The 288,358-nt window shown below is 42.7% G+C and overlaps 2 protein-coding genes and 2 long non-coding RNA genes across 11 annotated transcripts; all 4 read right to left on the reverse strand.

The window, feature by feature from the left end:
• Positions 1-5,964: 5,964 nt before the first annotated feature.
• On the reverse strand, positions 5,965-12,496 carry EIF1B (eukaryotic translation initiation factor 1B). The gene is made up of 4 exons (XM_079948247.1): positions 12,230-12,496; positions 8,171-8,334; positions 7,180-7,281; positions 5,965-6,338 (listed from the first exon to the last, which is right to left on the reverse strand). Exons 1-4 carry the CDS (start codon positions 12,258-12,260, stop codon positions 6,294-6,296), a joined length of 342 nt encoding a protein of 113 aa, XP_079804373.1. The 5' UTR covers positions 12,261-12,496; the 3' UTR covers positions 5,965-6,293.
• Positions 12,497-32,584: 20,088 nt separating this feature from the next.
• Positions 32,585-191,971, reverse strand: MYRIP (myosin VIIA and Rab interacting protein). Of its 7 annotated transcripts, none has more exons than XM_079947216.1 (18): positions 191,830-191,971; positions 166,715-166,865; positions 111,280-111,501; positions 77,706-77,842; positions 73,755-73,838; positions 72,867-72,964; positions 71,647-71,727; positions 69,061-69,213; positions 58,308-58,485; positions 54,769-55,415; positions 50,772-51,005; positions 48,385-48,447; positions 40,809-41,003; positions 38,951-39,112; positions 38,437-38,541; positions 38,049-38,109; positions 34,847-34,968; positions 32,585-33,486 (listed from the first exon to the last, which is right to left on the reverse strand). In XM_079947216.1, exons 2-18 carry the CDS (start codon positions 166,822-166,824, stop codon positions 33,454-33,456), a joined length of 2,685 nt encoding a protein of 894 aa, XP_079803342.1. In that variant the 5' UTR covers positions 166,825-166,865; positions 191,830-191,971; the 3' UTR covers positions 32,585-33,453. The 7 variants fall into 7 exon arrangements, with proteins under 7 accessions (XP_079803342.1, XP_079803341.1, XP_079803345.1 ...); XM_079947215.1 differs by lacking the exon at positions 191,830-191,971 and adding an exon at positions 188,148-188,325; XM_079947219.1 differs by lacking the exon at positions 191,830-191,971 and adding an exon at positions 188,233-188,252.
• Positions 191,972-193,270: 1,299 nt separating this feature from the next.
• Positions 193,271-194,584, reverse strand: LOC307199574. The gene is made up of 2 exons (XR_013832074.1): positions 194,218-194,584; positions 193,271-194,000 (listed from the first exon to the last, which is right to left on the reverse strand). It is a non-coding gene; the product is annotated as an uncharacterized lncRNA (long non-coding RNA).
• A 24,063-nt stretch (positions 194,585-218,647) lies between these two features.
• Positions 218,648-226,484, reverse strand: LOC307199551. Of its 2 annotated transcripts, none has more exons than XR_013832043.1 (3): positions 225,965-226,484; positions 219,785-219,941; positions 218,648-218,805 (listed from the first exon to the last, which is right to left on the reverse strand). It is a non-coding gene; the product is annotated as an uncharacterized lncRNA (long non-coding RNA). The 2 variants fall into 2 exon arrangements; XR_013832044.1 differs by lacking the exon at positions 225,965-226,484 and adding an exon at positions 225,407-225,440.
• Positions 226,485-288,358: the final 61,874 nt, after the last annotated feature.

Genomic DNA, 288,358 nt, shown 5'->3' on the forward strand with positions numbered 1-288,358 from the left:
GAACTTGAGCTTACCTGCTTTTAGCATTCCAGTTCTGGTACCAAGGAAGTTTGTGCAAGCTCAGTGTTGTTCCCACCCCCCACCTCCGCCTGCCCAACACTCTCAGGTGCCAGGTTCGAATTCCAGCTTCTTCTTTTTTTAAAAAATGATATTTATTCAAAATTTCCAGATACAAAAACATTAAAAACATAAAGAACAAAAAACAGAGGGGGAAAAAACAAAAACAGAAAAAAGAAAAAAAGGAGAAAAAAGTGTTATAGACTCAAAATAGCTTCATTTCATTATCTTGTGTCTTAGACCTCATACCTCCCTTTTTGTATTCCAATTTAATCATTATTTCAGCAAATTCTTCCCATATCTATCAAAAAAATAGTTTATCTTAACAATCTATCTCAAATTTATCAATATTATTTTTAACTTTATCTTTACTTTCCGAACCATAAGCCTTAAAATTTATAATTTAAATTGTATTTATACTTATTGCCTTCAAGTCTTTCTGCTAAAGCCAATTATTTCCTTTCCGCCTCAATCTATTATTTCATTAATATTACTCAGAAATAACCAAATATATAAAAGAAAGTTCTCTTCTAATTTTGTCCATCGTCCCTTTCTTCCTGGTTTCGGGTTGCGTCCGTCCCTTCTTCCCTTTAAGTCTTAACTTTCAGTCCAGTGTTCTAATGTCTGACATTAGAACACCGAATTCCAGTTTCTTTGTAAAGCTCACATGGTCACTTTGAGCCAATTACAACCTCTCAGCCTAACCCACCTCACCAGATCGTTGTGAGAAGAAATTGTGCAAAGGAAGGGATAATGTGTAATACCTTTATCTTCAACAGATAAATGAAATATTTTTTTAATTTCTAGAGTTGGAAAAATCTGAGCCTAGCATGCAAAATCCTAGCCCTTGCATTGCATGGTGCCTTGCAGCCTACACACATTAAGACACACATTAATTAACCCTAAAATTAATTTTACAAAGACCCAGGGAAGGCAGCAAAGTCTGCCATCCTTTGCACACTCACCTGTGAGTAAGCCCAGCTGAGCATAGTGTGACTGACTTCTGAGTAAACATGCATAGGTTTCTGCTGCGAATCCTACAGACTGATTGACATGAAGCAACCAAGCAGAGCAAACACAGAAAGGAAAGGTTAAAAATCAGCACCAAGCAACCAAAAACAATTTTTAAAAATAAAAATGCTTGTGCCATCCCCAAATCTCCCGCATGAGGCATGAGTCAGAAAAAATGAAATGCATTCAGAGGCTCCTCACTAGGCCAGAGGAACATCACCTGGCTGTGGGGTGTGAAGGCCACTTCCTGCAAGGCCCTTTCCACCTGGCCTAGGGGGTGATGCCGAGACTCACCAGCCCCACTGAAGAGGCTCCTCATGAGGCTGGAGGAAGACAAACTTTCCCTTTGCTAGGCTTCTCTCCTGCTATTAAAAGCAAGCAGCAAATTATTATTAAATGGCCTTGGTCCAGTATACCTGAAGGAGCATCTCCACTCCCATTGTTCTACCCAGACACTGAGGTCCAGCGCCGAGGGCCTTTTGGCAGTTCCCTCCCTGCAAGAAGTGAGGTTACAGGGAACCAGGCAGAGGGCCTTGTCGGTGGTGGCGCCCACCCTGTGGAACACCCTCCCACCAGATGTCAAAGAGAACAACAACTAGCAGACTTTTAGAAGACATCTGAAGGCAGCCCTGTTTAGGGAAGCTTTTAATGCTTGATGTATTACTGTATTTTAATATTTGGTTGGAAGATGGGTGGGGTATAAATAAATTATTATTATTATTATTATTATCAGCTTGCAGCAAAACGTGGTAAGAAGCAGGCTGTATTAGAAGCCTCTGTAGCAGTCTAGGGTGGCCATCTTGAGGTAGTGAAAGCATGTGACGGCTTCCCAACTTCTCCTTTCTCTTCTTTTGACAAAAGGGGGGAAGGACAAGACAGTATATGATTTTGGGTGGCAATTGGCAGCCACCTTTTTCTGAAGCCACAGGAACCACCAGTTATGATAGCCGATATTCTGGCCAGCCAGGGAAATGGGGATTGACAGCAGCCCACCCAAAGAAATCACAGCATCCACAACCAGTTTCTGAGCCAGGAGGAAACACTGGATGTAAATGGAAGCAAACACACATTGCTTCCAGTTTGAAGTATTGATATCTCACCTTGGAGACCTGGTTGAAATGCTACAGCTGTTGGGGCTTAGTTTAAACTGGCAGGCACCTAAGTCCTTCACCAGTTATAGCCCATTGGGGTTTTCCTTCCTATAGCTAGGAGGATGTACAATCAACACAACATTCAGTGCTAAACCAATCTAATTAACAATTGACTATTGTATTTGATTAATGTGGAGCAGCGAAAGCATGGGTTCCTCTTCAAAGCATGCATATGCACCATTTGCATGAACCTTACAGACGGGTGTTTTCCGCTTCCCAGTGTCCACAAAACACATCTACTTGTGCTATTGGAAGTGAAGCCAAGGAGCACACCCAGATAGTCATAGAATCATAGAATCATAGAGTTGGAAGAGACCACAAGGGCCAATGAGTCCAACCCCCTGCCAAGCAGGAAACACCATCAGAGCACTCCTGACATATGGTTGTCAAGCCTCTGCTTAAAGACCTCCAAAGAAGGAGACTCCACTGTCAAACAGCTCTTACTGTCAGGAAGTTCTTCCTAATGTTTAGGTGGAATCTTTTTTCTTGTAGTTTGGAACCATTGCTCCGTGTCCGCTTCTCTGGAGCAGCAGAAAACAACCTTTCTCCCTCCTCTATGTGACATCCTTTTATATATTTGAACATGGCTATCATATCACCCCTTAACCTCCTCTTCTCCAGGCTAAACATGCCCAGCTCCCTTAGCCGTTCCTCGTAAGGCATCGTTTCCAGGCCTTTGACCATTTTGGTTGCCCTCCTCTGGACACGTTCCAGTTTGTCAGTGTCCTTCTTGAACTGTGGTGCCCAGAACTGGACACAGTACTCCAGGTGAGGTCTGACCAGAGCAGAATACAGTGGCACTATTACTTCCCTGGATCTAGATGCTATACTCCTATTGATGCAGCCCAGAATTGCATTGGTTTTTTTAGCTGCCGCGTCACACTGTTGGCTGATGTCAAGTTTGCGGTCAACCAAGACTCCTAGGTCCTTTTCACATGTACTGCTCTCAAGCCAGGTGTCACCCATCTTGTATTTGTGCCTCTCATTTTTTTTGCCCAAGTGCAATACTTTACATTTCTCCCTGTTAAAATTCATCTTGTTTGTTTTGGCCCAGTTCTCTAATCTGTCAAGGTCGTTTTGAAGTGAGATCCTGTCCTCTGGGGTGTTAGCCACCCCTCCCAGTTTGGTGTCATCTGCAAATTTGATCAGGATGCCCTTGAGTCCATCATCCAAATCGTTGATAAAGATGTTGAATAAGACCGGGCCCAAGACAGAACCCTGTGACACCCCACTAGTCACTCTTCTCCAGGATGAAGAGGAACCATTGATGAGCACCCTTTGGGTTCGGTCAGTCAGCCAGTTACAAATCCACTGAGTGGTAGCATAGTCAAGTCCGCATTTTACCAGCTTCTTTACAAGAATATCATGGGGCACCTTGTCAAATGCCTTGCTGAAATGTCATCTAGATTTAACATGTAAATGACAACACATTTACCCACAAGAGGTCAAACCCGATCACATTCATAAAGATGTAACATCAGTGACATTTCCTGAGTTCATTTGCCAGGGGAACAAGAGAAACCAAGCTGAAGTTTTGCAGAGTGTGTTATCATTTCATCTCACAAGATTTATATGCAACTTGAATGTCATAAAACTTCAAAGTGGTTTTAAAAAAGAATAAAACAATAAATTTACCAATAGGTAAAGGTAAAGGTACCCCTGCCCATACGGGCCAGTCTTGACAGACTCTGGGGTTGTGCGCCCATCTCACTTAAGAGGCCAGGGGCCAGCGCTGTCCGGAGACACTTCCGGGTCACGTGGCCAGCGTGACATCGCTGCTCTGGCGAGCCAGAGTCGCACACGGAAACGCCCTTTACCTTCCCGCTGGTAAGCGGTCCCTATTTATCTACTTGCACCCGGAGGTGCTTTTGAACTGCTAGGTTGGCAGGCGCTGGGACCGAGCAGCGGGAGCGCACCCCGCCGCAGGGATTCGAACCGCCGACCTTTCGATCGGCAAGTCCTAGGCGCTGAGGCTTTAACCCACAGCGCCACCTGCGTCCCTCACCAGTAGGTAAAAGCAACTATTTAAAACATTTTAAAATAATAACTAAAACCAATGAAGCTAAAAACCAAATCAAAATATGCTTGTCTAGTATTCTTAGTGAAAACTCAATGCAAAGTCATTGTAGTGTTTTTTTTTATAGAAAACCAAAGAACGTTCCCTTGAAGAGATTTACTGATTTGCTGAGTGTATTCGTTCACAGAATAGAACTCTCAAAAACCTTCCCAGTCAGAAACAGGTCACTACCCAGCTTTTTCGAAGTATCTGGTTAATATGCTATAGCAGTGATCCTCTCCATTACAAGGTGGAATTTATTCCGACAATTTAAACAAGTCTGTTTCCCTTGCTCTTTCAGCTGTTTTTGTAAAAGGTTGCATAATCAAAGCCCTGATACATTATGCACATGTCTTCCAAAGTAAGTCACTTTCAAGGTCATGTGGCAATCAGCAGAGCCTAATACCACTTTTTTACATGCAGCAGTTCCTATCAATCTTCAGCTAGTACATTCATTCAAGTAGAACTATATCATAGGTTTACAAGACACTTCAAGCAATGAATGCTGTTAGGCTCTAAACTGTACATCCACTTTTAGACCCCATGTGCAACCAGTTTCTTTACATTTTAGCATATAATTATGGTGGTTTTACTGCTAGTCACCCCCCACCCCACAGTAGGTCAGGTTATGATCTGGTAGTGGTCATGGACAACAGCTGAAGCTACAGTAATTAACAGTAGCTAGCTACTAATAAACTCCTAGAATCTACTTCAGCTTGAAGCCAGTTCTTCCAAGACTTCCTCTTCATTTTCATTCCGGCTCACGGCAACAAATGTGTGAATAACCCAGACTGAAAATAGGGGCTTCATGCAGCCTGGAGAATGAACTGAGCCATGCTGTGAAATGGCATTGTGAGAGCAGAAATTGACAGTATTCTTGCAGAGGTTGTAGTATAAATGCCGACAGCTGCCTAATAGTTTGCAATGTCAGCTAAACCAAGAATGGTCACATGGACGTCCACATTTTTCTGATCAAGCTGAGATTGGCACCCACCATAGCTAATAGCATTTGGGAATAATTTCAAAACCCCCTTGTGCCTTCAGACCTTGAGGAATAGGATTTACTGTGCTGATACTAATTCCAAGCCAATTTCATCGACTTCTCCTGCCAGATTTATAGTTTGCAAAAGTGGGTAGAGCACCAGCCCTTGCTTCAGCATGAATTCAAGCTTACCAACATATACATTCATGAGAACTTATGTTTTGTGTCTTCCAAGTTCAGGAAAGGCCTATATGACAGGTTTAGAGAGATATCAGCAGTTGATTGAATTCTCCAGAAGCGATCTGGATATGATCTGGAATTCCACAATATACTGTAGGCTCTCCAAGAATCCTTGTTAATTCTCAGCATTCAAGCACCAAATTCTTCATAACACATATGATTCTCCTAACCTGAAGCTAGGAAGGAGTATCTCCCTGATAAAGCAGCAGCAGTTGACACTATGACAAAAACATTCAACAGAATTTCCACTGCCAGAGGCCAGGATTAAGGATGATAAACTACATTTTTACCCAATACAGTCTGTTATGTAATCTTTGGCAACGCTTACAGTCAAAGTATATTTAAATGTGTTTGTGTTGGCTGTTTTCTTCTCAGTTTTTACTTAGTTTACCAGGTAGTCAAGAAGCTACTAACATGCTTATGATTCACTGAAGGCTCTTGTTTAATGCATCCAAAGCAATCAGGAGTTTTAAGATAAGAGACGTTTTTATTTAAGCTGCAACACACATGGTTTTAATACAACATTTAAATCAGGTGAAAAGTAAAACACCAAACTATCAGCAGTAGAACATTTCCATTGGAAATGTGTTAAAATTCTCAAGGATCTCGTGTTACCATCTTACTGCAGTTTTCTTATGTGTTTCTAGCCTACACTCCATATGTTTTCTGTAGTCATGCAAAAGCAAATAAGATTTTGAATGGGAAGTCCATCGACTGCAAAGAATCATTTTTCACAGAGTAGCCAGCTTTGGTAAGAACAAAACCTGCAGAAGTTCTTCATGTAAACACACACATTTTAGAAGCCATGAACTTTCAGCTGCTCCTCCTTGACAATGCCAACCTGCAGAAGAGAAGGAGATGGCAGTAAGCCGGCAGCAGTTAGAACCTGAAAGTCCAACACAAAAATGAAGTTACACACTTGTCAATCCCAAGGCAGATGGAGAAAGAGTTAACATACAGATGAAACTGTACCAATGTACAACGGGAGGGGGAGAGACTCTTTTTGGTCTGAGGTGTGCCATCTTCCTGGTGTGCAACTGTCTATGGGTTGCAAGCCAGAAGCAAAACTGAGTGGACCAATGGAGGTGAATCTTACCTCTGTTATAGTTGGCTACATGAGAGCCATGGGTGGGGGGGAATCAGACACACACATTCTATCCAATGAAGAATTATTACAGGTCAAGGACTCGTTTCAGGCAGGCTAAAGCACTCAGGGAGGGAGTGGAGCAACTCCTAGTACGGGGCATGGACCCAGGGAGTGAGTTTGGCCTTGGGAGAGTCCCGAGGGCTGAAGAGAGAAGCCTGGAAGAACACATCTGCCCCCTGGACCAGTGCCCCCTATGGTACAAGAGGATCTACAGCAGCCATTCTTTTAGGTTACATTCAGAGAAGTGCCAAGCAGTGCCTTATATAATTAATTAAGTTAATTTTTTGTGATAAAATCCAGCTGCTCAAATATATATCTCCGACTGCCGAAGTCAGGCCTGTTGCACTCCTCCCCCCTTGCCGCCAGTATGACTCAACTCAACCCTTTTAGTCCAGGCAGCAATATGGCTCACAGCTAGGGGTAGTGACTCACTCAACCCTGCCATGTTATGTTACATTCAGAGTCAAAAGCGTCTCGCTTAAATAGGCTTCCGAGTGCATTTTAACATTTGAGCGAGCAGCCTGAGCTGACTGACCTCTAGGAGGAATTGGCAAATGTTCTTCCTCTGGTCCCCTTGCAACTGGATCACTTCCCCGTATTCAGGATGCTCAATCACAGTACCATTACAGGCAAATTTCTACAAAGAAAGGTTTAATGCTTTTCAAAACCCAGTAGAAAATTATGCTTAGATCACTTTCAGAAGAGAACCAAAATCCATTATTTTGGTTATTATTTTTTTTCCTTCAGAAGACATGCTCCAAAGGTTTTGCTAGCAAATGAGATATATGCTTTTCTAGTGATGGATTTTGGCAGAAGTTCCTAGATGCTTGGAGCTTAGAATTGCAGAGCTCAGCAATGCCTAAATCAACTGCAGGAGTCAAATCAATGTCCTGGCCCAACTTCACATTTTCCCCTACAACCTGACCACCACAAACTAGATGAGTAGATTTTGCTCCATTCCCACCCAACCTCAGATATCTTCCCATATCACCTCCCAGGTTTTTTCCTCTTTGCTCCAGGCTTGTCTCCCCACTTTTTTTTACTACTGTTCTAGAAATATAGAACTGTTCAAAATAGAACTCGATGTAAAAACATCAATTCCTCCTCAACACAATTGGCATTGTCAAAAACAGGCAATACGGTACTGAGCTATTTGTTCCAGGAACAACTTTCTGGTTACCTTTTGCAGCAATATATCTCCTTATGTGGCTTTTAAGTCATTTAAAAGGGTCTGGATCCATTCCTAGACAGTGACAATTGTAGAAAAGAGCATGAAAGCTGGTTATTGCAACTAAATTGACCAGCACACTGCTCAAACATTAAATTTTTTTCAGTTAAGACTGGCTGCTCCTGTCAGTGCATTCAACATCTGAAATGGTCTTATACTGGAAAGCTGTCTCAACCAGAACATTTAACACGCCTGTCGCAGCATTTGATCTTTCACTTTCCCACTGGAAATTTTGAATTTACATGCATTTCTCTTTCAAACACAAAAGCTTCAGGACCTAAGAGAAGAACAGCTCTACCTTTTTGAAGGCTTTCACAAGCTTCTTTTTGTCATAGTCATCTGCAATTCCCTGAACAGTAGTTAGTGTCTTTCTGCCGTTTCGTTGCTGGATCCTTATATGAATGTAGTCTTCAGTCCCTGCCGGGAGTAAGTCGTCACCCTTAGTTGCATCAGCAAAGGGGTCTGGAGGGGTGAAAAGTCCACATGAGTTAGTCCGATGCAAACCTTCAAGTTCCTACATATTTTGAATGTCTTTTCCAAATGGTAGATAAAACATACTTCTTAGTATTCTAAACTACTTAATCCAGGCAGCAGCAATTCTTTACCATGTCAATACAAACATGATCGTGATATATTGTCACATATGGTAATTTCTGCATATCTGTGGGTGTTGTCTGCTCTCTAAGGCCCATACCTGGGCACTTATTCTCTGCTACAGACTAACACAGTCTTCATCTCACCTCGAGAACTTCCTCAAACACTAACCAGGAATACTCTAACACAAATGTATTCAGGACAGACTACTAACTGTGGGGAGAAAAACATACCAGCAATCACAAGTAGTCTGATATCCCATGAGGCACCCTGGTAGTGAAAAGGTTTTTATTTTAGCCTTTGTCCACTAGTGCTCCCAAACCCACCCATTCCTCCATACAACGTTTCACTGCTTGCCTGCTACTAAAATGGATGCTCTTTTCCACCTATGCCTTGTTTGAGGCTCAATCTGAGGAAGATCAGTTCCCTGCTTTTAGGCCAACCAGCTACCCGGATGAGGAAAAGGTCCATCTACCTTCAAAGAACTCCTTCCACAGCAGTCTGCCATGCAACTCCTGTGCATTGTAGAGGGGAGATTCTGGGGCCACTTCCAAGGTACACTGTCGGTTCACACCAGGCACTGGAGAGGCCTGTTGGGCTTACCCATTGACACATAGGAGCCCCCCTGCAGCTGCACAATGAACCTAGAGGTAATGCTTTGGCAAGTTAACAAGGGGAGGCAAGGGAAAGTCCAATATAAACACTGGGTACAAGCTGTACAATGAGGGAAGGCAGAGAATTCCAAACGGCCCTAGCATTCAAATCGTATTGCATGAATGAGGAAACTGTGGCCCTATGAGCATCGTTGGCTCCAACTCCCATCAGGCTACTTCTGCATCACTGCAAAAGTTACAACAACTTGTTCACAGACTCCAATATGTCCAAGGCTAGTTCTGAGAGGCTACAAGCCTGTGCCACACTTCTGGCTGTAGGGAGGGCTGGAGCACCTTATTGTCTTTCATGTTTTTATTCTGAATGAGGAGCAACAAGTCATATGACCTCCCTCCCTGCAGTCAGAGCTTGGACAAAGGTTGACTACCTCCATGAACTCCTTAAAATGGTGCTGTGTTCTGTGAAGCAGAAAGTGGATTATGGGAGAATACGGCAGAATTTTAGCTTAAAGGATCTTCCACTGCTCCCTTAGCTGCAGAGACCAAGCCTACAAAATCTGCACTCCTTCATAGCTACTTGTCACTCCCCATCTGAAAGAGCAGAGTCAAAGTGGAGTCACACTGAAAACCCATTATCAATTTTCCACCTTTCCCTCCTTTACCAATTGACAAATTCTAAAGTCCTATCCAATTCAGGCATAAACCTCTACGAATGAAAAAAGTCTTCAAAAAGCTGTTTTCAACAGATCAGGAAGTTTATTCATGGCAAGGTGGATGTATCTGTGTTCAATACAAATCAAGGAGTGCAATTTTAGAACTGATGGCTACGGCAAAGATGATAAAATGGAGGCTCTTTGCATAGAAAGAGGAATCTCACAAAATAAATTCCCCCCTGGATAGAGGAGAAATTCACCTCAAGACTGGTGGAGAAAATGGGAGAGACTGAGGTATAAAAGATTTGCCTAGGCCGGGGGGGGGGGGGGGAAGAGATGTTGCTGGACTCTCATTAGCTTGTCCAGCATGACCTGGGATGATGGGCGCTGTAATCCATCAACATCTGGGGGGGGGGCAGGTTTCCCACCCCCTAAGCCTAGACTGGAGAGGGGGGGAAATCACTTGACTAAATGCTCCTCAGGAGAATAATGTCAAATAGGCACAGAGTCATTGACCCCTCAAGAAAGAACATGCGTCAAGGCAGCTCTCCCCCCGCCTGCCCTCCCCCAAATACAAGTATTAAGTTAGCAAATGAAAGGAGAAGGAAAGTTTCTCAGTTATTATAGCACTGAGAACTGCAGGAATGAACTGCACGGCTGGTGATCTGAGCTGCCCAGACAGCTTGCAAGATGTCAAATGGGTAGAACAAGCCAAATTCCTGAACTGCAATGCTGGGGGGGGGGGCAGGGGGCTCCTTGAGGCAAAGGGGTCCCTCTGCCCAGTCCTTCTGCTGGCAACAAAACTCTGCTGCAGGTGAGGAAGTACCACGAGCAAGGGGAACCCTAATGTGTCACTCAAACAGCAAGTCAAGTCGGTGGAAGCTACCACTGGTGTTACATTCCTGCTGTTCATAGCTAGCAGATCACACACCTCCCTAAAAGAAAAGAAAAAAACAATAAGAGAAGAGCTTGCTGGTACAAAATCCACTGGATCCAGAGCTGGCCCTTCTGCCATCATGTGACAGCAACAGACCCACTTTGGGCCTCTTCCCATCACCAACAAGGGTTCCCTGCCCCAGCTTCAACCCTGGCAGGGCAAGCAGAAGGGCTGAGGATGCAAGACTTGCTACTACTCCACTAACCCACCCTTGCTGGCCAGGAGGTTGCATTTTATCCCAATTCTTAAATACGCTGTTAGTACAGCTTTATATCAACAACTGGCAATACTAATGTCGAAGGGTCTACAGTAGGTTACAAACCAAATTTGGTCAATGCAGTAATAACAAATGGAAATAGCTGGATCGGGTGAGTGAGTGGGTAGGGTCTTGTGCACTAGGCTAGCTCGCTATATACAGGGTGTTGCATTGATATCTTACTCAATGATTTGTCACAAAAGATATCAGTTACGGGAGCAGGAGTTTACTGGTGAAGACATTAGCCAACGAAGTCTTAACAGCGGACTATACAATGTGGACCAAGGTTAATAAAGTGGTTTAACCCAGCCCAGTGTTTCCAAAAGCTGAGTCTCCAGCTGTTTCTGGACTACAACTCCCATCATCCCCAGCCAGCAAGTCCAGTGGTCGGGGATGATGGGAACTGTAGTCCAAAAACAGCTGGCGACTCAAAGTTTGGGAAACCCACAAGCTACACTGAAAGTCCCAGTTTGCAAAACAGCCGCCAACTAGCAGAACACAGTAGAAGCCTGTTAAAGAGATACCATAATGAATAATAATAATAATAATACAAATATTTTATTATTTATACCCAGCCACTCTGGGCAGCTTCCAACAAAATATTAAAATACAAGAGTCTATCAAACATTAAAAGCTTTCCTAAACAGGGCTGCCTTCAGATGTCTTCTAAAAGTCCGGTGGTTGTTTTCCTCTTTGACATCAGGTGGGAAGAACTCTGGCCCTCCCACCCACAAAACACACCATGGCCTCCTGGAAGGCCCCTTTAAGCCACTGAACACCCAACATTTTTAGACAGCAGGGGTCAAGCAGATGTGTCCCGGCCCCATAGCAAGGAATCAACTCTGCGTGGAAGGAGAGAGGGGGAAGGGGCAAGCGCAGAGGGGCAAAGGCTGCCACAGCTCCCCTTCCCTTTGTCAGACCAGGGGCAGGAAGATGCCAAGACCCGTGCCAACAGCAGCAAACCCTTGCAGCTTAACAAAATGGACTGTGCGCAGCGTAGGGAAAGAGGTGTCTCTGCTGGGACCCCCCCCCCAAAAAAAAAATCTTGCGCGTTGCATCCATGCACCCATTTATCTCAACCTCCTGGGTGCTGCGCAAAAGGGATGCAAAGGGACCCCCCCTTATGCGCACCCCGTTTGCTGCCAGGATAACGGACACCTGGGATGGGCATCCCCCAGCCCCATTTCCCTCCACCAAGAGCGAGGGAGCCCGGGGCGGAGGTGGGGCGCCTTGGCTGCCGGGCCTTTGCGCCAGTCCCCGTCCGATCCTGCGCTGGCTGGGCTGCGCGGGGGCCGCCGCTTCTTACCGAAGGATTGGAGGTTCTGGATAGTGGACATGCGATTCTGTGGCTGGGCGCTGCTCGGGGGGAAAAGGCCGCGGCTGCGTTGGCCCGGGGCTCCCTCAGGTTCAGCAGCGAGAGGAAGCGGGGGCCGAGAAAGAGAGAGAGAAGAGAGGGAGGGAGGGAGGGAGGCAAGCAGCCGGCGAGGAAGGCAGGCAGGCAGAGCGGACGCGGCGGGACAGACGAGAAGCAGCAGCAGCAGCAGCGGCAGCAGCTGATCTAACGGCGACGTTCGCTCACAAAATGGCCGCCCGCTCGCCCGGAGCCTCTCCTTCGCCCAAGCGCGGGGCACGTGATTGCAGTGGGATTCGTCCCCCCCGCCCCGCGCGGAATGCCGGGAAACGGAGTCCTCTCCGCCAGAGGAGAGCGCGAGGGAGCTCGCAGGAGGGACTACAACTCCCGGCGGGCATGGCGGGAAAGGGTTTTGTTTTTGTTCTGGCGCTCTCCGCCTCCTCCCAACCGCCTTTTTTTGTGGGTGCTTGCCGTCGAGTGTCACGTCAGGACGTGTGCAAACGCGTGTTACGGATGATGATTATAAATTGATGTGTTATATATTACATATTATATATAAATTATATTATAAATTATATTTATAAAATATACATATTTTAAATTATATTTTCATTTATGATAAAATAATAATAATAATAATAATAATAATAATAATAATAATAATAATAAATGATAATAAATGATAATAATAAATGATAATAATTACATCCGTACATCTCAGGGGCAGATCACAAGATGGAAACACCAAATACATAATAAAAACAAAAACAACACAATACTCCTACTCCCACTCCCACAAACACATTAATAAGGGGTATAAGATGTTAATCAGCCCAAGGCCTGGTCAAAGAGGAATGTTTTCACCCGGAGCCTAAAAATACATAGTGAAGGCGCCAGGTGAACCTCCCTGGTTCCACACACAGGGGCCTTTTCCCGTGTCGCCACCCTCTGGACCTCTCACGGAGGAGGTACACGAAGAAGGGATTGTAGGGTCCAGCTGGGTTCATATAGGGAGAGACAGTCCTTGAGGTATTGGGCAGGTTAAGGCTTTATCGGTCAAAACTGGCACTTGTGATGGGGCCTGGAAACTAATGGGCAGAAAGATGCGCACAAGGCAGTGAGCGAATCCTCGTTTTGCAAACATTACAGGCCAGGCACACCCCTCGCAACAGCATCACATTACTTTGTGCTTGCTCCATCCTGATCCCTCAGGACAATGGATTGCATAAGCTTCTCATTCCCCCTGACAGAGTCAGGGATACTTCGTAGTGAATGGTATACAGGGTCCTAAAGGTAAAGGTAAAGGTACACCTGACCATTAGGTCCAGTCGCGGACGACTCTGCGGTTGCAGTGCTCATCTTGCTCTATAGGCCGAGGGAGCCGGCGTTTGTCCGCAGACAGCTTCCGGATCATGTGGCCAGCATGACTAAGCCACTTCTGGCAAACCAGAGCAGCGCACGGAAACGCCGTTTACCTTCCCGCCGGAGCAGTACCTATTTATCTACTTGCGCTTTTGATGTGCTTTTGAACTGCTAGGTTGCCAGGAGCAGGGACTGAGCAATGGGAGGTCACCCTGTTGCAGGGATTTGAACCGCCAACCTTCTGATCAGCAAGCTCTAGGCTCTGTGGTTTAGACCACAGCACTACCCGTGTCCCCTATACAGGGTCCTAGGCATTGCCAAAGATTACTTTGTCCTGGGCATTCTAGAGTTGGAAGGTACCATGGGGGGGGGGGGGTCGGTCATCTCGTCTAACCCCCTGGAATGCAGGAATCTCAGCGCATTTGAAATCATACCAGACCCTGCTTAGCTTTGCAAATGTGCTCGCAGTTTTACTGCTGCACCAGGCCTGCGGGGATGAAAACCCATTCTAGCTACATATGCTCAGAGGCACTCTCTTTATTCTCCCTCATTTCTAGTTGGGTTTTTGGTTTTTTTAAAAAAGGGGGGGGAGAGGTGTCAGTATTCATATCCTGGTACAAGCGCTGTGGGTGCCAGCACAAGATGGCTGCTGTGGACGGAAAATAAACAAACAAAATTGTGGCGATGCTGTATAGTGGTGAATACACTCGGGGGGGGGGGACCACTGCTTATTACCGTATTTCACACTTTCAGCTAATAAAACAGCTCTATGACTTCCTTCAGATGTCTTCTAAAGGTTTAATGTAGAGTTACTTATCTCCTTGGCTCGGGGGGGGGGGGTCACATAACTTCATACCTTCCAACATTTCTCTAATGAAAATTGGGACGTCCTCCTATACCCAACAACATTTCTCTGATGAAAATAGGGATGTCCTAAGGAAAAGCGGGACATTCCAGGATCAAATTGGAAACTGGGACGGCTTCTGTAAATCTGGGACTGTCCCTGGAAAATAGGGACACTTGGAGGGCCTGCAGCAGCTGTTGTGTCACTCTGGCTAATGGCTGAGCTGGCCCTATCTGGTCTACTGTTCTGTGTGTCACATCATTTGGGAATACAGGCGAACTAATGCCAGTGTACTAGAAGAAGCAAAGATCACCAGTGATGAAGCAATGATTCTTCAACTTCAACTTTGTTGGACTGGTTATGTTTGGATGCCTCATTATTGTCTTCCAAAGCAACTATATTCCGAACTTAAAAATGGAAAGCATAATGCTGGTGGTCAACAAAAGAGGTTTAAAGACTCTTTCAAGGCAAATCTTTAAAAATGTAGTATAAACACCGACAACTGGGAAACACTGGCCAGCTCCAGTTGGAGAACAGCCTTTACCAAAGGTACCATGGGCTTTGAAGACGCTCAAACTCAGGACGAAAGGGAGAAACGTGCTAAGAGGAAGGCACGCTTGGGTGATCAACTCCCACCTGGAATCCAATGTCCCCACTGTGGAAGGACGTATGGATCCAAAATTGGCCTCCACAGTCACTCACGGACTCACTGTTAAGACCGTGTTCATGGAAGACAATCTTACAGGTCATCACCAAAGAAAGAAAGAAGACTCTTCTGCCCATTAGCCTTAACAGCCCACAGCTCAGTGTCTGCTGGTATTCTTATGTGCTCATAGGCACCTTATGTCAACAAGAGAGCTACAGGCTGCTATCATTCAGTAAGATGGAGTAGCTCCCCCCAGCCCCAGTCTTAATAACCTTGCAGTCTAAACGAAGCTGTCTTGAGCTACTCCAGAGATGAAAGACCTTTCCTGGGGTCTTCTGGACTGGAAAGACATTGAGGAAAAATACACTGCCATTTTCACAAATAAGGGGCTGGCGTAAGACGTTAAGACTGCTATTCTGCACGCCTCCTTCCAATGATTAGTCAAGGATCTTTGCTTCCGGCATTTCCTGCTTTGTCCAAGATGCTCTGATAATCATGGGAAAGGTTATATTGGTCCAGAACAGGCTTGATTTCTTAAAAGAAGTGCTTCATTTCTAAGAGAGTACAGATGATGGAGTTCAAAGCTTCCTGGAAATCATGAGTTTTGACTTGGAAACCTTTAATTATTCCCTGAGGAACAGGGGTTTGATTGAAGTGAATCAATTTGTGAGCACCAGGCACTCTGCACATGCTCTCTTAATTTATTTGCCTTTTCTGAAGATCCAGAACCCTGATTTAATAAGGTACTGGGGCTTCACAGTGGCTTATAAAATTGAAACTAAGTTATGATGCAAATCTCAAAACATTTCCTTCTGTTTCTTGACTTTGGCAGCCCATCTTGGGAAAGCTGAGAAACTGCCCATCTCGAGAGAGGACAGAACAGTTTGTACTTTGAGAATTAACAACTGATCTTTCAGACCCTCCAAGTATCCCTAGTTTCCAGGGACAGTCCTGGATTTACAGAAGCCGTCTGGTTTCTGGTTGGATCCTGGAACCTGCTGCTTTTCCTTAGGACGTTCCTATTTTTATTGGAGAAATGTTGGAGGGTATGGAGTTATCTGCCCCTGAGCTATCTGGAAGCAGCCCTGTATAGGAAAGTTTTTCAAAGTTTAATAGGCAGAGTATAAATAGTAAAAATTATTATTATTATTATTATTAAACAGACCATCCCTATTTTCATTGGAGAAATATTGGAGGGTATGAACTTTCCCTATCTTCTATACATGTTTGACTCCCAGTCCATGATAATGCTCTGAAGATTATACTGCTGAGTCTGTACACTAGATGGTGCTCATCTATCAAAAAACATTATTTAAAAAAATCTTTAAATGTGCTTCCTCTGAACCTGGAGAATTTGTGTTTGTGTGTGTGTCTGAGTCCCCCAATTCACATACAAAAAACTGTTAATTATGCTCTGCTACACTTATGTGATGATTTGCCTATCCATCACAACGAAACAGTAAACTGGGGGGCAGTTTAATGTAAATAGGAATAATTTACTGCTTTGTTCACCAAAACTAGCTGACAATCCAAGCAGTTGCTTTCTTTTCTAAACAGCAAATTATGGTAGAATGAGCAAATTTTGAAGCAGAGGCTTGGAAGGGACATCACAGTAGTGAATTTTCTGCATCGGCAGGGAATTGGACCAGATGACTTTTGAGATGTTTTCCACCTCTGTGATTCTACGGCTCCCAGTGTGAAAATACGTCTTGCAAACAATGTTGTAAAAAGTAAGGCAATGGAATATATAAAATGATGAGACAAGCGTCTCTTGGGAAAGGGCACTACAAACCACCAACTGTTGGATTATGAATCTGCTGCAGATCCAGCTGTCCTCCTTTAGCAACACAGTTCCTTTTCCTCCGAGGAAGAGTAGCTTTCCTCTTTGTTCTTCGCATTTGGCAGAGGAATATTTATTTATTGGAGAGTCACAAAATTGTGTCAAACTTTCATGTTCTCCAGAACTCTTCATCGGTCAAGATGATACAAAAAGCAGGCATTGGTGAGATGAGGAATTTTTAATTTGTTTTAAAAAATAGAATAGGTTGGATGTTGTAACCTTGAGGTCAGCTGGTAGGGTAACTACAGCGGGAAATGGTATTACTTTGTGGTGGAGAAACTATGCAGGTTTTGCTTTACGCACACATATGACATTGTTATAAAGACAGCTGACAGTTTCTTTGGGTTGTATTCAAAGTAGTGCTAAGGGGAGCGTTCCATCAGCACGACTGCATAATTCAACTTTTCCGTCTCTCCTCTTCTCCTCCACGCCCCATAAAACTGCTCTGGGTCCCCCCCTCTGAAACTAATATGGGGATGGGGGGAGCATGACTGGCGGGGGGGGGGGCAAGTGCCCTTTCACAATTGGAACTCATTCTGCTTGTGCAATAATTTAGATGAATACCACCCATTGTGTGTTTTCTTTTATGGATGATTTTATTTTACTCATCTTTTGGGGACAACTGAAGACTGTAGTGTAGGCATTTGTTTGCGCTTTGTTAAGTACAGTGGTACCTCAGGTTAAGTACTTAATTCGTTCCGGAGGTCTGTACTTAACTTGAAACTGTTCTTAACCTGAAGCACCACTTTAGCTAATGGGGCCTCCTGATGCCGCCGCACCGCCGGAGCACGATTTCTGTTCTCATCCTGAAGCAAAGTTCTTAACCTGAAGCACTATTTCTGGATTAGCGGTGTCTGTAACCTGAGGTACCACTGTACTATGATCAGGCCGATGAATGATGAGTTGGTTGGTTGGTTGAGTTATTATCTAAAGAATTTCATATCATGTATGTGCAAAGAAGACACTACCATTTGGCTTTATCAAATGAACCATCCCTATTTCTTCCAAAGATGCATAACATCCAGCTTGGCAAGAGGTCGGGAGTTTTGGCGGGAAACCTAGGAAAGGCTACAAACAGTTATCAAGTTTGCTAATTCTGTCTTGAAAGTACTAAACAGGCCAATGATTACAATAAGAATGTGGTATAGTAATATGGATTTAAGACAATAAGAAAAGAGTTGAATATAGTCAATTGAAGGAACTAATTATATAGAAAGATGTTTGGGAGAACTGTTACAAGGTGATATAACAAAATTCAGTTAGGGGGATTTGAGGAAGTCACTTAACACGGAGCAATGGTTCCAAACTACAAGAAAGAAGATTCCACCTAAACATTAGGAAGAACTTCCTGACAGTAAGAGCTGTTCGACAGTGGAATTTGCTGCCAAAGAGTGTGGTGGAGTCTCCTTCTTTGGAGGTCTTTAAGCAGAGGCTTGACAACCATATGTCAGGAGTGCTCTGATGGTGTTTCCTGCTTGGCAGGGGGTTGGACTCGATGGCCCTTGTGGTCTCTTCCAACTCGATGATTCTATGATTCTATAACAATGGAATTTAAAATGAATATGAGAAGGAATCTGTGTTTTTATTTTTATTTATTTTTTCTTTCTTAGTATTGTAATGTGTTTTGTTTTGTGTGTTTTATATGTTATATTTGTTATAAATGTGGAAAATCAATAAAAAAAATTGGAAATAAAAAGTTTGCTAATTCTGAGAGCTCCAGCAAGGAACAGCAACTGGTGACCAGTCTGCTTTCTCTCTTTTAGGAAAAAAATAGTAATCGATGGCATCACCCCCCATGCATCAGGCCGGTCATTTTGTCCGTTCGGCCTGACAGTGATGAGAACGCAGTGTTAGCATTCCAATCACGAAGAGAAAGCTATAAAAGTCACAGCCTCCAAGCTGAAGTAGTGCTTTAGGGAAAAAAATCCCACTTTGTGCGTCTCAGTACAACACAGTACGTCAATGGAGACAAAAAGCTTGCCTATTTTAGCCCTGTGTTTTTTATGGTACCCATTGAATGAAGTGCATGCAGCAGGGAAATGTGAACATGAATAAACCAAGGTATCTGTGTCAACTTTACTTCCTTGGCATAAGCAAAGGGGTGTTTCTGGGGTCTAGTAACTAGACTCTAGTTCCTACTGAGGAATCTTTTCTTCTCTTCCTCCCCTTTGCCACCGCTTCCAAGTCTCTCCTATGTTCTCTGCTTTCTCACTTTCTCCTAAAGCTGATTCCTCTGGGCTCATTGGGCTGGAGTAAGAATAGGCTACAAATAAGTTGGTAAGGAAAGTTCACAAGTAATTTGGTGGGGGGCAGAATGGGTGCAAGATGAACTGGAGCCAAGGAAGCCTATTTTAAAAGTATCTATGTAACATTTCCAGTAATGTGAAAGACTTTGCTCAGCCCCAAACCACACATTATGCCAACTCAAATATTGAGTTGCCAGTGACCACATTTGGGATTTTGAGAAAGTGCTGTTTGTGCCTGCCACAAAATGGCTCCTGTAGAGTGTAGGGAATAACACAAAATGGCTGTCCCATCAATGGGGGGAAAAGGCTCCTGTATCAGCTACCGCCACACTTCCTCACATAGAAAAGCACTTTGCCCCTCTCCTCTGTTCAGTACAGAAGGGGAGGTGGGTGCCCAATCTGTGGGATAGCCATCCTCATATAACTAACATGCTGAAGTCTAATTAATGCATGAAGGGGTTAATAGCATGGAGTAAGTTGTCCTGCCAGGCTTAGCTCACCTTGGGAAGAAGGTAACCATGCCTTTGCTCCCTTCAGTCTACCTGATGAACTCAGCGTGTGAAGAGGCTAAGCTGGTTGCTCCAGCTCAGCCACATGGCTCTCACAAGCCATTCTTGTATTCCTATACCAATAACTTAGGAACTTTCACACTTTGGAACTAAACCAGGCATAGGCAACCTTGGCCCTCCAGGTGTTTTTGGCCTCCAACTCCCATGATCCATAGCTAACAGGACCAGTGGTCAGGGATGATGGGAATTGTAGTCTCAAAACATCTGGAGGACCGATGTTGCCTATGCCTGAACTTACTGCCTGTGCCACCTTTCTGACTGATGTAAGAAAAGGCACATGAACCTGGTCTTTGAAGAGTTTGTAAGTAAAACTAATTTTAACTTACCAAACATGGGGTCTTTTCCTGTGCTGGGGCAAGAGAGAAGTTTTGGGATGCACAAGGGCACATTTTAAAGGTCTAAGAGTCTATACATCCCCACTTTATTTTGCTGTGGATTTTTGAGGGGATATTTACTGAAACTTTTTTGAGAGTGGTACAGGAGGCACTTTATGTAACAAAGTCTCTTTGGGGGACAGTGCCAGGAAGGGCAGGTTTAAGCAGTTCCTTCTTTGACGCAAACTGTCCTCTTCTGAGAGAGGGGAGCTTTGCAGCTACTTTAGACATTTGCTGAGCAATACGTAGCTTTGCCCTTCATGTGTGCCCGGGTATGCAATTAGCAAGGCTGCTGTGTCTAAATATTGAGTCGCAAATGTTCACCCTTTTGTTCCTGAAGTACAAAAGAAAATGTTCTGAAGGTAAGAAATGGAGAAGACGGGGCTGATATGCATTATTGACGTGGTCATCTTCAGAAAGCAGCATTGTGACTCTCAGTCTTTGAAGGGAGATGATGGCTCATCAATTAGGCAACCTCACCGTGTTTGGTGATGGCTTCCTTAAAGCACACACTCCACAACTTGAGAATGATTCTTTTCTTAAGTTAGGGAAGTGGAACATAGCCAGTTGCTGCCCCACTGCTAAGGGTGAGCTGTGAGCAGTTGTCACAGGTGGGTTGAGAAAGAGGGAAGGGGAATACATCAATGGCAGGACACCTGCTTTGTCTCCAGAAGGTCCCAGGTTCAGCATTTGGCATCTCTAGGAAGAACTGGGAGTATCTTCTGCCTGGCATCTTGCCTCTCAGCCTACCCTACCTTACAGGGTTGTTGTGAGAATGAAATGGGGAGGGGGCGAACCATGTACACCACCTCAAATTCCTTGGAAGATATAAGTGTAACCCTAAAGAAAATATAAATATTTGTTTGAACAAGCTGCTCTGAACCAGGAGCTTTGGCTGAAAGGTAGCTAATACATTTCTTGAACAAATAAACTATGTAAAAAAAAAATCCACACTACTGGACATTAGCTGGGAGCAATGGACAGCATTCTTGCTCTGAAAAAGATCAATGGAGCAGAAAGATAAGTCATCCTCTAGAATCTTGCTGCCCCTTTCTGGGCAGCGGTGGCTGAGGACTTTGCCAAAGTTGACTGTTCCTTGCTAATAAAGTGCTCCCAACACGTACTTTGTCAACACCACTTCCAGCTAGCCTCTTGATCTGCTTTTAAAACAGCACTACTAGAATGCATGCCCCTGTATTTAAATGTTGCTCATCGATGCAGCTGACGTGTCCTCATTCATTTCCCCTCTTCCCCTCCCCACGACCAGATCTATAAAGTGTCTAGCTATGGTTGGCTTGAAGCATTGGTCACCTGTTGAGCAGCCCCTGAGGAAGCAGGTAAGTGGGATGCTCTCGCTTTGCCCATTCCTCTTCTCTGGGTTCCTGGGAGGGAGAGAAAAAGCAGCAGAAAGGCTTCTCTCCTTTGAAACGGACTGAATAGAAAGAAAGAAGTCTAAACCATGTTATTTGTTGTGGGCAGGTATGAAGGCAGCTAAGTTAGACCTTTTTTTCTCATTTTACTCCTTTCCTCCTTTTTGTGGTGACCTCCCTTTCCTGCAGGTCTACCTGTATAAACAAAGATCTGCTTCCCAGTTATTTGATTTTGTGAGTGTATATTATTTTTTATAGCCCAAGCAGCTATAAGGTTTATGTGCTGTGCAGTACCATGCATCTCACTGCAAGCAGTGAACTTTATTTGCTAATAAGTGTGTTTAGGATAGCAGCCTTATTCATCATTTTACCCCACCTGTTCAATCTTAACGAAGCTCTTCAGGCAGCTAGTTCAATAGCATTTACTTTTGAGTAAGTGTGTATAGGATCCCACCCCTAAAATGTGATCCCTCCTCACTGAATGGCTTATTCCTAAATTTCACAGATAAGGAAAAAGCCACAGCGGGTGGCACTGTGGTCTAAACCACTGAGCCTCTGGGGCTTGCCGATCGGGAGATCGGTGGTTTGAATCTGCATGCTGGGGTGAGCTCCTGTTGCTCTGTCCCTGCTCCTGCCAACCTAGCAGTTTGAAAGCACGCCAGTGCAAGTAGATAAATAGGTACCGCTACGGCAGGAAGGTAAATGGCATTTCCGTGTGCTCTGGTTTCTGTCACAGTGTCCTGTTGTACCAGAAGCAGTTTAGTCCTGCTGGTTACATGACCCGGAAAGATGTCTGTGGACAAACGCCGGCTCCTTTGACCTGAAAGCAAGAAGAGCGCTGCAACGCCATAGTCGCCTTTGACTGGACTTAACCGTCCAGGGGTCCTTTACCTTACCCACATTGGAAATAGGGAGGTGGTTTTTGCACACTTGATTTTCTGTGGCATTTGTCTGTGCCTCATGGTAATCATGTGTAGCAGTAGATTCCCACCCCCCCTTAAAAGTATTCATAGTTGAGGCCTGATATCCAAAGCAAGTCTTGCTCACTGTTCGCCCAGCAGGCTTAAAAAGTCGTCTACTAAAGATCCTCACATCTGACAGAGTAAAATGCACAGCCCATTTTGCTGAAAATAATCAGGTGTAAATCTTGTAGCCAGAAAGTCTGATCTTGTGATAGCGCCCTGTTCTCTTGGTGGCAACAGTCCCAGCAAATTCACCTCAAATAAGCGGGAAGTACTTGAGAAGTGGGAACATTTGCATTCCACTGGCTAATCGTTGAGTATGGAGGATTGCCCTTCTGATGTCCTTCAGTAACTGGAATGCTGTGCACACTTACTAAGGAGTAAATACCCACTGGTTGCAGCAAGGAATTGTTGTTATTGTTGTTTAGTCATTTAGTTGTGTCCGACTCTTCGTGACCCCATGGACCAGAGCATGCCGGGCACTTCTGTCTTCCACTGCCTCCCGCAGTTTGGTCAGACTCATGCTGGTAGCTTCGAGAACACTATCCAACCATCTCGTCCTCTGTCGCCCCCTTCTCCTTGTGCCCTCCATCTTTCCCAACATCAGGGTCTTTTCCAGGGAGTCTTCTCTTATCATGAGTGGCCAAAGTATTGGAGCCTCAGCTTCAGGATCTGTCCTTCCAGTGAGCACTCAGGGCTGATTTCCTTAAGAATGGATCGGTTTGTTCTTCTTGCAGTCCATGGGACTCTCAAGAGTCTCCTCCAGCACCATAATTCAAAAGCATCAATTCTTCGGCGATCAGCCTTCTTTATGGTCCAGCTTTCACTTCCATACATCACTACTGGGAAAAACATAGCTTTTACTATACGGACCTTTGTTGGCAAAGTGATATCTCTACTTTTTAAGATGCTGTCGAGGTTTGTCATTGCTTTTCTCCCAAGAAGCAGGCGTCTTTTAATTTCATGGCTGCTGTCACCATCTGCAGTGATCATGGAGCCCAAGAAAGTAAAATCTCTCACTGCCTCCATTTCTTCCCCTTCTATTTGCCAGGAGGTGATGGGACCAGTGGCCATGATCTTCGTTTTTTTGATGTTGAGCTTCAGACCATATTTTGCACTCTCCTCTTTCACCCTCAATTAAAGGTTCTTTAATTCCTCCTCACTTTCTGCCATCAAGGTTGTGTCAGCTGCATATCTGAGGTTGTTGATATTTCTTGCAGCAAGGAATTACTTCTGAGTAAACATGCACAGGATTGTGGGGTAAGGGACCGAGGGGAGGCTTGCATGCAGAGTCCTGAAGCTAATGCATATCGTAGAGGAATGAGGTGTCAGAACCCCCAAGTGTTCCTATTTTCCAGGTATAGCTCCAGATTTACAGAAGCTGTCCTGGTTTCTGATTTGATCCCATAATGTCCTGCTTTTCCTTAGGACGTCCCTATTTTCATTAGAGAAATGTTGGAGTGTATGGAACTATGTGACCCCCGAGCCAAGGAGATAAGTAACTCTTCAACCTTTAGAAGACATCTGAAGGCAGCCATAGAGCTGTTTTATTAGGAGAAAGTGTGAAATATGGTAATAAGCAGCGAGGTTTCCCCTCCCCCAGGGTACTCACCAACTATACAGAATTGCCACCATTTTTATTTGTTTATTTATTTGCTGTCCACAGCAGCCATCTTGTGCTGGCACCCATGGCACTTGTACCAAGATATGAATACCTTTTTCTTTTCTTTCCCCCTTTCCCCCCCAACCAAAAACCCAACTAGAAATGAGGGAAAATAAAGAGAGTGCCTCTGAGCATATGTAGAACAGGTGTTCATCCCCTCAGGCCTTGCACAGCAATAAAACTGCCAGCACATTTGCAATGCTAAGCAGGGTCTGTTATGGTTTCAAATTGGATGGTAAACTGTATGTTGAGATTCCTCAATTACAGGGGGTTCGACTAGGTGACCCCACAGTAACTTCCAACTCTATGATTTTATGAACTGAGATTGGCAGGCACAGGTTATATGGATAGAGCAAGTTTTTTAAATGTTTAATATTTTTTGTTTTATATGTTGGAAGCTGCCCAGAGTAGCTGGGGCAACCCAGTCAGATGGATGGGGTATAAATAATAAAATTATTATTATTATGGAATAGTAAGCCCCTATTTTCGTCAGAGAAATATTGGCGGGCATGAGGTGTTCTGACGATGAAAGGAGGGGAGAGAGTTGACTTCTCCTTTGCCTCAGGCAACGGAAATGGTTGACTTAAATCCACTACTTGTACACTTTTGAAGGCATCTGACTGTTTGGAAACAGAATTCTTGACATCCTAGATAGTCTTGGTCTGATTCAGCAGTAGATGAACCCTGAATTGTTTTTCTTTTTTAAAAGAAGTATCTCTATTTAGCCAGCAGTCAAAGAAATAACACATTCATGATTTTACTTTTAAAAAGTGTACATTTTTATTTCTTCATGCCCCGCTTTTCTCAGAGACATAAACAAAGCAAATAATGGATTCCACATGGAAACTTTCAAACTGTGTGTGTTTCTGTCTGCTAAGGCTGCTGGGAGTTGTTTGGAGACCCCTCACGGCACCACAATTCTCAGCACCCTTAACAAACCACAGTTCCTGCGATTCTTTGTGGAAAGCCACAATTTTACAATGTAAAAGAGGACTTTCAATGTATGGTGTGACCAGCATAAATAAATCAATCCACATGGCAATGCTCCTCTGGGCCCCATTGCACTGACTGGGTACATCTTTTGTTGTCCATAGGGATGCTACCAGCTACTATGGGCTTAGCCACACCGTCATTTGTTCCACCGCTTTGCTCTGGGAATACCTCCTCTTTAGTGCTGAATCGGAACAAACGGCAATCGGGTTTCTTGCGGGTTGCCGTTTGCTCCAATTTAGCACTAAAGAGTGCATTTCCCTTGGGAAAGTGGTGGGGGATGGCAGAACCACTCAGACCCATGCCTAGAAAGCGCGGAAACCTTGCTTAGACCTGTGTGTGGTCGAACCCAGAGGGTCTAGTAAACCATGATGAGAGTGGGATTAGGGCAATTAAACTGAAGGAGAAGGCATTTGTATGTTGAATTATTCAGCTGGATAGTAGTTCCAGCAATGAAGAAAGAAGTGTCATTAACACAGGACCATAACAGATGGCAATGACTCCACTGAGAGAGCGGGGCTGGCCCTTAATAATCTTGTACCACACAATGTTATGTATTGATGAGTGAATTAGTTCACAAATATGGACTATTTGGTTCTGTTTAAGCCTTTTAAGCTTTGTGTGCAGCTCTCAATTGCCAGTTGGTGACTTTCCTCCTCCTCAATGATGCATTATAATTTCTTGAAAGCTGGTATATTTCTCCTTATTCTTTCTTTTCCATGTTTATGCCTCAGGTTTCTAGAGACGACTCATCATGTGTGGTCTTGCCTTGGGGTTTCCTCCGTATCAGTTTTGTCCTCGACCCAAATCATCAAAACTGATTACAGTATACATCTTGGTGCTGATTCTATCAGTCAGTTTCACTTCCGGCCAAAGAAGCTACTTTAAACACCAGATTGACAACCGAAGTGAGTAGCAACTTCTCTGCTTTTCATATTCTTACTCTTTTGCTTTTACTTAAAAAAAAAATCAAGAAAATCAAATTTCAAAGGTCGTGTTAAAGGGTAAAGGGACCCCTGACCATTAGGTCCAGTCGTGACCGACTCTGGGGTTGCAGCGCTCATCTCGCTTTATTGGCCGAGGGAGCTGGCGTACAACTTCTGGGTCATGTGGCCAGCATGACTAAGCTGCTTCTGGAGAACCAGAGCAGTGCATGGAAACGCTGTTCACCTTCCCGCCAGAGCGGTACCTATTTATCTACTTGCACTTTGATGTGCTTTTGAACTGCTAGGTTGGCAGGAGCAGGGACCGAGCAACGGGAGCTCACCCCGTCACAGGGATTCGAACCACCGACCTTCTGATCAGCAAGTCCTAGGCTCTGTGGTTTAACCCACAGCGCCACCCGCGTCCTTTTAAAGGTCATGTTAGGTCTGTGTGAAATGTCAGAATGATGCTAGCAGGACTAAATTAGGAGTGTAGGAAGAGGAAGTTTTAACTTCCTGTCTTGCATTTTGCCCAACTATAATTCCACCTCCAGGGTACTTACCGTAAGCTGTTAAAAGGGTTTGAGCCAGGTCAACAGCTCCTTCTCATTTTTCATCCCATCTTCCCTCAGCCAATGCTCTCAGCAGTCTGTGGCTCAATTGCTCTCAAGATTCCTTATGTTTTGGAAGCTCACAGAGCCATTTTGAGGAGTTTTAAAATAGCCAAACAAATTAACTTTTGGATAGCCCAGTTTTGCTACTAATGAAAAGTTGGTTATTATAGAAGGAAATGATAACAAGGAACTGAATGAGTGAAACATAAACTCTGGAACCATGAAATAAGCCTACCTTAAGCCAGTTTGGGTTGTTGTTATTTTGTTCTCAATGAACAGTCTGTGGGGAACAGGGAGTCTTCTGGCAATTAAGTTGAAGATCATGAGGGACAAAGCTAACTTCTGCAGAGCATAAAGACTCATTCCATTAAATGTTATGGAAATTTGCGGTTGAAATGCACGAGAAATTCCATCTTTGCGAGTGTCTGTATCAGATGTCCTGAACTGCCCTTTTCAGAATATCTGCATTGGGACTTACGATGTTGCAACTCTCCAAATATTGTGATTTGGTTCTTGGCAGTTTAAATAAGTATTTGATTAAGGTGTTGTTGTTTTTTTGGGGGGGGGGTAAACATTGCAAATTAGCGTGGACATGTAATTGACTTACGAGTAAAGTCTGTGTGAGAGAGATGGACATAAAATAGATTCATCTGTCCCTAATCCTAGGTATTTTACAGAAAAAGTAATAAGCAAGTTGCTATAGATTCTTCTGTATTGGCCCCCAAAACACAAAGCCCTTAAATAACAAAACGAACAAGAAAATACAGGAGCCCTAAAATATCCAGACCTATATGTATTTCATCTTCAAGCAATGCTGAGTGCTGTGACTTGTAGTTGTGCTGCAAATTGGGCAAATTCCTCTCTCATTTTGTACCATTTTTTCTGTATTTGCTTTGCAATTTGTGCATCGCTTATTCTGGTCTTGCAAGTAAGAGGGAGGGGCAAAGTCCTATGAAGGACAGTGGGACTCTTCACCTCCTTCTCTCCCCCACCGAAGATCTGTTTCAGCCACTACTACTAATATACACACCTCATGGGCACTGCAAGTAGGCTGGGCAAGGGAACTGTATTGAATCAGGTGAGAGAATGGTCTTGTCTGGGATGTAAGTTGTTTAGCCTCACCACAATGCATTTATCAGCAACAGGATTGTGGAATCACTCTGGCTGAATTCCAGATCCTGAATCCAATTAGGCCAATGTGGGTTGCTTTAGGATTGGGCTGGAGTGAGTTGAGCCAGCCCCAAGTCACACTGAGTTCACCTGGAGTAATCTGGGGGCTGTCAAAGTGGGAGGAGGCTGGGTGACACAGGGAGAAGACACGGGCAGGGCTTAATTAAATTAAATAAATTATACAATGTGCAACACCTTGATTCAGTTTGGGGCCCAGATCTGGGCTCAGACAGCCATGGATCATCCCAGGTTGTGTTGGAGCCATTCCAAAGTGCCACATGAGGCCCCAAACTGAACGGGGGTTGTGGTGGTGATGCGCAGTCTTGATTTCCATTTCAAGTTGCATAGTGAATATCTCACCTGCCCTTTGACTCCAGCCATGCTTGTCGATACAATCCCTTTTATGATATGCATTATTGGTAAAAAAAATATTAAAGGCATGTTCTTCCCTTGGGTTTGTTTTATATACCTCCTGTCAACAGTGACAAACCTTTGAGTGTTTTGTAAGAGACCAGGGGATTTATATTGCTAAGCCAAGCATTGCTAACTGATAAATGGGTCGATAGGTCTATGTTCACCAATTGCTTTGAATTCCAGGTCCTGAGATCGATCCATTTTGGTATGTGGGGCGTGGAGTTCGACCCATTGGCCGGTTTGGGAAAAGGCAGCTGAGGTTCGGTTGGAATAATCTGCGGTCTAGAAGCAGAAACTTGGAACTTATCTTGACTGCTTTACAAAAAGCAGCAGCACTAGAAGCAGATGATGATGGCTGGTGACTTTCTTTCTGCTCATTATACTTAACAGAAACAAACTTTCTTTTCTTTTTTCCACTTTAAGTGCCATCTCCTTTCTACACACCCATGTTCATTTGCCTGGTCTAGATTTGCTGCCCTGTACTTAATTTGTGTGCAAATGGCATGTACTTAAGATTCAAAATCTTGAATCCAATTCACTCCAATTTGTGTAGTGAGCACAAATTCAGTCCCATCTTCCACCCCATTACCTTAGTCAGGAGACCAACAGTCTCAGAGCTGACCATGAGAGCTGTTTATGATGGCCCATACAGCATGTGCCATAATGCGCACATTACCAGAAACTGGATGCAAGGGGACTTTACTCAATGGGGCACCCATCTGTATGCACTGGACGCAGTGATCACTCTTGCTAAAATGGGATAACTTTACTATTACACTGGGCAAACGATGCCTGCATTGCAGGGCACTGAACCCTCCAACTCTACAATTCTATGATAGTTCGACCAAAAAGATATGCGCTTGAAATAAGTTGTATAAAAAGTTATCGGCTGCATCCTGTCCTGCATTATTTCACAGTGTGTTATAATGAATGAAAACAACATTGATAAAAGCATTATGTAATGGTCACTATTAAAAAGAATGAAAGATGTGACATCTGAACTCTTGTCTGCTTTTAGGCTGTTACCAATACAGCGGCCTGGTGGCCTGCAGCTCTCATCCGCACCTGCAAAGCAAGGCAATACCTCATGCACTGGAGCCGGTCATTCAACAAGTGTACAAAATGTTAAGAAAATTGGATGACATGAGGTTAAAAAAAAAGTTGGGTCACTTGATGGAATGACCCATACGGAGAGACCCTTGAGATTTGGGGTTCTGTCAAACTCAGATCCATAGCCTGGGATTAATGGAGGGGACATAACAAAAATATGCGGGTGGGTAGCACGTTGTATACGTCTCCACTAGTTCTCAGTGTACTGGGCTGTGGCCTTGTTCTCTTTGAGATGGACGTCTCCTTAGGGCATGGCTGGAAGCATTCTCAGGTCAATGCAGTCCTCCAACATACGATAGGAATGTTCATCTACTACTAGAGCGTATACTGTATTGTAATAGCTGGCCTTAAATCCCATACATACATCCGGTCAGCAATATATATATATATATATATATATATATATATATATATATATACACACACACACACAAATCCAAACATACTGAGTACATTACATGTTTTCTGTATCAATCAGGGCCCCTAAAAACCACGTATTTTTCCGTAAATCATTTGTTTTACTCTCATATCATTTCTCTTCACAATAATTCCTGGCAAAAATGCAGCTAACAACAACAAGGCAAGCATTAAGTTCCACTCAGACTGAATCATATTATCTTAACCATTAAAATATTCTTCATTTATATATATAAAAAAATCTAAATATAAATATTGACACTAAGGATTGAACTTACTGGATGACAAAATAATTATTTGTGTGCTATAACATATACATTTTATGGTTTTCTTTAAAACGGTAAATTAAATCTTTGCACATTTGGCACAGGTAAACCTTTGTAAAAATCGAAATGCCATACAGCAGGCAGGGATTTGACTTTTTTTTTGCAATGTCTACAAGTACACATTTTTGTCAAAGATGACTGAATAGTTTAACATTTGAACACAGTAGTTGCTTCTCATGCCTCTTATGGAAAACATTCTATTCCAAACTCAGTTTTGTTTTATATCACACCAACAGAACAAAAGTCAAAGAGTTATCTATTAAAATTAGTGATGTTGGATTGAATATTACATACACAATAGTAGCTAATAATATCATTGGACAATTATGTAGACCAGCCATCATTATTGACATTTCGTTAACACACACAGACCTGCAGAAACAAGAATCTAGGAATGTATCTTGGACAAGTACAGAAAGAGTGGTGTGAATGGAAACCGACACAATTGTATTAGACCCCTACTTTAGTTAAGTAGCTTAGTTTATTTGATCATATACTATATGGATGTTTTTTCTATACTGCAGAAAAAAACCCTGCCATCTGAATAGTCAAGATTTATAAAACTTAGTAAGAATTTCATGCATGTATATAATAGCATCATTTTGTCTGCAGCATTTTTAAAAAGGGAGTGAATGTGGATAGGGATTTTAGATATGGGCCTAGGAATACACAAACCCAAACGAAAGTAATGAAACTAACATTGTTGCAGGTACGCAATTCCATTGTAGTGCAATCCTAAGCCTGTTTACTCAGCAGTAAGTGACATTAAGATCAGTAGGATTTACTCCCTGGGATTGCAGCCAGAACCTGTTTTAACCAGTCTTCTATTCTTACAATTAAAGAGTGGTAAAGGCATTAAGTCTAGCCTTTTAATGCATGCTTATGAGTGAAGTGGGGGTTCTAATGTGTTAGCATTTGTCGCATAGAACCTGGGTTGCTAGTTGTACGAAGATTATCAGAGAAAGAGCACGAGGCTGCAATCTTGTACACAGTGTCCAGACCACAGTAGGGCTTGCAGCAACAAACCTATTTGCTGTTCAGACGCATTCTAATGTGCCCAGTGTTGCTGCCCGGATTTTAGCTCACATACTCAACCAAATCAACTGCTAAAGCCACTAAATGATTCTGGCCCAGCACCAGTCAGCCATAATGAGCACATAGTAAGCAGTACAGACTGATTGATGGACCTCACTTGTCCAGATTGTGGGGGTTGAGAGCCCTGAAACATAACCATCCATCGAAATCATGACTTTCTAAAAAGGACCAGTGATTCCAAAAGCCCCTTCCGCACACTTTGGTGGGAACAAAGGAATCAATAATAGACCCTCAATCGAGGGACTATCAAAATCTGATCATTAAACTGCAAACACACACTTCTAAAAGTACCTATATATGTATATATAGTCCCATATTAGGGTGATCACCTACACTTTATGGCTAGCTCACTTTTGTAACTGAAGGTGAAGCGAATGTGCATTAATCTGAATCTTATATTCTAGGAAAGGCTCTGAAGTTACAGACTCGGAGACCAGTTCTAGCAGTGGAAAGACTAGGACTGATTTCAGCTGCACGTGCCTTTTGTTGAGAATGGGAGAGATTTATAATTCATCCAGGGGGAAGTTCATTTAACAAGCAAATATTGGGTGCTTCGAGATAGGAATTTATTGTGGAATCAGGACTGCTCATGAACACAAGGTTTGCCCAGCATCTGCCTGACATGGTTGTCATCAAAATGCCAGTCCATACCCTTTTCTACACGCGCACCCCGATTTCCTTAATATGGAAGGTAAAATACCTCATTGGACATGCACAGCCATTGCTGGTGTGAAAGTTCTTTAGCCCAGTGGTTTGTTAGGTGTGAGTTGCTGTATTGGTAAACAGCCTCTACCACCACACTCCTACCTCTGAGTGTGCTCCTCACATGAGCACAACCTAGCCATTTCGTTTCTGGTGGCCTTGGGCCAAACAATACGAGTGTGCCTGTTTCTGCAGATTGCCACATGCGGAAGGCATGCCTGAATTTCAACAGCCCAGTTTGGAGGAGCTGCTCTCTCAAGATCCTCAAACAGTACATGCAGGGAATAACTGACTCAACACGAAATTTTAATACAGAGGTCTTTGGATGAGCATTTCGGTTCTTCGTTGCTGATGTGCTGCTGTTCTTTTGGGTGGGGGACTGTTTGTTTATGCCGCTGATGGTTACAGGGGTCTACAAAGTATTACAGTATTAATTGTTTTGGATACTGCTGCATCCAAATCAAACCGTGGATTGATTTAGCTAAGTATCACTCTTGCAAAAGACCTCAGTATTATTATTATTATTATCATTATGGAAAAAACAAATGAATGGAAATTGATTCCTGCCCCCCAAGCCCACCCACCCCGAAAAAGAAAGTACAAACCTTTGTTTCCTATTGTGAATTAAGATAAATAAAGGCTGGTAATAGCACTTCTGGTGATTTTTTTTAAAAAATGAATGCACAAAAGTACATGCACATATGCTCAGAATGGAACTGTAGTGGGGGAGGGGGTTTGATGGCAGGGACATAAAAGGCTCAGCACAGAAACATTATTTCAAGCTGTGTGCATGGCTAATAATTGAATAGCAACAGATGTCCATAACTGGGGGGAAACAGAAGCTAATTTGACAATGGTGTGCACATAAAAAACCGAATCTGAGCTACCTTTTAGATTTATAAAGCTCGTATCTGGAAGCACCCATATCTTCCACTTACAACACTCATGGAAGGCAAGCACAGATCACAAACGGAAAAATGCTTCCCTCCCATTTAAGCTCCCCAGTGGCCATCCCTTTCCAGCATTTGCTTTATGATTTACCCAGTTACTTTTGGAGTTCCTCTTATTGCTCAACAATACATACATGACTATGACTGTGTGAACAGTAAGGTCCCAGCAAATCTGGACGACGGGGTGGATGGCTTGAGTGTTTCCTTGATCTACACGTGGGATATTGGCTGACGTTAACGGATGAACTAGGAATACAAAACATACTGTATTTTAAAGACAACGTTTTTTAGAACAGTTGACAATGTGGGGAGGGGGGAGTGCATCTTAAAACATGGAGCCTTGCTTATATGAAACTCGACGTCCTTTTTGGAGTCTCATGAGAACTTTAAGGCAGAGCTTCCAACAGCAGACCACAATGCTGAAGACTTGAACAGCTTTCTCAGTGAGGTATCCAAGCAAAGCCCTATTACGGAGGCATTGTGGGTTCTTGAGGGTCCATTTTTTTACTGGATGTATACAATGGCTGTTATATAAAGGCACTCGAGTGTGTAGCCTCAGGCAGTGTGTTAATGGCAGTAGAATTATAGAATTCTAGTACATTACAGCAGACCCTATTGTTGGTTCCTAAAAAGGGGAAATACAGAATTAAAGAAACATAAAAGTTGATAACGAAATAATATAAATATACAGCAAAGCTTCTAAAAGGCAATTATTTAACTCATGGGATCAGACTATTTACAGGCTCAATGATCCAAAGTCCACAATGGCGAAAGGGTTATTCCAAAGGTCTCTTGGTCATTTAGACCTCGCTGTTCTTCCCAAAGCTGAACAAAAATTGTAATTTAGGCTTAACATGTTACTCATTTCTAAAACTCAATTTTGGCATTGAAGTTCGAAAATTTTTAATTTAGAATCTGAGATTTTGAAGTCATTTTATAACCGGGATGACGTATCACAAAAAATGATGGCGTTAAAAATACACACGTGTTTTTCTGAGTCGCAGCATGAAGTTCCTGCTTGATTCAATACATTTCATTGGTAAACGGATTTTAGAATTCAAAACTTGCAATGAAGTTTGAACGTTAAGACCTGGGTTTTGGGAGAGAAACAGAAAACCCAGGAACCAATGGGATGAGTGAGTTTGGGAGAGGTGGACCTTGGGCTATCTCAGGTCTACGCTGACCCTCCTCGAGCAGCTTATGTTGGAAGCTCGGCTCTGCCCTGGCCGGTCCTGGAAGGAGCCTTTAAGTAAGTCCCATACGCTCAGAGACTTTGCGCCTGTTCATTGGGGGATATAGGAAGCCCAGAGCACTTGTTCTTTAGATGTCCCTTTTATGAAGAGGCATGTAGTAAGGCCTTTGATCCCCTACTGGTGAGGCTCACTGACCTCCCGGAAAAGCATAAATTCAACCCTTTCCTGTTAGGCAAAGATCAGAAGACAACCCGAATGGTCGCCAGATTCTGTGTATAGATCTATAGGCACAGACCATCTCCCAACTCAAACTAGTTCGTTAAGAAAATCCCCAAACTTGGTTTTATGGGTGACTCTGGGTCAGCTTTATTGTTGTACATTGTTTTAATTGTTTGTTTTCCTTCTGTGACTGTACCCCCAAGTGTGTTTTATAAGCTGGTCTCCAACTGTAATAAATTATCTATCTATCTATCTATCTATCTATCTATCTATCTATCTATCTATGTTGGCATAAGCCCCCAAAGGGGTGTTGTGGAGGGTGAGTAGAGTATTACATCTACTCCAAACCTCTTTTCACTCGGTCACAAGACCTGGCAACCCGGCAGAAGTTATACCGGCAAACGGGGTGGTGTAAGTCAGACTGTATTTCAAAGGCTTGTTTTCTTCCTGCCAAACTCGTTCTGGATCAGCTGGCAATAACCTCACTCCTGAACAGAGTTTGGAACTGGGGTAACTTAAACCAGCATCAACTTGTGCCGGCTTCCTATGCTTCGGGTTGCTCTGTAAGCTTACCTTCTTATCCTTGGCAGTGCTTTTCCTCTCCTTTTTGGTTCTCTGCGTAAGAGATCCTTGGAGTATGAAATTCCTGTTGAATGTTCTAACAGGTGTAACCGGAGATGCGTCCATGTCTTCACCTGAAAAAAGAGTCGTCACCAGCGTTCTGCATAAATTCAAGAGAATGATGGAGGAGGCAACATGTGTAGCTAAGCTCCTACAAAAGAAGGGGGGCAAGGTTCAAATCTGGCAGATGCAGTATGAGCTATTCTCAACCTGGTGGCCTCCAGATGTTTATATGACTGTAGTGCCTATCAGCGCCATCAAGTGGTAGTCAATGATGATGGATGGTGGGAGTTGTAGTCCATCATATCTGGTATGCAGCCATTTGTGAAGGTTGCAGTATGTCTTCCAACCGTGAGATGACACTACCTCTTTCCTGTGGAGTTATCTCTTGCTGAAAGTGCCCCGCGTAATTTCCCAGGCTTCCCTCTGAAGTAGGAAATTTTGGCGGTGGTAGAAAGAGACTTTCAACCAAGTATTTCTTAGGCTGTGTACATCTGAAGCACATTCAAAGCAGGTTCTTTCCCTTGAAGAATTCTGAGCACTGTAGTTTGCTACGGGTTGCTAGGAACTGTAACTCTGCAAGGGATAATGCACTGTGCCCAGAATTATTAGAGGAGGGGCAGATATGCTTAGAATGTGCTATAGTCACAGTGCATATGCAAATAATTAATACAAATGACATGCTTGTTATATGACCCTCAAGAAGAAATGGCAAAAGATAGTTAATATCAATTTCATTCAGCTTTAATGACAAAAAAGCACAGAAAAAAATCCTGTCCCAGCTCCACCCAGAAACGGAAAAAAATGGGAAGATTAGGGTAGGGAATGTAGCTGGCAACCCACCCTCTCAAAATTGTTTCTAAAATGCTTTTCTAAAATAAAACTGTTCCTGCTAACTTCCATTCATTTGCAGTGCTGTATATTCTCAGATGGAAGGGTCAGTGAATTCCATGAGACACTCCCAGGTAAGTGTACACAGAAAATATTTTAAGGCAGCAATTTTATTTATGATAACGTTATGATTGTTTGTTTTTAATCTGGCTTTGAAATATCCAAAATTTTAACATGTTATAATAAACTCATAGTTAAGTGACGTGAGGTGAGAATATTCTCGAGAATTCTCCGGAGAATATTCTTCACAAACTGTAAATTCTAATGTAAGAACTAGTTTCACAACCCACATTTTTTAAAAAAATCTAGTAAATAATATGTCAAGTTATGATATTGCCAGTGTAAGTAATGAATAATTATTTTTTGATCCAGTTATATTAATGGACATTGTGTCATTCACCATTGGCAGTTCTGAAATGTGAGCTATAGAAAACATTTTTATTTAGTTTTAGTTTTAAAAATGCTATTCATTTAATTTGATGAACATTTGTATTCCTATGTATTTCAACTATATGTAATAGCCTTTTTTCTATTTTGGTGTGACCTTATTATTTGCAATTCTATACCCTTGACCAGTGTGATCCCGCCCCCCAAAGGACATTTAATGCTTTATACACTTAAAGTACCTAGGCCTATACAATTCTGTGTAACAGCATGTGAGGTGGCCTTGATTTAAACAGTTGACGTTTCTATATTTTTATTTAGTGCCAGTTGCTGGTTTTTGCAGTGCCATTTACCAGAAATTGACATACTGAAATATATTATCATATAATGATAATATATTTAATGTTAATGGCTTTTTTATTATATATATGCATATATAGCCTTGTTTATCAAGCTGTGTTTTAGTCACCAAAACAGTTATGAAGTGTTAGAACTATAAGAAACACAAGATTGCCTATTACTGAATTTACTTGTATCAAACCTTAACATGCCAATTGTATATTTTGACTTATCCTATATGTACATGTTCTAATGGAAGAATAAAATATGATTTAACTACTGAGTTTCCTTATACCAAAGCTTAACATGACAATCACTGGTGCCATCACCTTAGAATGGTTTGGTGCAAAAAATCAATGAATGTGAATTCACTGCATAAAAGTATCTGTACAGTTTTTGGTTGCCATCTGAACAAGTTTACCCATGAATAAACATGTCTATTAACTAATTATATCATTTTCAATGCATTAAAATTATATCATTTTCAATGCATTAAAATGAATATTCTATTTCAAATGAAAATTCTCTAATATTCATATTAATCGAGAATATTCTCGAGAATATTCTCCAAAAGATTATTCTCAAGAATTTAACATCACTAGTATAATTTTCCATTGTTCCTAAATTGGTCATATTGGCTGCTGATGTTGGCACCCATCTTTCTTGAGAGACAATGAAGTGCACCCCTGGGGGTGAAGTCAAACCACTGTGTTAGCAGCACTGACGTGATCTTCCTGGGGCGCCAGCCTGGGCAAAGTGTGTGGAGGTCCTGGGTTGCCCAGGCAAGACCCCCCTCTCAGCCTCACTGATGGGGTCCAAAGGAAAGCAGAGCAATGTGTTTGGCACCAGCTTGGCTGCAGGAGTTGCAGGAAGGAGACATACAAAGGTGCCATCCAAACGTCTTAGGGACTCCACTCTGGATTTGTGTAGGGTTTCGCCTTTTCTTCTCCTGAGGATACCCCACAAGGCAGCAGAGGCTTAGGATCAGAGTTTTCCTTCTCTCGATGGGTTACCTTCCCAGGTTGACAGGCCCCATCTGCCCCTCACTTCCCTCTAACAGCATGTACAGAAACCGCCTTCTTGACTGTTTGGACCCATTCTTGGTCTTATCCGCTAAAACTGCCAAAGCCTGAGCACCAGTGCAGGGCAAGTAAATATGTACAGTGGTGCCCCGCAAGACGAATGCCTCGCAAGACGGAAAACCCGCTAGACGAAAGGGTTTTCCATTTTGGAGGCGCTTCGCAAAATGAATTTCCCTATGGGCTTGCTTTGCAAGACGAAAATGTCTTGCGAGTTCCTGCGGGTTTTTCCCCCTTTCCCCCCCCTTTTCCTAAGCCCTAAGCCGCTTATCAGCTGATCGGCTAAAAGCCGCTAAACCGCTAATAGCGCTAATCCGCTAAGCTGTCAATGGGCTTGCTTCACAAGACGAAAAACCGCTATACGAAGAGCCTCACGGAACGGATTAATTTCGTCTTGCGAGGCACCACTGTACTACAGAATCAAGATAAGCATACTGTTATTTTCCACTGTTTTTCAGTACCTGTCACTGGTGGAGCTGGAAGCTTTCGTCTCTGCTGTCTTGATGTGTCTATCGTGTGCATCTATGGGATGAAAAACGCCCCACAGTTTATTAGTATATAATTAGCACATAACAGGGAACCAATACTGGCTCCAGTCCAACTCTGGCTACATACAGCTGGTCAAATGCAAAGGCTAGTAGTCTGGACCACAGTGGACCAGGGACATCCATCCCCACCTGCCTTAGACACATGGCCAGCTTAATGAGGACTAGGTGAGCATTATGCTGCAGATGTTGACACACATTTCAGTGGGCATCTATACCAGCTTTGGCCATACAGATATGTGCCTGCTTCACTACACAGGTCTGGTTGGATCGGTGGGGTGGCTGCTGGTTTAATTTTTCTCACCTGGTTTGTTTGCTGTTGGTCACGTTTCCTTGTCAGATGAACACAAGGAGCTACATTCAAGCCTGCCACTGTTAGCGCTGAAATTCTGCTCTCTATATCTGAAATCTTTAAAAGAAACATCCAAACAATAATTAAAATCAGCAATGAAAACAGATGAAAACACATATCCGGGTAGACTTGTTCAAACATAAATGTTTTTAGTAGGAAGGTGCCTGCCTGGTGTCAAAAAGCAGGGAGTCCCATGCTGCCACACTAAAGGATTGATTTCTTACAAATACGGAATGAGTATTATGCAACATTTGAAGCAATACCAGTTCCACAGACTGAAACAGCAAGCGGGAATGTATGGGGAAAGAAGATCTTGCAGGCAAAATGCTTGCAAGTTGCTAAGGGCTTTATATACAGAATTGTGATGAATGTAGCTGAGTCCATCTCACGGGTGGTTGTTTAACACAATGAAAGAATACAAAATTATCTGGCAGATACGAACAGGGGAGCTAGCTGTTCATCTCACCTGAAGTTCTGCATGATGAACCTGTGCTGCTGCTGTTGCCACTTGGTCTTCCAGGTCAGCCAACTCTGATTCTGAACTAATGCTGTTAATTCTGCGTGCTGCATCCTCAAGGTCATTCAGCTGACTCTCCAAGCCATACACACTGCCGGCTGTTAGGTAGACCTAAGCAGTACATGTGCCAGAATCTAGTTAGGTAAGTCTACAGCTTTGGGGCCTCTTCAAGTACTAGGGACTGAGGTTCCTACTGCCACCCCACTGACCAGTACTGACCAACACTGCATTAATCATTCATTCATTCCACATCTTAATGTGTTTCCCCATCACATTTGGAAGTGCAAAAGGCAGTTTCTTTTCTTTTCTTTTTTGTTTAAAGTGGATTTGTTGTGCTAGGGCACGCTTTAAGCCACTTTAATTAATCAAACCTAAATTTTCTCCCTTCTGCAAAACACTGACAGTCTGGCAGAGGTGCTTTAGAGACAAATGCGTAAGTAGAAACATTGCAATTTGGGGTGCCAGTGTCTGCAAAACATTGCCTTGGCCAAAGATCATAGTGTACAAGCAAGAGGCACTTTTGCTCATGCAGTTGGGAAAAGGGAGAAGTGATTTTCCTCTTCTCCAGCCCCAGGTCCTGCATTACCAAAGGTGGTTCTAGAGCCAGTATTTCAGGGAAATACAAGAGGACTCTTGATGGGGGCGGGTTGAGAGTCCCGTCCCCACCAAGAAGCAGGTGTGCTCTTCACTTCCACAGTGGTATATTTGGATCCAAGCCAATGACTCCAAATTGGTTTACATTCATGTAACTACAGTGGTGAGTCTCTGTGTGATCATGAGGCTATCTTCAACATGACAAGTCTCAGCTCAAAGGATAAAGGTAAAGGTAAAGGGACCCCTGACCATTAGGTCCAGTCGTGGCACTGGGGTTGCGGCACTCATCTCGCTTTATTGGCCAAGGGAGCCGGCGTACAGCTTCCGGGTCATGTGGCCAGCATGACTAAGCCGCTTCTGGCGAACCAGAGTAGCGCACGGAAACGCTGTTTACCTTCCCGCCGGAGCAGTACCTATTTATCTATTTGCACTTTGACGTGCTTTCGAACTGCTAGGTTGGCAGGAGGTTGGCAAGGATACAGCCCTTTAAAAAATGCTTTGCCCCCCCCCCCCAAGTGATTTTACATTCATTTTGTCCCCAGAGGAGCTTAAGACAGAAATGGATGAATAAAAGATGAACATTCCGATTTAACAAATAATATGCTTTGATTGATTTTGAAATATTAATGAGGACTAGTGAAAATTCACAGACGTGCTCCGTTTGTAAGTTAACCTTAGAGAGTGTACGTGTGTGCTTGATTTTCTTCGCTAATCTACTTGTTCCGTGCTTTGGTTCGAGACCTCATTCATCTCTCCCTGACTATGGAAAATGCCCCAACAGCTCATCCAAACCTGGCTTCAACTTTACTACTACTGCATAAATGTGTTTTCCTGAATCAGAGATAAGTAAACATGAAAGAAGTGATTCACACAGAGGGACAGATATATTACTACTACTACTACTATTATTATTATTCTGCCCTATACCTGCAGCTCTGTCTCTGTTGCTCTGTGTCTGTTGCTATCCCATTCTTATGCTGTCAGATGCATTTTAGAACCCTGATTCTAAATCTCACAGGGATAACAATAAGAATGGGGGGCTTTGCTCTGATTCAGAATACCTAAACAGGGCTTTTGTCTTTTAGTTTGCTTGGGTTTTTTGTATACACAATTGCCATTCAAAACCAGCGGATCTCTTTTCCCACAAGAGTAATCTAAGCAGGACTACCCACAGCACACACATATATAACATGAAGTCTTCTGCCACTCTTACATTTTCTTCCAGTGTTGTGAGCTGCTCATCAAGTCTGATAGGGTCTGCCCCTAGGGGGAATTCTCCTTTGCCTTTGTCAGACACATCTGCTGCAAAATCACAAGGACCTGTAGATTCTGCTATGAGCTCCTCTGTTGCATTGATGACTTTTAGGACCTCAGTAGATATGTTGCAGAGAGACACTGCAGAATATTTCTGTTGTAAAACAGGAAAGTTTCTTGTTAGGAGGAAGAGGCAAATGTAGTGAAATTGTTTTGCTTCATGAATACACAAAGGCTCCTGCTTTCCTTTTTTGATAAGCTCCCGTTTAGCCACATAATCAGCTTACAACACGGAAACCATTATTATTATTATTATTATTATTATTATTATTATTATTATTATTATTATTATTATTATTATTTCTCATCCTGCACTTTGCCTAGCTAAACAAAAAACTGTTTGGGTCTCTTGCTCTTTCAAGTCACCCTCTATCTATATAATGAAGCTGAATGTTGCAGAGATTTTTCCATGTGGACTTTTTTTTAAAAAAGCAGATTATGACTAAAGATAATGGGCTTATGAATCAAACAAATGTGAAATTGAGTGAAATAGAATAATCCATCTATCCTGAATCATACCCACCATCTCCCTAGTCTTGGAGTTGATTGGGGTTTGAAGAATAGACAGGGAGATGGGCAAAGCCATGGTGAAATCTACTCTCACCAGTGATCTGCATCTCCCATCAGTCCAGTTGGTATAAAACACCAAATCCAGGCCATGGTCTACAATGCGCTTTTGAACATGTTGCCGTTCTCCTTATCTACTCATGTATGAGCTTCATAGTTTATACAGTGGTACCTCGGGTTAAGTTCTGGAGGTCTGTACTTAACCTGAAACTGTTCTTAACCTGAAGCACCACTTCTGCTAATGGGGCCTCCTGCTGCCGCTGTGCCACCAGAGCACGATTTCTGTTCTCATCCTGAAGCAAAGTTCTTAACCTGAAGCACTATTTCTGGGTTAGTGGAGTCTGTAACCTGAAGCGTATGTAACCTGAAGCGTATGTAACCCGAGGCACCACTGTACTGGCAATGTTATTCTGCACTCACAAACAAAAATCTGATGTAAATAATAATAAAAACCAATAGTTTCAAGAATGGTTTATTCTTTTACAACAAATCAGGTCCCATTGTATTTTGAGCCGCACAGGGAACGAGTTGGCTCTCCTGCAAGAGAACTGACATCACAAAATGTTTGCTTATTGTTGAGGACAACAATAAGTAAACGTTTTGTCATGTCCCCTGAGACAGTCGGCTTGAAGTTTGGTTATTTGCAGACTATAACAGGGTACCATGCTGTAATTGCTTTCCTAGCAGGTTATGGTTTCCTATGCACAGAACAAGCAGTGTTGTACATTAGATATTTGGGAAGTAGACATAATTCCGTGGTACTGCATTTGCTGCGTAGACAGAGGGCTTCCGGTTTCATCTCAGAAGATGTGTAGGTAGCAGGTCTAGAAAAGATCTCAGTTCAATATCTTGGACAGCTCCTGCCATTCAGAGTAATTAGCCCTGGCAAGATAGGGCAGTGATCGGACTCAGTGCAAGGCAGATTTGTACGTTCACATTCTTCACATGCCAGTTCGTCAGTAAGATGTTTACTGAATAAATGCTCTTTCCATGCCTTCATACATTGATCTTCCAACATATGGTTGAAGCCCCGTGATTAAAGAGGCACTCAGGCAGCAGGTTAGATAGAATCAGGTCTTTGGCCTGTCTGGCAAGAATAACAGTGATAATTAAAGCAGCCAAATGTTTCCTGTCTTCACAGACTGGGAGATACTTGAATCATGAAGAGCTGCTCAACCTCTCATGATGTTTCCATGTTTCCCATTTACTTTTGCAGGTGCCAATTAGTTTGAAGGAAATCAATAATATTTAGGGAGAAATCAATGCTGTGGAGGGGTTATTTTAGGTATTTTGCCTTCACTGGCCTCTTTTCCATGCCCCATTATTCCATTAATTATATTTTTTTATTTTAAAAAAGAAAAGCTTCCAGAGCTATTACATTTTCTTCAAAGTATCTACATATTGACAAATGTTTCAGTCTTCAAAGAAATGTGCCTGGAGTTCTTCCTTCTTCATAATCCAGACAGCACTTGAAAAATATTTATTAAGTCTTAGATCTTTATGTCTTGCTGCAATCCTTTATAAACAGGTCACAAATGATGTGAAACACTCAGAGCTTATGCACACAACCCAAATATCACCAGTTGTTACATAGACCAGCAGTGATGATGGTTTTATTTTATTAACTGTGTAAACACTTCCAAAAATATGTACAATCGTACCTTGGTTTTCAAACAGAATGCGTTCCAGAAGTCCATTCGACTTCCGAAACGTTCAGAAACCAAGGTGCAGCTTCCGATTGGCTGCAGAAGCGTCCTGCAGCCAATCAGAAACCGTGGAAGCCACGCCAGACGTTCGGCTTCTGAAGCAAAGTTCGCAAACTGGAACAACTACTTCCGGGTTTGTGATGTTTGAGTTCCGAGTTGTTCGTAAACTAAGGTGTTCAAAAACCAAAGTACGACTGTACCAGTGCCTGACTCAAGCAAAAAGATGACTGTCACGGGCATCCCACAATGGATCATTGGTCAGTGGCAAAACTTCAATGGTACCTACCGACATGGATGCTCTCATTCCTTAACCAGCAATATTACATTTGATTTCCCATGAATTACTACTGCTTCCTATCATGAGAACACCAGTTGTGGCAAGTATTAGAACTACTGTAAAAAGAATCCATTGCATTAAAGTGGATTAGAATAGACTCATTAGTGAGGGTTATCCAGAAGAATAGCTCTATCTGATAGACCTATTTTGGAAGCAGTGACACAAACTCTCTCTCTCCCCCTCCCCCCACCCCCTGTGCAGAAAGCAGGGATAAAGGGCAGCCAGATGGGCGGGGTACAAATAATAAATTATTATTATTATTATTATAAGAGAAATAATTGGGCACATGGCCATGAGAAGCAAGAACCACAAACCACTATTTCTCCAACCTGTATCACTTTTACAAACAGATTTCTGTGCTATCGTATCTCTGAGTTGCTGTTTTAAATCATGGCCTATATTCAGCCTCTAACTGCCCAGTCTATAATTTCAATCACCTGGATGATTTGACTCAACAGGAGAAAGTGGGTTTTTGAAGGTAATGGAAGAACCCTGAATCAGGAGGCTGGCTCTGATTTTCCTACTATAAATAAAGTAGGTCTAGCCATCAGAATAATGTTGAAATGTTTAGGTGGAATAGGCGTTCCATTATAGTCATAAGAATGTACAGAGAAAGGTCAAGTAAACAGGTGGACAACTGGTACTGGGGGGAAAGCCCTTTTGACTGGCATTTGCTGTATCTGACTCTTCATATTGCTGAAAACTTATCCTTACCTACAATAGGCGATTCTCAAAGACAGCTGTCACAACTACCGGTACTCTGTTTCTCAGCTGAGCAACTATTAGGGAAGTGACAGACATTTAGGCAATCTAGCTGTGCTGTTGCAGTTACAGAGCTAAAGAGAACCGAAATCCAAAATATTAGCTAAAGCTTCTGCATCAGCTCTGCCAGCATTAACTTTAAGCAAATGGCAATTACTAAAATTTAACTGCAGTAGCATAGCATAGGTTGCCAGTGTCCAGGGCAAGGCAAGTATTCTTGGCATCGCCCACTGATAGGCTGGAACGAAGAGCCAATAGCTTGGTGACCTATCCAAGTGGCAGCTGTGGCACCCTGTGAGCATCAAGCACGGTGGAAAGCAGGATGGGGGATTGGTTGGCAGCAAGTATCTTTCTAAAACCCATGCAGAGGGCATCCTAGCAACTGGCTGTCATTGCAGAGATAGGAACATGGGAACGTGTCTTTGCATCATTGGTCTATTTAGCTCAGTATTGTCAACATTGACTGGAAGGCTATCCAGGGTTTCAGGCAGGGGATTTTACAGCCCCTCCTGGAGAAGTTAGGGATTGAACCTGTAAACCTTCTCTTTTCCACTGAGCTAGAGCCTTTCCCCCTCTGGAACTAGCTTTGACTCAGAGACCTTCAGCGACTGTTGATGACCTGCCAGTAGGGATGGAGGAGACATTTTGAAGTGAATTAACCTAATTTGCTGATCACAGACAATTTAAATGATGGGTTTTTTAATGCATAAAAGGGACTGGCCCTATGATTGAGAAACTGACCTGGGGAAGGCAGAAACCGATTCATTTGTTCCTACCTACTGGTAATTCCATTAATGACAAAGAGGCTGCTCATGAATACAGGAATGTAGCAAATAGCATTAGGCTGAGATCTTTCCCATACATCCTTTCCCCCAGTCTGTTCTTGTTATTTGCCAGCTGAAAGGTTAATGGTGCCAATTTGAACCCTGAGATCCCTTAAAATTGGTTCCACTGAAACTACGGGGTGATAACATTTGTGAATGGCAACCAGTAAATTCAGGAGGAGATCCAGCAAAGAATGGGACAGCAGTAGAGTATGAGAGGTAAGGTAAAGGTAAAGGTACCCCTGCCCGTACGGGCCAGTCTTGACAGACTCTGGGGTTGTGCGCCCATCTCACTTAAGAGGCCAGGGGCCAGCGCTGTCCGGAGACACTTCCGGGTCACGTGGCCAGCGTGACATCGCTGCTCTGGCAGTAGTTTCAGGGAAAACCAGCACTTTTGCTTTCTGTACTAAAAACCTACATTAGTTCTTGTTAATTTCCTCACTTATGTAGTTACCAATATTTAAGTGGTTGTGGTACTGGTATATTGTATTTGCATGCCTGATATTGAAGTTCCATCATACATTATTGCACTGGAACCTGATTTTAAAGGGTATTTGAACTCTATGAAGATTTCCATGCTCCACTCCAAATATCCCACTTTTAAGCAGGTTTTTTTTGTTTTTGTTTTGTTTTTAGATGAGGCTCAAAAAGGGAACAAGAGGAAGAGGATCTTTGTTGCCAAAGCAGTTGGGCTGCTGTTCTTGAGCTCCAATTAAGATGCAGTTGTATCAGAATGTGCATTTTTATGTGGCTCTCATTGAAAACCAATTCAATGTGAGTAAGCAGCATCTGCATTCAGATGTGCACTATTTTGTACTCACATCCAGGATGCCCCCTCTCTAGACACACTGCACTGCTAAGCAACGGTTCTCATGGCAATATAGTGGGCACCCCAGTATGGCAGCCTCAACACCCTACCCTCCTGAAAACTGATGGCCTCTCTCCCCTCCTTAAACCAATTTAAACTGAGGACAGACTTCTGGTTTTCTTTGCACCTGTCAGTGATGCTGTCACTTTTAAGTCTGATTGATTTCAATGGGAGAAATAAACTTACGCTTAAATTTAACCCATTTAAATAAACTGGGCAGAAAAGTGCTTAACTTTGACTGGGCCATTACTCCTAAAGTTTTGGTCATAGCTGAGTGCGATAGTAGGAATCTTGGACTCTGAATTCAACGGTGATTTATGCAGTGACTTACGCTATCTCTGAGGAAACGTCAAATCAACATGAGGCACACAGAATGAGCGCATAAAAATCTTTTCCATCTCTAATGGTTCTTGGCAGTATTGACCACATCCTTAAATCACCATGCACACATTACAAGCTCCATTATTGAGGTGCTTTATCATGCTCACAGCAGTGTGGCTGTTCTTCAGTCAATATCTGTTGTCTTCATCTAAGGGGTGGTAACAGGTTGTACATTGATTCATCATTGTTGGAATTACGCAATTCACTTCAGACTTCACAAAAATATTGGGGGGGGGGGGGAATTGAAATGTACTTCATACCATGCCTTTGAATCTCTTTCATTCCTTCAATTTGCATTCCTTTTAAGTCTCACAGTAAAAATGGCTGTGCCAACTAGTTTCCTAGAACTAATAGCAAACTTTCTGAGTGCTGAGCCCAATACTCTGGGGCATTTTTTCAGCCGGAACTCACTAGAACCCTGTTCTGGCACCTCTCAGGTGGGTGCCATTGCCATTCTAAGAGAACAAAGGTGGTGTTTAAGGAGGTATTTTCTAGAAAAATAGCACTGATTATACTGCCAAAATTGTACCATCTAAACACAACAAGGAGGCATCAACAGGCTTTAAGGAATCCCAAATAGTCTGCCCTTGGGTAAAGCAACCCCCTACATCTATATTATTGTGTTTCTAAGCAGTTTTATCCAAATTTCTGACTGCAAGGCACACCTTTTCCAAATTAAAATTGGAGTCACACTTCTCTTCTCCAGCCAAAAACCACATATTATTTTTACTATGTAGGAGCAAGAATAAGCTGCCCCCAGAAGAATCCAACCTTGTCACTGTCACTGTCTTAGGTCAGAAGTCAGGCTGACCTAAGACATTTAGCTGCAAGCAAAGGACAAGTTGGCATTCCAGTATATTTGGGAAGGGGGAGAATAACAATAATAGTAATTCTATTATTTATACCTCGCCCGCCTGGCTGGGCTTCCCCAGCCACTCTGGGTGGCTTACAGCATATCTAAAAACATAAAACATCAAGGTTTAAAAACCTGCCAATACAGGGCTGCCTTCAGATGTCTTCTAAAGTTGTGTAATTCTTTATCTCCTTAACATCTAAAGGGAGGGCGCTCCACAGGGAGGGCGCCACTGCTGAGAAGGCTCTCTGCTTGGTTCCCTGTAACTTCACTTCTCGCAGTGAGGGAACCAGCAGAAGACCCTCAAAGGGAGGACCTCAGTGTCTGGGCTGAGCAATAGGGGTGGAGACGCTCCTTCAGGTGTACTGGGCTGAGCCATTTAGGGCTTTAAAGGTCAGCACCAACACTTTGAATTGTGCTCAGAAACATACTGGGAGCCAGTGATGATTATTTAGGACTGGTGTTATATGGTCCCAGCAGCCACTCCCAGTCACCAGTCTAGCTGCCAGATTCTGGATTAGTTGTAGTGCCACGTAGAGATCATTGCAGTAGTCCAAGCAGGAGATAACTAGGGCATGCACCACTCTGGTGAGACAGTCTGTGGGCAGGTAGGGTCACAGCCTGCATACAGATGGAGCTGGTAGACAGCTGCCCTGGACACATAACTGACCTGCGCCTTCATGGACAGCTGTGAGTCCAAAATGACTCCCAGGTTGCGCACCTGGTCTTTCAGGGGAAAGGTTACCCCATTCAGGACCAGGGAGACCCCCACACCCCCTGTCCCTCCCCCCCAAACAGTACTTCTGTCTTGTCAGGATTCAACCTCAATCTGTTTGCCACCATCCATCCACCAACCACCCCAAGACACTCACACAGGACCCTGACTGCCCTCAAGCCCAGAAGTCTGGCTCATGTTTTATGATTAGGAAAAATGAACAGGTTGACTATCAGCAGCATACAAAGCAAAAGTTTGACTACTTTGTTATTGTTTTCTTTTGCTACAATAGGTTTTATCTGAATGGTGAGCAGAACAGTTAAGAAGCAACTTAGAAATGCATTATTAGAATTGCTTTTTATCATATCCAAACCCTGCAAACCTCAGAATACGAGTAAATGCATGGAAGAGCGATTATTTCAGATGAAGCTCACTAGCACCCATAAAATCGTCCAGTCTCACCTGCTGAAGTGCTGAGGTTAAAAACTGGAGTTTAAGATGGAGATCAAAAGCCTTTTGTTTTTCCTAGGTAGTTGGAAAGCAGTTTAGAAAAGAAGAGGAGAGAGAAATTAGATAGTGATAGACACAATTCACTGGGCAAGAGCTATGGAGTGAAGGGAAGACAGAATAAAAAGATTTTAAAAATGTGTACTAGTTTGAACCTACCATTAATGGTTACCACCCTGCCCTCAGTTGCACATGGTTTGCACACACACAAGGGAAATGGGAGCTGTTCCACCATGGATCTATCCCACACAGTTGCAGGTATATCATGGGCATGAAATAGAGTACCGTATTTTTTGCTCTATAAGACTCGCTTTTTCCCTCCTAAAAAGTAAGGGGGAATGTGTGTGCGTCTTATGGAGCGAATGCAGGCTGCGCAGCTATCCCAGAAGCCAGAACTGCAAGAGGGATTGCTGCTTTCACTGCGCAGCGATCCCTCTTGCTGTTCTGGCTTCTGAGATTCAGAATATTCTTTTCCTTGTTTTCCTCCTCCAAAAACTAGGTGCGTCTTGTGGTCTGGTGCGTCTTATAGAGCGAAAAATACGGTAGTTTTGTGGGTCTTCTCCATCTGCTTGTTACCCCCCCCCCCACATTGTCACTTGCTGCCCCATTACAGTAATAAAAGTAATTAAAATGGAAGATCATTTAAAGGGTTCGCCTGCTGTTGTTTGAAATACTTGTTCGCTCATTAACACAGCAAATCAACTTTTATAGTGGATGAAATGCTCTCAACCAACTGAACAATTTATCACTAGACTATGTTGGATTAAAAAACCAATATCTATGAAGGCAGTTTTTTGAAGTTTCTACAGCAAAAGAGGACTTTCTCTCTTAAGCATAAAATCTAATAGGCAAAAGCTCATTCATGGGGAGGATGAAACACCTAACTTGAATACTTTGTAGTTAATCAAATTTTATAAAGTGAAGTACTTTCCATCACAACATCACACCAAAATGGTTTTTCAAATAAACAAGCTCAAGGTTAAGTAGTGTAGCAGCACAACTAGGCCTAAAAGATCACCATTTCAAACAAGCACTGCTTGCTTCAGTTGTCTTATTGTCATTAAGACCCTTTTTATAACGTGTCAGAATTTCAGTTGCTGGGTTAGGTAACTGGATTTTCCACTGTGACACCCAGTTTATGAAACAACCTCCCCAGAGTGGTTTGGTTGGCGCCTCATTGATCACTTTTAAGCAGGCACTAACAAGCTTATTATTTTCGCAAGCATTTTCAAGAAAATAAATAAATCCTTGGTTTTGCTTTTCCGTTTCGCCTCTGTTGATTGCTGCCTTTTTGTTTGATTAGATAGATAGATAGATAGATAGATAGATAGATAGATAGATGATAGATAGATATTTAAAGTCACATTGAGTTGGTATTTAGCCTAGGAAGGTGGGTTACACATTTTAATAATAAAAATTAAATGATTAGCATGAGTATCTGTCAGACAGTATCTTAAAGCCAGAGTCGTTCCAACCTGAAAGGCAAACCATGTGCTAGTTTTGCAAACAAGCCAGGAATAAAAACAGAATTTTCATGTTTCATAAACTCTGGAGCAGGAAAGAGGAAACAGATCCATCTGTGCGGACTGCACGATGACAGTCATCCGTTCCAGAGTTGTTACTTGTCATCAGTCTTGGTAACTAATTAGTTACCAAACTTTAATAGCCAATTGAATGCTATTTGCTTAATCACACCAAATGATTTATCAAAGCTTGAATTTCTACAGATCATAGAGTTTACTCCTGTCATCTAACTGTATGAAGCTGCCACTTCTAAAACCACCACCATTTACCACTTAAAATATCTCTATGTTCTGCAGGAACGGTGATCGGAACAATATACCAATGGGAGTTCTATGTCTTATTTGATTCTTGTGCTTTTGTATATACCTTTGAAGCACTGTACTGCCCAGATTGTTGAAATGAACCAGAAATGTATTTGTTTGTATCTATCTATCTATCTATCTATCTATCTATCTATCTATCTATTAAAAACAAATCTTTGGGAAAGGCTTCTATCCAAAAGAATGAACAAAGAGCACAAATCTGAACACCAATGTTCCCAATCGCCTTCTTGAGTTGAAGAATAATGTTGCCATCAAATGGGAACGTCACCCAAAATACTGGCAGTCACTCACTCAGTCATAACATGCTACTCATAGCAGCTACAAGGAAATGAGGTGGAGACTTAACAATGTACTGCTGCTAGCCACATGGTGACTGCATATACATTGGCTAGGATACTTGTGGCAACTGCTGCTTCTAGGCACACAGCGTGTCTCCTGCCCCAGTAGCATATTCACCTGTGTTTGCAAACCGTTCAACCACCAGGCCCTACCTACCTTCTTTAGCTCCTCCTGAATGCATTTGCCACTGTCTTCTGAAGATAAGCACGATTTCTGGTTCTCAGATTCTGTTCTTGGCTCTGACACCTGTTCCTCTGAAGAGGTTTCCCTATTGTCACTCATTTTTGCAGCCAGTTCATATAACCTTGACTTCAGCTTTTCTTCCATAGGGTCTGCCTTGGTTTGATGGTCTTCACTGCTTATGTCAGTTTCTGATAAATCATCAGATGCCTTAAATTTTTTTTTTAATAAAAAAAGAGGGACAAAGCAAATGCATCTCAAAGAGAAGAAAATCAAAGTTATATATATATACAAAAGCTGTTCACCAAAGCTGTTTATACCACAGGAGATCTATAAGCGTATCACTCTGATGACAGCAACGTAAGTACATACAGCAGTACCTTGGTTCTCAAGCGCCTTGGTTCCCAGACATTGAAAACCCGTAAGTGTTCCGGTTTTCAAACGTTTTTCGGAAGCTGAATGTCCGATGTGGCTGTCAGCTATTGTTTCCGGGGCACCTGCACCAATCAGAAGCTGCGCCTTGGTTTTCACTATTTATTTTGCGTTTTTGTTTTTGAGGCTTTTTCAGTTCATTTGTTTTTGTGACTGTGTGGAACCCAGTTCAGCTATTGATTGATTGATTGTGTAACTGCAGAAATGGATAAAGGCTGACTATCATCAATGCAGGTAAGGGAAAAAAATAATTGTAATTTTTATCATCTACAATACTGTCTTATTTATTTTATAGTACAGTACATTGATTATTGCTTTCATTTTATGGATCAATGGTCTCATTAGATAGTAAAATTCATGTTAAATGGCTGTTTTAGGGGTTGTTTTAAAAATCTGGAATAGATCAATCCAGTTTGCATTACTTTCTATGGGAAAGCAAGCCTTGGTTTTGGAACGCTTTGGTTTTGGAAGAGACTTCCGGAATAGATTAAGCTTGAGAACCAAGGTACCACTGTACGGAGAAATAGGTTTTCATTTCTGAACAGCATGTGCTCAGTACAAATCCATTCTCTAGATGAAAACAAGCCCCAGCTTCATGTTTGATCTTGCACCACAGCTTTTAAGCTCGATGTGGTATCTTACATATCAATTTTTTCATGACAGAACAGGAACATTATTGTTTTATTTGTCTATATGTTGTATACTCCTCTAAGATGTGTGTAATGCATTTTGTACAGTAAGTAATCTGTTGGATACATCCAGGGCTTAGGATGAGAAACATTTCCTTATTGTGATGTTACACACACACACACCAATTTAAAGCAGCTTTCAACAAGTTAACGGCACAGACAGAGGTAAGACATGCTTTGTTCGAACTGCTAGGGAAGTCTGTGCTCAAGCACTAAATCAAATTACTCAGAAAAAGGAAAGTATTGTCCTGTGGACTGTAGCTATGCTAGGGTCAGAAATGCTTTTTATATAGCACCTTTTGACATCAGTGCAAGGAATGTCACCTGTCCGTGTCAGTGCTGTTTTGAATGTTCTGTTCTTTCAGAAAACTCTTTCGCATACATACATACACCCACCCACCCACCGAACAATTTTTGTCTTTGTAAAACTGTGAACTTCTTTTCTCCAGAGATAGAATGGTGCATTTCATAGAATCATAGAATTGTAGAGTTTGAAGGGATATGAACATTAAAAACAATCTTTTCTCCTTGACTGCCCAAAACCACTTCCGAACTAGAGAGAAGGTGGAGTTGCAGGCTTCATGCCCTCTCCACGTGCGCGGGGGCTGGCTTTTAGCCTCTGCGCGATTGAGGGGATCCCTGGCCAGCCAATCGGCTGGCGTGGGGGGGCGTGGGCGTGGCTTGCGTGATATCACACTGGTACGGCCAGGGATCCCCCTCTTTTCCCGCCTCAGCTCATCGGGAATATATCTAATTAATTATTTCTTTAAAATTGCATGCTGCTTAATCACAGCCATCTCTAAGACCCAATATGGGAGACCCAATACAATAAGACTAAAAATGAGTTGAAACTATAAAATCAGAATTAAATTAAAATGCCTGTTGGAATAAAAAAATATTCAGCAAACACTGGAAGGAAGTTCAATAGGGAGAGGGGCTATCTGACCTCAAGTGGAAGGAAATCCCACAAAATTTGGCCCACATGCATGGCTTCAAGTCCTTCTGAGTTGCAGTTTCATAGGAAAAATAACGAGTCAGAGAAATAAAAAGTTGTGATCTGAGTAGTGAAGGGCACAAAGGAAAACCCCAAGACAGAATCAAGTCACCCAATAATGGCATCCGTTCATGGTACCTATGACTATTAATGTGAGGTTTTTATCTACATATAAAACTTTTCTAAAGTACATCATCTAATTTCACTCTCTTTCATTTAACTCTAGTAAGTGAAAAGTTACACCTGTTCCCAGCTGGACCAGCTAAAGTTATCGTCACATGAAAAGTTAATTTTTTTCTTAAAAAACCACCTCTTGAAATGTAATCTGAACTTTGACAAAATACACATTTGATTTACTAAATGGCTCTTGCCCGTTAGATGCTGCATGAACAACCATCTTGTATGTGATAACAATAGGGCAAGAGATGCCAGCAGCTCTCTTAGCCTTGAGCATGGCAACATCCTAAGCACATAGTGAAAAAAGCTCTGAATTGGCTTGCAGTTTAAAATTTGATTTCCCTGCGGTATATTAGCTAAAAGCACCATCTAGTGGAAGCCGGGGAATAAAAAAATTGAGTGTCCTAATTGTAGCAATCTTGCTAATAGTCTAACGTGTAAAATAACTGATGAGGCCATTAGCTCAATATTGTTACTTACTAAGGAAAAGCTTTATTAAAACACGTGTGCCCGCTCCCTCCTCTCTCTCTTTAAACATAACAAGCCTTTTATGAATAATAGTAGAATGGACCTTTGTAGTAAAAAAAATAAATGCAGAATGGGTGTAATATTGTGAAGTATTAATGACATCTGTTTTCCATACTATGCTTGCCTGTGGCTGGGTGGCTCATTGGAATATGCTGGCCCTGCTCCACTGTTAGCAGCAGATTATTTTAAACTAGTATACATTTAAATAACTTAAAGCAGCCTTGTTCTTACCCCCAGCCGAACACTCAAGAGCAACAATGGCTCTATGGGTAATGCTCTCCCCTCTGTCTCTTTCAGCCTCAAGGGGCTACAAAGGGCCGAACTAAACGTGCCATTGAATTTAATGGGCAGGTTTTTAAATTCCACATTTCATCAGTGGGAGTAGCTGAAAATTATCAGGATAACTGCAGGTAGGGATGCTAATACCATTCAGGGATTTTCCCCAGGACCACAGCAGGGGGCAAAAGGGTTGAATCCCCCTCCTATTAGATGCTATTCTGATAAGTGTCACCCACAAACACACACAGTTCATGTGGTCTGAATTAAGCAAAACCTGCGTGCTAAGTACACAGACACTTTGAAAATCATATCAAGATTGGCATATCAGCTTGGCCATTCACCAAACACAAGGCAGTGCCACACCAACCCACTCCCACATTCCCACTCTCCTAGCCATTACATTTTACGATATGCCACATAGTTATATATAACAACATGGGTCACTTCTTTGTGATCATGGTTACCAAAACCAGAGGGTGCCTCCTGTTTTCAGAGTAGTTTCCACAGCCTATGAGTGCCATTTTGGGAATGAGAATGAAGGCCAGAATCACTGTAAGTATGCAAGCCAAAATGGGCATTGTTACACAGCATGGCTGCAAATACGGTATTCATTGTATGTAGCATGACTACAAATACTGTACTCATTACTAGGGAGGCCATCCTTGAAGTTTATGTATCATATGGTTCCAAACCCTCCTGTATGGAAAAGTACCAGATTAACTTAGTTTATTTACTGCAATTGTCCTTGGCACAATCCTGACCATGACATAAAACGTGAGCAATGAGGGTTAATACTGTGTTCTTGTGACTCTGAACAACAGATATAGATTTGATGCTTGCAGGCAATACATTGCATTAATTGAAGCCTAATTACCTGACTTGTGCTCAATTTCTTCATGTGCGATTTTGTGCGGTTTTTGCCTTTGCATAAATCCTCTGATTGAGTCTTGCCTTTTTTCCACCTCCTGGACCTCTTTTCCAAGTCATGATAGGCTTCTTCGCTTTCACTGCTATCTGAATAGTCTAAACTGGTAGCTTGTGGGTTAAAGTTCACATCTAGTTCCTCCTGGAATTGTGCTTTTTCCTCCCTGGGTTTACTGTTACAAGTTCTCCTCTGCATCCAAGGAAGACAGCTAGGCTCCCTAGCCTCCCTTGAAGAACTGACTGAGGATGTTTCAGAATCAGAGTACACTGCCTCCGCATTGGTAAACAGCCCAGATGATGGGGAGGCCACAGGCTGGTACAGTTCATTGCCACACTCCCATTCGGCATTGCACTGAGAGCCAGCGTAATTTGACAGCTGCTTGGGTCTCTGTCGCAGCTTGTTTAAAGCCACGTTCCAGTCATAGTCGTCTTCGCTATCAGAGCCCATCTCATCATAAGCAGATACAACGCTGGATTCACTCTCCAAGGCTTTGAACACTTGGCTCTTTGGTTTGGCAAGCATTCGCGGGCGAGGCAAGTTGACGTTTTGCAGGGCCACCCAGTTTCCATCTGTGCTTTCCAAGACAGGGGGGAAAGCTAAGGAAACACAAGAGGAAGATACAATTCCATCATTATTGTGTTGCCTTACCCTAAAGCGTTCTACCATACCTGGGTCTGCTGTGTCACCACAAGAAAAGATTTGCACAGTATTTCATGTCACAGATCTTGGGTGGGAATAATAGACGCTTGGAAGAGGCTTCAATCCAATGTCTCATGATAAGATAATGAGGAGTGGACCAATCAGGGTTTGACCCAATGCATCTGAATTTGTTAGAAATTGTTTAGAGCAGGCACCCCCAAACGCAGCCCTCCAGATGTTTGGGGACTACAACTCCCATCATCCCTAGTTAACAGGACCAGTGGTCAGGGATGATGGAAATTGTAGTCCCAAAACATCTGGAGGGCCGAGTTTGGGGGTGCCTGGTTTAGAGGGCAAGGGACATAAGCAGATCAAATCCCATCAATATAGTAAAGGTAAAGGTACCCCTGCCCGTACGGGCCAGTCTTGACAGACTCTGGGGTTGTGCGCCCATCTCACTTAAGAGGCCAGGGGCCAGCGCTGTCCGGAGACACTTCCGGGTCACGTGGCCAGCGTGACATCGCTGCTCTGGCGAGCCAGAGCCGCACACGGAAACGCTGTTTACCTTCCCGCTGGTAAGCGGTCCCTATTTATCTACTTGCACCCGGAGGTGCTTTCGAACTGCTAGGTTGGCAGGCGCTGGGACCGAGCAGCGGGAGCGCACCCCGCCGCAGGGATTCGAACCGCCGACCTTTCGATCGGCAAGCCCTAGGCGCTGAGGCTTTAACCCACAGCGCCACCTGCGTCCCTATCAATATAGTTAGTGGCATATTTAAGTTTTAAGTTATATTAGTGCTGACAGCAATTTCAGTGCATATAAGCACTGCACATGTGCTGGGATCTGTGATTTAAAAAAGGCTTCCTGGAATGTGTGCGTGAAGTATCACAAATGTGTGTGATTGGCACTCACACTTCTTTTTGCCCAGCTGTTCCTGCTGACAGTGCTGATTCTATGCAAGGTGCCAATTCATAAAAGGATGCACCACTGATTTGCATTATGTGTGCAGAAAATTAATTTCAGGCATGGAGGATCATTGCTAGATCATTGTACAATAAGCAACACGCTGAATATACATACACTTTCTAGCACGCTGTAAGAAAATCTGTTGTATAATGTCACTTTATAAGAACCAACCATCTGGGCTGTAGTTTCACATTGCCATAAATGACTTTCAAAGTGGACAGATTAGATGGCCTTGAAAATACTAAAGCTAGAAGCTTTATCTGTCCAAGCCTTAAATAGCCTTATTATGTGCATATTCAGCTAAATGTAGCGATTTTATATTTTGGTAGGTGAAAGCATGGGTTCCCAGTAGTTTAATGACCATAAATAAGTTCCTGAAACTTGAGATAATTTCACTTGCAGCATTATCTGTTCAGCACAGCATATATTATTAATAGATAAAATCTACAATATAGTAGCGACAATGATTGTGGGAAGGCTGGAGCAAAACACGGCTAAAATCAGGGAAAGCACGAAATGTGAATAAGCAGAACTGTCAGGTTCTTATTTAAATTACCACAGCCTATTTATGCTTGCAAATTGCTGCTTATGTCAAAGACACCGTGAAACGCCTTGGGAGATAATTCCTTCATGCTAAAGAGGTCAAGGTCTTTCCCAAGACTGAATCTTTTGAAGTATTCAGTGCTTGACTAGTGAAGTTCACATAAGCATCATCTGCTAGTGCTTATTCAAGCGACCTCACACAAAATGTGTGCACAAATTACCTTCTTGGGTTTCTGGAAGAGCTGCCTGGTGGTTTCTGCCACCAGTGCATTAGGTAGCCATTTAAGAAAAACTATCATTAGCTACAGCTGTCCTGATTCAACCAGGGTCATGCATGCTTGGAAACTGCCGTTTATGGATTTATCCTTAGCTGGATAAGGAGCAAAGTGTGTAAAACATAAGGCAGGTGCCTATAATATTAGCATTTAAAACTGATCTCTTCACTCAGTCTTTTGCTGAGGGCTGATCCATCTATGTTTATGTATAAAGCTGATCCACTGATTTGTGATACATTTTGTACTTAGAAATGTAATTTTACTGTTGATTTTTATTTTTGTTATGCTATTCACCGCCATATTTTTTATTTTTATTTTCTTAATCTTGATGGATTTTAGGGTTTCGTTTTTGTTTTGCAAATAATAAATAAATAAATAATTGTTGTGATTACACACCCACCCACAATCCAGATGTCAGGGACTAATAATGAGCACTGGTAAGCAGTTTAGCTTTAACCCATGTAAGACATAGCTTTTATAACAATTTAACGTAATTATATGTTTTGAGGAAGTCTCCTTTCCATTTGACATTAGAATCATATGTTTGCGTCTATGGCAAGAGATCAGATACCTCTTCTTATGTGGGCTACAGGTTCTGATTGTCCAAAATTGGTTCATATAACATGGTAGGCCAAGCTATGCCTTGGTAAGGCTGTGTAAATGTGCAGGTTCCCAGAGAAAAGCTCTCAGCCATCTTTTTACTCTTTTACATCTTTTACAGCTCTTTTTACTGTTACACCAAGCTAAGGTTTTGCCTTGGCACGTGGTTGCATGTTTGCACAGTCTTTGCTATGCCAAAGTTTGGCTTCCTGTGTCATGTGAAATAGGCCAGTGAGTCAGAATATTTAGCCAAATTACTATATTTTTTCTTCCTAATCAAAGATAGGTGGTTATTATGAGCAGAGGTTTCAAGAGCAACAGCCTATTCAGTCAATTTGTGGGTGACTGTTCCTTTATTGTACCCCTTTAAGAAGTTATTCTTTTTGGTTTCAGCCTAAAACCTTAGGGAGAAGTAGCTACTTTCACACAGAACACAGAAATGTTATGCAGGCATCACAGTCCTTTACTTGGTTCGTTTAGTTGGTCTGCGCTCTTCCAGCTGGGCAATGCAGAAAGCCTGTCCTCTTTCTGCTTTCCGCTCGGGCCTTTGGGTTGTCTCCAGAGAGATTCGGGCACAGAAGATGCACGGTCCCTGTCTCTGCGTGATGCGTCTTCGTTGGTCAGAGAGAATGCAGACTGAGACCGCTGTTAGGGGAAAATATGGAGAACGATATATTTAGCAGAAGGCAGCTATGGAGATGTTAAATGTTAGTTACTTGCAAGAGCAGCACTGAGAAAAGTGCAAATCACAGAAGGGAAAGAGAACAGAATTTCGTTACTTCCGTATCAAGAGGTAAACTCTTTAATCCTCCCATTGCTAATTCCTTTTCAGAAATGCATGTGAGTTAATTGCTAAAGTCATGTCATTATATATGGAATAGTAATTAACAGAAAACAAACCGACAAGATAACTAAACTTATTTCAGGACTGTACTGCTTTATGCTTTCCCAAACAGATAGAAGACATCCCTCCCCTTGACATGGCCTCTGTGTTGCTGCTTTCTATTTCAGTATTTTCTAATCAAGTAGTTGTTCATTCTGATCATAATCAGCATACACAACCTTTTCCTATCTTCCCTTTCATCCCCATAAGGTGAATAAAATTGAGACTTCCTATTCCATAACAACAACAACAACTATATTATTATTTACACCCCATCCATCTGACTGGGTTGCCCCAGCCACTCTGGAAATCTTCCAACACATATTAAAACATAATAAAACATTAAGTATTAAAAAAAAAAAATCTGTATATGGGGCTGCCTTCAGATGTCTTCGAAAAGTTGTAGAGTTACTTATCTCCATGGCTTGGGGGAGGGGGGTCACATAACTCCATACCCTCCAACATTTTCCCGATGAAAATAGGGACGTCCTAAGGAAAAGTGGGACATTCTGGGATCAAATCAGAAACCAGGATGGGTTCTGTAAATCTGAAACTGTCCCTAGGGACAATTGGAGGGTCTGGATTTGAGCACAAGAGCACTCTCCCCTCCTGTGGTAGGTAAAAGTTCTTAAAGAAAGAAGGAAGCCATACAAAACTGAAAGGAAAGCAATTATATTTGCCATGCTCAAAATGATAATGTCAGCATTTGAATGCAAAGAAATTGTCAGAAGCAGCTGAATATTATTTTCCTGCCAAATCAACCCACATCGCTCCCCACCTCCACCCCGCCACAATCTCTCCACAATTCCATTTACTCCATGTTCCTGGAGAGATTTAGACGAGATGGTGCTGATTGCATCCTCAAAAAGCCCTTGTAAGGCTATTTCTCACTGCTGATGTCAGTTTTGCTTGGGGGTTTAGGCTAGATAATCAGATTGTGTTTTATTCTGATAACCCACAGGGTAATTGAAATTGTTAAAAGTCAGAATCACTGGTGCAAGCACTAGTAAGTGAGAAAGCAGTAGACATAAAGGAAAGCAATCAATCATGTTCAATATACTGTAGGAAGAAAATAGAAGGAGGGGAAAGGGCTGAATTTGCTAGAGAGGCATTACAGCTTGAGACATTCAGACCTCTTAAAAGGTAGGCATTTAGCTACAACATTTGACTTCTGAGAGTGTTCAGTTATTTCGAAGTGTTATTCAGACAATCATTTAGTGTGAGGCAGTTAACTGCTAATTACTTTCATTCTGCCCAGAAGACTATCTGAAGCTCTCATTCAATGGGTGGTTTGCTCATTGAGGAACCTACACATGTTTTCAAATTTTATCTCGGGCGGTGGGGGAATGTTGTTGCCAATCCCACCGGCCATTGAACCAAGTGGGTTTTGACCATACACAATTTTGGCTTTAAGCATGATTCCCTGAAACTTAACCCCTGTGTATGTTGCAGGCTTACTGTATCAGACGACTGGGGGGGGGGGGGGGGATTAATGGACTGGAGTGGCTTGAACTCTGAACAGGGAACACCCCTCCACTGCAACATTTTGTGGTAGGTCAAACTTATCCCTTAAGTATACCTGAAATTTTATATGTGCACAGCTGGGAGTAAGTTTCATTGAACTTAGTGACAATTACTTCTGAGTAACCACGCACAGGGACCCGGGACGCGGGTGGCGCTGTGGGTAAAACCTCAGTGCCTAGGACATGCTGATCGTAAGGTCGGCGGTTCGAATCTCCGCGGCGGGGTGAGCTCCCGTCGTTCAGTCCCAGCTCCTGCCCACCTAGCAGTTCAAAAGCACCCCTAAGTGCAAGTAGATAAATAGGTACCGCTTTATAGCGGGAAGGTAAACGGCGTTTCCGTGTGCAGCACTGGTGCTGGTTCGCCAGTTGCAGCTTCGTCACGCTGGCCACGTGACCCGGAAGTGTCTTCGGACGGCGCCGGCTCCTGGCCTCTTGAGCGAGATGAGCGCGCAACCCTAGAGTCGGTCACGACTGGCCCGTACGGGCAGGGGTACCTTTACCTTTACCTTTACCTACGCACAGGATCACAGGATAAGTTTGCGGAAAAATGGCGGGGAAAGTGATAAAGCTACATTTTGGTAGTAGTGGCAATGGTGGGCTTTGGTTAAGTCAACAACAACAAAAAAACAACCAGTAATAAATATAATATCTAAACCCAATAAAGCACTGTAATAAAGTTAATCAATTTTGACAGCATAAAGTTACATTTGGCATTGAAGTTAGTTCTTGCTGAGCTACTGAATAACATTTCCCGTTAGCAATGCCTCTGCCACTGTAAAAGAACAGGTAAAAGATAAAGGGGCCCCTGACCATTAGGTCCAGTCGTGACCGACTCTGGGGTTGTGGCACACATCTCGCTTTACTGGCCGAGGGAGCTGGTGTACAGCTTCCGGGTCATGTGGCCAGCATGACTAAGCTGCTTCTGGCGAACCAGAGCAGTGCACGGAAACACTGTTTACCTTCCCGTCAGAGCAGTACCTATTTATCTACTTGCACTCTGACTTGCTTTCGAACTGCTAGGTTGGCAGGAGTGGGGACCGAGCAACAGGAGCTCACCCCGTCGCGGGGATTCGAACCGCCGACCTTCTGATCAGCAAGTCCTAGGCTCTGTGGTTTAACCCACAGCGCCACCCGCATCCCAAAAGAACAGAGACACTGTTTAATTAAAATTGAACACTTTGGAAAGAAGCATAGGGTAATATTGGGAGAGACTGATTCTCCAATGACACCACACACACACACCCCCAGTGGCTATGGCCCCTGCAGAGATACCTGATTGCTTGGGGCAGCTACAAGACATCTGCAGAAATGCAGTTGGTGAATAATGACAGTAGGTGAACTTGAAAGAAATGAAGGTTAATGATTGTTGGAGGGTAACCGAGAAACATTTCTATTAGTTCTGACACACTGGATAGCCAGAGGCCACACAATCATGAGCAAATTGCCTCCAGGTGACCTAATGTAAAGCGCAGGCCAATTGAAGCTGCTCTTCCGCAATTAAATGCTGCATTTGGGAAATGCCAGTTAACATTATCTCCACTGCACCTCATTCTGCAGCCCTCCAGAGAAGGTTGCAACTTGAGCCAGCTAAACCCGCATGGGATTTACTGTGCCCTCACAGAATACGTAACCCACAGGCAATGTTAAGCTTGAAAACATAAGGTATTAGGATGGCTGGCGCTGAAAAGCTAATGCTAAAATTAGGCCTCCATCAGCTGGCAACAGGGGAAAACAATTAAGCATTTATTTTGAGGTCCCAGTGTGTCTGCTTCACTTCAGAATGGGGAGGGAGGCTATTTTTGCCAATTCAACCCCTCCCAACAAGCTTCCTGCACAATCTGCCATGTTATTCCTCAACCTTTCGGAACAGAAATTAAGGGGGTGATGGAAGGCTGCTAGAGGGGAGGGGCACATTCCTTGCCTATTCTACTTGCCCGTTGTTTGAAAATTGTTTCAAGCAAATAAAAGTCTACATAGTGCAATAAAGATCTAGCAAAAACAGATTATCTGAAGATCAGTGTAAACCACAGCCTCTTTATAGTTTATATAACAAACTGTAAGATGCAGTATGTTTGTCTGTTTCAGCCAAAAAAAAACTAAAAAAAACCTACTGCTATATCTGCAGTACTGCTATTCTTGGCAGAATTACAATTTAAGATATTTTTTAAAAGTCAGGAAGTAGATTACTTATATATCTGCAGGAAATATTTTCTAAATTTGTAAGGAAACTAAAGTACTGTATTATCTACCCACAAACTACTCTGCAAACAATTTCCTCTCAATTCATTTATTTCAGTGTTCATTGCAGTGAAAAGCTACCTCAGCAGGTGGCAGCAGAAGCAAATAAATTACTTTCCTCCCCACCCAGCCATGCAAGCTATTTATAATCTATGCCAGCCGTGTCACAGTGGACCTGCCCAAGACAAAAAAGAAAAGGAAAGTAAAAATATTTTGAGTATTGCTAGACGAAAATAAGGTGAAACAAATAGACAAATATTATTAGGCAACCATTTGTGCATTTGACTACTGCTAGGAATGGAATGGGACGTGGGTGGCGCTGTGGTCATAACCACAGAGCCTAGGGCTTGCCGATCGGAAGGCCAGCGGTTCGAATCCCTGCGACAGAGTGAGCTCCCGTTGCTCAGTCCCTGCTCCCGCCAACCTAGCAGTTTGAAAACACGTCAAAGTGCAAGTAGATAAATAGGTACCACTGCAGCAGGAAGGTAAACGGCGTTTCCATGCACTGCTCTGGTTCGCCAGAAGCAGCTTAGTCATGCTGGCCACATGACCCAGAAGCTGTCTGCGGACAAACGCCGGCTCCCTCGGCCAGTAAAGCGAGATGAGCACCGCAACCCCAGAGTCGTCCGCCTTCTGGACCTAATGGTCTGGGTTCCCTTTACCTTTACCTTTTAGGAATGGAATATCTATTCTGCTTTCGCTCTCATTCTCATTTCTCCAATCTTGCATTCAGTCCTCCTGAAAATTCATCAGTACACTAGTACATAGAATCATAGCCTTGGAAGGGAACCTGAGGGTCATTCAGCCCAGTCTCTTCTTTTGCCCAACATGGGGCTCAAACCCACGACCCTGAGACTAAGAGTCTCGTGCTCTAGTGACTGAGAAGTGGCTAGAACTTTGTCCTGGACCATGACACAGCTCCATTAGAGAATCATCAATCGCACCACTGCCCCCTAAGGAGAACTGAGGGCTTCAGACAGAGAAGGACTACCCTAGGTCCAAATGACTGCAAAAATTATGAGTTGAAGGATACTTCCGGGCACTTGTAACATATTTTAATATGAATCATTGTACCTAAAAGCTGGCAGGGGCTGATGGCAGCTGCAGTCTAACAACATCTTTAATAATAATGATAGTAAATATTGAGGATATCACTTTAGCTACCTCTGCAATAAATGTTTCTCATCTCAGTACTTCAATCTGACTTCCAACAAGGCAATCAGGCAATATATTTTTAGCTCATTAAACAGGTACAAGATACTCCAAATGCATATAATTACAAAGTGGCACATGCATAACATGATGCTATTAGAGCGGAATTCGTTTTGCACATCTAATGTATTATTATCAGTACTTTTCTTTTGGTAAAATTTAGCAATATGTTTCCTGTTTTACTGTTAAACATGAGCAATTCCTCTTAAATGCAAGAACGTAGAACCCTCCTAGCTTTGAGTAAACACTTTGGCACAGACTGATAGTTCAACTTAGCTTCCACTGAAATACATTGGACTTCAAATATTTGTGATGAGACTTAAACTCAACTTAGTCTGAATCCAGCCCCATGTAAGCATCACTTTTTCTATGAGGAAAGCAGGAGAGACTAGGTAAAAAGGTAAAGGTAAAGGACCCCTGGACGGTTAAGTCCAGTCAGAGGTGACTATGCAGCGCTCATCTTGCTTTCAGGCCAAGGGAACCGGCATCTGTCCACAGACAGCTTTCTGGGTCATGTGACCAGCATGACTAAACCGCTACTGCCACATGGAGGATCATGATGAGTGCCAGAGTACACAGAAACACCAGCTACCTTCCCGCCGCAGTGGTACCTATTTATCTACATGCGCTGGCGTGCTTTTGAACTGCTAGGTTGGCAGGAGCTGGGACAGAGCAATGGGAGCTCACTGCATTGTGGGTATTCAAACTGCCAACCTTCTGATTGGCAAGCCCAAGAGGCTCAGTGGTTTAGGAGAAACTAGCACCGCCCCCAGACACATTAATCTCCCTGTTAATAAAAGCATGAGTTGGGGCAATGATGAAATGCACACTGCATGGATGAGGCGGACGATACATTCCATTTCTTCATGATCTATGTCTTTGCAGCCCAAATGATATTGATTTCAAGTATTTCAAAATACATTCTATTCTGACACAGAAAATGTTATAGAAGAAGACTCCATTGAAGAGAAGAGATCTGAAGAACAATTTCCCAGGCAGCAGTTTAGCACTCCTTTCTAGAGAATACTCTTTTTTGAAAAAACTTTTTCTATATCTATAAACTCTGTGGCAGCAATGTTTAGCATTAGTGTAAATAGATCAGTTAAAAAATTAATAGCCTGGAATGCTGTACTAAAATATTGCATTGATATCGCAGGTTTCCTCCAAGGAGCTCAACGTGGCATAAACATTTTATTTTCATACATTTTAATAGCAACATATTTGCCACATTTTATCCACTTTTAATCTCATTGGTTAAAATTCTAATTCCATGGAAACCAAGCAAGGCTGAAACTAATCATGCTTTTAAAATGTGCATATATAACTGAAATATCACTTTCTATTTACAAATATTCACATCTGAATGCACAGCATGCACATTGTGAATTCAGGCTTTGCTGTGAATATTTGTTTCTGTTCCATAGTCAATGGCACTAAAATAGCCATTAATGCAAATGAACCTATTACTCAACAGAATTTTTCATGCTAAGTAAGTGTGCGATGTCAGGGTTAGAAGCACTGGAGCCTATGTGTGAAGTCACAGCTAATGAATATAGCTTGAACATCAAATGCTAATAAAGTTCTGGTAATGAACTCAGCATGTACTTATTTGTAAGCTAAAAATTATTCATGAAAAAAATCTAATGGTATGTTCCCAATTGAAAATAAATGTGTGGAACAAATACATTGTTTATAGACAAGCGTCTGCTTCAGGTCTGGTCTCTGCTTTTAAATGCAGGTGGACAGGTGTTCTTCTGCATAATATTATCTCATGCATATGGTATTACAACGCAAATCTGAAAATGCTTATTTGCTTAATTTTAAATCCTGCCCCCCAATAAACCCATGTACTATAATGTATCTGAGCACCCTGCAATTAAACTAAGCTGATGTTTAAGCCTACTTCTCTGTTGACATTAATCAGCTTACAACCAAGTAGTTCGGCTGAACTCATTTGTGGATCGTGATGCAAGGGCAGAATTAAATGCAGGCTTATTGGGGAGTTTTCCATTTCTGAACAGCACATTTGATGCTTTAATTGGCAGAGTGTTTTGAAGAGGACCAACTTCTCAGTGCGAATAGTGTGCAACATTTTATACCTATGTACATAACCTCTCTCAACAGAAGACTGCTAAGTGCTTCTTAATGATGATTAGTTATGCTTTGCAAAACACCGAGGAATTGTGTTATTGAAATTATTTTGCAGTGGTAAATGGGGCAATTAAAATTTGGAATAATGACTGAACTAGTGAATCCAGAAGAATTGGATGCTCCACGGTCGGCAAGACAGATGTTAAGATCACTTGATCTCAGTCATAAAAGTATACCACCTTCACAGAAAGAAGTTGTCACCAGGTGTTCACTGGAGTACCACCTTTACAAGCAGGCCAAAACTTGACCTATTGCTCCAGTGAAACTACCGTATTTTTCGCTCTACAAGACGCACCAGACCACAAGACGCACCTAGTTTTTGGAGGAGGAAAACAAGAAAAAAAATATTCTGAATCTCAGAAGCCAGAACAGCAAGAGGGATCGCTGTGCAGTGAAAGCAGCAATCTCTCTTGCTGTTCTGGCTTCTGGGATAGCTGCGCAGCCCACATTCGCTCCATAAGACGCACATACATTTCCCCTTACTTTTTAGTAGGGAAAAAGTGAGTCTTATAGAGCAAAAAATACGGTAGATATCACACACCAGCTCGGCACATCCTTCAAATCAGCACTTCCCTTGTTAACAATACTAGGTTTGCTTTTGTTTCCTCACTTGCTGTCCTCAGCTGTGCTTTTAAAAGTCCTTCACTTTCCAGTCTTGCTCCTTCCTGATGTGTTCCACTAAGAACAGCACCCATCACAGCTAATCAGAGCATATTCCCTGCTTCTTTGACAGAAAAAGCCTATAGGCTTCCTTTTTAAAAAATAACAAATGCTTTTATGTGAACAACTGCACAAATGCACCAAACTAAAAATACCTTGCTAAATACTTCAGTACAGCAGGCTCCAGTTATCACAGATTTTTAATTAAGCCTTAAAAGTTTTAAGATCTCTGACAATGAGTAGAGATAACATGCTGTTTCACGGAAATAAATAAATACACACTGAGGCTTGAGTAGGAGAAACTGACAACATGCCTTGTTTCTTCTTTTGGCCTATGAAGATCAAGGCTTTCCCTGCAGATCATTGATTTTTCTCTGCCATGTTCCTGCCATTTCACAACCTTCTGGCTTTCCATTAGCTGTTGCGTCTAAGGCAGTGTTTCTCAAACTTGGGTCTCCAGCTATTTTTGGACTACAACTCCCATCATCCCTAGCTAGCAGGACCAGTGGTCAGGGATGATGGGAGTTGTAGTCCAAAAACAACTGGAGACCCAAGTTTGGGAAACCCTGGTTTAAGGGCTCACCCAGACTTCCTTTTGTGCCGCATTCCTAGACACAGATGCATACTTTCCCCCACCCCACACGACACTTTCCCTGTGAAAACCTGTTCTATACTGCTAAATCGGAGAAAACAGCAATCCACAGGAAATCCAAATTGCCATTTGTTCCGATTCAGAGCGAGTTTTCCTGAGGAAAGCAGTGGAGCAAAAAAGGGAAGGGGGGGGCTCAAGGTGGTATACATCATTCACTCACTCTTAATTCAATCTCTACAACAGCGCTGTAAGGTAGGTTATGCTGAGAGGCACTGACAAGCCCAAGGTCACCCAGTGAACTTCATGACTGAGTGGGGATTTAACCCCTGATTTCTCAGGTCCTAGGTCTGCCATTTTACCACTATATTACACTTGCTCTTTTTATTTCTCTCCTTATGGAACTGTACAGCTGGCAGGGACTATGGCGGTCATCTAGTCCAACGACTTGCAATGCAGGGATTGTTTTGCCCAACGTGGGGCTCAAACCCTCAATCCTGAGCTCCAGATGTCCAACCAACTGAGCTATCCCACATAACATTTATACCATGGGCTACTTAACAAGAGGGTTCTAGACAGAAGGAATAAACGGTCTCCATCGAACGTGCAAATCCACATGCACGGAACAAAGTTCTGTAGAACTATGTGGAAGTAAGTCCCATTTACATGAGAAAAAGCATATGCTTAGGATCTTTTGCTTGAAATCACAAGTGGGGAGACTTTTGTCATACCCCTATGCTGTTTGTGGGCTTCCCGCGAGCACTTGCTTAGACACTGTGAGAACAAGATACTGGACTAGATGGACTTTGGGCCAGCAGAGCACTTTTCATGTTCCTATGCTAGTTTTATAAAAAGTGAAAAGAAAGAACATCCACACCCCTAACATTTATTCTTAAGATAAGCCTTCAGTGCCCTCTGATCCACCCTATGAACATTTTACCAAAATTCTTCCACCAGTCTCTCCGTTCTGTGGAGAGATTCCTTTTCACCCCTCCCTGCCATGAATGGCTGAAAGAGGCAGAAGTTATCAGAACAGCTGTAATTTGGTCCTGCTATGTTCAACAGAGTCTATACAATTATCTGCTAGTGATAATAGCGTAACTGAAATGTCCACATAGCGCACCATGTTCTGTGGCATTGCTGTGGTATAACCAGTTTATAAGACAAACTTGTGCTCTGCTGAAGAAAGAGTCACCTGCAAACTCAGTTTGGAGAAGGAAACATGGGTTATACATTTTGTCATTTATAAATAAACATGAGGAACCATGAAAGTATTCAGTCATTATTATTATTTTTTGTCAACGTAAAATACACCACAAAAGGCTTCCTTTTATTTTGCTTTTCCCTTGCCAGTCCTGCATCACATCACACTTTACTGCTGTTTGTCAGATTTTCTGCAACAGTCTAGCAGGCTATAAAGGCTTTATGCTGAGAAAAGAACCCAGGGGATGTGGGAACAGTCTTAAATATAACATGATATATAAGTGGCTGTTAAATTTACCTGGGGAAAGACAGCAAAGAAGCAATTTTAAAAGCCAGCATTTTAAATTGAATGTTGAACTGACACCTTAAGTTCTGAGAAAAGGGACTGCAACAACACATCAGCTCGCAAAGTGGAAGTGCTTTACACTAAGCCTCACTGTTCTCAAAGCCAAATTGAGGCTTGATGCCAGTAAATATCTATATCCTCAGCTACGAACACAAAGGCTTCCAATGCTGCCCGACTTTCCTTGACATTAAGTACTCCTGTCCAATTATGTTGTTTCCAGTGGTTTGACTCTTGGTTTATGAGCAAAATCAGGACCCAGTTCACTACCCTTTGTACGAAACAGCTCTTAAGTTCAGATGCCAGCTTCCTACAGTTATATTACTTGACATCCCAGCATCCATGTACCTTCCTTTTTCCTATGTATCAGTTTTCAAGCAGCTGAAGAAAGTGTGATGGGTCAGATCTGGTAGCTCACCCATAATGTGTACGATCCCCTGCGACTCCCTGGGAAAGTCAGCATGCTCTGATCTGAGACAGTAGCAGATGTGAGGCCGCTGCTGCTCCTGGACTGCGGCCATTCAAAACCAGCTTCCACCTGCTCACGTTTGGTTTTCTGCTTCCTTATGATCTGCAGCACGTCGAAAAGGAAACAAGGAAGGGTTCAGTGCAGAGTATTGCCACAGGAGCCATACCAAACTGACTTGGGACTTGAGTCATCAAGATTTGAGACAGAAGCCTTAACATGGCTTCTTCTTTTCCTCTAGCTCCCGAAAGGTTGATGTTTGGGCAGGTTGTGTGCAGTTCTGTTATCTGAATTCACTGTACTTATAAAAAGCCCAAGAGTGAATTATAACAACAAGGTGTGTGTACACACAGACACACACACACACACACACACACACACACACGTACTTCTATTTGCATTGAAAAATCTTATCCTTCTAGAAATTAACCTCACGGTGCATATAGAGAATTAGCAAAACTTAGGAAGTGGGCTAAGACATTAGGTGCTCATTATGTGCAATGTCTATGCAGTCTTATGGCTTGTCCACACTTGTCCCATTCCTAGAAAGTCTGGGTTCCGTTTGCCCAACCACTTTCCCCAGGAAAACCTGCTCTTTACTGCTGAATTGGAGAAAACATCAATCCATGGGAAACCCAATTAACGTTTGCTCCAATTCAGCAGGAAAGAGAGGGATTTCCCTGGGAGAAAGAAGGACAAGCAAAAGTGTGGACAAGTCCTTAGCCACTAAAACAGATCTAGTAGAGGCATTTTAAAGAAGTATTAAAGGTACTTAAGTTATGTGAATGATCTAAATAAGGGAGGGCTATTAGCACAGCATGTTCAGTGCTTTTCTCTGGCCCTAACTTAGCAGACATAAGCACTTCAATTTAATAGAGATCATGGTGCCACCTGGGGAAAGAGAACGAAGAAGCAGTTTAAGAAACTGGTATTTCCCCCATGCTTTCGCATGTTAAGAGAAGACTTGTTTTCACATGCAACGAAGAGGCATATCCCTCTGCTGAGTGATACATTTCTCACTGGGTTTCATTTATGCTGCCTTACTAAATCCAAGTGCATGTTGATCTACACAGCTATAAGCCCTTACTGCAATGCAGCACTGATTTCATATATAGAACCAAACAGCCCATGAAGAGGTTAGGGAAACACAGAAAAATACACTCTGAACTAATAATACGTTCTAGCGAACAGAGGGATCCTACAGTACGAAAATAAACTGGTTGTCCCCAGTGTAAACGACAAGAGAGGGAAATAGTTTTTTTACTGTCAGAACACGGGGGTGAAAGTAATCAAATAGATACACCAACTCGTGCAAAAAAACAACAACAACCCACAAGCACCACCACCATACCATTGGGCAGAATAATGGGGTGAGGTGGGGAAAACCCTTGTTTGCCCAACAAATAATACAACATACCCCCTCCTTCTGAGTCATGTAAAGTTCTGAGCAAAAGCTATTCTTTACAGTGTAGTTTACTATGTAAAGGGGATTTCCATTAGAGGAGAGAGAGCTACGGAGTTGCATCAGAATTCTATTTATTCTGACTACTGCAGCTTTAAGTAGTCAGGCTTACAACAGGGGAAGCAACCCTTAGAACCACCACATGGCTTGCTGGACCATCCCTTAACCCACTCAGCCAGTCCCCCACTGGCCTTTTTATTGAGCCAGGAAGGACAAAGATCTAGCATGCCTTTGGTAGCTCTCATATTTCCGGGGATCTGGTCCACATCCTTGGGCTGTGCAAATTGGGAAAAAAGGCCCATCCATTATCATGGGACAAGCAGGGGCCAAAGTTACATCCACTTGACCAGCGTCAAGTATCACATCCAAGTCGGAATGGATCCGAGCGATTTTGTCAGCAAAGTGCTGAGCAAATTGTTCAAAGTGGGCTGTCGAGTAGTCACATTTCTCATCCAGAGTATAAAAGACCCCTGACCACTCAAAACAGCTCTGCTGGATGGGTGCTTGCTGATGCAATGGAGGCAGAGAAAAATGTTGGGTTTTTTGTTTTTGCTGCCTGCACTGCCACAGAGTAGGTCTTCAAGTAGGCTCCAGCCTGTGTCCCAAGTATTCTGCCACTGTGGATCAAATTATGAGTTACATTAATTGCATGGCTAGGAGCCATGTTAGGGGTTTTTAGAAATATAATCCAACCTGTTGGGTGGGGGCAATCTTCACTGGGACACCAGCGTGTGGGAAGTGTAGCTTAACCATTCTTTCTGAAGCTGTGATCCTAATGAAAGTTGCCACGAAGCTTGAGTTAGGGCCAATGGGAGCCCCCCTAAGCTAACTTTAGACAGGTGGGGTGCTTTTTTGTTGGGATCATGGCTAAAGAGGCAAGTGTCAAACTCACTTCCCCATGCATTGTTGCCCTGATGAAAACTTCCACCTTCCATGCCTAGGATTACATTAAAAAAAAAAAAATGCTGGCACGAGGGCTAGAAAATTCTACAAACATACCGATAACTGTTCAAAGGTTTCTATACGTTATCATTCCTAGTAGTCAAATCACCTAGTAGCAAAGTCTTGAGTCATACCTTCTGGACAATGGTGGTAGCAAGCTCTTCTATCAGCTCCTCCTTATGGTCCCGTAAGTAGCAAGCTTCATTCTGTTTGTCCTGCACAAAAGGCATGCACGGGTAAGGACTGCATAAAGCAACTCTAAAAATGCACAGAATGCCAATGAAGAAAAAACTGACAGCTGTTGACAAAGCTCAGAAACACCATGGCCCTTCTATTTTGCTCCTTTCATTAATTTCTGTGTGGTTAGAACTTAGGAGGACTAATTTTAATAGCCTCTGGAAAGGTTACAGGGAGTGGACCGACAGCTTTCATACTCTGGTCTTCCCAAATGTTTCTGGCTAGGTGTCGCAGGAAAGATGACAACGGACTAGATCAGCCTTTGGTTTGATCGAAGATGATGCTATCACTTGGCAAACCAGTCACAAACCCTCCAAACAAGCAATAGGAAATGTTGCCAGCGGAAAGTCTCCAGCACCTTTGCCATCTCCTGAACTCAGGCAAGCCTAAGGCATGCCAAGCCAAGCTGCCTATGGTGGCACTTGAAGAGGTGTGTTGGCTGGGAGAGTTGTCAGTAGATGGGAATTTGTTGCTTGGGGGGCAGGTTGGGGGGTAGACTTAAAAGTAAGTTATTATCATCATCATTCCTGGTACAATAAAAGGTAAAGGTAAAGGACCCCTGGACAGATAAATCCAGTCAAAGGCGACTATGGGGTGTGTCGCTCATCTTGCTTTTCAGGTCGAGGGAGCCGGCGTTTGTCCACAGACAGCTTTCCAGATCATGTGAACAGCATGACTAAATTGCTTCTGGCACATAGAGGACCACGACGAGTGCCAGAGTTCACAGAAACGCCATTTACCTTCCCACCACAGCGGTACCTATTTATCTACTTGCACTGGTGTGCTTTCAAACTGCTACATTGGCAGAAGCTGGGACAGAGCAACAGCTCACCCCATTGCAGGGATTCGAACCACCAACCTTCAAATTGGTAAGTCCCAGAGGCTCAGTGGTTTAGACCACAATGCTACTTGTGTCCCCTTCTTGGTGCAATAATGAGGATATAACTACACTGCAGAGCTTTTAAATAATGCAATAAAATATCCTATGATGGTGAAGATCAGAGTCTTCTCTGACTACACTGCTCCTGCTAATTAAGCAGGAGCTATCTTTTTTTTTGGGGGGGGGAGGGTGGAAATATCATTATCAAAATAATGAATGTAATTACAGTATTCTTACCAAGCTGTCTCCACACATCTCTGCCTTAGAAATAGCTTCTTCTATTGCTTCTTCTGCAACACGCAAGGCCACAGCAAGGGTGTCCATCATGCTGTGTCCTAAGCAAAGAATGCATTAAAGCATGTTTAGCATTTATGGAACGGAGGAGAGCAGTGAAGTAGAGCAGGGTGGCAGCAAGAAGTGCTTGTTTTCCAGAACCCCTCTCTTTCTAGGGAAGATACATCCATTCACCATTTCCCTTCCAAAAATTATCAGTCTGTGCAGATAAGACTGCACTGTGTTTCAGGTAGGAAGCAGAATTTACTTGCAGGGCAAATAACTCCAATTGACTACAAAGGAAGGCAAATAAATACTTTACATATGATATATAACAAGAGCAATGCCACGTCTGAGCTACTCCAGCTGCAGGGCTGTTGGATATGGCAAAACCCCTGTTACAGACATGACAGACAGATATGAGGATAGAATACCACAAATATGCCAGTAGGACACTGTTGTTGAGCTAAAACTCCCATCATCCCTGGCCATTGGTGATGTTTGCTGGGACTGATGTGAGCTGCAGGTCAGCAACAGCTGGAGGGCCAGAGGTTCCCCACACCTGCCCTAGTGCAAGAAGTATACTTAAAGATACACAAAGTTAGGAAAGTGACGAGGAAAGGTGCGGGGTGAAAAGTGGGGGATGAACAAATGATTGGTGTGAAGATGTATAAATACTCTGAAACCATATCAGGATGAATGCACAATAGACAGGATGTGTGGAGTTTTTTCATCTTTCAGCACTATTATCATATGGAGGAAATCCATCTATGGTCCAGGTCATTTCATCCAGTAACTCAATTTGCAACAATTTAGTTATAGTAAAACACATGCACTTTTGAACGTAATTACCTTCTGTCTGTCTGTAGAAAGTAGAGTCACTGCCACAAATGCTTCCTTCATTTTCTATCGTTCCCTCACAGAAGCTTCCTGCTTCTACTCAAAAAGAACATCATTGTCATCGTCACCGTCACTGCCATTCACTAATGCCATATTTAACTTCAGAAGAAAAGGGTTCCCTCTAGAATGTGGCCGTTATTTCTAAATGCACCATCATTACAAAAACAAGCAAACGGGGGAGGGGGGAAGTGAAATATCCTTAACACAAAAGACATGTGGCTGAAAAATAAATCCTTTAAAAAAAGAAGTTATTGTGCTTCATTTTTCAAAAATATTTCTTTCCAGAGGAGAAAAATTTATCACACCTGGCTAATCCCTGGGTTCAGACAATGGCTGCTGGAGTAAGAGAGAACTATGAAGTTAACAATAAGCAGAGATTGCACGCAGAATGCCAGTGTAGAGGACTTGCTTTGAATGTGACATTTTGGACTTGAAATAGATCACAGATTCCAAAGGGCATCATTTCGTATAAGAAAAGGAAAATTAATCCTGCTTCTGTATCAAATGGAACAAGAGGACTTCTCACAGTCACAGTGGAAAGAGACAAACATAAGTTGCCAGTGATGGAAAAAGAGAGGAGTTGTTTCTCTGAAACCGATATAAGCTCTCACAAACCCTGAGGGGTAAAATGATGTTTTATCAGCATGGTTAATAAGCCAGTTTTCTGCCACGGACATTATAATAGAATTAGTAGCAACGTTTCCATCATGCCTGATGGGAGAGGAGGAGGGTATGCTAAGCAGCTCGGAAGCAACCTTGCGCAGCAGCTTTTGGCTCATTTGTCATTTCCTTCCTCCTCCTCCTCTCTCAGGCTTGGTTCCTGGGATGAGAAGGTAGCTCTTCCCCTGCAAGCCCTTCTTCCCAAACTGCAGCTCCCTACCTAAACTGTTGTTGCAGGCAGTGGCTTGAATCAGGAGTGGTTAGGCAGCCAGCAGACTCAAGAGAGAGAAATAACCGTAGTTTATTGATATACAAGTTCCATGGAGGAATACAGCGCAGGTACTGCGGCACAGAGATTGAAATCCACATGGATTTTTCAGAGTGATTTGTGAGCAGGATACTGAAAGGAAGTTTTGGGGAGGTGATGGGGTGGTGGTAGGGGTGGGTGAGACTGGGACACAGGAAGGCTGGTACAATTTACGGTAGATGTTTCTGAATTACTCTGACCAAAGAGGAATACTCATCCACCACCCCAAATCATTTCAAACTTTCATGTTTTATTTCTCTTTGAGTCCTTTTCTGTTCATCACTTTCCTGGAAGGGGCTCTATCCAGACACAAAGGATACTTGGCAGTTCAGTGCGGTCAGAGGCCAGAACTTCCTCAGCAATGACAGCTTAGGCTTATTCTGGAATGTGCTTTGGAAGCAGCAAAAGGGGGGTCTAGACATGCTAGTGTTCTCATTTCCAACAGCCAAGGCTTCAGGCATGAATATTGGAGATTATAAGCTCTGGGACCCTGTAAGATCCCCCTGCAGCCAATTGGGTTACATCAGGGGTAGCCAACATGGTACCCATAAGTTTTGGATCAGGGATCAGACGATCAAGGGTTATGGGAGTTGTACTGCAACAACCTCTGTAGGGCTCCCTGTTGGTTTCCCCTAGGTTACAGAGGAAGCTCATGTAAAGACAAACAATAGACTGAGGTCCTTGTTTTTGCTGTAATTGTACTAATAAATATGATGGATGGAAGACTGATTTCTATCTGTTCTCTGCTGCTTGGAGTTGCTTGGAAGCAAGGGTACCTCTGGGCTGCATTATGTTGGCGATCTATAGTATGAAAGCACAGATGATGAGTAGCCTCTTACTGCAAGGTTTCTGCCACCTTCGGCTCAGAGATCTTTCCATGCTTTTTTGCTGTTTTTTAACCAACATAATGTTTCCCATCTCCATAAAGACATTCCCTGATGGGAATTAATACAAAAGGAGGAAAATGTTCCAGCAGAAGTTCGCTAAGATGACCTAACATATAAAGAATGGTACTTGCAAAAAGCAAAAAATAATAATAATTGCCGGTTAAAAATTAGATGTAATGATTTTAATTGGATTAGAACAAAGCTAAAATAGAGGCACCCTTAAGAACTGATAGCAATTTTTCTGTATGTGCTAATTAGGGGCACAGGCACAGCCATGGGTACCACCTCATGGCTTCACATTATGCACACTTCTTTCTTAACTCTGCTTTCAAATGCCTCTCCCCTTCCTGAAATACACTGATGACATCTTCATCTTCATCATCAGCACCCATGGGCAGAAAATCCTTGAGGAATTGCAAGGAGGCTTTTATAAGTTTCCACCCCAACTAGTTCATTCTGCACATTCATCTTCTGGACACTACTGTGCAGCTACACAATGGACATATATAAGCATTGCTTAGACCAGAAACCACTGGCACATATTTGCACAACTCTAGCTTCCACCCAGAACACACCACAAAGCCCATTGTTTATTGCCAAGTCTTATGATACAACTGCATTTCTCTGCATTTTGTTAGGACACAGATTCATGCCTTGATATACATGAGACATTACAGATCAAGAGCCAGTAATAACTTACTACAAGACAGATCCAGAAGAGAAAGTGACAGGATACTATATCATGTCCCATACTGCTCACAGCTAAAATCACTCCAATGTATTTTCAATTTTCCTGGATAATAACACTTTTCTCCCACAGGACTTGGATAGCAAACCGACCTTTGCCTAGAGATAGCCCACTAATTTAAAACAGCTGATGACCAGCAACAGGACACATAAGAGAGAGATAAACACAGAGGCTAGATCAGAGGTCAGCAACCTAAGGCCCATGGGCTGCTTCCAGCCCATGACTTCCTGGAACAGGCCCACAGCCGTTCCGTGAATCGGCGTGGGGATTCTGTGCTTCTTTTTTCCCGCAGCACCATTTTTTCCCCCACTGCAGGGACTGACTTCCAGCGTATATGCTATTTTCGGCACACTTCCCGTGTGTGCATGTGCACACGCTATTTCTGGTGCTCTTCCGACCCAGAAGAGAGCCGGAAATAGCTTCAGCGCACGCACAGGTGCGCACGCTCCAGCCCACTGAGAGGTCAGCTAGGGAGTGGACCGGCCCAGCCTCAAAAAACGTTGCCAACCCCTGGGCTAGATCCTACAACAAACCTAGATGCATCTTTCTGTCCCTGTACACACTCAGGCAACACTATTACAAGTTCTAAAGTCAGCCACAATACCAGGTTTCCATCCATCTTCCAATGTGATACATGCTCTCACCTGCAAGCAAAGCTCTTCTGCATAGACTGAGCAGGCTGGTCTCTACACATGTGAGTACAGGCAACACACCAACACCCAATTTATGTGGGGTTTATGTTCCGGGACATCGTGTGCATAAGCCCACCCTGCCTCGTCCTACCCTCTTCCGGTGTCAAACACGGCACACACAGTTGTGCATGCATCAAACAAGCGCAAATTAAGAGTTGCCTGTAAACAGACACAAATCTGACATCAGAAACTGCAACAGCGGAAGAACATTTCAGTCTCCCGGAATACCCCTATTGCTGACCTGAAAGTTGTCATTCTCCAGCAGAGGAATTTCAAATAGAAACACCAGTTTGAAATTTATAACTCAGACCTAATCAATAACTTTTATTCTATTTGCTTTAATCTTGAATGCAGACAATAGTTTACAATCCCACTACAGGTAGCAACTAGCGTAAGAAAACGAGGATAATGCCACCGGTTATTGCTGTTAATAAAAGCAAAATAAATATTCATAAGCTTTACACAGAATTCTTACAGATTTATGATTTGCATTCCTGCCCTCCATACTCATGTATGCACAGATGTGATAAAGTGGGCTTGTGCCCATGAACATTTATGCTACAATAAATCTGTTAGGCTTTAAGGTGCCACAAGACATTGCCTCTATACCTAGTATATCAGAACAAGCTCCGGTCTCCAGCCGATGTTTTCTGTATAAATTCTTCAGGACTTTAGCACTTCCAAAACGCTTGAAGCGGCTTTTCACATTATTGTAATACCATTCCAGCGACTGAGCTCGTAAAAGTCTGGAAGAAAGGAAGAAAGATAGATTTCAGAAAATTTAGAACCAAGCTGGGGTTTCTTTTAAAACAATTTCTCAGTAGTTTCAGGAAGGCTGGGCTGGGGTAAAAATAAGTAAAATATATAAACTCTAATCACCACCCCTGGTTTTAGCCTAGCTCTCTATCATGCTGTTTGTTGTAATTTGTCTAATCTGCAAACAGATAACATTATGGTTTTAGGTTTGCACAAGCAAATAATTATAGTCATTGTTCAGGTGCTTTGAATATTCTTTTCTCTCTGTTTCACAGAGGTTTTGAGAAAACAATCATTTCATAACAATGGAACCCACCAAACAATTGGATTCATGGTATGTTGATCACATCTTCCTCTGCCCCTCCTCCCTTCCTCTGGTGATCAGAAACAATTTTGAAATTCCCTTTGCTATGCTTCTGGTGAGTTTTTAATCTGACATTTGTCCGATATATTAATTTCTACCATGAAGTCTAAATCTGTGTATCTTTTCTGCATGAATTCCCTAACAGATTGTGATGAATCTTCTAAAGCTTTTCAGCCTCTTAGCGTTATGTTAAGTCACAAATGTCCCTCCTGATTCCTACTGTATAGAAAGGATCTGGAGGGGAAGGAACTATCCCTGTTAGAAGGTATTACAATAAAGGGCCCATTCAAAAGAGAAATAAGGACACAGTCTGCTTGTTTCAGAATCTTTTAATGTTGACCTGCATTTTGGAAACCACAAGTAACCGTGTTCTGCAAATGCAGGCTTTCAATGTATGTAGAAAACTGAATAAACTCCACCTCCAGATCTATATATGAAATCATTTTCTTTCACTTACCTATATTGCAGTGTATGCCAATTCTCTCCATGAAATACAAATGTTCATTTAAAGAACACTGTCACTCTCATTTTAAAGGGGAAAATGGCTATAGCTATTTTCTTCTAGTTTCCGTGCTACAAGGACAGCCATATTAATTGTTTGCAGCCTGAAATCCCAAGGCCATAGATTGTGTTATGTAAAGTCAAATCCTATTAAAAGGTGGTTTAAAAAAAAATCCACAGAAGCAATATTGTGACTGAGTATCAGGATTATGTGTCATGTGATGATTCAGTCCATATTCAAGTACTGAAAAACTGACTGGTTCAATGAACGAACCCAATGTAAAAGTGTTACTACAAACCATGAACTGATGAGATCACACAAAGGGAGAGTGTAGAGGCAAGAAAAGTAAGGGAAGAAAGAAAGAAAGAAAGAAAGAAAGAAAGAAAGAAAGAAAGTTGCTTCCACACAAGCTCTTCATTCTGAAATGAGAACAGTAGGTAGCAAGCATGGCCTTAAATCTTGAGTGGTGCCCAGGACCTGGTGCAAAATTGAAGTGGTGTTGAACCTGGTGCCCATTTCCCTCCAAGGTGAGAGGAAGTGACATAGGCTAAGCCTGGCAGGACAGCTTACTTTATGGCATTAACCCCTTCATGCTTGAATTAGACTCATGCACGCTGGTTATATGAGGCTGGGTCCCTACAGGCTGATGTAGCTACTCATCAGCCATGCACTTGAAACTGAGCAGTAAAAGAGGCAGAAGCTGCAATGAAGAAACAACTGATTTAAGGTATGAAAACCTTGAAAAGACTTTTTAGTGCTTTGCCAGAACCACAATGGATGCCACAGTTGCATTTTAATAATGGCCCCGAATCTTCTCCGGAAAAGACCATAGGATGGCACAGGCAGACTGGAGTGCAACGTGTGTTGGCAATAACATTGTCTGGATTCTCCTTAAAAAGTGAGTGATGGCAATTCCAGGCAAGAAGTGTAAAATATGTGTGCGGGACAGGAAAGCATGTGTGGCTTTGAGATTTGCGGTGTGTGTTTGTTTGTTTGTTTGTTTGTGTGTGTGTGTATTATTTGTTTGTGTGTAATATTTATTAAAGTTTCAAAAAAGTTACAAGAATAAAAGAAGGGAAAAAAACAAAAAAGACAAAATACAAAAAAGTAAAAACAATTAAAAACAAATCAACCTTTCCAAGTCTTGACTTTCATTTACTTGTTTCCCTGACCTCCTCACACCTCCCTTTTTTGTATTCTAGTTCAATTAGTTATTTCAGCAAATCCTTTCCATTTTTGCTTTTATCTTAATAATTTATCTTAATATATTATAACTTCACATTCTCACCTGTTAACAATCCATCTTTAAATACTCCTTTATAACATTACTGCTAAAACCACATAACTTCATTCCAACATCCTTCTAAGATTCCTTAATTTTACAATATTTTTGTAGATAGTCTTTAAATTTCTTTCAATCTTCTTCTACCGACTCTTCTCCCAGGTCTCGGATTCTGCCAGTCATTTCCGCCAGCTCTATGTACTCCATCACCTTCATCTGCCATTCTTCCCGGGTGGGTAGATCTTGTGTCTTCCAATACTTTGCGATGAGTATTCTTGCTACTGTTGTGGCATACATAAAAAAAGTTCTATCCTTCTTTAACACCAATTGGCCGACCATGCCCAGGAGAAAGGCCTCTGGTTTCTTCAGGAAGGTATATTTAAATACCTTTTTCATTTCATTATAGATCATCTCCCAGAAAGCCTTAATTCTTGGGCACGTCCACCAAAGGTGAAAGAATGTACCTTCAGTTTCTTTACATTTCCAACAATTATTATTGGGCAAATGATATATTTTTGCGAGCTTGACTGGTGTCATGTACCACCTGTATATCATTTTCATAATATTCTCTCTTAAGGCATTACATGCCGTAAACTTCATACCTGTGGTCCATAACTGTTCCCAGTCAGCCAGCATAATGTTGTGTCCCACATCTTGTGCCCATTTTATCATAGCAGATTTCACCATTTCGTCCTGAGTATTCCATTTCAACAGCAAGTTATACATTCCTGACAGAGTCTTAGTTTTGGGATCTAACAGTTCTGTTTCCAATTTTGATTTTTCTACCTGGAAGCCAATTTTCTTGTCCAATTTGTATGCCTCCATTATTTGATAATAGTGAAGCCAATCTCGCACTTTGTCTTTTAGTTTTTCAAAGCTCTGCAATTTCAATTTATCTCCCTCTTGTTCCAAAATTTCCCAATATTTCGGCCGCTTGACATTCTCCTTGGAAGCGCTGTGCCCCAACTGCCCTAGTGGACCAGCCTCCACAGACAAAGATATTCATGAGAATCTGAAGATACTGGCAACATTCCTTGCAAGCTTCTAACATTTCACAGATTAAAATAGATGATATGCTTATAGCACCTTTCCCACCCCTCAAAAACCACTGCTCAGGCACCATCGCCTGCATCAGACATTGTTCAGTGCTCTGTTCCATCTGCTATATTCATTTGCCCTTTGATATCTATTTTTTCCACTCACTGAAAAATCCCAACACAGTAGTGCATTTTTTTAAAAAAAATCTACCATCACATACTTGTCCTACACCAGGCTATATCAGCAGTCAAAAACAGATCTCAGCATCTGCAGTATGTGAAATGTCAGACTGTGATTCCTCAGTGTACAAATACGCATGCATGTGTGTTAGAGATTTAATGCATCCATCCATCCACCCACTCAATCAATAATGTAATATCTAGAGATTCTGAGAAAGGAGTGGAACTCTGAAGAGTGACAATGCTAGCAGCTCATTGCGTGGTAAGGTCCCAAACCCTCCCGGGAAGTGGAATAAGGACACATGAAACAGTATTTTAGGTTAATGGGCGAAAAAGGCCACAACTTTATTGGTTGCAGAATGTGAGTGGTATTGGCTTAGGCATTGGAAACCACACAACTATATCTGACTCCTGCCCATCTGCAGGAGTCTTGGAAGGGTTAACCACCAGTAGGGGAGCCCTGCTGATGCACATCAACTAGGGACTCCCCCAGGGTCACCGCTGGGGTGGTGCCATGGCCCTAGCCCCCCTGTCTGGGGCTTCGGACGGAGACCACGCCCCCGGATTCCTTTAACGGACTACCCTTGAATTAGGAAAGGTAGGTGATGGCCACTACCTCCCCTCACCTTCAACCTAATACTCCAATGCCTAACCGCCTAGCCTTACAAAGTTGTGACAATTTGCTATGAGGTAGGAGAAAAAACCAAATGGCCGATGCCAATTTGCCAAGTGGAAAAATTCCTACCAGGCCCCTTGGCTAAAATACCTCAGTTTCATTAGTTTCATAAAATAGACACATCTGCCCATTACGGTTTTCTCACCTGTGAAGGAACAGCTTTCTAGACAAAATGAGTAAATGGGTTTCAAATGGAAAATTAAATATATATGGTTTTAAGTCTCCCAAGTTCAGTTTTTCCTCGTTTTGCTTATAAAACCCTGTGAAAACCTCTCTTCACTGATGTTGCCAGCTACTTTTTCAGAATGCTTCTCAATAATCATTCGTATCAGGCCGTCTTGACTTAATCCATGGTCCCCAATGCTCTTGGGGCACACCCCCAAGGACTTTTCTTCTATTCCCATTTCAATGTTTGATGTCACACAGTCAGGAGACATTTCCCTCCTCCCGACAAACTAGACACCCCCTCCATCATGGTGCTTTAGTGAGCAGACAATATATACTGGCCCTATCTCATATGTTCTATTTTGCTGCGCAGGGCAGTTGATTAAGGGACCTTTGTAGCACATCTTTGTAGCAAGTATACACCAGAAAAACAGCTATATTTAAAATCTGGAAGCTGACAGATTATTTGGAACATCAAGCTGGCATATGTTCTGCATGCTTGACCCGCCCCCGCCAGCCCCAAATTAACTAGACATGAATAAATAAAGGAGAACACTGCTTTCAGTTTACCTGTCCACAATAACTATTAAATATTAGCAGATCTCTGTTTCCACATATTTGTTTAGTTAGTTAGCACAAACACTTTAAACTAAAAATACGCAGCTCCCCCAATTGCTACAGTTATATGTATGACTTAAAACCAACTCACCTGAAGAATTTTGACTACTGACTTTTACACAGTGTTGCAAACTGTAACTAAAACTGCTCTGGGATTTATTGCAGTGAGGGCTTATCCACACTTATCTTTCTTCCACACTTTCCAGGCATGGCCAGCTTTTTAAAGCTCTGTGTCTGAGTGCCCCCTTTTGTTTTTGCTGCAGAGCCCCCCCCCCCCCAAAAAAAAACCCACTCTAAAATGCTGAATCGGAGCAAATGGCAGTCCACAGAAAACCCAGATAGCAGTTTGCTCCGATTCAACTTTAGAGAGCGGGTTTCTGCAGGGAAAGCTCTGGAGCAAAAAGGATGGTGGGGGGAGGTCTTTGGACACAGAGTTTTAAAGTGCTGACCTGTGCCTGGAAAGAGTGGGGCAAAAGGTAAGTTGTGGGTAAGCCCTGAGTTTGCTACCACTAGACATCTATGGCAGGCATGGTCAAACTTGGCCCTCCAGATGTTTTGAGACTACAGTTCCCATCATCCCTGACCACTGGTCCTGTTAGCTAGGGATGATGGGAGTTGTAGTCCAAAACGTCTGGAGGGCCAAGTTTGGCCATGTCTGATCTATGGCTATTTCACTTCCAAAACAGGAACTACACAGAAGAGTGAAAACCTAGGTACAGGTCTATAACACACAAACATACCTTTTTATGAACTGTCTTTTGAATCTCACCTAGGGCCTGTCCTTCTTCTGGCTGAGTTATTTCTGATCTTGCTCAATAACACTCATTTAGAGCAATTAAACCCAAGGGTGTATTTGTTGGTAAACATACAGTAGTAAAAGGATAAACAAATACAATCAAAAGCTCAACACAGATAAGACTGAGGCACTATTAGTGGGTAGTTCCCTAGACTGGGTAAGTGGGCTTCAACCTGTCTGGATGGGATTGCACACACCCTAAAGGAGCAGATACACATCTGGCTCCACTGCTCTCACTGGAGAAATAAGGCAGAGTGCCTTATATCAGCTTCAGCTGGTGGCCCAGCAGTGACACTATCCAGACAGGGATAATCCAGCTTCTGTTGTCTATCCTATGGTAGCCTCTAAGTTAGATGACTGCAATGCATGATATGTGGGGCTGCCTTTGAAGATGGTTCAGAAATTGCAGCCAGTGCAGAATTCAGTGGCCAGGCTGCTGACTGGGACCAGAAGGTCTGACCGTGTAACGCCAGTCGCATGCCCAGCCGCAGAGCCCCCCCACCCCGGTGCGTCTGATCTGGAAGGGGTCAAACAAATGGAGATGACAACTGTCTGGGATTTAAACTGGCCACAACTTGTGTTGATTTCAGATGTAGGAAGCCAAAGGCATTGGACATGCAGCCCTCTCAGCCCCCTGCTGGGGATCTGAGGCATGACAGGGTCTATTTGGGAGATGGGTCCATCGCAAAACACAGGTTTACGCAGATGGCCTCCCAAATGCTGAGGGAAGCTCTGTGACCCACTAGCCCTAAACAGCTGGCTCTTTGGACAGAGACTTCCCTCCAGACCCCTCTAACGGGGGACCCTGTTATTGCCACCGCAGGAAAAAAAGGGGGAAATGAGTCACCACTTCAAACCCTCCACTCAAATGGATGAAAGAATACAGGATTCTGCCCAAGGCCTAAACTGCCAAAGTTGTGACTATGGGGAAGGTGAAACCTGCAACGCAAGGAAAATTCCTTCCCAGCCCCGAATACAACAACCGTCAAAAGACGACAGCAAAGCCCTCCTGGCTGAAAAGGAAACAGTTAAAGCAATAAGCAACTATTAATGAAGGGAGGGGGCAGGGTAGGTGACACTCAGCAGTGTCGGCTGGGATAAATAGCCGGTGGGTGGACCCGAGTGAAGCCTGCTTCCTTTGGGTCCATTCCCCAAGCCACACCCCCAGGCTGCTGCGGATCGGCCCATTTGAATTGCTGGGTTTGGCAGGAACTTGTGAACCTCTACGGTGGCCAAGGGGGGTGCTGGCACTGTCAAAACGTGGCACAGCGCAGTGGGGCGGGCCGAGGGAGGCACTGCATCAGGCTGCCGCCGCCACTCTTTGGGAAAGGCCTGACCGTGTCACACCAGTTCTGGCCTGGCTCCACTGACTACTGATGGGTTTCCAGGCTCAACTCACATTGCTGGTTTGGATCTATAAAGCCTTATGCAGCTCAGGAACCCAGCACCTCAGGGACTGCCTGAGTCTGTTACCAGAGGTTCTTCTCTGTGTGTCTCCTCTGACAGATGTGAACTTTTTCAGTGGTAGCTCCCAGAAGGCTTACCCCGGGCAAACCCCAGTGCATCTACTTAATACATTCCTGTTTGCAAAACATTATTATTATTTAGAAAAGAAACCAAAAGATAAATGTTCTAGCATCTATTCATGCATATTCTATGCATTATTTGGAAGTTTGATAACTCACTAGCTCTAAAACTTAGCTTAGCAACTATCTAAGATTTAGCATACTCTTATGTTGTCATAAACCATGTTGTTTCCCTAGAATGGGTGATTTATGACACTGACATTCCAAAGGGAAAACCTCTCTCTCTCTCTTTAAAAGGGAAACCTTTGGAAACAGACTTTTGCTTTGCAACTGTTGGCCAACCAGGAACGAGAATTGTGATTTGCAAGTTTGGGACCAGCCAAGCAGGAAGCTAGTTTTGTTCATGGCCCTTGTCGGTGTTCTGTTAATTACTAAATTGCAAATGAGGCAGGAAAGGAATCTCTATTAGAGTCGGGAAATTTTACAGTTAGCTCAACAGGTAAGCAGGACATGTGTTATGTTTGAAGCGTCAGTGGCTATGTATGAGACATTGGGGACACATTTAATGTTTCTTGAGATGTGAGTAATGCAGCATGTTCTCATAGCAATCTCGGAACCAGTTATAGGCAGTTAAAGTATCAAAACAGTGCATTTCTGGCCATGTGTGTTCATTTACATTCCAAATAAAAATATTGTAATCATAATAGCAAGATAAGGTAAAACTTCTGCAGCTGTTCCTTTGATGAGTGTATCAGCATATGAAATCTGCAGCTAAAACACAAGAGACTCTCTGTATAATAACTTTTGAATTGATCTGTTTCAGGAGACATTTTAAATGACAACAATTTTCTGTTAAAAATGACAGTACAATAGCACATGAATTGTGTTGTGCAGTATTAAATATTTCATTAAATAATGGCATGCACTGCTGCATTTCAAAGCAGATTATTGATAAATACCACTTGTCCTAATATAACCTGTACACAAACCTAATATAAGGTTATGAAATGTGGAAATGTGGTTACTGTGTGTTTCTATCCTGCTTTGTCAAACTGGAATGACTTGCATGCCATTCAGAAGATTCCAGTTTAACAGACAAACCTAACATTCTGTGATACCTAGCAGATATCAAACAAAGCAATGTATAATTATTTAAAATTACCCAAGAGGAGGTTTCTGTTTCTGCAAGCTTCACATCGGTCCAAGGATTCTCGAAAAATAGCAGAACAAAAATCTGCAGTTGCTGAAGCATAAAAAATATTTGCAAAAGAGATACAAGGTCATCTCTATTTGAAAAAATAAATAGCACAGGATAAACCATACAAATTAGTTCTATAATCCTGATTATTAAAAATGTGCACAGCTTTTTATTTACAATACGAACAGAAAAAAGTCAACAACCTGATCCGAGATCTGCTCCTCACTTCAAGACCACGTTGCAAACAAACAGCTGGAAAACCCCAGCTACAGAAAGGAAAAAAGCACTCACCGCTATTAACAAAAAAAGCAATTGAAATTCATTTGAATCTCTCTTAACAAACCACATTATTACCCACCCACCCCTTCAATTTCTTATACTGCATCTGCTCAGATTCAACTTTTATCTCTAAATGGTTAATCCTTCACTCTGGAAGTCTAGCCTTTGCAGAAAATAGAGATGTGAAGTCTGCTTATAGAAAGCATGTACGTCATATTTCATCCTCCCACTCGGAGAAGCTGTGGATATTTGGAGATGTGCAAACTGTTCAAGGCAGCATACTGCATACGTGTGGACAGAGGAGGTATCAGATAAACAACTAGCTCTACAAATGCAAGTCTCAGGCCTCAGTTACATTGCAGTTCTTAAGAGAATTTGGGTACCTCTAAGGTGCCTTGTTGGGGCAAGATTCCCAGGATATGGGAAAGTATACTTTATACTATATATGTACTATATAATGTACTATAGCATAGTATAATATGATAATATACTATCATAGCCCAGAAAACCTCAGTTACTATCCAGGGTCATCTGAGCTGGCCACAGATGCAGAAATGTGACATGCTTAACACACTAGAAGATACTTCTAGCCTTGCTTGGCTGGTTAAAGAAGCAACATGGGTTTCCTCATACTTTCTCCAGGGAATGCTAACAGTAGTTTAAATGGAGGAGAGTTCCTACTGCATGTGGCCTATATATTCTGCTATACTTTTTATGGTATGCATTTTATATGCAAATAAACATCTAAGCATTCCGTGCAGCCAGAGGAATTCTGGTTTTGCTCCCAGGAAACACAGCAAAGCAATGCCTTCAATGTTTTATGCACTTTGCAAGCGGAATATGATTTGAAACCACCTGGGAACAGTTACTTTTGCTTCTTTATTTATTTTCCCTCCTATGAGCCACTAATTGGAAAAGTGATGCATTTAAATGCACATCTTTTTCCAGCAGTGCTGCTGTGTTCATACAGTATGTTCAGCCAGGAACCAGATGCTAGAAATGTTAATTTTGCCAGCTGTCCAGCAGCCTACCAAAAGGTAGAGGGCAGTTTAGGAGATTAGAAGAAACCACTCCCCGCTCTAAAAACAGAATCTACACATTATACAAATGAGATTTTTAATCCAAGTTTACCTAGCCAAAAGGGGTTAGAAATCTGAGCACAAATGCCAATGAGTTTTGGATGCCCATAGGCACTTATCTGAAAAACTGGAGAACTTGGAAAAACAAAGCCTATTCCGTTGCCACTTGCAATTCACTCCCTGGCTCTTCTGACCACATTGTAAAGCAAACAAGTGTCTATCAGCTACTTGACACAGCATTAATTTTGAGTCTGTTTGTCAGGAGTGCGTACAGGAGCCAGGCCCTGTGACCGGTAGGGCTTCGCAGGACTGGGGCGTTCCTAAGTTTGTTCTGAAGAGGCAAGGCACAGGTGAGGCCAATTGGTAACTCACAGCACCTGGTGGCAAGAGCCGGGAAGGGATATAAAGTCAGCATTTCCCTTTGGCTCTTTGCCACAGCAACACACTTCCTGCCTTGCTGCATTTGGCTTCTTCACTCCTTGCTTCCTGACCCTCAGACCCTTGGCTTCCGGACTCCCGTTCCTGCTCCCACCCCGCCGTCTTGCCCCCGGTCCCACCGTCCTCTGCCAGGACTTTGACCGCTTATAAACCGTTTTTCCTTGAAAATTTTGGGCAAACTTGACATTCGGCATGTGTCAGAATGCAGGCATTGGGCCTAGGAGGCCATTTTGGCCACGCCACGTCCATCTTTCCTGCACCTGATGTAATGTAAGGATGCAGCTGTCTGCCGAAAGCAAGGATTGCAGGCCCTGTGTCTTTGCTCATGTGGTTTGATATTAAACCACATAGAAAAAGGAAAATAGGTTGCCTGAGTGGACTGTGACATCAAGTGATAGGAGTGTTCCCCATCCCTGCTATAAAGGGAGAGCATTTAAAGTAAGGCATGGCTGAGGAGATGGGTACTAGACTGTTCCCCTATTCACACTTCTCCTCTCCCAAAGAACAAGCAAACCAAGCAAGCCAGGTTCTTCCCAGCAGCTTGTTTTCAGAAATCAGTATAGTGAGAGCAACAGGGGATAAGCAGTACTTAGGGGGGCAATGTGGACAGCACCCTCCCTGGATAATAATTTAATTTGTCCCTCAACACACACTTTTATGGGAAATGGACAATAATTCAGTTTCAGTGCATAGGTCTGGCAGTCAAATCTAGCATGTTTCATATAATTTCCAGGCTGGCCACCAAGTGAAACCAACAAAAACTTCCATACGAGTCTTCATGAGACCAAATATTCCAAAGCCCTGTTTGGCTAAAACCTTTTTCTTGCCTCAGAGAACTAATTCCCCTTGCACCACCTGTTAAATCCCTGTATGTTTTAATTATGGGTGAGGTCCACTGAGACCTCACACGGTCACAGCAAAATGCAGAAGAAGCAACCGTCTTACAAAAAAGTGTGGTGGCATCTTGTCATGCCCTTTACTCTCTTCCTGACTCTCAAATCTTTCCTACTGCCATCAGTTTTTGAGAGGTGCTGACTTTATTTAAGGTGCATGTGTGCTGCTGAAGAACAGCGCCAAACATTAAAATACAATATCAACCCATCATCAATCAATAAAATAAAGGGCAAAGTTAAAACATCAGCAAGGAAATTTAAACAAATAGTCCACACGTAATAAGCTCATCACATTATGAGCTGCTTTGCCTAATGATGGCACTGCATTCTTGCAAAAAAAAAAAAAAAAGTGCCAGCTTCAGATACACCACAAAGCTTTTACAATTATCATACGTATAAACTGGGCCAAATACTCAGTCGAGAACACTCTCCCCTAAATTAAGCAGATCCTAAAGTTCAGTAGGAAGGACGTGGGTGGTGCTGTGGGTTAAACCACAGAGCCTAGGGCTTGCAGAACAGAAGGTTGGCAGTTCGAATCCCCGTGACGGAGCGAGCTCCCGGTGCTCGGTCCCTGTTCCTGCCAACCTAGCAGTTCGAAGGCATGTCAAATTGCAAGTAGATAAATAGGTACCGCTCCGGCGGGAAGGTAAATGGTGTTTCCGAGCGCTGCTCTGGTTCGCCAGAAGCGGCTTAGTCATGCTGGCCACATGACCTGGAAGCTGTACGCTGGCTCCCTCGGCCAATAAAGCGAGATGAGTGCCACAACCCCAGAGTCGGCCACGACTGGACCTAATGGTCAGGGGTCCCTTTACCTTTAAAGGTCAGTAAAAGAATGGGCAAAATAGATATTTTAGATCAGCCATGATCAAACCTCAGACCGTTGTTGAGCATGTGAACAACTGGGAAGAGAACTGGGTAAGCAAACTGGGCTGGTGGTGGTGGGGAGGTTGAGTGAGAGTACCATGATCACGGGGCGAAGGGGGCATGCGGAGCTTGCACCAGTGGGATGACTTAAGTGAGGGGGAGGGGCAGCAGCACAGGTGAGCTGGGGAGGAGCAAGGGGCTTGTGCAAAGAGTAAGGGAAAGGGGGCTTTGAGCAAGGTCGGTGGGGGCAGGGGGGTTGGTGAGCAAAGCGAGCAGGCGTAGAAGCCCCATGTATCATATACTTCTGTTATATGCTTGTTATTTCCCTGCTTCATCTGCTACGTTTTGGTGTGTCATGCTGTTGATAAAGGCCCCAAAGTGGTACCGGGGGCAGGAAACACATCCCTAATGTTCAATTCTGTGACATTAAGCAACAGAGTAAATTATTATGCCAATATTTAATCTCCACTTAAATCTAACGTAAGAAATTAAAAAACATTAGGAAAAGCCCTCTTGGGTCAGCCCAAAGGGCTATCTAGTCAAGCATCCACAGTGACCAGCATGCATAAGGGAAGCCTGCAAGCAAGAGTTTAGTGCTACAGCACTTTCCCCACTTGTGATAATAGTGATGATGATAATAATAATAATAATAATTTGTTATTCATCTGACTGGGTTGCCCCAGCAACTGGTATAAACAGAAGTGTACTGCTCCCAACACTGGTGGTAACACACAGACATCATAACAAGAAGCCACTGATAGCGTTAAATGCCTTTTGAAGCCTCAGATAAGGAAGCTAATCTTACGGGAGAGCCACACATTTCTGTTAGAAGATCAGCATTTTCACATTGGAGCTCTTGAAGAGGAAGGGTGGGGGTACAGCTTTAATAAATAAAAGGTTTCTTGGTTCTCCTTGTTAATCACACTGGAATCCTCTTGGTCTGGGCGATACATCTATTCGAGACGTTATCTGTTTGGGCTTGTAAACAACTCGCATCCAAGGATTTTGCATATTTTGGTTAGCCACAAAGGCAAGCACAAAGGCAAGCACATAGGCAATAAATAGCTGACTATACGAGGAGAGCTGAACTGTTTGATATAATATAGTGATAATCTGCATTAAGTATACTTAGTATTCATTCCGATTAATTCAGCTAAATTGAATTCATCTGAAGCAGTGGTAGGGCAAACAATAAATCCTTACTCTACCACCAGCTGTTCACAAGTACAACATTGTACATTACTCATGCAATCCTTTCCTTTTGTACAAAAGCTAGACTCTTCTAGCCAAAACACTGGGAGTGTGGCTGATTTTTTTTTTTTAATGACTGCTGCTTTTATGAAAAGATAAAGAGCTGTTGGGCAACACCTGCTTGTTCCCTAGCTAGGATTTTATCCTTTTTTTTATTTTTCAGAAACACACAGATGCTGCACAGATTGTTGTTTGTCCTCTTATTGCTAAGGCTGCATTTTTATTTTTTAGAAATGCTTTTGGCTAATGTGATCAAAAATACCTTCACGTGGCCAATGAAGGCTAGGTTTTGTGACCAGCTTGAAGCTTTTAGCTTAAATCCCAGAACTGCAATATTCACATCTAAGCCTGGGATAACTTGCAGCTCAAACACAGTAAGGAATGCAAGCACAGAAAGCAACATTCATAGAGGAAGTCTTGCTTAACGTAAGGTGGGAAGAAGGTTTTATATTAGAGCACCAAAGTGTTATTTTTATGATGGGGTGTATGGGCTTGCAAAGGTCCTCAGAGAGGGTGCAGTGTTTTCTGTGTGTTCTACAAAGAAACACTTACAGGGGGTGGGGGAAATACTATGGATTGTATTCCAAACTTCTGGTTTTCTTTTGTGACAAGAACACAAACTGCTTTCCTCAGGGCTGGCTCAAGTCATTTGTTGCCTGAGGCAAAGGATGAGGAAGCACAAGCACCCCAATTCCACATTCGCAAGTGAGTCAGATTAACTGTTGAAGTCTTGTTTGAAGGCAGGAGGCTAGTTTAATTTCTTTTAGTCCTCCTCCCTGCCCTAAAATTCAACTTTAAAGCTGCCTAGTATAAAAGCCCCTGATTCTATTTGTGTGCAATTTGGTAGGTATATTATTCAGGAGTACTCTCTCATGTCTGAAATTTTCAAACCAATTTTCCATAACCACTGCAACTCTGAAATGGAGCAGGGTTAATGCTCTCAGAAGGGAACACCTTCCCTATGAACTTCATCAAATTCTGCCCCAAAATGAAAAGTTATGAATGTTTTCTTAAAAAAAGGAAAAAGATCATCAAACTTTAAAGGCACCCATCACAAAAACCCCTGTGCCTATTTGCCTGTAATCTGGCAGGCTGTAGCAACAATTGTGTAGCTATAACGCCTACAAATTTCATCTACAGTGGTACCTCCGGTTGCGCACGGGATCTGTTCTGGAGCTCTGGTTGGATCCCAAGGAATTCACAACCGGAGGGGCCTGTTCTGCACATGTGCGTGGCGCGGTAGAGTGCTTCTGCGCATGCAGTGAAACACGGAAAAATACTTCTGTGTTTGCAGTGTGTGTAACCTGAAGGATATGCAACCAGAGGTGTGCATATCCAGAGGTACCACTGTATTTTTGTAAAAAAGAAATTAGTTATTGCCTTTTAAAGTTTCTCAATACTGAATTAGCAGGGGTGGGGGGTTAGGAACAAAGCAGGTATGGCCTGAACTGGACCAAATTGGGCAGACTATGAAGTGCCTTGGATCAGGGCCGGCTGCTTTGTGAAGCACCAGATCAGATTTTGATCCCAAACCTGTGATCGATGGGCATTCCTAGTAAGTAGCCACATTCTCTCTTTTGAAGTGTCCTTGTCTCATGCACAGTACAATAAGCAGAACGACTAGTACCAAAACTAATGTACATAGGTTTACTTCAGTCCTAGTCTTCCACAAATCTGTAAATGTGGAGTTTAGAGTTGACAATAAAACAAGAAGACTGTGTTCAATTTACAAACATATTTAAAGTTTTAATGTGGATTTTGTCACCTCTTAGTTTCCATTTTTCAACATCTGTCCAGCTTAAAGTTTATGTGAAGGGGTTTCTGATATTTGCAATGTGCTCCTGGGCAAATATTTCTGCTCCGTGTCAGCTTCTTACATTTTCCTATGCTTTATGGATACTTATATTCCTAAGGAGTTACTTTGCCTTTGCTGAAAGGGGAAACTATTACATATGTGACAGATTACAAAGCAGCATGGAAGGAATTTAGAATGTCACTTGCAAATGAAGTCCTACTTCATTCCAGAGGAGAATTTCCCTGACAAAAGAGGCAGTGGGCTTGACATCGCCCCACACACCATGGTCTCCAATCTGCAATCTTTTCTCTTTGATGTCTGGTCTGGCTGTGGCTGTTTAGTACGGAAGGGGTTGGCAACCTTTTGGGGCCTGCGGGCACAAGAAACTGTTGTGGGTATCAAACTGCATCCCACTATGTAAGTGCATGCTGTGCACCTGTGAGCACCATGTTTTCATGACATCTGTGATAAAAGATGAGCTACTCTGCATATTCTGAGAATCTCTTTCAGTCTTTATTATTGCTTTCAATGTTCTAGGGGTAAGTGTTGTGAACATAGACACCAGGAATTCGATTTACAGGCCCTGGGTATCTGCTTACTAAAAGTGCTATTTTAATCAGATGCACTGTGTGTATGTTAGAGAGAGGGATAAGGGCAGGGAGTAAATATCATAAGCCTGGGTACAAGGTTGGCAGCTTACTTACTACCTGTGGGGCCTCTTGGCCATGCTGTAACCTAGGCCCCATCTAAGAAACATGCAGCTCTGCCAATTGTTTTTGGAGACAGGGCCTGGGATCAGATCTTCTCCTTGTGATCTGCTTCTAGGCCATAAGTAAAGAACCCTTGGATGGTTAAGTCCAGTCAAAGGTGACTATGGGGTTGTGGTGCTCATCTCACTTTCAGGCTGAGGGAGCCAGCGTTCGTTCACAGAAAGCTTTCTGGGTCATGTGGCCAGCATGACTAAACTGCTTCTGGCACAACGGAACACTGTGACGGAAGCCAGAGTGCACGGAAACACCGTTTACCTTCCCGTCACAGCAGTACCTATTTATCTACTTGCACTGGTGTGCTTCCAAATTGCTAGATTGGCAGGAGCTAGGACATAGCAACGGGAGCTCACCCCATCATGGGGATTTGAACCTCCAACCTTCTGATCGGTAAGCCCAAGTGGCTCAATGGTTTAGACCACAGCGCCACTCGTGCCCCTTTATAGGCCATAGATAGAAGGCCTGACCATTCCCAGCTCCCCACTGGAGGGTTTCCTTAAGAGGACTTGGCGGCATTTCCTCAGAGCCTTAGCACCAGCCCGTAAGACTAGCACACAGCCACCACACTCCCAGGTTGCACAATAGGCCTGTGGAATTGACTTGCACTTGGGTGGGCCTGTGATTCATGCAACTTCTGTCCATGGTATCCCAGCATTCAAGACTGGGGTGGTGGCATTGACCACTAGGCTGCGTAATGACTGGGTACCTGCCATATGCCATGCCACACTCTGTAAGCTGTAACCAATAAAAGTCGTGACCATTTAACATCATGGCAGCCTTTGTGTGGTCATTTGCTTCCACATCTCAGCCCCTTACTCCATGCTTCAGATGCAAGACTGAAGAACGGAACATGTAAGAATAGCGCTTCTGATTTTTCTTCTTTGAAGCAGAGAAGAGGTTTTACAAGCCCTTGCCCCCCCCCCCCCGCAAATGATATAATAATTTAGGTAACACTACATTACGCACCATTCTTTTTAAAAAAATCTCTAACACGGGAGAGGGAATTTCAAAACCCAAACATCCCAAATACTGTGGTTGGCAAAACTGTATTTGGCAGTTACATATTTGCCAAAATGGCTTACCATAAACAAATCACAAGACAAGCAGAAAAGAAACTATACAAACTAGAGTATGAGTTCCATGAAAGGGAATGGAAGAAAATCAGAAATAAAGAGGTTCTGTAGCCAAGAAAGTTAAAAGTTGCTATCCTCTGCTTTTACTTCCCTACACTAGGAAAAAAGAAAGCATTAAATTCAAATCTGACAGCTAATGTTTTGTCATCACACCACTGATTCTATGCTCCGTTATTATTCATTCAAGCTCTATATATGAGTAGTTGAGAAAACCAGCTGCAAAGTGCTTAACTAGAGCTTATCATTGCAAAAAGCCAATAGTCAAAAGCAAAAGCTCACTCCCAGCCTTGGGAGAGATCCATAAGATTACCAACATTTCATATAAATTAATTCATCAAGTGGACAGTAATGGATCTTATCCTCCAGCAGAATAAATATTCAGACATTACATAATCCTTAGGTAAGCACTTGTACATATTGTGGAAATAAACATTCCCCCAGCTATAAAACCTTGTCATACTTTCGGCTGGGCGAGGTGGGGGTGGGGGCAAATGCAGCTACACTAAACTTGCCATTTTTTAATTACTCAAAGTAAGAGTTAGTAGAGGGGGGGTGTTGAATAATAAGGACCATGCTTATATTCATTGTAATCAATCTTTTGGCAAGTACACAAAGTACAGTGGTGCCTTGCAAGACGAAATTAATCCGTTCCGTGAGGCTCTTCGTATAGCGGTTTTTTCGTCTTGCGAAGCAAGCCCATTGACAGCTTAGCGGATTAGCGGCTTTTAGCGATCAGCTGTTAAGCGGCTTATCAGCAGATCAGCTGATAAGCGGCTTAGCGGCTTAGGAAAAGGGGGGAAAAGGGGGGGGGAAACCCGCAGGAACTCGCAAGACATTTTCGTCTTGCGAAGCAAGCCTATAGGGAAATTCGTTTTGCGAAGCGCCTCCAAAACGGAAAACCCTTTCGTCTAGCGGGTTTTCCGTCTTGCGAGGCGTTTGTCTTGCGGGGCACCACTGTATTTGATAGCTCCAGTGTGGAGTAAAAGTACAGTACATGTTCAATCTCCTCTACTTTGTTTCTTGTCTACTGGAGAGAAAAGCGCTGGGAAGGCAGGCAAAGGATACAGGATGACTCTATGCTCCTGCTCACAGACTCTACTACCTCTGAGAATTGAGGCATGTATGTGTCTACTCTACCCAGCAGAAGGTATGGTGGAATTCACCCTCATCTACATGTAATTAGGATTGCGGCATTACTTGTTATGTTGCCTTCATTTAATTATACGGTTGTATATAGTTAGTTTTAAACTGTGTGTCTTACAAATTAAATAGAAAAACACAACTTTTTGAAAGCAGGCTTCCTCAACCTGGGGCCATCACTAGGTTTTGGACTACATACCCCATCATTCCAGATCATTGGTCATGCTGGCTGGGAGTGATGAGCGTTGGAGTCCAAAACATCTTGCCGGGGAGGGGAGGAGTAAGGTTTATTTTAGGTTTATTTATTTAGGCTGGGGAAATCTAGTTTAAAGGAACTTGGCTATACCATTTTATGGAAGATCAGCAGCTAGGCTACTGGATCCAATGTATGGACAATTTTAATTTTTTCCTTCCCCGCCTGCTGTTGATCTCCTGAGGTTGAAATTTTTCAATTCATTAATAGCAAAAGGTGGCTGCCTGGTGGAAAACTAAAAAGAAGAACAAATGAAGATAAGAAACCAGATATTCAAGCCCCACACACAGGAACAGAAAATGGCACTGGGGCACTAAGGGATGCTATTCAAAGGCCAATTAAAAGGCAGTCCCCTTCTCATTACTAATTCCCCATCTTATAACTATTGCTCAGGCTCCTAGCCATAATATTCACCACACTGTGGAAACAGGTCACATTCAAAAATAGGAAGTACAGTGGTACCTCAGGTTACATACGCTTCAGGTTACATATGATTCAGGTTACAGACGCCACTAACCAAGAAATAGCACCTCGGGTTAAGAACTTTGCTTCAGGATGAGAACAGAAATCGTGCTCCGGCAGCAGCAGGAGGCCCCATTAGCTAAAGTGGTGCTTCAGGTTAAGAACAGTTTCAGGTTAAGAACGGACCTCCGGAACGAATTAAGTACGTAACCAGAAGTACCATAGGTTTTTCACCATGAGTATAGCTAGGATTTATTGGTGGAGCAGGCTTTATGTTGGGGGGAGGAGCAGAACTGAGTTATCTGCAATGCAATTGGTCAGTTAGTTTCCGTAAGTATTTTTATTTATTTACATGATGGGGGGCAGCTGCACCCCCCTGGCATGCCCATGGTTTGCACTATGCTTACAGCAGATGAACAAACAGACACCATGGAATACAGTAATTGCTGTTGCTAGCAATAGTGCAATAAACACTGGTCCTAAAGCCAGTAATGCCATTCATTTATTTGTTCATTTATGCCTGCTTTGGAGATTTCATTAGGCAAAATGATATAGCAACTGAAGGCTTCATGTTTTCACATGTTTTCAGGATTGCTCCAGGTACTAAAAGCATAATATGGTATTGTTTGAGAGTTCAATACTGCCCCAGAATGTTTAAGCTTGGTTTTAAAAATTTATCAAATGCAAAAAACAAAACAAAACCAACAACTTTAAAACCCAATCTAAAGCCTATTATTATTGCCTTGGAAACCTCTCCGTTTCATTCACACTCTCTGTTTAAATAAAGCAAATGTCCATTTGGTGCAAAAATGTCCACATGGAAACATCTTCTAAATTGAATATATTTAGCTGTATTAAATTCAATGAATCCTGCAGTTCACTGAAATACATTACATCTGTATTTTGCAGCACTATAGCATTCAGCAAGATGATTTTGGGTGTTCTGCAATGAAAATATTTGAAAGCTGTCCACCATACTGTTTCTCAGTGCCTTAAAAGGCTGGCCTATACTGTACTGTGTATCAGGAAGCAGATGTTCTGGTGTAGATTAGGTGAACAGGTGTGATGTTTCAGAGTATTTGCAATCTCTTCAAAGGAGTGGGACAACTAGCCTCATATAACCAATATGCTTAAGTTTAATTAATGCATGAAGGGGTTAATACCATAGAGTAAGCTGTCCTGCAAGGCTTAGCTATCTTAACTTTCTTAGCTTTCTTCCCTTACCTTGGGAAGAAATAGGTAATCAAGCCTATTGTTTTCCCTAGGCTGGCCTTGAGACCTTAATGAGGAACATCTGCGTTTGAGCTCATCATTCTAGAATCTTTAACAGCCTCCCACACAAACCCACAAGCTAGCCTTAAAGGCAGGCTTCCTCAAAATCGGCCCTCCAGATGTTTTGAGACTACAGTTCCCATCATCCCTGACCACTGGTCCTGCTAGCTAGGGATCATGGGAGTTGTACGCCAAAAACATCTGGAGGGCCGAGTTTGAGGAAGCCTGCTTAAAGGGAACTCTATCTCTACAGTCACTGAGGTAACGTATTTTTCCGTCTATAAGACGCCCCCATGTATAAGACACCCCCTATTTTGGGGGACTCCGATTTAAGAAAATGGGGGGAGATGGCCCCCATATATAAGATGCCCCTAAATGTTGGACATTATTTTTTAGGGAAAAAGCCTAGTCTTATACACGGAAAAATACAGTAAGTTTTACTTGCTGTGCAACTTTTCTGAAGCACATGAATCTGACCTTTGAAGAGTTTGTAAGCAAACCATTCTTTTTTTAACTTACTCAACATGTGGTTACTTGTACTACACTGGAGGAAGAGTGAAATTTTAGAACTCAGGGCATATTTTAAAGGGTCTAAAAGCCATGTGTGTGTTTTCTGTGTGTACACACACACCCCAACACTTCTTTGCATGTAAGTAAGCATATATGGGGTGGGAGCATGGAGATGAATGTACAGTTCCATCTGTTGACCTCCACGTTTGAAGGCTTGTGAAGTAGGGAGTTTCCTATACTTGTGGAAGCTCCCAGTACTGTTTAATACCCTGCAGTGGTGAAGGGGACAGAGATAGCATGCTCATCTTAACCACTCATATCTTTGCTTACATGGAAAGAAAAAGAGCCAGAGAGGGAAATGTGAAATGCAAACAAAAATGCAGATTGTTATGATTATGTTAAAGTTTAAATTGAACACCCAGGGATTACTAAATTAATTAACATCTGTAATCAACCTGCCCCTGTATTGGTTTGCTTTCCATTGTCCTACTGATTAAGGCTGCAGTCCTCATCCCTCTTACCTGGGAGGAAGCTTCCTTGAATTCAATAGGACATTTCTGAAGAGACATGATTAAGATTGCACTGCTACTCACTAAGGCTGAACTGTGCTCCTTCATGACCCCAATCCTGCAAAGTATTGTAACTAGAAGAGGACCACGACATGGTCCCCATGCTCTTTTGTAGAATATCCTGCAGGATTTCTGAAGTGCTAATCAGAAAATAGGTGGCAGCATTGAAGGGAGGTAGTAAAGTGACTCTTCTGAAGCCTCTCTCTTTTACATCTGAGGACTGTTCAATAAACCACCTCAACTGTCTGAGTCAATAACAAATTAAAGGGGCAATGCAGTGTTGAAAATGAATAGGCGAAATAAATGAGGTCATGAAATGTAGGTGCAAAGACTGCAAAAGCTACTTCAGATCAGTTCCATTGAAATGCTTTGAGTAGTTATATTAAAACAGTGCTATTAAGGTAGCTATTAAGGGTTTTTTAAAGAGCAACACACACACACACACAGAGAGAGAGAGAGAGAGAGAGAGAGAGAGAGAGAGAGAGAGAACGAACCTCTTTGAAATAGTAGGTGTGCCGGGTCACAACAGCCATTCACCCGTCAGACCAGGTAAGCAGCCATTTTGCTCGTGTTTCAATTTCTGCACACTAAATAAGACAATTAGGCTATGTAAGTGTGCATGTGTGTATATAAATGAGTGGAAAAGAAAACTGAGAAAACCCTTTTGAGGAGGAAAAGGTCTTCTATTTTTTTATGGGTGCCCTCTTGTGTATTGAAATTCCCAAAGGTGCAGTCTTTGCACCTACGAGCAAAATGGCTGCTTACCTGGTCTGACGGGTGAATGGCTGTTGTGACCCGGCACACCTACTCTGGCACCCTCCAGAGCTCTGCCATGTTGCTTGAGGCCGTTTGCTGCTCCCCCAGCTGCTGCAGAGCATCACGGGTTACCCCCAGACCCGTTTTTGAATTTTAAGCCAATCCGCAGTGGCTTGGGGTGGGGACAGGGCATCAGGAGCAGACCTGTAGTCCACAGTCTTCATTCCAGTCCACTCCCTGGCCATAAAAGCCGGCCAACTTTGCATGCTGCGGCTCGGTCGGCCCAGGAGTGCCACTCGCCCTCTATTATAGGATTGTGGTTTTTGATGCCATAACCTTTCCCTTTTCAGATTGTGCAGGCTTTTGCTATGGTTTATAATGGTCGCCATATTCAGAACCAGGAAGGAATTTCCCCTGCACTGCAGGTTTTGCCTCCCCCATTGCATTAATTACAACTTTAGGCCTTGGGCAGAATCCTTTAGTCTAACACCTACCAGGGGGTGAAGTGGTTACTCTCTCACACACCCCTTCTTGCAGAGGTGATAACAGGGTACTCCATTAGAGGGATCTGGAGGGAAGTCTCTGTCCAAAGAGTCAAAGCATGTGGCTAGCAGACCATAGAGCTTCCCTTGGCACTTGGGAGGCAGAGGTGAAGCTAGCTGCTCTGGCACCTTGAGTGGCGCACATGCTGTGTGGCGGGGTGAGCGTCCCATGGGGGGCAGGATGAGCCACCCATGGCAGGCTGCTTCCTGGGTGGTGGGGGAGGGAGCAGCGCCACTTTGCCAGCAGCCTTCCTTCCTTCCCTCTTCCTTCTGGCAGCTCGGGGGAGCCTCACCCCCCTCACCAGGAAGCAGCCTGGGAGTGGGGGGGCAACAGCACACCACCCATCCATGACTCCCGCCTCCCCCAAGCTGTCAAAATGAAGGGGGGAGGGGGAAGGCCACTGGCAAGGCGGCACAGCGTTGCCCCTCCCCCCGACGGCTCAGGGTAGGCTTGGGAGTCACGGGTGGGCGGTGGACTGAATGTCACCCCCTCAGTGATGACACCTGGGGCAACCCGCCCCTACTGCACCCCCTTCCTCTGCCCCTGCTTGGAGGTGGGGGGTCCATCTGCGTAGACCTGCATCTTGTGATGAACCCATCTTCCCAAGGGTCAGTCATGCCTCAGACCCCCAGCAGTGGGCTGAGAGAGATACATGCCCAATGCCTATGCCAAGGCTTACCTACATATGAAACGAATAAAAGTTGTGGCCATTTTAAATCCCAGAGATTGTTGTTGTGTCCTTCCCTTCTCTTAACTGGCTGGGCTCCCAGGGGCAGGGACTCAGCACCTGGGTTTGCAACTAATTCTGCTTTCCTCCTTGTTTATCACTTGTTTATCAGACAGCAAAAGGGAATGGGAATTGCAACACAACCAGTAATAGTACATATTAAGATAGTGAATATGATAGTGTAAAGCAGGGATAAGGAACCTGTGTTGGACCTTAAGTCCCATTAGCCGCAGCTGGCATGACCAGTGTTCAGGTATGAGGGGAGCCGTAAGTCCAGGGCCATGGGTTTCTCCACCCTAATGCAAAATGTCAGCAGGCATCTATATCTTGGTTCAAAATATAATACACATTAGTTTGTGCAACTGCTTCAGAATGGGGCGGAGGGAACCCAGTTGTACAAAAGCTGTTTGAAAAACAAGAATATTTAGGCTTTTTGTGTAAAAGTGCTGCAGAAATAAAGGAGGAACTTTGCACATTCCCAATTGCATGTCATTCTCTGGAGTAAAGGATGGAAAGGACATCAAGGGGAAAGGAAAAAAAAACACATTGAGAGTGCTTACAAGTAAGGTACAGAATCAAAGTGTAGGAGATGCTACTAATACGATCCCTGAAAAATGTATATTATTTCAACATGCATGAACCCTGCAATTTTATAGAATGTAAGCTGTGTTTTCCTCCTTTTGTCTAATCACTGAATGGCAAACTGGGACACTGGGGTGCTTTCACATGCCATGTTTATGCCAAGCAGCTGTCCTGTATATCTAGGAAAAACATCTGAAATATTTTATTATTCACTGCCACGAATGCTCTAAAATTACCGCTATGAATGCTCTAAACATTAAACCTGTCAGATCACAGGAAATCTCTTATGAAGAATGCTTAAAATTCAACCTTCTCTACAGTGCAAGGCTTCTTTGTTCCTACGTTGACACTTTACAACCAAAACGTAGGTGTTAGGAATATCACAACAACTTAACTCCCCATGGCCAAGGTATGCTAAATATGTTTGAAAGGATATGTCAACTTCTGCGTATGAAACTAGACATAAAGGTAGGTGGGAATTGCACAATATGTTTCTGAAACCACTAAAACATTTTATGTAGCCCATAACACATGTTCACAATGAACTGATCCAAATGTTCAGCAAGCCATGGCATACGATGCCACCTCAGAGTAAGGCTGGTTCCATCATTAGGTAGGGTGGGGCACCAGATTGTAAAATACAATTAAAGAGCATAAAATTGTCAATTATTTAGGATATACAGTCATACCTTGGAAGTTGAACGGATTGCGTTCCAGGAGTCCGTTTGACTTCCAAAACGTTTGGAAACCAAAGCGCGCCTTCTGGTTGGCTGCAGGAAGTCAGACGTTCAGGTTCCAAAGAACGTTCGCAAACTGGAACAATCACTTCCGGGTTTGCAGCATTCAGGAGCCAAAAGGTTTGACTTGCAAGGCGTTCGGAGTCCAAGGTACGACTGTACCAGGGGGAGAACATGATTCTGGTTTTGCATCTCAGGCATCAAAATACCTTGAGCCATCTCTGCTCTAGAGGTGCACAGGTGAGATTGCTTGCTTGGAAGCAACCTGACATCAAACTCTTCCTGTGTTTATTAGAGCATTATTTTATAACACTGCACATGCAAAAGATTTTCAATATGTGGGAAGACGTTAAAACATGTGATACCTCAACATGCATTCAAAGGTGTCGCTTTAACTTCAGCATTAATGAATTAGGCCTGAATTAATTCATTAATGCTGAAGTATAAATGTTAAACTGTTTCTCTTCAGTCAAATCTCTCACAAAAGTTCATATTAGAATGTACAGTATATGCAACTGGACATTCTCTATTATAACGCTACCAAATTTTGTGGGGGTGTGAGTGAGTGAGTGCATGTGAGAGAGCATGCATATATCATATCAGTGCATTAAATGAAATAAAGGAAATATACTAGTAGAATGAGGTTTAAGTGTGGGCACCTTGCTGAAGAAAAAGAGTAGCAAATAATATGTGTGATAACAGAATGCATATAAGAATGTAAAATAAAATAATAATAATAATAATAATAATAATAATAATAATAATAATAATAATTTATTATTTATACCCCGCCCATCTGGCTGGGTTTCCCCAGCCACTCTGGGCGGCTTCCAACTGAATATTAAAAACAGTACAGCATCAAACATTAAAAACTTCCCTAAAGAGGGCTGCCTTCAGTTGTCTTTTGAAAGTAAAATAGTTGTTTATTGCTTTGACATCTGCTGGGAGGGCGTTCCACAGGGCAGGCGGCACTACCAAGAAGGCCCTCTGCCTGGTTCCCTGTAACTTTACTTCTCGCAATGAGGGAACCGCCAGAAGGCCCTCGGCGCTGGATCTCAGTGTCCGGGCTGAACGATGGGAGTGGAGACGCTCCTTCAGGTATACAGGACCGAGGCCGTTTAGGGCTTTAAAGATCAGCACCTTTAAAGTAGTAATGTCAGCAGCCTTTCCCCCCATTTATACCTTCTTCTGCTGCATTATGCAGCTTCACTCTTTTGATTTCCTTCTCTCCCCTCCGCTCCCCTCATCTTGGAGCTCATGATATTATTTATGTGCTATTAACGCTCATAAATAATTTTGAATTATTTGAAAAATAAACAGAGCTTCATTTATTTAGTTTTTACTTAAAATTCCATTTAAAAATTCAATCAAACAGGGCCACTGCTATGCAAGAGCTCTGGGACTTTGACATTTCTGACAGCAGGGGATTGAAAGCTTTTGCTTCAATTTTCAATTGACCGCAGTTTGGCATTATGTCTAAAGCAGGGGGGGCAGACCCTGTAGAACATCACTATGGCATCTGGTGATTGTCAGGTCAACTTTGGCCTGCCTCGAGTGGGAGAAAGATAAAGAGCTGGCCCTCCAGATATAAATGTTTCCCAACCCCTGGTCTAAGCCGGAGGATTTTGGTAAACTATAAAGGGAATGGGGGTGGAAAGCTGTAAGGGTCGGGGGTGCGCAGAAGTGAAGTCCTTTGGCAAAGAGTGGCGGCTTTGGAAGGGTGGCAAGAGAAACAAGTAGGGGCAGTGGCCCCTATTAGAATCTTTTCTTAATTTTGTTATTGGAGAATTTGCACCATTGCTCCTGTGTACCCATTTACTCAAGAAACATTGTTCTAATAATTTATTTTTTTACCAAAAGCTAATCCTGGTTATATACACAATTCATAAATACTGCATGATGCTGTCTCAAGTCTCAAGATACGCCCCCTCCGGTTTTTCAAGAAACTGCATCCATGTTCTGCAATGTTCAGTTATAAAAGAAAGTAAATTGGTGTAAATGTACTAAATATTCCCTTGCTGACGACTGCAGCGCCTGGAGACAGACAGATTTTGTATCCACAGCAGTGACCAGAGGAGGAATGACCACCAGGAGGACTGCAGAGCGATGAAACGCCATGGTGCACCTGTAGCAGCACAACCGGACGCCTTAATCTGCTCCACTGGCAACAAAACATGTCTCTCCTATATTGGTCTCTGCAGCCACAGCAGGCTCTGTAATTCTCTGTTTGACTTCACCCCCAAAGGCACACTCCTCCATTGTCTCCTGAGATAGACAGCTGCCAACAGAAACATATATGCTGATATGCTCCGTTTATTTCATCTGAAATAAAACCAAGCTTGGCAGGAAGGCAAGCTGAGTTGCTTCATAGATCTCGTTTCCTTGACGCTGGAGGAAAAGGGAATGATTTTCTATTTTAGCCAGAGCCTATGCAGAGTTTCATGCCAAGAGTACCAATCATGGATTCACTGTTTTTTATCCAAGTTACACAATCCATTTGTGCTGCATTATATACTGAAATATAAGGAACGGTTTGGAAGAAAATAGCAAGGTTTGTGGTTAAACTCTCCAAAATTACAATATGAAATGCCCCTTTTGATTCCTGTGGAAAAAAACAGGAATTTTTAATTGATGTTGCTGCCCCTGATTGCTAAAGCACATTAATAACAAAGGAGGTGTTCGTTTACTGTTGTTATTCACAGCCAGCAATGTCTCCAAGTCTGGAAAATTTCCAGTGTTAATTATCTCCATTAATAAGATACCAATGCCAGTCATAACATTTCAGTTTATTTCTAAAGAAGGGTAAATATAGTTTTGGACGAAAGACTTGAAAGGAAACGTAAAAGCATAACAAGGGACTGTTGGAGCAGACCAAAGGCTACCTGGTGTAGCATCCAGTTCTCACAGTGGCCAACCAGAAGTTTATAGGAAGCTTACAAGCAGAAAATGAGCACAATAAAACATTTTCATTCACCACCTTAGAAGACACAGATTTTAAAAAAAACTCCTTTGTGAGAAAGGGCTGGATAAAAATCTATGATTGGTAAAAGTAGCCCTTAGTCTGGATCATAATTCACCGAGCCTTAACTCCAGGATATATTTATAATGCCAACATTCAGCCACAGATAACAAAATATGAAAATAAAAGCACAAACCTTTGAATATCCTCCTCCACATACCTACTGAAATTTACAGTCTTTTGCAACTACTTGATATAAGTCATCCTTTGTGGTCTGATGGCCGTGTGTTGAGGAACAAGAGGCCATTCCATGTGTCCACAAAGCTGAACTACAAAGTTTGCTCGACAACCAAGGGACAGAATAACATTTCTGGCACATCACTGCTAAGTGCTAACCTATGTATTCAGTTTTCTTTATAGGAGCTCCTGATTAAGCCCAGATCACCACGGGCAGGAAGCCAATTAGTACAGCCATGTGGATTTCTAACTGCCACAACACACAGAGAAGTTATTTGAATCGGTCATGAGGGATATATCAGAGAGAGCAGTGGGAGGGAAGCGATAAGCCCCCTTACTTTAGAGGTTACTTTAAACTACCTCATTTAAACCTGCATTTTAAAAGCTAAACATCCTTTGCTGTTTTAATTTTGCATTCTACTACTACTAGAGCTTTGTATATTAAAAGGTGTGGGTTTTGACCTGCTCCCTCTGAAATCAGAGTGCAATATTCCCTGCCCATGATTTCCATTTTCAGAAGAATATTCTCTGCACACCGCACAGTATCAGGGCACAAGGATGCGCCAACCCTGTTTGAAATTACTCTCCCCATGGCGGCTGTTTGCATGTGACCAGCAACTGCTGTGCATCACATCGAATGGCCTATTTTCTCCACGCTGCTTCAAGGCAGGGCCATGGAGAAAAGCCACTCCATGTACTTAGCGAGCTGTTGCACATAAACAGCTCATCATGTAGACACAGGCCCCATGGGAAGCAATTTAACACAGTCTCAACGTTTCATCCATTCAGTGTACACGAGCCCTCAATATTTGGTCTAAAGAAGTTACGAATATATTGCTTCCTGCTACCTAATGGGATACTAATTGTTTTAAGTGTATGGTTTCGCCATATGGAGAATATGCTTATTCAGTTGGGCAGCAAAGTATTGCTGGAACCTTAAAAAAAATCCCATATAAGGCATACTCTCATCTACTGCTTTTAGACATACAGTGCAATTGTCTATAAATGTTACGTGTAAGGACATTTCATACATCATTTAAGCATCTGAAGAGAAACTGAAGTACAAGAGGATACAGTGACACAACTTTGTACTGGTGACTTCTGAAACCATTAGTGATAGCCATGTGTGCTATTTCTGACCTTTTATTTTAAGCGGCACAGAGAACATTCTCCTACTGTCCTCCTGAAGTGCCAGAATATTTATGTAACAAAAAGGCTACCTTCAAGGGCGGACTTTGGACTCTTCTTGCCCCTTACGAGGCAAAAAATTGGCACCACCACCCCTGCCGCCTGCTTTCCGTTCTGTTCAATTCACTATGTCACAGTTGCAACAACCTACGGCACCTCTGAGGCTCAGAGTCCAATGTGGTGGGAACTCGTTGCACTGCCCTAAATACGCCTCTGCTACCTTCTCTCCCTGCCCTCCCCATATCTAACAACAACCCTGTGTCAGTAGGTAGACTTTATGCTTTATTCTGTCACCATTTAATTGTGCCTTAATCCCCAGAGACTAATCTTTCACCTTTTCAGGAGTGGAATGCGTGTTTCTCCTAATTTTTTATTCTTTTTAAAGCAGGCAAAGTGAGTTCCCCAGCTAATTTTTGAAGAGCTCCTATTTTCACTTAGGAGCAGGGCTTCAGAACTAATAATACAAATACACTGATGATTTGAAGTAGATTACATTGCAGCCGAGAGGGCACTAAGTCCACTTAGACTGCAATTCCTAAACACAAAAACTTGAGAGTAAGTCTCTCTGAACTAAGTAGACATCGGTGGACTTGCATTGCAACGTACATAACTAATAAAGTAGCTTTCTTCAGTCCAACTTTTAAATTGGTTTTAAATTGGTTTTAATGTCTTCTTTTTGCTTCTCCCACTTCAATCTTACATGCTGTTTTAGTGTAAATCAGGTTTTCTTTTTTATTGAAGAGTGTTAGGGGTGCTCTTGAATTAAAGGTCATTTGCCATGACCCCGAATCATAGAATCATAGAATTTTATAGCTGCAAGGGACCCCAACTACAACTCTACAATCTCAACTAAAGCATCCATGGCATGCAGAAGAAAAGGCCTGAGAGGAAAGCAGAGAAAAGCATTTTAAATTTCCATTATTGAAGCCAAATCTAGATGATTACCTAATGGATTAAGCAATTAAAGTAACATTTGAAAAAGGCAGTCAAGGAAAGGTAACTATTTTACATAGATAAGTCCTTAATCGATACAACTCCAATGCAAAAGCAAGCAAACAAAACCACTCTGGATCACAACATACTGAGTGCAGCTAAGGAGAATAACAATTATCTTATCTGAAAGAAAACAATCTGCTTATCACAAAACGTCTATGAATGTATCTTCCATTGCAAGACCATAACAGTACAACATGCATAATTTAAACACAGATTCTGCATATGTTCAAACATTTTTTTCCAGAACTTTGCAAGACACAATAAAGGTGGATAATGACTGTGCAGTTTCAGCAGAGAATACTGCAAGCAGTACATTTACAAGGTTTTCTAAAGCACCAAGAGGCCAACTTTTTCCTATTGTTTTTCCCCCATACGACTTTGTGCTAAGTGCACAACAGTCCCTGGGAGAGCGAAGAGTGAATAACTGAAGACAAAGCCTTCCACAGGCAGCCTGGGAAGAAGAACTGATAGACTTTGTGTTATTGATAAGGCAGGCTGACTGTCTCCAGGTCTCAGTTGTGTTTTATATCAAAATAAACCAGTAGTAAATAGCAATGCCTCTTCTTACTGGAAGCTTCTATTACAGCAAACTGTAACTGACTTAATCCCAGTATATTTTTTAAAAAAATGGGAGTGGGAATAACACTCAGATTCATCAACTGAATGTGGCTGTCATGTTTCAGTTCTAATGCATTCTAAACTTTTGCTCATTTTTGATAGGCCAGTTCACACCATTTAAGCCAATACTGAGAGAAGTGTATAAAAGTGTATAAAAGAAAAAGAAAAACAAATCAAGAAAGACATTAATAAATAACAAAAGAGATGGAGCTGAGAAAGCATCTACCCAAGATTCTACCCAGTGTCTGAATAACAGTGTATTTAAAGTACTTGGTTCCTTCTGGTTTGTGTGTAATAAGAAGCAGCTAAAATGTCAGAAGCAATGGAACATTCAGTAAGGGGAACAATTACTTGAATTTATTCATGAAATTTAAATTATCTTGTTCTATTTATGTTGTCTTGAGTAAACAGATAAAGATTAACTGTTTTTAAATCACAAAATAACAAAGAGTTGATCCTTCACAGAAAAAACTTGACTCAACTGTACAAAAACTTATGTCTGCATATGACAACGCACTTGGAGCTGTGAGAAGGTATACTAAATAGAGTGTTTTGCCCGAGGCTGGTAGTTGGTGTTTGAAGACCCATTTTTATGTTGAGTGCCAGCTGTGCAAAGAGACAGTCCTCTGCACCAGTGGCAGCACATCATCTTTTGAGTAGGTGAGGCTGCCTCCCTTTCCAACCACAGCACATTGCAGCCCGATGCAGCACCCAAATGCAGGGGTCAAGCGCTTTAAAAAGTCTTCCTGTACCACTGAGAGACCATTTCCCCACCAAAAGCACCTGAAGTGGTTGCTTTCATGTGCTGCATCCCTGACTTTTAAAGCACTTACGAAAGAAAATGTAACTTTAACCATGCCATGGTTCGCCCCACTGAGAAATATCAGCCATTCTCTCTACGCACGCATGGACAAAAGGAAGGCATCCCGTGCGAGAGAGTAAGGTAAGCTTGACTTCCAGTCAAAGCACCTCCCATTGAATCCATGCATTTTAAGGGAATGTGGATGCATTGTCATGACAAATAAAGCAAGAAATACATCAAAGTTTTTGAAACATTAGGGAATGTTTGCTTCTAGTTGCATGCAATCTGGTTTAAAATTTTTTTTTAAAATCAACATATAAACCCAAATTACATCTTTCACTAAAACTGAAAAAATATATCTTTCAGCCACACAAATGTAGGAGTTTAATATGGGCCTGAGCTTCTTAGCACTTTCCACTATTTCCAATGGTGTGGCTCAGTCCTACGTTCCAAAGAGAAACAAGGCATCAGTGACGGTCTCACCTCACCAATGCCTCTGTCGATTTGAGTTAGCACTGAAGATTAGCTTGGATAACCAAAATCAATAAGCACAATGATGCAGTTACATTTAATTGTATTTTTCTCTCTTCCCCCATCCTTAGGGAGAGCGCTACCCTTCAAACAACGTTAGGGGTGCTGCAGGGATAATAGACATACAGTATTCTGTGCATGCCATGGCAGAATGAACCGCTCATGGCTCCCTTCAATCATAGCACATCACAGAAATAATGCTTTAAATGAATGTGAGAATCAGCTGTTAAAAAGGGATAGGTCAAGTCAGAATGGAATGATGGAAGATGTGACTATTAACAGAGCACAGGTCTCCTATCTCCAAGTATTTGTACAACTGTGGGGATGCTTTAAAATGACACTGTGAAGCTGCTAAAAGAGGAAATAGCATTATTGTATTCATTTGAATGTATTTACAGTATTTCTTAAATGCCCTTCATCAAAATATTTCAGGGTGGTATACGAAAGTACAGGTAAAATTCACACAGAAGTCTAATTTAAAACCAACAAATATACTTAACAAAATACAAGAGGACAAAAAAAACCCAACACCCAACAAATCCAAAGCTAAAAGCAGGAAATAATACCATTTCCCTTAAAAAAAATATACAATTAAAATGTCTGGGCAAACAGGAAGGATTTCAATTGGCACTAAAAAACTTGTAATGTTGGTATCAGGCATGCTTCCTTAGGGGGAGTATTCCAAAATTGCGGCAGCAACAGTGAAAAGCTTCTTTCCTTTGTTAAAGTAAAAGCCCAGTTCACATGTCACAGCAAGCTGGAAAACCACATTTTACTGTGAATAAGCACTATACTATTACACACTGCTGAACTGCTCCTGTTTCACTTCACCCTGGAGCCAGGAGAAGAGAATCACAATACTTATGGTTTGATTCACTTAAACCATGATCAGGAAGCCAATAGCAAAGTTTGGCTTCAGAGCATGGTTTGCTTGGAGAGAAACAAACCATGAACTTGCTTCACACACCAAACCCTTGTGGTTTGCTGCTTCCAGTTCCCTGAATGGTAGAGTGAAATAGCAGTGATTTGGATTGCGGATGCAGTCATATAGTGAACATCTGCTAAAGAGGGTAGTTGGAACATGGGCTTTCCCAAAGATCTTATGGCAAAGGCAGGCTAGCATGGGTCAAGGCGGTTCCTTCAGGTATTCAAATAATGCTACCTGTTCGTTATGCACATAGGGCACCACACTTTGTAGAACTTTTATGGGACTTTGCACGAAGAAGTATCTGAAGAAGGTGCATGCACATGAAAGCTCATACCAACAACAAACTTAGTTGGTCTCTAAGGTGCTACTGGAAGGAATTTTTTAAAATATTGTTTTATCACAGTTGCCAATACAGAGATTTCAGATGTTTCTCTAACCCTGTTAAGCTGATTTGACATTTGGTCAAAGCAACTTGAAAACAAAGCTTGGCGAAAAGAAAAGAAAAGAAAAGAAAAGAAAAGAAAAGAAAAGAAAAGAAAAGAAAGGAGATGAGCCATATGTTTCATGAATGAAGCAAGATTAATAGAAGAATGAGTAGGAATCTCCAGAGAAGCAATGGACTAACAAGTCACACAGCAAAATGTTGTTTGAATGGAGTAAAATGTGTGTCTCTGTCTCATCTGTGTCAACGGCTTGCAATTTAAAATAAAAAATAAAAAAGGTCAGAAGAAGGCACCAAGCCTGTTATTTATTAGTATCACAAAATGCACTCACCTAGCTTGCTGGCAAACACTGCAGAGCCAACCTTTCTCCTTCCTTTGATAGGAGCTGCAGTTCTTGCAGATGTTGTATTTGCAATCCTGGCACTGCCGCTTGGTATTGATGAGAAACGTAAAAGGGGAGCAGCAACGCATGCAGCAGTGCTCGTTAAACCTCTGCTGCTTGGAGAGAATGCTGCACTTGTTACCCTCTTCATCGAGCTTCTGCTTCATTTCACTGGAACCCCAGAAGAAAGAAACAAAAGAGAGAGAATCAAAATAATGCCGTTTCCATTCACCAATCGGACCAGTCTTCAGTAGCACAGGGACAGACCCTCCAAGTGTCCCTCAGATTAACAGAAGCCATCCTGATTTCTGATTTGATCCCGGAAAGTCCCGCTTTTCATTAGGATGTCCCTATTTTCATCAGAGGGTATGGCATGAGTACTCAGGGCCATGTTAAGCATATGCACTGCAGGGGTGCAAAAATCCGCCCGAGGCTCCCCCAGGTTGCCCAGAGTCCTCGACCCTTTTTTAGAGAGCTGACACCACGCTTATCTCTGCTCAGGAAAAAAAAACAGGAAACATAAGGAGCCCAGCACAGCAAACCAGCCTGAGGCATCAGCATTGGCGGCTGAGTGAAGCCGGGCACTTTGTGGTGTAAGCAACGTGCGCTGGGTGGGCCTCTCTATGGCCCTACGCCAATCCCAGGTGCGCAGGAGGTCGGAGCCAGCCGGCCACCTCAGCGCCTTGCTTGCTTGCTTGCTCACCCCTGAACTCACGGCACATAGCCGCCCGCAGCAGAAGAGCCTGACGCAGCGCTTTGACCACTGGGCGGGCTCTTCCCTGGACTCCCAACTCTTGGGCCCCAGACTCTTGGCTTGGCACCCCTGAAAGCCCAGTGCCCGGCACCCCTGGTGCCTATGGTTAAGACGGCCCTGCGAGTACTACAGGTTTGAGGGACCCCTGGGGCAAGCTTTCATGGGGGGGGGGGCTCTCCAATTCATGCTGCCCTGGTGGCCATTCCCAGGTTCTCTACCCTGCCAATGCCATGCCTGCTCCTTTGCTTGCTTGGCAGCCCCACACTCCTGCGCTGCACTGCCATCCACCCAAGGGCAGGATCACCCTTCCTTTCGCAGGCTTGTTGTTGTTGTCTCACCTGAATGTTCTAGTCCAAGTATTCATCAACCCAAGCTTGTTGGCTTACCCATCTAGGCAACAGGCTGGCTGTCCGCTTCCCATCTGAAAATGGCACCCAGAGGATGTGCAAAGAGAACTACTCTATATTACATAGCATTGTTGCCTTCCCATTTCCTCTAAGATCCATTTTCAAATTGGCAGCTGGTGCTGATGATCTCTTAAAAAAACCACACCCTGTGGCACCTCCCACCCACCCCACATGCTTTGTGTGTAGGTGGGCAATATCAGGTTTTCATCGTCATGGTATATCACCAGCTAAACATCACAATATACTGATACATCACAATGTCTGAAATAAGGAGGCATTGCAAGAGGCTGCCTTCATGGTTTTCACTGCATCGTGATTTTTGCCAGCGCCTGCTCTTGTGATTTTCTGCCCCATGCATGAGGCAAGGGAGGGCAGAGCCAAAAGAGTTAACAGGGGCTGCAGGAGTTGAGGCAAGCATTTGTGGCTTTCCCCGCAACATTATTTTTGCATAACGCGCGCACACACACACACGTACAATGCATCTTGGAATGCTATTTTCACTAACATATGCCTTTCTATGCACATTTCCCCCCAATATACTCATTTTTCTACACATTATTTGGTTGGAGTACTGAATTGCAAAAATTTGGAGAAGTGTGAATTTTGAAGGACAACTGTGTTTCACTTCACTTCTCGCTTGGGGAAGTGTGAGTTAGGTTTCTTTGCATTAAAATGTAAACAGAACTGAATTGCTCCCTTATTCCTGGATTAGATTTAATGAGAAACTCTTAAAAACTATACTGGAATGTTGTTTTAGAATCACAAATCTGTGAGGTATAGTTATTTTTAGTCAATACTCCCCCACCCCATGCCTTGAGGAGGGATAAATGAGGTCTACTGCAATGTGCTTTGAAGATTCCAGAAGCCTAGAAGCAGTGAGCCATTAAACTTTAAAGAGCCTAGCTACATTCTCTAAAGAAGTTATAAAGGTTTAATGCCAGTTTATGTAATGTTTATATAATGTCATATATTATTGCTCTTTTGTTTAATGCTCTCTAGTGGTGTCCTTCATTTCCATTTGAGTGGCCCCTGCTTTTATAATTTCCAAAACTTGTATTTTATATTTCCCACAGTACTAGCCTAATAAACCACACTATCAGTCTGTGTTACACATGGCAGTCACTTTCCTCCTTGCTGATTAACAAAGGACTGTCTTCTCTGCCAAAGCAAGCATCCTGAAGCCCTGAGAAACGTAATGCAGTAAGGGGACAAAGTAGCAACTGGTCTCTCTAATGTAGTTGCAGTAGTAGTAGTAATAATCATCATAACTTATTATTTATACCCCACCCATCTGGCTGGGTTTCCCCAGCCACTCTTTTTTAATTACCTTGATGACATTATTGATTTCATCTTCATAGCCTCAGAATCTATTCACACCTCTGCTCTTTCCTTCGCAGAACATTTCAACCATTTGCTGCATTAGGTCAACAAACAACGGGAGAGAGCTAGTCTGAGAATGCTACCTGCTATCCTGCCAAATGTTTACCTCAACGTTTCTAGTGTAATGCTATCTGTCTGTCTGTCTACAGTTTGCCAGATCCCAGAGCAGGATACAAACACATTTAAATGCATAACAATACCATAAAACAGGAGGTGATAACAAATCCATATGAGATAAACCATCCGCATTATAACCAACATGCTAAGTTCTAATTAATGCATGAAGGGGTTAAGACCATAGAGTAAGTTGGTGTGCCCAGCATAGTTATGTCTCTCTCACCTCACCTTGGGTGGATGGGTTATCAAGCCTTTGTTCTACCCATGTTAACCTTACCAGCAAGGAGGTCTAAGATGAATGCTCCAAGCTTAGACCGCATGACTTAAGCAGGCCTCCCCCCCCTCCCCCCCGCACCAAGGAACCTGTGTCTTTTGCCTAAGGATACAAACCAGGGTAACAGCTGCGGCAGGTATTTCCAGACATGGGGAATCAGCCATATTTTTGTTTCTTCTTCCCAAGCAGATTTGGTGTAGTCTGGCAGCTGCATAACACCTACATGGTCTCATTTGAATGTGTGCAAATTCCTTCCACATTCCTACTTAAGTCTTTTACAAGATGTAGAGTCCAGCCAGCTCCCACCTTACCACCGCTTTGGTTACCATCTAGCCCGATGAAGAATTCTGAATAACTCAAAAGCTTGCAAAATATTTTGTGTCATTTTGGTTGGCTTAATGAAAGTATTGCTCCAATATGGATTTTGGAATCGGCTGATTCTGAAAGCACTACACTTAAAAAAAACTAAAAAAAAACTTTTAGGATAAATAGACTAAGAGAAATACACTTTAATTAAACGTGCCAGAAACGTTTACTGTATAGAACTTATCTGTGAGTAGGCTTTACAGAAATATCGTGGCAACTGGCAAGGGCACTGCTAGTTGTTAATTCAGTGTATTAAATACTCTGAGGAACCCATGTTCTAATTCCGTTGCCAGCTAATTGAGAAAAAAACACAATGCACCCTTTGAGAATATGAAAGCCGGAAGTTATTTGCATCTGTCTCTGGCACTAATTGCACTAAGAAAAACATGGAAGGAAATCTGGCATTCGTAATGCACTGAGCATAGCAGCAATAGAATTCATGGTCCCAGGTAATATAGTGTGAAGGCACCTGAGTGAGAAGCTACCACCTGAACAGAAGTTAAATAGTTCTGTTCAGTGCTTGGATGACTGCCATGGAATCACATGTATGGTGCTTGGGTCTCCCTACTGAAGAAAGGTGGGAAATAAATGTAAGGAAATAACAATGCTGTTTTATGGTTACATTATGACACTATTCATAATTTGGATTTATTCTAACAGAGGAACACAACTTGCATCCTAATGAATAATGAACAGTGGAAACTCACTTTCTAGAAAACATCCCTAGACAGTGCAGAGTTGGAATTGTAGGAATAAAACAGAAGATAAGTCTTCAACATTTGAAATGATAAAATATTTATTTCCTCTACTTCTAAAACTCCCCAGATTTATTATTTAATCAGCAGAACAGAGGGGATATTTGTTAAAGTTCAAAGAATAACAGATGCATCAAGGAAAGTGGTAAGTTATGCAAATTGGACAAACATTTCAAATTACGCACTGTGATTGCCGCTACTCAGTTTTAAAAAGACTGCACAAATAAAAATGCCCCCCCCCCCGAATATTTATTTTATATTTGTCTCATCTGGTTTCATGAACTGATCAAAGTTTGCTTTTTAATTTCACATTGCTAAATTAAGCTCACCTTTAAAATCAACAGGGGCAAAAATTAATGTAATTTATTGCATGTTGAGATGGCATGTGAGATTAATTCACACTGAAGTCTAGTTCACATAAACAACAGATGAGGTGTTAAAACTGTGCCTGGATGACTCCACTTCAAAGGGAGATGGGAAATTGCATGATTGAATGCTTTCCCAGGAGAAATATTTCCTGTTCTCATAAAGTGGGTAATTCACACATGTAACCCTGACACCCAATTTCAGATCTTTTGACCTTGAACCTCCAGAATGTGGCACCTCAAGTGTGACAACCAAGATAAATCAAAAGTAATTTTATCCTTTCGAAAGGGAAATACCATACTTATTAAAAGATGTAACATGGGATCAATAAACACAGACTTCATAAGCTACACACTAACAATAGGCTAAATTTAAAAGGGTTTGCAACTAGTAAGAGTTAAAACTAATCATATAGCCTATGAGGTCTAGGACCACTAGGAACATCTAGTTCAACCCTCTGCAATGCAGGAATTGTTTCCCCAAAGTGGGGCTTGAACCCAGGAATAAGCAAAATACAGGGTGGTTCAATTCACCTTAACACACAGAACCTAATAGTAGTATTTGCTGGCACTGTATATATGCACAGAGTACACACTCTGACAAATGCAAGAGGAAATAAATATATCTAATCTTTGGGCTATTTCTTATATGGGGTAGAAACTGGTTTAAAATGCTCCATTAGATGTACAATTTTAAAAGCAAATAGCTCTTAATGCATTTTCCCTTGAGCCTCAACATTTCATTATGATTTACTGTCAAAACTGGAGTTTGCTTTCCATTGCCTTGTGGAACCCTCTGGCAGTGGGGCAGCATACAAAGATGAAAATGAGATTGCTATCATACAATAAAAAGTTTCAAAAAAGTAATAAAGCCATAGCCGCACATCTTCAGCAACTTCATTTGCTAGAAAATGTTGGTATTTATCATGAGCACCTAGTATGGAATCAAGTACAAGTATTTATTTAGATTTATAGTTTTATTTGAATGCCCGTGGCTAAAATATCTCATGGTCCAAGTGTGGCTTCCAACAATATGCTGGGCTACAGACTAGCCTCAAACTCACACAAGACTGCGGCTCAAGTATGCTGCTCAAACGTTACATGGTTCATGGAAGGAGTGCAGTTCACATGGGAAGTTAATTTGTGCTAAGTGGCCTCCAACATATCATTGGATTAAAGTTATAGAATTTTTATTTCTTCCTCCTCTTTGTCTCCTTTTCCTCTTTCTCCTTTGCTCCCTTTTCTTTGCTCCTTACTTCTAGTTTATGGTTTGAAATATTGATTTGAGGATCTCTTTGTTCAATGATAGATAGGGCTATGAAGAATTCAATATCCAAAAGGTTCCTTTCCCCATCATTTTTTCCTTTTTCCTTTGGCTGGTGCTTTCCCATAGAAGTAGAGGATATTGTTAGGAAATAATGGTGTATGATAGCCCTTAGGCCTCTCCCTTTGTATGCTGAATGCATGATCTACTCTGTTTTGGAAAGGTGTTTGTCTGTTGGTCCATATTCCCACCCATCTGCCTCCTCATATGTAGATATTCAAATGCCTTTCACAATATTGCCATCCAAACTGTCACAAGGGTTCCAGAGATGGAGCAGCCATTTTTCGTCTACATTTGGAAATGTGGAAATGGTTGGAGACCACTTTGAATCAAGATGACGAACCAAACAGTTCCAAACTCTAACAATTTGGACATCTTTGAAGATATTGTCACCCAATTTAGCACCAATAAGCCAATTTCCAAAGATGGAGAAGGATTGAGATAGCACTGGATGCCGTTTTGAATCAAGATTGTGGGCTGAACCTTTCAAAACTGTGCTGATTTTAATCAAATTTGACAGTAATCTAATAGGGTTGTGTACCATATTCATATAAAGCCTTACTTCTGAAACAAATTGGGCAGATTTGGGTAGATCCAGGCTTGGGCTAAAGACTTTCAGCTAATGAGCAGAGGGTACAATATTGGTGGCTGCAGGGGTCTTAGTCACCAACATGTTACCCACAAGGAGCGCACTGGGGAAGTAGACTACTGTAATAAGTTTAAAAACAGCTATTATTATTATTTCCAAAATAAAAAAATCAGACTATTTGTATTAAGCAAAGTGATTGGGAATGCACTGGGAAGTATGGAATAACAATTGCTTGACATGATGTTGTACAACCTCTCCTCAGAAACAAATCAGAATGAATGCTCAGTAGACAATGGACATCGTATAATCTCCCAACAAAGCTTCTGCAAACTAATCAGGCTGAATGCTCTGGGCGAATACAGCCAATATTGCAAATGGGGAAGACTGCTTTTCAAAACTTTCCTGGGTTTCCAACTTGTGCAAAATTTGATAAGAACCCACCCTCTGTTGCAGCCAGGTTTTGTTGCTGCCACACTTAGTACCACCAGCAGCATTATGTAAGTATTCATTTCTATAAATATTAATAAGTGAATTTGGTGGGACAATAATTGTTCAGGTTTGTCCAATAATTTGCAATGGTACATGTGATGGGATGATGAGCTGCTTGTGCGTAAAGCTTAGTCCCTCAGAGTTTGCTCAACTTAGCAAGGCTCTGTTTTTAGCGGAGCCCTTAAGCATGGCTCCCTCAGTCGCTGGCAGAATCCGACAGTGGGCGTTTACGGAATCTACTCCAGCATAAAAGCTCCTTGACGGAAACACGTCGTCTAGATTCTCGGCGCGACAGTTTCCGGCGAGGAGTGGGTGTACCTATGGGAGGACCTGAGACTTCTCCGCTGTTATCGCTGGAAGACTCCCTGAGCCATTCCTTCGTCTCTCTCTCTCCCTGATCTCCCACTCTCCCCCTGCTGCTGCCTTCCGCCTCTGAGTCTCTCCTGACTTCTGAGAGCCCCTCCACCGCCTGTCTTTCCGATGGCAGTTCCCTGACAGTACAATAGTGAGTCACAGTGGATGTGCCACACAAGAATTTTTATATCATTTCATAGCATAAAATTGTCCTGCAGCAGTGGTTTAACATTTCAAGTGATGTGGTAGACTAAAAGCATTTATTATGTAATGTACAGACATTATGTGAATCTCATGATTTGAGTAATGATTAAAGCATCCTTAAAAACTGAAAATAAATGAAGGGGAAACATGAGAGCAACCACTGTCAAATATAGCTTTCGGGTTTGGCATGTTTCTTGCAAATAGAAAGGAACAGAGATCTCTAGAGCTACTCTGATAGTCTGAGTGCAATATACCAGCAAATTGGCTGGGCAGGTGCCAAGCCTTACAGATTCCATATGGCTCAGTACCGAGAGAGATAAACTTTAATGCAGCCTCCAGAAAAGAGAATAAAAATATTCAGTTTCTTCTTGATGCACAGAAATCAAGTAACTTATTTCTAATCAGAGCCTCTGCAAGATTTACCATCCCAAGGTTCATCACAGAACTGATTTCCAAGAAGCCAAGTTATTATTTGTTTGGTGCAACCATTATATACCTTCCTGATAAATGCTTAATCAAATAGTCCAAAAGTAGGTGATCCTATAATGGTCACTATTATGCCCAGTGGCTGTAGGCTTCTGCAGTGTTTATCACAGTTCTACTACTGATAAGAACTGTAGAGAAGTAGGGTAGGGCGACTTAAACCCGTCCCCAACTTTTGGGTGGACATTTCTAGGTTTATGGTATTTGATCCAGAAACATTGGTGAGGTATATAGCTAATCCACAAACGGCTCCTTAGAAACCTTTAAACTAGGGTATATGGCATGCAGCACAGATACCCAATATGCTAACACTAATGTTCAAAATGCATTCTGTAGGGACTTGGATATGCCAAGCTGATATTAATGTTAGTGCAGGCAAAGATACCTGCTAAAACAAGTGTTTTCTTTTTGAAATCAACTCCACTCTCCAGAATAGAACCATCTACTTCTTCTGAGTGCTACATTCTGGCCTCTAATACTAACCTTATTGGAAAGTTTATATTTTCTAAGACAAAGCTGGTTGTACAGTAATTAAGGAAAATAACATCTGTACATTAATCATATGGTTTGAGCGATGCCAAACTAGTTCTCAGGGTGATGTATTTAATGGAATATTCATCTCTGCTGTCAAAACAAAATAAAAAAATTCCTTCCAGTAGCACCTTAAAGACCAACTAAGTTAGTTCTTGGTATGAGCTTTCATGTGCATGCACACTTCTTCAGATACACAGTATCCATTAGTGCAGAGTGAGAGAAGGGGGGCTAGGTGCAATTTGGGAACCATGGGCAGACACCCTTTTCCTCCTAAGATACATTACCAAGGAATCAAAGTCTGAGATCACTCTCAGATTCCATACTGCTACTCCCATATGAGCAACCCTAAAGACTTAATGTCGAGGGGAGGTGGAAATGTTCTATGGGAATTCTCAGCTAAGCTTTTTCATCAATTGCCTTAGAAATTTCTTCTACAATCAAATGCAAGAGTGGACATTTCAGTTCACATTCAGCTGCCTTTCAGCTCAGATCTCATCCGGCCTTTGGCAATTTATGGTTGAAGATGTGCCTTGACACAGAAACAAACAAAAATACATTGCAGGATAGGTTTCAGCAGTTTTGGGGGGATAAATGATATACATTGTTAGATGCTGAAAATCCAACAGCAGAACCACTAAACATATAGGATAGTTTTCCATTTTGACCCCTTACACAAAACACCACTTGAGCAAGACAAAGTAACTAGCCTATAAAGCCTGGATTAATGACTAATACTTTTCACTGAATTATGACAGTGTATACAATACTATTTTTCCTTTCAAAACTCAATGCTGGGCTTGTTACAAAACAAAACAAAAAAGTGAACTGCAGAAAGGGATTAACAGGCACATGATAACAACTAAATAAGGTAAAAACCCAGCTTTCCTGCTTGGTCAGCCTCCGAACAAATTAGGTCATCCAAGAAATGCCAAGAAAGTTACATTATACATCGTGCTTGCAAGGCTAGAAGACAGGTACCAGTGGTCATCCTCACCAAAGAAATCACCATACAAAGAATGGGCATTATGCAGAACTTAATAACGAATGCAGGAAAATAAATGGTCAGTTGTGGTGATAATGACCTCTTTAAAAAAATCACCCCTGCCTTCTCTCCGCATTGAAAGCAGCTCACACATTTAGTATACTGGAAACGTACTGAATAACAAGAAGGAATAAAATAGATTAAGGCTGCAAGCTTAACAATGTCTACCCAGTAGTAAGACCCATCGAATACCATGAAACTCACTCCCAAGTAAATGAGAACAGGATTGCAGCAGAACTCCTCCGTAAAACGTTCTGAAGTGGTTGCTCATCTAGAATGCCTTTCCAAATTCTTCCAGGAAAGGCAGTCATGAGCTTCATTAGGAAGTACATTTCACAAGGTCAGAGCCACAACCAAAAATACCTTGCTCTACCAAATCATTATTCTCGCAGAGGTGATGGTGGCAGACCATATTGCAAAAGATACAGTAACAGCTAAGTATAGTTGGTGCTCAGTGACACAGCAAACCTCTTATCATTGTGCTGCATAGACCTGTCCCACTCTGCTTTGTATAAACTGCAATACTATCGCCACATTTTATTAACAAGTGGAGTTACATTGATGTAGTTGGCTACGTTTAATCCACAGCATCTGTAGGTAGGGCTGGCGATATTCTCTGCAGAGCCACTGCCAGTCGGTGACTTTTTTAATGTGTAGGATTTTTTTTTTAAAAAAAATAAACAACAACAATACTTCTCTCCCTTCCCCAAACAAAGATTGGCCAACATTTATAAAGAAAACAGTATCTTTAAACATGTCAAGATTGCCATGGTCTCAACACCTTAAAATATTCTCTACAGTTAGTGTAGACAATAATGGGATAGAATGACCTGTAGTCTAACAGGGACAGTTGGAGCATATGTGACCATCACCATATTCAGCCCTTTTTGACTTTATAAATTACACCAGATTATAGAAGTACAAAGTTATATAAATGACATAGTTAAGAAGGCAGGATAATGAGAGTTGCCATCAATACTGCTGTAAATTCCGCTCTGAAGTGCATTAAAAGTCGCTGCAGGAAATGATTTGAAGGGTGAAGAAGTAAATAAATACATAAATAAAAGATGTAGACCAGGATGCAAATAATCACATTGCGCTAGTTTCTTGCCCAAAGGTACTTTATACTTTAATTTCTCAAATCAAAATCTGCATAGCAAATGTGTTTTTTTGTTTTGTTTTTAAGTCTTCCTAAAGTTTCAAAATAAGTTTGCTATGCAGCACAGAGAGGATGGGGCTGATGTTCGATAAAAAACCCCAATTTAACTGGCATGTGTAAGCCTTTGGTTGAATCTAAAGTGCTTTGGAATGTGACAATAGAAAATGCTCAGGTTGTATATATGTGTAAATAAAACCACATATTCTAAAGACACCACAGTCTCCACTGCCGTTCATTCCAAGGAAATTGAACTCTGGGTATGCACTGGAACCTGTGAAATCTCACTGCGGAGAGATTGGGGTGACTGTGACAATAATATTGCTTCACATAAGTCACCAGTGGCTTTACTGCCAGTTAATATGGAAGCAAACCACTGCTGTTTAAAAAGCTGGGTGCAAGCACAAGTGAGTTCTACCAGCACAGCAACTGATTTGCACACTTTTACTGCCCCAAGCAAGTAACATAAAACAAAACAAAACAAACGGTAAAGCTGCTTCTTAATTGCAGTTTATTTTCCAGAAGGCTCTGTGCTTTTTAGGTACCTTCTGTTGTTTCATATTCTGAACATCTGCTTAGAGGAAGGAAACTCAGGAAATGCTAACAGCTTAGTTATGCAGAGGTGCTGGGGGGTGTCAAGAGTTTCTAAACAAGTGAACACCTCCATGGTGATATAGAGACTATTAACAACACAATCCCATTCATATCAATATAGGGCCAATTCAATTCAGGCACTTAGCCCCACTAACCCCAGTGAGGCTTACTTCTGAGAAGGCATGTATAGAATTCCACTGCAAGGTAGTTAGCCAGGAGTTATTTGCCCAAGGAACCTGATTATCCTAGTTCAGTGGTGGTGAACCTATGGCACATGTGCCAGGGTGGGCACGCAGAGCCCTCTCTGGTGGCACACGCACTACTGACACATCTGAGTGGAGGCAGCCACTGCCGAAGAAGAGCCCTGCCCCCTCCGCCACTGTTTCCTGCCGGCGCGGCCACTCCTCCACCAGCCGGGCGCTCATGGGGCAGCTCCCCAAGCAGGCCGTGCGCAGCTGGTCTCCGGCGGCTCCAGCCCCAGCTGCCGTGCCAAGTTGGGAAGCGTCACTGACCGCTGTGCACCATCTTTACTGAGCAGCAGCAAGCCACAGAGTGGGGCTGTGCCGTGCCTGGGAACCTGCCTGGAGCACAACCCGTACTTCGGAGCGCTGCAAAGACGTGGCTCCCATCCAAGTTCTGGGGCCCCACCGGAGCACCACCCAGCCCCTAGCCTGAGCCACGTCTTGCCACCGCAGTGAAACAGCGGAGCCTATACAGGGTCCTGGGCCTCCTCCTGGGAAGCAAGATACCTCAGAAGCCCAGTCGGCCCACATGGCAGAACTTTGGGCAGCGTGCTTGGAGCGGGGTCCCCGGCTGGGGCGGGCCTTCAGCTTCACTGGCGGGGACACAGCAAACGGTGGCTGCTCCTACAAGGTCACCACCCAAAAAAAGCTCAGCAAATCCGGGGGTTTTGGCTGCGGTTTGGGCACTTGGTCTCGAAAAGGTTCGCCACCACTGTCCTAGTTCTTAGTTTCTGGGTCCTGAGAAGTTCAGAGTCCTCAGAGCAAGAGAAACTCAAAATACTGGCGGTAGGAAAGGTGACCTGTTCTACATACTGTAATGGTATGATTCTGATGGGCATTTGGTACTGGTTGTCTTTGTATCAGTGATACTTTAGATAGTCTGTGGGCTGTTGTGGTTTTAATAGGCTATGACTTGATTTCTGTCTTGTCATTGCTCTGTTTTAATCCTTTGTATATTCTATATTGTCTGCAAACTACCCTGGTATTAGTTATGTGGGAGACATCTGCAAATGTAATCAATGATAATAAATGTCTGCAAAATTTAATGGAGAATAAATAATAATGTATGTCTAGATACAAGTTGTTTTTGCTCTGGAGCAAAAGTAACTTACATCAGGCAGCAGGGAAGTGCTGGGTGGAGATTTGGAAGGTGGGAAGAGACCTGCCATTCTGCCAAATGCTCAATGCCTACATACACACAGAGGGTGCAAAGGGGACGAGTCTTCATCAACTGTTATGGTAAACAGGGACTGAGTTCTCTCTTCTTGGACTCCACTGGATGCCATGATCAGTATGGAATTGCCAATGACAGGCATTAAGAACCAAAGCAATTTTTTTTGCAAGAGTAATACTTAATTAGAAACAATTGACTAAGGCAAGTCAAGATTTCTCCCTTGAAAACCATTGCCATTGCCAACTATTGGGTCAAGAGATTACAATCCCATGCAGTGGAGCAATTAATCTGTGGTACTATCTCAGTTTCTGTAGCACCATTCCCTTATGAGTGATGCCAAAATTTTCTTCTAGAAATGCAGGTATCCAAAGTATAAATGCATAAATATCCAAGCACTATTATGAAACTGAATATATATGTGCTAACCTTCCTTCTGTGGAGAACCATTTAAATGAAGCTTTTCATGGATCTTTCACACATTCTAAGCACAGATGCTACTGTTGCCCGTCCAAGTTACTTTTTAATTTGCTTCCAATTATTAATTCTATTAACTTTTATTAGCTAGAGGTGCAGAGCTTATCCAGTGCCATTATGGAAATGGCTCAGCGGAACCTTCATCCAGATACCAACAAACATTTGGGATGCCGTCTGAAATCCACTTCTCCTTTCCACAGGCTGGATTCTGGTAGCTTCCGTCTGATAGCTGTGGTGCACACAGGCAGAGACTTCCTGTGCAAATAAGTTGATCATCACATGCATCAAGAAAAGGGAACCTCAGGCTCCTTCCCTCCCTTAACCAGGAAGGCACCATGAGGGTTGGGGAGAGTCATGCTCTCACACAGGGCACTATATTACCGAGGTCCACCCCTGCAAGTAGACATGCATAGAACTCAACTGACTCAGTAGCTTCAGTAGCTTTCTTTTGTGGGGGGCGGGAAGGCATTTTGTACTCGAGACCTTTACACAAAAGATTATTGCTATGTTTAAGCATATAGACTTTAGTGTTGTTTTCATCTTTTGGCTGAAGATCCAAAGGATCCCATAGATCTGAAGCTGCTGGAGCCCCAGTGCTACCCTAAAATACCCATTTTGGGACTATCTGTAGGTTATTCCCCAGTAGAAGAACTGCTGGCAGTGGCTTTCTACCCAGCTGGTAGATGCTGTAAAACTAAATAGATTACCATGGCATTTGCAATCAGTAAGTGCTGCAGATAAGCTAATGGTGTTCAGAAAACACCCACATGCTGTTTTCCCACTGCAAACCATTAAGGTAGCCTTGGAATTTTCATTCCAAGTCATACCTTTCTATAGTTCTTGTTCCGCTCCATTTTAATTCTGTGCTTAACTCTGTCAAGGTTACTTAGAGGCCTCTCAGAAATAATGTTGCAAAGGAGTAATCTACAAGAATTACCTATCTTCTATTAATTTAGTAAAGAAACTTCATCAGATTATGCAACTGCTTTTAGAAAATGTTCTGTGCAACCAAAGTAGAATTGAGACCTGTGCTGTGCCAAAGTACTTAGCCTTTTATTATCACACTTTTTCACTGCTCAGCTTTCCAAGGTACATGTACGTTGATAGACGTAAACTGCTATTCAAAGCCCTAGACAGCATATTATGTCTTCACATCGTCACACAGCTTATTCACATATTCTTTGAAGCAGCAATTTCTCAGCTCTTCCCATAATCTCACAACCTGAGTGAGTGTGCAGGACTCTGGCTGCGTGGGATTGGAGAAATCTTCCACTGGCTAGGGTTGCATATGAAGAGGACACTGATCTGGAAATTGGCAAGTGCCTTACAGGCTGGGTGTTTACTGCTGCATTAATGGGTTCCTTCCATGCTCTGCCCACCCACAATGGAGGGCAAATCAGGTATCCCCTTTCTTCTTTCCTATTATCTGCTGAACAGTGAGAAGAAAGCAATGGAGCTGAGGGGAAATTTGAAGTTTGGTGCTCATCAGGACAGCCTCTAGCAGGAGAATAAAAGTGCCGGCAGTGCATATACTGTACATAATGGTACATGCCTAGTTTATGAAGAGCAGCATGACTGAGATTCTATGCACAGTTGCCTATGGGTGAGTTCCAGTTGTGCTTACTTAGTGATGCTTACTTCGGACCACGTAGGTTCAACTTGACATTTAACAAAATATATTTCTTGTAAAGAAGTGTTACCAGTATGAAGTAGGAACCCGGTCAAAGAAAAGAAAAACTCTCTACCCTTTGCCAGACTATTTCCCCATTCTCTGGCTTCCTCCTTGCTAATCCGTCACAACCAAACTTGAAAGCCTCAGGATCTCCTCACTGACTTGTGAGAGGCAGGAGGCTCTGTCCATTAACCTGGTGCTAAGGCAAATAGTTTTATTTTATTTATGTGACAGATTTTTATCCTGCTCTTCAACTTAAAAAAAGACTCCTGGAGAGGTTTATAAAGGTCATGGATAAGACAGCCATCAGGCTTACACTCTGAAAGACAGGGCACACAAAAAAAGGAAGGGAGGAAGAAAACAGAAAATCCAGGCCCAGTTTCGTAGTTACAGAAGATGGGATTGCTCCTGCTCTGAAAAACACCCTGGAGTTGCACTCCTCTGCATTCCCATTCAGTTGGAAAGAGGGCAGATCTATGATCACAATAGCAATCTGCAAGCACAGCAGCAGGAAGTGTGCTCACTGCTACATTCTTGGAAGTATGCTTTTGCCTCTGCTTGACACAGTCCAGAAATTTCTTCCCTCTCCTGTGCTGCTAGTTAGAAGATTTCCAAGCACAATCAAAGGCTATATCCATGCCCCACTGCTATGTTTGCGGAGCTCCGCTTGCTTCTCCCATTTCAAGAGGGAAAACTAATTCATGCTACCAATCATCTGTTTGGTGGGAGAAAGATTTATGAATTAGAGTGGATTAACGCAGCATTAAAATGTGGCTTATTTTTTATTTCATTTCGTAACTGGTGGTGGGTTGAGCTCAAGATGTGCAGTACTCAATCTTCCAATTTTCAACATTTAGCAAGCTAGAGCCCTTTAAACACTGGTTCAAATGACAAAATTAAAAATATTTGCAATCATAACGAAATAGCTGGATCTGATGTAGAAAATTACAAAAGGGGGTTGTTGCTTTTTAATCAAACACAGTAAATAAATAACCATTGCTTCAATCTTCTAACCTGCTCCCAACATTGTCCCCAATAGCTGCTTTAAAAAACCTGTGTTCTAATTTCATAGAATCCAAATTATTAAGCAGACTCTAATTTATGATTCATTAATCCAGTCAGGAAATTGTTCTACAAATGTCAAGTGATATCAATACTACTGAAAATGAACCAGCCACTTTACTGATGCACATTATAAATAATCAGCTGCATCTCATACAGACCAAATAGTGAAAATAATGAATGCTTGGGCAGAATTTCCTCTATTTTAATAAAAACTATCATTTCAAAGTGACATTATTGATATTAATCATAATAAAACCTTTCTGAATACTCTTCTGGGTCATCTTCCAAACTTACAGATACCAGAGTATCTGTACCACAACATATCAGCTGAGAAAAGGGGATGTACAAAACTTGTGGTATATTCCTTTAAAGCAGGAGTAGGCAGCCTAAGACCCATGGGCCACAAGCAGCCCACGGGGGTCATTTAACTGGCCCACAAGCCGCCCCTGTACCAAGCCACCCGCTCTGCGAGTCCCTGCGCGCTGCACTAAACTGGCACAGCGTGACGTGAGGACTCGCTTCCGCGGTGCCGGAAATCGCGTCTGTGCATGCTCAGACACTGGAAATCATGCAGATGCAGGAAATCATGGCCACGCGCTCCGACCCACAAAAGGATCTCCGCTGGACTGAACTGGCCCAGGCAAGATAAACCTTGCCAACCCCTGTTTAAGGTATTTAAGTAGGACGGTACACTGGGCAACAATTTTTTACTTTTTGAATGTTGTCTAGATTTCTACAACTGATTTAGGGTATTTTTGCACTGCTGAATCAGGAAATGACATCCGTTTCTCTCCATCAGGTCAGATTTTTGTGCTATGTTGATTTTAAAAAATCAGATATTGTGACAAAATCGATTACATTTTTGTGGCATTATCAGCTGATTTTTGTCAACACATATCATCCTAAATATGTTTTTAAGAGAAAAAAATGTTTTTCCAACTGTTTTTCCAACAACATATTTTGATTACCTGATAGAAACATTGATTACTGTAAACTGAATGGTGGGCATTGATAAAGGTAAGTACACATAAGTTGCATGTTGCTTCACCATTTTTCAAACTTCAGGGCTTGAACTTCCATTTCTTGGAACTCCTGGAATGTTCAGCGGCAGGGAGGTCTCTCTTCAGAGTCCAACAGTAGTCAGCCATCATGACTGTGTCCCAGTGACCCTGATACCTGGTCTCCATCTCTTTCATCTCCTGATGGAATCTCTCCCCCTGCTCATCACTCATTGAACCCAGGTTCTCAAGAAACCGGTCCATATGTGAAAATAGGTAGTGCATCTTGACGCTCATGTCACAGCCCAGGTTTCTGAAAGCAGTCAGCATGTTGTTGACAAGTTCTGCGTAGTTTCTGGCCTTCTTGTTGCCAAGAAAGTTCTTCATTACCAGAACAAATGCCTTCCACGCTTCCAGTTCCACTTCGTTCTTTGAGTTTCCGAACTCTGGATCTCTGATGAGCTGACGGATCTGAGAACCGTCAAAGATGCCAGCTTTCAACTTCTCCATGGTCAATCCTGGAAAAGCCTGGCACAAGTAAGTGAAGCAGTCACCATCCTTGTCCAGAGCCTTGGTGAACTGCTTGATTAAGCCGAGCTTGATGTGCAGATGTGGGAAGAGTATTCTGTCTCTGTCCACCAGAGGGTCGTTGATGACGTTCCTTTCTCTGCAAGGCACCAGTTCCTCCCACACAGGCCAGTCCTTCTTCGTGTAATGCTGAGCACGGTCCCTACTATCCCACATGCACAGATAACATGGGTACTTGGTGAAGCCAGACTGTTGTCCCAACAAAAAGTTCACCATCTTCAGGTCAACACAAATAAACCACTTATGCTGATCATAACCAATTTTCTCCAGCACATACTTCACCGCTTCATAGTTCTCCTTCAGTGTACTCGAGTGAGCCAGGGGTATAGAGGCAAACTGGTTGCCGTTGTGTAGCAGAACACATTTCATAGAATCATAGAATCATAGAGTTGGAAGAGACCACAAGGGCCATCGAGTCCAACCCCCTGCCAAGCAGGAAACACCATCAGAGCACTCCTGACATATGGTTGTCAAGCCTCTGCTTAAAGACCTCCAAAGAAGGAGACTCCACCACACTCCTTGGCAGCAAATTCCACTGTCGAACAGCTCTTACTGTCAGGAAGTTCTTCCTAATGTTTAGGTGGAATCTTTTTTCTTGTAGTTTGGAACCACTGCTCCGTGCCCACTTCTCTGGAGCAGCAGAAAACAACCTTTCTCCCTCCTCTATGTGACATCCTTTTATATATTTGAACATGGCTATCATATCACCCCTTAACCTCCTCTTCTCCAGGCTAAACAGGCCCAGCTCCCTTAGCCGTTCCTCATAAGGCATCGTTTCCAGGCCTTTGACCATTTTGGTTGCCCTCCTTTCAGTGATCGCTTGCTGCTGTCAATGAACAGTCTCCAATCTTTGGGTTCGTACTGTGGCACTCCAAGCTTGAGCAGAAGCTGCGCAATATCTGCACAGTACACCAAGTCCTTCTCTTCCGAGAAAAAACGGAGGTACTCTTGATGCCTGTTGTGGAAGAAGCTGATGCGAGCACTGTCAGAGAGGAGGTTTTTTTCCTTCAATCTGGATGCCAACAGTTTGGCAGAGTCCTTTGACACTTCTTCGTGGGGCGGCTGCCCCTTTAACTTAGTTTTGATCCCCCAACTTTATGCTTTGCCGCACCAATTTATGGAAGATTTCGAGGTTTTATGACTTCAAACTGATCCCTTTTCGACATAATCACCCAAAACCATCGGACCTGAATACTTCTTGTCATTAAAATAATCATTTCCAATCAAAACAGTTATTCGACATGGCATTTTACCCCCACCAACTTCTTCTAAAATGCTCCACACAAGCGTACATGTGAACAAAAACGTAAAAAATGACATGTGGCCATAGCTCAAAAACTTGACCTGATTGAGCAAAACCAATGTGATTTTTGGATTCAGCACATCAGATTCGTCCTAAATCAACTGAAAAAATGCAGACAACAAATTTGTTGTTGACCAGTGTATTGACCACTATTCATACATTTCAAAGAGAAAAATAAGTATCTTTACAGATATTCACCATTCCCAATAGCATGCCCTAAGCATATTTGTGATATATCTATATAGATTCGTGGTTCCCAACGTGGGGCACACACCCCACAGGGGGGCAATTTGATTTTTAAGGGGGGCAATTCAAGAATGAGTTAGACCAAATTATTGGCCTTTTAGGCTTCCTCCAAGTGAATAGGAGTTCACTTTTTGAATACTAAGAATTATATGTCGGGGGGGGCAATCAGGATTTTAGAGATGCTTAGGTAGGGCATGGCCAAAAAAAGGTTGGGAAACACTGATATATAGTTATAGATATAGATGATATAGATATAGATATAGATAGATATACAGTGGTACCTCGGGTTACATATGCTTCAGGTTACATACGTTTCAGGTTACAGACTCCGCTAACCCAGAAATAGTGCTTCAGGTTAAGAACTTTGCTTCAGGATGAGAACAGAAATCGTGCTCCGGTGGCGCGGCAGCAGCTGGAGGCCCCATTAGCTAAAGTGCTGCTTCAGGTTAAGAACAGTTTCAGGTTAAGAACGGACCTCCGGAACGAATTAAGTACTGAGGTACCACTGTAGATAGATACATAGATATACACCCAATACATAGCAGCATGAGAAGCCTCCCAGATAATGAAACATATGCATTATCAACCAAGATAATAAAACATATGCATTATCAACTAAGATAATAAAACATATGCATTATCAACTAAATATCTGTCACATGGCCCCTTTGGGAAAAAGCAATCACCCAGGAGGGCAGCTCCTGGAGAGGTGACTCACAGGGGAGCCTTGGCTGGAGACATTTGTCACTGCCCTCGCAGGCTCCAGAAACAAAGTGTATTAACCATTAAGTCAGCTTGTAGTGAGTTTCTACAAAAACAGTTGACAACTCTGGAAAGGTCAGTACAAGATGTCAGATATGATTTCTGCAAAACAGACACCTCCAATAGAAAACCACATGAAACCTCTTTTTGTCAATGGGCTCATTACAAGGTTTACAGAATCATAGAGTTGTAGAGCTGGAAGGGACCACAGGGATCATTTAGTCCAACCAAAAGATGCAGGAATCTTTTGCCCAATGTGGGGCTTGAACCCACAACCCTTGAGGTGCAACTCAGTCATATTAGGAATAACTGAAAGAGCATTCCTGTTAAGACACGACAGGCACCCATGATCTACATCAGGCATCCCCAACTTTCGGCCCTTCAGATGTTTTGGACTACAATTCCCATCATCCCTAACCACTGGTCCTGTTAGCTAGGGATCATGGGAGTTGTAGGCAAAAACATCTGGAGGGCCACTGGTTGGGGATACCTGATCTACATTTTCTGGAAACAACTGAACATGTTTTTCTTCTGACAAGGTTTTCCAGCTGAATGAATAGATCTCTGCCATGATATTGCTTGGTATTGCTTTTAAATTCATCTGCTCTTATTTCCTGCACCATCTTTTAACTGCTTTTATTGCATTTTGTACGTTGCCTTTAGACATTATGTAGAAATGGCTTTGTTTTTAGAACTTTACTGGGTTGTATCCGATTAAGTCTCACTCAGAGAAGCCGCAGATCAGCAGCAACAGTTGCACACAAAGGGAACAGTAGTAAATTAGCCCTCTAATGACATATTTTTGTCTCTGTGCATCCAACCCTCCTTCTCTCCCAATGCAGATGGACACAGCAGCAGTGTTCAAAATGGGTCAAAGCTATTACCTCACCAATCCTTATAGCTGCCATTATTCTGCATAAGTGGAATGGAAAAAGCTACAGCAGTCTGGATGCTGCTAAACTCCTCCATCAGTCTCAGATAGGTGCAGGTTTTTGTTTCTGCCTTCCGGGCCAATAATGATAAGGTGTGTGGCCTTATTGAAAATGAATATCCACTCTAAGGACACTGTTCAAAAATTACATAGTGGAGAAAATGTTTGTGTGCCCTCCTTAATTCTTACACTGGCCTGGCTGTGGCATGCATTAAATAGTTTGTGGGTGCACCAGACAATTTAGTTAGAAAGTTCAACCCAAACAAGGGACCAAGGCTTTTCTATTTACTTCCACTGCAGCTTCACCTCTGCAGAGGGATATATCTAACTGACACTGAAGTGAAGCTGTAAGGCAGTCCTTGCTCGTGAGAAATTTCTTATGCACTTTGCAGCAGCTACTGGATAAGGCAGGTGGCTGAGCCACTTTTTTGTCCTAAGGGCCTCATTTGCTGCTGGCCAACTCTCTCGGGGCAACATGCCAGTGATGACTGTGGCTAAAGTTTGCATTCATAGGTATGCATGCACAGACAAACACACACACACACACACACACAGGAAAAAAATATGATTCATTCATTTATATACTGCTTAATGTGCAGCTGGCATCTAAGTGGTTTGCACAACATACAAAAACTGCACAACACCTTGTGTGTTTTTAATACACCATAATTAAAATATGCAATAAAACAATCTCATTTAAATATTAAAATATAAACATCCATGACTGAAATATGTGATAACACTGATTAAAATGGTGACTAAAAAAGGAGACTCGGGTCAACAGATCAGGGGAATGCCTGTGTAAATAGGCAGGCACACACACACAGGTAGATAGGGAGGTGTGCATGTGCTAACACCCCAACATAATTTCCACACACTTATATGAAAATTCGTCTTGAGTCTATCTATATTTCCTCCCTCAACCAAATGATGCAGGAAGACCCTGCAGCTTCATAAAATGCAAGAGCGTGGCTTTCTTGTTCCATGCATGCTTTCCCACGCTACGGGGAAGCTGCAGTACCTGTGCAGAAAAGAGATAAAAGGGACTGATACAGGTAAAGTAGCTACAATGTTCTACTGTCAGCTTTCATTTTTGCATGAACAAGCCAAAGGAGACTGAGAGGATGAGAAAGACATTTAGGGAGACAATCTCTGCTATGGCATTTCTTTAAAGAAAGGTGAAATCAAAAACTGGCATTGAGCTATTTTCCTATAGTTGGATTAACATATTACACAGATTTTTCAAATAAGATGACAAATCTAGTATAATAAAGGGCGACAGCTACTTTTTTGTATCATTAGCTAGGTATATTAAGAAAGAGTCATAAAGCAACTCACTCTCCATGCTCTACGGAAGACCATGACACCATGAGATCAGAATTCAGGCTAGCACAAATCATATTTACAGCTGATTCAGTACGTAAGCAAGACTTGAAAAGGCAATAGCCCGATGCATGGCAATACCACTTGAAAGAAGTGTCCAAAACGACACCCACCAGAGGGCAGCATTGTATGTATACTAAAATTACTAAATGCACCATTCATTATTTATGATATTGCAAGCAATTATAGTTTGAAAACTAAAGGAAGACACATGATCAGAATCAGGTTTAAGAGTCCTTCACCCCCACACAAATTTTAAACTTACTATGTTTTTTATGTTTTCCCCATCATTATTTATAAAGATGAAAGTGATGGTAAGTGACTGCCTAGAAAAACCATGTCTAATATAAATTTGTGACTCTTGATTGGGTGGATTCATTTCAAAGTGCAGTACAATATATACAAAAGGCCTGTTATTTTGGGAGGGGGGGAATCAATCTGCAGAGTCAGAATTTTCCTGAGTAAGCCAAACTGGATGGATCTCATGATTTGGAATTTGCAAGCCTTTCCCAGTATAACCACTGCAAGGGAATGGCAACTCCCAGGCAAAATGATTTAGGCTGCAATCCAAATAAGACTTACTAAGCAGTGAGCTCCATCTGTCACACTGACTAAACCATGGCTTATCATGGTGGGAATAAGCTGCAACAAGCCTTTGTGCAGCCTCCTGGCCCTTGCTTCCTCTTCTCCACAAGGAGATCAGAAGAAGAAGAAGAAGAAGAGTAGTAGTAGTAGTAGTAGTTTGGATTTGATATCTCGCTTTGTCACTACCCAAAGGAGTCTCAAAGCGGCTAACATTCTCCTTTCCCTTCCTCCCCCACAACAAACACTCTGTGAGGTGAGTGAGGCTGAGAGACTTCAGAAAAGTGTGACTAGCCCAAGGTCACCCAGTAGCTCCATGTGGAGGAGCGGGGACGCAAACCCGGTTCACCAGATTACGAGTCTACCACTCCTAACCACTACACCACACTGGCATCCACTTCAACTTTAGATTAACCACAATTTAGTTCTGACATTAACACGAAGTTGTGGTTAATCTTAATTAACATTTGTTGAAAGAAGCCAACTTCAAATAAGCCACAGGTGGCTGGATTCAGGATAAACAATAAGCTGCATTTAATCAAAGATGGAAGAAAAATGCTTCCCAACTCTTACTCGGAGTCACACTGGAGGTCCACACTGTGGCTTGTTCCAGGCACAACAAACAATGATTTATCGTAACACCTAAACCAGCTCAAAGGTGCCTTTAGGTAGCACACAACATTCCTGGAGGATATAGATTACTTGGCACCATTTCGATTTGGGTTCCAATGCAGTTTTGGGACTGAATCAGTCTTAGTTGCCCCAATGTATGACCTGTATCAACAGCAGGAAAAGTGAGACTTTGCTGCGGCTTCTGGATCCATCCACAATATCCACTGTATCCTGCTGAACTTCATCTGTGGGATGGATATTGGGGGACACTGTTTTACAGTGGTTCTGCTCCTACCTAGAGGACTGTATCGAAAGAGAGTATCCTTGGGAGACTATGTTTCAGCTCCGTTGGGTTTGAAAGTATGGGGTACCACAAGGTACAACCTTGCCCCTAACACTGTTCAACATCTAGATGAAGCCACAGGGTTTGGTCATTATGAGTTCTGAGGCAAAGTGTCATCAGTACACTGATGACACACAGCTCAACTTCTCCATAACATCTGAGTCAGGGGAGGCTATGCATGAAAAGACTATGCATGGTCTGGGTGCAGTGGTGAACTAGATGCAGGCTCAAATCCTGGGAATGCAGAGGCATTGTGAGTTGGTGGTTCACATGCACTGGGAGAACAGATAAGTTGCCTGTTCTGGATGGGTTTGCACTCCCTCTGAAAGAACAGCTTTAGAGTTTGGGTGTGCTCCTGCATCCAACTTTGTCACTGGAAGCTCAGGTAGACTCAGTGGCTAAAGAAAGTCTGGTCCTGGTGATCCATGCATTGGTAACCTCAAGACCTGATTACTGCAATGTGTGGGACTACTCTTGAGCCTAGTCTGGGGGTTTCTGCTGGTGCAAAATGCAGTGAAAAGACTGTTGATAGGGACAGATCACCACCACTACATAACCGAAAGCTTGAACTGGCTGCCCACACACTGCTGGGTTAGATTCAAGGTTTTTGTATTCATTTACAAGGCCCTTAACAATTTGTGTCTATGATACCCCAAGGACACCTAATCTCTTGCATCTGTGCCTGAACACTGGACTTTGGAGGAGTCACTGTTAGTGGTCCTCCATGGCTTGGATGCATAGCTCATATCTACCAGGAGTTGTGTATTTAATATTGTGGGCCCAATTTTATGGCGCTCCCCTTCCAGTTGAATTCATATAGGTCATCTCCCTACTGAATTTCTGCTGCCTATTGAAAACTTTTTTTTATTCCAACAGGCATTTAATTGAAGTTTGATTTCATAGGTTTAACTCATTTTTACTTTCCGTATTGCATCTTCGTAAACTGCTTTGAGACAACTGTAGTTAAGCAGAATAGAAATTGTTTCAGTAAATAAAATATGTAATAAATAAGACAAAGAGGGCATTTATGCAACCAGAGGACGTTAATTCTTAATGAACAAGTATTTCTATAAATGCCTATTAATGCTCAATTTCACAAAATACAGACAACAGCAGCAGCTGATGATCCTTAGTGTGGCTTGTTATGGTGGGGGAGAGGGGGGAAGTAAGTTGTGTGTAAGATCCTTCTAATTCCTGGTTCCATCAAGGGTTAAAATAGAATTTTCCTGTGTTGAGGTGAAAGCCTGGGCAATGGGCCATTAAGGGAAACCCAAGAAATGGGCTCTGTGTGAGACAGCAAATGGGTGAGGCCCCTCCTCCAGTTTGCAGTCAGTTAGAAGGACAAAGCACCAGAAACTCCTGGAATCTCACACTGCTCAGAGATTGGGGTAGCGTGCAGCAGGCTAATGAATCTCTTCGTTTACCTAGGATTCTAAATTAGGTTCAATTTAGCATACACTGGTATTTTTAGAATCTACAGTATAATACATAAAAACATTAATATCCATAGGCATACTCAATAGCTGTCAGCGTCTTGTGATCATAAAACAGGAACGCATCGAACTTATAACCACCAGAGCATAATTGATCGCACATCAACTTAATAGCATGTAAATGTTCCCAGCTGTATTTGCTCTCCATTACTTTGCAACTAGGGATAGGCGTAAAGCTGTGCTGGTGCACTAAACACTAAAAATATACTGGAACACTGTTCATAAGCATACAAAAGGCTCAGTGAAGGTTACAGCATTTTAAGAACTAGAGCTGCAAAAATAAATTTGTAACAACTTGACTCTACGAAGTATCAAAATACCACATTAAATCCCAACTCAGACCAACTCACCAAGGCCAGCTGAAGTCTATGCAGACTTCCCAGTGATTTTTCCAGTGTTTTGAGGGACAAATAGAATCACAGAATTGCAGAGTTGGAAGGGAGCACAAGTGTTATCCAGTCCAAGCCCCTGCAATGCAGAAATCTTTTGCCTTCCATTTTTGTGAGTCTACAAACTCTGTAGAGCCAATAAGAACATCTCTTTATATGTTCTTGCCACATGGCTCCAGCAAATTGTATGCACAGGGTATTTTTCTTGGGTGGTCTTAAAGAGTGCCGGGAGAGCAGGAAGGTTTTTATTTGTCTACTTAAATAGTACCACTGATGGAAACGGAATACAAATGAGGTCCTTTTTCTGAGGAGCTATTCTGGATTGCAACTTCCATCTGCCCCAATCAGCCCAGCCAAGCTACTCATGGCTGATGGAACTTGAAGTTCAAAACATCTGAAGGTCTAGTCCATTGGCTAACATTGGTAATAAAATGCATTTTAAATAAAGACTATAAACATGTTTTAGAACCCATGGGCAAAAGCACACACTAGACATTCCACTTGACCTAGAACAACAGCCCATTTCTCAAAACACGCAGTACAATGACCGCTCCCCGCCTAAAACGGGGGGCGCCCTTTGCGTGGACGCGTGCAGCCCCTAGATCTGGAGCGGCTCCAACAGCATAGGCTTGACTTTGCCTTCCCTCAGGTGGGATACCTGGAGGTCTCCGCCTACCTCAGTCAGTTGTCCAATCCCACCTGGGGGAAGCGTTGCCAAGTTGACCAGGCCAGGTAGGGGAGGGATTACCTGCCCACACAATAGAGGGAGGATCTTACCTGGGAATCCTCACTTGGCTCCAGAGCTTCTCCCACCCTACCCACCCTCAGTTAATGTCTTATTTTGCAGGTTAACTTTTCTTCACAGGTTTTGCAGGTTAACTTTTCTTCACAGGTATGCGGGCTCTGCTACGTTAAGGTCGCTGTTAAAGGGCCGGAAAGGAATTTCCCTGCATTGGCAGGTTTCGCCTTTCCCGTAGCAAAACGTCACAACTTTGGCGGTATCAGGCCTTGGGCGGAATCCTTTAGTCCTTCTTCCTCTTTGCGGCGGCGATACCAGGGTTCCCCGTTAAAGGGGTTTCTGAAGGGAGGCTTTGACCGTACGCCGAAAGGTCGTCATTGCTCTCCCCTGCGGCGGCGGCGTAACGGGGGTGGCTATCTCTGCTTGAACATATGTTCTCCAGAGCCGGCCCACCCACACACACACACACACTGGATAACCCTGATGCTCCCTAGGTCCCCGGCTGGGGACTGGGGAGGGAGAACGCCCAATGCCTAAGCCAAGGTCTACCCACATTTGAAACTTAATAAAGTTGTGGCCAATTTAATCCCATAGCACATTGTCTTGAGTCGTTATTCCACATGACGGGGGGGACCGCACGGGATCTGGGGACTCCGCCTGTCCACGCAAATGGAAAAATCTTTCCAGAAAAACGACCACAGTCAAAACTTGGGGAGAAAAATGCACAATACCTTGTCAATATGCCAGTCTCCAGTCAAAACATTTAATGTCCCTGAAGTAATCTGTTTAATCCTTTCTACCCTCATTTAGCATGAACCATTCTCAAACCTTCTACACCACCAAGTTTCAAGTCAATTCACTGAGCCATTTTCCAGCTATATAGAATCATAGAATCACAGAATCTTAGAGATGGAAGACATCTAGTCCAGCCCCCTGCAATATAGGAAACTCAGCTAAAGCATACGTGACAGATGACCAACCAAAACCAACCTCTGTTTAAACACCTCCAAGGAAGGAGAGACCTCTCGCGGGAATCTGTTCCACTGCTGAACAGCTCTTACTGTCAGAATCTCCTTTCGTGCAACTTGAAGCCATTGGTTCGAGTCCTTACCTCCAGAGCAGGAGAAAACAAGCATGCTCTCCCCCTCCATGGGACTGCCCTTAAGATACTTGAAGATGGCTATCATGTCTCCTCTCAGTCTCCTCTTTTCCAAGCTAAACATACCCAGCTCCTTCAAGCATTCCTCATAAGCCTTGGTTTCCAGACCTTTGATCATCTTGGTTGCCCCCCTCTGCACACGTTCCAGCTTGTCAGCATCCTTCTTAAATTGTGGCACCCAGAATTGGACACAGTATTCCAAGTGTGGTCTGTCTAAGGCAGTATAGATTGGTACTATTACTTCCCTTGATCTAGACACTATACTTCTGCCGATAAAGCCTAGAACAGAATTAGCTTTTTTCACTGCTTTTCTAAAAAAAATAGGTTTTAACCTATAAAACCTACTACTGCTTCGAAATTTTCATTGTTATGGCAGAATTTAATTCAGCCAACTCACCTTATCCATAAGGTTACAAGTGGGGCTGTATAATATATCTCTATTCTCCTCCCCCCACATCCTTTTCTGTTCCTTTCTGCCTGACACTTACTCTCACTCCAGCCAGCATTTCATTCAGACCCCCCCACAGTAACCTTCTCTCACAACAGGTTCATGCTAAACCTTTTGTGATGTCAGGTGTAGGGCAGGTGGGTTTGGTTGCCTCAAAATGGTCTGATGGGCCAAATGAATGGGCCCTGTTGACTAGAGGTTCCCAACTCCTAGGTTAACTATCAGGTTGTACAATATTAGATGTTAGTGCACTAAATGTTTACAGTGACACATGCTGCCAGATTCACACAACCATTTGACACCACAATCATCAACAGGCTCCAACCACTCTAAATCTCATTCATGGTATATTCTGCCTAACTGTTGTTATGGCTATCTGCACGGCCTAAGTTCCCATTTGCAGTTTTCAAAGCAGTATTAAAAATGCAGGAAGGAAGTGCATTGGGGGGGGGGATAGTAATCACCAGTTGTTTTCAAAAAGAAGTCAGCCAAGAAAACACATTCAAAAGAAGGTCAAAGGGTTCGAAAATGTCAGAAGGTGAAATACAGCCTAGAGACAAAAAGAACAAAACTGTAAAAAGAAAAGGCAGGTTACTAGCATAGAAAATGAAAGCATTCCTAGATATATAAAGCTAAAAGCAGCCCTATTTTTCATGATAACCAGATTTTTAGATACAATTTATCAATTTTATTTTTTGAAAAATGGTTTTTCCCCCTTTACATGGCAGCATAAGTACTGTAGTGTCTGAAACATAAAAAGTGTGAAGAAAAGGAGACAAAGTCCAGGGAGCCATTGCCAAGTTTACCTTCCCATTGTGCATCTATTCATATAACTGGGCCACCATGAAAAGTCTGAAGTGGACTTTAGCAACAAGAAAAAATTAAAACATTTGAAACCAGAATTGACTATACAAGGTTTGGCAGATGTCACCATTACAGTATGCATCTTTGCCATAATCCTGTACTTTTTATAACCATTTAACCATGATGCTTTCCCCCAAATAATTGGATAAACTATAGTTTGGCACTGGTGTCACAAATTCCTTCAACGATTCCTATCCTGCCTCGCAGAATTACAAACCCCTAGGTTTGCAGGCAAGATGGAATGGCTACTAAACCAGTTACTTTCTTAGGGTACAATAGCAGAAGAGAGAGGAAAAAAACCATGTTGGTTTTTTTTACTGAAAACAGGAAGTTGGGGCTTATATGATGATAATGAGAACTCACTATGAAAGAGAATTCAAAATGTATTGAGTTCCTCATAATTCTCTACTAGCCAGCAGCAATTAAGACTTGCTATGTAACACTTTTACTTAATATCATATTTCAGGAAGTAGTAAGAAATTAGCTTGACCGCAGCATAATGTGATCTCTTACATATAAGGGGTTGACATGAAAACTGAATATACAATAAAAGAAAAGCAGGATGTTTATTTGATGTTGTTGTCATTTGTTTACTTACTACATCTATATTTTGCCTTTTTTTGCAAAGTGCCCAAGGCACAGTTTAAAATAAAAGCTAATAATTCTTACAATGTAAGGCTGAAATCCCAAAAACATTTATCTGGAAGCCCCATTCAATACTGTGGAAGTTAATACTGTTGAAATGTTTGGGACGAGATACAAAAGGTGGGAAAGAACATCCAGCCTAGGAGCTCTCCAGATAGATGTACATAACCCTTATAAACAAATCAGTGATATTACTAACACCTGAATTTAATAAAGGAGGTATATCAGCCATTGGCCTGGTGTGCATGTCACACTAAGTCAAACCGTGGCTTTGTGTGAAGACATACGGTATGTAGCTCCCAGAGGCAAGCCTACAGTTGCTCTGCTTCTTCTTGGTCCTTTCTGCTTCCATGCCATGCTGAGCTAAGTTGTTTGATCCAGAGCTCATTGAATCATGGTTAAGCTATTTCTTCCCTTGGTTTGTTCTTGGTTACAGTTCATGGTGGGCTTAACCATGAGCCCTGATTTGGACATGCTAAGACAATTATTTCTCCACAGTTTTATTTACACTACTTTGGATACTTTGTAAATTAAGAACAGCACCATAAATTAATAATATTAGCAACAAATTCTGTTTATAATTAAGAGAAAAGTCAAGTGGGGGGGATCATCACCGGAAACACTGGATTTCTAAGTAATTTTATTTTTTAATTACATTTGGGTTTACAAAATGTGATGGTAAGAAAGCCTGCATCAAACATTCCTTGATGTCCCTTTTAGTAGGGTTTTCCATTACTAATAATGACTGCAATCTCAAATTCAGTTACTGAGAGGTGTGGAAATAGTCATATGTTGCCTTCTTTGTGAGAAGCCAGAAAGCATCTGCTTTGTTTCTGATCAGTTCTGTAAACATATTAAATGCCCAAGAAACGAACCGTGAATGTGCAAGAAATCTCACAGGTTTTGTCATGCCATTTTGTTCCTGTGGGAAATGTGTACAACTCAGAATTGCCAAGTCTCTTCTCCCACCCCTCACTGATGACCTTTCCTATGGAAATTTCCATTTGGCCTTCAAAATACTTGAACAGAGTCTACCATACCAAATACCGTGTTCATGGAAGACAATCCTACTTGGCCACAAGTGATCGCCAAAGAAGAAGACCATATCAGATATTTTAAACATCTTCAAAATAATCAGAAAGATTACGACTTGCTGCCTTGCATTTATGTGACTCCATAGAAAGGTTTTTTAAAAAGAAGGCGGCAAACCAAAGTGAATTTGGTTCCTCTACTGGGTGCACAGTTTTCTATCCTGTGTGCATGGATTGTAGCCAAAGGGAAGAAGTGCAGCATCTTTCCTAGGCATGCCTACTCAGAAGTAAGTCCTGCTGACTTCAATACAACTTACTTCCAGGAAAGTGTGTAGAAGATTTCAACCTCATAAGTCTTTTAGATATAATCCCATATGATGGCTGTAAGATACCGAAAACGTGAATCTCTGCAAAGAAGGAGAAACCCAGAGATGTGGTGGGGGAGGGGAGAGTTGTAAAGCATAACCTGAGATCTGTTAGAGGGCAATACATACATAATATCTTATAATGCTCTCAGCAAAACATAATCATGCTAGGCAGTCCTCTTCTGACAATTCAAAGGATAGGCTCGCCAAAATGAATGCAAGAAAGAAGTAAAACAAGTCGGCCACCTGTTTAAATATTAGACAATCCATTAATTATTGTAACAAGCGCCATTTGAATTAAGCAAATATTTTATTTCTGCCCTTCAGTTCAGGAAGTGTATATAATCTTTATAGAAACTATGATATGTAATCTCCAGAAATTGCAAGATACTCCTTTTGCAAGATACATCTGAAGGCAGCCCTGTTTAGGGAAGTTTTTAATGTTTAATGCTGTATTGTGTTTTTAATACTCAGTTGGGAGCTGCCCAGAGTGGCTGGGGAAACCCAGCTAGATGGGCGGGGTATAAATAAATTATTATTATTATTATTATTATTATTATTATTATTATTATTATTATGCATTCTGTTAAAACACATTAGATAAAGTTGATGAAATCATTAATAACAGTGAAAAACGATTCACTAGATAGGCAAATCATCACAAGAATTTGAGAATTAACAGCATGGGGATATCATACCTTTTATATTTTCCCAACTCTCCTCATACTTCGCTGGCTTTTCCTGAACCTTCTCTGAGAACGCTTGCAAAATATGAAGTATTTTTTTGTTACAGAGAGTTTTCAGAGGAAGACTGTAAATTTACCCTTGTGCAGTTATGAAGCATCTATTGGGAGGGGAGAACAGAATAATTATGGTGGTAGATACTGGAAAAACCTTCTTGGTCTTAGCCAATTCAGGTTCTGGTAAGCCATGCACCTTCAGTTATGCACAGGATTCAGCTTATGATTGTGTGAATATGTCCCAACAGGGCTTTAAATCAAGCTGGCAACGGCTGTACATCTATGATGTGATGAATTGTTAAACTATCAAGCAGTTCTCTTATAAAACTCATTAGAAATGCAGCTCAATGTCATCTAAAGGTTGCAAAGTGCCTTAAAGAATTCAAACAACTAAATCAATACTTTAATTAAAGGAGATTGAATTAAGTGTCAAGGGACCTTACCTATTACTGGCAAAAGAAAAACAACCCTTGCACACATCCCCAATTTTTGATATTAAATAAGACTCATTAATAAGATCTAGCAAGGTTAATTAAGAGATAATGTCAGTGGAATGTGATGGCACATAATTGTGGTACCCAGCTACTTGGTAATGAGAAAAAGAATGTCTATCGGAACGCAAAAACACCGCCTTCTCCAGATGTCCTGTTTATATTGAGCATTCATCCTGATTTGCTTGCACAAAGCTTACATGGAGGTTAGACTATGTCTTGTCTTTACTGAGCATCTGCTCTGATTTCTTTTGTGGGGTGGTTATACAATAATAAGCATCCTGCCTTACTGGTGAGGTGTATATGTCTTCTCGTTAATCATTTGTTCGTAGCATGTTTTTAAATGCATTTTCCAAAACACAATAGGTCTGTTTCTTTTTAAAAGCGGATTCATTGTGCTAGGGCAGCTTAGTGCTTTAATCCACTTCAATTCCAGCAAGCCTAAATTTACAATCTGTGCTTGAATCCCTTCCACAAAATATATACAGACTGGAGGCACCCACTGTTAACCTAAGCAGTTTTAAAGATAGAATGAGGTGGCTAAGAACTGACTCGACACTATGGACCCCTGTACAGAAAATGGCCTCCACAAGAGGACCACTACAAATAAAATCTGTATTGTGAACTCTACACACGGATCTTAATATATAGCACCACATACTGCAGAGGCTCCACATCACTTTATGGCGTTCCTGACGACAGCTTATGGACATTACAAGTAATGGCTCCAGAGTGGAGAAATCACTTTGTATCTGACTTTGAGACCTGTTGCCATTGCAAACACACACCACAGTAATTAATCTGCTCCTTTTTATCCTGAGTTTGGCTGCTGTCCTTGAACTTTTATGTAGTTATGTCTCTGCAATACAAAATACATTTTTCATATGACAGGATACAAGAGTATGATGTGCCAGAAAAGAGGGGAAAATATATAATTGAAGCAACTGAGAGGTCATGCCACCAACAGTATTTTATTCATGTCTGTAGTAAGAAGGATGGTTCCAAAATCCTTAAAACGCTTCCATGATAAATGGAGGAGTCTTACTTTCCTGTCTAAAGACAATTATCTTTTAAGAAAACCAATATAGTCCTTATGAATAATATATATTAGGATGTCACACATCCAGGAAGCACCACTTTTTCAGTTTAAAAAATCGGGCGTCTGTAAGAAGAATCCTATATAGTAGCTTAGCTCCATGTGAACGTGTACTCAGACTCATAGCTACTAACTTAATGACAAATATGATTTTTATTCACTTCTGTCAGTTTGGCAAAAACAGCGCACTCAGACAAATAGACTGTACTTCCTGGCTCACTTTGTCAACGGAGCTGTTGAACCAGTTTCAGCTGCACATCAAGCCATAGGAGAGATGAAATAAAAGTGAATGTAGCAATAGAGACCTGCTTGGGAAGAGGGAAAACGCTACCTTGGGTTCAGATTTCCATTTTCATATAGACAAAAACAATTTCTTCTGTTTCTACCCATCCCCAATGCTGAAGCTACCACAACAGAAGTGAGTTTCTGGGGGAAGACCCTCCTGCCTGCCTTTTGCCCTTCCCCAGGAGGAAATTGTGGCCTTCTAGATGTTGTTGGACTCCAACTCCCATCACCCCCATACAGGAATGATAGGAGGTGTAGTCCAACATCATCTAGAAGACTGCAGGTTCTGTACTAGTGCAATAGCTAAATCAGCTTGATTATTTACTAGAAAATATCTGTTATTACTAATGGAAAAGAATGGCTCACTTGTCATGTATTCTCATAAGGCACTCACCAGGGCCAAAGCTATGTACTTAAAAAACTAGGGCACAGGGCAACGGCATAAATTTGCATGTGCTGCATTGATATATCATGATGCATATTTAGGTCAACTTTCAGAGGAGAAAAACAAGTGCTGGCTCTTACTGTTAAGACTTATTCTGGGCTATGGTTTGCCAAGAGGATGTTCGGGATATGTGGATTGGTCCCTCCACCCCACCCATAATCTTTTGGCAAGAGATGCTGCTTATGTACACTAAAACAAGCCTTGCTCCACCATCTAATGTAACCCCCATCTCTCTCACCACTCCCGTCACCAGTCAATGATATCCTCACACAATATCCAGCAACTACAAGTCAGCACTATCTGTGTTGAAAATGGAAAGCAAATTAAGATGCTGGGTGACTGGGGACTCAGATACAAATAAAATGTTTTACATGTGTTGTAAAGTGCAATATACAAATGTGACATTAGAGGGGAAAAGTGAGCTATGCAAAAGTCAATGTATTTTTTCAAAACGTTTTAAAATAAAGCATTTTCACAGCATTTTTTAATATGTATGTAGAGTCCACCTGGGATACCAGCACTATGCATTATAGTGTGCCCAGCCATCCTGCAAAAAATACAATGGGGAAGAGGCAAAAGTACAAGCGCCTGAGCAAAAGACCATGGTCACTCTGGGACATCCCCTAATAATACCCATGGCACTGATCTCCCAATGACAAAAGTGATACAGGGAGAAGGGGCCAGGGCTATCTCAAATCCCTGAGGCAACTACAAAAAAAAGGATAATGGAAAGCTGCAAGAGGGGAGAAAGGCAGATGAAAGGAGACTTAATCAGGTCCATAATTTGGACATCCCCAGCCTATCCGCCACAGCATACACATACACACACACTGAATTATATCAGTGTTCTGTATATGTACTCTTGCAAGCTTTTTTGCCTGGTTACTACGTTTTAGAACAAACAAATACAAAACAATGGAAGGGCCCTTTTTCTTTTAGAGCTGCAAGTCAGGAAAGAGGAAATCCTTTGGGCACAGACAGAACGTGTTGCCAAGTCACAAAAGAATTTATGAACTGAAAACAGGGCAAGAACTTCATTACTTGAAAAAAAATCAGTTTGCGGGCATGTCACTCCGGTGTTTCGTTTTGCTTTGTTTGCGTCAAGTTCGTAAGACACGGCTGAAATCTATGTATGTTAAAGATACAAAAACTTTAAAAACAGGTTGTAACAGCTGATTGTGACAGCAGGCTTCTAAGAAAGTCAAAGCAAATATTCAATGAGGCAATTTAAAGCAGCGCCAATCAGGACTTGGCCAAGATCCTACGGAGGTGCTCAGGGAGGTGAGCTAGCTAGAGAAGAATTATGGGAGATCAACCAGTATAATATCTGATAACGTATGTTTAACATTTAATATTTTACTGATTTTGTTAAAAAGTGCAAACGTGACAAAAAGAAGTAAAATAAAGAATAAAAAATGTAAAGCATAAAAGCACCAGAGCCTGGAAGGACAAAAGTAAAAAGAAGCATATGAATAAAGGCCTCAGATGATGATTTCAGGATTCGGGTAGGTTCATATGGAGAGAGGCATTTCGGTCCTGAGCTATTTAAGGCTTCATAGGTCAAAACCAGCACTTTGAATTGGGCCCGGAAACTAATTGTAGGCAGTGCAGTCGGACCTGGATCAGTGTAATATGCTTGAACTTTCTTGCCCTGATGAACAACCTGGCCACTGATTTCTGCACCAGCTGAAGTTTCTGAACCATCTTTAGAGGCAGTCCTGTGTATAATGCATTGCAGTAATCCAATTTAGAGGTTACCAGAGCACAGACAACAGAAGCTAGAGGAAGGAAGGAAGGAAGGAAGGAAGGAAGGAAGGAAGGAAGGAAGGAAGGAAGGAAGGAAGCTAGCTAGCTGCTGGAAGGCACTCCACGCCACTGAGATCCCTGAGCCCCAAACGACAACAAAAGACCCAGAAGTACCACCATCAACAGCAGGCATCAATGTTACTGTCCTAAAAGAAAATGAGATTAAAAATTAACAGGAACTTTGAGGTTGTTGAGGTTCAACGAGCATCAGCCAAGTAATTCTCTTTATGTTTGTTTAAATTACAAAATATTTAAACTTCAAGACAGAGAAAAGAACTGGAATTTACAAGATGAGCCACTATATATAAAACAGTTTATAACTTCATTGAATATAGGAATCAAATGCACAGTCTACTCTTTGTTTTCTTTGCAACATGGGACTGACGCCAAAACCATTGGGTTTATTTCTTTATTTTAAAAAAATATGTTCCTAGCTTGCATCAAAGTGGGAGGGGAGCAGATCCTAATCCCAACAGACAGCTTGACACTTGTCAAACTATTTTTAAAATGCCCACTATCTGTATAATGCATAGTGAATTTGTCAGAGTACTGTTTTTCACTTGCAGGTAAATAAAAATGTACATTTGTACTCATTTCCTAATTTACTACTAGAGGATAGAAGTTGTCCATGGAAATGTTAACTTTACCTTGGAATCTTAGGAGGTTATCGTCTGGGACAAACAATACCATACTGTCATATCCCAAGAAGTTAAATTTCAGTTCCAGATAAGCTATAAATACCGAGGGCGATTCCAGAGGAAATGCCTCCAAAACTTTAAGATTTAATAGGAGGCACTAAAGAAGGCCAATCTGCCTAGTTAAAGAACACAGGACCTGCAAACAAAGAGCCTTGATGACATCACTTAGTAAAATGCAAATCAATTTCCCACTTCTCACTCCTGCTCACAATATATTGTGCCAGCACAAATGTGAGTGTAGTTTTTCAGTAGATCAATAGCTGCACTGTGGGTATCACCTTGACATGTTCAGCCTGTTTCTTTTTAAAGGGTACATCTGCTCTCCGACTGAGAAATGGAGCTATATAACCAGACGCTAACTTTTAAAACAGCAATAAAAAGTATCATTAAAACAGCTAGGCAGTGTTGTAGGGGGGCAGGGGTTGTACCCTGAAAATAAATGGGGGGGGGGAATGCAAATCCCTTTCAAGGGGTGTTCAAATTGGTTCAACCATGGGGTGAGGAGGAGTGTCTGTCACAGATAATTTATAGTAATTCCATCATTGCTACACATCCATCCATGGGGAAACAATGCTCATTAAATCCAATTAAAAATCCAATTAAAAGCAACATTTTTGATCTGATATAAACTGGTTTGATTAATCTAGAAATTAATCTGATTAATGCTTTCAGCCCTAGAAAAATATAGTTCTAAACAAAGATAAATTGAGAGGGAAACACTGAAAAGGACAACCAAAGGTAAAGGTAAAGGTACACCTGACCATTAGGTTCAGTTGCAGACGACTCTGGGGTTGCGGCGCTCATCTCGCTTTATAGGCCGAGGGAGCTGGCGTACAGCTTCCGTGTCATGTGGCCAGCATGACTAAGCCACTTCTGGCGAACCAGAGCAGAGCATGGAAACGCCGTCTACCTTCCTGCCGGAGCGGTACCTATTTATCTACTTGCACTTTGACGTGCTTTCAAACTGCTAGGTTGGCAGAAGTGGAGACCGAACATCAGGAGTTCACCCCATCGTGGGGATTCGAAACACCGACATTCCGATTGGCAAGCCCTAGGCTCAGTGGTTTAAACCACAGCACCTCTATTGCATAAAAGTATGGGAAAAGCGAAATAATGCCAATGATCTGAATAGGGTTTCTTTATACCTATACTTATATTGTCCACTACAGTATTTGAAACACTGAAGACACCATGGAAAAACCACAGGGTACTGGAACCAGCCGACTCATAGAACATTCAAACGTTTCAGGGATACCAGGAGTTCCTGGACTTATTTTACAAATAAGATATAGCTTAATGGTGAAGCAGATGTGCTACAGGTAGGAAGGGGTACATGGGTTGCTTCTGGAATTTCAAGCTGAAAGCTTTTCACGTAACACAGACGGAAAGGGGTCTTGCCAGATGTCCTTGATACATATTACACATTAGGTTAAGTAAGCGATTTTTAAAACCCCACCTTCAGGCTTTCTACTCGTGCAAAATCATACAGGTGGGGACAAATGAGTGCAGAAGGCGCCTCACTTCAGAGGGCAATGGAAAAGTACATAAGAGCCTGCTGGATCAGGCCAATAGTTGCATTCGTTTATGAACAGAACTAAATAAAACAGAATTGTGCACAGTTGTTTCCTTCTCCTGTCCCCTGGAAGAGCAGCATGTGCGTGTTTTGCTGATTGCCATTAAACAATTTTAAACAGCTGATATTAGGAATTGAATGCTGCAGTCTTGCCAAATGACTTGGAATAAACAGATAAAATATTTATGCTAACAGGCCCAGATCTTCCAGGCCAATGAAGCTGTGCTTGGCTCCAATCTGGAGTCAGAGAATGGGAGCCAGGGAGTGATGTGCAGCCGGGAGATGCAAGTTTCAGAATGCCAGTCCAGGTAAATATAGGCCCAAGGTGAAGGGCCCAAGGTGGAAATTATATCTGACTGCACTAAGCACTGGCCATAGTGCCCTTCTGGAAGGACTCTGGGGTGGGAGGGAGATAATGCTCTGCTCCTACCTACAGGGTCATTGCCAGAAAGCAGCACTAGGGGGCTGTTCCTCAATCCCATGGCTTTTGAGCTGTGGGGTCCTATAAAAGTCCATTCTGTTTCCTACAGCTATACGAAATCATTGGGATTTGGAGCATGGTATAATCAGTAAGTTAATGCCGCACAGCTATATCTGAATCAGGAGGTGCTGTGTAGGGTGTCGTGCCATATCTATGTATTTCAAGTTATAAGTGCACCTGCTTCTAGCCAAAATTATATCTGTACATCACCAGCATTCCTTACTGCCCTTGGTTTTCACCATCCCTTCTTTCTGTCATAGTCCAGCTGTTCCCTTTTCTTTTCAGGGGCCATCCACAGTTCTATTCTTTTATTTCTTCTGCCCTATTTCACATATTAATGCACTGCCTTCTCTGCCCTGCACTTGTCCTTGCCTCCACTCATCCTGCTTTCATCATTTTCTTTGGCCTCTGAAAACAAAAGGAGATGAAAACATTTGGTTTTGTTTGAAGCAAGGAAAGAACAGGGATTTTAAGAGAACCTCAAGCTGCTTCTCAAGATTTATTCTTCTTTGGCAATCACTTGTAGCCAAGTAAGCTTGTCTTCCATGAACACAGTCTTAACAGTGTGTCTGTAGGTGACTGTGGAGGCCAATTCTGGATCCACACATCCTTCTACAGTGGGAACATAGGTTTCCGGACAGGAGTTGATCATGGTGTTTGCCAAACATGCCTTCCTCTTAGCATGTTTCTCCCTTTTGTCCTCAGTTCGAGCATCTTCAAAGCCCATGACACCTTTGGTAAAGCCTGTTCTCCAACTGGAGCACTTGCAGGCCAGTGTTTCCCAACTGTCAGTGTTTATACTACATTTTTTTAGATTTGCCTTGAGAGAGTCTTTAAACCTCTTTTGTTGACCACCAGCATTACACTTTCCATTTTTAAGTTTGGAATAGATTACTTGCTTTGGAAGACGATAATCAGGTATCTGAATAACATGACCAGTCCAACAAAGTTGATGTTGAAAAATCATTGCTTCGACACTGGTGATCTATGCTTCTTTCAGTACACCATACACAAAGCGCAACAGGCTGAATAATAATAACTGTGAAAATTTTACTGGTTATTTCCTATCGTAAAGGTCTAGCCCAGTATATGCAACATATACAATTCATATGTAGGGTGTATAACCTATGAGGCTAATTCCAATAATAATACATTTCTTCTTTTCTTATATGTTCTTACTGCTTGTTCTTGTAAGTTCCTGTACACAACTGTCCCGGATATGGAGGTACTAATTTGTTTTTGCAGAATTTATGAGAGGACCTCAGCAGCTACGGGGGAGTTGTGCTTAAGGAGATTCTGGTAATGTTCTTTCCAGCACAATGCAATAGCTTCTTTATGTTTCAGAAGTGTGGTAGCATCTGTTTAGGCATAGGGTATGCCATGATTTATTGGCCCATAGATGGTCTTTGTGACTTTAAATAAGTTATTTGCATCATAAGTGTTGGCTAAGTGCTGGATCTCTTGAGGTTTTTTTTTATCCACTAGGTATTCTTTAGTTCTCTGGTTCTTCTAAGCTTATCCTTGGCGTTGGCATACATTTTTTTCTTAGTGGTGCAGTTTCTATCTCTTTGCCAGATCTGAAAGGCCTTCCTTTTCTTGTCAATAATGTGTTCAATCTCACTATCATTCTCATCAAACCAGTCCTGGTGTTTCTCGGTTTGGTACCCAATAGTTTATTCACAGTTTATTCACAGGCTACAATAATGGATGTTTTTAGCTTGGTCCAGTGTTCCTTGATGTTATCAGGGAACTCCGAAAGCAGATGGTCCTTAAGAGTTGTTTGGAAGCAGAGGACTTCCGGGACGCCGCGGCCGCTGGAAAGGAGTGTGAGATAACTCCTCTGGGGGAGTCTCAAACAGCATGGAGATTTAGAGGGGTCGCGAAGGCTACGTGAACCCTGAAACCACAGGAGGGAATCCTGCGGGACAAGGTACCCTGCGACGCTGCCTGTGCTCGCCTGTGTTGCCGGCGTTTAACAAGGCTGGAGCTGCAGTGTAAAGGGGAGGCAACAGACTCCATGCTGTGAAGCCTCAAACTCCGAGGGAAAGCGGCGGACCTCCAACAACAGCGGAGAAGCTGGGAAGTAGCTATAAATCACTGTGGAAAAAGCAGTGGGGATAAAGAAATACTGGAAATTACTTAGATAAGATTAAAGGAATGTTTTGATAAGAACCCAGCGGAGAAGAAATAATTGGTGAAAAGGAGGAGGAGTCCATTCCTGGCGGTAAGGTGAAAAGAAAGTATAGCAAGACGCTGGCAGAGAGGAAACAAAAGAGGAAAAGAGGAAACAAGCTGCCAGTGAGTGTGTGGTGGAAAGACCTCAGACACAAAGTATAAAGTGTCAGAGGCAAGGTAACAGTTGAACTACTATATCGACTAGGGAGAGGGGAAAAAGACTTTTCTGTTTCATCGGGACGGAGAGCGCTTTAACCAGCACGGGTTTCGGTGGAGGACTTTTGCTTTTAAACCTCAGGATTGGGGAGAATTGGGACTTAAACGGAGTGTGGAATATAGGTGCCTTAGCAGCGCTCTGTGTTTAAAGACAGGGACTGTGAGACTGTGTTTAAAGTTTGTTTAAAGTTTGCTTAAAGATGGTGAGACTGTGAAAGGACTGCCATATTGAGTGAGTTAAAGGGGACCCGCCTTCTTCATCCCCAACCGGATACGTTTTTGAGCTTCAGAGACAGCTGTGATTCTCTTGATTCTTCGGGATTTAAAGAGACATACACCCCGGGATGCAAAGTTAAAGAATACGTTTTCGCAGGACCTTGCTTATGAGTTTGAGAACCCCCTGAATCTGGAAGTGTTTCTGGAGGTTCAGGTGTTTACTACATTTAATTATAAGACTCTGAGGATTTAAATACGTGTCTGAATTTAGGTACAGTTAAAACTGTATTATTAATATCTGATCTTAATTAAGGGTTAATTTTTGTGCTGTACCAATTTAGTCAATTTTGGACTCTTGTTGCAATATCTGAGAGACGTTAACCTTGTTAACCTTGTTACCTCTATATCTTACCCACATAGTATATTACATTATACAGTATACTAGGAAGAACTAAACTTAAATATACAAATGCCGAACGGTTCTAAGAAGGGGGTGGCAACACCAGCGGAAAGGAGGCCTTCAAAACAAGAAGAGGGGAAGGAGGCAAGAGATATTAGAGATTATGACAGCTTGATGGCCGAAATAAGAAAAGAATTTAAAAATAATGAACAGTATATTGAGAGAAAATTGATGGAGGTACAAGATACTCTAGACAAAAAATTGGAGGAAGTGGTAGGGGAACTGAAAGGGAAAGTTAAGGATCTCTCGGTAAAAGCTAAGGTTTTGGAGGATTCAGTGAAAAGGGTTCAAAAGGACACAAAAGACAGTAGGAAAGAGATGGACAGGATTAGATTAGAAGTTAAAGAAATAGGAGCAACACAGGAAGAGTTGTTGGACAACATGGCTATGACGCAGATGCGTCAAAATCAATCTAACCTAAAACTTAGAGGAATACCAGAGGATTTAAATGAGAATATTAGAGTTAAAGTGGTGAAAGAGCTGGCAATATGGCTAGATAGAAAAGAAGAAGAGATAAACCATTGCTTGGTAAACATATTTCGAATAAGAACAAAATCGGCCAAGGCCAGAGGGAAAAAATTGCCAGGAGATGTAATAGCCATGTTTAACTCATTGGAGATAAGAAACGAAATTTTGAAACAGAACTATGTCAAAAGGTTATATATTGAAGAAAACCCAATTATTATTTACAAAGAGATTCCTTCGAGATTTCTTCGAAGGAGGGACCCATATAAAAAATTAACAAATCAACTGAAGAAAAATGGGATCTTGTATAGATGGGAGTTTCCGGAAGGTATTTCATTCTATTTCAAAGAAAAAAAGTTTAAACTGTCCACTATCTCAGAACTTCAAAAATTTGCAAGGAGATACGAGAAGGACCTGGGGGAAATGATGGGGGAGGAGGAGGTAGAGAACCAGCAAGGAGAAGAAAAAGGAGGGAGTGAAGAAGAAGAAAGAGAGGAGAGCTCAATAGGAGAAAGAGAAGAACTAGAGGAAGGAGACAAAGAATACTAAATTGTACATAGGTTTAATAAGTTAATTAAATAGTATATAACAGATGGCATTAAAAATACTAAACTGGAATGTGAATGGACTGAACAATAAAAATAAAAGGAATCAGATTACTCACATATTACTGAAAAAGAACTGTGACTTAATATGTCTCCAAGAGACGCACATAATAAATAAGCATAAGAGATTACTAAGCAATAAGAGATTGGGAATAGATTTTGTGACATCAGATAGAGTGAAGAAAAGAGGGGTGGTAATATACATAAAGGAAAAATATGATCCACAATTATTATACAAAGATGACCAAGGGAGAGTAGTCATTGTTCAAATGGTGTTTCAGGGAGAAAAAATAATTGTTGTGGGAATATATGCCCCAAATGATAAAAAATCAGCCTTTTATTTGGAATTAGGAGACAAATTGATGGAATGGATGGACCAAAAAATGATATTGATGGGTGACTTTAACGGGGTGGTGTCCCCAAACCTAGATAAGTCAACAAAAAAACAGGAGAAGAAGGAAGGTAAATTACCGAGATCCTTCTTTGATATGGTAAAAAATCTGGGACTGATTGATGCGTGGAGACTTAAAAACCCCACTACAAAACAGTATACTTTCTTCTCAAACCCAAATCAGAGTTGGGGGAGAATAGACAGCATTTGGATTTCGAAGGAACTAACTCAAAATCTAACTAAATCGGAAATTCTTCCAAGAACTATATCTGATCATAATGCAGTCTCCATTGAGCTAAAAGGTAGAGATATCCGAACGGTTAGATGGAGGATGAATGAATTTTTATTTAATGATCAGAAGATTGTAAATAAGGCAATAGAGACAATAGAAGACTATTTTAAATGGAATTTAAATGGGGAAATTGCTATAGAGACTGTGTGGGACGCAGGAAAGGCAGTTATGAGGGGCTTCTTAATACAGAAAAATAGTCAAGTAAGAAAAGAAAAAGAGACAAAGAAGGAACAGATCCTAACACAGATTATGGAAAATGAAAGAAAGTTGACTATCAACCCCAATGAGGAGATCGCAAAACAGAATATAAAGATATTACAAGCTAAATTTTCTACAATAATCGACCAAGAGGTAGAATGGAAAATTAAAATGATGAATCAGAGAACGTTTGAGTCAGCAAATAAGATAGGAAAATACCTGGCGTGGCAAATAAGAGAAAGAAGAAAACAAAATACGATTAGTAGGATAAGGGAAGGAGAAAGGATTGTGGAAGAGCCAAAAGAGATAAGAAAGATATTTCAAAAATATTACAAGGATTTATATAAAAGAGGAAAGGAAACAAAGCAAGAAATAGACCACTTTTTACAAGTGCATCACCTAAAACGAATTTCAAAAGAAGAAAATGAGATATTAGACCAGACAATTACTCAAGAAGAGATAAAAAAAGGCTATTAAAAGGATGAAAAGTGGGAAAGTCCCAGGGCCAGATGGCCTTTCGGCCAAATATTATAAAACATTAAGTAACCAAATATCCCCAGTGCTAGGAGAAGTGATGAATAATATATTAAAGGAAGGAAGGATCCCGAACACCTGGAAGGAAGCATATATTACTTTGATTCCTAAAAAAGATGCAGATACTCTGGAAGTGAAAAACTATAGGCCAATTTCATTATTAAATAATGATTATAAACTATTCACAGATATAATGGCAGAAAGACTAAAAAAGGTTTTGAACAACAAAATACATAAAGATCAAACGGGTTTCCTTCCAGGGAGGCAATTAAGGGAAAATGTAAGGAATCTGATAGATATTATTGAATATTTGGATATGAGTATAGACAGACAAGCGGCCTTGGTATTTATAGACGCTGAAAAGGCGTTTGATAACATCTCATGGGAGTTCTTGAAGAAAAGTCTGGAAACGATGGGAATGGGAGAGAAATTTAGAAGAGGGATAGAAGCAATATACAAGGAACAGAAGGCAAAATTGGTAATAAACAACACCACAACAGAATATTTTGGTATATATAAAGGAACTAGACAGGGTTGCCCCCTGTCCCCTTTACTGTTTATAACGGTACTAGAAATACTGAATGAGAGACTGAGGGGGGCAACAGAAATAAAAGGAGTGCAGGTAGGAAAGAGGGAATATAAAATCAAGGCCTTCGCAGATGACATCGTACTAACTTTAGAAGACCCAAAAAAGAGTGTAAAAGAAGCTTTACTAAAGATTGACGAATTTGGAGCCGTGGCAGGACTTAAGATAAATAAAAATAAAACCAAAATGTTGGTTAAAAATTTAACAAAGGAAGAAATAATAGATTTAGAGAGAAGGACGGAAATTGCAGTAGTTAAGAAAGTGAAGTATCTTGGGATATGGGTCACAGCTAAGAACATAAATTTATATAAGGATAACTATGATGTCACCTGGAGGAGTATAAAGAAAGACATGGAATTTTGGGGGAGGATGAAACTCTCCTTTTTGGGGAGGATAGCTGTTGTCAAAATGAATATTCTGCCTAGAATGCTATTTCTATTCCAGACCATCCCCATACTTAAAGACCTAAAACAATGTAAAGAGTGGCAGAGAGTCTTGGCAAAGTATATCTGGCAGGGGAAAAGGCCACGGATAAAAATGAAAATTTTGATAGATAAAAAAGAAAGAGGGGGCTTTTCTCTCCCGGATCTAAGTCTATACTACGAAGCGGCCTGTATACTTTGGTTAAAAGATTGGATAAAACTGGAGAATAGAGATCTACTGGATTTAGAAGGCTTTAATAATTGGTACGGATGGCATTCGTACCTTTGGTATGGGAAAGTGAAGGTCCACAAGAGCTTTCTAAATCATATTTTTAGAGGACCTTTATACCAATCATGGGAAAGGAATAAAAATCTCCTTGAAAGAAAGACCCCATGGTGGATCTCACCAATTGAGGCTTTAACGGTGAAGAAAACAAACATGGAGGAAAAAAACGCCACCTATGAGGAAATGTTAAGAAAAACAGACCAAGGGCCAAGACTTAGACCTTATGAAGAGATAAAAAATCTATTCACTGGGTGGTTGCAATACCACCAGGTGAATGACTTGCTAAAAGAGGACAAGAAGAAGTTGGGTTTTGATGACAAAAAATCAAAATTCAATGTAGAAGTAATAGAAGGTAAAAACAAAACCCTATCTAGAATCTATGACATACTTTTAGAGTGGTATACAAAGGACGAGGAGGTGAAGGAGGCAATGATTAAATGGGCAATTGACTTTGGTTATAATATCGATTTTGAAAGGTGGCTGGAAGTGTGGAATTGTAATATAAAGTTTACAGCATGTATGTCTCTGAGAGAAAATGTTTGGAAGATGCTATATAGGTGGTACCACACCCCTGTGAAGTTGGCCAAAATGTATAGACTAAAAGATAAGAAATGCTGGAAATGTGGGGAGGTGGAGGGTGACCTATATCATCTATGGTGGACATGCAAAAAGGTGAAAGGCTTTTGGGAATCGGTTTACAATGAGCTTAAAAGAATATTTAAATACACTTTTCCCAAAAGACCCGAAGCCTTTTTGCTGGGAATGACGGGTAAAGATATTAAGAAAGAAGATAGAACGATATTCCTCTATGCCACCACAGCAGCGAGAATTTTATTGGCACAATATTGGAAAGTGGAAACTATCCCCAATATAAATGATTGGCAAATTAAAATGATAAATTATGCTGAGCTTGATAAATTAACAGGTAAATTAAGAGACCACGATGAACAGAAATCTCTGAATAATTGGAGTAAATACTGGAACTATATTGGAATAAATGCTTAATGTGATTGGCGGGGTCAGAACAATACTACCAGCGTGTGAATTTAGGTCTATAGATTAAAAATCAAATACGTAATGGAAGCAGATATTTGATACTTACCAAAAGGATGGAAGGAAGTCCAGGAGGTGGTTTTTGCGTGTTTTTTTTTTTTTTTTAAATCGTTTACTGTTTTGTGAAACAGCCAGATTAATCTATCTTTGTATAGTTAGAGAGAGGAAAAAGTTGGCTTGTATATCTTGATGCTTTTTTGTGGTTTTTTTTTTTTTGTTGTTATAATTTTTTCTTTTGTATCTGTTTGTATGTTTGTTATGTGTATAACCTCAATAAAAATGTATTTGGAAAAGAAAAAAAAAAAAGAGTTGTTTGGAAGCAATCCTGCTTAATAGGATCTTGAAGGGCTTGAGTGTTGATTTTGTGCCTTCGTTTCCTTCCTTGAAGCGTGTGTTTAGGTATAATCTTGACAGCCATCGTGGAACATATTAATCGGTGATCTGTTCAGCAGTCATTGGCACTTGTCATAGCTCTGGTAAGGAGCACATCACGGCGATCTTCAGCTAGGACAATTACATAGTCTAAGAGGTGCCTAGCAGTTCGAAAGCATGTTGAAGTGCAAGTAGATAAATAGGTACCACTCCAGCAGGTAAACGGTGTTTCTGTGTGCTGCTCTGGTTCGCCATGCTGGCAACATGACCCAGAAGCTGTACGCCAGCTCCATCGGCCAATAAAGCGAGATGAGCGCCGCAACCCCAGAGTCGTCCGCGATTGGACCTAATGGCCAGGGGTCCCTTTACCTTTACCTTTAAGAGGTGCCAGTGGTTCATCTGAGGGTGCCTCCATTATGTTTTTAATTTATTTATTTATTTTGTCGAAAGAGTGTGTTGGTAATAACAACGTTGTGCACTGCATATATAGTATGATTCCGTTCTGGTTGCTGTTGCCAGTTGCTTCTTTCCCTGAGAGCCAGTGTGGTCTAGTGTTTAAGAGTGGTAGACTTGTAATCTGGTGAACCGGGTTCGTGTCTCTGCTCCTCCACATGCAGCTGCTGGATGACCTTGGGCTAGTCACACTTCTTTGAAGTCTCTCAGCCCCACTCACCTCACAAAGTGTTTGTTGTGGGGGAGAACGGGAAAGGAGAATGTTAGCCGCTTTGAGACTCCTTCGGGTAGTGATAAAGCAGGATATCAAATCCAAACTCTTCTTCTTCTTCCCAATAGTCACAGGCCACAGATCGAAATCTCGCCAAACTCTTGCATTAAAATTACCTGGGCGGCTTGACAGCATCGTTCTGATGAGTCTGCTGCTGTCTGTGACAATCACAAATTCCCCTTGGGACTCTGCTAACTTAATTCATCACTTGGGAGACATTCTCACAAACAAAAATAAATCTCCCCCATTGCAACTTGCTGTTGTGCAGTGATAATGTTTCTGCTCTACTCTGCTCAGCAATGGGTGAAGGAAATTGGGGTGGGGTGGGGGAGATATTGTCCCATTATGTACTGAAGCAGCTGCTCAAGACTCCTTTGAAAGCTATCCCATTCCTACCCTTCCTCCATGATTTTCAGATTTTGCCTCATAAGAGCCCTGTGAATTAGGATAGGCTGAGAAATACTGATTTGCCCAAGTGAGGTGGATGTAAATATTAAGCTGAGATACAAATATCCAGACATGGTCAATGAAGAGAGAATTTAATGCTTTATTCTGTTAAGTGTTTTATAACATTCTGATTAACAGCACTAACTCAAAAATAAATTAATTTCACACATGTAAAATGTGTTGTTCTTCATCTAATGTTGCTTAATCTAATTTAAAATTACAGAAGAGGAAAGAGCAAAATGGTTGGTTTGTTTATATGAGGACAATGTAATAATATTTGGCTCAAGAGACAGTGACTGAAATAATTTTGTTTTCTTGGAACCAAAAACATTCTGGTTCTAACTGCTGTTTTGTTTTGTTTTGTTCCATTGCTGTGCAATTAAATAGAATTTACCTCCAGAACCCAGTGCTTCCGAACACCACCATGTTTGGTGCAACATATCAAATAATAGCATTTAGAGATGTGCTATACATACAGATATGGGACGCAGGTGGCGCTGTGGGTTAAAGCCTCAGCGCCTAGGGCTTGCCAATCGAAAGGTCGGCGGTTCGAATCCCTGCGGCGGGGTGCGCTCCCGCTGCTCGGTCCCAGCGCCTGCCAACCTAGCAGTTCGAAAGCACCTCCGGCTGCAAGTAGATAAATAGGGACCGCTTACCAGCGGGAAGGTAAACGGCGTTTCCGTGTGCGGCTCTGGCTCTGGCTCTGGCTCTGGCCAGAGCAGTGATGTCACGCTGGCCACGTGACCCGGAAGTGTCTCCGGACAGCGCTGGCCCCTGGCCTCTCAAGTGAGATGGGCGCACAACCCCAGAGTCTGTCAAGACTGGCCCGTACGGGCAGGGGTACCTTTACCTTTATACATACAGATATGCATGAATCCTTATGTTCCTTTTAATAAGTTTGCTGTAAAAGGAACAACTGTGTCAGAGGAGAAAACCCATGAAGTATATGCCATTTCCGTATTGCCCCTTTCTATATGTGAAGTTGATTAAAAAGAAAAAAGAAAAGACTACAGTCATTCAATTTTCTAGAGTTTTGGAGCTAGAAGAACTATTCCAGAGAATTCTATGCAAATGTGATATTGTAAACTGGAAAACTCATTCACTTGGTTTCTTTAGGTCTTATACTAAGTAATATCTCATGCTTTGGGTATTATGATTTAAGAAAGATTTGGGGGGAAACAACTAATTATAATGGATCAAAAACGCTTTGCAGACTGAAAACTAGGCATTTAAAACATGGGGCAAAGGTCATTACAGCCAAGCACAACATTCATGAAATTATCAACCTCACACAGAAGTTGTATATGTTCACCATTGGCAGTTTTCTTAGCTTCTCTTCTCAGAATATGCAGGGTCTCTTAGAGATCTTATTTCTCAGTTTCAGACATCTTACATAAAGTACTTTTCACAGGAGATGGGAAGCAACCTTATTTGGCAAGATTAGAAATTCCTGACTCATTTCATTTCACCCCAGGATAAACAGCAGTAGTATTATCTATGGTCAGGAAAGAGAAATCATGGAAGCTGAAACACCCTGGAATTCTTTGATAATGGAATCTTAGGAAACAGCAGTGCAATAATTTTTTTAGTTTGTATAAAGAAATCTAGATGCAGCTATTGTCTCAAACCTGTTTCATGTATCTTTCATGCTGGAACTTGTTGCACAAAAGGAGAAATATCAGTTCTACACAACTTAAGCTTTACTGAACTTAACCTCTACGAAAGTAAACAGCCCAAAGAATCTCTACCAGCACAACTGTAGCTACGAGTACAAGCCGTAAGCAAGGTTTGGTTGGGGGTTTGCAATCCATGGTTTGTCTGGAGTGAGGCAAACCACATGCCACAAACCACAATCTCCTTCCTTGGAATCCTCACACTCATGCATTTCCACTAAGCCATGGTTTGGAATAACATCATGTGTGAACCAGTTTATGCATTCTGAGGATATATGTCCCATTTTAAAACCTGGGGGGGGGGGGCGGCACTGTGGCATTGCAATCAGCGGCTAGCCTAAGGTCAATTAGTGCATCTATGGAAAATAATTCTTAAGCAGAAATAAATAATAGAATCATTATAAGCATGTGCAGAATGCTCCCCCAACAAAAGTAACTGCATTAAGAAGACCGAGTTCTTCATTTATCAGAAAGGGACACTTGATTGTGATGTCAGACAAAGGATTACAATTTCTGATAGACTCTGTGGAAGAGAAATGGAAAATATGCTCTTGTTCATTGTGCATACCATTTGTCTCCCTTCATGGCCCCACAGCACATGGCCCCACATAATCGACCCACATGTAAGTTCTATTGAACTCAACCAGACAAATATCCAGAGGTACCCATTACTATGTGATACATCCCAGGATTCCATCCTGCTTTTGAGAATGGACTCATGGTTCGAACTCTGTTGATCCTTGGCACAAGGATCTAACTAAATTAGAGCATGGAGGATGAAGGAAGATTACACAGACCAAAAAAACGCGGGGGCGCGAGCCATTTGTGGAAAATTTTCTGGAAGGAAAGAGGATACGAAAATCAGATGTAAACCATTGTAAGAAGCAAAGCAGAGGGGATGTTTTAAAAATGTAGCTGTTTTCTGACAATGGAGATGCAATCAGTGCTTAACATATTTAAAGAGAAAAGGGCGCTGGGGCTTTAAGCCATGTGCAAGACAGGATAGATGATAGATAGATAGATAGATAGATAGATAGATAGATAGATAGATAGATAATACCCTATAATCTGTTCTTCCATCTTACACTTAGAACAGAGGAGCAGGTTGCCTCTGAACACTTGCTAGCTCAATTTATTCAAGGGCCAAGCCTATAGTATCCTCCCTCCTGGTTTTTCCTCCTCTCCACCTTCCTTGTTCCAGCAGCCCAGCTCATGAAATAAAAAATGTATTTTAAAAATAAATATGATGATGATGATGATGATGATGTGCTGTCTTGTACTATGCTGGGTTGTTGGTTTTTTTCAAATATTCATCCTGTTTTGTGGAACGTCCATTTTTTATTATACAACAATCAATAATGTATAGGAGTGAAAAATGGGCTGAACACATTTTTGTTGCATAAGATCCTCCTTGTCATGCATCCCCAGTAGGAGGGGAGGTTCAGAGAAAATGGGTCAATAATAATGTGTCTAATACTTAACATTTTACACTGAGGATTCTCGGAGGGAAGTTAAAAAGGGAAAACAGCATTTTAAATTTTTGGAGCTTGTCTCACTGAAAAGTGTATGTCATATAGCTGATTGCTATAGGTCTTCAATAATTCTGCTTCTTCGTAAGATAAAGAATGTAAACAATTCAGAAGTTCGTTTACAGATTTGATGAGTGTTTCTGTTTGGATACCTGGTCCGTGGACCCCAGTTAGCATAGGCATCAGTGCATAAGGAAATGTAGCTGCATCGTGTCAAAGACATAAATTTGGCCTGCTAAGAGCGTTTGCCAGAGTGGAAAAGTAAAGCATCAATACAGGATATAATGGGATTTGGAGCTCCAAAAATCAGAGCACCATTGCTGGAGCCTTTTCGTTCAGACCTGCTATTGAGCACTATAGACTAGAACAAGCATCCAAACAAAATTAGACCTAGCTGCAGCTGCCCTATGCAGATCTGCCTAGAGATTGTGATGTTAATAAAAGCTCTGTAAAAGCATTAATGAGAATTTCCATAATTTTTGTTCGTAAAGGTTTTCCTTCCTCTTTGAGATTAGCTCTTTATTGCTATAGAAACTAGGAAGGTGACGGCTCTCATCAGTCACCAGAAACAAATGTAATACAAGGTTGTGGTGCCACGTCTTCCAGGCTCCTTATTTATTAAATTTGTATATTGCCCTTAATCCAAAGATCACAGGGAGGTTCACAACATAAAAATGCTAAATGGGAACACAAAGTGCATAATAAACAAAAACAATCCCTTGATGCAGCCCTACATTTCCTTAAAATATTTAAGTCCTGTGCTAATCTGGTTTGACCCTTCCTGATCTGGAACATCTTGTAGGCAACAAAAAAATTGCAACCCAGTTTATGAGAGGAGGCGGTCTGTGCCTTAAAAGGCAGAAAGCCAAGGGAGAGCTATGGCAGGATGATTAGTTGGGGAAAGGCCACCAGAAGAAAGAGGCCTGAGGAGGCAAGAAAAATTGTGATGGTAAAGAAGGCGATGTGAACCTTTGGTTGTAGCCCTCTAATGCATAATATTTATTTTATTTATTTAAAGGATGCATGTGAATACATAATCTTATTTGTATACTGCCTTTCCACAGTTCAAAGCACACGCAAGGCGGCTTGCAACATGAAAAAATACATCACTACAACGTAACAAAAGTGGTCATAAGCAATAAATTAAACATATATATATATATATGTTTCTTTATTTTAGATTTTGTTGTGATTTATGTGGAAATTTTTCGGTTTGGTTTACATAAATCACAACAAAATCTAAAATAAAGATACAAAAGAACAAAGGCAACAACCGCACTCAGCAAACTCCTTCAAACAATACCCCTGACCTTCATAAAACACAGAAATAAATCCATATGTTAGAGAGAGGGGCTACAATCCAAGGCATGATTCTTCCCTTGTTTTTCGGAAACAAGTCCCAGTGAAATAAATGGAACATAGGGACTTTAGTGGAACCTGGTCCATCTGGCCCGGAATCCTATTTCCAAAATGTTATATCAAAGGTCTCCAATGCGTAAGTCAAGAAAACTTATCTTACATAATCTCATTTGTGTTACCGGCCTAGGAAAGTGAATAATACTCCTCCTATAAGGCTATCAGGCCCAGCTTCTGAATACACAAGATATCCATAATTAAATATTGATTTTACATTCCAGCTACTCATTATCTCATAGTATGCCACATCCTGTGAGCTAAGCAATAATTATTAATTTGTCTAGCGGATAGGGTGTTGACCTACAAACTTAAACCAGGTTAACTCAAGAGATCTTAGAACAAACTTCAAAATGTTTTGTGCAAACATTGTATTAGTTTACACAACCTGATGTTCTGGGCATGTAGAAACATGTGGTTTTGATTCAGCCTTTATGGGATTTTTTGTTGTTTCTTCTGACAGAATACTATACTGGTACTGAATGCACAATGTTCCAATAAGTGAAATAATAGAATAGTCTCCCACTACCTACTGCCTGCTTCCAATTCACCCCTTTTCTGTTCTTTACCTTTTTTTCTGTTTTTCAACTATTTTCCCCTGTAGTCAGGAACCCACCTTTCTCAAGAACCAGGAACACAGATATAAGATTATAATGTAGATACTATACAGGAGCAGATGGCACAGCGGGTCAGTGCATCTAGCTGGTAACCAGAAGGTTGCTGGTTTGAGCCCACCCAGAAATGGCAGTGGGTAGGATTCCTGCATGGGAGAGGGTTGGACTAGATGACCCCCAGGGTCTCTTACAACTCTACAATTATCTTTGATTCTATAATCTGAATGATCAATACAAATCAACTTTCCACAGTATACCTGGAATTCTGCAGAGCATAGTGGAAATAAAATCGAAATTCCAGAAATATTTAATGGACATCTGATACAGTATTCAAGATGGAGAACAACAGTATTGCAATATTTATATTTTATATTGCAGTAAACAACAGCAATGAAATAGTCTTACCATAAACTTCAAAGCGCCAACAGATTCATCTGATAACCTCTAGAGGCCAACCTTGGAAAACCCTATTCAAATTTTTCAACTGTAATCAAAGAATGCTTCTTCCTGGCTTGCCGATTTTCTAGCATACCTTTTTTTTATAATTCAGTTGTGAGAGCTCCCCCTGCCCAGTCTGAAGTGGGAGAAGCCAGACACAAGACAGTGAGAACCAGAACCAAGAACTACTGTTGTGATGAAAAGTGGGACCAGAACTGCTATGAAATAATGTCAGACTTGTTTCTAGGTGCATCACTTATTCTTTGGCATACGATTAGGCACTGAGTTATGATGAAAACTACAATTGCTCTCAATTGTAATCAGCAGCTGCCACATCCTGCCATCCAATGTGAAGTTGTTAAGGTGCCCATCATTCTAACTTGTTGTTTCAGGTTATCATCAAATGGAAGTACAAAACAACAGTTCCAGGTCCATTTTTTCCTAGCCTCTTTAAGCTCACCTCTGTCTATTAAGCATCTTATGTATGGACACAGAAATGAGTCACTTGGTAAACACAGAGCCATGGGAATATTCCCACCCCTTCTCTAACAGGAGTGCTTAAAGGAAACACTTTCAGCTTCTTACTGTAGGTTGAATATAAACTAGTATTATATAGGAGGCATGTGGGAGTAATTCATGTCATCGGTGACATCTAAAGTTCCAAACTCAAATGTTGCATTAATTAACATAACACATGTTTTAATATATTCCAAAGCTGTTGACAGCTCATCAAAACACTCCAAAGCTGACCTTACAACATATTTGAGAAACAAGCTTTAGAAATATTGCCCTACCACAGAGTTCAACTGAGTTATTAGCTACATTTTCATGTGCTACTGGCAGAAAAGAACCAAAGGAATTTCAGTGACAACAGTATGTTTTGCTCTTTCAACACAGCTCTAAACCAAATGAAATATATGAAATGTTGCTCATTGCCAATCTCTAACACGGAGATGGATAGTGTTGCAATAGTCTTGCATAAATTGAAAGTATGTAGCAATGGCATGGCAATTAATGAGTTTTAGATTAAGGTGGTATGGTTTTAGTGCTCTCATCTCTCAGGTGGACTTCCACATCTGGACAAAAAAATGATGAATTCTGATTAAGTAACTATAATTTAATTTTCAGTTAACATGAATGGTAGGCTAGGTGGTTGGTAGAAATCTACAGTGAATGAGGAGTATTAACAGCCACTAATAGAGAATATCGCTTAACTTATGGTTTCCTGCCTTATTTTTCTTCATTGGCTATCATTTCACTTATTACTTTATGCTTAAATAACTATCTGAAGCAAAATAGTTCTAACAGGCCAGGGCATTTGTAACCTCGGTTCTCTGGAACTCTTGCCCTTTGTCTCAGCTCTGAGCAATAAGCACTGGCAGAGGAATGGGGGTACAGGGGGTGCAATCCGCCCTGGGTGTCATCCCGGGGGGGGGGGGGTGACATCGGTGTGCCGCCCCCCTGGGATGCTCCCTGCGGGCGGCTAGCCCCATCCCCACGGGTGGCTAGCCCCACCCCCAGGTGCACAGCCTGTGCGCCGCTCCGGGTGCCGGAGCAACTAGCTCCGCCTCTGGCAATGAGCACGGTACTATTACAAGGAATCAGAGGAATCCAGAATAGCCCAATCTAAGTATCAGGTGCCTACCAAATATCTTCCACACCTTGACCAGAATGCACAGCCTTGGCCACATCTCAAGCAAGTATATACCTCCATACTCTTAATGCGACATTATGCAAACAAGTTACAGAGGGATTTCTCTAGCAAGTACCTTGCCCTCCTCCCTCCCCCAACTAGAGCAAGGTGCCCCAAGTCAGTCTCACTTTCCACTAAAAAACTGCATTGGTGGTTCAGTGATAGAATTCTCGCCTGCCACTAAAAAATTTGCTTAAGTTTTGTAAAACAGAAGTTTTGGATTCTTAATTCAATCACATCAAAATATAATGTTCCACTTTCACGGGTCTTACCTCAGTCTATCTTCTTCTTTCTTGCGGAGGGTGAAATCTCGCTGGACCACCTGCAAGACATGCTCCGCTTCATCATCAGTCAAGCCAGACAAGTCTAGCTTCCTCCCCATGGTTAGTTCTATCTTCAGTGCAATCAATTAACGAAAGGAACCTAAACCACAAAAGGAAACAAAATAAAGAATGTAAAAACTAAAAACTCACTGCAGGTCTCCAGCTGAGCTCCTAAAAATTAAAAAAGAATACTCATTTAAAAACTGGTATAATTCACAAGAGGGTGAATCTTTTTTATATATGTAGAATCAATGTACATCTCAGGCCTACAGTTCTTACGAGTCAAACTGCATGTCAACTTCCAGTTCAGGGAAAATATTCACCAGATTGATCAACAAAACAAAATGTACCTCAAAGCAGTTTCAGGGAGCTGCAATTTAGAGATGTTTGCATGGCAATGGCAGATAGATGCTCATCTCTTTCTCTGCAGTTTTGTTTTCTTGCCCCTTCAAGCTGCTTTTCTCCCCATGGTGTGGGGTAAAAAGGTACAGATAACTGTCCTTTTTCATACCAAGAGCAAAAAGTAGTTTGAGGTGTGTGCCAGCATGGGGGGTGGGGAGCAAAATGTATGGCAAAGACAATATTTTTTAAACCTCTTTTGTTCTCACCAAGGTCCCTTCCATACAACCTGTTTATTGAGCATTCATCTTGATTTTTTTGCGGAAAGCTTAGATGGCATTGCATTGAGTGTTATCCGACACTTTCCAGTGCATTTTCCTGCAATTTTGCTTATCCTAAAAAGTCCAATCTTTTCGCCTAAAGGGTTTGCTGTGCAAAAGCTCCCAATCCACTTTAACTGTGAAACCGAGTTCTGGCACAGTCCAGAACTGCCCTGCTGAATCTGTTTCTGAAATGTTACAGTTCAAAATGTCTAATGCTCCTCTCTCCCTCTAAAACAAAAACAAAAAACCTTCACATAGAAAACTAGTATGTTAGGATTATGTTCAGGATTATAGGCAACCATTTCCCAAGATATTCTGTTATACTGTACTACCGCCCAACTCAATCAGCATTCTGTATTCACTAAGCATGCTCAGTCTTCATTTTTGTGTTGGGGGGGGGGGTTCCTTTAAAAAAAAAAAATCACCCAGCTGCAAACCTTGTATATTTTGTTGGAAATTATTATTTAGTTATGGGCATGTGATTTAAATACTTATGCATGTTGTATTTTATTGAATATTTGTATGCCACCTTGAATCCTTTGAGATGAAGGGCAGTTTTAAAGTGTAACAAACGCACAATTTGGGGGTTCCTCCAAGCCTACTGAGACCTCCACCTTGCAGGTGGACGGACCTGTTTCAACTATGAAGAGATCCACACTCAAAGAATGAGTTTACTGTTAGTAAACAGGAAATGCTACATTTGGAAAGTGGCTTTGAAATTTCCTTACAATCAGATTCTAGATGCCAAATGCAAGTTATTACATGCAAGATTTGGAGTACAGAAGTAATCAAAGCTACTTAATTCTGAACAAGAAACTGAGACTGCTCAAGCACTTTGAGTAGTGCTGCCTTGGCCTTTGATCCTCAAGGCAATCCAATAATAAGCCTGTCCATAAAGCTAGAACTAATGAACAACACACACAACTCCAGTAAAAATGTGCACGCGCGCACACACACACACACACACGGAAATGAGCATGAGTTGTTTAATTACCCTGGGGGAAAAACCAAACCAAATTCCCAGTTCCCATTTTTATTTTCCCCACAGTACTGGCTATTAATTTATGTACATAGCCAACAGAAGAAGGCACCATGAGTGAAATTAGTGGGAGGGGGGGTTGGATTTCAATATTACTGGCAATACAGTGCTCCACTGTTGTGAATCAGATCTACACACAAAAAAGCATGAAAACAAAAGAACAGACACATCAAGCAAACACTAACTATAGCTGGTGAAAATGGGAGTGACCAGATAATCTGGTCCACCTAGGTCAACAGTTCTGCCAGCCATCATCATTTAAGTTCCATGAACATTATTCAGCTTCGGCTCATGTTTGCAGGGCCAGACCAGGACTGATGCAGTTGCTTATGGGTCAGAAGATAATGAGATGCAGAGCTGATCATGCGAGGTAAATGGCTAATAGGCTAGGACAGTGGTTCCCAATTGGGAGTCTGTGGCACCATTCACATAACAAAAACTACCACAGTGGTATCAAATTTTTCAGAAGTTTGGCTTTTGAAAAAGAGGGGGTCTGCAGTACTTAGCAAACTGGGAACCACTGGGCTAGGATATGAGAGAATAAGTGAGTCTTTTTCAAAAGTCTCCTAGCTTACTGGTCATGTACCTGCAACCATACCCTATTTAACAGTAGTAGTAGTAGTAGTACTGTATTTATACCCCACCCATCTGACTGAGTTGCCCCAGCCACACTGAGCAGCTTCCAACATATATAAAAATATAATAAAACATTAAACATTAAAAAACTTCCCTATACAGGAAGTATATGGTTTTCCCAGTAGTGATGTATGGAAGTGAGAGCTGGACCATAAAGAAGGCTGATCGCCGAAGAATTGATGTTTTTGAATTATGGTGCTGGAGGAGACTCTTGAGAATCCCATGGACTGACTGCAAGAAGCTCAAACCTATCCATTCTGAAGGAAATCAGCCCTGAGTGCTCACTGGAAGGACAGATCCTGAAGCTGAGGCTCCAATACTTTGGCCACCTCATGAGAAGAGAAGACTCCCTGGAAAAGACCCTGATGTTGGGAAAGATGGAGGGCACTGGAGAAGGGGACGACAGAGGATGAGATGGTTGGACAGTGTTCTTGAAGCTACCAGCATGAGTTTGACCAAACTGCGGGAGGCAGTGGAAGACAGGAGTGCCTGGCATGCTCTGGTCCATGGGGTCACGAAGAGTCGGACACGACTAAACAACAACAACATACAAGGCTGCCTTCGGATGTCTTCTAAAGGTTGTATAGTTACTTATCTCCTTGGCTCGAGGGGGTGGTGTCACATTACTCCTCCAATGAAAATAGGGAAGTCCTAAGAAAAAGGATCAAATCAGAAACTGGAACAGCTTCTTTAAATTAAGGACTGTCCCTGGAAAATAGGGACACTTGGGAGGGTCTGTGTAGCTTCCCCAACAAAATATGTACCTTGGTAACTCTGCCACTGGAAGAGTCAATAATAATTAAGGGCAATTATGGCTTGGGAGGAAAGACTTAAAAGGAAACATAAGAAGAGCCCAGTTGGATCAGAACAAAGGCATGCCTAATTCAGCTTCCTGTTCTCACAGTGACCAACAAAATGCCTATTGGGAGCCCAGAAGCAGGACCTCTGCATTTGGAGGACAGTAAGATTTTAATAGGGAGCTGCCTCTCTCTGGAGATCTGAGACACTGGATTCAGCTGCCTGCTCTTTCAAGCTGTGCCTCCACCACCTACACTCTACCTATTTATTTGTAAAATAATTGTTTGCAGATAAACTCAAATATTATAAAACACTGCTAGCTGCCAGTAACTGAAGGAAATGGAATCTGGGTAACTGCTTTGCCCCTTAAATTCTCTTGAAATCTTTTAATCTGGCTGCTTTGCTCCTACAACCAGTTCCTGAAGTGAAGCTCTAAAGGAACACTCTCCAGAACGTTAAACTAGACATGCCCTTTTCTGCACCTTTTCCAGCTCCACAATATTCTCATTGGGATGCAGTAATCAGAACTGTACATGGCATTCCAAGTATAACCGCACCATAAGGCATTATGCTACTGGCAGTTTTATTTCTGAACCCCAAAAGAATCTATCTTTTTCACAGCTGCAGCACACTGGGTTAATGTTTTCATTGAGATCCACTATGACTACAAGATCCATTTCCTGGTCAGTCAGCCACTAGTTCAGCCCTCATCATCCTATATGTGATTGTTTGCCCCAATAAGCATCACTTTAACAGTGCTATTTTTCTAGAAAAAGAGGTGCCAGAACTCACCATGAACACCTCCCTTGTTCTCTTATAATGGCAATGGCACCCACCTGAGAGGTGCCGGAACTGAGTCCCAGCGAGTTCCAACCGGGGGGTGGGGGGGTGGAATGCCCTGACTTTGCACATACTTACATTGAAGTAAATGTTAATGCTCATTCACCCAGGCAAAAGAGATTCTTTTGGAGCTTTCTGCAATCCCTTTTAGTTTTTACTATCCTGAATGATTTAGTGTCATTTGCAAATCTGACTATCTTCTCTGCTCACCCTTAGCTCTGAATCACTTCTGACCAAGTTAAAAATCACTTGTCCCAATACGCCCATTATGGCTTCACAGAGAAAACAGGCAGTTCCTACCTTACTACCACTTTACTATTGCTACTGCACTTGAATAACTCACATTGGACGACACCCACAAGGCAAGACTTCCCCTATATGGTGCCCTCCAGATGTTTCAGACTCAGGCCAAAACATCTGGAGAGCTTCAGGTTGGGGAACACTGCAGAAGATCATGATCTGCCAACATAATAAAATGTAGTTTTGCAGAAAACAACAGGTGTATGTACTTTTCTAGCCTTTGATTCCAATATGTCAAAACAGTTTACAGGTATTAATTCTGCTTCAAAACCATTGTGACTTAATTCTGCAGAATGTTTCCTAGGTTTTGCAATGGCAAATTTACTGGAAGAGACACATTAAAAACAGGTAATTGACTCAGGGGTTTATGAACAGCACGAATAACTTTGCAACTGCAAATAGTCATTAAGCTTTACCAAAACAACCTGCTGCTGGTGCAGTATTTGGCCAGTAAAGAGTTGATGATCAATACATGGACTTGGGGAAAGTCAGATCATCAGGATTGCCATTAATGGCTATGACACAGAACAGAAGTCTGAGCTACTGGAGCTAAGGCAACACCCCATAAATATGATGAGTACAGTTGCTACTGAATTTCAGTCTAAGCAAATTTATAATTGAAGGAAGTCAACGTATTTTCAATAAGATTAAGACATCTTGTAAAGGAAGTACTGTTATCTGCTCTTGCCAGGTTGACCATGAGGCCGCCCACACTTCCTCTCATTCCTGTTCAGCCCTTAAATGAATAAGCCCTTTAAGAAATACCAAGCAATTGTTCCTTACATCTATGAAGGGTTGAATTAGAGCTTCACAGTACAGTGGTACCTCGGGTTAAGAACTTAATTCGTTCCAGAGGTCCGTTCTTAACCTGAAACTGTTCTTAACCTGAGGTACCACTTTAGCTAATGGGGCCTCCCGCTGCCGCCGTGCCACCTGCGCGCAATTTCTGTTCTCATCCTGAAGCAAAGTTCTTAACCCGAGGTACTATTTCTCGGTTATTGGAGTCTGTAACCTGAAGCGTCTGTAACCCGAGGTACCACTGTACTAGAATTGGAACCCAGAACCTAATGATATAATGTCCACAATGCAAAAACAGTTGACAATCAGAGGGGGAGTTGGCAATCCTTGGAGCACCTGCTCAGTACCCCGAAATATTTATACACATTCATATGTATTTTTTTTTAATTGACATTCATTGATTTGATGTGTACTAAATTGAGTCCAACTGGATGCCTCCAACACCTGCAATTCACATAGGGTGGGAGCTTTGGTGATAACGATTTCTGTTCATTCTAAACAATCTAGCAAAGTAACTGCTGGTGATATATGAACTATGCTGCAAAAGCACTGATGGTCCTGAGAAATCCATGCTAGTTGTTGCTTCCCCATCCCCCAAAATGTACGCTACTCTTTGTTTAGATTTACTACCACTGAATTGGCAGGAACAGTTCTAAGTAATTTTAGCAATTGATCGAATTTCAGGGATTGTTTTAGAGGCTAGAAGCAAGCAACATTTAGTTTTATTATTACAAAGATTGCATACCTTTATGTGCAGCCTAAGAAAAGTGCTATGAATAAAATTATTGGGTAAATAGCTTCACATTATTTTATCAGCAAAATGTGGCACACAAAATTCAGGAAAATGTCGTAATTCTTTCCTTAAGACCTGAACTTTCAAAAGAGTGTAATTATCCAAGAAAACAAGCTGATAGTGTTAGCAGTCAAGACAGAAAAATGTGCAGTATCTAACTAAGCAGCCACATGAATGAAACACTGCCTGTTGAAATGGTCACATGAAATAAACACGAGACAGCACTTTCACTGAGAACTGCCTGTGAAAGAGAGCAACAAATATCATATTGTTCCTTATTAACACAACATCATATTCTTTATTATAGAGATCAGCTAACCATACCATACCACTTTTTTTATAACGGTTGGACAACGTTATCAAACAACTGTTCTAAAAACCTATTATTTGCACAAAGATCTTTTTTTAACTTGCAAAAGCAGTTGCATTTTGAATTCCTCCAAAATTATGCCGACACTATCAAAAACTATTTGTACCTTCCCTTTAAATCCCTGATGTAAAGTTGGACCCAGAGAATTAACCTGGATTGAAACTTCACATTTTTTCCAACTTTGCTGACCTTCTCCAGCAGTGTAGAGACACAGGAGAGGGATGGGTGGGTTCTAGGGTTAAATCATAGCTCAAACAGAGAACTAGTAAGACCAGCAGGATCCTACCTGACCTTAACGTGCAGCCCAGGATCTCATGCAGCACATAAGAGTTCTACAGTAAAGGCTGTTTAGCAAACCAATCAGCATGGAACTGGCATTTCAAGATATGCTGGAAAACCACCAGTTTAGAACCGGTGTCAATTTCAGACAAGTTCCTTACACTACTCATGACAACTGCTTTCATGGCATTTGCTTTTTCAAGGGAAACCAGTTATCCAATTCATAAACCACAGAAGCCTGGAGTTAGCTTGCAAAACTTCACTTTCTGCTTTTGGCAATGATAAATCAGCCATCCCATTCACCACAAGCAAAGAGTCGGCCATGGGCATGGAAGTGGAGTCAACACAAGCAAGTTTTATTTGTTGAACCATGACATTCATAGCTTGCCTTTATTTCATCATGTAACTACAAGGCAACCCAACCAGACTTAGACCTGCTTAGTTTAAGCAGTGTTTCTTTGTCCTTTTGAGCATGTCCTCAAACCAGTTTGGAATCTGGATTTATTCTGACTTATCTCTAGAGGAACTCAGGAGGGTGCATGCCTTTGTTCAGGTATGGGGAATCACAGAAGAGTTAACATCAGCAGAACAAAGAGACTCTCAAAATTGTTTCAGAGCTTCTTTCTAAGGAGAAAACACACTTCAGGTTGTATTTTTATTGGGACTGCTCATGGTTTTGGGGAAATCATCTTTATATTTCTAACACAATATTTCAGGTGCCATAAGAACAGGCAAAAAATCGTTCTTAAAAGAGACAGTAGATCAAGCCCTGTCAACATTACTTTTTTGATAACTAAAATTGATCCTGATGGCTAATTATAGGGTGTCTTGGTTTACATCTCACCTGTTAAATAATGGCATTTACTATTCATTACCCATCTGTATTCTCCGTTTACATTAACAGGACTCACATGATGGCAACTGTGTGCAGAATCGTGACCTGATCTTATGCAGCAAAACCTCACTGGTTTACTGATACTTAGCCCAAGGAAATGTGTACAGGACAGCAGCCTAAGTATAAGCACAGATTTGTCTCTTTGAAAATAGGGATTAGAGACAGGTGATGCTATGCAGCAGCTAAGAGCAGCAGCAGCTATGCCCTCAGAAGTCCCTAGTCTGCATACCCCAATAATAAATTATTCTTATAATACTGTTTTCAGCTATAAACCCCTGGGCAGCTTTGGACAAGTTGCTGTCTCTCAGCTTCACCTTCTGCCTGCAGTAAAAAGATTGCTTACCAGCTGTTATAAGCTTTGAGCACTTGAGAGAGTGCCAAATGAAGACTAAATATTACTCTTGTTGCTGAAATTTTCAAAGAATAATAAAATCTGAGACATAGGTGGAATCTACACACATATAAAAATGCTGTGAAAATGCTTTTTAAAAAGCGTTTGGAAAAAGACATTGAATTTTGCATAGCTCACTGTCATCATCTAGTGTCACATTTGTATATTGCACTGTGCAGCACATTTAAAACGTTCTATTTGCAGCTGTATAGCTGAGTCCATAATAAACTATTTTAGCTCCTTTGGTTCACATCTTTTATTTATTCTTTTTAAAAAATAGTTATTCTGCTGAAGCAATTTAATACATTTATTGTTGTGTTTGCCTTTGCTCCAGAAGTTCCCCAAATACTAAAGATAGTTCTTTTGCCAACAAATGGAAGGAGGGTCTATGATGTAGTACTAAGGAATCAGTTCCCAGAGTAGAGAAGTAGTCTGGATTTGAAAGGCTATTTGAAAGTCCCACATGGAAAGAACAAATTCCAATTAGTAGTGAATCCCTCCACAGATATTCAAAGGTAATATTTCTTCATGATTTGCATATTAGAGCTGGCCCTGAAATTGACTGCAACAATGCCACTTGGAATGTGGGGTGTACAGTGGTGCTCAACATTGCAGTGCCTGCATGTGCAACAAACACCAGGCTGGCAGTAACACAACATTAGTCTCAATCCCATCCATTCTCTCACTTAATTGTCTAAAAGAAAACATGCTTTAATTTAGCAGGGGGTTGAACAAGACAGTGTTCTAGCATGATCTGCTAACTGTTCAGGAGAAGTCGACAGTCAATCAAGAGTTAGATTCAAATGAGGTCTGTGAGGACAGCACAGAGAGAGGCAATGGTCAAGAACCAACCAGGCTGGAACAAGAATTTTTATAAGCTGAGATCAATGCAGAGTAGCTTTATGGTGAAAAGGTTACCTTGGGAGGTAGCCAAGGTCTGCAATAGCAAATGAGCAGAATTTATATGTAGGAGTGCTCAGCCAGAAGCAGCTAAGGAAGGTACAGGCTTTTGTAGACTTCTTTTTCCTCTTTCCTTTCTTTCTCTCGTTTTCTTTTCTTTTCATACAAAAGTGTGAAGGACCAATGGCAAATTAGATTGGCTCCAGTCCCTCACTTCCAGTTCAGGACTGGCACATAAAGATGCATGTCCACTGTTATAAGCAGAGAGAGGGGAAGGAGAAAGTAGCAACCAAAATGCAGAAGGAAAAAGGCCAAAAATACAAACACTACCAACACTACCTAATAATCATCCTAGGGCTGAAAGAGTTCCAGAAATCCATCTATCTTAGCTACCTGCAAGTACAGCAAGGCTATCCATTCACTAGACCCATCCAATCTGATCAAATGCGGCAGTCCAGGATACAGAACAGCACAGGGTGAGAAAAGCTACGCTAGGGAAGCTAGCTGCAGGGCAAGTGGTCCAGATGACTGAAGAATATAGTCATGGCCTAAGCTATATCACAATTTTTAATGTGTAAAATTATTTCTCACTCCCCCCCCCCCATGTAAATCAGAGTGGCATATAGCAAAACTCTGTAAAATATACTCAAACAATAGAACACAGTATAATCTGTTCCCTCCTGACAGCTCTGCTAGCTGCAGCCTCGAAACAGCATCCCAAAGCAGCTAAACATGATAGTGCACGCAAATAAGGCAATAAATTTCAATTGCTAGTGCAACTAAGAAATAAACCAATTTTCCTTACTGTAAAAGGAAGACATTCACAGTTTGGGGTTACGGGAGAGAGATCTGCCTAATTTTGGAGCCACGATTACTATTGGTTATTACTTCACTACCTGGTCCATAGGCGCCAACTCTTAGGAGCTTGGGGGGCTTCACGCAGCCCCCCCCATAAATTTTATGAGGGGGCCGGGGCCTCCCCAAAGTTAATGGGCATTGCCATTCAAATGGTGTACGTGCACTGTGTCATGAGATCAATTATCTGGGGCAGGGCTTACATCCCTCCCTCAATATTCAAGTTGGCATCCCTGACCCAAACCTTAGCCAACAGCAGACTAGGGTATTTACCTAATCTTATCTAGAGAAAGAGTGTCTTCCAAAAATAAAATATGGCAACAACTTGAGATCATGCCCAAAGAGCTACCCAGCCACCCTTAAGCAATGCATGCAAGTCCAACCCACTCATCACCTGATCTTTGCTTGTGGTAGGAAAAGGAAGGGGCAGCAACAAAAGAACTACAAGCAAAAATCCAAAAACCTCAAAATGATGCTCAAAAATAAATAAATTTATTAGAAAATATATGCTTGTGTGATTTGGTGTGCCACATTCTTCAGAGGCAAATAAATTGTTATTCATTCAAAGCATGCTGCCTCAGACCTAAAAAGACAAGATGCCAAAATGAATTTGAAATGTTATACTTTTGCATAAACTTCTCAAGTTCAAGCAGCATTTTGAATCTTTTGCCTTGCCGTCTTGCAGGCCCTGGTGTCCCATAAAATGTTTGTTTGTTTGTTTGTGTTTGTTTTTTAAAAGCAAAACTTAACTCATATACCCAGAAAACACTCCCTGCCTGACCTTCTGGCCTACAAATGAAACATCATCAATAGCCATAATTCTTTGCACCGATTTCTCTAAATCATTTTATTACTAAGAGTTAATTGCAGGAAACAACTACAAGCTTATTTTAATTTAGTGCCAAACTGGCTTCCACTGAATCAGCTGTGCTTCATCACTGGAAAGCTGGCAAACTTATTTGTGTATTTCTTTATGGAAACACATTAAGGTAAAGTTGGCCTCTTGCCTTGGTAATAAGCTATATCCATTTTTAAAAGCTTTCAAGGAACTAACACAGGGCAGTAAAATATATTGAATCACTCGTTTGATCATGAGACACATACCAGTATTGTTTTGCTAGCTCTGACAAATTGCCATACTACTGTAAACCACTTTGGGTTGTTGTTGTTTTTTACAATCAAGAATTGTATATTTCTAAATAAATAAATTAAAAGCTCAGGTGTCATAAAGGAAATATATCGATATGCTCACCTCATTTCTCCAGGTGGAACAATATTAGTGGAATGTGGTTTCTTTTGAAATGAGGCAATTGGAGGCTTATGGCATATTGTAATATTTTAAGATTATTTAAAATAAACAATTTGAGATTGCAAAGCATGCAGTTTAAACGCTCCAACAGCAAACACCACTGCCCCACAACAGGTATGCAGAGGAAGGCAGCAAGCACCCTAAAACGTTTACACAGCCTGAGCTCAGCCCTCTCTTATAGCTCTCCTAGTCTCTTACTCCATGTCTCAAAACTGCAGTTTATAGATTTCTTCTTTTCACACACAGACATAGATTACATCATCCTTAGCTGGGGTGTGGGGGAAGGTAAGCCACATATCCACTTCTCCATTTTTTTTTTTTTTTAAGTTCAGAACATTGCTTCTTGATGTAGGACTACTTTGCAAACTTCAAACCATTAGCTGCCATTGGGAGACATCACTTAAATGTTCACAGCTGTTGAATGTCAAATCCCAGATTCTGGCCAGGTATGGCCTTAAAGCAAAGCGACTGCTATTGCCCTGCCCAAAAAAATCCAATAACAAGTCCAATAGGTTACATAGGTTTAAAATTATTGAATTATTGGATTACCAGTATCAATAAATTTAATGCCACCTTGCAGCTGAAGCAGTTGGACCTTTGAGATACTGTTCTGTAGGACTTAACTCCAGCAATATCTTTGAAATTCATAGAGTCTGTTTTATTAATAAATCACAGATTTATAGAGAGAGAGAGAGAGAGAGAGAGAGAGTGTGTGTGTGTGTGTGTGTGTGTAACACATATACACACTTTAGTACTGTAACTGGATATTCTTCATAATAATATAATGTTTTGGTATCATGAAGTTGTCCACATCAGTTATGATAACTGTAAAAGACCAACTTTTCTATGGCTTTTACCCTTCGTCAAAATCACAAAGCTTTTCCTCTGACTCTTCTAGAATATCTAATTCTCTTTTTAATATATTTTTATTAAACTCTTTTTCGTAAGCACGAACAAAAAAAAAAGACACAAGAAAAAAGCAAAAAAGAACAAAGAGTAACATAAAACAAGAGTACAAAGAATAACATAAAACAAAAGTACAAACCCATCCACACTTATACACCCACCCATCACTCATCACATAACAGTGCTTGACTTCCCTTCAAAACGGCTTGAGTTGCATTCCCACGTTAACTTGCTGCGGGGTATTTTTGTCACCTTTGTTTACACCTCTCAAACTTTATATATCACCTATTGTAATTTTAATGTTTCCTAAATTTGTTTCCATGTATGTAAGGAATTTGCTCCAATCATTAATAAATCTTACATTTTTCTGATGCCTGATCTTCTGTGTCATCCTTGCTAGCTCTATATACTCAAGTAACTTAGATTGCCAGTCTCTGATGGTTGGGATATCGGGGGTTTTCCAGCTTTGCGCTAACAATATCCTGGCAGCTACCGTTGCGTATTGGAACATGGTTTGATCCTCTTGTTTAATCTCCTTCCCGACCATTCCTAAAAGGAAGGCTTCCGGTTTTTTAGGGAAGGTGTATCTCAAAAATTTTTTTAGTTCGTCATAAATAAGTCCCCAAAACCTTTTTACTTTTTCACAGGCCCACCACATATGATGGAAGTCTCCTTCCTTCACCTTGCATTTCCAGCAAGTTTTGTCCCCCGTCTTGTACATTTTTCCTAGTTTCACAGGGGTAAGATACCACCTGTACATCATTTTTTGTAAGTTTTCTCGTAGGTCGACACATGCCGTGAATTTCATGTCCTTATTCCAGAGTTTCGCCCATCTATCATAGTCTAGGTTATAACCAAGATCTATGGCCCATTTAGTCATAACCTCCTTTACCTCCTCGTCCTTCGTGTCCCAATCTAATAGTTGGTTATACGTTTTAGATAGGAGTTTGGAGTTTCCTTCTATTATTTCCACCTGGAATTTAGACTTCTTCTCACTCATTCCTATTTTTTTATGCTCGTTCCATAAGGAGTTAATTTGGTAAAATTGCAACCAGGTTGTTAATTTATCCTTCAGTTCTTCATAAGGTCTAAGCTTCCACCCTTTGTCTGATTTTACCAATAGATCCTCATAGGTCCATCTTTGACCTTCCATATTAGATTTTTAATTGTCAAAATGTCAACTGGTGATAACCACCATGGGGTATCTTTTTCTAAAAGTTTCTTATTTCTATTCCATACCTCCAGTAGCGCACCTCTGATTATGTGGTTGGAGAATCCTTTGTGTGCCCTCTCCTTATCTTGCCATAGATACGCATGCCAGCCAAATCTGACGTCAAACCCCTCCAAGTCCAGCAAATCTACATTTTTCAAAACAATCCAGTCCTTGATCCAGCACAGACACGCGGCCTCATAGTATAGTTTCAGGTTAGGAACGGCAAACCCTCCCCTATCACTGCGGTCTGTGAGTAGTTTAAATTTAATTCTTGCTCTCTTGCCCTGCCAAATAAATCTGGACAGGGTTCTCTGCCAATCTTTGAATGATGTCGTACCCCTGATTACCGGAATGTTCTGAAATAGGAACAGCAACCTTGGGAGAATACTCATTTTAACTGCGGCCATTCTGCCCAACCAAGAAAGTCTTAACCTACTCCAGGTGTCCAGGTCTTTTTTTATCTCTTTCCAGGTCCTTGTATAGTTATCTTCTACTAGATTTATGTTTTTCGCGGATATCCAAATGCCCAGATATTTCACCTTTTTCACCACCTTAATTCCCGTTTTCAACTCTAGCTGGTTTCTCAGCTCTTCAGTTAAATTCTTTGTCAGCATTTTAGTTTTAACTTTGTTTAGTCTAAAGCCGGACAGATTTCCGAACTCCTCAAGCAACTCTATAACTTTACCGATGCCCACTACTGGGTCTCCTAGCGATATCACCAAATCGTCGGCATAAGCTTTTAGTTTATACTCTTTGGCTCCTAATCTGATTCCCTTTATTTCGGAGGTTTCCCTAATCTTGTTTGTAATCACTTCTAGTACCATAATAAATAGAAGGGGGGATAGAGGGCAACCCTGTCTTGTGCCCTTCGCGATCTCAAAAGAGTTGGTTAAATTATTATTAATAATCAATTTGGCCTTTTGTTCTGAGTATATTGCTCTTATACCTTCCAAGAAGGGCCCCTCTATACCTATCCTCTCCATGCCTTTTAGTAGAAACCACCATGATACGTTGTCGAATGCCTTTTCAGCATCGATGAAAATTAAAGCTGCGGGAATATCAATCTTAAGTTCCAAATACTCAATAATATTTATTATATGTCTTACGTTGTCCTTTAAGTACCTATTAGGTAGAAATCCTGCTTGATCTTTGTGGATAGCTTTCGATAAATATTTTTTGAGCCTATTTGCCATTATTTCTGCAAAGATTTTATAATCATTATTGAGTAGTGATATCGGTCTGTAATTTCTTATGTCCATCTTGTCAAGTTCTGATTTAGGGATTAACGTGATGTGCGCCTCTTTCCAAGAATCGGGCACTGAACCTCCTTGCAAAATATTGTTCATTACATTACAAAGGACCGGGACCAGATATTCTTCTAAGACTTTGTAATACTTTTGGGATAACCCGTCAGGACCTGGTGCTTTCCCTGGTTTCATCCTCTTAATTACTTCCTTGATCTCATCAGCCGTTATTGGTTTGTTTAGGTAGGTTTTCTCCTCATCCATCAGCTGTTCTCCTCTATTCCTTTCCAGATACTTATCTATTTCTTCCGTGTCTTCATCTTCCTTTTTATACAAATTTTCGTAAAATTGAAGGAACTTTTCCTCTATTTTACCGGGGTCCTCCAATATTTGTTCTTCTAATTTAATTTTGTTAATCACATTCTGTTTTTTCCTTTTTCTAAGTTGCCACGCCAATAGCCGTCCCGTTTTGTTCGCAGATTCAAAGTATTTTTGCTTCATTGATCTAATTCTCCATTCTAGCTCTTGACTTATTAGTATCGAGTATTGCGTCTGCAACGTTTTAGAGATTTGTTTAGTCCCTTCGTCTCTGGGGTTTACTATTAATTTTTTCTCACATTCTCCTAATTGTTTAACTATTTCCTCCTTCTTTGATTCTCTTAATTTCTTTCTATAGCTATTTTGCTGAATAAAAAATCCTCTTAGGACCGCCTTACTGGCGTCCCAAACTATATCAATTTTTGTTTCTTTATTCAAGTTCATATCAAAGTATTCTTTAAGAGTAATCTTAGCCTTTTCACTTATCTCCTCATTTTCGAGTAAGTATTCATTCAATCTCCATCTATATGGGCCTGCTGATTTACATTTTATTTCCAACACTATTGGGTTGTGGTCAGAAAGGGTTCTGGGTTGTATTTCACATTTCATTGTTCTTATCGATAACTCGCTTGAAACCCATATCTGATCAATTCTGCCCCAACTCTGGTGTGGTTCTGAGAAATACGTGAATTGTTTCGTTATTGGGTTTTTATGCCTCCAGATGTCGATTAAATCCAGATTTTCTTGGAGATTATTAAATGATTTTGGGAGTTTCCCTTGGTTCGATTTCCTCTTTTTTCCATTTCTGTCTAATTCTGGTGATGGTACTCCGTTCAGGTCTCCAAGCAGAATTAATTTGTGATTTTCTAGTTCTAGTAACATTTGCTCCAATTTTTTAAAAAACTCTGCTTTCTTTGTATTAGGTGCATAGACAGTTACCACATTAAATTTTTCCCCATGATGGTTAATTTGGACTCCCAAAAATTCTTCCTTCGGCATCTTTACAAATCAATACTGGTTCCCATTTCTCTTTAACATAAATTACCAGCCCTCTTTTTTTTCCTACATCTGAATTGATGAACTCTACTCCCAGCTTTTTATTTATTAATATATGTTTGTGTTTTTTGGCTACGTGTGTCTCTTGCCAGCAAATCACATCATAGTTTTTATTCCTCACAATTTTTTCTAGTTTATTCCTTTTTGATTTTTCATTCAAGCCGTTTACATTCCAGGTCAAAAAATTCAAAGACATTCCTAACGATTTAGTCTCTTTATTCAGTCAAGATTTTTAAAGTTATATTTTAGGGCTTCCGTTCCCAGTGTAGTCCTCCTCTTCTGCTTCCTCACCTCCCACTGCACCCTCTTCCTCTTCCGTTTCTTCATCTCCTATTTCTCCTTCTTCCTGTCTCCCCTTCTTGTCTTTCTTTCTTTTTTTCTCGTTTCTGGATCCCTCTCTATCTCTTATCCTCTCTTCCCCCTTACCAAGCTCTTTCTCATACCTCCTCAAAAAATTTTCCACCTCTTGGACATCTGTCAGTTTAAATCTTTTGTCTTTGAAAAAGAAGGCGATCCCCTCAGGGAACTCCCATCTATATTGTATACCGTTTCTCCTCAGAACGCCAGCTATCTGTCCGTACCTTTCCCTTTTACGCAGGAGCCTAACTGGGATCACTTTAAGAACAATAATTGGTTTACCATCAATCATTAATTTTTTGTGATAGCTGGTTTTTAGTATTAAATTCTTCATCTCAATTGAGTTTAGGATTACTAGACAGTCCTCAGGAGGTTTCCTTAACCTGTTTTTTTGGGGTCTCATTCTTATTCTAAAGGCATTCTCCACCGTAGAGGCCACCTCTTCCTCTTTTAGTTCAAACCACTTAGCTAACTCCTCAATCATTTTCTCTTTTATGTTCCCTTTAGTTTCCTCTCCTATTCCTCGAAATTTTAAGTGAAGATGTTTCTGTCGCATTTCTGTCATCGCTAAATTGTCCCATATTTGCTCCTGCATTTTATTCACTTCTCTCACTTCTTCCTTTATCTTTTCTGTCTCTTTTTTCTGCTCTTTCATCTCTTTTTGAATTTTTTTATTGGTTTCCTCATATATTTTTGACTTAGCAGACAGTTCTTGGATTTTGGTGGAGAGTTCTCCTACTGCCCCTTCTCCTACTGCCCCTTCTATCTTTCTATCTATCAGCTCTTGCATTTCTCCTAGTTTGCTTTCCATGTGGGTTTCATTTTGTTTAAACTCCTCCTTGATTTTTAGCCAAAGGATATCTAGATCTTTAATTTCTTCCTGTCGGGATAGCTTTCTTTCATTTGGGGTTCCCCCCACCTTTTTCCCATCTTTTCCCCACATTGTAACCCAATTTTCATGTTCTGTACTTTATACCAAATCTCTCCCTTAAAGGGTTCACAATCTTTCTTCCTTCTTTCCCTTCTTACCCCTCCTCTATAGAGGTTATCTTATACCGAAGTTATCAGGTTCAGCTACTCCACCCCCTCCGAGAAATATCTTGGATATTGTCTCACCCCAATATCTTAGATTAGTCTGCGAACAGATCAGACCCCATGAATCTACAGATACAAACGCAGGTATAATTTCCAAATATCAGAGGGCAATTAGCCCTAACTCACAAAACCAGGGATAGGCAGAGTGTTTTCAAACAAACGTTAAAGAAAGCAAAAAGGGAAGAAAAAAAAAATAGTACTAAAAGGGTAGAATTGAGTAGAATTAGCCCACAATTAAACACGTCCGGATAATATAAGTACTAGTGGCTTCACCTCCATGCGGGATATTTAACCAGAAGTGAGCTATTGCCTAGGCTGTTTCACAAAGGTTATTTAGTCAGTCCGACTTCGCCCTAAATTCTTCAGCCACTTGACGGCCTAATCCAGCCTTGATAGGCAAACACTGCAGTCTGCAAAGAGGGTTTTTCAGAGTTCAAAATTCAGAGTTCAAAGTTTCAGAGTTCAAAATTCAAAATTATTGTAGAGTTGACCAACCCCATTATTAAGAGTGGACGGTAGGGAGGGGGAAGAAGAAGAGGGATTGTTCTTAGTTAGTAGAAGAGCATATCGTAAAGGGAAGTCCAGTGTTTAGGTTTGCTTCAAACTCTTTTCCCTTCATCAGAGAGGGTGTAGCATTCATCAAAGTTCACCAGTGCAGTTATTAATGAGGGGGGCTGGAATCATATAGCTTATTAGGATAGTAGAGAGGAAGGGGAGGGTAGAAACCTGTAAGGGGGGATAAGAAAAAAAAAAAGGATAAAGAGGCTTGCGATGTCTTGCAGCCTTCACAGCTTTCTAGTCCCTTATATTTCAATTCTCAGGACGTCCACAATTGAAAGTCTGCCTCCGTCTGCCCCCTTCTCATTGTCTTCGCTCTGTCTGCGCCGCTCTTCTCAAGCCCTTCCCATTCTTCTCAAGCCCTTCTCAAGCCCTTCCCGTTTACCGCCGCCTTCAATACACTCCCCAATTGCAGGGTTCCGATTAAAGTTTGTAACTGTGTCTCACCACCGAGGAAACAAAGTACGCAGCAAGGAGGTAAAATAAGAGTTCAAACAGGCAACCTCTTCATTACTTTGTATTTAATGGTTAGTCGTTAGTTTGCTCAGGCAAAACAGCCTTAGCGGTCAGTACTCACTCAGTCAGGCAATGGCCGGGAGAGTGGAAGCCGCTGCTTCCTTCTTTGTACGCCTAATTCTCAATTCAATATAAAAAGCCTATCTCCAACTAGAATCTAGGTCCTGGATGCTTGCAGAACAATTGCTTTGTTGCACTAAAACTGTAATTTCTTGGAAATGCATGTGCAGAACTAATTGAGTAAAGAAAATGCTTTTGCTAATCAAGTTTGCAAACATTATTTTTAAAGAATAGCAAGTAATGAGTAAGGTATAAAACGTGCTGTCATCAAATATAGATGTGACACCAAATAGATTACTATTATGTTGCTAACATTAGCAGAATGTCCCAAAATCAAAAGAGTGTGCCATGGCTCTTTAAAGTGTAGGCAAACTTTCTTCATAATGTTGACTTTCATTTCTCACATGCCAACCGAAGACCGTCTGCATTGGTGCTTGTGTTTTTGGAATGTGTATGCATAATAAAAACCATATTATCCCAGAACTGCAGAGTCACTTGCAGCTAACCCAGCACAAATGCTTAGGAGCAGGCTCACTTTACAAGGTAAATAAAAAGCAACAATTTCCCATTCCTGAATATAGTAAAGCAAACAGTCAGCCAAAAGACCACTAAATAAATCAGCAAAAAAACAAAAACAAAAAACCCAACAGCAGCGCACACATTAAATAGGAAAGGGGTGCTGTCAGAACAATTAACAAGCTTTTGATGAAGTCACCAAGAAAGGAAGACAGGCGAAGAGTGCCTGAAACCAGCATTTAGACTGACAGTTGCTAATATGCTAAGCAGTTCTTGTTTGCAGGTACTCGTAGCATGAGATATACTTCATTAACAGTTGACCTTTACACAAACACAAAAACTCAAATCACATTGAAAAGTTTCAATCACTGCTGCTTCTGCTTGTTAAACAGAATTTCAATTGATACAGCTTGAATGGAAAAAACCCTTTAAAATTCAGATTAATTTCTTATCTTGTACTGTATAATATTTCATTGATTATTTCAGACCATTTTAATGAATGGTGTAATGGGGGGGGATGCCAAATTTAACTTGCTGTAACATTAAACATAAAAGAAATGGACATCTATTATTTATTCATAAATCTTCTGAATGACAATGACAGTTGGGTCTGAGAATACCCAAATATAATAAGAAAATATCCCATACTGGTCAATAGAAGCAGATGATATATTTGATTAACAAGAGTACATAACAAATATCTTTGATTTCTACTAGCTACCTAATTTAAGTGTAATCTGTATACCTTTGATTCTCCAAGTCTGTATTTTGACCCCTAACGTTCTCTTTCTTCCAGTCATCAGAAAAAAATACACTTGTAGTTTACAAACTTTGAATAACCAGCATATATACTCATGTGATTGTGATTATATTTTATTTATACATCAATTGTGCTTTTCAAAGTCAAGGTTTTCCCTATGATGATTTATTTGAACAAAAATATATTGAGCGCATAACACTTTTCTTCAGCATCAGTAATGAATGCCTGTTCTGTCCTTTTTCATCTCCTGCAAATCCCATAGCCTTCTTAAACATCCTTATTTGTTCAGACATTGCTACGGTGTGGAAACTGCTTCCATAGCTGTGTGTGTACAAAAGCAGGATCTTTCAACATGTTATTGTCAATGCAAGTCAAAGTCAAATCTCATTTATAATAATAATAATAATAGTTTGCCAATGGGTTACGAGTAAGGGAAAAGTGCTTTGTTTCTTTATCTTCTTTCTGTGATGTTCTAGTGCAATGTTTCCCAACCTTCGATCTCCAGCTGTTTTTGGACTACAGTTCCCATCATCCCTGACCACTGGTCTTACTAGCTAAGGATGATGGGAGTTGTAGTCCAAAAACAGCTGGAGACCCAAGGCTGGGAAACACTGTTCTAGTGGATGGCTTTGTCCATATAACTGAGAAACCCAGCAGGAAGCATAAGCCACTGTATCAAGAACTCCAGCCTGTTGCCTTAAAAGCATTTTAGGTATACTAAGGTGGTCAAGGTTTAATGCTGTATTCTGCTAAAAGTTGCAATCCTATGCACATTTACCTGGGAGCAAGGCCCACTTTAATGCAATAGAAGTTGCTTTCTAGTAAACATGAAGAGGGCTACAAAACTCCCCAAACATTTCCTTAATGTTTAGATGTGCTCACCATCAGTTACAATCCTCTATAAATCTAATTATTTCAGGTACTTCTACGCATGCAACCTAGAAGGAGTCAATGACCCTGTTTTGCTAAAGCCCAATACAATATTAGCAAAAACTACTCTTGGACTCTAAATTGTTTTTAATGGAAAATGTGTGTGTGTGTGTGTGTTCCATAATTCTTCTCTGTTATAATTATATGTTCCTATTCAATTATCAAGAAATGTTGATACCAAGGTCATAAGCATAACATAGACAACAGCACTTACAGGGCAATCCTAAGCAGCAGTCATGTACAGCTGCAATGACAGAGCCAGGAACACATTACTGCCAGTCCCCAAACATCTCTCCAGGTAGGGATTCAAATCCCCATATACTGCTCACAACTGCTGTTTTACATCACAATGCACCAGGAGAGCTCACACAGCACAGCCCTCCCTCTATCCTTGGAGCAGGATATTTGCAGTGCATACCAAAGCCCTGCCTAAGGCAAGGGTTCAAGAAGTGGAAGGGAGGGATCAGGATTCATAATACAGGGTAGTGGCAGAGACAGAAAGTGACAGCAACAACCTCCAGTGGCTCTGTATACAGGGAACAAAGTTAGGAAGCAGGAGATGGGAGTTTGGCACCACTCATTTTTAGCAAGCCTGACAATAACAGCAGCAAAAACCATGAGAGGGGCAACTGTCAGGAAACTCCTAATAATAATAATAATAATAATAATAATAATAATTTTTACCCCGTCCATCTGGCTGGGTTTCCCCAGCCACTCTGGGCGGCTTACAGCACATAAAAAATTGTAAAACATTAGGCATTAAAAATTTCCTGATACAGGGTTGCCTTCAGATGTCTTCTAAAAGTCCATAGTTGTTTATTTCCTTGACATCTGATTGGAGGGCATTTCACAGAGCGGGCGCCACTACCGAGAAGGCCCTCTGCCTCAAATTCAGACTCAAATTCACACTGCAAACGACAGAGGGCAATTCCCTACCACTCAGCCACAGGAAACAGATACATCACAGGGCATTTGCCTCTTCTCTTACCCACAATCTGCACACCAAGTCATCTATACCAGGAGCACCGGACTGCAGGAGAAGCCCTTGCCAGGTGGAGCAACTCAGATCTTACATTCAGGAAGTATATAGCCCCCACACTAGGAAAGGTGGGACTGTACACCTTTCCACTTAAACCAACCAGGAAGGGCACTACAGGGTCTGTAGGCTGCTCCCTACATGAGCCAACCAGTGCTTTATTATGACATCGCACCTCATTGTTCTACCCTCACCACACCATGCCAGATGACTGCCGCATGTACCCTGACATTAGCTCCCATCCCACTTGTGGACCCTGAAAAGTCAGTCTTGTCTCCGGAGTTCCATCCCAATGGGGTCAGCTGGAGCCAAGTCCCAGAAACAACAGCAAAACAAAGCATATGGCAGTGTGAAACATTTTATTGAATAGCTTCTGGGATGGAGGAGACCCCGAAAGGAAATGACACACATCTGGGGTTGCCAACCAGTCACTCCAGTAGGTGCTTTGCAGGGTGGGAGGTGTAGCGTCCTGTATGCCTTCATGTGTTGTATAACTACCATGGAGCTTGCCAGGGCACAGTAGCCTGCCTACAGGGAGCAGAAGGAAGAGTAGGAAATATCCTGGCCACTAGCGCTGGTCAATGGTTGTGCCTCATGATATGCATAGAGTTGGTTGCAAGATGGTTCCCCTACTTGTGGCAAAGGGAGACACTGTGAAAGAATGACATGCGCTACGGCCTAAATCTGTGCCACCCCAACCCTCCCATGACACTGTTCATTTTAGGCATTCTGCCAGCGTATTTGTAGTGTTGTGTCAGTGTAGCCACCACAGTGATGGCATCTCCCTCATTCCACCAGTTCCTGACAAACCCTGTAGCCCCTCAACAGGCAGAACTCGTGGACAGAACTGTGGCCCTAGTATGGAATAATTAGACAAGTCACTTCCTGGCAGTTAATAGAAGCAGGTATCTTCCTGGGTGCAAAAACCAAAATTTCTTCCCAATATCTGGAAGAGCATTTTCAAAGGAAGAGTAGGGATGGGAAGCCTGACCAACACAAGACAGGTTATGCATCTTTAAGCCTTGCAATTAAGTTAAAGATAAGCATATGATGAAATCTCTCCCATAATTAATGGACTTAAAGGGGCTCAGCTTTGGCCTTACACCCCTATTTCTGTAGAAATCAAGAGTTATTGGCTCCAACAGCCAATTTGGAAAAGGAAAATATGTAAGCTTTTTAATGCACATGCAGCATATTCATCAATATAATTCCCTTAGGCATGGTTGTATTCCCTAGGATATACTTAACAGCACAGCCACATTTTAAAGCATTTTGCTTCATTTTTTGTTCCAATTTGGTTACATTAATTTAAAAATACAGCTCAGCACAACGGCACTGATCATTTTAATTAATTTGCTTAAGACAAGTTAACTTTGACCAGATGGAATTTTCTTGCATAATTGCAATGTGCTGTCTTCACGTTAATGTTATAGTAACACTTGCTCTTTCCTGTGATTTTGAAAGGTGCTGCTGTATATACTAGCAGAAATAATGCAGTCACAATATTGCGTGTATAATATTGTGCACTACGGTTTCCAAAATCTATTGGAAGTTACTGCAGAGCAAAACATTGTGTTGCTTTCTAATAAGAAATAATAGGAACAATTATTTGTGATTAGATAATGATGTTTTAATAAATCTGCCAAGTTATTTGAGCAGCTGGCCACCAATCCAAACTAAATAAATCTGATTAGTGTTTTAATGTAAATAAATGAAATGAGCAGAAAGGGACAATGGTTTCAAGCAGTTGACACTGCTTGGGGCTTTTTTCATATATATTTTTTTAAAAAAGATGATTTCCGGTATGATGGAACTGTGATTTCCAGACTGTTACAAATTCACCTTTTTAGTGATGTCAAACACAGACATAAATCCAACTTTTACTTCGCCCTCAAGAGAAGTTTATCTTTGGCACAGAGCAAGTAATACACACCCATATACACAGACACCTTTGGTTGATTCAGCAGCATAGAAGAAAGGCCATCATAAATTATTTTTCAAACTAACCCAAAACCCGCGTACAATAGCTAGTAACACAATAACCTATTCAAAGCAGTGTACCAACATATTGACTTCTAGGCTAGCAGAGAGGGATTAGCTGAAGGGTACAAGCCTAGAGAGCAATCCCTGTTGATCTCTATGGGACTTACTTCCCACTAAACATGCATATCTTGGGGCTTCACATCATTTAAAGCAATAGCAGCCTTTCCCATTTCGTTCATCCTCCCTGCTTGCTCCATCTTCCTCTGCCTGCCCCCTTTCCCTTAACACGGTCTCTTCACTTCATGCCAAGCCAGTTGTGTGCCATTCGGCCCCTAGCGTTGGAATTACCTGCAAAGGCAGTTAAGGAGCAGCACAAACGCCACACTGGAGCCCAAACTCCAGCAGCCAAGGGGGAGAGAGAGAGAGAGAGCTGATCTTCAAGAATATATATGTCCCAAGGAATCCCAGCCCTGTTTTCCCTCTAAGCCACCCTGGCGCCGTCCTAACGTCAAAGTCAGCCGGGATCTGCCTTGCCCGCATGACCCAGCTGGGAAATTGTGGGCATATTAGCAGCGTGTGTCCAAGCGAGCAATCGCCTCCAGAGCAGCAGCAGCCAGTGGCTTAGCGTGGGGGGGGTGCAGGGGGGGCCGGCCGCACCGGGCGCAACATCTGGGGGTTAGGGTTAGGGGGCGCAAATCCACGGGTTAGGGGGCGCAAATTACTTGCCTTGCCCCGGGTGCTGACAACCCACGCTACGCCACTGGCAGCAGCAGCACCAGACACATTCTCCCTTCCCCTGCAGCAGCAGCAGCAGCAGCAGCCACTGCGATAAAGGAAACCGGCAAAAAAAAAAAAAAGAGGTGGACAATTATCAGTCCTCGCAGAACGCCAGAGAGAGAGAGAGAGATGCACCAAAATGGAAGCTGGCGGGCAACTTCCCCAATCGATTCTGCCCACCCACCCACCGACCCCCACCCCCATCTCGGGCAGGACCCCCCCCCAAAAAAAACGACATTCCCCGGAGCCAGTGGCGTAGCGTGGGGGGTGCAGGGGGGGGGCCGGCCGCACCGGGCGCAACATCTAGGGGTTAGGGTTAGGGGGCGCAAATTCACAGGTTAGGGGGCGCAAATCCAACGGTTAGGGGGCGCAAATCCACGGGTTAGGGGGTGCAAATTCACGGGTTAGGGGGCGCAAATTCACAGGTTAGGGGGCGCAAATCCACGGGTTAGGGGGCGCAAATCCACGGGTTAGGGGGCGCAAATTCACGGGTTAGGGGGCGCAAATCCACGGGTTAGGGGGCGCAAATCCACGGGTTGGGGGCGCAAATCCACGGGTTAGGGGGCGCAAATTCACAGGTTAGGGGGCGCAAATCCACGGGTTAGGGGGCACAAATCCACGGGTTAGGGGGCGCAAATCCACGGGTTAGGAGGCGCAAACGACTTGCCTTGCCCCGGGTGCTGTCAACCCACGCTACGCCGCTGCCCCAAGCCGAAGGCGGGTCCACAAGTCCTTCAAACCGCGTCACCCCCCCCACTACACCCCCCACCCCCCCACCCCGCCTGCACAGGTCGTCAGGGCGCGGGACACCGTGAGGCGCCGGTTCTTTTTCGCGCCCGGAAGGAGAAGGAAGGAAGGAAGGAAGCCAGCCCACCTTCAGGCTGGGCAGCGGCGGCTCCCCGATATCCCGGACCGGCAGAGGCGTCGTCCAGCTATGAGGCGCGAGGCGGGCGTCCCATGAGGAGACCGGTCGGTCGAGGAAGAGAGCGGCGGCGCTTCCTCGGCGCTACCCCGGCGGCTGTCACGGGAGAGTGACGGCTTTCCCTCTCCCGACAGGGGCTCCTCCTTCTTCTCCTCCGCGGCGGAGCCAAAGCGTCGGGTCGTAACGGCGGCGGCGGCGGCGACGGCGACGACCCCGGCCAAGCCGTTCCCGCCCTCGTTGCCCTCTCCGGGCGGCTGCGCTGCCTCCCGCCGCCGACACCTGGCCGGGACGCCAGGCGGCCAATCAGAAGGAAGCGGCGGCTCCTGAGGGAGGAGGAGGAGGAGGAGGAGAGGCTGAGGCGGGCGCTTAAGGGAACGCGCGCCAACGAACTGTTCTTGCCTCTCCGTTGGGGTGGGGTGGAAGGCGCGCGCACACCGCTTCCCCGTTTGCGCGCGCGCGCGCGCGCTGCGAATGCCCGGCCGTGGCGCGCGCCCACGTTGCAGCAGTTGCGGGGAGCGGCGGGAAGGGAGGCAGCTGCAGCCCCTCAGGAGAAAGCAGCAGCCAGGGAGGGGCTCTTAAGTTAAAGCACAAGGCGGACACCCCCCTCCCCAAAAAAAGTCTTGGAATGTTATAGCATAGAGGAGAGGGCTCTTGAGCATGGGCAAAGTGCACTGGAGGACCGCAGGGAGCACACAGCTCCCATGTGGGTTCAGGGAAAAGGTTTCCAATTATATTTTATTAAGTTTCTACCTTTTTAACATACACGATCCAAGCACAATTTCGACTTTTCTCTTATTTTTGTCGACTTGCCTCCCCGTTTTCCATGGAGTCGTCGTTTCTCCCCTTCTGCTACACCCTATCTTATTCTACCTAGTAAATCATAACCCCAATACAGTGGTGCCCCGCAAGACGGAAAACCCGCTAGACAAAAGGGTTTTTCGTTTTGGAGGTGCTTCGCAAAACGAATTTCCTATGGGCTTGCTTTCCAAGACGAAAATGTCTTGCGAGTTCCTGCGTTTTTTTTCCCTCCCCCCCCTTTTTCTAAGCCACTAGGCCGCTTATCAGCTGATCCGCTAAGCCGCTTATCAGCTGATCCGCTAAGCCGCTTATCAGCTGACCCGCTAAGCCCCTAAGCCGCTAATAGCGCTAATCCGCTAAGCCGCTAATGGGCTTGCTTCGCAAGACGAAAAAACCGCAAGATGAAGAGACTCGCGGAACGGATTCTTTTCGTCTTGCGAGGCACCACTGTATTATAATCTAATTACTTCTGTTTCTTGTAGCTCAAATCCTGCGTGTGAGTTTGTCATGCCTTCATATTTATTTAAGTAGTCCGAAAAAGGCACCTCGCCCTTAGTTTCTCTTGAGTTTGCTGTTATTTTTGCCCGTTCTGCTAGGAAAAGGGTTTCCTTGGCAAAGGCTCTCATCTGCATCTAGGCCTCTGCCACTGCATCTTTCCCTTTCTGAGATGATGCATGGGAAGAAGTGGCTTGTCAGTTTATTGCATTGTTTATTATTTTCCCCACAGCTCAAGTGCATTTTATAGTCCAGCGTTAAGAACAGGTATTTTTAAAAACGCCAAAACAAATGCCATATAGTAATAGCATTAGTAAAACCAGTGTGTTCCACGCAGGAAAAGGCGGGAAGTGGTGGTCGATTTTTGTATTTTAGAACTCAAAGGGCTTATGTTTATCATTCCGGAAGCATCATTTCTGCATCTTCAACCTTCAGTGTTTGCGAAATATACTGCAGACTGTGGAGAAGTTAGTATTCAGCGGAGCTGGCTGGGGGCCGACTGCTAGCACCAGAGTTGGCAAAGGAGACACTTTGCAAAGAAGGGAAAGGTCGCGCCTGCAGCATTTATTCTTGAAAGGCTTAGAATCGAATTGTGGATTGCTAAAAAGAAGGGTATGGATCGTGTGCTGTAAAGTTTGTTTTATTCTCAGCTGAAGACAAGGAAGATGAAACTGCAGCGGCCAAAAATAGGAGAGTTTGGCACTATATTTTGCCAGGGGCCAATGGCTGGATGGACTGCTTATGATTTGTTTATAAAGCACATCACAGCTTTTGTGTAGCTTTCATACCAAAATATGGAGGGAAGAGAGAGCGAGGAAGAAAGCAGTTGCCTAAACCAGGGGTCAGCAACCCACGGCTCCGGAGCCGCATGTGGCTCTTTTACACCTTTGCCGTGGCTCCGGGGCGGATACTAGCGAGGGGAGGAGGCGCATTGTGTGCCCCGACACTCCCCACTGTTTTAAATGTTGCAATGGTTTTGAGGCTCCCAGTTGTTTTTTTCTTCAGTCCAAGTGGCTCTTTTTGTCTTAAAGGTTGCAGACCCCTGGCCTAAACCGTAAAATGAATCTGTGGAAGCTGGAAAGTGAGCGAGGTCCCAACTAATGAGAACTGGCAACTTAAGTTGACAGACTATGCCACAACTTGCAGATTTAACATACAGAATCAGAGAGCAAGAAGAACGTATGTTTAAAGAAGATCGGAAAATCTTTATTGAATATATGGAAAATAACTCTGTACGGCTGAAAATGCTGGCAGCATTAAGATAAATTCAACAGAGTAAATAATTTTTGATGGATGTAATAGCGGAAAACTGATTGGAGTGGTTATTGTAAAATATGCAGGGATGTAAGAATTGCAAAATGAACCATGGAAAGAGAAGACGGGAAGTCACTGGATGTTTTAAAGTTTGTAAAATGTTTATAGAAATTATTATTATTATTTTTAAATGAATCTGTAGTAGAAGTGGGTCTTGAATACTTAGCTCTCAGATTAACAGTACAATCACAGAATCATAAGTGTGGGAATCACCTGCTATGCTCTCTAGGGTTTCCCCAGTTTTTTCTCTTTGCATTGTACAGTGGTGCCCCACAAGATGAATGCCTCGCAAGATGGAAAACTCGCTAGACGAAAGTTTTCCGTTTTGGAGGTGCTTCGCAAAACGAATTTCCTATGGGCTTGCTTCGCAAGACGAAAATGTCTTGCGAGTTCCTGCGGGGTTTTTTTCCTTTCCCCCCCTTTTTCTAAGCTGCTTATCCGCTAAGCCGCTAAAAGCCGCTAAACCGCTAATAGCGCTAATCCGCTAAGCCATCAATGGGCTTGCTTCGCAAGACGAAAAAACCGCTAGACAAAGAGAATCGCGGAACGGATTCTTTTCGTCTTGCGAGGCACCACTGTGTTGTGTTTCCCCATCCCCTTTTTATTATTATAATAAAACTCCTTTTTAAAAATCCTGTAGAATCACTTTTAATAATTGGTTCTTGAGTTTAATTCCACTCCCCTTCTCTCCCTGTCCCATTTTCCTCGTGTGTTGTGGTTTTTTAGATTGTAAGCCTGCGGGCAGGGACTGTCTTGTTCTAACTATATGTAGGCCACCACACTTGGAGCATTTTTGGCTGAAGGGTGGACTACCAAATACTCTAAAGTATTTATTATAATTTAATACTTTTAGAGTTGAGATGATCCCTGGAGCTAGTCCAGCTCCCTGTTCAGTGCGGGAATCTTGCAACTACAGCAGGAGGTTTAGCTGAGAGCTTCAGCGTTCCCTGAATTGCTGGAATAACTGTATCCTTGCAGAAAACTAAATCCATCACTATTGTTTCTAAAGGTTTATGGGAAGCAGATCACCTTAGGGAAGAGTGGAACAGGGAGTTAGAATGTACTAATCAACCTTAAAAAATGGGAAGTGGTTGTAGGATCCATATGAAACGTTTTTCTAGATTTAAAATTTAGCAAATTGAGCAAAAATTGTTGCTTTGGGTGTACTGGATTCCACATCTCTTTATGATGGCATTGTTTAATTTAGATAGATTCTGGAGATGTAATGCTGGAAGTGGCTCATTGAGGCACATGATGTGGGTTTTCCAGTGATATCGCCTTTTGTTGTCCATATTAATTTTGTATAGGCAAAAACCTTGATATTTGTGGCTGTCCATGTACTTTTGAATTATATCCCTGTCATATGACAATTAAAAACAGGGCAACAAAAAAGGACTTTATGAGCCTTAATGGTTGCTAAGATACATATACACTTTGAGTCTGGAAGCATAAATGTTCACCCTCTATTGTGCAATGAAGACAATGCCCTTGCTACATTAGAACATACGTTTATAAACATTGATTTTGTTTAGATACCTATTCGGACATTTGAATGGCACATATTCATTTGTATGTGTACATTAAGATGGATATGGTGATGTTTATTGTACAGTTAATGCGAGCTAAGGGGGAGTTCCTTAGCAATAAAAAAACAATTTTGAAAAATTGAAAAATTCTGAAAAAACAAACAAAGAACAAGTCTGTTCCATCTTCTGCATGACAGCTTTCAAATATTTTTAGAGCATTGTCATGTCTTCCCTTATTCTTTCGTTCTTTCGTTCTCCAGGCTAAACACATCCAGCTCTTTCAACTGCTCCTCATAGGACATCGTTTCGAATACAGTCCTATACACACTTAACCTAGAAGTTTGCCCCACTGAGTTCAGTAGGACGTATTCCTAGGGAAGCGTATATAGGAATGTATTTCCTAAGTTCCCTTGTGTGTGCACTGGACTCACGCTGGCTTTCTTGCTATCACTGTAAAGTGGGAGACAACCTTCAACACCCTTCTTCTGCAGGCTAGATTTACCATTATGCTGTGTTGTAGATTCTAGCCTAACTTGAGAGCCTGCTGTGGGGGAAATATTTTGTGGAGACTGCAGTATTCCTGGGTTTTGTTTTGTTTTTTTTTTATGTAGGTCATTCTTCTGCATTCGCATCTGCTCAAGTGGCAAGTCTCGGACATAAAAGTATAATTGCTGGTAGCCGGGTTAGTCTGAAGATGTGTTGTTTGTTTGCTGTTTCAAATTTCAGTTGAGCAGTTGTCAGGAACAGTAGCTCACAGATTGCCTCTAGCCTCCAAACAGCTTTATCTGGCCCCTTAGTGGACCATATCAAATTTAATCAAGTTATGATACACAAATAGAATGCCAACAGTTACAATTCAATTCCTTCAGGATCCTAAGAAAGGCTCCTTCATGTTGTGTGCGTTCATATGCAGATGTCTTTAAACTTAGAATCATAGAATTGTAGAGTTCAAAGGGACCTTGGGAGTCATCTAGTCCAACCCCTGCAACGCAGGAATATTTTGTCCAATGTGGGGCTCAAACCCACAATCCAGAGATTAAGAAGTCTCATGCTCTACCAACTGAGCTACTCAATAAGTTCATGGAAGCAGTTAAAAGCCAAAGTTTCCATTTTCTTTCTTCAACTGATTGAAAGCTCCGTTGTGTCTTTGGATAATGAGTCCTCGCTGGACAGATAGTACCTAATTAGGTTACAAGCAGAAGGCGAAGATCCATATTTTGTGCTGTGGAGCTCTTGCATCTGAATGCTTTGCACAGCAAGCTGGAGTTACAACTGAGGTATGCACTCCTGCCCTAATATCTCAAAGCTCTCTTCTCCTTTATTATGTTTACCGTACTCTGCATTACGAGCAAGCAGGGAGAACAGAAACAAGACAAAGCAACTGGCAGATTTATGAGAAAGTCAAGTGTTTGACAGAAGGAAAAGGACAGAATCAGGAGGAGAACATATCTCCTTAGGAGAGGACGTTCTGTAATATTTCTCAGCAGAAGACCTATAAAAAAGGAAATCTTGATAGGCTTTCTTATTTGTTGCAACCTCTGGCCAGTGGTAAAAATTCTATTCATCATGAAATCAAAAAGATCTGTCCTATTGTTATTAAATTTGTCATGAATTGTCTACCTCATAATCTGACCATTTTTCAGAAACATCTGATGGGGAAAACATCACTGAGTGTGATGGAGTTACAAAGGTTCCATTGTTTGCAACCATTTTTCTTTAAAGCAAAAGCATACTGTAGTGTATTTCAAGATCCACATTTTAAATGTTGAATAATCTACTGGAAAATTGTGCCATGAATATTAGATATAAAAAGAGAAATGAAAGACCCAAGGAAAAAATTGGGTTGCAGTACTGTATGTCCAGAATTTCCCGGACATATCTGGAATACTGCAGTCTGCAGCAGTGTCTGGGTGGAAATTGGTCAAATGTCCATGAAAATCCCTCAGACTGGGAGGGGGGAGTTGCATCTGTTGACCACAAATATTTCTAGAAAAGAAAATCCTAGCCAAGAGGTTAAAGATGTTGAAGGTTCTATTTTAAAATCTCACAGCTACATGTTTTCCATGGCATTTGGACCGATCATATGTTATGACCTATACTTATGTTTCATTTGCTGTAACAAACAGTCCGGCCATAACTCTCTCATAGTGATAAAATGAACAGTATTCTCTGGAGCTTCATTGTAGTAATTGCAAAAGAAACCAAGATATTGATTTATGAAGAAAGCATGCTATCTTCAACCTGAAGCATTCTATTTTCATTCCTCAATATTGGCTATATTTCCCAAATAGCAACTGCCATCAGACCGGCTTTATTAAAAACTAGCAAAATGCCCATCAGAATGATATGTGGAGAGGAGAGTACTTTGTGCTCTCTCTTTCCTGCCCTCAGTCAGTCATAGAGGTGACTGTTGGAAGAGCAGCAGTAGAATTAGCTAAGTTTGATGCTGTATTGTTTTTAATATTCGGTTGGAAGCCGCCCAGTGTAGCTGGGGAAAGCCAGTCAGATGGGCGGGGTATAAATATTATTATTATTATTATTATTATTATTATTATTATTATTAGGCCTGGTGAGCAATGTATTTTGTTCCATGACAGCAGCAGAGGCCTAGGAGAGCCTAATGGGCCACTCCCCGTAAGCTGACAAGGTGGCTGCTAGGATTATGTACCTATTAGCATTTTGCTTTCTGAAACTAGAACCTGGAGCCACTAAACCTTACACTATTCCTTAAAGATCCACAAGGTCATATTATTAATGGCACAGGATGCTTCAGAGTCTGTAAGTATGACGTGGAACAGTCATGTTCCATGAATACGAATTGCCATTCAGGGAAGGAAAGTTAGGATCCAACTCAAAGCCATTAAAGTTTATCCAAAATTTCAACCTAATTCTAAAATCCACTGCTTCTTGTTTCATTAGGCAGGAAAGACCATTCTTCTTCTTCTTGACCTCATTTCAAGTATATGATAAATCCCATAACTTTCCTCTCCTTTGGCCTAACTGGACCTATCTTATCAAAATAAATTGCCTCCCAGTGGACTTAGCATCCTCACAATTCTTCCCCCGTTTGTCCATGTGGTGACCTGCAGATTCATCTTGAAATGTGAACATTAGCAATATTGTTCGCTCGTAATATATGATCAACCATTGGGAGTGGGAGTTCTTCAACCTGATCTTTGATCACCCAAGGAGTGCTATTATGTGTATTTCTAAAACAGGTTTGTAACAAATGGTAATACCAATCGGCATCACTGTGTTGTAAACAACAAAGGTCAAAACTAATTTGCTGCATCACTAGGCACATAGTAATACAACAGCCGTGCCTATAAATATTTAAAGGGCTTAAAATATATAATGTGCAGTCCTAAAAATACAGACGCTATTTACAGACTTATTATGCACTTGAGGCCTAGAGTCAAATTTCCACTTAATTCAGTTTTTCTGTAAATAGCTGCTTCTGGTCACTATGTGGACTAGGATGGTAAATCACATGATGGATAGATGGATGTGATTCTTCAGTAGCATTCATCTTCCTGACACCATGCAGAATCAGGCCAAGGATGAATCCAGCATCCTGCCTACAGCAGGGTGCAGATGATGGAAAGCCCAAAAACTTCCAGGAAGTCCGCAATTTGGGCACAAAGGCCAACATTCTCCCCAGTTGCTTGTCCCCTCCAGGACCTGGTGCTGCCATTGTGTGAAGTCCAATCCTCACAAGGTGTAAAGCTCCCTAGACAGAGGTGTTGTTCTTGGTAACTCCCTTTGCAGTTAGGCCATTTCTTGACTCTGCAACTTGCTTTGCCTCTTGCGTGCTTCTTGGTTCTGCCTTTTCTCTTTGACTACAGTTTCATCCTGAACTTTGGGCTGCGCATCTGCACAAGCCTTCCACAAGCTGCAGAAGGTGTGGACAACAAACCAGCCAGGCCACCCACCCAGGGATCAAGAAATGAAAAGGGAACTGAAAGAGAGCAAAGAAAAACACTTGCTGTACAAGTAGGTGGTTTTAAACAAGGAAATTGCTCTTGGACAGCAGCCAAGGACCAAGGCTGTCAAGCCTGTTGTGCAAAAATGGGGAGGAAGGTGTTTGTTCTGGGTTTCCACAAGAGACGTAAGAACTACACCTCTGAAAAGCTGAGGAAGAGAGTGCGTACTCATTTCACCTCTGGGCTTCCCAACCTAGGGAACAGGATTCTTTACATTGGCAATGCTGCTTCTGCTTGGTAACTGTGATCTTCATCTACTTCCTCCAGTTGTGGCCATTGCTTTTGTCCCGAATCTTCCACGCCAGTGCCAGGAGCGTATTGTTGCAAAAGTTGGGTGCCACCCCCGCTCTCTGCCAAGTGATAGTAAGATCCCAGAGTGTTCCAGGCACTCACCCAGGGTCTGTGTTCCTTTGGAGAACTGAGACACGACAGAGATTGTAATAGCTTTAAGAAATGTGGTTTTTTCACCTATTTACAGCCTTCACGGAGGGAGTCCAGATCTTACAGCATGGTCCTTTCAAGAGGGGCTTGTAAGCCGCAGCAGTGCAGCCCTAGAGTCCAAGGCATCTCTCCCAGCCAGCCTGCAGCCAACCTGCCCAAAATGGATACTAGTATTTCTTCTCCCCATAACACCTTGCTAAAAGACTCCTTTTTGTGGCACCTCACACCCAGTTACCCTGACACCATTTGTCTCCCCAGGCCAAAGGATGCCTCTCTGATGGCCCACCAACCCCTTTTGTCATATTTTGCTCTTTGCTCGGCCAGCCAGGCTGGTTTGCATAAGTGGCACAGTGGTTTAGATCACAGCGCCACCTGCGTGGTATTGTTACCTTACGGGGGGTGGGGGTGGCTAGTTCACACTGGTTCTCCAGGCCAAAAGAAGACAGCAGTGCATGGAAATTATTCAGTTTGTATTCAAACCACAGTGAGAATAATGGTCCGGAGAACTCTCCAAATTCTGGACAGAGAATACAAAATTCAAGACACCTTTCTAACTTCTTACCCTGTGCCCTGATTCTTCCAAACATAGGAGCCAACTCCTAGGGGCTTCGACAAAACAGATTATAGAGTTCTCTTGATGGTGGCTGCTGCCTCTGCCTGGTTCTCTTTGTCTCTTGCATTGAGGGAGCATTGCAACTTGACAGACATGCCTCCAGCTCAATCTCCACAGATTAGTTCCTTCTGTGTGTGATAGGTCGGCATCATCATCACCTCTACCACAGTTGGCAATTGTAAGTGTTTTTCTTCCATTTTCGGATTTCCCAAACAACTTGTTTCCTCTCTCCTCCCGCCTGTGTATCGCATATGGCATCCTTTCCACTCAAGCAGTGGTAGTGCATCTTCAGACCCAACATAACTGGAGTACAAAATTGCTTGGCCCATCATGATAGTCTTTCCAGCAGCCCTTTCAGCGATGACAGATGCAAGGAATTAATTTAGCTTTTCTGCAGATTCACTATCATTTTCCAGTCATTATTTCTCAGGTTTGTCATCTAGCACTAGAATTGCCTCTCTGGCCAGTTTCTTGATTCGAATGCATTTGAAGAAATGTGCACTGTTTGTTTTAAGCAATATAATCCTCAAATTATTGTGCTTTTTACAGAGTTGTGCTCCTCTTATATTTTTTTCATTTTGGTAAAGCTTCCACCATTTACAAGAAGCTTTTTGCCTTTCCTCATTTCCTTGTTTGTTCGTCAGCTTGTTTGTACCTTTTCGCAATGGCTGTGCTCTGAGCTGAAGTCTGGAGCGGGTGAAGACTAAACAGAAATCAGAAGAAGAGGGCAAACCAGAAGAGCAAACCTAGAAGTACCAAACGCAGCAGAGCTCAGCTAGAACCTGTTGGAGTGTTGTTGTTGTTTTTGCCCAGCGCTTTCCCCATGAAAACCCATTATTTACTGCTGAATCAAAGCAAACATTAATCTGCTTCTATCATAGTAGTTTAAGGTTCTGTACACACTTAAAACACATGGTGCCCCCTCAAAAAAATCATGGGAACTGTAGTTTAAGTCGCTGCCATTTATAGCACTGTGAGGTGTAAACTAAAGTTCCCAGGATTCTTTGGACTAAGCCATGTGCTTTAAAAGTATACTGAGTTTAAAAAAGAGAGGTAAAGGACCCCTGGACAGTTAAATCTGGAGAAAGGCAACTATGCGATTGCGGCGCTCATCTCTGCTTTCAGGCCAAGGGAGCCGGCGTTTGTCCACAAATAGGCCAGCATGACTAAACCACTTATGGCACAACGGAACTCAGTGACCAAAACCAGAGTGCACAGAAACGCCGTTTACCTTCCTGTCGCAGTGGTACCTATTTATCTATTTGCACTGGTGTGCTTTCGAACTGCTAGGTTGGCAGGAGCTGGGACCGAGTGACGGAAACTCACTCCATCACAGGGATTGAAATCACCGACCTTCTGATTGGCAAGCCCAAGAAGCTCAGTGGTTTAGACCACAGCGCCACCCGTGTCCCTACATACTGTGTACACAGCCTTTGATAACATCCAAGCTTCCTGAAGATATTTGAGACTTCTGACTGTCCTTTCCAATTTCTTCTAACTAATCCCATCATGAGTTTTAAGAGTTTTCTCTTCTGAAATTAAATATGACTGTGTTAGACTTTCTGGACAAGTTTTCATATTTATTGAATTTAACAGAACTGTCCCAAGTGATTAAAAAAAACCACCATGAACCAAATCCTGGGCATCCCTGACTAAATGTACAAAGGGACAACCATTCATCTAAAAGTTTTGTCTTTTTGTCACAAGCTGCTCTCTTAATCTCTTTGTTAGGTTCTGTTCTCTTAAATGACTCCACCTAATCTCCTTTGCTTCCTCCTATGCCTGGCACACTATAGAGCTTTTACACAATGCCAGTTCACTCTCTTCTTCCATATTCCTTGCCAATAATCATTTTTTCCTTGTAGGTCCCCCCCCCCTTAACTCCTTAATCCTCATCTGCAGGCATTTTGCTTTTAAAGTACTATATTGAGATGTCATCCTCATTTGTTCCAGGACCAGACACAAGCACAATTTCCAATGCCTTAATTTCCCAGCTTCCTTGGCCCAAACAAAAGCTTACTCAGGTTTTTTCCTGGCGATAATATTGGTACGCATGTGGATAAACATCATTCAGTAATTGGAAATTGTGATTAGTCTTTTCGGAAAGATTGCCAAAAGTTCCCGTAATGTATATGCTGAGAACACCATGCTCTGATAATGAAATTGTGGTGTGGTTAGTAATTTCAGCTATCACCGAGTCATGCAAAATTCGAAGCATGCAACCGTTAGTCAGAATCTGCTGCAAAAGGGTAACTTCCTTTTCGTGTTGGCCTGAAAACGTAAGAGCCCTGCTGAATCAAATTCAAGAGTCTATCTGTAAACCATTCTGTTTTACACGGTGGTTGGCAAATGATATTCTGAGATATACTGCCTTTGAATCTGGTGGTTCCATTTAGCTATTTGGGTAATGCTCATCAACAGACCTGTCCACCTAGGTCAAAGAAAGACTTCTGGTGTTCTTTACAGTCTGCTTTGAATATTGCCCCCCTGAACAAGTTGGTATCATCTGCGGAATTGGCTGTTCCCAATACATATCCTTGGGGACCCACACTGCTTCCTTCTCTCTGCCGTGAAAACTGCAGCAAGATACGTTGCTGATTGATTTTCTTGTTGGCTTTCCAAGTTAAACCCTAGGTATTTTTGTTTTGGAAAATAGGGATAATGTATTCACAAAGCTATACAGCAAACTTTCCTCTTATAAATTTGAATAATGGAAGTTACATATGCAGGATGCTAACACCTTACCTACACACACAATTGTTCTTAAATTGTCTCTGTGAAAAATCTCTGGAGGCATTTTTCATGCATTAGTAGCCCTGTTTCAAAAATGTAAAACATCTCGTTTTTCTCATTTTCTTAGGGAAAAGGTTAGTCATACTCAGTTGCAGCATTGTTCACACAAAACATGGCCCGGTAGAAAATGAATCTGGAAAACCTGCAACGCAGGCAAAGTATAAAAATCAATTATTTGCCTCTATTAGAACAACATTTGTTTTTTTAAAAATCCTCAAATTTGTTTGAAAGCGGTAGGTGGGGTTTCTTTCCCAGAGAGCCATCAAAAGAACTTGTACTTCTAGCTAGTTCTTCTTGCTCAGGAAGAAATAAGTTTTTGAACCTATTAAACATCTCATATGAACTGAACGATATTAGGGATAAAGGGCAGTAGAGCTAACTCTATACAGCCATATTATTATTGCAAATCTGAAAGAGCTGCATCACACAAGGGCTTTCTGCTCATGCCTGGGGTATAAACATTGTTCTGTTTCACTGCTAAGGTATAAAAGATGCAATATAATAGATCCATCCATACCAATGTTCAGAGAACTGCTCTGGCTTAGCAAAGTGTTAAGTATAGAACAGAGTCTCAAGTACAAGCTGCTCAGTCAAAGATGCTAAGTCAAAGTTCAAAATAAGAGATTGTCCAGGACAACACTGCCTGAGATTAGTAGCCAAGCCTGAAGGATCTTAACACATTTCCTGAAGACACAAGATCTACCCACCCGGGAAGAATGGCAGATGAAGGTGATGAATTACATGGAACTGGCGGAAATGACTGGCAGAATCCGAGACCAGGGAGAAGAGTCGGTAGAAGAAGACTGGAAGAAATTTAAAGTCTATCTACAGAAACATTGTAAAATTAAGGAATGTTAGAAGGATGCTGGAATGAAGCTATGTGGTTTTAGCAGTATTGTTATAAAGGATTAAGTAAAAATGGATTGTTAACAGGTCAGAATGTAAAGTTACAATATATTAAGATAAATTAGTAAGATAAAAACAAAGAAGGAAAGGATTTGCTGAAACAACTAATGAACTAGAATACAAAAAAGGGAGGTGTGAGGAGGTCAAGGAAACAAGCAAATGATAGATAAGATATGATAAGATGGATTTGTTTTTAATTGTTTTTATTTTTTTCTGTATTTTGTATTTTCTGTTTTTCTTTTTCTTTCTTTTTTATTATTGTAACTTTTTGAAACACCAATAAATATTATATATATATAAAAAGAATCTTAACACATTTCCATTGAACCTGGCTGACAGATACTATCAAAAAGGATTTTGGGGGGAACTATTTGACACTCAAAGAAATCATAAATAGAACAAAGCGATACATGCTATTGTGCTACGTCTCATTCCTAGTATAATTTTCAGGATTTCAAATGCAGTTGCAGTTACAGGGAACCAGGCAAGAGGGCCTTCTCGGTAGTGGAACGCCCTCCCTTCAGATGTCAAGGAAATAGAAAACTATACAACCTTCAGAAGACATCTGAAGCTTGCCCTGTATTGGGGAGTTTTTGATGTTTGACGTGTTATTATGTTTTTATTTGTACTGGAAGCCACCCAGAGTGGCTGGGGAAACTAAATAAAACAATAAAACAAAATAATAAAATAATAACATAATATGTTGTTGTTCTTAAATATGCACTTGCAAAGGTACCAGCTATATTGAATGTTTAGTTGGTGTAATGCATAATTTGGACATACAGTACGTTTCTGAGCACAATTCAAAGTGTTGGTGCTGACCTTTAAAGCCCTAAACGGCCTCGGTCCAGTATACCTGAAGGAGCGTCTCCACCCCCATCATCAAGCCCAGACACTGGGTTCCAGCTCCGAAGGCCTTCTGGCGGTTCCCTCACTGCGTGAAGTGAGGTTACAGGGAACCAGGCAGAGGGCCTTCTCGGTAGTGGCGCCTGCCCTGTGGAATGCCCTCCCAGCAGATGTCAAGGCAATAAACAACTATTTTACTTTTAGAAGACATCTGAAGGCGGCCCTGTTTAGGGAAGTTTTTAATGTCTGATGCTGTATTGTTTTTAATACAGTGGTGCCCCGCAAGACGAATGCCTTGCAAGACGAAAAACCCGCTAGACGAAAGGATTTTCCGTTTTGGAGGTACTTCGCAAGACGAATTTCCCTATGGGCTTGCTTCGCAAGACGAAAATGTCTTGCAAGTTTTTCCGACTTTCCCCCCCTTTTTCTAAGCCGCTAAGCCGCTTATGCGCTAATCCGCTAAAAGCCGCTAATAGCGCTAATCCGCTAAGCCGCTAATGGGCTTGCTTCGCAAGACGAAAAAACCGCTAGACGAAGAGACTCGCGGAACGGATTATTTTCGTCTTGCGAGGCACCACTGTATTTGGTTGGAAGCTGCCTAGAGTGGCTAGGGAAACCCAGCCAGATGGGCGGGGTATAAATAATAAATTATGATTTTTATTATATACAAGATATACTAAAAGATGTTGATACAAAATCCAATCACTCGTATTCACCATGCAACTACGGTAACTATTTTCAGTCATTCAACGCAACACATTCAATACAAGGAAGGGAGAAGCAAAGCAAATGATGAAAACAAAGCAAAGCAAAATAAAGAAAAGCATTGAAACATCCGCTGGGAGTCTACAGAATCTTTAAATGATGTACTAGGATGCTGCTGAATGACAAATCGCATCCCACACGCAGATAAGAATTACTCCAGTCTGAGTCCCATTACAGTTTTCTGGCATAAAGTTTCCATTTAAGTGAGTTGTTGCTTGGTCCCTGCTCCTGCCAACCTAGCAGTTCGAAAGCATGTCAAAGTGCAAGTACCAGTAAATAAATAGGTACTGATCTGGCGGAAGGTAAATGGCATTTCCATGCACTGCTCTGGTTTCGCCAGAAGCAGCTTAGTCATGCTGGCCACATGACCCGGAAAAACTGTCGGCCAGTAAAGCGAGATGAGCGGCACAACCCCAGAGTCGCTCGCGATTGGACTTAACTGTCAGGGGTCCTTTACCTTTACCTTTTTGGCCTTATCCTGTGCTAGAACATGTAGACAAAAATGCCATCACAAAATCCAAATTTTGAAACATGCCGCTGCCATTCAGTAATTATTTGAGTCTATGTCTGTCCAGACTGTCTCGCCAGAGTGGTGCATGCTCTATGTCCGGACTGTCTCGCCAGAGTGGTGCATGCTCTAGTTATCTCCCGCTTGGACTACTGCAATGCGCTCTACGTGGGGCTACCTTTGAAGGTGACTCGGAAACTACAACTAATCCAGAATGCAGCAGCCAGACTGGTGACTGGTGGCGGCCACTGAGACCACATAACACCGGTCTTGAAAGACCTACATTGGCTCCCAGTACGTTTCTGAGCACAATTCAAAGTGCTGGTGCTGACCTTTAAAGCCCTAAATGGCCTCGGCCCAGTATACCTGAAGGAGCGTCTCCACCCCCATCATTCTGCCCGGACGCTGAGGTCCAGCTCCGAGGGCCTTCTGGCGGTTCCCTCATTGTGAGAAGCAAAGCTACAGGGAACCAGGCAGAGGGCCTTCTCGGTAGTGGCGCCCGCCCTGTGGAACGCCCTCCCATCAGATGTCAAAGTGATAAATAACTACCTGACATTGAGAAGACATCTTCAGGGAAGTTTTTAATCTGTGATATTTTAGTGTATTTTTGGTTTTTATGGAAGCCACCCAGAGTGGCTGGGGAAACCCAGCCAGATGGGCGGGGTACAAATAATAAATTATTATTATTATTATTATTATTAGTAGTAGTAGTAGTAGTAGTAAATTCAGTATATACATTGGATCTTATTTGTATAGGTTTATTTCTCAGAGAGGCAGTGAAGATCTATCTGGGCAGCATCACTTCACACCTGCAATCAGAAGTGGCCAAGACACAGATCTACCACCTCAAAGAGAAATAGGCCATTCATAGGTTCCATCGTTTGCTAAATAAAGAAGACGTAGAAATAGCCATTTGTTATGTTTGTTCCTCCCTATGTAGTCCTTGGTGCAACCAGATATCTGTACACAACACAGATATTTATCTCCAACAGATATTTATCTTATATTTACCTCCAACATTTATCTGATGAAAATAGGGACATCCTATTCAATGAGGAGGAGGAGGAAGATGAGGATGATTTTATTATTTATACCCCATCTATCTGACTGGGTTGCCTCAACACATTGAAAAACCTAATAAAACATTAAACATTAAGTAAAACTTCCCTATACAGGGCTGCCTTCAGATGTCTTTTAAAGGTTGCATAGTTACTTATATCCTCGGGGGTCGCATAACTCCATACCTTTCAACATTTATCTGATGAAAATAGGGACATCCTAAGGAAAAGCAGGACATTCTGTGATCAAATCAGAAACTGGACAGCTTCTGTAAGTCTGGGACTGTCCCTGGAAAATAGAGACATTTGGAGGGTCTATGCACAGCACCTAAGAGCCTCATTTGAATGTCTGCTGTCACCTTTGCCTTAAAGCTCTTACCAGATGCATACTAGTGGGGCTTATCCACACTTACTTTTCCTCTGCTCTTTCCAAGCATAAACCAATTTAAAGCTCTGTGTCTGAGCACACCCAACTTTATTTCTTTATTTTTTTGCTCCAGAGCTTTCCCCGCAAAAACCCACTCTTTAAAGCTCAATTGGAGCAAATGTCAATCAACAGAAAACCCAAATAGATGTTTACGCTGATTCTGCTTTAAAGAGCAGATTTTCACGAGGAAAGCTTGGGGGAAAAGAACCAACCAAACACACTTGGGACATGGAGCATTAAAGGACAGGCCTCTGTCTGGAAAGAGGGGGGCAAAATGTAAGTGTGGATGAGCTCACGGCCTTGTCACCACAAGCCAAAAATTTTATTCCACCCGAGGGAATAGTTCTGGAGAACATGAAAACATGCACATTATTTTGTGATATTTTGGTTGGCCCTAGTGGGGATTTTGGAATTTTCACTATGGGCAAGATGGCTATCTTTACTTTTTGCAGAGTGTTTTCAAAAACCGTGTAAAACACCATGCATATATCAACTCTATAAAAGCCATTATTGAAATAAATACCTATGTGTGGTGCATTTTAATCTGTAAGAACCAAACAAAATGAGAGTTAAAAAGCCAGTTTAGTAAACAAATTATTTGCTTGCAGACGAGGCAGGTCAATTAAAAACAACTTGTTAATTTCATGGTTCAAGCACATGCTCTACAATGATATTTTATTTTCACTGGAGAATAAACATAAGACTTTGCAATTTGGTTGCAATGTTCACATAGCTTTGCTCAGTAATCATGACAAACATCAATTATGTCTTGTGTTGCTTGTTAGAAAGCAGACGTCTGTGTTACAAATGGGGTATGTGCACACTCAGCAAATGTTTAAATGAATTGCCAATATTGCGAAAATTATTTCTGTGAACAAATATTAAAATGAACAGAAGACTTGTGAAGTAATGACCTTAACTAAAAGGAGGGGGGGAGCTAACAGTACAATCCTATCTGTGTCTACTCAGAAGTAATGTCCATTAAGTTCAACTGGGTGTACTCCCAGATAAGTTTCTGCAGCATTCTAACCTAATGTAGCGAAGAAGTTAGGCTGCAATTCTAGCCCCTCTTACCTGGAAGTAAACCGCACTGAATTTAGAGGGATGCATTCCTGCGTAGAGTATAGAGAGTAGACATACATCATTACCTGGCAATAAATCCCATTGAATTCTAAGCATTAATCATCTTGCACATGCATAGGGTTGCATTTTTAAGGAAACAAGAAAGTTAATGTGCTTCTGTCTGCCTCATTATTAACATTCAGACTGAATTTTAAAACATCCCTATTCACATAGGCCAGTGGTTTTCAAGCAGTGTGCCGTGACACCCTGGGGTGCCTTGAATGATGGCCAGGGGTGCTGTGGGCAACACTGGCCTCTGCCCCCCTTTCCTCCCCTCACTCCTCTGATGCCCTCTCACGTCTCTGGCTCCCAAAGGCTTGCACAGCTATTTGTTGCAGCAGCCCTGGCTACAAGCTCCCCAGGCAATGGTGCCTCTGGGGCTGGCCAGGGGGTGCTTCCCAGGCCCCTGTGGGGCAGTGTGAGGAGGCACATCTCTTTGGGGCAGGAGCAGCAGTTGTGGCAAGGGGTGACCTAACTGGACTCCTGAACCCCACAGGGCTGCCGCAGAAAGCATATACCTCGGGTTACATACGCTTCAGGTTACAGACGCTTCAGGTTACAGACTCCGCTAACCCAGAAATAGTACCTCGGTTTAAGAACTTTGCTTCAGGATGAGAACAGAAATCACGTGGTGGCAGTGGGAGGCCCCATTAGCTAAAGTGGTATCTCAGGTTAAGAACAGTTTCAGGTTGAGAACGTATTTGCAAAATCATATTGAAAAATCAGAACTCCTATTCGAATTAATAAGTTCCGTTATAAATACTGAAGTACTAAATAAGATGGATAACAATGTGTAACAGAAAAAGAAGTAGAAAGTTGGTTTAAACGTGTGTGAAAGAAAGTAATAGAAGTGGAAAGAAATTGCAGTTGAGTAGATTGGAAGTCTAACACAAGGGTGGGGTGAGGGGTGAGGGATGGTGGTGGGAAAAGGAAGTATGTGTGGGATTGAGTGTGGGTATGTATAAATATCTTTAAGGATTGTATGAAATGTATGTTTGTATATTCGTAATATGTATGTATTAATGTTGAATTATTTTAATAAATTAAAAATTTAAAAAGAACAGTTTCAGGTTAAGAACGGACCTCCAGAACGAATTAAGTTCTTAACCTGAGGTGCCACTGTAGTTGGTCAAGGGAGCCATGGACTCAAAAAGTTTGATAACCTCTGACCGAGGCATTTGATGGCTACCTTTAAATTTTTAGCTGCAGAAGCTATTTTTAAAATGTTTTTGTTTTGTTTTTCCTTTTCTTTGTTTTTGGCCACCCAGCAGTCCTTGAAATTAAAGGTGCAATAGAAATTTAATAAAGAACAACAGCACAGGAAATAGACAACATTTAGAGGGAAAGGAAGCCATTCGTAGCAATCAGTGTAGCTTTAAGCAGCAGAAAAGTAGAACAGATAAACCAAATGATTCTTCTTCAACTCTGTAAGCTTATGAAAAAGTTATGCTTGCTTGAAGAGCTTACCAATTTAAATTAATTGTGAGAAGAGAAATAGATAAGATACAAATATTTAGTTGTTACATTTCTAACTCAGTGGAAATGAAACGTTATTAAATTAAAAACAAAGTTAAGGGGGGAAAGCAAACACACACACACACGCACATATATTCTACCAATTGCAAAGTCACTGCAGTGAGCTTATAAAATGAAAAAAGCAGATATTAATCGTTTTTTATTGGGTTTTTAGCCTGATGCAAGCCACTCAAACATAATTCAGACTAAAGAGAGGGGTATGAAAGTGCATGTAACAAATACAACCGATTCACAAATAGGTCATTTTTTCTATTCTCCCCCTTAAAAGGGTTTTTGAAAGCATCTGATGGCTTGTTACCAAAAAGGAAGCAATTGCACTGTGTTTTTTCGGTAGCATTAGATTTCACTAGACAATCACTCAAGTAGTAAATCCTTCATCAAATCTATTTGCTTCTGTGGAGAGAAAAACTTCCAGGTGAAACAGCAGCAGCTGTGAGACTGTTCCACAGCAAGACTTCTCGCTCTTGCTTATCTTTTAATAGTGCTCAGATAACAGAGCATGTTGAGAGAGAGAGAGAGAGAGAGAGAGATATGCCTTTAGGTTTTCTGGCAATATTGTTGGAAATGTCTACTGGAGCAACTCCCAAAGGCTTTAATTAGAATCAGTCCTCCATTGTACTAGGCACTATGCAAACACTTGCGAATTCATTTTGCCTGTCCCTGCGAGCTTATGCCACAAACCACTCCAATTCCCTTTTCACATTTGTATAATCAGTTCAACCAACTACGCTGTAATAATAACAATAATAAACCCTCCTACTCAATAATAGCATTATCTTGATGAAGAATCGCATTTGCCGACAAATGCAAAAAATAATCTTGTCATTTTAAGGAACTCGAATTCTCCAAGGATTGTCCTAGTTTTGCAAAACTGTACAGTATATTCTATGCTAATATTTGCATTGAGTTATGTATATACTATGAATATTGTTCCAGGCCATGCCAATCTCCCAGCAGTATGAGATTCCAGGGGTTCTGGGTGCTTACCAAAAGTTTGCTTTCCTCAGCATGAGGGACAGCAGAGACTGTGTAAATCTATGGTTTATTTACACATATACCATGAGGGGGGCAAGTATTTGACCAACCAGCCAGATGTCAGGCTACCTGGTATCTTCACTGTATATAACAAGCTGAGATTAAAAGCACCTGCTGTAAGGGAGAGGTCTTACCTGTAATCCCAGCTTGTTACAGTACCTGTACAAAAGACACCTGTCAACAGAAGCAATCAATCCAGCAGATTCAAAACTAGCTACCAAGACCAAAGAGCTGTCCAAGGATGTCAGGGACAAGACTGTAGGCCTGCACAAGGCTGGACTGGGCTACAAGACTATTGCCAAGCAGCTTGGTGAGAAGGTGACAACAGCTGGTGCAATAATTCGCAAATGGAAGAAACACAAAATAACTGTCAACCTCCCTCGGTCTGGGGCTCCATGCAAGATCTCATCTTGTGGAGTTGCAATGATCAGGAGAACGGTTACGAAGCAGCCCAGAACTACACGGGGGAGGGGGGACTTGTCAATGATCTCAGGGCAGATGGGACCATAGCCACCATGAAAACAGTTGGTAACATACCACGCCGTGAAGGACAGAGATCTTGCAGAGCCCGCAAGGTCCCCTTGCTCAAGACAGCACATGTACATGCAGGTCTGCAGTTTGCCAATGCACATCTGAATGACCCAGAGAACAGGGTGAAAGTGTTGTGGTCAGATGAGACCAAAATTGAGCTCTTTGGCATCAGCTCAACTTGCTGTGTTTAGAGGAGGAGGAATCCTGCCTATGACCCCAAGAGCACCATCCCCACCGTCAAACATGGAGGGGGACATATTATGCTTTGGGGGTGTTTTTCTGCTAAGGGGATAGGACACCTTCATCGCATTGAAGGGACGATGGATGGGACCATGTATCGTCAAATTTTGAGTGAGCACCTCCTTCCCTCAGCCAGGGCATTGAAAATGGGTCGAGGGTGGGTATTCCAGCATGACAATGACCCAAAACACACGGCCAAGGCAACAAAGGTGTGGCTCAAGAAGAAGCGCATTAAGGTCCTGGAGTGGCTTAGCCAGTCTCCAGACCTTAATCCCATTGAAAATCTGTGGAGGGAGCTGAAGGTTTGAGGAGCTACACATCAGCCTCAAAATCTTACTGACTTGGAGAGGATCTGCAAAGAGGAGTGGGACAAAAAAAAAAAACCCTGGGATGTGTGCAAACCTGGTGGCCACCTACAAGAAACGTCTGATCTCTGTAATTGCCAACAAGGGTTTTGTCACCGTACTAAGTCATCTTTTGCAAAGGGATTAAATACTTCTTTCACTGATTATAATGCACATCAATCTCTGACATTTGTCTTCTGGGTGTTTTCCTGTTATTATTCTGTCTCTCACAGCTGCAGGCAAACCTACCATTAAAATTATGGACTGCTCATTTCTTCGTCAGAGGGCAAAGGGGCAAATTTAGCAGGGAATCAAATACTCCCCCCCCCCCAACTGTATACACAATCTGAGTCTATGATAGAGGGGCTTGCAGCATTAACACCCTAAGAAGGTTGTGTTTCTCCCAGAGCCACACCCTTGAATTCCAGCAGAAATCAGGCATGGCTCTGTCTCTCAGCTGCCCAGCCTGCTTCTAGCCTCTAGCTTCTAGCTCACACACCTCAGCTCTGGTTTTTGTCTTTCTAGCAGACAGGCACAGGGCCTTCCCATTTGTTCTCTGCCATACAGCCACTTCGTTACTTTAATAACCTATACTTAGGGGGCCACCACCAAGAAACTTGTCTGGCTTTTCCAGCAATTGAATCCTTGTTGGGCCTAGGAAATAGAAGAAATGCAGACATATAGTCTACGCCGCCGCCCCCCAGAAAAAAACATCCTCACAATAATAGTATACATGGGCAGAATTATTAGTACAGTACTTAATATAGGTCGAATGGAATTGAGAGAACTCAGACAAAAACTAGAGGCAGGTAGACTATTTCTAGCAAAATCAGCCATGACACAAAAAAGGCACAGGATTAAGAAACAAAAAACTAAAAACTCCCAAAATGATTTTTTTCCTTGTGAACTTTTTCCACATTTGAGAGGTTTCAAAGCAGGAATTTTCTGGCTCATACTACTTCATACTCTTAGCTAGGGAGGACACTTAGTCATCACCAAAAAGAAAAAGAAAAAGAAATACATCACCAAGGAAGAAGATAGACAAGGGTGCAGATTTGCAAAAAATTTGCATAACTTGGAATTTTGGTAATTTGGAAATTATAATTTTAAAAAAAAACGCAATACAAAACTGTCACTGGAATGGCTTTTTAGTACAACACAGAGAAGGAGGCAATAAATGAAGAGGACGAATGTTGTCTTGTTAAATAGGTTCAAGTGAAGGAGGCAAGATTTGGACCAATCAGTCAAACAGTGTTCTATTTCATAGGCATTGCCAAATAAATGGTATAAGTGGCTTCCTGTGTTTGTTCATGCGCATCACAAAAGCCCTCCAAGTGGCAGCAAAGTCTATTGGTTTAGCAGTTCCCTTTGAAATCTGAAAATGATGGGTTAATTTTTCTGAGAAAGTTGGGGGGTTTGGGAGGGTGGGTTACACCAACGGTCCACATTAATAACAGAAACATCCCTGTGTTGCAACCAGTCTGGCTGCAACTAAAAGGGAAATCACCTAAGGTTTTAAAGGGTAGTCAGCCTCAGTGGCGTAGCGTGGGGGGTGCAGGGGGGGCCGGCCGTACTGGGCGCAACATCGGGGGGGCGCTCGCTGCCTCCGGAGTCGCCGAAGAGCCTCGGGCGCAGGCTGTAGCAGAGCCCCATGTCTTGCGGAACCAACGAGCTGTGCGCGCGTCCGGGCTGAAGGCGTCCGGCAGGCAGCGGCTCTCAGTGCTCGCCGCGGTCCCCGCGCGTCAGGGCCGCGGAGGGCGTGCCAAGCAGCCCCGCTGCCGCCGCTGCTGCTGCAGCTGCTGGGCCATGTTGCATTTTCCTCGCCTCTCTGCCCTCCTCCTCCTCCGGGCAAGCGGCGTCGTTTGGGCGGCAGCGCCAGCGGCAACTCGCCTCAGATCACCTGACACGGATCCGCCGCCGCCGCCGTGGCTACCTTACCGTAAATACCCCAGCCCAGGCAGCAGCAAGAAGAAGCTGGCAGCAGCGGCAGGTTAGGGGTTAGGGGCACAAATTACTTGCCTTGCCCCGGGTGCTGACAACCCACGCTATGCCGCTGGTCAGCCTTAACTCCTGGGAAAACAGAAAGAATATACAATTTGCAGTCTAGGAGTGGTGAACAGCCAATAACGATGCCAATTTCCTTGAGAATTTGTGCCGCTTCTTGGCCTTTTGCTAAGATCATGCAAAACCATTATCTAATGACTAGGTGATTTGTGCGACTGATCAGTCTGGCTGTCTAGGTGCTAACTGGAGTTGGGCAGCTTCCAAGGCCCTTGCTATTTTTGTACCAGTCTTGGACAGCGCAGCTCTTCAAACAATAGATGCCTTCAAAATAGAGGACTCTCTTCTGTAAAGCAAGGTGCGCGGCCACCTCGTTTTTAGCCATTCCGCTACACCAAGATTACGACAGCATTTTTCTGTGTAGTGACAGCTATGGCATTTTTATCCTTGAGGGACTTCAAAGTGACAGCCATGTGATATTGAAGAATAATAGGTAGACAGAAAGAGATGATGTTTGTGAAAACTGATGGACCACGCTGAAACAGAGAGAGAGAGAGAGAGAGAAAGATCTGAAAGATGTGGTGGTAGACTATGGAACTATGATCCATCTGTCTAAGTGTAGCACAGATCAAGATAGGACAATATATTATACAAAGACTGCAAAGTTGTAAGTGGCCTTTACTAAGCCAAATTAAATAAAAATTAGCAGAGACCTACCTACCAAACCCCTTCATGGATCACTGCCTTGCCGTGGCGAAGGGGCTTGAATAACTCAGAGAAGCTATGAACTATGCCGTGCAGGGCACCCAAGATGAACAGGTCATAGTGGAGAGTTTTGACCAAACGTGATCCACCTGGAGGAGGAACCGGCAAGCCACTCCAGTATCCCTGCCAAGAAAACTCCATGGACAAAGTGGAAGACAGGAGTGCCTGGCGTGCTCTGGTCCATGGGGTCACGAAGAGTCGGACACGACTAAACGACTAAACAACAACAACCTACCAAAAATGCCACTTTAGCAAAGTGACATAAGTCATTCATTTACTACAATGTTGAGGCTGGGGGTCTGCTATTAGTGACTTATTTGGGTTTTTTCAGGTTGGGGGTGTTGTTTGATTTTTAAAGGCCATACAGGTCCACATATTCATTTAATGAGGAAATTATTTGATTGCTGAACATTTGATACAGATTATTGTACTGTCAGTTTCATGTGTTGGGATTTATATACACTGCAACGACTCTCTTTATCAAGAGCTGTTGATTGAAGTATTTAAAACACTAATTTACAGATGTACGATCAAAATAAGCATTTCATAAAGATCTGGGTAATCTAGGGGTAGAGGAATAGAAAAAGGTTTTAAGAAAACAGTTGATAACAGAAATTGAATCCTAACAGTATTCTTACATATAACCTCAACTATAATTAATGCATAGGAACAAAGACGTCAATTTTTTTTTTACAATTAAAGGAAATTAAATGAAATATATTCACATTCTCTTATTCAGAAAATGTTTTCCTTAAGACTGCATTAAATATTATAAAGCATAGGTCTCAGGATCGCTTTCACCCTCTACTAACCTCTTCATGGAATGAGAAATCATCCCCTCTACCCAATACAAAACCTTTTCTGTTAAAAATTGTAATTTATAACTGAAACGAAACAAGTTTCACCAAATGCTGCCAAGAACACATTCTTAGCAGGATTTCTAAATCACATGCTACAGTAATTCATTAGAAAATCGCAAAGACGTCTTTGCTACTGTAACCATGTCCACATTATCCTATTTCAATATACTGCCATTGTACAAGGTTTTAACTAAGTTAGCCACATGGTGTCAAGAGACCAAATCATAAATCCAGTCCTAACTGCATTCTTCTAGTAATAAATGCACTTATTGTACAAAGAGTTGCTGTACGGAGTAATAAAGGTCAAGCACAAACAACAACAACAACAACAGTTTATCTCCATTAGAGCTAAGCTCTGCTGTTGTCCCTGCTTACTAATGGAAGCAGTAGTCTTCTTTCAGGAACATCATCTTTGTTCAAGGTTTATTTCTTATCCAGGCCGAGGGTACCAGAGTTACAGGAATTCTCCGGTGGTTTTTCACTGGACTGTCAGGCACGGAATGTCCAGAGTGAGGAATTGATTCTTTATTGTCAAAAGTAAACCTAAAAATTAGGGAAAGGCCTCTCCACCAGACCAAAGTCTCTTAGCTACTCCTAGGTGTGCACCAGATGAGGCAGTTGCTGCAATAAAGCTCTGACCTCAGCTTATGTAATTTCCCAAGCCAAGCTGCGTGCAAACAGTCTAAGACTTTGTCTGTGCGTGACCTGGTCCTGCTCCTTCCACTTCAATCCTTGCCTGGTCCCAGGAGATGTGAGGACAGGAGGAGGAGTGGTGGAAACCCATGACTCTACACCAGCCTGACCTCTTTCTCCTTTCTCCACCTATTATTCACCCTCTGTCAGGGCTGGGGAACGCCCCCTCCCTCACCTCTGCTTCCCTCAGAGGAGGAGGGGTGGGGGGAATCACCCCCCCCTTCCCCAGTAGTTTCAGGAGAAGAGAGAAACAGGATCGAATTACAGCAGAAAGCAGAGCTGCCAAGTTATGAGCTGTTAGGAGAAGAAGGGGGAGAACTGCCAGCAGAGACGTCCTTGGAAAGCAAAGAAAGCATAGAAGCACCACCATCCCCTCATACTCGTCACTCAACTAGAATTCAAGAGCAAAGGGCTCAACGACAATTGATTCCCAAGGCAACGACAATTGCTGGGGAAAGGAGGGGAGGAGCTCAGAGTGAGCAACGTCACTATGGAGTTAGGAATGAATTCCTTGTCTTGCAACACAGGAACTGAATAAAACCATAAATACAAACTTTCTTGTTTCTTCCTTGATCCTTGATGCTAAGGGGGAAGGAGAGAATTCCCCAAGCCTGACACCTTCCAATCCTGCAGCTTCTCTAGCCTCTGACTCTCGTCTCTTGGCTGTTATAGGTTCCCCTAGTTCACTGATCCCTTCTTCCAAGTCAGTCTCCAACCCCACTTCTCCTGGTGCCCACTCATCAGTGCCCAGCCACCATGCCTCAAGAACCAACCAGCCCCTTATATAGTTTGACAAAGCACAAAATACTGGAGTCCACCAATGCATGGTATCCTCCTGATGTTGTTGGACTCCCAGGTCCCATCAATCCTTGTCAGCCTGGCCAACAGTTGGGGTGATGGGAGTCGTAGTTCAGCAACATCCGGAGGGCACTACGTGGCTACCCTTGCTTGAGTCCTAGTTCAACAGAGCCTCACCATTTCTGCACCTACATAGCTCATGGATACAGATGGGAGTTAGGAGGCAGGTAAAATAAAGACAAGGTTAAAGATGGCTAGCTCCAAAAGAAGCCAGGGAGTCCTGTGGCAAATAAACAAATCCAAATTGTAGATAGCTTGGGTCAAGGGTACATGCCGACAATAGCAAGGAAATGAAGGGCACATGAATCTGGCTTCTGTTTTTACCCATATAATTAAATGGGTTAAAATCCACTTGCGACTGGATGTCCTCTGTTTTTACACTATGCAGTATCGATTCTGGTGAAAAATCATGACTCTTCCTTTTAGTTTCTGGCATCGGTGTACTTTGGTAGTTTGCTGGAATGTGCCTGCTGAGGACACAGAAAATTAAGAATGCATTGGAGTCAGTAATAGGAGTAATCAAAGTCGCCCTGCACAGTTCCCTGCCCCTTCTCATCTATCTTAGGCCTTGTCACCATTGCCACTGGACAGTCACTAGTACAGTGGTGCCCCACAAGACGAATGCCTCGCAAGACGGAAAACCCGCTAGACGAAAGGGTTTTCCATTTTGGAGGTGCTTCGCAAATCGAATTTCCTATGGGCTTGCTTTGCAAGACGAAAATGTCTTGCGAGTTCCTGCGGGGTTTTTTTTCCTCCCCCCCCCCTTTTTCTAAGCCGCTAAGCTGCTTATCTGCTTATCCGCTAAGCCAATAAGCCGCTAAAAGCCGCTAAAAGCCGCTAAAAGCCGCTAAAAGCCACTAATAGCGCTAATCCGCTAAGCCGTCAATGGGCTTGCTTCGCAAGACGAAAAAACCGCTAGACGAAGAGACTCGCGGAACGGATTAATTTCGTCTTGCGAGGCACCACTGTACTCATTTCTGCATGTTTTCTGGTCATGATCCTCCATCAGGCTCAAAGGCATCCTCAGAGTTAGAGAAGGCATCACCTGTGGAGTCGTCAACGCCCACTCTCCCAAATCATCCAAGCCAAAAAATGTGATCTAGTCAGACACCTCTGGTTCAGAGGATACCCCTCCAATGCACCCATCATTACCTCCTTGCTTAGGAGCCAGTGACTGCAGAACAGAACAGAACAGAACAGAACAGAACAGAACAGAACAGACCTTTTAAATGAACAGACAGCTCCTTGCAGGGGATGGACCCCCAAGTATATGATCAGCCAGCTATAAAAAGGCATAAGCATGCTGCTGAGGCAACACTAGCCCTAGGGAGCTCTCCAGGGTCCTGAACAAGCAATTTTTTAGCCCTGCCCTGCATGGGACAGCAGCTACCTGGAACGAATGAATGGGTTTGATGTTACCACTAGATTCAACTACACTACTGGACATGCCTTGTCCTCTCCCTGCTCTTTGAGATGGTACACCTCCAATGTGTATCCTGGCTTCAAGTTGGGCTCCACTGGGACTCCAGTCCAGGAGAAGACAGGAAAACCTCCTTGCTATATCTATCACGGCACAAGTGTTCTATTTCAGCAAAAGCCATTAAACCTAGAAAAGAAAAACCAAACCAAGCAAACAGCACATATGGGATTGTCAAGGTGGTGCCTGTGGTTGCAGTGGTGTCCTTGAGTACTTCAACTGAAAAGCCTCTGGAGCTTTTCATTTACTGTCTACGTTCATGACAACGTGGTGAGGGTAGTTACCTCTTTTCCTCTTGAAAAGGGGAGCTGAATGAGGAAGTTGGAAAAATGATGCCTTATCCCACTTCACTATATGCAGCCCTGTATGCTTTTCAAAGCTCTGATAAGCACCTGCGTAGCTGAACAGAGCAACTGAGAATCATAGAATCATAGAGTTGGAAGAGACCACAAGGGCCATCGAGTCCAACCCCCTGCCAAGCAGGAAACACCATCAGAGCACTCCTGACATATGGTTGTCAAGCCTCTGCTTAAAGACCTCCAAAGAAGGAGACTCCACCACACTCCTTGGCAGCAAATTCCACTGTCAAACAGCTCTTACTGTCAGGAAGTTCTTCCTAATGTTTAGGTGGAATCTTCTTTCTTGTAGTTTGGATCCATTGCTCCGTGTCCGCTTCTCTGGAGCAGCAGAAAATAACCTTTCTCCCTCCTCTATGTGACATCCTTTTATATATTTGAACATGGCTATCATATCACCCCTTAACCTCCTCTTCTCTCTCTTTTTAAAAAAATAATAATATTTATTCGAATTTTAAAGATTACAAAGAGAAAAAAGAGAAAAAATAAAAATAAAAAGACAGAAAAAATACAAACAATTAAAGAAGAACAAATCAAACCTTTACATACCTTTCTTTCCTTTGTTTATTTCCTTGACCTCCTCACACCTCCCATTTTTGTATTCTAATTCAATTTGTTATTTCAGCAAATCCTTCCAACCTTGTTTTTATCTTAATAATTTGTCTTAATATACTATAATTTTACATTCTCTCTTTCACCAATTCATTTTTACTTAATCCTTTATGTCATTTCTGCTAAAACCACATAATTTTCTTTTCCCAACATCTTTCTAGCAATCCTTAATTTTGCAATATTTTTCAAGATAAACTTTAATTTTTTTTCCAATCTTCTTCCACCGACTCTTCTCCTTGGTCCCGGATTCTGCCAGTCATCTCAGCCAGTTCCATGTATTCCATCACCTTCTTCTGCCATTCTTCCCGGGTGGGTAGATCTTGTATTTTCCAATACTTTGCAATGAGTATTCTTGCTGCTATTGTGGCATACATAAAAAAAAGTTCTATCCTCCTTTCGCACCAATTGGCCAACCATGCCCAAGAGAATTAACCTCCTCTTCTCCAGGCTAAACATGCCCAGTTCCCTTAGCCGTTCCTCATAAGGCATCGTTTCCAGGCCTTTGACAATTTAGGTTGCCCTCCTCTGGACACATTCCAGTTTGCCAGTGTCCTCCTTGAACTATGGTGCCCAGAACTGGACCCAGAATTGGCTTTTTTATCTGCCGCGTCACACTGTTGGCTCATGTCAAGTTTGTGGTCAACCAAGACTCCTAGATCCTTTTCACATGTACTGCTCTCAAGCCAGGTGTCACCCATCTTGTATTTGTGCCTCTCATTTTTTTGCCCAAGTGCAATACTTTACATTTCTCCCTGTTAAAATTCATCTTGTTTGTTTTGGCCCAGAAAGAAACAGATGTCTCATATACCCCAGGTAGTGTGGTTGCTGACCTTGAGCCAGACATCCTGGAGAGTGAAGTCAAATGGGCCTTAGAAAGCACTGCAAATAACAAGGCCAGTGGAAGTGATGGTATTCCAGCTGAACTATTTAAAATTTTAAAAGATGATGCTGTTAAGGTGCTACACTCAATATGCCAGCAAGTTTGGAAAACTCAGCAGTGGCCAGAAGATTGGAGAAGATCAGTCTACATCCCAATCCCAAAGAAGGGCAGTGCCAAAGAATGCTCCAACTATCGCACAATTGCACTAATTTCTCACGCTAGCAAGGTTATGCTTAAAATTCTACAAGGAAGGCTCAAGCAGTATGTGGACCGAGAACTCCCAGAAGTGCAAGCTGGATTTAGAAGAGGCAGAGGAACCAGAGACCAAATTGCAAACATGCGTTGGATTATGGAGAAAGCTAGAGAGTTCCAGAAAGGCACTTACTTCTGCTTCATTGACTATGCAAAAGCCTTTGACTGTGTCGACCATGGCAAACTATGGCAAGTTCTTAAAGAAATGGGAGTGCCTGATCACCTCATCTGTCTCCTGAGAAATCTCTATGTGGGACAAGACGCTACAGTTAGAACTGGATATGGAACAACTGACTGGTTCAAAATTGGGAAAGGAGTACGACAAGGCTGCATTTTGTCTCCCTGCTTATTTAACTTATATGCAGAATTCATCATGTGAAAGGCTGGGCTCGATGAATCCCTAGCCGGAATTAAGATTGCCGGAAGAAATATCAACAACCTCAGATATGCAGATGACACAACCTTGATGGCAGAAAGTGAGGAGGAATTAAAGAACCTTTTATTGAGGGTGAAAGAGGAGAGTGCAAAATATGGTCTGAAGCTCAACATCAAAAAACGAAGATCATGGCTACTGGTCCCATCACCTCCTGGCAAATAGAAGGGGAAGAAATGGAGGCAGTGAGAGATTTTACTTTCTTGGGCTCCATGATCACTGCAGATGGTGACAGCAGCCACGAAATTAAAAGACGCCTGCTTCTTGGGAGAAGGGCAATGACAAGCCTAGACAGCATCTTGAGAAGTAGAGACATCACCTTGCCAACAAAGGTCCGTATAGTTAAAGCTATGGTTTTCCCAGTAGTGATGTATGGAAGTGAGAGCTGGACCATAAAGAAGGCTGATCGCCGAAGAATTGATGCTTTTGAATTATGGTGCTGGAGGAGACTCTTGAGAGTCCCATGGACTGCAAGAAGATCAAACCTCTCCATTCTGAAGGAAATCAGCCCTGAGTGCTCACTGGAAGGACAGATTGTGAAGCTGAGGCTCCAGTACTTTGGCCACCTCATGAGAAGAGAAGACTCCCTGGAGAAGACCCTGATGTTGGGAAAGATGGAGGGCACAAGGAGAAGGGGGCGACAGAGGACGAGATGGTTGGATAGTGTTTTCGAGGTTACCAGCATGAGTCTGACCAAGCTGCGGGGGGCAGTGGAAGACAGGAGTGCCTGGCGTTCTCTGGTCCATGGGGTCACGAAGAGTCGGACACGACTAAACGACTAAACAACAACAACAATGCTTGGCTGCTCCTTTCCACTGTATAGTAAACTTCAGAAGAGCATGATCACTCGCGCCTAATGATCCTTCCACTTCTACCCCACTAACCAGGTCATCAACATTGGTTAGGACCAGATCTAAAATGGCTGTTCCTCTTGTTGCTTCTCCCACTTTCTGGACAATGAAGTTGTGTGCAAGGCCAGTGAGGAATCTGTTTGACCTTATGCTCTGGGCTGAGTTTGACATCCAACAAATATCCGGGTAATTGAAGTCCCCCATTACTACCATCTCCCTTCCTTTTGCATGCTTGGCCATCTGTTCCAGGAAGGCATTATCTATGTCCTCCGTTTGGCTTGGGGATCTATAGTAAACTCCCACAGTGAGGTCACTGTTATTCTTCTCTCCCTTAATTTTGACCCAAATGCTCTCACTTTGGCTTTGAGGTTCTAAATCTTGGATCTCTTCACAGGTATACACATCCCTGACATATAACGCCACTCCTCCTCCTTTCTTGTCTTTTCTGTTTCTCTGAAATAGATTGTATCCCTCCATTATTACATTCCAATTGTGGGACTTATCCCACCAGGTTTCAGTGATGCCTATTATGTCATATTTAGTTTGCTGTACCAAGAGCTCAAGCTCATCTTGTTTATTTCCCATGCTTTGCGCATTAGTGTACAGACATTGAAGTCCATTAATCATTCCCCTGTGTCTCTTATTTAAGGATTTTTTCCTCCCACCACTAGGTCTGCGTGCTGTTTGCTCCATTTGGTCTATGACATTTGGATGATCATCTTCATCAATTGATAGACTCCTACCTTCAGGAGCGCTGTCTCCCTCCCCCACATTAGTCAGTTTAAAGCCCTCCTGATGAGGTTTCTGAGATTTTTGGCAAAAACATTCCTCCCAACCATTGTGAGGGGCAGCCCATCGCTTGCCAGAAGTCCATCTTCAAGAAACTGCAGTCCGTGATCTAAGAATCCAAACCGTTCCTGTTTACACCATTTGCGAAGCCAGCTGTTCACTTCCACTATTTTTCCCTCTCTCCCTGGGTCACGTCGTTCAACTGGGAGGACAGATAAGATGACAATTTGTGCATTTAATTGCTTCAATTTCCTGCCCAGAGCTTCGTAGTCTCTTTTGATCTTCTGGAGGCTATTGCTTGCAATGTCATTGGTTCCCACATGAACCAAGAGGGAGGGGTATTTGTCAGTGGGTTTTATGATTCCTTGCAGTCGTTCAGTTACATCTTGGATCTTAGCCCCGGGGAGACAGCACACTCCCCGAGACATCTTGTCAGGCCCACAGATCACTGCTTCTGTTCCCCTCAGTAGGGAATCCCCTATCACCACTACACGCCTCCTCTTGGGTCTGGTCGGGGTTCTTCCGTGAGCTGCCCATTCCAAGGTCGCCTGCACATTCCCTGAGGACTGACTTTGCTGCTCATCTTCATATACCTGATCGACTATAATGAGGGAGAGATCCTCAAATGGAGTCTGCTCTTCGTCTTCCATGCTAGGGGAGAGGACCTCAAAGCAATTGTGTATTTCTAAACAGAAGACTGGAAGTTTAAAGGAGTGATCTGGGAGACTGGGGGGGCGGGGAGAGAGAACAAGACAGTGGACAAAGGGCGGCCATGGGTGTCGGGGGAGAGGTGGAGAATGATGCGCCAGAAAGAAAAAGAGAGAAAAGTGCATGCACATTGCTCCAGTAAAATTGTACTTCTTGAAATTGTGTATTTTTTCACAGGTTTCCCCCTGCCCCCAATCAAAATACACATAACATATGTCTCCATTGACTGAACGGTAAAAAAAATCATTGATCTGGCACTTTCCAGTGGTGTTGTGATACAAAAACATAGATCTGAGACACAGATCCTTATGGATTCTCATAATTTTCACAAGGGATGCCTTCAAAACATCAGGTTTGTTCTGTGATATGTTGGTGGTTTGTTGTTGTCATTTTGTGTACAAATCATGAAGTTCCATGATGATCCATGTCTTAGATCGATATTTTTGTGGAGCTGGCAAGCACCAGATTTACAATTTTAATTGCGCAGTCTTCCAAAGCAAGCATTAATTTCATGGTGTTTGAGGGTGGGGTGGGTGTGGAAGGACCCTGTGTAAAATCATGCACATTCAGGAGAACCCAATTTAATTGAAAAACAAAGTGTGTGCATGCATGCATAGGCAAGTGGTCTGGTAATCCCTGCAGTAACATTTCCACAGAATTTAGAGCTCCATGGTGCGGAAATGATTATTCACCATTCAGAGTATATTCAGCACATACCCAGAAGATGGACTTCAAAATGGTTTCAGTAAGATTTTTTTAAAAATGTTGACTATAGTATCTCTTGAACTGGTAGTAAAATAAAATAAAATGATACTGTTGAACATCGCCCATTGGTATGATTAAAATGAAATAAAGCCTTTCAACTTTTGTCAGCGTACAGCTCACATCGCAATCCCTGTTGGACACCAGAACTTCAACGAACTATTTGCTTCCTTTCGCCTTTGCTCTTCAGTAGCTTAGATGGAATATTGTTTCTCTTCAAGAGACCCCTGTGGGGGTATGGCTGCTGCCTGGCTCACAACAGTTTGCTGATGCTGAGTTTTTGTTTCGCGTTTTGTCTTGAAGTATAAATCTCCTGGCTCTAACTCCATGCACAGTTGTTTTGGGGAGCTTGGATTCAGAAGCCAAAGTGCAGAAGCATCTTCAGAGACTGCAGTGTAGCATTGCTTCTGATAGGCTCATCATAACCAGTTCTCTTTTTTTCAGGGGGTACTCAAGGATACGCAGTACAGGCACCTCATTTGTTGTAGTTGGTGTTGAAAGTGTGACACTTACTGTAACAACTTCATGGTGAATACTGCCCATAACCTTCCTCTTCCCAATGCAGGGTACATTTGTGTAGGGGGAGAAGGGAGAAGAGGCGGCTGTGGGGAGGGAATCAGTCTGTTATTCAGAGTTACTGGAACAGCAGTCCTTCCCCAGAGCCAATAAATCTACCAATTTAATATGAAGTAGCAGAGGACTGGGGTGAGGGTGGGAGGGATGGAGGAAAAAACAACAATAATGAAACATCACCAGTCTTGAAAAACCAGATTCTTCCAAATGACGTCAATGCGTTAAATGAATAAAGTGAAAGTAGTGCTTCTTCTATTTATCCTTTATAAAATACTTTCAGTTTGCAAGTTCATTTACTATCTGTATTGTGATTGCCTGCAACATATGCCTATGTTCAAATACTGCCCACACTGAGCACAAGGTTAAGTGAGGGAAATCTATCTTTCAGTGATCCTTTACAGCTTCACAAATTTTTGCTCATTCTTTCTCCACATTAATAGGTGTATTTAAAACAAAACAAAACACCACACCTCTCAAAATGTATTATATTTCTCTCAAAAGCAATGTTTAAATGCATGCTTTGATATGTTTATACTGCCAAGAACATTGAGAGATGTGCGAAACCAGGGGAATAGCTAAGTTCCAGCCTACAGATTAGTCCAGTATCAGTTTTTTTCAGCTAGGAATTTGAAAAGATTGAAATTCTCAAATATGAGACAATGTGGCTTGGCCAAGGCTCTTCCACATCTAGAAGCAAACGGTAAGTTATCTAGAGCAGTCTCCACTGAATAATGAAACCATGTTCTTACACAACTACCAATCATTTCAGTGGGGCTTGTTCGGAAAAACTTTCAGGTGGATTGTGGCACAGGACCTTACAAAGCAAAATAAAAATAAAAAGCTCTCAGTTTTTTTAATTGAGAAAGCTTGCTTGTCTCTACATGAAATTATATAGCCCAGCCTTTCCCAGCCTGGTACCCTCTGGATATTTTGACTACAGTTCCCAGCATCCCTTACCACTGACCATGCTGACTAGACTGATGGGAGTTGTAGTCCAAAATATGGGAGGAGGGGCAGGTTGAGTAAGGCTGACATAACTTTTAAAAAGAAAGGCACACCATAGAAGGAAGCTATGACTGGTTTCAAGGAACGGCTGACAGAGAATATAGAAAGTCAAGAATAACATAGAAAATCAATAAATTAGGGCCTTGGGGCTGCAGTGAGAAGAGATGACTCCAAAAATGTTTGAGCAGTTAATCAATTGCTCTTTCACAAACCCCTTTCTCCTGTTGATGATTTTGAAGACTCTGTTGTACTTGGTGGCTATTTCCACAAGGGCTATGCTACTTTCATATCAGTCTGAAAAGCATCTATCTTTCCTGCTTTGTGTATCTTTGTATATCTCCGAACAGTTCCTTACTGTGCAGATGGATCAAGCGTTATAAACACTAGTTTACTTCTACAGTGGTACCTCAGGTTACATATGCTTCAGGTTACATACACTTCAGGTTACATACTCCACTAACCCAGAAATAGCACTTCAGGTTAAGAACTTTGCTTCAGGTTGAGAACAGAAATCGTGCTCTGGCGGCACAGCGGCAGCAGGAGGCCCCATTAGCTAAAGTGGTGCTTCGGGTTAAGAACAGTTTCAGCTTAAGTATGGACCTCCGGAACGAATTAGGTACTTAACCCGAGGTACCACTGTAGAAGGAAAAGAACACAGTGCTTCTACTTGAACTTTACACACACACAAACACACACCCCTTCTGTCATTGCCCCCTGCTCATAACCTGGTAAGGTAAAGGTAAAGGTACCCCTGCCCGTATGGGCCAGTCTTGACAGACTCTGGGGTTGTGCGCCCATCTCACTTAAGAGGCCAGGGGCCAGCGCTGTCCGGAGACACTTCCGGGTCACGTGGCCAGCGTGACATCGCTGCTCTGGCGAGCCAGAGCCGCACACGGAAATGCCGTTTACCTTCCCGCTGGTAAGCGGTCCCTATTTATCTACTTGCACCCGGAGGTGCTTTCGAACTGCTAGGTTGGCAGGCGCTGGGACCGAGCAGCGGGAGCGCACCCCGCCGCAGGGATTTGAACCGCCGACCTTTCGATCGGCAAGCCCTAGGCGCTGAGGCTTTAACCCACAGCGCCACCTGGTACAGGATGTCAAATAATTCCCAAAAGTGTAAATATGACTTTGGTGACACTAAGTAACAAGCATTCATAAAAAAAGATTTATAACAGTGCAAGGCTGTGCATGCCTACTCACAAGTAAATTCAATTGATTTATATGATGTAAGAAGTGCAGCAGGAGTCCAGTCAACATTGCTAACCTGATTTGCTTTAAAAAAAATGAAAGAAAGAAGAAAAGTTGAGACTACATTAATGTTCTAGATGAAATCAGCCAAATTCTGCCACATCCATTTTATTCAGAAGGGCTTCTGTGGGCAGCATAATTATTCATAGTCTTCAAATTTGAAGATTCTCACCCCCTTCCATTAACCAAGACAAGCATTCAAAGCAATAACCCTAAGGGCAGAGGGGTAATTGCAGACAATTGTACTGGAACAGACATTCCTATTTCTCCTTAATACGATATGATATGAAATGAAAACAACCTGAAGCTTTCTGAAGCCACAGCAAACCGAAGTGGAGCAAGAGCAAAAATCACACAAAAAAACCCCCGAACTGCTGCAAACCAGGATCGTATGGAGATAAACTAAGAGCCCTTCCACACTTCTGTTCATCCCATGATTTCAAGTGATTTCAAGTTCTGGGTCTGAGAAGGTTTTCTTTGCTCTGCTATTTTCTCTCCAGTCAACTAAGCTGTGAAAGCTCTCTTAGTGTTTGGGTGTGTTGCGATATCTTCACATCTGAGAAAACGAGGCCCTTCTTGCAAATGGTTTGCCTATCTTTGGTCCCCAGGTGCCAAATCTATGCACACATCTATAAGATGAAACAGTCCACCGTCAGACACAATTTAGGTATGTCAATTCTTGATACTTAATAATCAATAACCCTCCAGGATAACTAGGCTCTTCAGATCTTGCAACCTAAATGCTTGTTTTCCACACTTTGGCTCATTTTTGCACCCATCATCACAGTATATCAACTTTAATTTCCTGGACCAACATTTCTAATGACATTTTGGCAAGGTTCCCAGTAATGAATTTGCACATGCTGTCATTTTGCTGCTAGGGCACACCGCCTCGTGATCAATGTGCATCGCCCATCAAACAATCTGTCACACTTAAGTTGCCTCGCCTTAAGTGAGGGACAACATGGGACCATGTCACTCTTCTTCCTTCCAAACACGTCCATTAATGATGCAAAAACAAACTTGTTCCATTCAGCTGGAAACTGTCAGAGTGGAGGTGGGGGGTATGCAAAATATTCTACCTTCTACCTTTAATAGTTGCAAACTGTGAAGTGGGCAGGTGTCAAAAGCAAGTCTGTCGAGAGTTTTTGCAAGATCATGGCTCAAGTGTAAATACAGGGGGTGGTATTCAACTGAGTTTTACTCAGAGAAGACTCATTGAAATTAATGGCCCTAATGATACCCTCTTTCTTGATTTGCATAGGTCTGTTCGCCAGAAGCGGCTTAGTCATGTTGGCCACATGACCCGGAAGCTCGGAAACCCAGAGTCGGCCACGACTGGACCTAATGGTCAGGGGTCCCTTTACCTTACTCTAAGTAAAACTTTGTTGAATTATTATTTCTATACTTCTCTTCACCTAAGGATCACAGGGTGGTTTACAATATAGAGACACAAAAATAAATGCCATAGTAACAAATAATAACCATCCCTCCCACAGTTTAAAAGACCATAGATTGTTTAATTAGCCAAAGGCCTGGGAGAAGAAGAATGTTTTTTGCTTGGCGCCTAAGATATGTAATGAAGGGGCCAGGTGAGCCTCTCTGGGGAGAGCATTCCACAGGCAGGGAGCCACCACAGAAAAGGTCCATTCTCATGTTGCCATCCTCCAGACCTTTCATGGAAGAGGAACATGATGAAGGGTCTCAGATTATGGTCGTAGATGAATACCACCCTTGATCCATAAGCTGGTGGTATCTTCCAATGGCTCAGCCATTGGCAGGAGTCTGATGTGAGTGAGGGGCTGAGAAGCATTCTTGCAGTCAGGACGAAAGACCAAAGCAGGAGGCATGATTGAGGAGCTAGCCAGGAGTCTGTGGACCAAAGACAACTAAGAATACAGAACTCAGCAGTAAAAAGGAAGATGTTTTTGCTCAAGCAAGGCTCCATTGGAACATGAAGTCCAGGTATACCTCTACCTAACTAGGAGGAGCCAATGGCTAACCTGGGTGGGCAGAGTCAGTCCAGGGCTGACCGAGAAGACTTCACTGAGAAGGCTGTTCAGTGGCTCAGCAGATGGGGCAACTGTCCACTGATCCTTCTCCTGACTGTGGAAAAATGAAGACACAAGAACATTGCCAACAGTGGGCAGTGTCAGGAACCCAGAGAAACAGTCCAACTACTGTACATTAATTGGAAGAAGAAGAAGATTCTCTTTGTTTATCAAATGACTGTCATAGGTATTAAGTATAATACGAAGGTTGGTAATTCATGTGGAGTCTGTGCCAAACAAAATGCAAGAAGGCAGCCATACTTACATATTCACACACCTTCACCATTTAAAAACCATAAAATGTAGGGCAGGGGTCAAGTTTTTACATATACAGTGGAACCTCTGTTTTCAAACTCAATATGTTCCGGAAGACTGTTCGGCTTCCGAAAATTGTTCAAAAACCGGAGCAGTCACTTCCGGGTTTTCGGTGTTCAGGAGCTGAAACATTCCAAAACGGAGGCGTTCGGGAACCAGGGTTTGGCTGTAATAGAAAGAGCAGGGAAAAGGAGAGACTGCATCTCCTTTCTTTATTCTTTATTGCTTCAAACAAGGTTTACCCAACCCATTTCTAATACTGGGAATGAGAGAGGCCATAGCTTGAAGCAATGAAGCACAGCTGGAGAAAGTGGAAGAGACCAGCTAGCTTTACACCCTTTCTCTCAGTCCCTTTTGTCCACAACTCACTTTCTATGTCATCAGGACAGACCCTCCTCCACCACCATCACATCCAGTTTAGTTCTTCTGGGCAAGAATAAATATAGAATAATAGAGTTGGAAGGGGCCACAAGGGCCATCTAGTCCAACCCCCTGCGATGCAGGAATCCTTTGCCCCAATGACCCTGAGATTATGAGTCACATGCTCTACCAACTGAGCTGTCTCACCATCAGTGTTTGACACCTTCCTAATAAGATGTTCTGAGTGCACCTGCAGACATGGGAGAAAGCTGCAAGAGTCATTTTATGCTTGCTAAACCGTAGTGTGAGTAGGACCCCATGGGGAACAACTGAAAAGGAAAAACAACCTTCCACGAGAGAACATCCCAATGTCAAGGCAGCACCTTGGATTTTAAACCGAGGTGCAGAAGCAGACAATTTGGTAAATATTTAATGAAGTGCTCTGTTCCTAGATGCTACCAGAAGCATAAATCTTCCCCAGCCACAGACCCCGAGCCTTCCCCTGAACTGTCAAATGGGATAATGTGCCAGCACAGCATTCGTGTAAGAGAACAAGCAAGGGCAAGCTAATCAGCAGAAAGTGCAGTAATGTCTGGAGCGCTCGTGTGCTGCGGAGACTGGCTTCCCAGAGCTCTTCTTCGCAGGCAGCTTGTGGCTTTAGCCACTGCCAGTTCTGAAAATATGCCACACTTCTTCCCAATCCCCAAACAATATGACAGCTGCCAATGTCAGCCATGCGCCTTTCCCCATTTCCCCAAACACCGAGCTGAATCACAGACTTATCCCTGCCTTTGATTTCAAAAAGGCTCACAAGCCGCCTTTTGTCTGTTCTCTCTGGAGGGAAGGAAAACGTTGCGTTTGGGCAAAGGCAGGTTTCCAAAAACTGCTACCCTTTTATTATCTCCCGCTTGGACTACTGCAATGCGTTCTACGTGGGGCTACCTTTGAAGGTGACTCGGAAACTACAACTAATCCAGAATGCGGCAGCCAGACTGGTGACTGGGGGCGGCCGCCGAGACCACATAACACCAGTCTTGAAAGACCTACATTGGCTCCCAGTACGTTTCCAAGCACAATTCAAAGTGCTGGTGTTGACCTTTAAAGCCCTAAACGGCCTCGGCCCAGTATACTTGAAGGAGCGTCTCCACCCCCATCGTTCTGCCCGGACGCTGAGGTCCAGCGCCGAGGGCCTTCTGGCGGTTCCCTCATTGCGAGAAGCAAAGCTACAGGGAACCAGGCAGAGGGCCTTCTTGGTAGTGGCGCCTGCCCTGTGGAACGCCCTCCCATCAGATGTCAAAGCGATAAATATCTACCTGACATTCAGAAGACATCTTAAGGCAGCCCTGTTCAGGGAAGTTTTTAATCTGTGATATTTTAGTGTATTTTTGGTTTCCATGGAAGCCGCCCAGAGTGGCTGGGGAAACCCAGCCAGATGGGCGGGGTACAAATAATAAATTATTATTATTATTATTCTTTTCTTCCAGCTGGGAAAAAAATATATTCTTCCACTTGCAAAGATGCATCTTCTTATTTGCTTCACTGATGCCCCACTTTTCCCCCCAACGAGGAAACATCATGGCACACATCATGCTCCACCCACCCCCCGCCAAAAAAATTCATCTCCACAACAACCCTGTGAGGTAGGTTAGTCTAAAAAAAACCCCAACTGTCTGGCTCAAATGCACCTGTTAAGTCTCTTGGCTGAGTGGGGATTTAAAACTGGGCTTCCCCTCTGTCCTGGCACAGCACTCTGAACCACTAAAATACACACCTGACCATGTGCACAGCCTGGAGAAAGGTCAATGGAAGTAAAGTTATTCCAGTGCCTCTCTTAAACATACTGAACACAGCTTGAGGCAAACAGGGATTTCTGCTTTTCATCTATGAGGCAGAATACTTTTTAAAAACAAACTTTTCTTTATTTCCTTTCCGAAGGACATAGTACAAAGAGCGAATGTGAACACAAAATATACCTTGACAGTAGGGTTACAGTACTTGGTATTGTGTTGTTTAGTTCTCATTCAAATCAGAAGACTTCCTTTGCCTCCACAGCAGAAAAAGGAAGTTCTGTGGAGTTGTGCCTGCACAATGGAACTGCTAAATGGCCACAGGTTGCATATCGAAGCAATGGCTCAGTAGGCTGTGGGCACCCCATTTGTTAAAAGCTCTGAGCACATAATAGTTAAGTTTTCTGTCAAAGGGAAGCTCAGTTATTTTCTGTCTGCTCCGATGAGGCCCATAAACTCACACAGACTAGGGGGCAATACTAATTGGGCTTTGCTTAAATGGCAAATCCCTTTTCAACTTGTCTGATTTTATAAATGTCACATTTTTATATGTGTGACCTTTACTGACTTTTCTCTCAGACTTGGAAGGAAAGAGAGAGAGAGAGAGAGAGAGAGAGAGAGAGAGAAGTTCAAAGTTGGGAAAGGGAGATCTCTTTGATAATAACAGGGAGATGCATTTATTTCAGCAGCAACAACAACATTGTTTACTTGACATTCATAGCCCACCCATTAACCATGCCATCTGGGTGGTACACAGCTGTGTGGTTTTATTTTTTAAATCAAATATAAACAAAGAAATCAAAACAATAAAATCAATGCAACTATGCGCACAAAGCCAATGCAAGCATCATAAAATCATTCTAAAATGGCATTAAAAACCAGTAAAGACAATATATTCTGAATTTTATTTTATTATTCAGGTGGAGATAGGCTCACAAATAATGTCTGCTCTTTCCATTGTATCTTTTACATTTCAACCCCAAAGAACTAATTGGGGAGGGGGGGGCAGAGGAAGACAAAGAGGAAGACTCCTTCCCCTCCCTCCTTACCTTCCTTTCCCCTTCTCCAACAATTTCTCACCTAATCCACTAATAAGGAAGTCAAAGCAGTTTTCTGCCACCTATCACTTGCTAAATGTCCTGCGCTGGCCAAGGGTACAAACCAACATGGTAGGACAAAATTCCCAGGGAACTCCCACAGAAAGACACACAAGTTGCTAAACGCCCTTTTAATTGCAGTTTACAAAATAAGTATGAAAAATGTGCAGGTACAGCAAGGCCTATCAAGCACAGAGAGGGGGCTAGATTTTACAAATATATATGAATTGAGAGCGGGGGAGGAGGGCTAGCTTTGGCCTCATCCACTGCCAGCGCTGCCCCCCCATGTGATCCTTGAACACTTTCACCCGCAGAAACACAGCTTTTGATATCAATTTTTCCCCCCACTTCTGATTTAAGGAACTGAGTAATCCTGTCAATTTTTAAAAAGCACTGAATATTGTAGGCTTGTATATCACTTAATTCCACTTAGCAAAGGAGCTTTTGATCTGCTTAACCAAAGGGAAAATAACAGCTTAAGGACTCATTGACCGAAAGAGATGGCGTGCTGATTGTTCCAGAGAGCTACATTTTATTTTAATTTGGAAATAAAGCAGCTAGATAGCTAAGAACCCAAGTCTATTACAGCCCACTCTTCAGCTATTGCATAGAGGGAGGGCAGGAGGGGGAGAGGTCGGGGGGGGAGCAAGAGGATGTTCCCGTCTTCCCAGCTATGGAGCAAGGAAGGCCAAATGAAGCAAACCTTGTCACCATTTCCTATCGCACTGGTCTCTCGCATCCCACTGAAGGAGCTTGCCTAGAGCAACTCAGGCAAAGGTTTGTCTTTTTTTTCCCAGTTGTGGCTTCCATCTTGTCCAATGCTCTTTCCTGCCAGGATGTTGTCAGTGGCTGGTTGCCCGGGAAAGTATGTAGGCAAGGAAAAGTTTATTACCATCCTTTTTTATTTCAATTTTTACAGAGAACCCAGCCTCTTGGATAATACCGTTGTCCCGAGTGAATCTCCCACTTCCTCATTCATCATCATCATCATCACCTCCTCTATGGGTGCTGCTACATGCCCTCTGTATTTGAGGTCTTTGCTCCCCTTTTTTCTTTCTTTTTTTTATTTGTTCAACACATAACAAAAAGGACAAAATAAACCATAGTGAGAATACCATCAGTTGCGCCTAACACAGAGAATTAATATAAATTTCATAATCCATAAACTGTAATTGTCTCTTCTTTTGAAACCCGACTTCCCATCTACCCCATAAATCACATTACCATTCTTTGCTGCCAATACATGTTATTACTTTCATCTCAAATCACTACAAAATTTGTTAAATCATATAACTAGTGAATGATATTGCTGGAATTATTCAAATACCGCTATGGATATTAAGTCATTATTATTGATTTTCAAATATATTTTAAATATTTCCCATTTTGACATGAATTCTTTCCTTGGTTTGTTCTTAAATTTTTCGGATAGGCTATCTAATTCAGCATAATCAATCATTTTTTTGGACCCGCTCTTGCCTTGAGGGAACTTTTTCACTTTTCCACATTGTAGCTCATCCGTCACTTCTATATAGGGGTGCTGCTACGTGCCCTCTGTCTTTGAGCTCTTTACTCTCCTACTTTCAAGGCTCGCCCGGTTCTGGGAGATGGAGGGTCTGGAATGTTTTCGAATGACAATGTGTCAGCCAGGTGTTGCTCTAGCTCTCCCATGATTGCCCAACGTTCCCCCTTATCTGCCTCTGAGCTGCCACCTCCCTTAAACCCCTGTTGTAAATCTATACTCTCTTCCTCTTCCTCCTCCCTAGAAGGATCAGGGTGGGGAGGTGGTCTCTATCATCCCTCCTTTGCCCAGTCCCTGACATTTCCAGCAAGACTCAAGGCTTTCTGGAATCCTGAGCATGAAATTTTCACACTAAACTGTCCTGTTATGAGTTCCACTTGTCCATTATTCATTAAGCTGCTTTACCCAGAAGGTTCTCAACAGTTTGTCCATGTATATTGCAAGTTAAAATACATGAAATGTTGGAGAAGGTTGAGTATTTATCCTGGAACAAGAGTCCATTTTAGGCATTTGTAGATGAGCATCCTCCAAGCACTGAGACCCAACAATTTTGAACCCCTGTTCCATGACAGTGGGAAGCTGAATACAAAAAACAGACAACAATGGACTGTCAACTGTGAAGGGTAAATCCAAATTAACCACATTTTTGTTTTAGCTATAAGATCAAGTCTAAACATTCTGCTTCTGGTTAGCGAGGAGCCATTGTGGCAGCTGCTGAGTTCTGAATGCTAATTCTGGAATCCAGGAGCTTATAAGAAAAGGTTAAATGTATTTAAGAGCTCAGGAACAGAAATTGGATCAGTACAGAAGAACGGCTTGCCATCCGTCCACTGGGATAAATGGAACATATGATTCTCCCTCTAGATCGTCTTTGTTATGTTGGATTTGATTTAATTATTTGAACCAGTGGTTTCAGAGCCTGTGGTTAGTTAAACAATAAACGTTTCAAAATAGTGCCATCCAGTTAAATCAATCTACACGGGGCGAATCATTCTCATCTGCCATCAGCAATCAATATGAAGCTCTTTGGCTTAATTAGAGCATTACAGAGAGGTTAGTAGATATTCTTTTATATCAAAATGAGACTTCAGTGAACAGACTAAGCAGTACAGACATCTTGTTAAGCAAAAAATAAAAGACAGACTTGCATTTTTGCCTACATAGTTTGTAAATGGAATTTGTGTGGGCCAAACACCTTGTGAAAAAATTTCTTCATCACCGAGTGCATAGTTAAACTATGGAATCCATTCCCACAAAAGGCAATGATGACCAGCAACTTAAAGTGATGGCTTTATAAGAATATAACACATAATTATGGAAGTTAAGGCTAGCAGGGGCTACTAGCTACAATGGCTATACTCTGCTCTATGGTGGGAGGCAGTATGCAGTGGTACCTCTGGTTATGAACTTACCGTACTTTGTTCCAGAGGTCCGTTCTTAACCAACAACTATACGCACATAGAGTCCAACCAGAAAAATCCAAGGGTCCTCAGTTTTGCAGTCTTCAGATTGTCAGTCAGCACCTATGAACATTAGACCTAAGTTCAGCTTTCCCCAGGTGTGGCCTCTGTGTTTTTATCTGTGAGACAGGTTTTGTTTGAAAAGAGACTGCTAAAGTGGTCAACACAGTCTCTTTACTAAGTTAATAGCTCAAGGCAAGTCTGTTAACTGTCTCTTTGCAGGTCTAAAGAGTTCTAGTGACTAGTTGACACAGAAGGTACTAGCTGGAGATGCTTCCATTGTCATATACATATATAAAAATAAAATTTGATGATATACAGTGTCCAGAATCTTTATATTCAAAACAACTTTACTTTCATAAACACATGACTGAGAAGAACATAGGGTATCTACAATCTCATGCTTATTAACTTTGTTCATTATAGAGAGCACAGGCTTCTCCCTATTAACATTTAGGGATCTTCCTCCCTCTGCTTCACCCCAAACTGACCACGCCAACACACACTGCCTCAGCGGCATCCAGAGAAACCTCTCTCAGTAGCCATACTCTCACTCTCTCTCTCACTCTCTCACCCACCCACCCACACACACACACGAGCAGAAAGTAGTTAAAAACGACAGTTGCTTGAATAACAGTCACAACAGAATGGAATGCCTTTCTCATGTGACTCACAGTCAGCCAATCACATGAGATAGCTACTACCAAAGGAAAAACCCCATGCCAAAAATACACAACAATTCAGCATAAGCACACTTTCCCATTTCAGGAAATTAAACCATTATCCTTAACATCTAGAAGGTGGTCTATAGGGACCAGGCCTTCCCTGGCTGGTGGTGATATCATTAGTGAGGGTAAAAGAACTGTTATAGGTTTGGGGGGAGAATAAGGAGAGATCCATCTTGGGCAGGCTGGCTGAAGACTGGCTTGGAGAGATGCCTTGGGCTCCAGGGCTGCACTGCTGTGAATGTAGCAAAACAACATCTTCCAACTGCAAAAATCCAGTCCTAGGCACCAGAAGCACATGAACCGCAAACAAGGAGCATTTGCCTGGAGGGGCAGCTTATATATTACATGCTAGACTGAAAGTCCCTGATTTGAATCCCAGGGTATATCCTAAACTAGGAAAGTTTTTTGAGGGGTCATGCACAGCTGAGGAGGGATGCGGATGGCGCTGTGGGTTAAACCACAGAGCCTAGGACTTGCCGATCAAAAGGCCGGCGGTTCGAATCCCCGCGACGGGGTGAGCTCCCGTTGCTCGGTCCCAGCTCCTGCCAACCTTGCAGTTCGAAAGCACGTCAAAGTGCAAGTAGATAAATAGGTACCGCTCCGGTGGGAAGGTAAACAGCATTTCCGTGCGCTGCTCTGGTTTACCAGAAGCGGCTTAGTCATGCTGGCCACAAGACCTGGAAGCTGTACGCCGGCTCCCTCGGCCAATAAAGCGAGATGAGCGCTGCAACCCCAGAGTTGGCCACGACTGGACCTAATGGTCAGGGGTCCCTTTACCTTTTTACACGGCTGAGGCAAGCAGGAAGAAGGACAGACACAAACAGAAGTCGAGAGGAGGGAAATGCTTTCACTAAAACTTGAATGAATTTGAAGGTTGAACGAATCTCAGTTCTGAAGCTTGAATGAAATTGCTCCACTGACTAGGGTCTGGCCATTGTTTGAAGGAGTTACAGTGCAAGTGTTTTCCTTCCTTGTGTGGCCCAAGCCCCAGACATAAGTCCACCCCTTTCCAGCCATTCTGATAGTGTGAATGAGGCATTTCACTCAGAAGCAGCCAGTGTGGTAGAGCCCTGCCATTCCACTACTCTCCTGACAGTGGCAGTGATGTTGCTGTCAGAGAGGAGCTCTGTGCCACAATGGCCACCGCTTAGTTCCACCTGTGTACCTGTTATGGTGGCAGTGTATCTGGTGTTCTTCTGGCACTGAGAGAGGGATTCCGTCCCTCAGCTGGTGGGTGATGAGTGCAGGATTACGCCCTGAGGCATTTGTGATTCCTTGATCACTGTGTTCCTTTTGAGTTCACTCCTTTTGAGACCATAGCGCCACCTGCATCCCATTGCTCTGTCCCAGCTCCTGCCAACCTAGCAGTTCGAAAGAACACCAGTGGAAGTAGATAAATAGGTACCACTGTGGCAGGAAGGTAAACAGTGTTTCTGTGTGCTCTGTTTTCCGTCACGGTGTCCCGTTGCGCCGGAAGCGGTTTAGTCATGCTGGCCACATGACCTGGAAAGCTGTCTGCGGACAAACGCCAGCTCCCTTAGCCTGAAAGTGAGATGTGTGCCACAACTCCACACTCGCCTTTGCCTGGACTTAACCATCTAGGGGTCCTTTACTTTTACCTTTACTTGCTCCTTTTGAATGGGAGGGAAAACCTCCAGCCCATTAGCCCTCCAGATGTCCATCATTCAGGCAGACTGCAAAGCAGCAATACTTTTACATCATTCCTACCTAAAGTCATGCAAACTTCGTCAAATCCCAATACCATATTATTACTTCAGATAATGGGTCTTTCTCCAGTTACACAATTATTTCCCCTGTCTATCTGGCTGTCTTTTTATTTTTGAGGTTTTAACACTGATTAAAGACAAAGGTGTGTGTCACTGCTAATTTTAACTTTAAATTACTTCAAAAGAAGAGCTTTTACACTAGGGCATATTTGAAGGAAAAAGAATGTCTCTGCTCAAATAAATTATCTTTTCTTTTTATATTTTTTTCCCTTCTCAATATGATTTAATATCTTTTGAGTTTGAAATTGAGCTCTCATTTCTCTCTGTATACCCAGAGATATAACTTATTTGATCCTCAGCGATAAAACTAAAGATACTTGTAATTCTCTGAACTTTATCGCAGTTCCACTGCATTATGATTCAAAGGAGATTCTTCCCCCAACACCCCAATGGCTTTTATTTGAAAAAGAGATTGAAAACAATATTGAGTGAGAAGCAGGGCCAGCCCATGACACGTTGATGCCCAAGGTGGAACAAGAAATGGTACCCCACCCAGATGCAGACTACCCAAGGCAGCTGTGCAGGGCCGTCTTTGGCAGATGCTGTGCTGGGGTGCAAATATCCGCCCAGCGCCCCCAAATAAGCATGGATGGGGGGGGCGAAGCTGTCAGGAGCTCAGCCTACACTCGAGTAGGACCCTGGCAGAGACACATGCCCAACTGGCATATTCTCTCCCTCCTGGTCGATTGTTCGGGAGCTTCAAAAGCTTTCTTCAGCCCGAATATCACAGCAACCGATGCCAACAGACACCGGCACACTTAGGGATCTGTGGAGTCTGCACAGTTCGCGTGACAGAACTCAGCATTTTGGCTAATCTACTTTATTTACATATAAACACACACAGAGCACTGCAACATGGCTCCCTCTCTCTCTCTAGCATCAGACAGCAAAGAGAAAAAGAACAAAGGACAATAGTCCCACTTCACGGAACACAGTAACACAAACATCCTGTCTCTGTCACTTCCCACTCTGTGGAGTCAAAACATACACCGTCATGTCAAAGACAACAATCCCATGACTGCAATCACGAAGCAGGAATTCTAACAGAAGCTGCACACTGCCAGCCATGGGGGGGGGGGACAACTCTCCCCCATGCTGCTGTGGGAGAGCAATCCCCGCAGAGTTTTGGGAGGGAAGCCACGTGCCTGCCAGCCATATTATTGGCAGGGTGCAGCTTCCATCCTAAGCCTCTGCAGGGACCACTCTCCTCCTGCGGAGGCTTGGGAGGCAAGCTGCACACCCGCCAGCCATATGGTTGGCGGGGCGCAGCTGGCGGGCATGCATGGAAAGGGGAGGCTGCCGGCAAAGCCAAACAGCTCCCCCACTCGCTGGGGCGTTCCTGAGAGGCCGGCACCCTGGCACAACGCACCACTAAGCCTGATGGGAAAGACGGCTCTGCAGCTGTGTCCAGGGCAGCTGCATGCCATCTCCATCTGGTACTCTGGCTGAGACCCTACTTGTCCTCAGACTGTCTCGCCTGAGTAGTACATACTGTGGCCTGAGTGGTACATGCTCTGGTTATCTCTTGCTTGGACTACTGCAATGCACTCTGGGTGGGGCTACCTTTGAAGGTGACTTGGAAACTACATCTAATCCAGAATGCAGCAGCTAGACTGGTGATTGGGAGTGGCCGCCGAGACCATATAACACTGGGGCTAAAGGAGAACAATCCAAGCACAATTCAAATTGTTGGTGCTGATCTTTAAAGCCCTAAACGGCATTGGCCCTGTACACCTAAAGGAGCATCTCAAGCCCCATTGTTCAGCTTGGAAATTGAAGTCAGACCCTCCAAGTGTCCCTATTTCCCAGGGACGTCCTTGATTCAGAGAAGCCATCACAGTTTCTGATTTGATCCCTGAATGTCCCACTTTTCCTTAAAGGTAAAGGTAAAGGTACCCCTGCCCGTACGGGCCAGTCTTGACAGACTCTGGGGTTGTGCGCCCATCTCACTTAAGAGGCCAGGGGCCAGCGCTGTCCGGAGACACTTCCGGGTCACGTGGCCAGCGTGACATCACTGCTCTGGCGAGCCAGAGCCGCACACGGAAACGCCGTTTACCTTCCCGCTGGAGCGGTACCTATTTATCTACTTGCACCCGGAGATGCTTTCGAACTGCTAGGTTGGCAGGCGCTGGGACCGAGCAGCGGGAGCGCACCCCGCCGCAGGGATTCGAACCGCCGACCTTTCGATCGGCAAGCCCTAGGCGCTGAGGCTTTAACCCACAGCGCCACCTGCGTCCCCTACTTTTCCTTAGGATGTCCCTATTTTCATTGGAGGAATGTTGGAGGGTATGAAGTTATCTGACACCCCAGCTGTCTGAATGCAATCCTGTAAGGGGAAGGTTTTTTTAAATGTTTAAAGTTTTATTATGTTTATATATATATTCGAAGCTGCCCAGAGTGGCTGGGGCAACCCAGTAAGATGTGTGGGGTATAAAGAGTAAAATTATCATTAGGGAATATGGTGTCCCTATTTTCATTGGAGAAATGTTGGAGGGTATGGGAGGTCCAGCTCCAAGGGCCTTCTGTCAGTTCCCTCACTGCGAGAACTGAAGTTACAGGGAACCAGGCAAGGGGCCTTCTTGGTAGTGACGCCTGCCCTGTGGAACGTCTTCCCATCAGATGCCAAGGTGGTAATGGCAGCTGAAGGCAGCCCTGTATTGGGAAATTTTTAATGCTTGATGTTTTATTATGTGGGCAGAGGGCCTTCTTGGTAATTGTGTCATCCCTGTGGAACATCCTCCCCGCAGATATCAAACAGATAAATAACTATATGACTTTTAGAAGTCATCTGAAGGGAAGTTTTCTAACATTTGATGTTTTCCCGTGTGTCAGGGACTGGACAGAGGAGGAATGGTGGAGACCACCTCCCCACCCTGACCCTTCCAGGGAGGAGGAGAAGGAAGATAGTATAGATTTACAACAGGGGTTTGAGGGACGTGGCAGCTCAGAGGCAGATGAGGGAGAAAGTTGGGAAATCGTGGGAGAGCCAGAGCAACTCCCGGCTGACACGTTGTCATTAGAAAGCATTCCAGACACGGCAAGCCTTGAAAGTAGGAGAGCAAAGAGCTCAAAGACAGAGGGCACATTGCAGCACCCGTAGAAGTGACGGATGAGGAAGTGGGAGAGACGAGGGGGGGGTGGAGATTCACTTGGGACAATGCCATTATCCAAGAGGCTGAGTTCTATAGCCTCTCTCAGTAAAGATTGAAATAAAAAAGGACGGTAAGAAACTTTCCCTTTTTTGTACTTTCCTGGGCAACCAGCCAGGAGCCGATGACAGCATCCTGACCCCACGTTTAATGTTTTAACTTGTTAGAAGCAGAGTGGCTGGGGCAACCCAGTCATATGGGTGGCATATAAATAATACGTTGTTGTTGTCGTCATTGTCATCATCACTATCCTCTCTCCATTTCAACAGTGGGAGGAGTGCTGAAGAAGTACAATAGAATGGTTGGCAGTGATGCTGGATTCTTAAGCCGATGAGCCTAGAGATGCCTTGGCCAAGGAGATCAGAAATGGTGTCTTGTTTCTGAGCATCATGGCCAAGGATAATCCGGTTCTGCGGACTTGAAAAGTTGGCCTCCCGCAATTTAAGCTATACATGAGTTATAGCTGTAAGGTGGTCTTCCCCTCCAGATTCTTTGGACTTTAATGCCCACCCCTACCTCCAATATGGTCAATATCCAGGATGATGAAGCACTCTTAGCCACTTCTTAAGACTGTTGAGGGGACGGGATTTATTCAGTCCATCAGCTGTGACATCCCCCATGCATGACCTGAAAAATACATAGGGCATCATGCACATCAGTATGCAGTGAATACTAATACTACTACTACTAATAATAATAATTTATTATTTATACCCCACTCATCTGGCTGGGTTTCCCCAGCCACTCTTGGTGGCTTCCAACAAAACACTAAAATACAATGACCTATTAAAATTAAAAGCTTCCCTAAACAGGGCTGCCTTCAGATGTCTTCTAAAAGTCTGGTAGTTGTTTTTCCCTTTGACATCTGGTGGGAGGGTGTTCCACAGGGCAGGTGCCACTACCGAGAAGGCCCTCTACCTGGTTCCCTGTAACTTGGCTTCTCGCAGCGAGGGAACTGCCAGAAGGCCCTCGGCGCTGGACCTCAGTGTCTGGGCAGAACAATGGGGGTTGAGACGCTCCTTCAGGTATACTGGACAGATACAAATAGCTAGCATGCCCACAATCTCCATGAGAAAACCCCTAATACTCATCAGAGAAATACTGACACTTTCAGTTTGTGACAGGTCAATGCTCAGAACAAGTTTGCTGCATGCGCACATTCTGTTTTGTACAGCAAATTGAAAAATACCCCCTTGCGCACACACAATGGCCACATGTCTTATCATCTCTTGCTGCCATCTACATAAGAAATCTAGAGGAACAGTTGTTTAGGGAGATTTGGTGGGGAGGTGGAGTTGATGAACATATTACTTTAAACAGTATAATAAAACCATGATCCTCCACCTGCCTAGAAGCATCAAACTGCCGTTTAAACTCAGGCTTGTTTGTGAAGGAGGTTTCTGGCAGAAGTGAGCATGGGATGCTAATGCTCTGATTTGTATTCCAGTCACAAACTGCGCTAAAATTGCAACCTACCATGAATATTCCATCAATAAAAATTCAGCCAGCATTTCTCACTCGCAAGTCAATAATCACAATAATTTATTTACTAAGGAGACCCATTGGCAATAGCTCCCAGGCGCTACATGCATATATAAAAGAAATGGGAAAACTTCAATAACCAGAAGGAATAATAAAGCTTCAGAACATCTTCTTAGTGACTGAGCTTCTGTGAACTTTTACAAAGATCATTTGGTTGGTGATTAAATAAAAGCAGGGAAAATCTGCAAATGGTAGTGGTGAACAGTGGTACATTCTACAAGGTTTAATTTTGCATGGGGAGGAAGCTGATCCAGAAGTAAATAGTGGGAGGTTGATGGACTGTTGTAAGCCGATGGAACTGTTGGCAGGGGCCGAGACCGGGGAGAGGAGACGGTGAAAGAAAATTGGGAATTTAAAGTGTATATATTGAGAATTTTTTTGTTTGTTTTGTTTTTAATGAGAGATGGAGAAATCGTGGAATGGAATTTTTATGACCCTAGGGGAAATGTCTTAAGAGAATAGGTTTAAATATATCAGTTTTAATGAGAAATAAGATTAAATAAAGTAAAAGTGGATGGCTAATTGGTGAAAGAGAGAATGGAAAATTACAGTTGTAAAGGGATAAGGGGTTGCTTGTGCGTAAGCGCAAACCCGCTCCAAGCAGAGTAGTTGGCTTAAAACTTTCCCTAACCGGACAGCCTTTACTTCATGGCTGTCTTAATCACTGGCAGAATCCGTCAGTGGGCGTTTCCTGAACTTCTTCCAACATAAAAGCTCCTTGACAGTGAGTCTCCGCCTAGATTCCCTGCGCGACAACTTTCTGCGCAGAGTGGGCGTCCCAATGGGAGGTCCTGAGCTCTCTCCACTGGCCTCGCTGGAAGCGTCCCTGAGCCTTCCCTCCGACGCCCCCTCCTCCTCCTCTCAGCGGAAGTTCTCCCTCTCTCCCTGCTGGTTCCCCCCCCCCCCTGCATCTGGAAGCCCTGCCACCGCCTTGGGCTCCGATGGCAGTTCCCTGACAATAGTATATTAAGATAAATTATTAGGATAAAAATAAAGATGAAGGATTTCCTGAAATATCTATTTGAACTAGAAAACAAAGAGGGGAGGTGTGAGGAGGTCAAGGAAATAAGTCCTAGGAAAAAAAATATGTAAAGGTTTAACTTGTTGCTTTTTCTGTTTTGATTGTATGTATTCTCTAATTATTTTTTTTATTTTTTGCAGTTTTTCTTGGAAATGTCTTTTTTTTGTGTATTGTGTTTTCTGTTTTTTATGTTGTAATGTTTTAAAACCTGAATAAATATTATTAAAAAAAAACAAAAAACAGAAGTAAATAGTGGGGAGGGAATAGCTCCAGTGTATAGCTACATGAGAGAGTGTAGGATAATCTCAAGTTTGTTTCCACCTGTAGCTAATGGGTGCAACAACTGTTCACAATAAAAACAATGCGGAACAGTCTAGGGACTCAGTTACATTAGCAAAAACAGTGTTTTGAATGGGTTATAAACATGCAACACCAGATGGCGCTGTAGAGCAGAAAACTTTTCTACACGGTTTTACATAGGGTTTTTTTCTCTTTTGTTATAACTATCTAATTTCTGACTTATTTATAGCGTTTCCTCACCCCCTGTGCGCAGATCCACCCCAGGCTGCCTATATCATACCATCCAATCTTGCAAAATCTACAAGAATCTTTAGTTTCAGATCTGGTTCATAGTAAAGTTGGAAGAGTCCCCACCACTGCTGCCATTCTGCCCTCAGACCCAGACCCACACTTCATCTCAGCCCTGAGAGAAATGTCATATCTCACTTCAAATCCTTGTGGGGGGAAAGACACATGCAACTATTTTGTTACATACCCGCCAACATTTCTCTGATGAAAATAGGTAAAAGGTAAAGGTACCCCTGCCCGTACGGGCCAGTCTTGACAGACTCTGGGGTTGTGCGCCCATCTCACTTAAGAGGCCGGGGGCCAGCGCTGTCCGAAGACACTTCCGGGTCACGTGGCCAGCGTGACATCGCTGCTCTGGCCAGAGCCAGAGCCAGAGCCAGAGCCGCACACGGAAACGCCGTTAACCTTCCCGCTGGTAAGCGGTCCCTATTTATCTACTTGCACCCGGAGGTGCTTTCGAACTGCTAGGTTGGCAGGTGCTGGGACCGAGCAGCGGGAGCGCACCCCGCCGTAGGGATTCGAACCGCCGACCTTTCGATCGGAAACCCCTAGGCGCTGAGGCTTTAACCCACAGCGCCACCTGATGATGAAAATAGGGACGTCCTATTCCATCATCATCATCATCATCACCACCACCATATCTTGCCCGTCTGACGAGGTAGCTTCCAACATTTATAAAAACATAATAAAACATTAAACATTTAAAAACTTCTCTATACAAGGCTGCCTTCAGATATCTTCTAAAGGTTGTATAGTTACTTATCTCCTTGGCTCAGGGATTGCAAAATTTAATAATAATTTTTTATATAGCATATATTTAGTTAGAACAATCCTGCAAGTTACTTCATCAGTATGATCATTCATTTACTCCTCAGGTGAGGTTGAGAAATAGTGGCGTATCTTAAGGCTACTAGTGCATGTTTACTTGGGGAAATGAGAGGTGTTCCCGCCGCCCCCAAAATGTATCCCCACCCATTCGGAAAGTCACCTGCCACCACTGGAAGCCCAAATGGGAGCAGAAGGCACTGAGCATCTAGCTGAGCTGGCAGAAAGCCCCAGGTGCACAAATTTATCTCTTCTGCACTGACATCATCTCTGGTTAACAGTTAAAGGTTCGAAGGTAACCCTATGTGAACTATGGACATCAATGGAGTCTACATCTTGTCAAACCTCTATAGAGGCCAATTCAATTACAGACTCCCTAGATCAGGGGTTATCAACCTGGTCCCTAACGCCCACTAGTGGGCATTTCAGGATTCTAGGTGGGCAGTAGGGGGTTGGTTCTACAGCAAAAACTGAATCCTCCTTCCATCGAGCACTGGTGGGTGGTAAGGAAATTTTACCATCAAGAAAGATGCATTAGTGGGCGGGCAGTATAAAAAGGTTGACTACCCCTGCCCTATACAAACTTTGCCAATGAAATGAGGGGTGATGGTGGTGAACTGGTGGATGCATGGCCTTGAACCTTTTCCAAACTGGAGATTATGTTTCCTGCCTTCCGGCTGCAACCCTTGCTTATCCTTTCAGTTTTCTCTAAGCATTTTGCTGCACTGTACTGAAGCTGCTGTTATTTATAGTAAAATAAGCAGACACTTCAGGCAAGTGTTTCACATTCCATTCTGTATGGTTATCAAAACCTTTGCACTGCACTCTCCCTCTCTGTCTCTCTCTCTCTCCCCCCTTCTCATCTAATATAATCCTTTCAGCATTGCTTTGGAGCACTTGATCATGCAAGTCTGCAATCAACGTAATTTTGGTGTGTAACACTTTGGATATCATATGGATTTTGATACTTGTTCAAACAGGTTGCCATTATCTTTCAAGCACATGCTTCTAAGGAAGATTACTGATTTCCGATTCACGCCATCATATCTGCTGTTCTCAGAAAACGAAACGACAGTGGAACGGACTCCCTCAGAAAGTGATGGACTCTCCTTCCTTGGAGGTTTTGTAATAATAATAATAATAATAATAATAATAATAATAATAATAATAATTTTTAAAAATGTATTTATACCCCGCCCTCGCCGGCCAGAGCCGGGCTCAGGGCGGCTAAGACCAGTAAAATTACAGTAAAAACATAACAGGGGAAAAAACAACAATTTAAAATACAGGTTAAAATGCAATTTAAAATGCAGACTCATTTTAAAAGTAGCCCATAGATCAAAACCATAAGGGGAGGGAATCTTAAGGGTCAGACTGAGTCCAAACCAAAGGCCAGGTGGAACAGCTCTGTCTTGCAGGCCCTGCAGAAAGATGTCAAGTCCCGCAGGGCTCTAGTCTCTTGTGACGGAGTGTTCTACCAAGTCGAGGCCAGTACTGAAAAAGCCCTGGCCCTAGTTGAGACCAATCTAACCACCTTGCGACTTGGGACCTCCAAAGTGTTGTCATTTGTGGACCTTAAGGTCCTCCGCAGGGCATACCAGGAGAGGCAGTCCCGTAGGTACATGGGTCCTAGGCCGCTGAAATGAGCACTGTTTGTGTATACAAGTCATTATAGGGGGGGGTGTCTGTCTCCAATTAAGTAATCATGCTTATGAACAAAACCAAAAATGCTCTGAAAGATGCGGAATTAAATCACGTTGCCAATGAAATTTAATTCAAAGCCTCCTGTTCATTTCCATGTTCATCTCCCATTAACATGGGTGCTGCCTATTAGGTGCTGAACAGGACCTGTGACAGAGCCTTCTCAGTAGCAGAGCGCCCTCACTGGTGAGGTGGGTTCATTATTAACATTCAGGAGGATTTTCAACACATTCCTGTTCACCAAGGTTGTTCCTGGCAACCTTGACATTCTTAGTTGTGAATGTATGTCCTTGTTTTTAAATGTTTTTAGACATTTTTAAATGTTCTTAATGTGTTTTAGGGTCTTTTGCTGTATTATTTTTACTGCTTTGTTTTTCGCTGCCCTGGGTGCCTTTATGAGGCAGTATGGGCTAGATATTTAATACAGAATATTGGTTATTGTTTGGTTTTGTTTTTGTTGTTTTGTTATGTAACCCGTAAGGCCTATTACTGGTAGAAATCAATCTTCTCTCTCTGCTTCTCATCAAGAGGTTTATGGGTTCATAAATCCTCTCACTTCAGTGGAAACAGAGTGTTTGTATTTGAAAAGAATAATGAAACAGTGCAGAGTGAGGTTGAGGTCTTTTATCATAGCAACGGGGTACGGGTTCATTCCTACATCTTCCCTTATAAGGACCCCAAATGAATACTCTGCCTACATTCAGGCTTCAAGGTACAATTGCCACCAGGAGCTCAGTCCATTCATAAAAGTTGCACTTTGATGCATCAGCTATCGTTACGTTCCTTTACTCCATAGGAATTGACTTATCTTCTTCTGTTTACTTTATTTTGCAATAACAGGGACAGCAGATTATAATAGCTTTTCTGTAGCTATTCCTCAGCAAGTCTGATGTTGGAATCTCAAGCAGATAAGGTATGTTCTTATAGTTTTGCGGTGTTAACTTCTGAGCTGTGTAACAGCACTGTTTCAGAGAAGACCTGAGGTTCTGGTTCATCATAAGCACGGCCACAAATTAGTACTAAACCTGAAAATCAGCGCTGATAAATTGGAGGCCAAGAAGAAAGTGCTGAATGAATCAAATGTCTATGGTGTAATAGAAGCAATTAAGCAAGTTAATTGGCATTTTCCCTGAGCATGTTGGAAATTAGCCATGGATCAAAATTGCACCACAAAATCAAATGCTGATGTATAGGCAGGATCACAAAACACAACCCATTCATTGGTTTTAAAGCCTTTGTTGAAGTCTCAGTGCAATTTAATAGAATGTCAGGTTTTTTAAAAAATAAACAAACAAACCAGTTTTCAAAATATTTGTTGGCTAAGTGTGGAATGGTAAAGCATTCAACATTTATGTGCTGAGCATTTCCTAACAGAAATATAACTGGGTAAGCCAAGTCTTATGTATCTGGGGAGAGATATCTGCATTCACATTCAGGGAAAAAAGAGGTTACATCTAAGGAAGTGCAGTTTTTATTGAAACATGGGTAAAAATTGCTTTTCTCAAAACAAAGGATAATAACATGATTTATCGCTGTGCCTAGGGCTTGCTTATCAGAAGTTCGGCGGTTTGAATCCCTGTGACAGGGTGAGCTCCCATTGCTCGGTCCAGCTCCTGCCCACCTAGCAGTTTGAAAGCACGTCAATGTGCAAGTAGACAAATAGGTACCGCTCCGGCAGGAAGGTAAACGGCGTTTCCATGCACTGCTCTGGTTTCGCCAGAAGCGAATTAGTCATGCTGGCCACATGACCTGGAAAAACTGTCTGCGGACAAATGTCGGCTCCCTTGGCCAGTAAAGTGAGATAAGTGCCACAACCCCAGAGTCATCCATGATTGGATCTAATGGTCAGGGGTACCTTTGTTGTTATTCGTTTAGTCGTGTCCGACTCTTCGTGACCCCATGGACCAGAACACACCAGGCACTCCTGTCTTCCACTGCCTCCCACAGGTTGGTCAAACTCATGCTGGTAGCTTCCAGAACACTGTCCAGCCATCTCGTTCTCTGTCGTCCCCTTCTCTTTCCCAACATCAGGGTCTTTTCCAGGGAGTCTTCTCTTCTCATGAGGTGGCCAAGTATTGGAGCCTCAGCTTCATGATCTGTCCTTCCAGTGAGCACTCAGGGCTGATTTCCTTAAGAATGGAGAGAATCATAGAATCATAGAATCATAGAATCATAGAGTTGGAAGAGACCACAAGGGCCATCGAGTCCAACCCCCTGCCAAGCAGGAAACACCATCAGAGCACTCCTGACATATGGTTGTCAAGCCTCTGCTTAAAGACCTCCAAAGAAGGAGACTCCACCACACTCCTTGGCAGCAAATTCCACTGTCAAACAGCTCTTACTGTCAGGAAGTTCTTCCTAATGTTTAGGTGGAATCTTTTTTCTTGTAGTTTGGAACCATTGCTCCGTGTCCGCTTCTCTGGAGCAGCAGAAAACAACCTTTCTCCCTCCTCTATGTGACATCCTTTTATATATTTGAACATGGCTATCATATCACCCCTTAACCTCCTCTTCTCCAGGCTAAACATGCCCAGCTCCCTTAGCCATTCCTCATAAGGCATCGTTTCCAGGCCTTTGACAATTTTGGTTGCCCTCCTCTGGACACGTTCCAGTTTGTCAGTGTCCTTCTTGAACTGTGGTGCCCAGAACTGGACACAGTACTCCAGGTGAGGTCTGACCAGAGCAGAATACAGTGGCACTATTACTTCCCTTGATCTAGATGCTATACTCCTATTGATGCAGCCCAGAATTGCATTGGCTTTTTTAGCTGCTGCATCACACTGTTGGCTCATGTCAAGTTTGTGGTCAACCAAGACTCCTAGATCCTTTTCACATGTACTGCTCTCAAGCCAGGTGTCATCCATCTTGTATTTGTGCCTCTCATTTTTTTTTTGCCCAAGTGCAATACTTTACATTTCTCCCTGTTAAAATTCATCTTGTTTGTTTTGGCCCAGTTCTCTAATCTGTCAAGGTCGTTTTGAAGTGTGATCCTGTCCTCTGGGGTGTTAGCCACCCCTCCCAGTTTGGTGTCATCTGCAAATTTGATCAGGATGCCCTTGAGTCCATCATCCAAGTCGTTGATAAAGATGTTGAATAAGACCGGGCCCAAGACAGAACCCTGTGGCACCCCACTAGTCACTCTTCTCCAGGATGAAGAGGAACCATTGATGAGCACCCTTTGGGTTCGGTCAGTCAGCCAGTTACAAATCCACTGAGTGGTAGCATAGTCAAGACCGCATTTTACCAGCTTCTTTACAAGAATATCATGGGGCACCTTGTCAAATGCCTTGCTGAAATCAAGGTAGGCTACATCCACTGCGTTCCCTTCATCTACCAGGCTTGTAATTCTGTCAAAAAACGAGATCAGGTTAGTCTGACATGACTTATTTTTCAGAAATCCATGCTGACTATTGGTGATCACAGTATTCCTTTCTAGGTGCTCACAAACTGTTTGCTTAATGATCTGCTCCAGAATCTTCCCTGGTATTGATGTCAGACTGACTGGGCGGTAATTATTTGAGTCCTCTCTTTTCCCCTTTTTGAAAATAAGGACAACATTTGCCCTCCTCCAGTCTGCCAGGACTTCGCCTGTTCTCCAGGAATTCTCAAAGATGACTGCCAGTGGTTCTGAGATCACATCTGCCAGTTCTTTTAATACTCTTGGATGCAGTTCATCTGGCCCTGGAGACTTGAATACATCTAGACTAGCCAAGTATTCTTGTACTATCTCCTTAGTTATTCTGGGCTGTGTTTCCTCTGCTGAATCATTTGCTCCAAATTCTTCAGGTCGGGCATTGTTTTTTTTATCGGAGAAGACTGAGGCAAAGAAGGCATTGAGGAGTTCAGCCCTTTCTGTGTCGCCTGTTTGCATTTCACCATCTTCTCCTCTGAGTGACCCCACTGTTCTTCCTTTTACTACGAACATACCCATAAAAGCCTTTTTTGTTGCTTTTAACCTCTCTAGCAAGCCTGAGTTTATTCTGTGCTTTAGCTTTTCTGACTTTGTGTCTACACGTGCTGGCTATTTGTTTGAATTCCTCTTTGGTGGTTTCCCCCCTTTTCCATTTTTTGTACACATCCTTTTTTAATCTTAACTCAGTTAAAAGTTCTTTAGATAGCCACCCTGGCTTCTTTAGGCACCTTTCATGTTTCCGTCTCATTGGTATTGCCTGAAGTTGTGCTTTTACTATCTCCCTCTTAACAAACTCCCAGCCATCATGAACTCCCTTTCCCTTTAGTATTACTGTCCATGGGATCTCACCCAGCACTTCCCTAAGTTTTATGAAGTCGGCTTTCTTAAAGTCAAGAAATTGAGTCCTAGTATGCTTGGCTGCTCCTTTCCGCTGTATAGTAAACTTCAGAAGAGCATGATCACTCGCGCCTAATGATCCTTCCACGTCTACCCCACTAACCAGGTCATCAACATTGGTTAGGACCAGATCTAAAATGGCTGTTCCTCTTGTTGCTTCTCCCACTTTCTGGACAACGAAGTTGTCTGCAAGGCCAGTGAGGAATCTGTTTGACCTTATGCTCTTGGCTGAGTTTGACATCCAGCAAATATCCGGGTAATTGAAGTCCCCCATTACTACTATCTCCCTTCCTTTTGCATGCTTGGCCATCTGTTCCAGGAAGGCATCATCTATGTCCTCCGTTTGGCTTGGGGATCTATAGTAAACTCCCACAATGAGTCAGTTACAGATAGGTAGCCGTGTTGGTCTGCCATAGTCAAAACAAAAAAAAATTCCTTCCAGTAGCACCTTAAAGACCAACTAAGTTAGTTCTTGGTATGAGCTTTCGTGTGCTTCAGATGTATCTGAAGAAGTGTGCATGCACACGAAAGCTCATACCAAGAACTAACTTAGTTGGTCTTTAAGGTGCTACTGGAAGGAATTTTTTTTGTTTTCCCACAATGAGGTCCCTGTTATTCTTCTCTCCCTTAATTTTGACCCAAATGCTCTCACTTTGGCTTTGAGGTTCTAAATCTTGGATCTCTTCACAGGTATACACATCCCTGACATATAACGCCACTCCTCCTCCTTTCTTGTTTGGTCTGTTTCTCTGAAATAGATTGTATCCCTCCATTATTACATTCCAGTCATGGGACTAATCCCACCAGGTTTCAGTGATGCCTATTATGTCATATTTAGTTTGCTGTACCAAGAGCTCAAGCTCATCTTGTTTATTTCCCATGCTTTGCGCATTAGTGTACAGACATTGAAGTCCATTAATCATTCCCCCGTGTCTCTTATTTAAGGATTTTTTCCTCCCACCACTAGGTCTGCATGCTGTTTGCTCCATTTGGTCTATGACATTTGGATGATCATCTTCATCAATTGATAGACTCCTACCTTCAGGAGCACTGTCTCCCTCCCCCACATTAGTCAGTTTAAAGCCCTCCTGATGAGGTTTCTGAGATTTTTGGCAAAAACATTCCTCCCAACCATTGTGAGGTGCAGCCCTTCGCTTGCCAGAAGTCCATCTTCAAGAAACTGCAGTCCGTGATCAAAGAATCCAAACCGTTCCTGTTTACACCATTTGCGAAGCCAGCTGTTCACTTCCACTATTTTTCTCTCTCTCCCTGGCCACGTAGTTCAACTGGGAGGACAGATGAAATGACAATTTGTGCATTTAATTGCTTCAATTTCCTGCCCAGAGCCTCATAGTCTCTTTTGATCTTCTGGAGGCTATTGCTTGCAGTGTCATTGGTTCCCACATGAACCAAGAGGAAGGGGTATTTGTCAGTGGGTTTTATGATTCCTTGCAGTCGTTCAGTTACATCTTGGACCTTAGCCCCAGGGAGACAGCACACTTCCCGAGACATCTTGTCAGGCCCACAGATCACTGCTTCTGTTCCCCTCAGTAGGGAATCCCCTATCACCACTACACGCCTCCTCTTGGGTCTGGTCGGGGTTCTTCCGTGAGCTGTCCGTTCCAAGGTCGCCTGCACATTCCCTGAGGACTGACTTTGCTGCTCGTCTTCATATACCTGATCGACTGTAATGAGGGAGAGATCCTCAAATGGAGTCTGCTCTTCGTCTTCCATGCTAGGGGAGAGGACCTCAAAGCGATTGTGTATTTCTAAACAATCAGAGCGAACCCTGGGCTTCCTACTTCTTTGAGTCACGATTCTCCATATATCTGGCTCCTGTGTTGGTGAACTAGCCTCCTTCTCGGGGGAGTCCCCTGTCTCCTCCTTGGTGGAGACGGTGCACTCTGTTGCTTCCAAGAAGAGCTCCAGCTCTCTAATTCTTTGGAGCGTAGCTACACGTTCCTCCAGTTGCTGGACTTTGTCTTTTAAGAGGGCAATCAGCATGCAATTGCTGCAGGTAAAGCTGCCTGCAACCTTTGGCAAGATGGCAAACATTGTGCAGGAACCGCAGGCGACTGCAGCTGTTCCCTCACTCTCCATCTTGAGAACGGGTCGTTGGGGGTGGCTACAGCGGTCCTCCATCATAAGAAGCGTGCAGACAGGACAAATAACCCCCCCCCCCAAAAAAAAACCTAGTTCTCCCCCAACAAACGATTGGGGAGATGGATCAAACTAAGAGATGGATCAAACTGCGCGTGCCTGCCCCCTCTGACCTTTGCACAGGGAGAGCAGCTAATCAGCCACAAGAAACACACAGACAAGAAAACCTTTTTTGCTCCTTCTTCAGCTGCTGCCCTGCAAGCTCTGATAAGCTCCTCCCACAGCTAATCACCTGCCTCAACAGAAACCCTGCCCCCTCTGACCTTTGCACAGGGAGAGCAGCTAATCAGCCACAAGAAACACACACACAAGAAAACCTTTTTTGCTCCTTCTTCAGCTGCTGCCCTGCAAGAGGTTTGATCATCTTGCAGTCCATGGGACTCTCAAGAGTCTCCTCCAGCACCATAATTCAAAAGCATGCATTCTTCGGTGATCAGCCTTCTTTATGGTCCAGCTCTCACTTCCATACATCACTACTGGGAAAACCATAGCTTTAACTATACGGACCTTTGTTGGCAAGGTGATGTCTCTGCTTTTTAAGATGCTGTCTAGGTTTGTCATTGCTTTAGGGGTACCTTTACCTTTATTGGGAAACCCTGCTATAAAGGTAAAGGTAAAGGTACCCCTGCCCGTACGGGCCAGTCTTGACAGACTCTGGGGTTGTGCGCCCATCTCACTTAAGAGGCCAGGGGCCAGCGCTGTCCGGAGACACTTCCGGGTCACGTGGCCAGCGTGACATCGCTGCTCTGGCGAGCCAGAGCCGCACACGGAAACGCCGTTTACCTTCCCGCTGGAGCGGTACCTATTTATCTACTTGCACCCGGAGGTGCTTTCGAACTGCTAGGTTGGCAGGCACTGGGACCGAGCAGCGGGAGCGCACCCCGCCGCAGGGATTCGAACCGCCGACCTTTCGATCGGCAAGTCCTAGGCGCTGAGGCTTTAACCCACAGCGCCACCTGCGTCCCTACCTTTACCTTTACCTTTACCTTTATAGCAGTGCTTCCCAATCGGGGGGCCTAGGATATTCCAAGGGGGCCACAGGTGAAAAATGCATAAATGGGGGGTCATAGCACAAGGCTTCCCTGGAAAAGACCCTGATATTGGGAAAGATGGAGGGCACAAGGAGAAGGGGATGACAGAGGATGAGATGGTTGGACATTGTTCTCGAAGCTACAAACATGAATTTGACCAAACTGCGGGAGGCAGTGGAAGACAGGAGTGCCTGGCGTGCTCTGGTCCATGGGGTCACAAAGAGTTGAACATGACTAAACAACTAAACAACAACAACAATAGCACAAGGCTAGGGGGCCACAGAGGGATATGAGAAGTGAAGAAAAAAATCATTTTAAAACTAAATAAATAAATAAAATAAAGCGTGTGGGCGGCTATAGTATTTTATCTAGGCAGCCAGGACTCCTCTGGATGATAAGATCTTTTTGCACCAGGTCAGTGAAGACCACTTGCTTTTTAGGATTCTCCCATATATACAGAACTCCCTGTGCACCTTTTGGACTGTATCTGCAGGTTTCCCCCTCTGTGTCAAATAACTGGGGTCAAATAAGTGTTTATTTTTTATAATACAGTGGTACCTTGTCGAGCATTCAGGATCTGTTCCGGAGCCCCGGACGCTCGACAGAGCATCGCTCTACACATGCATGTGGAGTGGTTTTGCACTTCTGCGCATGTGCAAAGTGCTGAACCCAGAAGTAACCTGTTCCGGTACTTCCGGGTTTGCCGTGGACGTCCGCTGAAATGGATGGTCGTGGGGGAGGACATTTGCAGAGGTATGACTGCACAGTGGTACCTTGGGTTAAGAACTTAATTTGGTCCGGAGGTCCATTCTTAAGCTGAAACTGTTCTTAACCTGAGGTACCACTTTAACTAATGGGGCCTCCCGCTGCCGCCGCATTATTTCTGTTCTCATCCTGAAGCAAGGTTCTTAAACTGAGGTACTACTTCCGGGTTAGCGGAGTCTGTAACCTGAAGCGTCTGTAACCCGAGGTACCACTGTACATGGAAGATGGATTTCCCTTGGAAGGCTTTGGACTCCCCTTCCTTGGAGATTTCTAAGAAGATTGGATGGCCATCTTGAGGAGATTTCACCCCTCCCATATCCAAGAATCTCCTGACGAGTCTGCTGATTCTCCAGAGAGGAGGAGCAGTGTTTTGCTTTCTACTTATTCAGCTCCAGCACCAAGTCAGTCAGTCAGTCAGTGTGTCGGAGAGAGAGAGAGACTGAGTGTTAGAGATCGTGTGTAGAGATAAGGTTGCTGCTAAGAGCAGCTGCAGACACTCAGTGTAGCATTCATTTATGCTTAGACCTATTTAGCTCTGTATATAGTTTTGTATCATAGCTGTAGTTATAGAATAAAAGAAGATATTCTACAGAGCTGCTCTCCGAGTCGTGTATACACTGCTAGACTCTGCTATACTCTGCTGTGCGACGACTGTATTGTGGAAGTGAATCCAGTGCTCACAACTTTAAGCTGTGAGTCCACAGCACTTTGACCTCGTGGTCTCTGTAAGTGCTACCCAGCTCGCCTAGCCCAGTCGGGGTTGAAGTGCATGAGTCCAGTTGGTGACACTGGCTCAAGGGCGATGCTGACACATCTCTCATGGATGCTTTAGCTGAGTTTCCTACGTTGCACAATTTACAAGATGATGTTGTGCCTGGGTAAGAGTTTAGGACTTCCCTTTGTTTATTTTTATTGCCTGAAACTAGATTTGTTTTCATTTGTCCCTGGAGAACACCCTTCTTGATTTTCACTCAAGGTGCATTGCAGCTATCACAGCACCTCTCTTTTAAGGAGGAATTTAATTTATTCTCCATCATTCACTTGCTCTGTACAGGGAACTGCCCTCCCTTCCTCACTGTTGATTTTTAAATAAATCTTGGAAGCATTTTGGAAATACACAAGGGAAGTATAAACCTTACACAGTGAACCTTAGCTCAAGGTCTATTTTAATTCTCTGCAGATCTAAAGACAAAGGTAGGTTGTGTCAACTGAAAGTCACACGCAAATTTTCCCCACTGCTTTGCCCTTGCAGCTCTTCAAAGTGACCAGAAAGCTTAGAAATGGATAAAATCACATCACCAGCTGCAATGAAAGATGTTAGTGCTAGTATTAATATTGTTATTACTTGTGGGGCTCTACCCCCCTGTTCAGTCAGACACCAACTTGCCAACTGCACAAGACATTCTATTTCAAGAAATCACCCCAGCTTCCCTGTTCTGTTCTGCAGAACCATTTTGCACCCATTTTCTCCTTCACCCCTGTGCTGATGCCCTCTTCTCTCGCCTCCTATTCTGCAGCACCCCTTGCATACAGACAACCATCATGGTAACCCCCTGAATCTTTTCCTCCCCCCTTCCCCACAGCAACTACTAGGTACCCTTTTCACATTCTGTCCAGTTATGAAGCCACCATCTTCTGAAGCCCACTTTCTCCTTCACCTCTTTTCATGACTTATACTCGTTCCTTCTCCTATTTTTTTTTCTAGACAAAAAGGTGCCATAACTCACCATGAATGCCTCCCTTGTTCTCTTATAATGGCAATGGCACCCATTGGAGAGGTGCTGGAATGGCGTTCTAGTGAGTTCTGGCTGAAAAAAGGCCCTGCTTCTTGCAACCCTCTTTGCACTTCTTTCTTTCTTTCTTTCTTTCTTTCTTTCTTTCTTTCTTTCTTTCTTTCCTTCCTTCCTTCCTTCCTTCCTTCCTTCTCTCTCTCTCTCTCTCTCTCTCTCTCTTTCTCTCTCTCTCTCTCTATTTCTCCCCCTCTCTCTTTCTTTTCTTTCCTCTTCTTTTTAGGACTAAAAGGTTTGTTGTTGTTGTTGTTGCTGCTGCTGCTGCTACTGATTTTCAGTTTTATACATTTCAGTAACTTTACAATCATTTGAACATTTCAAAACTTGACTTCCTTCCCCCTCATTCTGTGGTTCCTTAATTTTTTTTATCCCCCTCCCCGCATATTCCAAATTAACTTAATTTACTCATTTATCCATCTGCTTTAAATATATACTCTTTTAAAACTGCAGTTCTCCATTTTCACCTTCACACCCTTTCCCTTCCGATGGGGCCACAACTCTGACTTTATGCAAATCCGGAATTGCGCCGTGGTGCTACAAATCCTCCCAAAGGAGCTATGCAATGAATGATGGACTAGCATAGATATATTAAAGGGAGATTATCATTAGGAATTTATTCCTTGCTGGCTGCCCGGGCATGTGAGGAGCCAATGCCCTTTCAGCTGGTGAGGCACACCTCCTGGAAGAGGCCACTCACTGGTCAATTTGTAATGCAACAGCTGGTGGGGGAACTTGGGCCAGCTACCCAGGCGGCCAGGGGGAATTCCCCAGCTGGCCATGTGCATTCCGTTCTGGCCGCCTGGGGATGGCAAGTGAGCGCCAGGATCTGCAACAGCCGCCCACTCAGAGGAAGGCTGAAGCATCCATTATAGGGAGATTATTATTCGGAATTTATACCCACGCTTCCAATAAATTCCCAGGGTGACTACGAAGGACCTAAACCACTAGAAACCATATTGCCACTAACACCTGAGGTTCCTTTTGAGGAAATCTTCAGAGCTACATAGAAGCATGATTTAAAGAGAGAGAGACAGAGCACCGAGATACTCTGGAGGCTGAATTCTGCATTCTTGCCACATCCTACACTGATTTTACACTCCTGTGTACATCAACCTGCCTATAAGTCCACATGGGGTCACTCAGCAGATAATTTCCATATTTTAAGCAGTGCCCAATTGGGCAGTGACAGGACACGCACACAAACACCTCTGTTGCCACCTTTGCTGTTTCTGTTACTGCCAGAGCTCCTCTCAGATTTTCAAGCAAGAGCACCGCATTTTGCGACCTCTTGCTACTCTGTCTGAATAGCATTTGTTTGGCTTGTTCATTAGAAAAATACCCTCCGGCAAAATCACACTGTCTGAAAGCCGAGCTAAATTTTTTGTTCAGCCATTTAAAGCCGTAGTCTTCTGCTGTAGGTCATTAGTGTGCACATTATCGTACCCAAGAAACTATTAGCATTAAGCATGGGCTCTGGGGGGAGGGGGCGGGTTGAACCTCAAGCATTTCTGCATGGGAAGCAGCTTCGTATCTGAAGCATCAGGACAAACCTCAGACAAGGCATCTGCACTGCTGCAACTGGAACTTGAATATTGCAGCCTTTATAAAACGTTCGTTATGGTGAGCACTACCAGTAACTGAGTAACGTACCAGAAACTTCAACAACACATGTTATATTCATTTTCAAAGTCAAGCAAGGTTTAAACAATCAACAAATATCACCAATGGAAAGGATAGGCGTCACGTTCACAGCAATGTTTACGTCAAGATACTCCACATACTTCCCTGCAAAAATCAACTGCAGACTACATTTCTTCCTGTGATATGCTTGAACGTAGCATAGCGCTGTCACTCAGACCTTAAAACCATGCATCGTTTATCACCTTTCCTTTCTTCGCGGCTGGGTCTACATGCCTCCTGCTGCCATCTTCTCCGGCCCTGTTCTTTCCCTTCCTCTTCTGATCTCTTTGTATTCCGCAAGGGTGTCACTATCCATAATTCATTCTCTTTATGAGTTTCTGTACACCGAGAGCTCTAAGGAAGCTGCCAGCTTCCCCGACTTTCAATAAGGCACTACTAAACACAGAAGCTGATGTTCGAGAGAAAATGGGCAGTGAGGCTCATGGAAGCGAAAGGCATTTACGCAGATGGTAACAAGCAACAAGTTGTGCATTAAATGATTATGGTTTTGACAACTCCTAGGATCTCATTACAGCTATTCCGTAAAAATCAAGCCTTATTATTATGTACAATGAAGGACCATTTCAAGGGTCACTTGCCACAGATCTAGTACATGGGGTGAGGCAGTGGACTGGCGCACACACCAATCCTCCAAGTGCCCCTATTTTCCAAGGACAGTCCTGGATTTATAGACGCTGTCCCAGTTTCTGATTTGATCTCAGAATGTCCCGTTTTTCCTTAGGATGTCCCTAGTTTGAGCAGAGAAATGTTAGAGGGTATGGAGTTATGCGACTCCCAAGCCAAGGAGAGAAGTAACTATACAACCTTTAGAAGACACCCAAAGGCAGCCTTATATAGGAAAGTTATTTAATGTTTAATGTTTAATGTTTTATTAAGTTTTTATATATGTCAGAAGCCGCCCAGAGTGGCTGGGGCAGCCCAGTCAGATGGGTGGGGTATAAATAATAAAATTGTTGTTATTATTATGGAATGTTGTTGTTTAGTCGTTTAGTCGTGTCCGACTCTTCGTGACCCCATGGACCAGAGCACGCCAGGCACTCCTGTCTTCCACTGCCTCCCGCAGTTTGGTCAGACTCATGTTTGTAGCTTTGAGAACACTGTCCAACCATCTTATCCTCTGCCGTCCTCTTCTCCTTATGCCCTCCATCTTTCCCAACATCGGGGTCTTTTCCAGGGAGTCTTCTCTTCTCATGAGGTGGCCAAAGTATTGGAGCCTCAGCTTCACGATCTGTCCTTCCAGTGAGCACTCAGGGCTGATTTCCTTCAGAATAGATAGGTTTGATCTTTTTGCAGTCCATGGGACTCTCAAGAGTCTCCTCCAGCACCATAATTCAGAAGCATCAATTCTTCGGTGATCAGCCTTCTCTATGGTCCAGCTCTCACTTCCATACATCTCTACTGGGAAAACCATAGCTTTAACTATACGGACTTTTGTTGGCAAGGTGATGTCTCTGCTTTTTAAGATGCTGTCTAGGTTTGTCATTGCTTTTCTCCCAAGAAGCAGGCGTCTTTTTATTTCATGACTGCTGTCACCATCTGCAGTGATCATGGAACCCAATAAAGTAAAATCTCTCACTGCCTCCATTTCCTCCCCTTCTATTTGCCAGGACATTGATGGGACCAGTGGCCATAATCTTAGTTTTTTTGATGTTGAGCTTCTGACCATATTTTGCACCCTCCTCTTTCACCCTCATTAAAAGGTTCTTTAATTCCTCCTCACTTTCTGCCATTAAGGTTGGGTCATCTGCATATCTGAGGTTGTTGATATTTATTCCAGCAATCTTAATACCGGCTTGGGATTCATCCAATCCAGCCTTTTGCATGATGAATTCTGCATATAATTTATATAAGCAGGGAGACAATATACAGCCTTGTTGTATTCCTTTCCCAATTTTGAACCAATCAGTTGTTCCATATCCAGTTCTAACTGTAGCTTCTTGTCCCACATAGAGATTTCTCAGGAGACAGATGAGGTGATCAGAACTTGCCATAGTTTGCTGTGGTCGACACAGTCAAATGCTTTTGCATAGTCAATGAAGCAGAATAGGACATCCCTATTTTCATCGGAGAAATGTTGGGTATGGTGGTGTATAAGAGAGAGAGAGAGGGAGGGAGGGAGGGAGAGAGAGAGAGAGAGAGAGAGAGACTGATTATAAACCTAGAGTCTCACTACATAAACAGGATCTTTAAAAGACAGAAACAACAGAATGTTTAGCCAATAACTGTTTGAACTGGACTAATATCTGGACCCATTCATGAGTAGGTGTCTATATAAAAATGGATGATTCTCAGGAGCCTGCATGCTTCACTTGGTCATTAACAGCATTTATTAAATCAATAAATCCAACAAATGCCTTTGGCAGAAGTAAATATCCAATGAATATTGATGAATCCAACAGAATTTCATTCCAGATTAGCCTTTTCACAGAAAAGTGCAGGTGCCAGAAGAAATATATTTTTTCCTCATCTCTTATTCAAAACAACATTTGAGAAAAAATGGCTCCTAGATCTCAGAAATTTCTTAGGAGGAATCTGCCCCCAATTCACCTACCAAAAAAATGTCAAGGAAAGGTTGTTAAGGGAGTAAAGCTGGCAGACATTTATGAAATTGAAATCTGAAAGTGGAACAGAGCACAACTCTTCCTATCATTCTTTTCATGCACAGATCTAAGGAGAAATGAAAAGGACTACAATTCACAGTTTACTGCTGAGGTTACTCAAGGACACAGTAAAGGAAAGTGACTTGGCTAAGTTTAGCAAATGATTTAGTTAATAATAGTGACTAGAACAAAGGTACCTAGAATTAAGGAAGGGAGCAGAAACTTGCTGTTTCATAAATCGACACTGCAATTTGTCACATAGCAGTAATAGTGACAATCATATTCCTGAAGGGAAAACAAAGTCAGGGTGAGTCTCCAGAGGCAACCGCTTTTGTTTTAATCAGATCTGTCATGTTGGGGGTTGGGGTTTTTATTTTTTTTTGATTTTTGTTAAAATAAACATGCAGCCTTATCTGTGGAGCTGCTTGTCTTTCATATGATCACACAGTCGCTGTGATCATCTCTGGAAGAATGTAGCGCCGTTGCTACTACCAGACTCTGTACGAAACAGCTAAATAACTGCTTTATATTTTTCAAAAAGCACATTTTGACAGAAAGCATGAAAACAACCCAGTGTAACTCCATGGGAGCTGCTATCCTAGGCTGAATGTTTTGAATATCTGAAAGAAATCCCTTTAGGGATGTTTAATTATGGCTCTCCACCAGGAGCATCACTGATAAGCTAAAGGCTTCACAAAGAAGCAGCAAGAAGTTGCATAATTGCCTGAAAGAACGGTAGAATATGGGGGCGGGGGAGCCACCTGGAATCACCATACTAAGGTCAGGAAAGATATTTCCATTAAACCTATTATTTGGTTTTATTGGGGGGGGGTGTATACACACACACACACAGAGACACCCAAATGCTATAGCAGAGACAGTAAAGGACAATATACATGCACAACGGATAGATGAATTGTATACAGTTTGAAGACACACATGCCAGTCAAGACCAGCAATCTTTAAAGAAGAAAAGCATTTGGAAAGCAGCAGCAATATTCAGGGATGAGAAAGGGGCCTCTCCAAGTGACAGTTTTATTTTCAAACCACACCAAATGGTATTCTTCACTGTGTATTAGTTTTAGGCCTGACAATGGCACAATGTCCCATTCTCATAAAATTGTTAGGTAGTTTTGCTGCATGGAGAAATAGGCTTACTGTGAGTAGACACTAGTTTTTTCCACTTGTTTTCCCACCTGAGGTCAGTCATCAGAATTGTGGTGGGGGTGGAGGGGGAGAGAGAGATTTAAACAGCCAAGAAAGTTTAGCTCTGCCTACTACAAAGTTCAGTTACTATATGCACATTTCTAGGGTTGCCATATTCCCAAAAGTTGTTGCTGTTGTTTGAGCTCTTTTTTTGGGGGGGGGGCATCTCCGCTTTCTGGATACACATTTCCCCAAGGCCTGTTGGAGATTCTGCATATTGACTAAGCCTGGTCAATGTGCATACTGTCCAGCTGTTATGCACACTAACCACTAAATTTACATTCCTCTTAAGTAGTTCATTTATGCCACCGCAATTCAAACATCACAAACCATCGCAGCAGGACCACTGCATTTTACATGAATCAGTTCTGCCACATTTCCAGTATAACGTCTTTGCAATACAACTGCTTCCTTGAGGGAAGACACCTGAATTTCCTGTAATAGCTAAGAATTTATAATGCAAGTCATCTGGAAAGGTCAGAATGATAAAGTATTGGAAGACCTGAAGCAAGTAGCTGGCCTGTCAGTAAAAATGAATAGCTGATAGAACACAGGCAATAATTGCCAAATTGGTCCAGATACTGAGGCATCTGATCATAGCCTGCATTGTTATTAAGGCTTATATTTTGATCAGATTTCTGTATTCTAGAAATGAGCTCAAATTCACAAATGCTTCTTTCGGCAGGAAACCAGCAGGCAGCTGGCAAACTCTTGGGCAGAGGGGCCTCTGGTTTATTGCAGTCATAAAAGGCTGAGAGCGAGGTCGCTGACCTTGCATGTTGCAGAGTACAATTAAGCTGCAATTAAGCCTCACATTAAACTTGAGCCACAGGGCAAACAGTAGCTGGCTAGGGAAAGGGGGGCTTCTCTCTGAAGAAAGTGTTTTTAAGTTTTTTCTTACTTTGAAAACGTTTTTGCTTATAAAAAACTATATATGTTATGTATTAAATATATTGGCTTAAATGTAATTATGCAAAGGATTTAAGAAATGTTAGATCCTTATGTTAGATTCTTATTTCATAGAATCATGGTTGTAAGAGACCACAGGGGCCATTGAGTCCAGCCCCCTGTCAGGCAGGAAAACACCATCAGAGCACTCTAGACAGATGGTTGTCAGGTTTTTGTTTAAAGGAACCTCCAAAGAAGGAGATCTTTCATTGATGATGCATACAAAAGATCTCTGATACCTGTTTAAAATAGAATTAGCCACCATCTGTTTTAGCCATCTGCTCTATTTTAGAATTAAGGGGGCAAAGGTGATTTGGTAATTAAGGTGCCTTGTAGAGGTTAATGGCTACTTGTTTGCCAATTATAAATATAGCTTTTATTTCCCATAAAAGGCAATAGGAAATGGGTGTATCTTTTGTGATTGGTTCTAGCAAACAGCCAATAGGAATTTCAACCAGGCTGATTGGACAGAGGCAGCCAAAGGAGGAGCAAGGGGGCTGGGTTAAGGAAATATAAGTGCTGGCCATAATGGCAGGAGGGCAGGCCAGAGCTTGGTAACCATATACCACTGTGCCTCATATTTATTTGTCTGACAAATAAATTATTATTTTAATTTCTCTATTGCTGTGTTGAATATTTCATTCCAGCTAAGCGTTAACCACAAGCAGGGTGCTACAATACCTTAGATAACTAATAAATAAATAAAACAGCTAGACTCAATACATACATGCATACAACATTTCCACAGTTCAAAGCATGCCCGAGGCAGCTTACAGTATAAAAAAATACATGACTACAACCAGTGCTTTTTTTTTTTTTTTTTACTAAAAAATGTTTAGGGGTACTCGCATTTTCCTACTCATATTGAAATACTGCCCCTCAATGAGGCCAAAATTAGATTCACAAAATGTTTAGGGGTATGCGTACCCTTGTGTCCCTCCAGAAAAAAAAGCACTACAACACAGTACAGTGGTGCCTCAGGTTACATACGCTTCAGGTTACATACACTTCAGGTTACAGACTCCACTAACCCAGAAATAGTACCTCGGGTTAAGAACTTTGTTTCAGGATGAGAACAGAAATCGTGCTCCGGCGGCGCGGCAGCAGCAGGAGGCCCCATTAGCTAAAGTGGTGCTTCAGGTTAAGAACAGTTTCAGGTTAAGAACGGACCTCCGGAACGAATTAAGTACTTAACCCGAGGTACCACTGTAGTAATAAACAATAAATACAACATCGAAAAATACACAACCAACCTGAACAATTTCCACATATAACAATATCTAAAATAAAGATACAAAAAACCATCTGCAACAACAGCAACAATGTCCCCCATCAAATACAAACAAACAACACCCCAGCCTTAGTTATCCTAAATAAATTGGTACAAGTTGTTCCAATGTAGGGAAATGCTTTACCACTTAAGCCATACCGTAATCTAAATAGGAAGTTTAACCTGTGCAGATCAGACTCGACTATAACAGATAAATAAAGGGACTCAATGAGTTTCTGTTCAGGTCAAGTAGAGACTGATCAGTGGTTCAATAACCCAACTTCCTACAAATGAAAAGTGAAATGAAATGAAAGATAATGTTATCCTTTAAAATAAATACCGTATTTTTTGCTCTATAAGACTCACTTTTTCCCTCCTAAAAAGTAAGGGGAAATGTGTGTGCGTCTTATGGAGCGAATGCAGGCTGCGCAGCTATCCCAGAAGCCAGAACAGCAAGAGGGATTGCTGCTTTCACTGCGCAGCGATCCCTCTTGCTGTTCTGGCTTCTGAGATTCAGAATATTTTTTTTCTTGTTTTCCTCCTCCAAAAACTAGGTGCGTCTTGTGGTCTGGTGCGTCTTATAGAGCGGAAAATACGGTAATCAATAATCAAACAAGGAGCTCAAATTTCAGAAAGTCGAGTTTGCAAGTCCACCATCACATCCAAACAGTGCACATATAAAATTCATGGTTTCCCCACAAAGAATTCTGGGAACTGTAGTTTGTTTGTTCCTCGCTGAGCTACAATTCCCAGCACCCTTCACAGACTACAGTTCCCAAGAGTCTTTGTGGGAAGCCATGTGCTTTAAATGTATGGTGTGACTCTGACGCAAGAGTGTCTAGTTTATAATCAAAAGGCAGCTGTGGATTCAAACCGACAAGTATTTATGCATCTCCAGGTGTCTTTGTACATTGAAAAGACAACAGCAGAATCACTGGTAAGACAATTATGCCTTCGGGTAGTGCTTCTGAGTGTTACATTAAAGGATAATTTCCCTACTTATTTCCATATAGTCTTCAGGGTGTTGAGCAGGAGTCCAGACACTAGAATTGAATTCTTCCACATTAATTATCTGTTTGTTTAACTAATGATCTCTAGCCTGCAGGATTCAGAAGAGCTATTTATCTGCTGTTGAATGGCAAACTGCTGCAGGGGTAACTGGTAAAGAGCATTATTTTTTTAAATCTCCCCTTCTAGCTTTTCACCACTATAGAAGCATTTGCTTCTAAGGACTGAGCCAAAATACACAGTATCCTATTCAATCCATTTCTGAACTACATCTCAGATCATTTCAGATAATCTGGAACAGCAGGAATTTAGTTTAAATGCATCTCTTCTTGCTCCCCCACCTCCTCACCTCCCTCTCCAAAATTATGACTTTGATATGATAAATATAACATTACATATGTATACAATTTATTTCTGGAGGATGTTTTCAAAGGGTATATTTCTAATTTGTGCTTAAATAATCTCCCCATGAGTCACTTAAGAGAGAATAGATAATGCTACACATTTTGAAGGAAACTATCCCAGTGGACAGGAGAAGATATTATGTACATTTGGTGATTGACACGTGGCATTACTGTCATATGCACTAATCCTGGCATGCTTCCAGGGGGAGGGCGAATAAGCATGTAATGTTTAAGCGTCTTTCCAAACATGGTGCCTCTCAAAATGTTTGGCCTACAACTTCCACCATTCCTGGCCATTGGCAGTTTTGGCTGGGAGTGTTGGGGGTTGTGGTCTAAAACATCTAGAGGCCGCAAGGTTGGAGAAGGCCGACATAGAGATATAATTAGATTCACCCAATATAATGCATTTAATAATTGTGGAAAAGTTAGTGCCTTGTGTGACCCTTCACATTGCTGAAGCTCTACTCTGGCTAAGTTGAAGTTGCTCTGTGATGGATGAAATTAACCAGTCAGGCATCAGGATCCGAAAAGCTAACTGTGGAGTGCTTGGGTATGTCAAGTAAATTTCTTGATTTGTCTGTTTTAACTGAAAATCATTTCTCCTCATGCACCACTAGGGCTGGGCAATATACAGTGGTACTTTGGTTCTCAAACTTAATCCATTCCGGGAGTCCATTCGACTCCCAAAACTGTTCAAAAACCAAGGCGTGGCTTCTGATTGGCTGCAGGAGATTCCTGCACTCAAGTGGAAGCCGTGTCAGACGTTTGGCTTCCGAAAAAACGTTTGCAAACTGGAACACTTAATTCTGGGTTTGCAGCATTTGGGATCCAATTCATTCGGCAAATAAGCCGTTCAGGAACCAAGGTTTGACTGTATCGATATATCATCCAGAACCGGTTTGAAGTCCGTATTGCGGTATCGGTTTCATAATTTTTGACCTGGCAATATATCGCAAGTCATGATGTGTGTGTGTGCTATGCAAAAATCACAATGTGGGGAGAACCATGAAGCCGGCCAATGCTTCTCTCAATTCCTGCAGCCCTTGTTAACTCTGCCAGCTCAGCTCTCCCCTGCCTCATGCAGGAGCGAATCACAGGAGCCGCCACCGGCAAAAATCACAATGTGGGAAAAGCAGCGAGCCTGTCAATGCTTCTGCATAGCTCCATCCTTATTTCAGACATTGCCATATATCACAATGATGAAAACCAGGGATCGCCCAACCCTACCCCATGCTATACTGTGAACTGCTTTTGAAAATTTTCACACTTCCAAAGGTGGTTGTCTGATAGAGAGCTGCTGTTTGAGCAGGAGAGCCCCAAATTCCTGGACACTGAGGTCCAGCTCTGAGGGCCTTCTGGTGGTTCCCTCACTGCGAGAAGCCAAGTTACAGGGAAGCAGACAAGAGGGCCTTCTCGACAGTGGCACCCGCCCTGAGGAATGCCCTCCCATCAGATGTCAAGGAAATAAACAACTATCTGACTTTGAGAAGACATCTGAAGGCAGCCCTGTTTAGGGAAGTTTTTAATGTTTGATGTTTTATCGTGTTTTTAATATTCTGTTGGGAGCTGCTCAGAGTGGCTGGGGAAACCCAGCCAGGTGCGTGGGGGTATTAATAAGAAATTATTATTATTATTATTATTATTATTATTATTATTATTATTATTAGGGTTAGGGTTAGGGTTAGGGTTAGGGTTAGGGTTGGATCCTAGCCAAGATCCTCTGTTCTGCACACCTATTAAGAGCACGGGAAATTCCTCCCTTACAGAATCTGTGCCAGTTATGACCAAGCTATTTCCATAATGCCATTTTTTACTAGGGGCAGATGAATCAACAATGCTGGATGCAGAGGAAAATTTATAACATCCTTACTTATAATTCAAACCGGGCTCCACATATGCCCCTGAAATAAATCATGTCATGCTACGTTGTCATCTAGTATAGGGTAAATGCTTCTGAACACCATTTTAATAAGATGCAAATAAAAATACACACTCATCACTATAATGGTTAACAGCAATAGCTGCTGACCTTTGTCTGCAACCACCACGTTTTAGAAAATGGTTGGGAAATGATAAGCTGAATCTGCCAGATGTATCAACTGAGCAAACAAGGAAGTATCTTCCACCCCTTTCTCATCCCCCCCCCATGAACTGTTACCAATAGCAAAACCTTTCTGAATGGGAAAGGTCATTACACATTTCTGAGAATGAGCTACAATATTTAAATTAGTGCCAGGAAGGGTGCATCATTCACATCTGCATTTTTTAACGTAATGGAAACCAAGGCAAAACACAAGCACGATTAGATGATCTATCAGAAAAAATAAAGAATAAACCAAAACAGGAATTTATTTCAAACTGGGAGGTTTTCAAAGAATATTTGAAATATAATTACAGTAGTTTAAACTCTGTTGCAGCATTTGAGGAACTTCAGTAATAGTTGCAAGTTAGACATAAGAGTTAAGATATATTAAGAAAGTGTGTATTGGTAATAAGTAATATGAAATTGAAATAAGGAATAGATGGGAGGTGCGGTCTATAGTGTTAAGACCAACTTATGTTTTATTTGTTAAGAAAATTTTGTGTTCATTGTTATTCTTGCATGTAATTCTGTATCTGTGTTTTCCTTTTTTTGGTTGTACAGTGGACACTCAGGTTGTGAACATGATCCGTGCGGGATGCACATTCGCAACCTGCAGCGTTCGCAACCCACAGCTGCGCATCTGTGCACGTGCAGCTCGCGATTCGGCGCTTCTGCACATGTGCGACCGCCAAAACCCGTAAGTAACCTGTTCTGGTACTTCCAGGTTTTGGCGGTCCGTAACTGCCGAACCTGAAGCGTCTGTAACCCGAGGTATGACTGTATCAATAAAAAGAAAAGAAAAGAAAAGAAAAACACAATCAGAAAGTGAGCCCATAAATTAATCTGCAGACGTCGTCTCTAAAATCCATGTCATAAGGAGCACACTCTAGTCCAAGCGTAGGAAAGATGTGGCCCTCCAGATGTTATTGTTCTACAACTCCCATCATCCTTGTCCATTGGCTATACTGGTTGGAGCTGATGGGAATGAGAGTCTAAGGACATCTGAAAGGCTGCAGGTTCCCCCTGATGTAGACCTTCAATAAGTACAGTTCTCACAAGTTCAGTTCTCCCAATGCAGCCCTGTTTTCCTCCTCTCGGTCTATGCAGATAGACAGTGTGCCAGACCATTATACCAGAAAGGTAGAATCGTAGAACCAGGTCCAAGCCTCCAGAACAGGCGAAAACAACCTGGGGCAGGAGATGGCTGGAGAATGGGCCATTTGGTTGCAATTCCCGTCTTTAGAATGCACTCCTGTTTCCTACTCTGATATCATGTGTGGAGGCATGTAAAGAACACAACGGGCTGTTTACCATAACTAGTCTGAGGTTGGATTTGGGTCGGTGGGGGGCAGCAGGACAAATTGCTCAATACTTGAAGAAACAGCATGCTATTATTGTCATTACTCTCCTTCCCACTCTGGTCTCATCTTTTATTCTCCTTCATTTTTTGGATGTGATATTGGAATACTAATGAGCCAACGCTGGATCTCAGCCCAGACACTCGCGTTCACCTTAACTCATATCCCAAGATGCCCAACACAGTTGCTTTCAAATCATTTGCACAGTGGCTCGGTTGCCAGATTTGTGCCTCAGAGTGCCAATGTTTTGTTTTGCTTTCCCCCACTTGTTGCTTTACTGTGTTTGCTCCAACAGGTTTATCGGGCTTATTCACATATAGTTTGGGCTGGATCTTAGCATCTATAAGCCCAGGATTGTGGTAAAAAATTAAAATTAAAAATGCATTTAGGTATCATGCACAGTTGCTAAATAACTAGGAAACCGTGGAAAACCTTGTGAGACCATGGTAACTAATTGCCTAAGTCAGCCTCTCCTCCCCACCTGCCCCCCACAAAAAAGTAATGTTTTTGAATATAAATTGTGCACTAACCATTCTCAACAAGAGCCCTATCTAGGGTTGCCATACTTTGAAGAGCAAAAAAAGAGGATCCTATGATGACTCTCATTTTAGATACATCTACAATATGTAGGCTATAGAAGCTGTGATATATTGCTGAGAGGGGCAGGAGAAGAGAAGAGGAAAGCAGATCTTCAGCCACCAGTTATGTCTATGTCTCATCCAGAAAGTATAGCCAGAGACATTTTGGCAAATTTAAAAAATCCACCCGGACAGAAATTTTACCCCTGAAAAAGAGGACGTGTTCTGGAAAAAGAGGACACATGGCAACCCTAGCCCTACCATCATGCAAAAATTTAGTAACAGATTAAGAAATGGGTCCACAAATGTTTGGTTGGGTTAAAAGTGGGCCCTGGGTCTACAAAGGTTGGTGATACTTGCCTGTCAGGGGCTGCCCCACTTCTCCTGAACCTTCCCAAGAACAGGAGGACAGTATAGATTTAGATCAGTGGTTTGCAGAAGGGCATAGTTCCGAGGCTACAGAGGGCAGAAGCTGGGAAATATTGGAAAAGGAACAGCAGGAAGAAGCAGCAGCACCAGGGAGAGACAGCTGACAGACTCAGTGTCCTTGGAAAGCATTCCTGACCCCGCTTCTCCCAGGACCAGACAGGCATTGAGGGTAGTAGAATAAGAGAGCTCAGCGGCAGAAAGCTCAGATCAGCCAGTGCAGGACTGATGTAGAATAGGGGAAGATGGAGGGGGAGGCTTTACTTGGAGCAAAGCCATTTTGAGAGAGAGACCACATTCCTTTGTTTCTCACTGTTATTATTGAATAATAATAATAATAATTTTTATTTATATCCCACCCTCCCTGGCGAGGCCGGGCTCAGGGCAGCTAACATCAAAATATAAAAGGTAAAGGTAAAGGGTAAAGGGACCATTAGGTTCAGTCGTGGCCGACTCTGGGGTTGCAGCGCTCATCTCGCTTTATTGGCCGAGGGAGCCGGCGTACAGCTTCCAGGCCATGTGGCCAGCATGACTAAGCCGCTTCTAGGGAACCAGAGCAGCGCATGGAAACACCGTTTACCTTCCTGCCGGAGCGGTACCTATTTATCTACTTGCACTTCACGCTTTTGAACTGGTAGGTTGGCAGGAGCAGGGACCAAGCAACGGGAGCTCACCCCGTCGCGGGGATTTGAACCGCTGACCTTAACCCACAGTGCCACCCATGTCCCTAACATCAAAATATATAATACACTAAAACATTAAGTCAAACAATCGATTAAAACACAGCTTAAAATTAGGTTAAAAGCGAAATAGAATCATCTGGCAACCTATGAATTATAACTGTGGAGGTTGGGAGCATTAAGTGCTCGCCAATTAGAATAAACTAATTGGTAAGAATTCTTCCACTTTTTATCAGCTTCTTTGCTGCCACTGGGGGAGGGATCTGATTCCCCAAAGCCTGACACTGCCCTAGACTAGAGTTAAACCATGAGCTATAATGCAGCCTCACAAACCATTGTCAATTTCAAGTCTCCCCTCCCCCCCGGGCATTCCACAGAAATAACTTTGCACCTCCGAAATGGCACTTCTCTTTAATAGCCTCGTAAAATTCAATTTGCAGAATGCCAAACTGCAATATAAGCTAGAAGTGTTACGTGAATTGACTTGCCTTTCACACAAATTATTGGGAATGATTTGGTTGTCATTGACAATTCAGCATAATGCAGGTGTCACCTTTTTGGCCATGGTATGATCCTGTTCACATCACACATCAGACTCCCATTATTCTTTGCTTGCCTGAGTACTGTCCTTCCCCTCATGTGCTTCTATTTAAGACTGGTAAATAAACAGCCTCTCATACCGGTTATTTCCCCCTTAGAAGCAACATCCTTATTTTTAAAAAGGAAGCATGGGAACTACCATATTTTTCGTCCTATAGGGCGCACCGGCCCATAGGACGCACCTCGTTTTTTTGGGGGGGGGAAATGAATAAAAAAAAATTATTTCCTCCCCCAGCCGCGGCTGCCGCCCCAAGCCTTGTGCACACCTGCCTGAAGCACGGGGCACCCTCCGGAGGGCTCCGCGTGCTTCGGGCGCATCTGGTGCGCATCGCTTGCAGACACTTGCGGGGGCTGCAGGCTGCTGCCCCCAAGCCTTGTGAGCCGGTAGGAACTCCCGCCGGGCTTGCAAGGCTTGCGGATAGCTTCCTGAAGCCTGGAGAGCAAGAGGGGTCGGCGCGCACCGATGGCTCTCGCTCTCCACGCTTCAGCAAAAGCCTGCATTCGCCCCATAGGATGCACACACGTTTCTCCTTCATTTTTGGAGGGGGAAAAGTGCGTCCTATGGGGCGAAAAATACGGTAAATAGCCAGCCTCAAAACCTCAATACAACAGAAGACACCAAATTGGTCCCTCTGTCCCTGCCGTTTATGAACCCTGCTGTGAGACTCATCTCATGCATTTGCCAGCATAGTATTTGCACATGTCCAGCAGCTAAACCCGCAATTGTAGGGCAAAACGTATTGGTTTTTAAATTGCGTAAGTAACAGAAATGGTTGATATGCAGCTTGACCTGGTTTCCCAGGGAACAGGAAAAAAAAATACTTAGGAAAAAAAGACAATTAAAGAGTCCCTCCCCCCAATTAAATTTATAAACTGGCATTTTATTGGTTTTTGCACACATGTCCTGATTTTTCCAGAAACACTCTGGTTTTCCATCATGGAGAATTGAGAAATTGCTTTCTTCTTGAAGTGGTGAATGAAAATTATTAATGGGTAATTAGCTGCTCTAAGCAGTCCTTGGAACTTGTTTGTCCCCAGCCATCAGGAACAATGCGAGGATGTCACAGACTAGGTGGACACAGAGGAATGTTGGGGGGAACCAGCTGGGCAACCCCCAAGGGAAGAAGGCTCAGAGCCGGGAGATTGGTGGTGGGACTGTGGTGAGTGGTCAGAGGGAGAAGATTGGGAAGAGGTGGTGTCAGAGCTGAAGAAATAACAAGGTTTAGTGAGCAGGAAGAGGCTGTGGCAGAGAGCAGCCCAGAAGCAGAGGCTGGACAGGAGCGGATCCAAGATTCAGAGATGAGGCAGGCTGGTGAAGAAGCCCCCTCCTCTTCTAACAAGCTCCTCTCCCCACTCCAGCCTCCCAAGACCAGAAGTGGTATGAAGTGGGAACAGCAAAGACGGCACACTGGCATAGTCTCAGATTGCTTGAAAAAGACCCTGGGGAAGAGGAGACTTAGACAGCTGTGGGAAGACAGGGACCTTCAGGCTCCACAACTCATTGGGGCAAAATCTACTGAAGAAGAGTTGCTGTGCAGTTCCTGTTTCTTTTAAGTTCACTTAATCAGTGTGATTTATTGATGGCTCGCTTTGGTTCGCTCCTGGCAGAGAATAATGAAATGGCTTCCAAAGAGGATAGCCAGAACAAAGCCTATCTTCTTTAGCCAAAGATGTCAAGAGAGCCAAGGATGCTTACTAGACTCTGAGTGAACTGGTAAAATGGGCAGACCTCATTATGAAGTGGAGTGGAATGGGATTGGGTTCAAGTTCCTTGGAAGTTATTGAGCTAGGAGATCCCAACGGGACAGTTATCACGGTTCAGCTGGTGCCAAACATATTGCTCTGCTTTCCTTTGGACCACATCAGCGAGGCTGAGAGGGGAGGTCATAAGGTCATATCTTCTGGGCAGCTCAAGACCTACACACACACTTCTCAGGCTTGCGTCCCAGGGAGGTAACTTTGGTACTGCTAATGCAGTGGTTTGACTTCACCCTCAGAGGCACACTCCATTGCCTCTCAAGACAGACAGATGACAACAAGAAGAAGAAGAACAAAAAGTTATAGGAACAGGATGATGTGTGTGTGTGTGTGTGTGTGTGTGTGTGCACGCGCACGTTTAACCACACAGGCTGTATCAATGAGTTGCTTAAAACATCCAACATACTCCTTTTTTTAAGCAGCACTCCTGCTTCAGTTGTGCATTTCACCTTTTCAGCGTTCCCTCTGCTCTGTGATTAGAGCTGCAGGACATTCATTTCCCCCATTTGTGGCATTAGCACAATTATTCCAGCTGTGTTGCCATACACTTCCCATGGTTGCACTTAACAGGATTAAAAGGTATTGAGATGTTTGGAAATGTTCCCCCCCCCCCCAATACAAAACAGCAACGTGAGACATCCAATACAGATTATGTCAAGAAGGATTTGCCTGCAGCCGGAGGGGGGGGGGGACGACTCTCCCATTATACCAGCCTCAGCCCGTTCTCAGCCAGCCCTCACCTGCCTGCCTGCCTGCCTTCTTCCCCTCATTCCAGGGAATGAATTTCATGCTCTTTATTCAGCTCGTAGTAGCAATGAATGAAACTTTCCCCAAAACGTCTAGCTATATATACATTATATACACAATGGGCCCCGTGTGATTGGCTAATTCCAGGCTGCTCCTATAGGCCAATCAGGTTGTGGATTCACCTCCTCCAGAAGCCTGATTGTCCGCTCCTGCAGGCCAATCAGGTCACTGATTCACTTCCACCTGGAGCTGGATTGGGTGTCTCCTGCGGACCAATCAGACTGCTGCATTCTGGATCCTATTGTTCTAGGATTCAGCTCAGTACATAACACAGGGGAAGCTTCAGAGCTGGAGGATGGTGCCCAGGATTGGTCGGAAGACAAGGAGGAAGAGGCAGGCAGGCAAATGAAGGGCCAGCAGCTTCCCTGCTCTCCCCCGTGATACTGTCTCCCAAAACCAGGAGGAGATTGAGGAGGGAAGAGCTGAGGCAGCTTCCATCCAGGTGTAGTCTCCAGCTCTGTTTGAAAGCATACCAGTGCAAGCAGATAAATAGGTACCGCTGCGACGGGAAGGTACATGATGTTTCTGTGCACTCTGGCACTCGTAATGGTCCTCCGTGCTCCAGTAGTGGTTTAGTCCTGCTGGCCACATGACCCAGAAAGCTGTCTGTGGACAAACGCTGGCTCCCTCGGCCTGAAAAGCGAGATGAGCGCCGCAACCCCATATTCACCATTGACTGGAGTTAACTGTCCAGGGGTCCTGTACCTTTACCAGCTGTACACACAGCCAATTGTGGGGAGGTACATAAACTGGTGGAGGAGAAGTGGGCCTTGTTGTTGCAACTGCTCTACACAGCACAGATCTGGGAATTGCTACCTAGATGCAAGGCCAGTGTGTGTGGGTATTTGGAGCTGTCAAAATGGTGATAAGTGTCAACAAAAGCAAATGTCCCACCCCTCCTGCTCCTCCCTCTCCCAGTAACATTGCACAATGTAAGACACATACAGTGGTACCTCGGATTACAGACGCTTCAAGTTACAGACTCTGCTAACCCAGAAATAGTATCTCGAGTTAAGAACTTTGCTTCAGGATGAGAACAGAAATCACACGGTGGCGGCGCAGCAGCAGTGGGAGGCCCCATTAGCTAAAGTGGTACCTCAGGTTAAGAACAGTTTCAAGTTAAGAACGGACCTCCGGAATGAATTAAGTTCTTAACCCGAGGTACCACTGTACTGGGATATCATTGCACTGCAAGGTTCACTGCCCTCACAAGTGTTAGCCAGTTGAGTCGAGTGGGGAAACTTGCAGCTCAATCCTGTTTTGTCACATTGTGTATTCTGCACCAACGCAGGGCTGGCCCACCCATGAGGCAGAGTGAAGCAGCTGCCTCAGGTGGTGGAAGTGCCAGAGGCAGTATCACCATGGGCAGCCCACCCAGGGAAGTGGCACCATCTTCTGCTGAGATCTCACTGAAATCTCTCAAGATCTCGCAGTGTGCACAAGGTCTTGGTGAGATTTTGGCAGGATCTTGCCAGAAACTGGTGCCACTGCCAGCGCTGCTTCTCCAGAGTAGGAGATGGGGGAGCGACGAGGTGCCTTGCTTGGCAAAACAGGGCGTACCACTCCTGCACTGGGAGGTGTTTGATCCTACTGCTAACTTCTCTTTCCCCTGCTTCTGCATTTATGCGTATACATAGCAGCAGCCTGATAATACTCTGTCTATCTGATGAAGTGAGCTCAGATCCACAAAAGCATATATCGTAATAAACTGGCTAGTGTCAGGAGTGCGCGCAGGAGCCAGGCCCTCTGACCAGTAGGGCTTCGCAGGACTGGGGTCTTCCTAAGTTTGTTCTGGAGAGGCAAGGCACGGCCGCACAGGTGAGACTGCTTGGTAACTCACTGCACCTGGTGGTAAGAGCCGGGAAGGGATATAAGGTCAGCATTTCCCTTCAGCCCTTTGCCACAGCAACTCGTTTCCTGCCTTACTGCGTTTGGCTTCTTGCTTCTCGACCCTCGGACCCTTGACTTCATGACTCCTTGCTTCTCGACCCTCAGACCATTGACTTCATGACTCCCTGTTTCCTGACCCTCGGACCCCTGGCTTCTGGACTCTCGTTCCTGCTCCAACCCCACCATCTTGCCCCTGGTCCTGACGTCCTCAGCCAGGACTTTGACTGCCTGTAGACCGGACCGTGAAAGCTAGCCTTTGCTACAGAACTCTGTTGTTTCTGCAGCTGCAGATTAACACAGCTACCACTTTGGAAGTGCTCTGTAACAGCTGAGGTTCCCCAAGGCACCCTCACATATAACACAGAATGGAAATTAAGCCTAGCTATCACTAAGCCTGAAGGCCATTTTTTATTCCCAGAAGGCGATGCAGCTGGCATTCTGACTAAAATTGGGAGAAGGCTCTCCACAGTACATGGATAACACTAAGGCATGTAGCATGTGGCTGCTATCTGCACAATAGGACTTTCAAGTAGGCCTCTCCATTTCCTAGAGATGGGCAAATCTCTAAATTTTTGGTTTCTGTTTCTCATTTTTCCCATGTTAAGTTTTAGTTTGCCACATTTCTACACGACTTTGTATTAAAAAAAGAAAAGCATTCCAGTAAATTCAATGGCATTTTAGTTTTCTTTTCCCCCGATGAATGCATTTTTACAAGTTGGTTAGAGAACTCTACCACACAATCCAGAAACGTGTGACTTTCAAAGGATAGTAGAGATTTGGTTCATGTTATCACTTCAGGAACTGCAGACTGGGTTTGTTTGCATTAAAATAGAAACTGACCCAAATTTCTCCCCCACCGCTCTCCACATCCAGGCTGACCACTTGAATTTTTGTCTTTTACTTATTGCAAAGGCCATTAAAGCCTGAAAAGAGATAAGTGCATTCCAAAATATGCAACAGTGCAGTTAGTGTTGTTTTTATTCCATGCTTGTGTGATAGGTCTAGATTCACATAAATTTTTAAAGCCACCCCAGGAGCTAAGAGCTATCTCATTTCCATTGTCTTTTCCTTTGTAACCATGAATATACAATGTTTCCAAACAGATTAAATTTGTACTTTTTATGGGCAACACAGCCATTCGGAGAGACTGTTGTAAAATTGCTTTGGGAGACAGCCAAATCAGTGACCAGAGATAATGAAATTTCATTTGTTGCAGCCAAGAAACATGCAGTGGTGACCCAGAATAGTGATGTTTTAAACCCACTAAGGTGGTGTGGTGGGGAGAACATCAGCAATGCTTTTAAAGAGACTGAAGGGAATGGCCAGGAAAGAGTACAGAAGGGTGGTGTCAGGGAACTGCCATCGGAGAGTCAGGTGGTGGAAGGGCTCAAGGAGGCTAGGAGACCCTGGGATGCTGAGGAAGGAACCAGCAGGGGGAGAGAGAGAGTTCCTGCAGAAACTCAGTCGGAGGGATGGCTCCAAGATACTTCCAGTGAGAACAGCGGAGAAGTCTCAGGACCTCCACTGGGGACGCCCACTCCGCGCAGGAAACTGTCACGCAGAGAATCCAGAAGGAGAGTTTCCGTTAAGGAACTCTTATGTTGGCGTAAATTCCGGAAGCACCCACTGACGGATTCTGCCAGCGATTGAGGTAGCCATGCACCCATGGCTCCGCGGTCTGGGATAGTTTTTAGAAACTGATTGCATGAGTTGAGAACTCAACCATTTACGCGCAAGCAGCCCCTTAACCCATAACAGATGGTTATTTTAGAAAGGAACCTATCTAGTAAGAAAATATTTGTTGATATTTATAAGTAGAACGGTGACCAGATTCATAGGAGCATTGTGATTCCATTGTGATTCCATAGAAAGTGTCAAACCCATAAGGGGAACAATTCACCTGAAATGTCTCCCACGTGGTTCAAAATGGATGAGAACTACGCCAGAAGAGAGGACGCGGGTGGCGCTGTGGTCTAAACCACCGAGCGTAGGACTTGCTGATCAGAAGGTTGGTGGTTCGAATCCCCACGATGGGGTGAGCTCCCGTTGCTCGGTCCCAGCTCCTGCCAACTAGCAGTTCAAAAGCATGCCAAAAAGTGCAAGTAGATTTCATTCAGTAAAACTCAATTAAAAATAAAAACAGAGAAAAGGGGAAAAAAGAAATTTTGAAGGAAATAATGGATAACGAACAAAAATTAATTAAGAAACCAAACAACTTGAAGATAAAAGAAAAGATTAAAGCTTTACAAGCACAGTTCGCTATCATAATAAATAGAGAAGTGGAATGGAATATAAAGAGACTGAGACAAAGAAATTTCGAATTTGCGAATAAATCAGGAAAATGGCTTGCATGGCAGATAAAAAAAAGGAAGGAACAGAACACAATAAATAAGATTACAGTAGAAGGAGAAGAGGTAACTAATCCGAAGGAAATTAGAAAGGGGTTCTTGGATTATTATAGAAGTTTATACAAAAATAGAGAAAGAAGGGCTTCAGATGATGATTGCAGATGAATGTCCAGAAGGCTGTGGGATAGTAGCTTGGTCAAAGAAGAAATGATAACGTCAACAGCAAGGCCACACAGTATGATCAGACAGCTACCAAGCCCCTAATACCTGCTTTGATTTCCCCCCCTCCTCATGCTCAATATTTAAATTTCCCACAGTACCCCCAATATAAGTGTCTGAGATAGCTCAGAATCTAAGGTTTCTTTTGTTCCGCAATATGCTACTTCTATTATGCAAAAATTGGAGGTTGGAGGGAAGAGACCTGAGGGAATAACTCCCCATTTGGGGAACAATCTCTGAATTAAAATTATGCCCTTTGTTTGTTAAAAGGAGTATTCCTCCTACAAATTCTCCAACTCTTTCATACGCATTAAGAGAAATCTGATGAAAGTCCCCCATTAACCTTGTTACAGATGTCTAAAATTTCTGTTCTAAAAAAAAAGTTTGGTAACACTTTGGTAATATAAAAGTAGGCGAATTACAAGGGACCCGCGAGAAGATCTGGTAGGAAATTCCCACCTCAGAGAAAGTCCCCTTTCACTTTAGACTTCGTACTTCCTTGTGTAGTTCCTTGTGGATTTGCAAAAGTAAGAGCCTCTTGCATTGTCCTTCACTCTTGAACTATTCAATCAAGGGAGGCAAGAACAAAAATGGCCTTATCCTCCTGCTATTTGTAGAACTGTCACATGGAGAGCTCTCAGGATAAAGAGCACAGAAAGCCCTCTTCTCCAGCCCTCCCCTGAGCTAAGCTTGTGTCTCAGGGGTAGCTGATATGGTACCCACCATATGTTGTGGGATCCCAACCCCCATCAGTTCCAGTAAGCATGGCCAATTGTCAGGGATGGTGGAAGTTATAGTCTAGCAACATCTCATTAAAGGTAAAGGTAAAGGTACCCCTGCCCGTACGGGCCAGTCTTGACAGACTCTGGGGTTGTGCACCCATCTCACTTAAGAGGCCAGGGGCCAGCGCTGTCCGGAGACACTTCCGGGTCACGTGGCCAGCGTGACATCGCTGCCCTGGCCAGAGCCAGAGCCAGAGCCGCACACGGAAACGCCGTTTACCTTCCCGCTGGTAAGCGGTCCCTATTTATCTACTTGCACACGGAGGTGCTTTCGAACTGCTAGGTTGGCAGGCGCTGGGACCGAGCAGCGGGAGCGCACCCCGCCGCAGGGATTCGAACCGCCGACCTTTCGATCGGCAAGTCCTAGGCGCTGAGGCTTTAACCCACAGCGCCACCTGCGTCCCAACATCTCATTAGGATGTTCCTAATGAGAAGGCCTCTTCCTTCTGCTAAGGCAGAGGCTTGCTGACCCTATGCAAACAAACAAGCTTGACATTAGAAATGGATTTCTGTAGCTGCTGTTTTCTGCATTTGGACCAGCACACACCTGGCTTTTCCATGTTTAGATATAAATTGTTAGGGGGATGGAGGCAGCAGCTCTGCTAATACAACAAATTCTATGAAACAGCGATAGCTTCCTGGCGAACAGGAATCCAGTGGCTATCCCTGGTAGCCGTAGAAACCAAACAGGTGCCAAAATGTGCTCGGAAGAAAATATTCATTTTCTGAACATTTTGGTGGATTTTTTGGTTTAGGCCAAAACCTCCAGTGTCATGAGCATACTGGCTAAAGTGAATTGACATCTTTCTAAAAGAGGCAAAATTAAGCTCACAGTAGTATCACACAGATATTTGGGGGGGGGGAATGAAAGTGAAGAGTGGAGTCAATAGAAAAAAGGAGTTTTTATTTTATTTTAATCTTTAGTTGTGCTAACATTGTGTTATATTTTGGGAGTAGAGCATTGGGGAAGAGACTGAAATAGTTTTCTGTGCTGGCTGACTGGCTGCTTTTTATGGGCATGGGAGCTCCGATATATATACAGTCATAGCTTGGTTCTTGAGCGCCTTGGGACTCGAACGTTTTGGCTCCCAAATGCCGCAAACCCAGAAGTGAGTGTTCCGGTTTACGAACATTTTTTGGAAGCTGAACATCCGGCGCGGCTTCCATAGCTTCCAATTGCCTGCAGGAAGCTCCTGCAGCCAATTGGAAGCCACACCTTGGTTTCTGAACGTTTTCAGAAGTTAAATGGACTTCCGGAATGGATTCCGTTCGAGAACCAAGGTACGGCTGTATTATGTTTTTTTATTTTTATAACATTTTTAAATGGTGAAGTGTGCCTGCTGAGGATATGGGCTCTCCTTAAAATGGCAGCCTTCTATGAAGCAATGAGGTCCATTAGCTTGAAGAAGACATTGGAGGAAGATCAGCCCTGTTCAGTTCAACTATGACTCATGACTTCCTGCATTTTCTTAAGTCAGTAAAAAATAATAATTCTGCATATTCTTGCTCCGTATTTTCTTCCTTTTCCCCTTTCTAAATATATTGGAGCAACAGGAGCTTAATGTGCCAAGTAGAACATTTCATGGAATACTGAGCAATTTACAGATACTTTCTGTGTGATTCAGGGTAGCTTGAAGGATACAGGGATGTGTAATTAAAATGCAAAACTCAAAACAGCAAATTCAAATCAGGATGCTTCCATTTCTGCACATTCTTACCATGCCATCAAAGAAAGGCATCTAGATTGCAGACTGCATGCTCCTCTTTCAAGATAACAGACATTCCCGAGTAGATAGAACAATTTAAATCCCCTTTAAATTCTAGGGTTTTACAGAATGCGTTGCAAACCAGAGGCACAGCCAATGGGAGAATGCTATTTTAATAAGCGTACAATCTGCCAGCCTCAGGAACGTGAGAAAAGGGAGCAGCAAAGAGAGAGAAGATGGAACACTGGAGGGGGACAAATTAAATGGGCACATTATTTAAAGAGCTGCTTGCAAGAGTGATAGAAATGTTCTCCTTCTCCCATTGAAAAACACCATTTCGGTAACTGAGCCATCCAAGTATCACCTCCTTTGCTCCGAAAAGTAAGCAGGTCTGATGCCGGTTAAATCTAATCTAGAATTATCCATAGATGATGATGATGATGGAATTTTGTTGTTGTTTAGTCATTTAGTCGTGTCTGACTCTTTGTGACCCCATGGACCAGAGCACGCCAGGCACTCCTGTCTTCCACTGCCTCCCGCAGTTTGGTCAAACTCATGCTGGTAGCTTCGTGAACACGGTCCAACCATCTCGTCCTCTGTTGTCCCCTTCTCCTTGTGCCCCCCATCTTTCCCAACATCAGGGTCTTTTCCAGGGAGTCTTCTCTTCTCAGGAGGTGGCCAAAGTATTGTCTCAGCTTCAGGATCTGTCCTTCCAGTGAGCACTCAGGGCTGATTTCCTTCAGAATGGATAGGTTTGATCTTCTTGCAGTCCATGGGACTCTCAAGAGTCTCCTCCAGCACCAGAATTCAAAAGCAAGAAAAATGTTGGAGGGTATGCAGAGGCACCACCACATGGCAAAGGGTCAAGCTCCCCACTTCCCTTCACACTAGGGTGCCGCTTCAAATCAGTTGAGATCCATTTTAAAAGGATCATTAAATGTTAACTTCTGCTGTTTCAGAACGAAGTAGCATCTGCTTCCTTCTCACAAAGGGCTTCAGGACAAACTTTTGCGCCCTCCACTTCAGCCTTGACATCTCCGTTTTCGCCGTGGCGTTTCTTGTTTGACACAGGCTTGCTCTTTACCATAAAATGCCTCGGCAGAGACGGCATGCCAAAGACCACGGCACAGAGAGCTTTGACACTGCTAGTCATTAGAGCTGTGCTTCAAACATTCTTTTTTTCCCCCTTTTCAGAGGCAATACTGGTGCTTCAGAGCTACAGGCCTGATTGCGCTGTTCCCTGCAGCTCTTAAAGAGAATAGCTGTACCTTGAAATAAAGAGACTTTCACTCTGCCTTCCTGGAATACAAACAGCACTCTCCAAGGGAGGAAGCTGGGCGTAAGAGACTTCACTTTACTTCTTACTTCTTTATATGGTTGTTTTTCACATTTCGGGGCTGCAGTCAGTTGTAATTTTTTAAAATGCGCATATTTGCACACGGCTGAATACCTGTAGTTAGCAATCATTTTCCCAAAGTGAAGAAGAAGAAGAAGAAGAAGAAGAAGAAGAAGAAGAAGAAGAAGAAGAAGAAGAAGAGGTTCTCTCCAGAAGACTAGCAAAATAGATGGGAGTGCTCAACTCAAACATCAAGTTTCCAATATGATTCCTTGTATGAACTTCTGTGAATTAAGTAGACTGAATGTTAAGCTTACTGTAAAATCTTCCTGTCCTGAAATAAAATGGCATTTCTTTACAATGGATTTCTCAAGACAGAAGGAATGACTGTTGACCCCTTTAGCAACATTAGGCCAGGGTGTGTGTGTTTGTGTGTGTGAAAGAGAGAGAGTATTCATTGGTATGGAGTACCGCTTTTCTATTCTTTTTGGTACCCATGGCAGACATTTTGTGTTGGCACCCATAGCACTTTCGTCAATATATGAGTACTGCTGTCCATCAGGCAATGGCTTTCCCCCCCTGCCTTGCCCCACCCTCCAGCCCTAGGAGCTTTTCCCAGACCATGACTTTGAAAACAACAGAAGCAGCTGAGAAGAGAGAAGAGGAGTTCATGGATATTTCAATAAATAAATACAGTAAATTATAATAATTTATGTGTGTCATTGTTTCTCAGTTTGATCCTTTTAGCTGGTTCTGTATGTTTTGTGGTGTTTTATTCATTAGACTGGCCATTATTTTGATTGATTATAGTGTAGTAACTCTTTATTGTAATTGTTAAGTGTAAACTGTTTAATTATTGTTTGCTGATATATAATTTTACCGTTTAACATTATATTCTAATGAGTTATTGAATATTGCTCTATTTGATATAAGTTGTTCACTTTAAAGTTACTGTGACTTTTTTTTGTTTTGGATAAGATTGTTGCTCGTGTGATCTTGTTGTTTCTTCGGCTTGCAGATTGCCTTGTGCATAGTGATATAGAAAGGCGGTATACAGATTAAAAGTGAAATGAAATGAAATCTTTCACCAAAAAAGAAAAAGGGGAAAAGGGGCACTGATTAGGTCCCTGTAAAATGGAGCACATGAGAAATTCGTTTTTCCCATATTGGCTTTTTCTTGTTTCTATTTTTGAAAACAGTATTCCTCATGCCTATCCGGTTTCTGGGTAACAATCAAGTAGACAGCAAGATTGTCCACTGAAGACACTAGAGGGTTGATCGTGCAAGGATTACTCAACCTTGCGACTGACACTGCTGAAGACATGTAGTTGACATGTGGAGCGGACCATGGGATGCAACTCGGAAAGAACAGAAAGCTTATCCCAATCCCAAACACTGGAAATAATAAAAGCCCATTCCCACAATAAAATAAAAAGAGTATACAGAACTTGCAAAACTAAGAAGCTCATGACAACACATAAGAGCAAGGCAGAACTATATCTATCACTGCTGAGTAAATGGTTTCAGTGATAGGAGATTCTATGAATTTCAAGTAGGCTAACCAGTTCTGGAAGACGAGCTGAGAAGAACACGCTCCATCCATCAAAACCTCAATTACATCCAGACATCCAACAAGGGCTGCATTTTTTATGTACTGGCTGGAGTTTGCCGCTTGTCAGTTTTATGCCTCATGTGTCAGAGGGTTTGTTTGTTTGTTTGTTTTCCAGTAGGCTTGTCAGATTTTATAACAGCTGGATAGTGAAAACATATATATTTTCAAAGCTGTCACAGAGAGCCACATTCTGCGGTTAGAGGCCATGCTCATTATCCACACAGTATTCCTTGAGAGAATGAAAAGGAGACATGATGATTGAAGTAGAGAGCATCAGGTCCAAGATGGGATTTTGGTGTTCAGGAAAGCCGCTCATTTTAGTACAATATTTGCCAGCCACCGAAGCAAATGATTAGCCGGGTTTTTTTATTATTTTTGTATCAGAAATGTTCAGAAGGTGAAACAGTTGAGCTGGTAGGTGTGGCAAATGTGCCTTACACCAAGTTAAACCATTTATCCAGTTAACTGAGTATTATCTACTCTGAATGGTGGAAGAAGTTCCCTGGGGTCTCAGGCAAAGAAAGGTTTCCCCTATCATTTCAACAAGAGATGCCGGAAATTGAACTAGGAAACTTCTGCAAGTTAAACATGAGCTCAACCGCCAAGCTATAGTGGTTTCTATTGGGAAACTGCCTGCAAGATAGGCCTGAACATTGTGTACTGGCTTCCGTTAGTAGTTTATTCAGCTGTACTGTCCAAAACCAGATGTTCTAGGAAATCCTTGGTCACATTCACATTGTACCTTTAAATAACTCTTACAGCACTTTACTAGTCATGACGTCCCTCAAATAATCTTAGAAACTATAATTTGTAGCAGAGTTACAATTTCCAGTTCCCTTAGCAAACTACTGTTCCCAGGTTTTTCTGTGACTGCTAAAGTAGGATAAAAAAGGTAAAGGTAAAGGACCTCTGGTCCAGTCAAAGGCAACTATGGGGTGCAGTGCTCATCTCACTTTCAGGCCGAGGGAGCCGGTGTTTGTCCATTGACAGCTTTCCGGGTCATGTGGCCAGCATGACTAAACCGCTTCTGGCACAATGGGACACCATGACAGAGGCTAGAGTGCACAAAAATGCCGTTTACCTTCCCGACACAGCGGTACCTACTTATCTACTTGCACTGGCATGCTTTCAAACTGCTAGGTTGGCAGGAGCTGGGACAGAGCAACAGGAGCTCACTCCATCGTGGGGATTTGAACCGCCAAGCTTCCAATTGGCAAGCCCAAGAGGCTCAGTGGTTTAGACCTCTCTCTCTCTCTCTCTCTCTCTCTCTCTCTCTCTCTCTCTCTCTGGATAAGGGTGCCTTAAATGCAGGGGGTGGGTGGGTGTGACCTTTGTATAATGCAAAATTGCACATTTGGAGAAGTGTGAATTTTGAATGAGTGGCTGCATTCAGTTTTTGTACTGTTTCAGAAAGTGTGAATCTGAGGGGGGTTGCATTAAAACCACAACCAAATGAAATTTCTCCTGTGTTCCTACTTGCTGGATGTTAATTCGCACACTCTGCATTTGAGTCAGTGGGGTATGGAAGCTGGAGCATTGGACTATGATTGAAAGACCTGAGCAGTGTGACTGATTCTTCCCCACTGGGAGCCGAGCTGAGAGGGGACCCTGTAAGCCATGGGTAGGCAACCTAAGGCCCGGGGGCCGGATGCGGCCCAGCCCAATTGCCTTCTCAATCCGCCTGCAGACGGTACGGGAATCAGTGTGTTTTTACAAGAGTAGAATGTGTCCTTTTATTTAAAATGCATCTCTGGATTATTTGTGGGGCATAGGAATTTGTTCTCCCTCTCCCCTTCAAAATATAGTCCGGGCCCCCCACAAGGCTGAGGGACAGTGGACCGGCCCCCTGCTGAAAACGTTTGCTGTTCCCTGCTGTAAGCACTTGCCCGACTATGGGAAGGAAGTATGACGGCTCTGACAGGGTCCTAGAGTCTTCCTGTCTGCTTCCCAGAGCTTACTTAGAGATTGTCCAGCTTTGGGAAGCGGATGGGATAGCTCTAGGACCCTGCTAGAGCCCTCACACCTCCTTGCCAAGGCCCGACATGGCGCGAGCACTGGGTGTGTATGTGCGCCAAATTCTGGCCTAGCTCAGGGCGCCATAGTACCACTGTCAGCCCCTGCCACTGGGTAACCTCAAGCCCATTGCCAAGTCTCATCCTAACCTACTTCATGTGATGATGAAAAGGTTACCCATATGCACCAGCCTCAGGTCCTTGGAGGAAGTGTGGATAAAACTATAATAAACACAGTTGCTGTTGTCAACACGCATAGCAACTCCCAGTGGGCCGAAGACAGCGAGGGGAGTGTTTCTGAAACCATATTTCCAGGCTTTGCAATCTCATAGGTTGATACATTTATCATTATAAAAGTTAACTTTTTTGTACAGTCACTTTCCCATTTGACAACTGATAAATAAGAGTTATAAATCAAATTTTATGCAGCTGTGCTGTCGCCGAGTTTTGAATCATGAGACACTGCCATATATTTTGATGAACCGCAGGCAGTGCCATGATCCATAGAGTTTTAAAACCTAATTAAAGACTGGGGTGAGAGATGGCATTTGTTTAGCATGCTGCTCATTCAGTTTGAAAGCGGCAGAGTGATTAAGACTCTCCCTGGGGTCCTCAGGTGGAACACCACCCAAAGGTCAGTGTTTATTTAAAACCAGCTGATGGGGCAAATGTTTAGGAGTTATACCCTGTAGTCATCATTAAAACCTTTTTGCCAAATGCATCATATAGTTTAAACATGCAAAATGTGCATATTTAT

Source organism: Podarcis cretensis, assembly GCF_951804945.1.
Source record: "Podarcis cretensis genome assembly, chromosome: 12".
NCBI lineage: Eukaryota > Metazoa > Chordata > Lepidosauria > Squamata > Lacertidae > Podarcis > Podarcis cretensis.

Bases quoted from the DNA above. Each gene is read 5' to 3' on its own strand.
- EIF1B (XM_079948247.1), bottom strand. From the start codon at position 12,260: ATGTCCACTATCCAGAACCTCCAATCCTTCG. The intron at 8,335-12,229 runs GTAAGAAGCGGC...TCACCCCTCCAG, and splicing joins CCAGAACCTCCAATCCTTCG to ACCCCTTTGCTGATGCAACT. The intron at 7,282-8,170 runs GTAGAGCTGTTC...CTTTCTTTGTAG, and splicing joins TTGTGAAAGCCTTCAAAAAG to AAATTTGCCTGTAATGGTAC.
- MYRIP (XM_079947216.1), bottom strand. From the start codon at position 166,824: ATGGGGAGGAAGCTAGACTTGTCTGGCTTGACTGATGATGAAGCGGAG. The intron at 55,416-58,307 runs GTAAAGGACTGT...GTGTTTCCTTAG, and splicing joins AGACCAACTAAACGAACCAA to CTTTCCCCCCTGTCTTGGAA. The intron at 51,006-54,768 runs GTAATTAGGCTT...AAAAAATTTAAG, and splicing joins AGAAATTGAGCACAAGTCAG to GCATCTGATGATTTATCAGA.